Below are 288,358 nucleotides of genomic sequence, written 5' to 3'. Positions count from 1 at the left end.
AGAAACATGGCATTTTTTCATCAACAAAGACATCTGTTGATTTTTTAAAACTACCCAACAAAATAAAATCATTAACTTAAGAGAATTAACCCATTACATACAGGCCAAACTTTCCCAAATTTATGCACCAGTTCCTTAGCTGGAAAAAAATTAGGGTGACTATCTTGACTTACTCTAGCTAAAAAACTGGGTCCCGTTTTTTACAAAGTTAAATAATAAGGACCCATTCAGTTACTCTAGTGTATACCTGGAGCTTTTATGACAGTCAGCAACAGAGCCACAGTGCAGGCCCAGAGAAGCAATCTGGTGACGTTTTGTGAAGTAATTACTACAATTCCTGGTGTTTTTTTGTTTTGTTTTGTTTTGTTTTTCTTCCAGGGGCCGAATAATGACATAATATTTCTTGAACTTGACTTATTAGAGACCACATGCCACATTCTCAGTCCTACGCCTCTTGCAAACTGCACAGTAAGGAGCTTCACAGAACATGTGAGTATCTAAAGCACTACTAGCTCAGTCCAAAGGTGCATGTTCAATATGTTGATGCTAGAGGCCAGGCTATCATCAGTTAGATTTCTAAGGAAATGTTACAACACTGTAACAGTCTATAACCACCCAATCACTTGTAACCTCCTTGCTGATTTTGTTGCCTTCGTGTCGTGAAGGATTTCACTCCTGGATTTCTTTCATGTCCTGTTATGTGAAGAACGCAGGTCACTGTCAGCATATCAGCCCACATACAGTTTACGAATGCCATGAGACCTTGCTTAGGGGCTCCAGATTCAGCCCTCTATGGTCAATCCAGATGTCACTGCCTTGTTGCAAGCTGTAGACAGGGCAGGTTGTGAACCTGTGCAAACAAAACCTTCACTGGGCTACATGTGGGGTGATACCTAGTGAAATTCTGTCAAGTCTAGCCACCTAGTCCTAGTCAAGACTGCAGAAGAGCTATTCCCTTCAGACAGGACTCGGCCTTCAAAGTAATGCTTAGCTGGAATTTACTGGCCTCAAATATTTTGTTCTTATGCAAGTGTGATCCAACAGTGAAAAGCTTTCCCTAACCAAAGCAGTGGAAGCATTGTCTGAGTACAGGCAGCTCTGGTTTCTAAGCAGAAAGCAGAACAAGCAATTGACAATTTAAGCCTGCTGTTTCTAGAATGGGGCCCAATTCACAGAGCTCATGACTAAATTTGAATCATGATCCACCCCTGTATTCATCAGGGCTCAGATCCCATTTTCCATCTTGGGGGAGGTAACTCTAACTGTTCCCTCTTCCCAGTGGCTCCAGCTTTGCCTTTGACATCTCCTCCCCTGCTGGATCATGTTGCATGTGAGCGGCTCACACAAGGCAGCACTCTGCTGTTACCATGGCCACTGACCAGCTGAGATTAGTGAGAATATTATCAAACAGCTCTGCAGAAGGTCTTAATTCATAAGTATTCATATTCTTTGCTCTTTATGAGAGAGGAACCTGAACCAAATGTCCATAACCTGACTACTCTGGCACTTCTGATACTTTTGAGATCCAGATTTGGATCTAAACTTTGCAGCCCTAGTCTTCCTTTTACAAAATCACAGACACCAGGACATGCCTAGCAGCGCCTTTGCAATCAGACTGATTTTGCCAGGAACACTCAGCCAGGATCTGTTCTGTTGAGTTTAGAAATAGTTGCCCTTTTCAGAAATTCCTCTTTATCTGAACGATGTAACCCTTTTATTTTTGTCTCTCTCTAGGCAGTCGAGGGTGACTGTGATGTCAAGATGCAGAGGTTGGATGGAAAGTTATCTGTACTTGCTAGTAAATGCCACTCACATGCAGGTAAAGACTGTTCTTTAGGTTTGAACCTAGAGGCTAGAGTATTACTATAGCACTGGTTACAGCTCACTAGCTTTTCTGATTCTAAAATGCTGTGTATAAAAATGTCATAAAGGATAACAGTTAATGAGTTTTCCAAACCCAGATGTTTTGAAAGTGACTTTTTCCCCTTTTCTCATTTCATTCACTTACAAACCCAGCCCTGTCTCTTTGCTTCTCTTCATTATGACAATTAAGATACTCTATCTGGGGAGCAAGTTCCAGATTTGACCTAGAGATTGCTGGTACCAAGGCTTTTCACTCAGGAGTTTAGTCGCAAGAATCTGATTCCTTATTGGTCTGAATTTACTAGAGCTTGTTGATCTTCAGAACCCATTTGCCAGATGCACCTTGTTTACTAAACCCAGCATTTTCAATATTGCCATGGGAAAGCAGAATCTGTATTCTGCATACTCTGTACAAGATCTCTTTGCTCTGTACGAGATGTCTTCAGTACTACTTTCAAAACTGGTGAGTGAATGAAACAACACACGCAAACACAATTTCAGTAAATTAAAATGTCTTAATTTTTCCACCATTCCTTGAGTGAGCTGAGACATCTTTTCATTGGTGTCATGTATAGTTTGCCAGAAAGAGAATTGATTAAAACCTGAGTAAGGACATTCAAAATATGCTACTGAAGTCCACAGCACTTTTGCTTGCAGAAAGACTTGACTGGCAAAAGTCGTGTGAAATACTGCCATCTGTAGTCTGTACTGCAAAAATTCCTACCACTATAATTTGGGACAGACCATGAAACAGTGGTTGAACAGGTCTATAATGCCGTTCAAAAGAACCTACAATCTGGTTGAAACATAATCTGTTTGGTTCCTCCTGCAGACTCAAGTGAAGATGTTCTCCAAGTCTGCCCTGACTGTCCACTTCTGGAAAGGTTGAATAACACTGAGGTATTAGCAACTGTTACAGCTGCACTCAATGACCACAACAGCAAAACTGCTGATGCTTACCTCAGACTCCTTGAGATTGGAAGAGCCAGAATACAGGTAATTGCTAGAACAATGTCTAGTTTTCCATGTAAACAGAATATTTCTTCTGTGGTAATTGTGCAGTGCTAGCTAGTTTTGTTTGCAAACAGATTTAGCTTGCTCAAATTTGCCCTACTGAATTGCTCTTGATTTCCCAAGCATTTTGTGTCATTTTAGCCATAGGATTCCCTTTCACTTCAGTTGGAGATGCAGAGCTAGAAGCCACGACATTTGCCTTTTATCTGTATTCAGCAGCTCTGCAGTTTCACAGTGCAAAGTCAGTTAAATAATTTTCCTGTTTTATCAGTATCACCCAGTGCACGTTGTTTCTGTTGAGTTTGCTGTGGCTGCCACAAACTGCTCAGCAAAAGAAGCTAAAGATAATGTGGAGGCTTGTCAACTGCTGCCTGACGATCAGTCGGTAAGTATGCCAGCACATCAGTCCTGATCTCGACAGCACAGAGGTAGAAATCCAGCATGCTGTGATGTGCTCACACTTGTGCAGGAATAGACCTTTGTGAGGATGAAAGTGCAAAAGATGTATACCATCATGATATGATTTTCAATATATAATTCCTAAAGCTCTATCACACCTTTCTCTTCCCTCTGAGGTATCTGGACTGAATCCTGATATATTTGAATATACTTCAAAAAGCCTCGAGGACCAAAGTGTCCGTTACACAAAATATTTTTAATCAACAGAATATATATTATTATTTACTCTTCTTAGCTTGAGCACCTGAGAAAATCAGGCTCTTTGTACTGGACAGTACACAAACACATAACAAAAGGGCAGACTGTTTTACCTTCCTACAATTTAAGTGCTGTCAGTGTGTTTTGTTCTGATATATAGGCTCTTGAGAATTATACTGTACGCTTTATCATGCTAAAATTCTTCATCTGTTTCTGATGAAATGGAGTCCTAGGCAGTTTTAGTGGGTGTGAACCTTTTACCTAGTTTCCTATATATCCTCTTTCTCCCTCATATCCAGACATACAAAGCATCTCACTCTAGAAGAATACAGGAGTTTCACTTATTTGATGGTTATGCATTTAAACAGCTTGGCTTTTGAGTCCAACAGACTAAAAAGCAAGCGCTTTACTGCTCAGATAAAACATGAGAAGATGTAGTTATTTCTAAATGCACTGAAATTAACTTTTTTCTCTTGATTATGTTCTGCTTTGCCAGAATTTTGGTTTCTGCACAGCAACAATGGTAACACGCCCCTCACAGGACCTCAGAGTGGACTGCCAGCTCTATGGACATCAGGTACCAACTCCAGATATTCCTTTCCTTCCCAGAGTATTCTAGCCTACTAGCACTGTTAGAAGCAATCACCTTTAGTTTACCTCTTTCATTGTAGACTGCATTAGCTATCTGTGATAACTTAAGTTTAACTCCGCATCCTAAAAGCCAAGGTAAGGTAGCTCCTGATTATCCTATGGATTTCTGTGCCAGGAACTGTGTCACCTCTGTCATCTATGCTTGACACAGTTTGTCCTCGTAACTATCTGGGAGCTTCACATGTCTGGTAGGGCAAAGGGAACCCACTCTGCTTAGCTAGGGGGATGAGGCAAGTAGATGTAAAACATAACTGAGTCATTGTGGCAGATGCAATCAGCTGGGGCTTGCTGCTAGTAGTCCTTCGACATGACTAAATTCAGGGAGCCTGACCTGCACTGCTATAGCAAGCGAAGGAAAATATACGTGCACTGGTCCTGAATGCTCTCCAGGTATTCTAGCCTCCATTTGGTCTGAGAAGGGCTAGGTGGTGGCTGAATGCTTCCTGTAGACCAGAGCTCTTGGTAACACAATAGTAATTAGCTGTTTAGGAGGTATATGAAAGAAAGAATAAGATGGCTGGTCTTGAATGTTTTGCCAGCTGCAGTGGGGGGCCTGAATGTTCACATAGAATTTGGTGCTAATGATCCACTGGATATTAAAAATGTGTTCCTGCACTCACTCCTCTGTATGCATTCAAATGCAAATTAAACTTTTGTGATGGTCAGGAACATTTTGTACCTGGGTTGGAGGCCTATATCTAGTTAGGAGCAGGGTACCTAGTAAGATACCAATATCCTGTATATTGTAAGCCCCAAGTCACTGAACAAAAACACAAACTGTTTTTCTTTTCCAGCCTGGAGTTACCTACTCTCAACCAGGTCAAGATACATCAGCAGGACTGGTGCCCAGTGTTGTACAAGGCTTCACAAACCATAATCTCAGGCTTTCTCACAATAACCCTGTTGCATCTGAATCCAGCTCTTCAGAATTTCCTACTTCCGTGCTCTCAGCAAAATCTGTAGCAAAGAGAGCAGTTGCAGAGGTTGCTCAGCATGACAAAGTAGCTCGCCCAGTTGGCTTTGTGCCTCCTCCTCCTCCATGCCCTGGGAAGATTCGTCATTTCAAGATATAGGCTGTGTTACTGACATGGCAATACAGTGAACTAAAGGATTAGTGTGTAGCAGCAGAATCAACATACAGAACACAAGATCAAGTGAAAATAGGTGAGAACACTTGACTGTGAGCCCAAATGAGTTTTACCATCCAGAGAGCAGAGCTGTGACCAGGATCTTGCAAAGGCCTGCTTCAAAATATAGGTGATTACAACACAGAGCAGTTGTTTTCTCTACATACAGGGATGCTCTGGTTAAAATACAGAAAATATTGTTTCAATGAAACTGTTGTAAGACCTATACAACAGTTGTAGCTTTGTGATAGAAACACCACCAGAAAGGTTACTTCACAATAAAATGTTCAACAGAAATGCTTTGGTACCTTCTATCTGTATATATTTTCACTTAGTTGTCAAGTATCTCCTTCACAGCATTATGAGTCATATTCTGGGCTTGACTTCAAAAACAGTAAGCTCCTGCACTTCTCATCAGCTTCACTGGGATGTGTGGGTGCTGAGCACTGCGGAAAATCAGGTCCGTCCTTTCTTTTGATCACACACCAATAACATTGAAGAAGTGGCAGGAAAAAAAGTCTTTTTCCCTTCCACCTGTAGTGTTTCCTAGCATGTACCTACTTTTAATATCCACCAGAAGTACCTCAATACTTTTGGACATAGCATAAGAGCATGCATGTCTATGAAAAGAACAAAGAATCAGGACACATTCATTGCTGTGCAGTGTCAATTCTTCCAGCCAAACACATGTCTATTCGCTGTCTTCCAGCAGATACACAGGTGCAGTATGATCACAGAGTACTGTATGGCCTGTGTGCATATGAGGGAATACCAATTCAAGGGAATAAAAATATACTACAGACATGTGTCTCCTATAATAGGACCCAGACAGTGATGGCAATTTACCATTGTCCTAGCAGTCAAATCTTCCCTGAATTTCTGACACATGTTAGAGGCAAAATCTATTCTAGGTAGAGAAGTAATAAGGGACAGGGGCCAGAAGGATCTTTACTGCCAGCCAGACTGGAATTCTGCAGTCCCGGGGGAGCAGTCTAAAAGACAGTTATGAATCTTTAACCAGGAACAGCACTTGCTACAAGATAATTATCATGCAGGCAGAAAAAGCTGCAGAACACATGTCATTTCTGAACTGTTTCAAATAACCTACCCTGTTCTCCTGGTTACAACCTTCCAGTATTCAGTAAGCAACACAACTAACATTTGTTCTTGGTGACAGTGCAACAGGTTGCTGTACAGAAAGGTTCTGCTCTGCTGTGTCAATGGGGAAAGGAAAAGACAGAGGCACTTGCTTCAACTGGATGTGTGGAAGGGAAAGAAAAAGGGAAATCAGCCCAAACTCTATAAGCCATAGTGCAATGTGATGGCAACACACTGCTGACATGCTCTTTCCCTGAAGGCAACAGCTCTCATGTTTCAAAAATATGCTGAGTTCTTGCAGGAAGTGTGTTGCAGGCAATTGCACAAGCTACTACCAGTCAATTGCTGGTGACTTTTTCCTTCTCTGTAAAGCAGTGACTCCAGTATGTTCTGTGTGCAGCCATTCATTCAAAAAGCACTAGCACTAAGCTGTAGAAATTTCTTGAAGTGGCAAGGCAGGTGGTCCTCCCATCCTGCTGCACGAGATGCAGTACAGGATTTAATGAAATGGCTACTATTATGATCTGTATTTCTATAACAACGGATATATGAGACTGAATTTTTACCTTGCCTGGACCCATTAGTTTTCCTAGCTTCTTCTATTTTTAAAATTAGGAATTGCCTTAACTAAACCATACAAATTGTCTTTTATACAATGAAGTGGGTGCTAAATTATAGAAGAGATGGTGTTTTCCAGGTTTAGAAAATTCTCTATCTGATGGAAGAAACAAGTATGTTTGTAGAAGGGATCCCTGCCCATGGGGATCTCTGAACTCCAGAAATTATGCATTTTCTTGTTGCCTTTTCCAACCACAGAAAGCAAGGATATGTAGCAGAACATCTGCAGCCTCCACACTTCATAGATGTTCTCCTACACATGGTGTAATTAACCCACTGTTTCCTAAAACAGGGAGGGGGAAAAAAAACCAAACAAACAAACAACAAAACACACAGACAAAAAAAAAGGAAGAATTGTTCTGTGCATTCCAGCTAGCAGCTGCACCTCATCTTCTTTCTCCTTAACACTTTCCCTCTTAAGGACACATTTTGCTGTCTTAAAGATACATTTTCCATGACTGCTTTGAAGCAGTCACTTTGTCTCCCCTAGTATGGCCCTGTATTCACACACCTGGACCTTAGTAACAGATTCAGTATTTAGTAATAGATTCTCTGGGCAATGAGTGCCACAAAATGGCAGTACATAAAATACAAATACCTCCTTCCCTGAAATGCAGCATGAATAGTTTTGCCAGGTCTGCATCACTGGCTGACAATGTTTTTCATTTTTTTCAAACCCTGTTTTGCTAAAGCATATGTACTTCATGTGCTGCTTTGGCTGGACATGCTCAGACTTCCCAGCTGTGTCCATGTTTTGAGGTCAGCTACTTCAACTGAGAAATTTTTTCCTCTCCAGTGGAAGGATGAGTACAAAGAACAGAGTCAGGGATATAACAATTCCCCATTATAAGAGGCACTGACACAGCCAGTACTAACTGGCACCCATCTCCATAGAAATGCCATGTACTGTAAGGATAAAGAAAATGAGTTATTATCCTTTAGCCACAGGGGAAGCATCCCCAGGCACAAGGAACAATGTTAGCCAGTCTGCATTGCTGCTTTTGCTGTTCCTGTACTATGGCTACAGCAGCATTTCTCAACATTCATCCCTTGTACCCCTTCCCTCCAGGATACAGTCCGTACATTACCCCTCACCCCGAGTTTGCAAAGTGACTGGCAATACACAAAGTGGCTCAGTCTAGCTGCCATGTGCCCCTTCTGTCCTGCTATCTGAGTTTTCCACCTCGGCCACCAACCAAAGTCTTATTAGAAGAGTTTCAGTCCCAGTGCTGTTGCAGGACTTCCTGGCTGTATGTATAATTCCACCCAGCTTTCTGTGGATATTCCCTGGGACGGGTTCTCCTGTCTCCCAGAGGAACATGCTTTGAGCAGTGCTGGGCTAAAGAGCTGAGATCCTTTATACCATCAGTAAAAAAATGTGACAATACATAAAATTTTAAAAACCCCAACCTTTACAGTAGTATTAAATAGAGTTTTCCCCACTTGCCCTTTGCTTTCCTCACTCAATACAGGGGAAACCCTCAAACCTAAAGGTACTCGGTGTCATCCAGCAGGTAGCAGTGATCACAGAGAATCCCATGACAGAAAATGAGGGCCAGGGAAACGGTTACCCAGCTTCTGGTATCCTTCAAGGTGAAATACTGCAGAATTGCCCCTTGGTAGAAAACCAGTTACTTCCACTCGGATCCTCCCCAAGTAATGGTGGTTGTCACTTCTCTGGATTTTCAAGATGACAGTTATTTGTGCAGCAATTCCACCCTGTCTCCAGCATGGAGTTCCTGACAGGTTAGACACAAGGCACACAGCTGTCATTTCAAACTAAAGTTTCTCCAGTCAGAATTTCCCACGACTCTCTTTTATGTGTACTCAGCAAATCACTCAAGAATCAGTAGTGACCACAGTGCAGTCTCTTAGCTGGCCAATCAACCTCCACATTCAGCAGTGAGGGGATCAAAGGTACAAATAAACCTGCTCATCTTAGTGTGTGCTCTGTGATACTATGGGGGGAGCAGCTGAGTCAGTGAGCGGCTCCCCCCCGAGTCACCATCTCCATCATCTCTAGTCACATCAGGATTGTATTATATTCAGAGACAATAATGTTGCTGAAAAGGAATGAAAGCAGAGCAATGAGTAGTGCTAAAATAATTAAAACAGTGACATTGTTGAACCAATTTTCTTTGTTCCTCAAGCCTATAGCCACAAGTTTATGATTCTCCTGGGGCCTCTTACAATCTAGACTGGGTTAGGCTGTGGCAGTGGTTAAAGCAGCCAAGGAGCTAAAGATTAAGCAGGTGGGACTCTTTTCCTTGAGCCAATTCTGACCATATAATATAAGGGAGACAATAACACTGAACAAGATAGAAAACTAATGTCCTAAATCATCTGGCCAAGAGACAATTACGGGATAAGTAGCTGCAGTTCACAGAGAAGTCTGGACTAAATCAGGAGAACTATGCAAGGTGATGTGAACTGGCAAAGAAACAATTGGATGTACATTTTCCTTGATTCGAAGTACAAAAAGAATAATCTATGGGCAAAAAAAAAAAAGAGCAAGAAGTGACACAAGGAGGAAGGCACTGGCTACAAGAAATCAAATGAATGCAGTTCACCCTCCAGTTTATGTTACATGCTCTCCTTTCTTTAAAAAGCTCTTCTTGCTAGATTCTCCACTTCAAACCTTTGGCACTGAGACGAGTGTAATCAGCCCCAGGTCTGTAACTTTCTTACAGGCCACCTTCCTCTCCCTTCCCTTCTCAGCATGTAATTTCAGATGGTTCATATTTCATCACTAGGTTTGGTTCTCAGGCAATAAAAACGCAGCAGCATGTTACAATTAGAAGTAGAGTCCATATGCAACTGTACCTGCCTCTAAACCCACAGGAATATATAGCTAGGCATTGCCAGGCAGGGGTTGAAACCAGGTGCAGACAAAATGTTAAGATGGGAGGAGACAAAAGGAAACAAGACTTGCTCTTTGGCATCAGAAGCAACGTGTAACGATGGCAAGTTCACAGAGTACTTTGCACAATGTGGCAGTGAGAACTAAGTCAGAAGTTGACTTAGGAAATGTTCAGGGCTCAATGAAATCAGAGTGGGGGATCAAATACCTGGTAGGTGTAAATAAATTGAGAGTTTTAGGCAACAAAAGATGAGTGGGCTGAAGTCAAGGCATTGAGATGGAACAAATCCTGAAATGAAGCCTTCAGTAGTCTAAGACCATTCTGATAGCCCTGGTTCACTTATTGTATATTTCCCCCAATTTCTTACAGCAGTTTATTTTGCACCATCCCACCAACAGAAGTGAAATCTTCAGAGTGAGAACAAAATTTATCACATCTATGCCACCATATTCAATTACAGTGAATGTTAAGTCCCAAATAAACACAACAGAAATTTCTGCTTAAAAGGCGACACCACGATGAAACTGTTAATTCTTTACATTGCCTTATTCTCATGCTATCTAAGAGTACTTAATGGCTTCAGGAGGCCATTTATCCACAGACTTCTTGTCCGGACATGGACTGCATTTTGTTGGCTTGGCTTGGGCTAAGGGTTAACATTCATCTGTAGGTATCCAGCTGAATCAAAATGCTCAAAGAATGAATCCAAACTGAGCATTCCGTCCCAAGCAAACTGACTGCATATAACAGAGAGTCAGTATATTTGCTTACAGTTAGCATTTAAGAAATGCAAAGTATAAAATCAGCCAACCGTGGGGCCCTTATCCAGTTCCCATTCAAATTACTGAGACCTTTGTCACTGTCTTATTTGGGAGAAGAACTGGATCACTGACAGAAGAGAGCTGGAGCCAGACCTGTCCTGCTTTATTATTTAATAATTTCTTTATTAAATAAACTTATTTGGATTTTTTTAAGCAATTCTGGTTTCTTAAGAAAGCAGCTTTGCGTGTATATTCTTGTCCTTTGCAATGAGGTCAAAGTTATATGATCTGCCCAATGAAGTCTGAATTGGAGATGTAAAGCCAGAAGGAGAAATTGCTCTCTGGTCTCAGAGGGAGTGACAACACTTTTGTAAAACCTTGTAATCATTGACTTAGTGTTTGCTGTTGCAGCTGTAGATTTAAAGGCGATGGTCAGTATGCAATAAAAAGGGGACACAGGCTTAAAAAGAGACACAGCTCCATTACATTACAATAGCTCCATTACCTGCTATTTCACACAGGTCAGCCCTTCCTTACTGACCTTCCATTCTGATCTGCTGCCCTGGTTTTCTAAGCAGAATGGTTTTACTTGTTTCAGTGCTCTTTGGCATACAGGCGCTTTGCTCCTGGGCTGCCTCTCCTCCTGCCAGAGAAGCACTGACTGCATTGCTTTCTCTACCTGTGATGACACTGCAGTAGAAGAGGCTGCAGATATGGCTCTTCACCAGATCAATGCTGGCCGAAGAGGGCTACATACTCAGTCTCTACCAAATTTTCAGTGTCCGAGAACATCCTCAGGTAAGTTACCTGCTTTTTCTGTATCTGTTTCTCCCATGAAGAGCCTTGTGCCTGTCACTGTTCCTTAGCAATATCTATTTGACCTAAGAAATATTTCAAAAGGCAAATGTAAAGTCACATTCACAGGACTCCAGAGGCCACCATCAACTTTACACACAGATGACTAGAAAAAGTTTCATCACCACTGTGGGCAATTAGAGAGCAAATCTCAGTCACGTTTCTCTGCTCCATGCCCCTGGAATAGCTCCAGGCATCGGTTCAAATTTGGTATGAAACACCACTGCTCTGATTTAATTTCGTTTTACACCTTCCTCTCACTGCCTTGAGCAGTTGGAGTGCAAAGGCTATTAAGTCATTGTGCATTTTGCACAAAAGATGTAAGCACTAACAGGTGTAAACACATCCAGCTTGGGACCAGGGAATTCCTTCACAGACCTCTAAATGATGACTCATTCTCCAGAAGAAATCTGAAACCAGTTCAAGTGCAAAAATTACACTGGAAATACCTATGGAATATAACTCTCATATCCTCAAGTATCTTATTTCTATGTGTGTGCTTAATTTTTTACTATTTTGTGTTACAATAGCTGAATCTTCTGACACTAGACAGGGACAACCTGAAATGAGTGCACAAGGCCCAAAACACATAGAGTACAGTGAAAGCATGCTACTAACATTCCCTGCCATGCTTGCTCACTTCCCATAATTTTACCTGAAAGGCTGGCTCTGAACTCTTAAGGAAAATCAAGCTTATTGCCAGATGTTTAAAGAGCTGTACTGGCAAAGATGTGACACCACTTTCTGCTGCTCTCACAAGGACATAGTTTCTGCAGACATGCTGTGGTCTCCAGCAATCACATCTCATGATTAAAGATGCACACCGTGTTGCACTTTGCATATATTCTCTATATTGCTTTGCTCAGGTGACAGAATGTGCCCACTAAGCAACTGGATCAGGTTGCTTGAGATTTTTTCCACATGGGATACCTCTGAGCTGGCCCAGAACCCACATCACCATTCATGGAGTCAGGTGCTTAGCCCCCTACCCTGGGGTTATTTCCTACTGACAATAATTAGAGCACCCCTGTGACCACACTAGAGCGCAGCACGGTGGGTGCAGGCATGCTGAAAACCACTTAATTCATCTCCCTGCTTTCCCCTTCAGCTGTGCCAAGTATATCTCAGCACAGGAGAATTTTGGACCTTGTTTGTGATTTGATCTGACACTTAATTCCCTAGAAACTTAATTTATTGCCGTAGGGCATACTTAGGTCTTTGTCATTTGGGGGCTTAATTTACTTTTATTCCTATTTTTTTACATCTAATGTGCTTATCCTGTAAATAAGGTGTTTCAAGGCACTGCAATAACAAACTAGACAATCTAAGCCCTTCGTCACATTTTTGCTGCTGCTGGGACTGAGTACATAAGAAGCAGTCAGCTATGTCAGGGATGTTCATGGACAGTAACAACCTTATGCAACCTTCTATTCACCTGAAAAAAAAATTTGTTCATTTATTTCTTTTTTAATCAGTCAGTGGTCTTTCCTCCCATTTTTTTTTAACAATTACTCAGGATAAAAACATTTTCAAAGTTACTTCAAATTCAAACCTGCCCTTAAGCAACCTGTGGTTCAGTTTTGCTCTAATTGAAACTAATGAGCCATCTGCTATTAACTTATCTGCAAGTAGGACAGAGCCTTTCTTTCATACAAGATGCTCATGATTAACTTAACCGACAGACACTTAACTGGAATTACAAAACATGCCAAAATATTTCATTTCTTTCCTTTGCACCAGGTCACCCTGCCACAAAGGTGATGCTGCGTTGCTGCAGCACCTCTTCTGGCTCCCAGGCTCCCCAGCACGCATCGCAGCGGCAATCCTAACATCGGCAGAGCTGAGAAAGGGATCTTCTTGGCAATGCAGAAAAGATAGAAGTTTTTATTCAATACTAAGCAGATATCAAAAGGCCTTTGCATAACGGTCTTTTAATGAAAATTAAAATAAGGATGATGAAACCTTCAGAGATCTGCTGAGCTCTGAATAAAACCCCAAATTATCCTTTCCCCAGCGGAGGATGATACATACAGAAGCAGGTAGACAAAAAGATGTGTAGATTTTATAATAACCTCATCTGCGTAGTAGGGCTGGTATTATACAAGAAAGCTACAGGCAACTGGAAATACAGTTTGGTCCACCCTGGTTGCATTTAGTATTTCCACAATCACCAAGATTTACAATCAGTCTTCTTCAGCTAAGTAAATCCATCTAACATCAAACACATTTGACTATAAGAACATTTGTTTAATGAGATATATATGTGTGCTTTTGTCTCCAGAACACCCAAACAACCAATCTGAAAGCTCAAGTCACCAGTTCCAACTTTGGAACTCCTTAAAGTTACGTTTTTCTTGGCTATTACTTCTTCATGCAGGATAGTGTAAGTGATGCTTTTTCTCATAGAGGAAATATCTGAAGTTACAAACTTATACCAAATGCTGCACTACTCAAAAAATACATTTTCAGCAAATGGCAATGACACTTTGACAAGTATTACCTTCTGTTTACCGATTTAACCTATATCAGCTATCATATTAAGGAGGCGTATCATCATGATATTTAGGTACCTTGTATGTAAACAGAAAATTACAGTTAGTTCCTTCCACTGAAGGATCTGTGCAGCCAGGTATGGAGATACCACCATGCTGCTGTATACAGTGTTGCTGCATCTCAGCTTTACTCCTTGTCAAAACAGCTTCTGATCTTTTCACAGCCTTAAAAACGACACATAATTAAACCTCAGGATTAGTGTAGGCAAACATTGAGAGATGAGTGCAAGGCATTCCCAGATTACTTCTCTGAATACTTAGGGAAAAAAGAGGATATGAAAAGATTTAAAAATGGTATAAACTATGATAAGTTGCATATGTAAGAATATAAATTAGAGACAAAGCTAACAAAACAATTTACTCATTCTTTATATGTATTTTCTATTTATTCTGCTCTTTTATACTTAAAGGGTGTAGTATTGCATTTACAAGCATATATGGTAGAACTCACATAAAATCACCATCCCAGTCTCTTTCCAGGGATCTCTATACTGTATAACCAGAGTAGTTTGTATCACTCAGTCCCCTCAAAACTCCCGAAAATACACTTCTTAGTGTTTTTCCAAGCAGTATAAAAACAAAAAAGCCAGCAGTACTCCAGCCTTTAGATGCCCTGTTGACTGGTCTTTAGTTGTTGTCAAACAGAAATCAAAACTGAAGCCAAAATTGTACAGATACTGGTCCCAGACTTCTACAAGACTCTTGCCTCATAAAGCATTTTCTCCATAAACCAGTGAAATCAAGTAGCTTTGGTTTTATTCCCTCTTCAGCAAAGACATAATCTCAGTCTGAACATGCAGCTAACACCCACATCTAAGTTCTTTAGGATGTACAAATGACAGCTGCTCTTTCTTCCACTACAGAAAATAAAATATGATCCTATTAAGCTGTTTCATTGATAAATATCCTAGGAAGGTGTTTCTATATCTACAGTGGAAGAAGAACCAGGAGCTGCACCATGCAGCAGCTCATCTCTCTGTACTACGCGATGTAATCACCAGATACATGGAACTGCACTTTCAGTCTTTCCCTGTCCCTCTAGCATGGAAGCATGTTTGCCCAAAAGTTGAGCCCTAACTGCTTTGTGCTCCTGTGCTGCAGTGAACTGAGTAAAGGTTTCTGGACTTAAGCACAGGCTCAGAACTCAAGTACTGGACTGAAGCTTTGAGTCAGAAACATCCATGTAGATATGTAAGGTCTCTCATAGCATTCTCTGATATCTGAGAGAATATTTAAGTTGTCTGCATCAACGCAGTCATTGCCTGTTTATGGCAAGTGCAAAGCATCCATACTTGAAGAAGACACTACTCTAAGAAATAAGATATTTCTGCTTCTAATGCCTACTGGGAACATTCCATGTTAGCAGTTTTTTATTATTTGTGCTATTTATTGTCTTATTCCTCCTGAAGGCAAAATAACCCACCTTTCAAATCTAATCATAAAATGCAGCTGACAATGAAAACATCACCATGTTTAGTCCTTATTGTTGGTCCTGGTTCACTCCAGTATCAGAAGGATAAAGCTGACTCTAAAAGGCTGCTCTTTAAGTAAGGCTCGCTAGATGCATGACCAAGCCTGTTCTAACAAGGCTTGAATCTCACCTGATTTGCCACTGTTGAGAATTTGTTCCACAGAATGTTCCGTTTTCAGGATATCTCTCTGTCCCAGCTGTGTGTTTTGTGTTTCTCCATCTCTCTATGTGTCCCTACTTTGTTCTGTACAAAACTGGGATATCACCCTTTCTTTTTTTGTTGTTTTCAGGAGATCACTGGTTCTATCTTCTATCTCATCTTGAAGGTAGTAGATACCAAATGCCACGTACTCAGCAAGAAGTTGGGAAAGAACTGTACATCCAGATCTGCTCATACAACTGCAAGAATTTTATTTTCTTATTTAATCTCATATATGATGAGTTGCTCAGGTACTACTGATTACAGCAAAATCCCTACACATGCAGCTTTAGTAGGTAGCAGAGCTTAGAAGAAATCAAAAGCCATTTTTTAAGGCCCACAGTTTTTCTCTGTATTTCCTAATCAGTTTATAGACTGGTAAGATTTATTTTTAAAAATTAAAATTAAAATAAAGTTTTTGACCAGAGCTAATAAGCAGACATAACTAGATAGCCATGCTAGGACACTAGCATGTTTAAAGACAGTCCTTCAAGAAGGGAATAAAAGAAACTCACTTTTATATAACATGCAATTTTTGGTTTAGTTTAATTCCACTTTTATTCTGACAACTTTGCAAAAATTGTACTGAAAGAGAAGAAAAAAGAAAGCTCAGCAAGATAAGCTGCAAAGACAGAAAGTGATCCAAGACTGTTGCTACAGGTGACCAAACCAATTCTGAACAAGTGAAAAAAACCCCCATATAAAATGAAGAATGATGAGAAAGACACTTCACATAAAAAAAAAAGAAGTTACGATTAAAGTATCCTGGGCTGCTTCTTAGGTCAATCAGTTTTCATTTTTAAATTAAAAACTGGAAAAAAAAAAAAATTCTGCTCACTTCTGGTTACAGCGATTTCAGCAGGAAAAGAGTGCAAAGAATATATGGTCAATATGGCTTCTGCGAAGAAAAGAAATGTATGTGCTGAAGGCCTTGATCATTCAGGTGGCAATATTTAAGAAGCACTCAGAGAATGTAAACACTGAACTTTTAAGCATAAAGTCACAATGGATATCAATAGGCCAGTATTTTTTTCTGCCACGAAGACAGTTTCTTTGTGTGCAAGGGTGATCTTACTGTGCCATAAAACTGATTTGGGGTCTTTCCTACCACTCTCCTTCCTTACTATGGGCATAGGGAGAAGGAGTAAAGTGGAAGACGGGTGACTGGATCCAGACACTCTGAGCTGATCTCCAGATCTACAGGTTTAAGCTCCCTGGGTTCTAGTGCGAGGGCCTGGCCAGGAAAGCACTCTGTGCCACTTGGGCATTTCTTGGCTGCCAGAGGGGTGGCCTCGTGTAGGCCATCCTGCAGAGAAACACTGCACCTGTACAGCGCAGAATTACACTAGGGAAGATCTGGCCTTTTATTTCTAAAGGGGATATTTAGAAATGTGCTTCATTGTCATTTCAGTATTAACACAACTTTTTTCCTGAAAATAATATCATGCCTGCAAGGAGAAAATGAACCACTCACTGTCTAGGTACTAGATGATCAGTGCAAAGGGTGCAATATTAATCGTTTCTGAATGTTTATATTGTTTTAGGTTTACAGTCAATGCAAAGCAATTATCTACATTAATCAGGCAAGAACTATTGCTCATCTGAATACTTACGAGTGCATTTTACAACCAGGTATGCCTTTATTTAACACACTTACTTTAAATGAGGACTGGAAAAACGCTCTTTGCCATATAGCATTACTTTAAATTTTAATTGCAATTATGGCACCATAGCGTCTCCGTTAGCTTTCAGCTGCCTTAATTTTCTCAAGTCAGTGATCATAAGGCCAGTGTGGTGCTGCAGCTCAAAGCAGTGCAGTAATAACTGTTTTCAACTCTGGGAAACCCAGCAGAGCCTCTATATGGGCTTTTACCCTCTGGTCCAAAAATCATTTTTATGGGTTTGTGAAAGGCGAGTAAAAACAGCAAGGCCACTGTCAGTAGGCTGAACTTCTTTCTGCAGTGTCTTTGCCTCCACTAAAACATTTTTATCAGCCCGCAAATTCATAAAGATTCAAAATCATTGAGTGAATCAAACCACATACTGTTACTCCAGGGGACTGGAGGACAAGTGGGTAGAGTTGGGGGCATAGATGTATTTTCAGAGACCTACACTATCAACATGCTCTTATGATGATGGCTTTTCTAATGACATCGTTTTGTTTGAACAAAAAGTTCCACCCAGATATATTTGGACTGCCCAGCTGATGACTGTCCAACTGAGCCCAAATATTTGGAGGCTGCTGTTCAAAGCCTTGCCAAGTTCAATGAAGAGAGTGAACAAACTCATTATTTCTCTGTTCTCAATGTCACAAGAGCTTCAATGCAGGTAAGCCAAGGCTCATCTGACTCATTTCAGCCCTCAAGAAGTATAGATTCACCTGTTTCACTTTATATGATTTGTTATGTCTTACAGATTGTTTATAATTTGTATGTGTATAGTACAGGGAATATTTCTATGCAGAATTCTCCTGGGAAATGAAGATCTGCATTGATCCAAGACTTTGACTCCATTTATTGCAAAAAGAAGGGCTTTATGCAACACTCAAGACACAGATTTGCATTCCAAAGTTTAGGAAAGCTTCACTGTGAGCTCTTTTTTCTGCTACCACCATGAATTAGTGACTCCCTAGTAGAAAATATTTAATAAAGCACATTCATCCCTTCCAACACATACCTATAATTCACTGAATTTGTTTAAAAATGGTTTGAAACTAATTTTAGGCTAACAGAGAGTTAATGATCTCCTGGCTAAATCCTGTTTGTTTAACACAGTAATATCCAGTCTATCTCAAATTCATTATGTATAGATAACAAGGTGGTTTTCACTCTTTGTCTCAAACTGTTAGAAAATACTACAATACAGTATTTAATGACTCTCATTTTCCAACGCTAAGGTACTTGCATTTCAGGGATAGAAAAAGTGATCCTGTTCATTAAAGCAGACAGAAATTATCAACAAAGCGCTGAAGAGGTCTTTGGATATGTAGTTCTATGTGGATGCTAACTTATTACAAAACCCAAACTCATTTCAACTACAGCTAATCCATGAGTTACTAAGACTGTGCATATATAAGAAGTAAAAAATAACCAGGCAATAAGGCAGCACTGGCAAAAAATAATTTTCCTGTAATACAACTAACAGTAATGCCCCAAGTATAACCTGCTCCTTCCACACTTAGCAGAAGTTTTACATCTATCTCAAGGTCTGTAGGATTCTCCTTTCTTCCTGACACATGTGGAAGGTCTAACTGTCACTGGTCTCTCATTAACAGTGGGTCATTGGTCCTGCATATTTTGTAGAGTTTTTAATCCAGGAGACATTCTGCTCCAAAAATGACACAATTGCTGACATCTCCAAGTGCAAGTTACTTCCATTAGAACTAGCTGTAAGTACTTTTCCTTGTATGAACACCTATTTCTCAGATATTATGATTCCTCAATGAATACTTAGCCTATCCCTTGGTTCTTAACAGGCAAGAATCAAAGCCCACAGGTGTCTTTTTACAGGTTGTAGCTCTACACCGTCTTGTAACTGTACAAACTGCTTTAGAACAGAGAATACATTTCAGTAAAAGTTCTGAATTCTTGCCTAGAAGTCCACGAACAAAGAAAACAGAAAAAAATACCATCCAGAGAAAGGTGGGGTAGCCTTCATCTTACAAAACTGAATTATTCTTAAGGATTTCTTCCAAGTAAACAGACATAGACAATAAAGCACAAACCATGCATAAGGACTATATTCATACGACAATCAGGTCAGCTAAGGAAAACATTTAGGAACTAAGGAAAAAGTTATAAGGTAATTTGAAAGACTAAATGGGCATGCTGCCAAGAGATAACATTTCAAGCCTCATCTTAACTGAGATCCAAGCCATGTTACCTACAGCCCAATAAAAACTCAACTATCAGAAACAACATTTTTTCATGGCTTCTTTCACTAGTATGGTATGAAATTGGTTTTGCCTGAAAATTTAAATTATGTTCTATTACACAACTTGCCTGCATGGGAAATTTCTGCTGCAGCAGAACTTCAGTGTGCTGTTGTAGTTGGGCCTTAAGTGGCCTACTTATTTTTACTATCATGTTACCCAACCCTCTTTTGCAGACATAAAGCCTTTTTCAAAATGCTGCCTGCGTTTGTAAGCTTGCCAATCCCCAAATAAAAGTTTATCCAAGCTGCTTATCCCTACAAATACATGTAGAAGCTATAACTATTCAGCCTCTCATAATCACTCATTTTACAAGATAGGAGCTAAGTAGCAGTGCTACAATGTGGAAAAAAAATGCTTGCATTTTCTTCTTCCAGCAAATAGGTTTCTGCAAGGGCTCTGTAGTAAACAGTCAATTGGAACATAAACGGCTTGTCACAATATCCTGTGAAATCTACAGTCTGCAGGTATTTGTTAATCTAATCTTAATATTGCAAGAGTAGTAGTCCTTTACAAAACAAGAAGTGAACTCTTGAAAGCCCAGCCATTTTTAAGTTTTCTTATTCACAAAGATATGAGCTTCAAGAAAGCAATGAGGCCAAATCAGGAAGAAATCTCTCTTGTGATAAAACAGAGTGTTGCTAGGTGGATAAAAAGGCAACAGAGTAAGTACAGAGTCAATCATCCAGAATATGCTCAGAATGCCCTACAAAGAAATTGTAAATAACACAGGCAACGCAAAGAGCAATAGCTGTGTAGTTACTCAAGTTTCATGCACCCACCTCCACTAGCATAAGAAGTAGTTCCATCTGTCTATACTTTGAGCTTCTGTTCTGCAGCCGGTCTTTGCAGACTGGAATTGCAGGAGAGCCTTAGTGCAAAAGGAGACCTTCTTTATATCTGAAAGAATTTGGAATAGCTTCAATATAGGTAATGCTTATTGCCTGTTATTTAGGATCCTGCCACTGAAGAGGGGAAACATCAAGCTAATCAGACACCTGGAAAATCCAGCCAGAATCATCAACAAGCTTTACCTTCAGAAACCAATCCTTTCTCCCCATACCTAGAAAAAACAGTGGACTTGGTTAAAATTATACCCCCTTTAACTGAGGACATCTCTTTCCAAAACCTATCGGAAGGTCAAAATGAACACAAAGATGGAAAGCCAGTTCCACCTGAGGCTGTAGGATCTATGCCCAGTCTTGATGGTGTAAAGACTCAGGTTGACAAAGCAGACTTGATCAAACCAGTCACCAGACCAATTACTCTCCCTTTTCCTGAAGAACTTTCTCTATCAGACTCATGCCCAAGAGAAGCAAAGGTGATAAATTCCATCCTCCAGACTTTGTTGCCAAAGAGTAGCCAGCGTCCAATCATCTCAACTACCTGCAACAAAATAACCGCCACAATGGCAACCTGGTCTTTCAATTTGTGTAACATCTTTAAATAAGTAAATTGGTTATTACAATCATCATCTTTGGAGTTCTCAGTTTTAAGAAAGCACAGGAATAGATTAGAAGAAGAAATTTAACTGGGGCATTTTCCGGCAAAAGAATTTGGCTTTTAATTCTCAAATTCCTGCAATTAGTAAAAGCATAAAGGAAAGGTAACTGTGGGGGGTAAAAGAATTTGCAGGGCCCAGACAGCCCAAAGGCATCAGAAAAACCATCCTCAGTAGGAATTGTCTTTCAGGGCACAGTGTGGGATGGCTGCTCCCCAACGTATGGTGAGATGGAGCTGAGCATGATAAGCAGGCTGGCAGGGCAGGGGCCTGTCCCATGGTACCTGAGCGGGGCGAGCCGAGCAGACCCGGGGATTACAGTCAGGTTACAGGGAGACGCCAGATCACCACGTTAGTTCATGGGCGATGAGGCAGGCCTGAGGTCAAGCCAGGAACGGGAGCTAGCGAGTCAAGGTCAGGATCTGGTCTGGCTGTGGTAACCAGAGTCACACACAGCCCAGCGGTCTCCAAACAAGTCCACGGTGGCAAGGCAGGTCTGAGGTCAGGCCAGGAAGAAAGGCTGCAGGTCTGAATCTGGGTCTGGATCAACAGGGTCCATGGCCAGGCATGGGCACAGCTGCGATGCAGCAGGAGCCGACGCTCAGGCTGGGGCCAGAGTGCTACAGCCTCAGCCCAAAGCAGCTCCTGTGGGAAGTGGGGTTGGGTCGGCCCTGGCCGTGGCCTCCCCGCGGCCCCGCCTGGGAGCCTGTCCCCAAGGCCACCGAGGGGAAGGGGAACAGCCCCAGCTGTGCCGGCGCTGAGGTGGCCCCGAGCCCCGGCAGCCGGGCCTCCGGGCGCGGGGATGCTCTCAGAGCCCTCACAGAGTCACACCCGGCATAACGGTGTATGAACAGGGGAGAGGACTTCAACACTGGTTAGCATTAAAAACTAGTGGGTTATTATTTTATGGGTGAACTTCTTAATTATAATGTGATGAGCTTAGCCTATTTTTTAATTTCCCCTGGAAGATCTCAAGAAAGATTAATTTTTTCCTAATGTTTTATGCCCTCACTTAAAGAAAGTGGAAAAGGCTACCCATGTATGAAACCTCTGCACATAATTCTGGCTGGTAGTGAATCAAGCCCATGCTATTCAGATTCTTATGTTTTACTGACCCTGCTGTGCAGGAAAAATGATCATTTACAAAATCAGCCTAATTCTTTCTTGAGATAGGTCATATTAACTGCCTTATAATGAAAACCACAGGGACACTCTATAGCCTGTAGCTAGGAAAAATCAATTTCACTAAAGCCAGACATAGCAACTGTACTGACAATAACAAATATAAATAAATGAGAAGAGAAGAAAAAGAAAAAGAGTGAACACAGGAAAGAAATGTCATTGTGGCCAGGAGTACACTGATATTTGCAGTAATTATGGGGTCCGTTGCTACCAGATCTGTAAAATCATTTGTTCAAAACAAAATCAATAAAATATTATTGTTTCTGAAGCTTCTATGGTGCTGAATCATCCCTAGAGATGCTGGATAATTTCTCCATTCAAAGAGCCTTTCAACAAAAAATTACAGTTTTTATTAAAGTATTCTGGCATTATGCAATTTGATTAAAATGTATTCTTTTATAGTATTATAAATAAAATATAAATAAAAGTATTATTTTTTTTTGAGTGGAGACAAAATAACATTGAAATACTTTATGGACTTATGTTCACAACAAATATGTTTAGTTTTTCAGTTTGCAAAACTCTTAAAAACATAATTTTTTTATAAAGGAGTCATTTAATTGCTTCGAAGATTAAAATAAGCCAAAAAGTGATGTGTGAAACACATCAACTGAGCCAAAAATAATTCCATTTCAATTCCACATCATGAGAAATTTCAACATATTTTGGTTTCATTCATATCAGAGTAGAAAACAATTCAAAATCAGGTAGTTTGCCAAAAATTGTAAAATTCAAATTCTATCCAATTCTTTTTGCAGTATGAGCTCCAGACTGTGTCAGCATTCTCCTTTTTTATCAAGTCATCAAATTCCAGCATCTTGTTTTTCCCTCAGGAAGTTTCACCTTTGCCAGCTCAGGTTTCCCTAACATGACCAGTGTGTTCTACCTCCCTGCACAGGAACTGCTGATTTGCCACGTGCCGAAATTGGGACACGAGGCGTCACCCCATGCCCACACGGAGGGCACTGTTGGTTTTAGTGAGCCAGAGGACAAGAGCATTGGGGCAACAGCCTGTCACACTTCAGTGATTTTCAAAATGCTTTTTTCACCCCTCTTTTCAGTTAATTCCCATTCTTCTCACGTCTGCTATTTTATAATGCAGTCTATTTTACTGTTTGCATGTTGATTCTAATTTCACTGTAGCTCCATCAGTTTAATGATACTATTGAGATTTATATCAATATATGTAACCAGATTCTTCCCTGAAAGGAGTACTGGTGAAGAAATCATCTTTGTTAACCGCTGGCCACAGCCAAGAATACCCTGTTTCCCCTAGTTCTCTTTCTTGACTACAGCTGCTTATAACAGTAAATTCAACAAGAACAGCAGCAAGTGAACATAAATGGAGTGGAGTTGGTGCGAACACAAACAGGGGGAGTTAAAGAGAACATCTGAAAGTCTGGAGCCACAGTTTTGAGCATTCAATTTGGATATTGTTTAGCCTGATCCGCAAACAACGTTCAGAAATGACATTTGAATCAATACTTTCTCTAGCTTCGATCTGAGATTTGGGTTCAAAGACTTCTGTGTTTTAAAAATAAATACCAGAAGAGGTGTTTATCTAAGCAGCAACTGTACCTACAGCGCAGATCAGCAAGCAGTGGTCAGTGCAGATTCATGGACATTTCTTTTATTTGCTGTGGCCGCTCCAGCAGAGTAATTCCTGTACCCAGCTTTCAGTGTCACCTAGGCCACCACTAATGTTTACCATAATTGAGGCCTGGTACTAATGTCCAAGACTAATCTCTTGAACTACAAGTAGGAGACTGAAGATACATAGTTTCTGTGTTTCCTTTCTCCTCAGGATGTACCTGGATACTGCCACACTCCCAGATGGCATTGATATGATTAACAGCTAATAACATCTAGTCATCACTACTTCAAACCCTGCTGCTGATTCAGCAGATTTATGCCAATCTGTGAGTGGGCCAGCACTGTGGCTTTCTCCCTCCAACATGCTCACGTGGACAGGTAAGGGCACTGGATGCAATGCATCTGATGTCCACACGTGTACTCTATGTGACAGCATGATCAGACAGGACTGCAGCAAATCCTCTAAAGTACATGTCCAAATACTGGCCTGGTCTCTCACCTTCTAGCCAAACTGAGCAAAACAGCTGGCAGTAACACACCCTATGTACCTTCAGTCGCACCCCAAATGCTCTCTTCTCCTCCAAGCACTGTGAACTGTTAAGCACGGCTTCTCCTTGTCCAGTGGAGAACAGGCCAGTTACACACAGAAGCCTTCCATCCAGCTACTGGAGATGAGAAGTGGGTGGATTTTGACAGACAATTCCCAATTCACTTTTCAATTTCATTTCACTTTTTTAACACTTATTGATCTTATGATATCATATCATCCATTATTAACTTCTATCTGGGCAATGTCCAGCTAAAATCTGGTCTGATGTTTATCTAAACAAACATTCCAGTTTCACATGGACAATCTTTTTTATTCAGGCACAAATAACTAATGGTCAGTGACCTCCAGGACAGTTGACCTTTTTACCACATATTATCAAGCCTTTATCTCTGAATATCATGAATGCAAAAAAAAAAAAAAAAAAAAAAAAAAAAAGACACAATAACATTCAAAGGGTACAGAATAAAATATGCTGTCTTATTTATGCATACACCAGCTATGCATTTGTTTATTCGCCATCCTACACTCGTCTTTGGCCAATCAAAAAGATTTTAAAAAGCAAGGCCCAGACATCAAAGTTCTTGAGATAGGTTTAGAAATAAAAGTTTTTATAAAGTGAGTTAATTATGAATGCTATTTGTCTGGCTTCAGAACCTGCCCATTGTATACACTTCATGGTTAAACATTTTCTTCTCTGAGATTATACATGTTAAGCAGCTGTATTCAGAATATACATACATTATTTTGAATTCAAAGGTAGATTTTAAAGACCTCCCACTAGATATAATCATAAATACTATACAATCACAACAGTTGTCAGTACTTCCCTGATGTTAACCTACAACTTATAAGCATGAGTTAAACCCTAAAGAACAGTATAATGCCACAAGCCATGAAAAAGTCAAAACCCTTGGAACATCCTCTGACTGCATTAACATCAAATTCTTAACCCCACCTTTTCCCCAGCCTCTCAAGCCCCTCAGCAAACAGGTCAGTCTTGCAACATATCCTTAAGGTCATCAGCTTACAATTAGGATGGTTTGTTCTAGAAAGCAATTTGAAGCCAAAGACACTGAGGACAAGACAAGGAATACTGACGTCCTTTTTATTCCTTGTATTAGTTCTTGAGGTCTCCTAAGCAACGAGACTTCCGTAACTACATTGTCAACCTGCTCACCTGACAGTTGGTCTCCTCCAAATAGCTTTCGAACTTAAGATCTATTTGAATTAAGTTTGATAGACAAGGTGATGAAGTTTCGAAAAGTTTGATAAAAAACTCAAGACTGGTAAAGAAAAATAAGCTGCAGGCAGGCAGGGGAAGCTACAGCTGCAGCTGCTGCTTTGAAGACCATAACTGAAATAAATTTGTATAATACAGTATTTGCATCAGAGGGCACCCTGTTTACATTCAGCAGATAAAAATGAGACACAAATGAAGACATGACGCATTTACGTATTTTTCCATCATACCTGGGGGCACTTCTGTTAAGTGCAGAGCAATCCCAAAAACTACGAAACTTTTTTTTTTGTTTGCATCAAGGTGTAAAATCAGGTCACCCTTGTCTGAAGCTATGAGTCATCACAGCCTAAAAAAGTAAAGAGAAGCTAGCCAAGAATTCACCTATAAGCAACTGGAGTCACATATGTCTTTGTTAGCTGTACTCTTGCTTAGGAGCACAAACAACAGCAGCTGCAGAGCAGCACAGGCTACAAACCAGATAAGGTCTTGCTACCTGCATAATTGATTGAGCTGTGAGTGAAGTACTGCTGCAGAAGGTAGAGCACAGTCAGATAACGTAGCAGTTGTCCTCCCAAGAAATCAGAGATACCTGATTAATAGTTATAGCTACACTTTAGGAATGGAGTAATTGGTTATTGCATATTATCTCCTTTATTTGTCAGCTCTCTTTTTCTTTTTCCCCTAGAATAAAGTTGTATTTATTAGGCATTTGATAACCTCTTTTTCAAGTGGGGAAGATAAGCCTCTTTTTGGTGTGTCCTCCCAGATTTCTGGAGAGAGGTTTAGGATGGATGTTTATTACCAACTCCTTGAAGTTTGAATGTGGATCACCTCTTACTGTTGCAAGTCAAGCCTTGGTAAAAGTCATAAACAAGCTTTCGATAAGCTAGTCATGAGAAATATCATGTTTATATAAATATTTCTACTTCTGCCAGCAATCTGTTTATAGAAGTAGCTTCACTAAAACAAGGCACAGAACTTACAAGCAATAAATACAAAATAAGTATTAAAAAATATATCAAATTGGATAAGAAATTATAAAAATACACTATACTGATTCAAGTACAACCAATATTTAATTAACTGCTCTGACTGTGCCTGGAGTGCTTGTCCATGCTGTACTTTAATAATAGATTCCAATCTTTCTTTACCAAAGAAATCAAGGACAAAACTCTGTACAGTGGGAACAGAATCTTACTTTTACTTCTGCAGTCAATTTTGCAGGAACTGTACATTTTCTGCTGTTTATTCATAGTGTTTCTATTTCATATATAAAAAATACATAAGCCACTGTCAAGAAAATGATCGGTGTCACAATGAACAGCACAGAACAAAAGGAGAAAAAATCCCCAATCTGCAAACAATAGACAACTAAGGGAATTATGTTATAAATTACCTAATCTGATGCCTTTCTTCAATATGACTGCCCATTTGATAAATTAAACAATATTGTAAGTAATGAATGGGGGTGCAATTTGGAATACAGCAATGATGTGAATATTATTTTTAACTGATGAGATGTATTTCAAAATGCCTTTGATTATTTACACAACATTTATTTCACTGCTTTTTTCAATCTTCCAGAAGAAACTCTGAAATATTATAATGAAACATTATGAAAACATAAACAAAAGAAATGCCCTACTGCATCAGAACAGTGGTTCATCCAGCCCAGTGTTCATCTCTAACAATAGCAAAATACAGTTGTGATTAGGAGAAACATATGACCCACTCCCTCTCTGCAAAACATTCCCCTCGTATTTTTCCAGTACCCAGAATCACGGTACTAGGAATTTTGAAGAGCACTTATCCGCTTAGTCCTTCTAGTATCCACTTAAGGACCTGCTGACCATGAACTTTTCTAAGCAATTTCTGACCCTGCTGATAGTCTGTCTCCACATCTTTCTGCAGCAACAAGTTCCAGAAGTTCACTACTCATTGTGCAGGGACTATTTTTATCCATTTTAAACTGATTCACACTAGTTTTGTGTGCTCCCAGTTCGAATATTGTGAGATTCTCCATTTAGCTTATCTACTACCAGAGAACCGCTAAGTATGTCCTGAACTAACTAGAAAGGAAAGCCACTGCTTCAGCTCTATGAATTTTAAAGTACAATTTCTTAGACACCATACATGCTAGAAGGTGGATTTTTTTTTTTTTTTAATATGGATTAATGAAGTGAGATAAGGGTAAAGGATTGATTATTCATTATATTTCCCAATGTTTCTGACACAGATAAGTCAGAGAAAAACTTCAGTCAAACATGCAAACCCAAGTCATTTATATAGCTAGCACCTTTTTCTATGAGAAGCTGATTCAATCCTTCACGCCAACTAGGTTTTGGAAAATTTCTCACCTGAATCTGACCTTGTCATTTTGGACTCACATTGAATTTTTGTATTTTCTTATTCAGAGTTTGAATTTTGTATTCAAACTTCAGCCACCCCCTGACAAGTGATTACTGCCTTTTTAAGAATGCCTTAAACTATCCTGAATAAAATATTCTGAATATAATGAGACAACATCTCCTTTCTGCTTAGCAGAGGAAATCAGCCTATCCTGTGAAAGGTATGAATCTTAGTATGTTATGAATTATTTTAATACAAAAAATTACCAGCAATTCTCTAAAGAAGTCTCTGAAGGCTACTACACCCACGGAGCACACAAAACTGCTCAGAATGAGAATGCAAAGGCAGCTTTACATCACTTCATGTCATGCCTAGACTACACTGATATTAAGCCAGTCAGTTCCATTCTGTGTACCAGGCCTGAAATGATGTAAAGCTGATAGAAGTCTGCGCTAAATTTTATTGAGCTGGACAAGTAGCAGCGGCTCATAGAAGACACAGACCTCCAGTTTGCAGGTGCACCTTGAGCTACATCCCTTTTCCAAATCTGAGTGACCTCCTTGTTTCCCTTTCACTAGTTCTCTGCTAGGTAAAGATCTGTAAAGACAGTGATATGGATATAGCCTTCATCTAACCACAAATATTTTAGCATATTTTCAGCTCAACTGTTTTTACAGTAATCAGCAAACCAAAATTGCATAATACCTACATACAAAAACTGGACCTTCTTAATGCCAGGCTTAGCAGCACACTGTTAGAAGCTAAGTGTTTTTCATAGTAAAACACTATGCCTGCTTAAAGACTCACGAATACAGCCCCTGTGATGGGTAGTCCAGAGAGTACTATAAGGCCTACTTCCCTCAAAATCTGCTCAATCACTATATAATCATTTACTTGCTGTTTGCAAATGTTAATCCAGGGTCAAGGTAATGGTGCTCTGACACAACACTTAAATTTATATAAAACCATGCCCTTCTAGCATTCATCTATAAATTCAGAGGACTACTCTGATTTAAAAGTAGACTACTGGCTTTATCAGAGCATGGGCAGAAGTGACCTAACACTGCAAACAAAATGCTGCTTCTATCTTCATTTTCTTTTCTAACACTACTACAGTGTTCTAACGCCCAAGACAAAATAAACATTACACCTGCAGACTGTAATACTGTTGAAGCAGATGCAGGAGTGGCCCTTGATTTGGTCAACAGACATCGCAGAGATGGCTATGTTTCTGGTTTATTCCGTGTTGCTGATGCACATGAACTACATATAGTAAGTATCAATTTAAAGGCTGATTTACACAAGACTGTGATTTAAAAATAATTAGCCAGATCATTAAAAGCTTCTGTTTATTGCTTTTAACATAGCAATGTTGATGCAATTCAATGAGTCAGCTCTGATTTACACTATCTCACTATTCATTTGTGCATGATTTATTGTACGTAAGCTTCGTTTCGAATGATGCTGAATGCCTTCTATTCTCTTGGCCAACAGGATGTTGGCGTACGAGATGCTCTGAACAGCTTTATACAACATCGGAAATTAATCTGTCCTGTCTGTTGTCAGGTCTCAGATGTTATGTTCAAAATTTATGTTCAGAGGGTTTCTTTAATCTGCGAATGCCTAACATTAATTAGATCCACATATCCTGCCAGATTGGTATTTTGTTATTAACTTAATTTTGGAGATAGCCAGATAACTCGGTGGAAGGAAAAAAGGCAGAAGAAGCCAAAGGAGATAAAAAATGCCACTCTGCAAAACAGGGGAAGGGCTGTATAGAGAATCCATATCAGTCATTTCCTATTTCCTTCCTAATTTTATTTTTCTTTCCTAAAGAAGATACATAAGCCTTTCTCAATGACTGCCTAAACACCAAAGCAAATCAACTGCAGAAAATGCAATATAATACAATTTTTTTAAAAACTAGTAAATAAAAGAGACCAAGGACATGCAGATTTACTAATGCATCTGGCTACATTTTATCTGCTTGGCTATGAAACTATAATCCAGGCACACGCACTGTTTATGAAGTATATTACACATCTCACTATGGAGCTAGTTTTTGACGGAGCTGCTTGAGACTGCCTGTTAGGACAGGAAAAAGCTCAGAAAGTGACCCAAAGCCCAGATTCCTACACATCTTTAGGTATGTTTTCAAAAAATCTGATGGACTATTTTGCTTCTTGAAGACAAGGATGTGGCAAGTGATATTACCAAGTTTTACACAATGGACAGGTAGTTAAGAACCTCACCTAGGAAGCAATCAGTCTTCTTCAGCACTAAGAGATTTAAACACTCAAGTCTCCCGTCCTTGAATAGTGCTTCTGCCATGCAGCTACATGTGTCCCACCCCCGTGAAGTGGAGCCACTGGGCAGTAAGACATGCAAAATTCATTGGAGGAATGAGAAAAAACATAGCTGTTTATAAAAAGAAAAATCTCAGTGTTTTGACATTTTAACAAATTATTGACTATATAAACTATAGAATCATAACTTGAAATAGGGACCAGAGCTGAGGATTCACACTTCCAGATGAATACTATAAACACTAGACCACCTGTCCTGGCTTTGGCTGGGATGGACTTGATTTTTCTCCTTAGTAGCTAGAATAGTGCTGTGTTTTGGATTCAGTATGGGATATGGTATGAGAAGAATGCTGATAATACGCTGTTTTCCATCACTGCTAATTGATCAAGGACTTTCCAACTCCCATGTCCTGCCTGTGCACAGGTGTATGAGAAGTGGGGAGGGAGCACAGCCAGAGCACTGGACCAATATTAGCCAATGAAATAATCCATATCATGCAACATCATGCTCAGTATATAAAGGAGGGTTGGCCAGGAAGGGGGGAGGGCACTCTCTTGCTTCTGGAAATGCGGTTTTGGGATCTTGGTTCTTCAGGATAGCTAGCCAGGAAAGGGCTGCATATTAGTTGGTGGGTAGTGAGCAGTCATTGTGCATTACCCATTGGTACCATCTATTATTGTTACTGGTTTATTTTACTCCAATTATGAAACTGTTTTTACCTCAACCTACCAGTCTCCCTTACCCCTTCAACTCCCTCCCCCTTGGTGTTTGGCTGCCAGCCAGGTCTAAACCACAACACTACCATGCTTATGTTTTGCTTTGTACCCTTAATGAATTTTGCTGTCTTCGCACTCCAGGGCCGCAACTTCAGCTGTCACACACTCTACAAGAAGAGAAAATACCCTTATATCTATTTCACTGCTAAAGAGTTCTCCCTGTAGGGTCTCTGTACCTTTTCAGAACCAAAGCCACCAGGTGTGGTCTCCTGCATATTGATCACGTACACTATTGTGCAAGAAGTTACATTGGCTCCAGTGCCGAGATGACATTAAAAAAAGAATATATAAAAAAAGAGCAGAACATCATTTGTATTAGCTCGATGCAATCGTGTGCATCGTCTAACACATCCGCCCCCTTAGAAACTGAACCTGAGCAATTCCTAGCAGCCAGATCTCTATTGGGTTCACATGGGACTTCTAGAAGCGTAAGATAGTCAAGTATTCACACTAGAGCAGTTCTGGGCTTGTGCGGTGCAGAACTCTGGTGCCCAAGATGCTTTTAAAACAACCAAGAAGGCCCCATATAAGAGAATTACTGTTTTTCCAAGAGCTATCCAGCAGATGAACAGAGAAATTCTCTACTGCATATTTGGATGTAGACACTTAATTTCACCCAAGCTCTGCTCTAGACTTTATTGAATCCAAATGCATCCTGCTGGACAAAAATATTTGCCTGGGATGAATTGGCTTCTTTAGAATTTCACAAGTTTGGATGACAAAGTGAATGTATTTAGTTACTTCAATTTTAGAGGGCTCCTAGTGAATAGCCCATTTTTCAAAAGACTATCTTACTTTTCCATTCAGTGCAATTCCACAAATACAAATCAGAAAAAAATAGTCTTTCTCATTGTCTGTGTTCTCTTCTCTGTCTGCATTTTACTAATATGTTGACTAGCAGCTTGAAATTATTGGGATTTATAAAATAAAATAGAAATACTAACTACACCTAAGCAGAGAATAATCAATCACGTGGCTAGTGGGCAGGATGGGTGTCCAGGACAACTATATTCTTTTCCTGCTTCTGCCATTGAATAACACGTGTCTTTGTGCAAATCACCTAGCCCCTATTTTAAAAATAGAGACAATGCTAAGACATACACATACTGCAAAACTAGTGTTTAACATGCCACTGGTGGACTCTCACTAGTAAAAATATTACACTGGACTGCAGTTATATTTTCTCAAGGTCTCATCTATACAGAAACACTCTGAAAAAGGAATCTGAATGGATGAAATTTTATAAAACCCGAAGAGACTTATTCACAGTGAAGGGCTTTGCACCACTTTATCTAAATGACAAAATAAAATATGTCTCTGTTCATTCTGAATGTCCATACAAGAGTTGCATGAAGTTGAAATAATCCATTCCAAATGTGAATTGAGATTAATTTTCCTGCAGAAAAATACAAAACTGTTTCTGTGGGCCACAGATAAATCTTAACACCACATCCCATTACACTGGCAGCCAAATTTGAATTCTGATTGTCCATGCTATTTGCTCAGGAAACAGAATATACCAGAACAATTTCAGAGCTAAGGCTCCTGAGTTTGTCGGGATTGTTCCAGTTTTGTGGCATCACTGCCTGAATAAACTTATCAGGAAGCAAAGTTCTGAAAGTGTATCGGGCCACTAAGGTAATTTGAAATAGATATAGCTATATACTTGGCTGCCTAGACAACTGACTTCCTAATAAACCAATATGTTCTATGTGAAAATCAGAAAGAGGGAATGGCAACCTTTAAATTCTGGCATTTTCCCTACGTGATGGATGCCAGGTTAACAATGGACTCTTCTCACAAGTTTTCAACAAAGGATAAGAGTCAACAGTTGTTAAGTTGCAGGAAGGGAAATTCTGACTAGATGTAAGGACAAAATAAAAATCATGGAGAAAGTGATTAAGTACTGGAACAGCCTGGAGAGGTTGTGGAACACCTGTCTTGGTGATATACAGAACTCTGCTGAATCTAACTTTGAAGTTAGCTTTGCCTTGAGCAAGTGGCTGGACAAGATGACCTCCGAAGGTCCCTTGCAGCCTAAACCCTTTCTATTCTTGTCAGTTCAGAAAAACCGTAATAGGGAACTGGGTAAGCTACATGAAAGATTAAACATATCTACTTCAAAAAAAGTTGATTTCAGACCAAACTTTTCGTATACAAACTCTTTTTTTACCTGCATGTCTCTTCCAGGGAAATTCATCAGTCCTCCACTTAACTTTGGATGTGCTGGAAACTGAATGCTCTGTATTATCCAGAAGACACTGGGAGTCTTGTGAATACAGTGACAGCTATGCCATGGCAAGTAGTGGCATCCACACAGAGTCATACTTCAATAATGCATTAACTTGATCTTCACCTGAACTGCCCAGAATTTTCTATCACAAAATCTCCAAACGAAGACTAGGTTTTAATATGGCCCACTATAAAATAAACTGTATTATGTTAAACTTAAGCTAAAGGTTTGGAAAAGAGTTGACTCCTCAAATAAGTGCAGCTTTATTTAAATAGTTGTCTTGAAGGAGCTACACTCTGCATTCCACTGCTGGTAGCAATACTGATGTTTTAAGAATAATTTGCTGGCAACTAAAGGGGACTAGAAATTATTTTGTGGCAATACTTGTCCTTTATTGTTGCAGTCCAGTGATGCAGTCTGGGATGAGGCCTACCAGTCCAAAACTTTATTTAAATAGAAGACTAGTGATACTACCACACAGGACAAAGCAGGAGGATCCAGGAGGAGAGAAGGCATTTACTCTTTTTATTAAGATGGGAAAAAGCAATAGAAGAAAAGGTCCATCCACTTTTTGATAAAGATTTATGTAATCTTGAGTATCTCTGGCATCCTAACTACCCCTGATACCTAGTACTATCTTACTGTAAATAAGTATTAGAAAGACTGAGAAGGCTGGTTTAGTTTTCTATTGTCTACTCAGTTGTGCAAACTGAGAATTAAAAAGGCTCTTGTAGAGGGAGATCCCATTTTAACTGTACACAAATTTTGAGTGGTACCAGATCAAACATACCATTAATGACCACATCTGTTATTCTTAGAAATACTGTACATTAAAAGGAGGCAAAATTTCTATGATCACCTACCTCCAATTAAATCCAGTGAAAATAACATAATCACATATTCTTTTTTCCTCTCAGGACTTTGGGCAATATAAGATTATCACATATACAAGCCAGATGCTGAAGAAACCTCAACTATATGGATTTAATTGTACATTAAGTCCAGGTAAAATAACCACTGTTGTAAGCCAATGCATACCTCAAACCATCCCTAGTACTAAATTACAAGTCTGTGCACTACTAGTGCATGGTAACCATAACAGATTCATTCATCTGCTTGCAATTCATATTTTAGATAATTCAAATGGAATGTTAAGAATGAGTAATAGAATTAAGGTTACTCTACTCTCCTAAAGCAGACTTTATTAATGTCAGATGATATCACCATTCCAGTCCACCAAAATATGATAATGAATATCAGAAAAAAAGTAAACTTGGAAAGAATGCCTGCTTGGGGTAGTAAGATTCTAGGGTGGAGCTAAAAGATTTATAAGAATATTCATTTTCACAGGGTTAGGGTTTTTTCACATTACAGGACAAACCCATATTTGTGGAGCAAGGGATAGGTATTTCGCTTCCAAGGAGATACTTACATTTCAGTTTCTTATTATGAGTTAAAATTAAAGGCACATGCACATTACCAAGAGTATTAATATCCATTGCAATATTATTAAACTATCTGTTTTCACAGTTCCTCCTGATTTATTAGAGTGCAAAGATTGCCCTGTGAAAGTTGAAGTCTTAGAAGTCACTAAGCAACATAAAACTATTGCTGCAAATGCCCTGAAGAAAGTCAACAGTGAGGGTAATTACACAAACTACTTCAATGTGGAAAAAGTTGAAAAGATTTTAAAGATGATAAGTGGCATTTTGTCCTAGAATTACTTATAAACAACAAAATTTTTGAGCAGCTCCAAAACCATGGGACCAAAACTCAAACCCTTCTAGGATCAGAACTATTGCTTGTCATCTCTCAGTGTAAATCATCTGGTTAAAATTGAAGTTCCTACTTCTGCAAAGACTTTTTATCAACTTTAACTTAGGCATGTGAAAGAAAAAAGGATTTCTCATCTGCTAAAACCTATGGCAGTGTGATGCCATGCAAAATGTCAGAGCCTTCTTTCTGTGCATATTTCTTTTTTGAATGCCTATTTATCTATCATATCATAATATACAAGAGTTTATTTACTACTGACCAGAGTTCTTCAGGATGTACAGTCATGTGTATTATCACAGCATACATTCTGCCAATTGAAGTCAGATAATTTTTCACTCTTAGAATATTTAGCATATGGGTATAACACAAAGCGGAACACGCTCAGCATCATTTTCACTTTCTGCTGCAGAGCAAAGGAGCACTCAGAGAGCTCTGAAAGACAGGAGGTAAATTCGTGTCTCTGCTATACCTCTTAAAGCACTACTGACTTTGGTAAATAACTTCTCCATCCTTGAATGATGTTGACATGAAGACTTATCCTTTGGGTGATTTGAAACATAACTCTCACATCACCACAATTTCTTGTTAGTAGATACTGGAGACCTTCACTTAAACAGCACAGGATCATTCTGCTAACACGTATCAGTTCAGGACACCTCTGTAATGAGGTCCCATGGCCCCTACTATAATAGATGTTGATCTTGTAAACTGTCTAAATTATAGCATGACAACCCCTCTTCCCTGCAGTTTTTAATATTGCTCAGAAACTTGACAGCATTCTACACTCTAGTCCTATGCAGGATGTATTCCTAGTCCCATTTAACAAGTGGCTGTTTTCAGATTGCCTGGATTCACAGATTTTTCTCTAAATACTTTGCCTTCACACTTCACCATCTTTTGCTACAGTGACGATTTAGATTGTACCGCTGGATTTCAACAGACTGCATAACACTTTAGAAACCATGAATTACGATAAAAAATGTATCATAAAGTATGTGAATCCACTTTTAACCAACTTAGTTAAACCAGTGAAACTTGTGTGCATGCACATGCTATGGACACCTTCAACATAGACTTGAAGTAAACAACTACTACAATTGGAAATTAAAATGAAACACCTCTCTACGGATTTTCATAGGATCACAAAGGCCTTCTCCCATGTTCTTATGGAGTAACACCTCCTCTACGAATAATGTCGCTGACAACAGAGAAAGCCACAATTTCACAGTAACTGGAAGAATTTCGTATCAAATTAACATCAGCACTTTAGTACTATGCAGTCCCATCATTGGAAAGAGGCGGTTGACATCCAGTAGATTTCTGTATTTTCACAGGAGCAGCAGTTCAATTTAGGGAGAAGACTCTAAGGATGCTAATTCCTGAAAACACAGGCTGTAAAAGTAACAGGTTTTATAACATACACATATTAGACAAAGAAATAAAGCAACCATTCCTGGAGCTCATAAAGGTGTGAAGTAAGATATAAATTATCTAATCTATTTTCCTTACTGAATACACATAAATGTATGAACATTTGAACAGCACAGGCAATGAAAGCATGAGGTAAACAGGATTTTGACAACAATATGAAATATAGTTGCTTTTGAAATTACAGGACTTTAAATACACCTATTTACCACTTCTTCTTTGACCTCTTGGTTTCAGACTGCCTCTCGTGAAGGTCACATTTTAGGATTCTCTATAAAAGAGACCGACTGTTCCAAATCTGCACAAGAAGATCAGGCATTGGAATGTGATTTTCTGGATGACTGGCATGCTGTAAGTCTTAGAATGAGAATACAATAGGTGGCACCAGGAAGATCTTCCCACAATATTTCCAAGTGTTTCTTATAAGCATGCACCCAAACGCAAAATTTAAAAATCCATCATGATCAAGTCCAGATCCTAATTTTAGAGCTGCTCTTTTTTATTCTAGGAGGAGGCAGTCTGAACTCTCAAATCTAAATGTAACTGGAGTCTGGCATATTACAGACCTAGAGCTGAGCTTTTCAGTTTGGATCTGGCTTTCACATCCAAATTGTGGCCATTCCCTAGTAAATCACTCATGCTATTTTCACAAATATGTTTAAACTAATGTAAGTCATAGATCTTTAAAAAAATACATGTAAATTTCCCTCTGCTGCAGGGCAATGGAGAGTGGAATAATTCAGGCCTGTCTGAAGATTACTATCAAAGCACTCTCCTCACCCCACCTCCCCATTACAATGACAGTTTACACCAAAGAAACAATTAGTCAAGATCGTAATTTCAGAATAAATTATTCCCCAGAAATGAAACTGAAGGAATGAAATAAAAATATGGAAAAAAATAGAACATGTAGAACTTTTGTTTTACCTACAACCATTTTCTTCTCTGGCTTCTTATACTCCAGAAGACTGGAAAAGATTGTGAATGAACCTGTAGGGGAGCCAAAAGTTCACTAGAATGAGGCATGAGCCAGATAGCTACAGGTTTTGAATTCTGTTCTTAATGCTGCCATCACTGGTGTGTGTGTGTGTGAAATGCTATTAACATTTGTAATCACTGATTGTAATAGGCTACTAATGGCCCAAACATATATCAAGATAAAGCAGTCACTACAGACAGCATATACAGAATCTCTTACCCAAGTTCTGTGCTCTTCCTGAGCAATTCCACACACAATAACTGGACAGCAGGTGAAAGTCACAGCAAACAGGATGGCAAGGGAAGTAATGCTAAAAGATTACAACAAACTACTTTTCAAAAAAATGAATATGGAAAAAAACTCTATCTTGAGCTTTTTCTGAAACAGCATAGCTATACAGTGTCTATTTTTGAGGACTTTGAGCAAAATTTTAAAATAGCCAAATTTGAACAGATGTTTGACAAGCAAACACAGAAAAAAAAGGAATAAAAATCAGTCACCCACAGGGTACTCATTTTGGAGATATCAGTAGTTGACCAATTTCTTAAAGACATCAAAAGAGAAGTAAGATGGAGAGTTGTAGCCCTCTAGATGGACCTGGCAAAGTGGCCTCCACAGTCAAGAACACACAGTCAAGAACACTCAAAAATGGCATATATGTTCATCACTATTAATCATTGGCAAGTATCACTGGTCAGAAAGCTCAAGATCTACCTAAATTATGTAAACATACTTAGGTATTAAAGGAACTAGCCTAACTTTTAAAGCGTTGAACTTTCAGTAGCTTCTATTAACCACATCACAAGAACCCAGATATACATTGGTTTGGGTTTTTTTCCTTTTCTTTTGCTTAGCACGTGGGATTCTGCAAGGCAAGAATTATCAGTGATCCAGATGAACTAGATGGAACAGATATAAGCTGTGAAATCTACCATCGCTGGGTATGTGCTCACTTCCCAAAATGTCTCTGGCTTTCTCCTTCTAGAGGCTACAGCAACCTCACTTAGTCCAGACTGACAGATTGCAATATTTGTTTAAGTCGCTTTGTTATTGCCTGGGTGTGATGCAGTATGTTGAGACAGACTGGCTTTTGACTGCTAAGTCAATCAGAGGATGAATTAGAATTGAGCTGTCTCTACTACTCCCTCCAAGGGTGTCTTCTCTCAGTCCAATCATACTTTGAAAAAGTTCAAAGGAATTTTAGAAAGCAGGAAGAGGGGAGATAATCTTTATCATATTTGGTATTCCAGTTTATATTACAGCAGCTATTCCAGTGCAGGTTTCGTTTTGATCCATCACAAATTTTGCTCAGATGGTTACACCATTTAATTTAGTTATGGTGTAGTATTTCCAGATGATTTTCAGTAATTTGGCATTTTATCATCCATTCCTTCTTGTCTATCTTGAAAAAAACACACGTTTTTTCCTTACAGATCACTGGAACTGTAAATGCAAACCTAACAACTCCCACCTCTCTCTCTTTCTCACCACTTTCTTCTGTCCTATTAACATCTCACTTAATACTTCCTCCTCTGGTGTTTTTATAAACAGCAGCATGACTATGGGCAAAGATGCAGATATTCAACCCTGGGACAGCCACAGAGACATTCTCATCATCATTTTGGTCACAGACATCCTCACAGACACCATCACAGGCATGGATGTCCACCCTCTTCTCAATCCAGACCTGAAGACCCTGAGCATAACCACAGTTTCAACCAAGAACCGTCCCCTCCACCCCCCCACAGTGGACCACATCACCACCTTCACCCTCCACACCGCTGTCCTCCACCTCCTCCCCATGGTGGACCACATCACCACCCTCCTCCTCCCTATGATGCACCATATCCTCCTCCCCAAGACGAATCACAACATTCTCCTTCAGCTCCTCCTCCCCATGATGAACCACATCATCCTCCTCCTTCCCAAGAGGAATTACATCATCTCCTTTCTCCTCCTCCCCATGATGAACCACATCATCCTACTTTTGGTCCCCATCATGGAACACACTGTCCTCTCCCTCCTCATGGACCACATCACCACCATCCTACTCCCCATCACAGACCACACTGGCCTCCTCACCCTCCTCATGGACCACATCACCACCATCATCCTCCCCATTGTGGACCACATCACCCTCCTCTTCCAGGACACCCTCCTCATCTCTGTCATCACTATTATAGACACCACTGCAACAAGACAGGAATATCGGGAAAGTACTTTCCATTCCAAACAACAGGAACTATCACATTCCAGTTCTAAATCAGCAGGATTCTCTCACGCCTCCCATTGCAAACTTTCCAGAGTTATTCCAAAACAACCCTCACTCCTCCTGCACTGGTGAAGGTATTCCCTTCACCGGCTCAAGTCTAAAGGAGATGCCAGAAGATCTGAGATTTCCAGATCACCCTACAGAATCAAACTCATGCCCAGGAAACCCCAAACTTGTTCTTCCAAAAATTTTGCCCTTATTTCCACATAGATCCATGCAGATAAATTCCCCTACACGACCTCAGAGAAAAATGTTCCTGGCTTGAGAGTTGCAGGGCCAATGACAGTTGTTTAATGAATGAAAACAGCATGTGGAGAAGGGGAAAAAGCATACAATTTCTAGGGAGGAGGAGAACTGAAAATAATGATTAAGACAAGTATTCCAACCTGCCTCTTGACCCCAGCTATCTCAGACTCCATTGTAACTGAAAGGCTCAAAATTCTGAGTCCCTCAGATACCATGAATGGGTACAAATCTCCCCAACAAACAATGCTCCTTTAGTTCTAACAAAAAAGGAAAATTCCCTAATAGTGAAAACTACCACCTAAAATCTTTCATTTTCTCATCATTCATAATTATAATGTACTTCTCTGAAGAAATTCTGACCTAGAGGAAGTTTGACCACCTTTCATAAAAAATGATCCATGCCACTACATTTATGTTTTACAAAGGTTCAAAGAAAATAAAAATATGTAAGCTTTTTTTTTCTTGACACTGTTGTCAAAGTTTAGTCTTTTTTGTTACTGTGGATGTTTATCTACACGGTAAACACCCAGGAGGCATACTCTAGCATAAACTGACTAACAGTGGTTGGGTTACCACCATTACCCAGAAAAGGTCTGAGAATAATTAATAACTTGTAGTGTAACACTGCAGGGTGGCCTGAACAGGTACTTCCATGCTACAGTTGCTGGTGGTGACATACCAGAAATACTGCATTCAAGGACAGCCCTTTCCAAATAGGTCGCAACTGCTCTCAGGGAGGAAGAAAAGCAGATGCATGTAATAACTCTTTCATGTAAATGTTCTTTATCCCTGAACCATCTTTACTGTGTTGTAAAAGTATAAAAGAGCAAAAATTTAGCAAAATACAAAAACCACTGTTTCTCATACTATCTGCACCTCAGAATCTAAGTTTTGTTTTGTAACCAGGATCACTATTGCTATAAACAAATTTATGGTTGCTTAGTTCTAGGATAGAACTATTGTATTGCCAAGGTTTATGACCAGCAGAATGGTGATCTGAAACCATGCTGTAGAAAGTACCTATTTTTGTGTCCTAGGTGAACTTAGCTCATTATAAAAAACACATCTCTATATCTTAAGTTACTCACTTCTTTATGAAGCCCCTCACCCTTTGAGCATGTGTACATTAATAGGTAGATACTGTGACTTTAAATGAAAGCAAGGAATAAAACTAGCCAATAGATGATGTTGTGATAAAATACTAACCAACAGTTAAGTATAGAGGCACGTGCTTGTGTGTTCAGAATCAAATAATTATGGTGTGTGTTTGTAACTCAGTGTGCTGGCCACTTTGGACAGCTAGCACCCTTTTCTGCTCAGAACTGTAATAAATACAAATATCTTGACTCTGTGCATTATTTGGCTCTTTGCACACCGGGTGAAGTAACCTGGTTTTGGGACAACATCTGGAAACTGAGTTGGGAGGAGCAGGAAGAAAGAATACTGGTGTCTCTATATTCTAGCCCCCATCAAGGTAAAGTCCATTCAGACAGACCTGGGACCCCAAGGAGTTAGTTCAGAACAGTTACCTCATAAGCAAGAACATGGGATTAGTCTCAAAAAGTCACTAATTTGGTCCTCAAAGTAGCTTTTTAATGGCATAAAGTAAAATACACTGTGAGGGCTACGCTGACAGAAAAAGAGACAAAATGGGGGCAGGATTTTGCATAACTATGTGAAGGTTGACTAATTTTTAAAAGTGCATTATCACATACGAAGAACCTGATTTCTGGTATAGTTTGTCTATAAAGTCCATTTTCTTCAACCAATACTTGTAGCAAATGTGGCAGCTTGACCCTGGCTGGATGCCAGCCGCCCACCAAAGCTGCTCTATCAATCCCCCTCCTCAGCTGGACGGGGAAGAGAAAATATAACGAAAGGCTCGTGGGTTGAGATAAGGACATGGAGAAATCACTCACCAATTATCATCACAGGCAAAACAGGCTCAATCTGGGGAAATTATTTTAATTTATTACCAAACAAACCAGAGTAGGACAATGAGAAATAAAACCAAATCTTAAAAACACCTTCCTGCCACCCCTCCCTTCTTCCCAGGCTTAACTCTACTGCCAATTTTCTCTTACCTCCTCCCTGCCAGCAGCGCAAGAGGACAGGGACTGGGGGTTATGGTCAGTTCATCGCATGTTGTTTCTGCCACTCCTTCCTCCTCAGAGGGAGGACTACTGGACTACTCACACTCTTCCCCTGCTCTAGCTTGGGGACCCTCCCACAGAAGAGAGTCCCCCATGAACTGCTCCAGCCTGGGTCCCTTCCACGGGGTGCAGTCCTTCAGGACCTGTCTGCTGCAGCGTGGGTCCCCCATGGGCTGGCACTGGCTGTATCAAACACGGGGGCAGCTTCTAGCTGCTTCCCACAGAAGCCACCCCTGTAGCCCCCCTGCTACCAAAACCTTGCCATGCAAACCCAGTACAGCAAGACACAACTGGAATGCTGGAGCTGAGGCAATCCCATGGTGCTCCCAGATTCAAAGCAAAGCTATTTGGTGCTCAACACTGGAGATAAGCGCCAGGTGTTCCCAGCCAGCTCTAATTCCAGCTCTGCCAGACACAGGCAACATTACTTAATCAATTGTTCTTGGGTGTCACTTTCCCTATCTGTAATGGTAATAAAACATTATGAAGACTGAATAATCCATGGTCCAAAGGCAGTCTCCACATGGCAGGAAAGATGGACACTTCCAATAGTAGCATGGAGGACAAGATTTATCAAGTGTTACTGAAGAGTTATGTGACATTCAGTGATACACATCTGTCCAAAGACTTTTTACCAAACATGTTCTGACTTTGCAGAACTACTGCAGTCTGAACACTAAACAGATCTATAAAATTTACAGAGTTGTTTTCCAGAACTAGAGCTTCACTGCCACTGTGACCTTCTTTGGTGTTTTATTTAAGCCTTCTAAAATTCATTCTCAGTAGCAGTTTAGACGTTAAGAAGTCAGAAAACTACAAACATTCTGCTTTCTCTTTTGCTTCGGGGCCATCCTGCTTAGTCTAAACCTGTCCCCAGCTGCAGCCCTTTAGCCTGTTATCTTGATGGCAGGTGGATAACCTTAGTGTCATTCTAGTGACCACACAAAGTTTATTTAGATAAACTGAGAAGTTTATTTGCAGTATAAACAGGGTATGACGAGAATCAACCAACCCCAGCAACCCACTCATTCTGTTTACTTAGCTATTGCTCCTGAAAAACAGAAGAGGTGACTAAAACCCTGTCAGGCATTCCTTTTCCATTTGGTTTTTAAAGATCCTTCTAACTCAGGGGGCCTTTCTTGTCCAATTATGAAACCTTACATTCTATTAGCACTCTGCTGCAGTTTTTTCTCTAGCAAAGCCACCCCTCTTCCATTTGAGTTTTCAGACTGTGATGACCCTGATGTCTTTAAAGCTGTCGACACAGCACTGAAGAAATACAATGGAGACAAAGCAACTGGTAATCAATTTGCCCTATACATGGTGATGGAAGCCAAGAGAACTGTAAGTAGACTTCCCAAAAAAACAAATATGTTGGAATTGTTTATGTACTCTGAATCTGATTACCTCCATCGTGTTCATGAGAGAGCAAACATGACAGCAAAGTGTCTTCCAAAAACGTTTTAAAAAAATCAGAGAAATTACTTGCACAGTAAGATTCTTGTTACCATGACAAGCAAGGATATATATTACGTTCTTATCAACAGAACTATGTGTGCTGGTGAATTGCTTATTAATGCAAGGACTAAAGAATAGCAAATTTCTATCACTAATACAATTTGTCTTACTAGTTCACTCTGTTTTCTCCTTTCTGTGTTGGGAATTCTACCCCTTTCCATCATCAGTCAGGTTTTCAGATGAATAGCAAACTACGCTTACTGAAAAGCATGAATGTTATCTTGACTTGTGAAGAGCTGGTATCACGCATAAAAAAGAATGACCTGATAAAATTTGGTAATACTCTGAATAAATTGTTTGTGAATATTATTTGATTGACACTAGTCCTGAGTCACAGATCTATCTAAAAGCACTAGATGGTATTTCAGTCAAATAGGGTAACTGCTAAAATTACAGAAAAAAAAAAAAAAAAAAAGAATGAATCATGGTCCTTTGCCTGGAGTCCTTCTGTATAGTGTTAATCTAACAAAAGAGTATTTACTTCTGAGAGGCGTACAAAGATGACATTACCATAATAATGATAAGCCTTACTCTGCCTGAAAACAACATTAGCATTTTTTAATACTGGACTGGATTTTCAGATGTAAAACACAAGAAACCCAGTGTCAGAGAGAATGTTTTGCACTCCAAAATCACAAGACACTTACCCAGATAGAAAGGGGCCATGAATTGCTAAATGCTTGCAGTAAACTACCCACATTTTCTGGCACCTACCCTCTGGCTTTCCTGTTTTCAAACTGTGGAGATTTTAGCATGTCGTGACAAAGACTAAAATCTGTCAAACCCTTTATACAATTAATATTAAAAAAAGAATAGTCCCACTGTCTTCACTGAACTACACACACCTTTAACAATAGCCAAATGCAAACATTTTTATATCAGAGCTGTAACACCACCTTCCTTTTGCTGATGTTCCCAAAGGACAGATAATAGTTTCAGTATTTTATCTTAAACAATGTTTTATTTTTAAGAATACATATTTATTGCAATTATTATTCATCTTTCCTTCTCAAGATACCCATCTTTCCTTTTCTTAAAAGATCTGAGGTGAAAATCAATTATCACTTTGAGTCATTGATCTGACCATGATGTTAAATAAAACACAGAGAAAAGGAATCTACAATAGAGACTTCGATATTATTTTTCCAAAAAGGGTATAGATTTTACTCATTGCTAGTCTCACAATGTTGAATGCATTAATTAAATAGCTGGTTATTACATATTCATGTACATTCATTATTGATCAGGTAATAAAACATAAAAGCTGACTGGTGAAAGCCTGAACCTGACCCAGTTAAAGCATAGCTGTTCATAATAATAATGAAATAAACCAACAACAAATAGCATACAGAAACAGTGTCTTTTTTCAGGTATTTTGTTTACTCACTGAGCTGATTTATTGCAGATTTAGAACACTGTTAACAGAGGAGAACAGAATTTGGCTCTTTTTAAATCCGTGTCCCAGACAGTATAACCTGATGCAGCTCCATAAATGTCAGTTTACACCTGCTGAGGATTAAGTCCATTATATTTTTAGAGACCCTTTCAACGTGTTTTACAACTTATAACCATTATATCAGGTACCTCTACGCCTCTTTGAAGTTGTAGCAAAACACAACAGGAATTGAGAGAACACAGAATATAATTCTGTGTCTACATCAGCATAAATCCAGTATATTCCACTGGCGTCAGCTCACTTGCACTTTCTTGGTATCACTGAGGCAAGAATTATCATTTCATTCTCCCAGCAGTATCATTTGAGGATAACCAGTGTTAAAGTACAGCAACTGCCTGTGTTTGTATTTGAAAAGCCACACTGGCAGAGCATATTTAGTGGCTGTAAAAGATTAGTAACTTCTGGCTTTATATCTCCTCTAAAGGATGAACCACAGACCTTGCAGTGTGTTAATGTTACCTGTAGGCACAGGCTCACTATTCAGTTTATAGCAAGGAGAAAATGCCCCCTACCGATTTATCAACATCAGAAACACTTCCACTGGCCAGGCCAAACTTTGCTTAATACTTTGTATTTCATTTTTCGGGATTTCTGAGGCTACCCTTGTGAGCAGCTCAGCCTTTAATACCTACAGGAAAACTGCAGGCACTGCCAAAGGCTGTCTCCAGAGCATATGCACTCCTCGCCCCTTTCCCCTGAGTAGGCAGGGCAGTGTAAGTACTCTGTTACCGCAGAGTAAAGGCAGTTTGGGCACTGCCAGGCTGCCTGAGGGTTGCTGGCTGCTGTTTCTAGGCTGCCTGTAGAGTTGTACAGAAGGAAAGTAGACAGATCTGGGAGGAGGCCAAGAGTGAGAGTGAGGGAGTCAGACAGGAGCACAGTCCAAGCTGGTAATTATGCTAACTATCCAAGCAGCAACCCAAATTTGCTTATTTGGAGTGCATTTGAATATGAGTATAAAACCTAACCACTTCTTCCTGGTTTTAAAACCCTTGGTATAACAAGTTAAAATCAAGGCTGTTGAGCACACTGTATCCTTTGTATCAACATACTGTAATTGTAGGTAAGGGCTCAGTAATATAATTGGATGAGTTAATTATTGAACTACCAAGATTTGGGAGACCTTGCATGGAGACCAGCAGCTAATCTGAAACCATACTATAAAGTACAAGGTAAACAATGGATTTTATTTACCTTTTGAAGCTCTTATCTCTTCACTTGATTTATTACTATGCAAATGATGACATGCATATTGTTTTTATCCAGGCAGGTCCTGACACACAATTCTATGTGAAATATCGAATACAAGAAACCACTTGTACCACTGAGGAAAACAAACTCTGGCAAGACTGTGATTACAAAGTACATGCAGAGGCTGTAAGTATCCATCCTCATCCTCGTTAAAAGTTCCCCACACAGCAACATCAACATAAGGACTGCAGGGAAAAATACAGTAGAGAACTAAACTTTTTTAGCTGTGTTGATTTTGAGAGCTTATAGGACTAAAGTACAATATAGAAATGTTTACAGCTCTAAAGTTAACCCTTATAATCATGAGTTTACCATTATAACCCTGACTGTGCGGAAGGGAACATTTCATCCCTTCACTATGAAGGTTCACAATAAATTCAACAGAAGATACATGCACTGTGAGAGTGTGAGGGCTGTAAAACTTTCCATTATACTTAATTAATAGAAACTTGCATAACCAAATTTACTTCAGATCTACACCAACAAAAATACTGACATGGGAGCCACTATGGCAGAAAAATTACCAGAGGGCTTTTAGCAGTTCAAAGTATGTCTGGCTCATGCTACCAGAGAGCACCTAGAGGAGGTACGATTGGGGCGCACGTAGCGTTCAGGAACACTGTGCATTTCCAGTGGAAGTCACTGTTATTTCACACACTACACAACGCAAAGAAGGGGATGATGGTGATACTATCATTTGAATCAATGTGAAATGCCATGGCCATTGCTGTATATCTTGTACTAACAGAGAGGAATTTAGGTAAATACACAATCTATACAGACTTTATTTATGAGGATGTGTTCATTTCCATTATTCTGACTGTCAATTCTTCAGTTAGTTAATACACATCAATCATGATACAAAGCGATCTTTCAAATTATCTGCTCAGTTCATGCCCTGCTCTCCTCACAATTAACAAAACCATTCCTTTTCCAGTAACAAAACAGCAAATTGGACATTACTACAAATGGACATATGAACTTGTTCCCCAAACTCAATTTGCAACTGTCAACTTTGTTCAATATCTAGAGAAATAAAGAGCACTGTATTTTTCTTCAGCAAGTTTAAGACAAATGTTGTCATACGTTTTTGCAGAAAAGAGGAGAATGCACAGCTCGTGTTCACATGAATAATGCTGGAAAAACGAGTAATGTCTCACAAGATTGCAAAATTTTTCCAGGTATGTAACTGTTTGGGGCAGCATTCAACAAGTACATTGACAAATAAGAATGGGAAAAATTTAATACTGACTTTCAGGTAACTTTAAAGGTAGGAGCTCCTTATCATTCTATTCAGACATTTATAAATAATCTTCCATAAGCAACTAGATGTTAAAGATAAAATTTCACTTTGCTATTATACATATATATGCTAAGTCAGTGAAGCACTGGCAGTTTCTACCTAGGGTAATGAAAACTGGCACATGCATGTATAGTAAGTTTCTCCAAACACTGGAATTATACCAAGTTAAAATGAATTTGCTTGAGACCAAAAGCACATCAGTAACTTAGAGACTAGATACAACTTGTCACACTTTAATTTTCCATCCTCACTCATACAAGTATAAAATTGTGCCAGAAATCATTAGGAAAAAAACTTATATGACAAAATTGTACTTTAATTTTCTCCAAACTAAAAATTACTAAATTATTTATGTTAAAGTTTATGAAAACAAGTATTTACCCCCAACCAAAAAAAAAGAACAAAACAAGATTTTATTTACAAAATAAAAATCTAGCACTGGTATAATTATGTACGAGAGACTGTGATATCTTTTAGACCTTACCAATAAGCAGTACTTTATTTCTTGCCTAGAAGACATTCATATATGACTACTACGTTCACATAGTAATTTCCTTTATTAGAAAGAAATCACATTGTTTTAAAGCTTTGTAACTGAGATCTCTATGTGTCTATGCCTAGCGTTCATGTACGACATATCCGAGCTAGTTTTAAAATATCTATGCAACTGGTACCAGGAAGCTAAATGCATATTAACTACAGAAATATTTACCATGATTTTGGAGATGTTTGGCAGCTTATCTTTGTTATTTGTTCCTAGTTATCTTGTTTAAAGCTTAAATGGCTATACCTACAGCCGGTGTCCTCCTAGGAACTGCAGTACACGCAAACTCCATGTTCTGATACTGAATAAATGAAGCTTGGTTTAGACACATTTGTAGGGCAATGGTGACATCTAGTTGCCAGTAGAAGGTGTGTGAATCCCACAGAGAATGCATGGGAAATCTGCATTTGAATATTTTCTTAGAAGCTAAAGAAATATACATAAATTAAATGAATAATGTATTCAGACCTAAGCAGCTCATCTCTTCTTACCAAGTTACAGCAACTCTGAAAAAAGAACACACATGTGTTCAGCACTTATGAAAATGCTGAGACCACAGTCAGTTTAGAAATGGTTGTACTGTTGTTTTATTATCTCCTTTGTGATTATTCCCTGAAAACATGGTCACATTTTTCTGTAACGTATATATTTGTCATTACTGAGTCAAAATAAGTGATGCTAGAAATACAAAGATCCAGCCTTTGTTCAAGTACCCCTTGGAGAGTTAAGACTAAATACTATTACTTACACTGAGAAGTTCCAAATGTACCAGAGGATCCAAATTAAATCCAAAGGATTCAAACAGAAAGAGTGAAACAACAGACCCGAACTGGTGAGGGATTGTCACAACATGTTAGGTACCATCCTGCTCAGCCTTCTTGGTGGAACAGTTTGATCATACTGACCCTGGACTGGTTTCCTGGCTGGTGCAAGCTGGCATAACTCCATTAAAGTCAGTTTATGCCAGCTGAGGATCAGGCACACAAATTTTACTTCAATTCCACAGAGACCACATATTGTCCCACTTTCATTCTCAAGCTCACTGAATCATGAAATTAATTTATGTACTGAACTATAAAATTAATTTATGAAAATCCAATCCATGATTACTAGAAAGGGAGTTAATAGGATTAGTAGTAGGAAACAGAAGTTTGAGCATCCCCGTCAAGCTTGTCCATCCACAGCCAATCCAGTTGGTTAAGCCTGAAGGTAACACTGAGCAGTGACTGGCAGCCACAGTGACAAGCAGGGGGAGTTCAAACAACACAGCAGTAGAACAGTTCAACTACAGTCCCTAAGGAGCTCAGTGTCAGAGCAGTTCACAGGGGTGAGCCAAAACATCCTGCCAAAGTCCCAGTCCTGAAACATGGTGAGGACAGTAAGCAGCTGTGCACAGTGGGTGAGCTTTGAAGAATCTGAAGAACATCTCCTTAGTTGTAACTGGTTCTTCCCTCACTGAATGAGGGATGACCCTTCCTTAATGGTGTCAAAACTACACGCAAGGTTTTTCAGAGATTCAATGACTCCTGAACTCACTCTGAATGAAGTTTGCTGCTGAAACCTGGATCCTAATGTCACATGGATGGCCCCTACCACCACAAACCAAAGCATGTTTCTAAATACAGTTAATGTCCTCGCAGGCTCTGAAACTGAAATGTGGGGTTTGCTGATCGCTCCAATTAAAAGCAGGAATGGTTCTTGCTCATTGAACTTTTTCTCTCATTCCCAGATGGGAAAAATGAAAACTTGAGGCTATTTTACATGAAGCCTTATATTTTTTGTTTGTTTTTTTTTTTTCCAGCTGCGCCAAAGATAACACTTACTGAGGCTACATGTCTTGGATGCTTTCATCCTATATCAAGTGACAGTTCAGAAGTGTCAGAAATTCTGAAACAAGCCATTCAAAAGTTTAACAAGCACAGTGCTGAATCCGCCCTTTTTAAGCTTGTGGAAATAAAAGAAGCTAAAAGACAGGTTTGTGTACGATTTTTCTCTAAATTTAACAACAACAACAACAAAAAGGTACCTTGGTTGTTTTATATACACATTTTTGATTTTAAGGTGGCTTATATTTCATAATAAAAGCATACAAGATGCATCTAGAGTGTAGACCCTGTAAATAATTCTCTTCATTTATAAGGAATCATAAATTGTTACCCACTGGATTTTCAGAGCTGTCAACCTTACAAACTGATAGTAAACATTTTTTCTTTATCTGCAGTTGCATCTAACCAGCGTTCAGCACCAGTTTACTTGCATTCAGTGCTGACACATGCATCTTGTGTTATCTCAGATGCACTCGGGTATTCCACTTGGCCTCTCCCTGAAGCTCCAGCAGGAGCAGATCTCTCCTAGGTTCTGTGCCAAAACTACCAGCCTGCACAGATGTCTCATATATACACTACAGCCTCTCAAACAGCAGTGGGCATCTATGTTTTTGCCATGCAATAGGACACATATGTCAGCAGCTGCTACATGCTATAGGACGGGTAAGCCCCAAATAGGAAAAATGGGTAAGAAAAACAAAAAGCCAGCATGCCACTTGCTGAAAGATTTCTATACACAGCAATACCTGCTTTGCAAGAAACAACTGCTCAGGTCACAGAAATTCCATGTCATCTGGTATTCCATGCAATAATTATTTCTCTGTGAAGGGCTCTCCTATGAATTGCTGTGACGTTGCTAGTAAGTAAAGATTCTTATTTAGTTTTTCATTATTATATAACCCGACACCAAATACGGGCCCTTTTCTTTGAATGTATATGTATTTACTTAGCCAAAAAGTATCCTCTGGTCTCATGTCAATTTGACCCATGATTTAATTCAGACTGTCCTCTTTCTACTTACTGATGGCAACAATCCTCTTAGCTGAAAGACAAGCTTACACAACATTTAAGCCACGTGACAAAATGTCACAGACAGACTGCAATCCAGCAGCTGCAAAGAGAACCATCACATCACTTCTGGCCAACAGAGACTAGTCAGAGCCCTCCACTTTAATTGATCTGGGATGGAAAGTTCCTACATTCGATTCTTATTTTCTCTTTTTAATCCAATGCTACCTGACCCAACACGGTGGCATGGAGAGATTTACTGGGTGGGAAGCAGTAGCCACAGTGAGGAAAACTGAACTGCTTCCTGGAGAGAAAATGAAAAAAAGGGTCACAAATCTGGACAAAACAGCAGGCGGGGGAAGGTAAAGCCCAAGACAGACACAGTTATAGGTAGATGATAAATGCAGGGCACTCAGTAACAAATGATGCCAGCAGTATAATGTTACATTACTCAGATGCTGTTTTACTATGTCCCACACTCAGGAACATAGGACGTGCCAAGCTGTATTAGTGTAGTCATCTATTTAGACCAGCTTTCCGTCACTGGGAGTAATAAGTAACAGATACTTTGGTGAAAAGCACAAGAAACCAAGGCTGCAGGCTTGCCAGAAGTAGAATCCAAATACAAAGTGCACTTCTAATATATGCATGACTTAGTTTACTTTTTGTATCACAAGAACAAGATATATTTTTGCTGTCCATGGCTCAATGACTGCAAAGTGATTTGATGGATGGAAGGCACTAGAAGAGTGGTTTTGCTTTCTTTGCTAATCACATTTAATAGTTTAACTTCCAACTTAGTATTGGTTTACATATCTCCTAAACATCTGTTCCAGGTGGTAGCTGGATGGAATTACATAATTAAATATGAAATCAAGGAGACTAATTGCTCCAAGGACCAATTTCAAGATTTAACTCCAGAGTGCAAAACCACTTCTAGAGGTGTAAGTAATCTTAAAAATCTGTTTACCGAGAAAATATCATATTAACAAATACTCACTGACATCTGACTCAAGAAAATATTTATAGTCTCGCTTCACTTTGTGAAGGAAGTTTAAATCCAGGCTTATAGATAACTGTCTATTTATGCAATTAGAACATCCATGTCTTCTGAATTGGTGACTAAGACAACCACTGAAATGTTTACAGATCACTTTATAGAATCTAAACACTCTCAGACAAATAATAAATCCCTTGAGAAGTTCCTTCTAGATATTCAAGGAGTTACTTAGGTACAACCCAAAAATCAATAATTAAAATTAGCACCGTTTTTCCAGCTTAAGATGTATTTTCTAAGAAAAGTAGGTAGTTGAACTATTACTTAACCTCTATCACAGTCCAAAAAAGAGATCTTCAGAAGAAATTTATTAACAAACATACATGCTCTAGCTAAACAGTGATGCAAAACCAGGTACTTCCTCAGCTTCTCTGAACTGGAACAGGATTAACTGTACCAAAAATAGAAGGTCTGTGGCCATCTGCTCCCCTCCACCCCTTTCTTCTTAAAGCAATAGCCACCAGTGGTGGTCGTGATGGCTGCATATGTTTTAAGTTGGACTCTAGGGAGACAGATAACAACACAATAGATAAGGGCCATAAATCTCACCCAGCAGCTGAGGGCTAGTTGAGCATGTGCCACCCAAAATATGGTTGATATGCAAATATGATAATAAGTCAGTCATCTTACTCCATAAATAGTGGACACAGGGCCTGTTGAGCTCTCCTGCGTGGCAGCAGGCTGCACACCAGGATCTCCCCTTGACAGGGATACCTCTCAAGGTTACTCCTTGAGGTTGAGAGAATCCTTATCACACCAGATACTAGATAAGTGAATGGGAATAAGCACGCTGAAACTTTGAAATCTTAGCTAAGTGATATAAAGGATCGAGTGCACACATATAATCCTTTAGACATAAACCACTGACCAAGTCTGGGACTAGGATTGGATCCAGCTGCACCTAGAGTCCTCTCTGAGGAGGAGTTTAGAAAGCAAGGGGGTCCATTCTGAACCTCATGACTCAATGAGAGGGTCTCCCTGAAAGTTTTGTCTGACCCTGTCTTCTATGCAGTAAAAATCAAGCATACTTTGCCAGATAATCTTGTTAAATCACTGTCACATTTACTATCAAACTTTGTTAAATCACTGGTTTATGTCAATAAACATATTGCTGCTCCTCTCTTACCAGTGAAGTGCATCATTCCAACTGCAACAGGGTTACTCTCTCAACCAACCTCCCTGAACCAGCTTGTGAGGGGATCAGGCAAATGCTTCTGCAAATACAAGGCGGAGGGCAGGAACACTGAGTCATCACGAACAGTGGTGGTAAACGGGAGGGAAGGAAGCACAGGAGTCCTGACTCGCATCTGTTTCAGTTGTTGTGGAAGTGCACTGTTGAGTGTGACATTCAAGAGCCTCTCCCGTTTGAAAATTACTTCTTAGATGTCTCAAGAATGTTTCAGAAGCATTGATCAAAAAATGAAAGAATGACAACACTGTGGTAAATAATAAGAGAGTGAGAATCAGACTAGCTGAAGCAAATCTCTCCATTACCCACGCTTGCCCTTAGACATTAAGGTCATTCACATACCGCTTTGATCACATAGGGTTTGTGGGATTGGGTCTTTATCACTTACACTCTGAACTGTTAAGCAGCCTTGCTAATAGATCATTGAAAGATATTATTAGAATATGATATTCCAAGAATATTGCATACCTTGGAATGACCAGATTCCATGGAAATTGTTTCATACCTTTATTCAGCTCTGTACTGTTAATTTTGAAATGGGAAGACTGGAATTGCACCCTGTGTTCAACATGCATGTGAATCACAGAGCTACAGTCGGGCATAACATCACTCTCCCTAACCTGGATAATAGGTCTTGACATTATTTTTGAATTATTTTTTCTAAACAACTACTAAGCAGATTTTTTTACGGATGACATTTTCAAGTATCTGTCATAGCCCTAGGATCTTGATCTTGAATTGTAACAGTCTCCCTTCTTATTCTACAGTTGATTAGTTTCCTTTAGAATCTTTGATAAGGGACTTCATTGAAACTTTTTTTGAGAATCTACAGGTCTCTTTACCCACTTTTGTTGATGCTTTGAAGAACTTTGACATTTCTGCAGAATATGACTCTGTTTACAACAAAACTCCGGTCTCTCCTTGATGTATTCATGCCCCCTAGTTCTTTCCTTGTTACCATTTCTAATCACTTGAATGGTACAGACACCAGTTTTATGGGTCTACAGCCTTTTCAAAACAGAACAGGATCAATATCTGCTTTCTTCCAGTCCTAAGATATCAAGGCAATTTTAACACCTGAGTAAATACAAGAAACTCAATAATGTTTGATTTGTTAATTGCGTAATCTTATTTTTGGTCTTTACAGTTAGAGACAGAAATTCTAGTGAGTTCTCCATAAAATAGGATTCTGGCTTGTAAACCTCCCCATTTCCTTCTGTAATAAACACATACAAATACTTCATTTAGCTTCTCTTTTATGGTTTTCTTTTCTCTGAGTGGTCCTTTTGAACCCTGATCATTTACTGGCACTGCGGACTGTCTGTCAGGCTTCTTGCACCCAGTATATTGAAGGAAGGAGGGGAGGAAGGAAGGAATTAGTAGTATGCTTGACTTATTCTGTTAGCAGGAAGGTATTAGGATGTGTGCTTGTTCATTATTTCTAAATAATAAGAAGCTGTTTTGTTTTTTTTTTTTTTTTTTTTACTCCAGCGTGTAGCTAAATGTGATGCTAAAGCATATGAAAATCTTCATGCCCAGATCATAGATATTGCAAGCCAATGCAAGCTGCCAGGTATGTCACAGGCACTATAAATTTTAAATGTTCTGAAATTTTCAATCTTTTTTTACAATTGTAAAAAAAAACAAAAAACAAAAAAACCCCACACAAAATAAAAATATGAAGGATGAAAACAGATAATAACAAGAGAAAGTAATTGTTCTGGGACCAAAAAACACACAGCCTCTTAATGAAATATTACCACAGACTTTTTTTACTTCCTACAAGTATTTCATATGCAGCTGAAAGGTACATTTTATCATTTGTGTACTGGCCTATTTCTAGGACATGAAGCTGGTTGCTGACTCTCATTTGGAGAGTAACAGATACAAACTCCAAGACTATAATGGTCCTACAAAAATTAATTCCTTTTCCACCACAATGACAAGCAAATTAATATCACATTGTTTAAATAAGTAACTACTTTTAACTTTCTAAAGGGGTTCAGTGTATTCTTTTGGAAGGCAAAGGAACTGAGGACTTTAAGATTTTGTCCAAAATTGGTAATTCACCTACTGATACTATCATTGTTTATTTCATACTGTATGGGTTTACTTACATATGATATGTTAGACTACTTTTTTTCCCCTCAGTAAACAAATTACTTGGAATTTCTAAGTTCATTACAGTCCAACTCCCAAATTGTTTACTTATTGTTACTTTTCCTCCAGCCATCTATTTGGACACAGATTATCATAGCTCCAGAGCTTTAGAACAAGGAGTACAGTACTTCTCCATGTAGTAAGTGCTGCATTCAGACTTGTTTTTCTTCAAGAAATTATAATGATACTCTTCAACACACTCATTCATTGCCAGTAACATGCACTTCTTGTTTCACCTGATCCAGGTCCTTCCACACATGTAGATGTTCCCTCTCTTTATTTGCTAGCTACCACAACTGCTACAAACAATTCTTGTCTCTGCAAGAAAACTGTTAAGTATCCAGTGCAACACTAGGTGCTGATGCAGCGCTTTTTTAAATAACCAGATAATGCTGTTCATATAAACCTCAAAGATATTTTGGTTTCATTTGATAGACCCAAATATGAAGCACTCTAGAAGGCGGGAGTTTATAACTAACTGTTTTTCCTAGCCCTTATCTATGTTGAATCTTTGTTCCTTTGATCTGAAATATGTTGGTTTCTTTCAGTTGAAGAAACAGTAATTCCTGTCACTTCCAGTGGTTGTCCAAAGACTATCCCAAAAGACAGTCCAGAACTGAAGGAACTACTGAAGGTTTCTATGGAGAAGTATAATTTGGAGAGCAATGATGATTTCTACTATAAAAGTGGAGCAATAGAAGCAGCGACAGTTCAGGTTGGGACACACCACAGAAACGAGGAACAGACATGGCAGCATTATTGATCTGAACTGAATGTTAGCTAAAGTTTGTATTTGATTTGAAATAATGTTTTTCTCTAAGAGTTGATAGATGTGGTAACTGAAATACCCATGCAATTTTTCTTGCAATATTTTATTTTAAAATCTCTCATCTCTTGATTATTTTTTTAAATATTTTTTCTTAAAACAACATGATTTTAAAAGCATGGGGAAAAGATTGACTTAGGATATTGTATTTCTGTATATCTACCCCACATTTTACCAGTCTTAGTAACATACCTTAGACTTTTAAAGTAGAAAAGTAGAACCTACCTATTTGATCCACCACACCAATATTCTGTATGTTATTTTATGTACTGTCCACCCTACAGTAGCTGTAAGCTCCAAGAAATGGGGCTTCCTAGTTTCCCTTAGATATGTTAACTTGTATACTGATTGTGCTCCTAATACTCCAGTTAGATTCACAAGAGAACATCTACGCATAACTTAAGATATACAGATAAATACAACTGAATAAAGAAGAACAAGGAATCAAGAGGATAATATTGGTCAGCATCTGTCTTGTTTAGAGTCCCATCATATCAAAACAGAGGCTTGGGACAGAATTGAAAATAAGACAGTGAAGTAGTTCGGAAAATATTTTGTCAACAACAACTCCTGAGCGTGAGGGGAACCACTGGAGAAGGCACTAAAAGCACATCAAAGTTTTTCTGAATAGTTCACATTATCTAACTAATAATATCTGTGCTTTTTCTTCTTTTAAACCTTTTTTCTTCTTTCAAACTTCTTTCTCACTTTTCATGTCATGATTGATATTAGCATGCACACATTTTTAAAATAGACATAAAAGAGACAGAATTTCATGTTTTGCCTGCTGTCTCTGAAGTAAGATATATTATCTTGGGCTCTATAAATGCTAAGAGAACTTGTACCAGGCACATTCTTGAACGCATGCAGTTTCTCTCCTTAATGCATTTGTCAAATATGTTCATTTTCAACTGAACCTGTTCATCACACACTTCATTTTACTCACATTCCACTTTTCTAACATCATATTTGGCTCTCTACAGTGGTGTCTCTAATGATTTCATTTGTTATTAATGAAATTACTGCAGGCATCCAATAAAACAAAGCCAAAACTGTGGGCCTGATATTATTTTGACCTTTCTGTTTCCTTCAATTTCAATGCTGGAAGTTTTGAGAATGGGAACTGGAGTAAATAAGTAAGTTGACTAGAAGCAGATAGGTTTGCTGCCAAATATTTTAATATTGTTCTTAACATATGTTGTCCCAGTGGTCAGGATTTGTAGAATAAAGTAGTTTAAGTTTGTAGAAAAACATCTTTCCTGTGAACCCTTTTCAATCCAATGCCTTTACCACAGAAAGCCTTCTTGCTAATTTTTCAGGTGGTTGCAGGACAAAAATACCATTTAATATTTTCAGTCCAGAAGACAAACTGCTCAAAAAAAGAGTTTGAAAAACTTCCTGAAGACTGTGAAGCCACAACAGGCAGTGTAAGTAATGATGATGTTGCCAACTGTAATGTTCCTAATGGACAAATTCATTTGCACCAGAAATTGTAGACTCTTAAGTGAAATCACATCCTGAGTTCTGTTACCTCTTTCAGAAATTTTTTGTTTCAACAAGGACGCCTTTCACTGTTTGTAACCCAAGCCAGTGACAATGGCAGTAAAACATGAAGGCTAAAGTGAGTCACTCCAACTGCAGGATCAGTGCTTACTGCAAAGTGAAAGGAACTCTCTTCTGATAATAATGAATCAAAGTAAGGAGAGGAGGCTGCTGTGAAATTAAATAGCTGCAATACTCCTTACTCTGTGGATGTGCAGCTAAGGAAAACATGAGGTTGGAGTGTTACTGGTATGCAAAGGAGTGATGTTTCTAAAGTGCATGCTGCTGATACCAGGAAAATGTGTTCCAGCTACTGGAAAGTAATGCTGATAGGGCCAGAAACCACTGGCAAGGGAGTTGGTTGGGAAAGAGAGGCTTTATTTCCCTTCTCTTTTCACACCACATGAACAGTGCTTACCTGTGAGATTTTAAAAGCAGCAGCCACTAGATATTAAAAAAAAATGCCTTTCTCTCTATCTCAATTGCCCAATTTTTAATAGGAGAAATACCATCAATAAACAATATTTTGCAGGAATATCATGAAGATTAAACAGTTAGTGCTCCAAAAGTGCAGGCGATGAAAAATCCCATTTTTCAAGATCCAATCTCCAGTTCAAATTTAAAGTGTTCACATAGGCATACTATAACCTCAAAAAGTTAGGCAGTGATGTGTCCCAATACAGAAGTCTTCATCACTAAGATGGATTTCATAGATATTTGGGTAGAGTTCCAAGTACATTTGTATTTAAAAGCATTATTAAAGAATCATAACTTTTTTTTTCATGCACAATTCTCTTCCTTTGTATCTGATGTTTTGTTGCCTTAATATGGTGATTTTTGTTTTCTCAACAGGTACCATTGCCATGTGAAGCACAAATTCACGTGATCCCAGGGGAGGATAAAATCCTTCCCCAGATTCAGTGCTCTGTAGAACGGTCAATGGTATGATTCCTCTTCGTTATCCATCATCATAAGTAAAGAACAAAGGCAGTCATAAAATTTTTTATGATTTCCAAATTATAGGATATTTTGTACCAAAAAGAAAGGGACTCCTAGTGCTTTTAACAACCTCAGTAATGCCACACTCCTCCCTTTCACCCTCTAACTTCAGCAACTTGTTACCTCTAAGTCATTTTTACTGGGAGGTGAGGCAGTGGGCAACCCAGGGGTGACAAACGCGAGGGTGACAGGACAGAGAGAATGTTCTGCCTGTTGACTACTCTTTTACATTAGCAGTTCAATTCTGAAGTATCAAGCCCCATCAGCTCCTTTGAATTACTATTCATACTAGGTTTAAAAATTGAGACAAAAATGTATTTGGTGATACAATAATTATACCCCACAGATTTCAAAAGCATCTGCAGATCTTTTCATATTAGTAGAGTAGCAGATCTCCTGCCATGAGTTGTCAATCTCTGGAAGATCTTTGTTTCCTTCCTGCCTAGCCCTGAACATGGGTCAGTTTGAAAATTTCAGAATGGAATATAAATCTTTTTTATTATCAGAACTTTTTTAGTTCTGATGACCGTAGGTGTTTTCATAAATGCAGGGACTCCCATGCTCCCCAATGAAGAGAAGATACACTGAATAAAGTGAGATTGATTAACTTGCATTCAGAATCAATAACTTCCCTGTGCACAGCACCTTCATAACTACCTATTCATTCATTATGTATCAACTAATAAAAGTCTCTCCTCTTTGTTTTCACCACAATATTGTATCCACATCAACTTTCAAATTTAGTTCCATCCCAAACAACTCTATTTTGCAGCTAGATAATGATCAGACACTTTAGTGGACAGAAATGAAACCCATGTTGGATAGTCACTGTACACCATGCATTCAGTCTTTGTCTTCCAGCTGAACAGTGATGGGGAAATGGAGATTATTCAATAACAACTGAATGCTTCATACTATTAGCTTTAACGAGATGTGGTATTTCTAAGCAGTCTTATTAAATGCATATTTCAAATCTAGAAACAAAAAATTGAATAGTTATATTTCGTATAACAAAATGACCCAGATCTTTTGTATATTCTAGTATTGAGACTACTCAGAGATGTGTTAGCCTTTAGCATAAATTGGTTTTACACACTGGAGTGTTATACTCTAACAAGCGCAGGGCCATCTAGTCCTAGAAATCAACTGTGTTGTTCATAAATTAAAACCAGTACACATGTTTTCCTCTCTATAGTATCATGTTAAACTGGCAGAATTTCTGAGATATATAAATTGTTATTTTAATGTATAACTGCTAAAATACTCTGGAGTTACTTGGAAGGATGTTTATGTTTCCATGCTTATCACAGATAGAAAAGATAACTATTCTGTTTACTTTAAAAATCTGATAACATAATTTTGCTAAATGACTCATGTACTGCAATAAGCCAACTTCTGAATTTCCCAAAGCTGAAGCTATTGTTCTTGTTCATGTAACAAATATGGCTATTATTGCAATGTTTTTTAGCCTGTACTTCTAAGAAGGCCTCCTGGATTCACACCTTTCCGAAGCTTTGCTACGCTAGACCAACCAAATGAAATTTTATGCTCTGATAAAAAAGAAGAAGAAAGGCAGAGTCCTGGCAAAGAAACAAGAAAAGATGGTGGACAGGAACCAGAAGGTGAAGGTGAACATGAGCATAAACACAGGCATAAACATGGGCATAAACACAGGCATGGATATAAAAAGGATCATGAGTCTGACAAAAGGCATAGGCATGAAATTGGTTGTGGGCACAGAACTAGCCATGGGTGTGGGCATAAAAAACATAGTAAACATAAACATCCAAACCCCAGATCTTCTGAGGAGTCCAACAAAAGGGCTTTTAATCAAAACAAAACCCTCCCATCATCCAGCACTGAAACAGCATCAGAGCTAGTTAATTTAGGGGTTGCTAGAAAGGAAATGTTTACACCTGCAGAATCACTAATTCTCCCTGATACTTCTTTATTTAATGGGTTGCCAGATCGCCCAGAATCTCCTCTCCCCAGATGTCCTGGAAAACCATGGAAACGAATTATGGACCTTCCAGCTCTTTCTGGCTTTACCAGAGAATTCATAAATGAGGATCTCTTGCCTGTCACAGCAGAAAACATCAATTCAGCAACAGAAAATCCAACACCTCCCCAAAGCAAAGACCTTGCTCTCTCGGATGCTTTACTCTAATTCAAACATTGTAGGATCCTTTTCAGAAATTATACACAGAAAAATAAGAAAAATACTGCCTTTTTGGATGTATAAAATGTGAAGAGTCACAAGCTCCTATTCTAAGATACTTAAGTAGGTCACCAGCACTTCTGGGGACCTAAGACCATATGGCAATACTGTGTATTTGCATATATTTGCAAAGATGTAAATCAGGCAATGGCACCAATGATTCAGAACCAGTCTAGTAAAGGGACCAGGCAAGTCAATAGCCTTCTGCTGCAGAAGTTAAAATTGTATCTTATTTGCCTCAAGTTGCTATAAGCACAAAGTGAATCACTGCATCAAATCTCACTGAATATGTTTAAAACAATGGCACAAAGAATGTCACAGATTGTATGAAGAATCTCATCCAAATATGGGTAAGACATAAGCAAGCCAATATAGAGCAAGGATGCCTTTCTTAGATACCTGAAATAATATTCCTCTAATCTACTGGAGTGAATCTTTTAAAGAACAAAATAAAATAAATGAACATGTTTTACCTGTCGATTTCTATAAACAAATTAATATTATCACCAGTCTATCACTAGCAGGTTGTTCTGCTGCATGAGATAACAGGGACAGCTAAGACAACCTTACATAAAGCAGCTTTATTATTCCCTATGCATATTATGTTAACTGCACAGTAGAGGCACTATGATTGACAGATTTTCATGTGGCAGAGGTGCACAAATATTACAGATCAGATGACAAAATTGCAAACACCTGAGTTACCTAAAATTTGTCTGCCTTATTCCATTATTAGGTTGTGCAAACTTTAGAAACTGAACTGAATTTTCTATTCTATATCATATCACCCAAATGTTGAGTTTTTGGTGGGCTACATTAGCTAAAAAGCACCAAATATTTCTGGCAAATTAAAATATGTTTTCCCTCTGGCTGGATTCAATAACTTATTCAGCTGAAAAAACACCCAGCAATAAATAAATACTTTAATGTTAGATCAATTCACCAGTATGACTACTCAGTCCTGTAAAAGGTTATTGGAAGGGTAAGGTGCTACAAATCTCAACACTTTGATTTCACTGAAAAAGACCACACTGCCTGAAACCACAGTATAAGTATCCTCCAACATAGCTGCAGAGATAGAAAGGATATTCTCTGGAATTGTTTATCCCAGCTGCTGGGACTTCTGTGGCATTAGGACTATATACTCAACAGCGGGGAATGCATCCTTCTTTTGTGTGCTATGCTTCTATTGCCCTCACCTCACTGGTGAGGAAGAACTAGATAGATGAAGACTACTTAGAGGATGCAAAACAGATGGATTAACAGGATCAGGGGGTCTTGGCACAAAAGGTCCAGGAAGATCTTGAAAGACAAGACAGTTATAAGGAAAGGTCAGAAAACACAGAAGTGGAAAGGACAGAGGCATGGTGGAACAATATGGAACAACATGGACAGGGTGAAAAGAACAAAAGAAACCAGCTACTTAGTGTCAAAAATGGAAACAGAGTGAATGGGGTGGAGAGGTGGGTGAAAGCAGCATGGGGAAGGAACAAAAAGGGACAGGAACTGGAGAGGGGAGGTAAGAGCAAAACTGAAAAGCAAAAGACCTGTGCAGGAGGGTCTCTCCAATTATGACAAGACAGTCCCCTACAAATCACAGAACTGAACTCATAGTTCCTGAATCTAAACATCCCCTGGCAGCATACATACTTCCCCTCTCCAGTGCCTGGTTCCTACAGAGGTAAACAAACTTCTGCATTCAGTTACCTCCCCAGCTCACGTGGTAGATAACTACACTGTGAGAAAAAGAACTCAGCCCTTCTGATAATCCATGTTGAGTGAGAATCATTATGATTTTGGACATGCAATTTCTTTTTCTTCATTTTCCTAATAGCAATAAAAGCCACATTAAAATGATATTTTAAAAGTCATGAAGTCCAAAATTAGAAACTGTCCCTGTGAATATAAATTTAGTCTAGTTCTGTGTATCTAAACATTTTTTTTAACACAGTGTAATTGGCTGCCATATAGGCATATATTAGATAGATAATTATCTGCCATGACTGGTGACATATAATCAGAATCACTCTACCTCTTAAAGATTGGTAGATTTGTTTTCAGAAAGAAAAGTTGTTATACAACTTAGCTGAAGTCCCATTTTAAGGAAAGATATAAAAATAATAACTCCTGGATCTATCACTAATCAAATCCTGCGATTTTTTTTTCTTTCATTCCTTTCCTTGCAGGATAAAATGCAAAGTCTCTTTTCTTTTTAGTACATGACAAGTACTAAACCTACAAACCTAGGAAAAGGCACTTTGTTTCTTTTTTTTCTGAACATTTACTGGTATGGTTTTGGCTACAACTGGGAACTCTCCATGTATGCTGTATTATGAAAAGGAGTATAAGCTCAAAACAGTTTTTCTTTAAATTACTGTAGCAATTTAAGTAATTAATGCAAAATTACAATAAAAGAAATAAAGAGGCATAGATGAGAAAACCAAAGTTTTCTTCCTATGTCCGATCTCCCTCATGTGAATGGAAAGATAGTCACATTCTTGACATATGTGCATGACCATAAGTAATGAGACATAGACTGAGTGGACAGAGCAGGGTAATAAAGCCAAGACTCCTAGATTCTCAACTGCACTGAAGTTACCACATGCTATAGTGATAATGGAAGGCTTCATTAATGTCTAATATAAAGTTGACAACCAACTTCAATTTTGGCCTCTTGTTTTTATAATTTGCAAAATAATTACTAAAAAAAAAAAAAAATTATTCTGGAATACAAATCAAAGTGTTTCCGTCTAAAAATTTTGAAACAATGTTCTGATATTTTTAGAACGGAACATTTCAATTTCTCATTGACATGTTCCCATAGAGTTTTAATTATAACAAAACAGCACTTTCTGATGGGAAAATATGCTGCCAGAAAACTACTGACCAGGCCTGCTTCAGATCTGCTGTTGACCGGTTCTGCAAAACTACCATTTTCTCCTATTGCTGTAATCAGGCTGGAGTGCTCTATCCAGTGCACCGCAGCGCTTAACAAGTACTTTTCTTCTTGGTCAGCAGGTGGCAGATTTTTTGCCGCAGGCTTTTATTGTCTCCAAATTAGAGGTTTGTGATTGCCGGGAAAGGTTTAGTAGGCTTAACATTCAGCGTTTCTTCTGGGTTAGTAACACTGTAGATAAAAACACTACATTTGTGCAATCCATTTTAAATATTAAGCTCTATCAATAAAACATAAAAAAGATTGCCAATTATTTATTATGAGCAAGGTGTATAAATAATGCTCTAAGTGTAATTTCATTAACATAAAAAAATAATAGCTAGTCTTGCACCAGAGAAATTGCATTCTTACAGATAAAAAAAAATCAGAACTAGGAGTCTGGGGTACGAAAATATGTCTGAATTAAACCTCTGTTCATTATACTGCTGAGATCCAGAGCCACCTGATGGCCATTCTGCAGATGTCTGGATTTAATATGCTCTCTCTTGTTCTTTCTGTCTGTGTCAATGAGATAAAATATATATTTTAACTGACATATGAAAAACTCCCCGGCATTACTATGGATGGCCTACCATATTTTTGCTATGATTCAGACAAGACCTTTTTAATCACACTCAGCAATTCCAATTATCTTCTAATGCGAAGTTCATATAGTGTAACTAGCCATGAGAGAGAGATGTGCAGGCACCTGACAACAGAAAATGGGGAGAATTAACAATGAACACTGGTATTTGATAAGACATAAGAACCCATTTCTTTCCCTGTTTTCTCAGGTCTCTCAGCCAGCAAGATAACTGCTCCCAATTTAGGAATATCAACTCTGAGGATAAAATGAGTCTAAGTGGATACAGAATTAGAAATTACAGTGCTGCATGGCCATTGTCATATAGAGAGAGCTGTATGAAATCCAATGTACAAATTCCTCAAATATTCTTAAAAAAGCAATGGGGATAGATATTTTCAATTCTGTGACCAGCTATTCACACACAACTCCTAATTCTGCTGTGTTTACAACACTACATTAGTATAATTCAGCTTCCAGTTTTAATTCAGCTTTGAGTGAAGTTAATTTGGTAAAATGTAATTACTAACACAATGTTTCTACTGCGTTCTAAAATAAGAGGAAGGCTGCTTTAAGGAGGAAAGAGTGAAGGTTTTCCTAATTGGGTAAGGTATCTTGCTACAATGAATAGTAATATTACTGCTCTTCTTAAACTGGTTTCAATTTGCGGCTCAGTGAAAACCCAAACAGAAGCTTCAAAGGCATAATTTCTATCAGTATGGAGTAACAGGGATTATAAACCTGTTAGTGATTCTCTTCTTTTCTGTCATGAATACTGATAGTGATGATCTGTGAGTTGAAGATCAAGCATTAAATTACTGGCTTCACACAGCAAACTTACCTTGCTGATTCAGTTCAAAGTGAGTCACAGAGAACCAGAACTCCCCATAGCATAGAATTCCCCATAGTCATGCCAAAGAACTACATTTGTTTTAAAACTGAAGAGCCTGAACCCAAAATATCTTGTATAAGTCACTGTATGAATCCAGTGGATGACCCTCCATTTTCCACTGGATGTACTTATTACAGGAGCCCTGACAGACCTCTTGCCTTGAAACAAAAAAAAAATAATTGTATGATCAAAAAACAAGGGAGTGAACAAACAAAACTGATTAAGGCAGAGAATGAATGAGGATGCACCTTTTATCCAGGGATGACATATTTCTAACTGAAACTTAGATTACTACAAAAAACTCAAAACAGTTGGGTTAGATAAGATGGCAGATTATTGATTTCAAGGGGGGAACATAATGCTCATCAACAGAACGGGGGAATTATAGTATGTTTAAAGAAAGACTTTGACCTACATGCCTGAAACACTATAGTTCGGTACCTTGAAAAATCCACCAGACACATGTAAAGAAATTTAGACAATAAAGGAACATTGTTTTATTTCTTATTCTAACCATTGAGCATGTCAGCAGAAGTTAATTCCTTGCCATTCAATCCAATAAAAAAAATATAATGCCATAAAGCATCACAGAGAAGAAAAGAAATTATAACTGAATTATCTTCATTCATATGTGCCAGCTATTCTACTAGATGTATATTGACTAAAAGAGTAGTAATGCTCACAAAATTAATAAAATCAAGAGAGATAACGAGACATACCTCAACTTCTCAAGAACCAATCAAGTACTAGCAATATGCTTTGTAAAAATAATACCAAAAAAAAAAAAAAAACCAAACCAAAAGCAAACAAAAAAGTTCCAGAAGGTATCTAGAATTCAGACTGATCACTTAAGCAGTCTTGTGACTGCTAAACTAAAATCTCTTGTTTGAACACAGAGGCTAGATTTTAAATCGTGCTGAGAAGCCTGTGCTCCCATGAACTTTAAATAGCATTGCGGGTACTCAGCATTTCTAAAAATCAGGCCTTAGAGCACTCAGCCAAAGCCTATGGTGTGGAAAATTGATACTACTTGGAAGAGGCCGAGATGGACACTGAGCAGTGCAACACCTTCTTGCAAGCAGAAAAAGGTAATTACGGGCAGCATTAACCCACAAAATAGCTCTTATGTTTTGGGAGTTGGTGCAGCTCCTGGCATTAACCACAGCAGCACTAGTGGCTTAATAGTCCTGGCCCAAATACAGAGATTAGAGTGTTCTGGACAATGTTTTGCCATACATACTTCTTTATTTTCTTCACTCCCACAATACAAACCAGCTGGAATAAACAGGAAAAACATGCATGAACTACGGGATTGCCTCTTTAGAAGTCCATACAAACATATGGAAAAGTTAGTAGATTTACAAACTCCTTGGCTTCGTTTAGCTTCAGATTAAGTTACTTTTCTATCATAAAATAACCAAGATGCCTCTGAAGCTTTCACTAAAGTTGATAGATATGTTGGTTGTAGCTAATAGTCTAGCATAGGAATAGCTTTGATCTGAAGGTTATAATGCATCTGCACTCCACTTGACATGTTGGACACAGTTAATCAGCCAAGACATTCCTGTATGAGCACTACTGCACCTCTTCTCTTTTTCACTGTACATATTATCCACCATCAATTGGAACCAATTAATATACACACTATTTGCAAATTTGTAAGAACAACCTGTCAATTAGCAACATCGTGATTTTGCAGTTTGGTCAATGAAGAACTACATTAAATTAATCTAAGACTGCAACACTAACCTTCCACTAAATATTTATCTAAGGCAACAAAATTTTAGCCTGCATAGGGACCATCCATTCCTTCTTGAACAGTTACTCTACACAGAGGTGTTTATTATACAGAATCATACTTGTTTGAATAATCACCTCAGATCTCTGAAGAACCCAAACTGGTTTGATCCATAAATTGAGTGAACTCTTCTGAAATGCAGTGCCTAATGCTCTGTGGAACTCAGTCCTAACACAATTATTCACTCCAACAAGGTATTAACAATCATTCAGAGCAGAAGATGACTAAACCCCTTGCTGACATCAAACTAAATTGCCAGAGGTTGCCTCAATCATGGATTAAGACTTGATCCTCATATGAGCTGGCTCAAGGGACCCATGCAAATCTTAACAGGATGCCATCAACCACTGACTGCAGTGAGGACTACAGTAAATAAAAAGAATGCTTCTGAAGACTGCAGAAAAACTGTCTGCAGCTAATGAGTCTGACAAAATTAGTCTGAATCACAAAATTAGTCTGACTAGTAAAAATAAAATTACACATCTAACTCCTCTTGACATACCTTTGAAACAGCAACTGATGTATTCATGATCAATATACTTCACCCAGTGCCATTCATGACTGGGAAATGGTATGTATGACCTAAGTGCTATAATCACAAAGCATAACAATTTCACAGCAAGAGACTGTAATGCTAAAAAAATTCTGAATCCCTAATATACTTTTATTTATTTACAGCCTGAATTGCTGATTCTCAATCAAGCTAATAGGCTGCTATTGGAGAAATTCACTTTGACCCAATCTTCAGACTGACTCCAGGAGAAATTGTCAAACACCATTTGATAAATGGTGATAAAGTGCAAAACAACAAATTGTGAGGAAGGGCTGTTCCATCCATGTACAATCAGTAATGCAGCAGTCGGATGGTTAAGCCATAGCAACATACTATTATCAACATAGCTAAGACAGCGTTATCACTGCCCCTAAAGGTTGTTTCATTCTCTTCAAGGCCTCACTATGCAAACATGCCAGCTGTGCTGGGTTTGCTGTGCAGGGCACGTGGGTTCAGTCATCTCAAAGAGGTAAAATACTGTGAACAGGAGCAGGTGAAGGATAGTATAAAGCTGCAATATGTAACATACTAGACAGATGTAGAACCAGCAGCAGCAGCTTTTGGATGACTGTTTTGCAGATAATTCTGCAATAATCATGAAGCGTCATAGTCTACAAAGCTCACTTCATTAAAGATATTCCACAGAAAGCATGTCTGATGTCAGTTCTGTAGTCAGTATTCTTGAGTATCTAATATTTACTTTTCAGTTATTTATTACACATTTTCACTCAAAAGATATCTACTTAGATAAAAGAAGATAAAAGATCATTGTAAAATGGCTGATAACAGATCCATTTATCATAACAATCTTACCACAAAAACATAATTTCACTTGCATTTTGAAAGGTATCACAGCACTGCACAGTAACAACTGACACATTTTAATACATACAGACAGAATTCATCACCTCAAGATTATGCTGGATTTTTTTACCATCACTTTTTCTTCTTGCTTATCTACCTACTGAGTTTTTTCACAGCTGTCTTTACCCAGGAGAACAATATTAATGCCAAACTAGTACCAAAAAGAAGCTATCCTGAAGCACAGTGAGTATTTTCTAAACGATAGTCACTCTTCTCCTCCCTCCTTTCTTTGCAGTATATCCTCCTGAAAGCATGGGAGTGCGCTTGCTTGCTCATCACTCTTGCTACCCTAAACAACTGAGATAGCTTTGTTCTTCTGCACCAGCAGTTCTGCTCATGAACAGTGAAACTGAATTTCCTTTTTTAGACAGCAAGGACGCAGACTTTCTTCCTCTTCTCCCTCCCTCTGCTTCCCCTCCCCCTCCTACAGTCTTTGCTGTGCCCTCATCTTACCTTCAACAGCAGAAGAAATCCATGCTGCAGTTTTTTCCCTCGTTAGCAGCTCTATGGCAACAGCAGTTCTGAGGCAGCAGTCCTTTACGGTTCTCACTTTTCTATTTCCTTCTGCATAAAGATACACAGTTTGTTTGCCCAGTAAATTAGCAAGGACAATTCTGATGTGATGTAAATTAACAAATATGATTCCAATGTGATTTCTGAAAAAAAAAGTGTGCTCCCAGGGCTACAAAGTTGTATTCCCAGAAGACCTGAATGTTAGCAATGCAAATGAACAATAGTAAAGGAATCCAGAGGACTCCTTTCGGGTAATAAACTGTAAAATTATGTTTGCGGTAACTCAGCTTTCTTTTTCAGATACACAAGATATCACATCCAGATGAAGTCCTGAAACTCTAAGTGTCTTGTCATTGTTTGGCTGAGTCTTTAGTTGTTATTAACACATAAATTAAATCAGTGGTTTATTTGTTAAATTCCTGCTGAAATCAAAGGAAGAATGTCATATAAGATCTTGCAGTCTCATGACCCATGGAAAAGTGTATATCAAATTATATTTAGAAATGGTAACACAAGCTACACAGGACAAAAAAGCAAGCAAAAAAAAAATACCAGTAACTGGGTGGTTATCAAGTACTGTAGTATCTGCCTGCTTAGAAATCAGGGTTTTCCTGATGTTACTTTTAAACTGATCAGAAGAATGAGCTGCATATAAGTGTTGACTATGATAGCAAATAAACAACTCCTTAAGACTCAGAAACAATTACCAGGAGCTCTTAAAGTGCCTGTCAAAAGATAAAACTACTTTGAATAGAGGCACATACATTTTCTTTATATATTTATTGCAAAAAATTTCCAGTAAATTATGATCTAATCACTTTCAATACATGCATGAAATAAATGAATCAATATACTTCTGTAATCCAATGTGAACTCTCATTTCTGCCTCCTTCTGCGTAAAGAACAAAGGTTCCTGGCCACTGTCAATTGCTGTGATGTGACATGATGTGTTGAAGTGCATGCCCTGGATTAGCACAAGCAATTCCACAGTTACTCCTGGCTAAAATAATGTGATCACCTGCATCCCATCCATCCTTGCTTGGGTCAGTGGGCCCCAGGAAAACATGGAAACATGGGCAGTTGTTCCTTGGTGCAACCTCAGAGGAGAACAATGCATTTCCTACTATCCCTCACCATGTATGTTCATCTTTGTCTCCTCTGGCAGTATTCAATTAGCATACAAAATAATATATAATAGTATTCTGGAACAGGTTAAAGCACAAACAATTGGGACTAAGGACTGGCCTACAGAGGCTTCATAACACTAAAAAGAATCCCCAAACAACAGAGCAGAACAGTCACAAGACAGCTTCTTAGCAGCCCACTTAACAGCTTCATGGGCACACATTTCACATCCAATAATGACAACAGCATGCATCTGTAACACTGTTAAAAAGAAAAGCCTTGTAAAATTTATATTTTTCATCCAAAAAAAATCTCAGAAGAATGAAAAAAACAAACAAACAAAATGATTAAACAAGTTGTAATGTTTATCTTGATTAACTTTTTAAACTTTTACCCACATAGAACCTCAGCTCCCTACCCAGAACTGACTGCTTTGTAGGCTGAAGCCTAACACATAAACCCATCAGCCCCAGCCTTAAACAGTTTACAATTTCAGAGATCCTTCAAAGACAGGAGATTTTAATTTCCATTTTACAGGCAGGTGAAACAAGGGCACAAAGCTGAAACTACTCATCTGTAATTTCATATTAAACCAGTATCAGTGACAGAAACAAAACTAAGGGAATCTGAACTATGGTTACCTGCAGAAATGAATAGTCTTGATTTTCCTACAAAAAGTGAAGCTCAGTAGAAAACTTTCAGTTTGTAGAAATTAAGATTCACCTTGAGGCAATACTTCTGATTATACAAGTCATTTTAGTAATGACAAAGTGTTTATCTTTATTGTTAGCATTTACATGTTGTAACAAGCTCTATAAACTGCAAAATACTGGTTTGGAGGTTAAAACACTCTGCTAGAGAAGAAGGAAGAGACTTCAGTTAACACAGAAGGCTGAATATGGACAAAAAGAGCTTCTATTAAAGAACAATTAAGAAATTTCTATGATATTTTACTCTTGCTGTTTAGGGACATACACATTTTAAATACTTGGACAATAAAGTCCTGTAAGATGCTCATACCAAAGCTTTCTGTGCAGTGCTGTATCAGTTGATAAAACCCAGGCATTCTTTTGTCACTAACCTGAGATGGGGCCTCATAAGCCATAGCACTGTACATAACCTCTGATAATCACAGTGGATTTGGTCTGATGTCTAAAAGTGCAATCTGGATGGGGAAGGACAGAGTTGTATGACTTGGTTGCATCAGTCAGGACATACAGCATTTATCATTATTATAAGCATATCTACAACCTACATTAGAGATTATTATTTTTTTACCACAAGCTCTGATCCTGTGAATATACTGCTGTAAAATCAAAGAACTGCTAGGCCTTTTTGCTCTTTTCATCCTGGGCTTGGTTCGCTTGCACTAGTTCCTCCTATTAAGTACATAACACTCAACTTTTTTATCAATAAGGAAGGGTACTCAAAATTAAATGCAGCATATAGGTCTGCCTGTAGTGGCTGTTCCAAAAATTAAACAACTGAAATCAGCTCAGCAGTTAAAAAGCATCGTCAGTGGATTCAAAATTAAATAATCATGAGAATAAACAACTTACAAAGATGGTTAACCAATATCAGAAGGAAAAATGTTTTCTTCAAAAGAATGCATAGGCTCATATTTACCTTTTAGAATTGGAAAAGATGTTCTTTGCAGACTGTCTCACAGAAATATATGGCATGCACCATTTCATAGTAGTGCAGAAGTCTTGAATTGACTTAAAAAATAAATGTAACCACGGTACTCTGTCAGGATATTATCAGCAGCTGCCACCTGCTTAATCTCCCTAGCTTTCTTTACTTTTGTAATAGAAAGAACAAACTCTACCTTGAAAGTACACATGTAACTTCTATCAAATATTTCTAAGCCTCCTACCATTACTGATCTCCACAATCTTCAAGCATTTGCCAACACATAACCTCGGGAACAAATACTATCACCCCCATTCTACAGAGGAGAAAACTGAAGTGCAGAAAGAGCTCTCATTCCAATAAAAGTCAACTGCAAGTCTCTAATAAATATAATCTGTTCAATTTTAGTGCTAAAACTACATGGCAGTGGTCACACTGGGAATCTTTAACACAACAGAGAACAGAGCTAAGCTGACTCCATGTCCTGGGCCTGACTACAAGCTTTAAAAACTGCAAGAAAGTATCTCATTGCTCAGTCAAGGAGACCATTTGAGACCTAGAACTATGACTACTGAGTTTTATAGCATAGACAGGACTGAATCACTAAGAAAATCATATAAAGAAAAGTATATTTCTGTTTCAAGTATTTGGGTTGGGATTTTATTGTGCCAAGATTCTTCTTATTACCAGAATAGTTACTAAAATCACAAGACCACCATAAGTGATCCCATATGATAGCTTTCTTACTTTATACTCATTTAAAGAATTAACAGTAATTTACATACTTCTTCTAAAAATACTCATTTTCTAAAATTAACACTAACTTTTTATTAGAAGCCCAACCTCATGCTAACTGAATTGGAAATTTTTCACAAGTTCAAAGGCCAGTGGATGAAACTATGTATCTATTATAAAAATAGCAAGTATTTACCTTATGTTACTTTAAATTTTGCACGCCCTGAGACAGGGCTGAGAATTCCAGGTTCCTCTGGGGCCCCAGACAATTTCTGCCACTTCCTTTCAGCAGCAGGTTACAAGAACTTTCCCACTGTATAAAAGAGAAACCATCTTTCTTAAAAATTCAGATAGCTTCATTATTCCAGAGTAAGAAATATGTAACAGATAACTTCAGACCTCTCAAGACACTAAGTTCACTACAAGTCTGAATTTAAGCTCCAAACTGTAAGAGGCAATTAATTAATGGATGAATAACCTGAAATAAGGAATTCACACAACTTTGTTGATTATTTAAAAAACAACAATCAAAATAGTCTTAACAGTTTAACAAATGAATATCATCAATAAAACAAACAAACAAACAGAAAATACTTACTGGGAATGAGATAATTTAGGCTAAGAAACAAAACTATGCAAAACTGAAGCAGGAACACTCCTTGGAGACTTGTGCTCGAAGCAGTTAGGGAGCACAAGCCACAAACCACCATGCATACATTTCAGACACGAGTCAGCTGGTCAGCTAAATGTCCTATCCATCCTATATCCTCTGCACAAATCTGAATACTTGAATAGACTAAGAATGTGGGAAGATTAAATTAAATTAAGGAGCTTAAATCCCACTGGCTTTCTATAGTGCTTGGCTCCTAAATCATTTAAGCATTTTTTAAAATGTTCCTTATTGGCCTAGTACACAACTATTCAGTGACAAAACTTGGACTGGGAAAGAAAACTCTGTGTCTTGATGTACTTTCAGTTCACTCAATGAGGACATCACTGAGATTTCACAACACAAGTTTGATTAGTTACAAAGAGCAAAAATATCTGCCAAAGCATAACAAAGTTGTAAAATAACTTTAAAGAAGGATGACAAAGCAAGCCTAGCAATCTAATGTACTAAAGCCATCATAATGTGGATTTCAGTTTACACTGAGACACTAAAGAATACAAAGCAAGCTTTCTCAGTGCATTAAAAACACTGCATCTTATAAATCCTTATTATTTACTTTGTTTAGATTTCAATTTCAGTGGAATGACAAAAAAGCGTAAGTTAGCATTAATGAAACCCTGTGACTCTATAACAAACACGGGACTCCTGGGATTTGGACTTTCTCTCTCCCCTGGAGATTTTCCAGAATCTTTCCTATCTACTCCTACATCTGAGGAAGTATGCTTTTGTTTAGGCAGGATCCTTTGGGAATGATGAATTGAAAAACATTGCTTCTTGCTAACAACACCCTAACAAATCATCTTGATCCTTAACGTGACCTACTGTGAATAAACTCTGCTTACAATTACTTTCTTTGCCTTGCTAGTTGTGACAATCAAATAATATATCATACCTACTCTAGCATCAGACCTGCAAATGCAGGAGAGGAACTCAGGATTGCAGGTTTCCCATGAAGTACATGACAGTTTCATGGTGAATTCAAATCATGGTATGAGATTTCTAAAAGGAGATTTTTGAAATTTCCTAATGCAAACTGTGACATTGCCTTTGCCAGAATATCGATGAGCAGGCATTGCTCAACTAGAGCTCAGTTTCAGAAGGTGTCAGCTCCTACTGCTTTCTTTAGATACATCATTCTTTACTTCAATCTGCATGAATAATGACTGAAAACCCAGCTGCTAAACCAGCTAGTCCATCTGTTACCCCCTGTTAAAAAATGTATAATTATGTTCACTCTCACTAAAGAGCTCATGATTCACTAGGATTGTCTGTTGGGGAGACATCTACTGAAGTATATTATGTGCACATATAAATCTGGCCGTGGATCCTATCTTTAGTAGCACAGACATATTCTTTAGTATCTTTTGGGTATCTCTTCTGCCTGATGATAACATGAACCTGGTCCTTGAGGAGAAAGTTTTCAGTTGAAACTGCTCTAGAAAGTTTAGTAAGATTTAAAATCAGGGGGCCATAACACATCCCAGTGTTGATCCAAGATTTTTGTCAGTGACAAAATCTGACCTTTCGATACCTCTCACTATGATGCTCAGAACACAAATAATCCCAGTCAGAACATGGCTACCACCAGTTAAAAATACACAAATTAGATAGGAGAGCTCAAATGAAATGGCTGTTTGCCCTGCTATAAGCAAAGAGATATTTCTCAAACACTGTATTCAGCTACATAGGTTTTAAAGAGTACAAAATGTCAAAAGTTTTTCCTCTAGTACACTTAGGGTCATTGTTAGCAAAACAATCCTGGATTTCTGCTATCTTGTTTTGTAAGAAGAGAGGACTGATTCATTGTTTCCAACCCTTTGCTTATCCAAAGTTAATGAAACAAAATTTCTTTCCCCGTTTCATTTGGTGAAATGAGTCAATGATTTTCACTGGAGGAAACACTGGATTCCTTTTTTCATATGCCTTGATGCGGAACATCCATATGAATCTCTTTAACATGGGAACTGATGATTTGTTTCTAAAAACGTAATTTCATAGTTCCAATCATACAACACTTAAGACAAACAGAGCATATCTGACGAGAGGTCATCTGACCAGGGACTATCTGACTCTATAGCAGTGGATTAAAATAACGATGAAGCAGAGCAAATAACACTGCCAACTAATCAGATTTGTCAAACTCTGCCAAACTCTGCCACTACCACGTGACAGGAGATACCAATATGCTCACAGACTTTTCTTTATATTCAAATATCTGGTAAATCACAGATGAAAAAAATCCTCAGAGACACAGCTCCTCTATAACAGCCAGTGATCAGAAGCTCGGGGGGCAGGTAGCACTGTTTGGATCCATAGTTGTCTAACGTCTGCATAAAGAAATCCTGGCATCTGATCAAGAGACTCCCAGATGCTGCCATTGCAGACAGTAAATAACAAAATCAGTTTTTAAAATTGTCCCTTGATTAAAGGCAATAGTCAAAAAACATTTTCTGAATTTTGGGGTTTTTTTTTGAACAGGATGAAGTTTGGTCAAGTGTAATAAAACAAGACTTGCAGCAAGCTAGAACAACGGGAACAGTTTCTCCTATAACTATTCTTAAAGAAAGCTAGGAAAGCCTTGCTAGTTAAAAACTACTTTTGTCAAAACTGAACTTTCCAAGTGTTTTGAATACACAGGTAACCTGAAGCAACACTAATTTCTTTAAAGGAAAAGATAAACTAGATACTTGTTTCTGAGATGACAAATGTTTTTTAAAAAGACATTTAAAGACTGTGGAAAATGATGGCTTACCTTCCTGAAATGCCCACATGCCAAGAAATCTTTTCCACTCTGGTTTGCAAATATACCAAGGCCTAATTGCAATACTTAAAAAGTATATACATTCTACAGCTTTCTTAATGTTTCTGACCCTTAATAAAACAAATATTCAGTAGTATAATTTCTTTCATTGAGAACCAAAGCCATTTTTAGTGGGAAATCTAACTGTGCCAGCCCAAACCTGTGTTTATGTTCTTTCTTCAGTCCATCCAGTTTCTTTTACAACCACATAAACAGCTATCATTCGTTCAAAAAGGCCTCCGGTTATTATTGTGGCGCTGTCAAAATTGCAAATACAAGAAGCATCCTCAATATTTTCTACTTGGAATTGGTGGACAAAACTTCAGAGCATTAGGCTGGGTTGACAGAGAAGCTGCATTTACATAATTTAGCTGGGATAATTACAAGTGTTGTATTATTTCTACAGATAATATTGCCCCAGCAGATACTACCTTAGGAAGAGCTGATGTACATTTAGTCTTTCAGATAATCCCTTTAAGGATGTTCTAGACGGTTCTTGACAATTTACAATATTCTAGGCAAGGGTCGCATTTTTCAAGTGCTGTCTCCATTTGTTCATATATAATCACCATGGAAACAAGTTTGAAAAGGGATACACATAAACCCATTAAAGTTGGCACAAAATATTGCTTACAATTTATATTGTCTACATAAGAAATATTGATGAACAGATTACTGTAAAACCTGAGATCATTAAAATGATCGATATTTTTTTTTTCTACAACGGTGTGAAAGCAAGGGGCAGGATCACAGATCATTTCATTGCATCGGTTTGCACAGTAACGTTTTCCTTACTGCTTTATTTTGGACTGCACTAACCTTTAAATCAGTCTTGACAGATTCGTTTGCGGACATCGCTGTACTACGGACTGCAGCATACCACAGCAGCGCGTTTCCAGCAGTGCCCTGCGGGCCACCCTGCTCATCTCCTACAAATACTCCGCAAATACGCCTTCATCCCCTTCAGACACCATCCACCTTTAACGCCCCGTGACAAATTTGCAGGATTCAGCGAGCTGCTGCCTCAAACCCGGGTGGACGGAGCACGGCCGGCCTGCTCACCGCCGGGAGGGGTTTCCACACAAACCCACCCGCGCTGTGCGGGCCGGGGCTGGGGAGCCCTCAGGCGCCATCGCCTTCCCCCCTCACTCAGCCCCTTCCTGCCCCTCTCCAGGTGAGGAGGGAGAATTCAGGGTGTGTTTTGCCTAGCAGGGAGAAGGAACAAGCGATTTCCGTGTGTGGGACGAATGGGGCGAGCGCCGCGGCCCAGAGGAGTCTCTCTCCTGCCTGAGGAAGCCGCCCTTCTGCCCCCCCACCCCCTGACTCCAGGCACAGGGGCTTTAAAAATAACCGACATGGCGGGGGAGCCGCAGCCATGACAGGGGGCCGCTCTGCCGGCTCAGCCGGTGCCGCACAGCCTTCTCGCTGCCCGTCTCAGCCCGGCTGCCCCCCCCCCGCGCCCCGCCGAGCCGGGTTAGGCCTGAGCTGCCTGTCCCCCTCCCCGCCGACCCCCACGCACAGCCGCCATCCTGACCCCCCCCCCCCCCTTCCTCCGCGCTGCAGCAGGGGCTGGAGCGGGAAACCCCGTGCGCAACCGAGCGGGGGGGGCAGAGCTGGAGGAAGGAGCACTGTGCTGTCACCCCGCCAATGGTGCAATATCCTTCCGCACCCCGAGCAAAAAAAAAAAGTAGTTCCACGTTCCCCTAACCTCGTGGCCCCGAGTGTCTCAGCAGCCCCCTGCAGAGGGTCTCAGAGAGTGCGATGAGGGGAATCTCTTGGGAAGGGGGCTGAATCGGGGGGGATTCGTGCCTTTTTCGTTGGGGCGTGAGGTGTATATCCATGCGCTGAGCAGAACGAAACGAGTCCGGCAGCGGGGCGGCTATATAAACCGGGCGCCGCGGAGGCTTTGCCTTTTCAGTTGAGGACAGAGCTGGTGATCGGAACATGTCAGGCGGCTCCGCGGATTATAGCAGGTATGGCGCGGCGTGCCGAGGCCCCGGGCCCTTTCCGCGTAGGGAGGCTCGGTGGGCTGGGCGGAGGCGGCCAGGGAGAGGGAAAGAAGCGAGGTGGTGTGTGTGTGGGGGGGGGGGCAGTGTGCCTGTGCGGTGAAGACAACGCTCTGAGGGCGGCTGGGCGCTGCGGTCAGACTGTCCCGCCCCGGCCCCTCCCGGTTCTAGACGTTTCGGTCCCGTCTGTCCCTTTACTTAACGCTCAGCGGGGGTTTAGTCACATTCCTCTGGCTTCGCTTTCTCCTTGTTGATTCTTTTAGCAACCCCCATCCTTGCAAAAAGGACTATATTGTATCTAATGAGGAGAGTTGTAATAAAAACGCTTCGGCGCCTTGTTTAGTTTTTTTTTTTTCTTAAAATCATGTTCCCCCTCCCCACTCGCGTTCCCCCGTCACTTCCCCCCTTGGCTCTCCCCGGGTTCCCGTGCTCGGCGGAGGGCGAGACTTCTTTTTCGGGGAGGGGCGCCGCCCCTTCCCCCCCCCCTCCCGCCCCCCCCCCGGCGATCGCCCGGCGCTTCCCTCCGCCTGCGCGCAGTGCTGGCTTTGCGCAATCCCAGGGGTGGAGCTCTCGCGAGAGTTGGCCGGCGCTGAGGCGGGGCCGGGGGGGGGGGGGGGGGGAGGATGAACCGCAGCGGAGCCGGGCGGCCGCCGCCCCCCCGCTTCCCGCCAGCACTGCAGCGCAGCAGCCTCCAGTGCGCAGGAGCAGCCACTGCCCTGCTCCCTCCCCACAGCGGCGGGGCCCCGCGTGCCGAGCCCCGCCTTAAGCAGATGCCTTCCGTGAGGGGGGGCGCTGTGCGCTGGGACATGCGGTCGTTGTCTTGCCAGTAAGGTGGTTTTGCCCCCCCCTTTTTTTTTTTTTTTTTTTTTTAATATAGGCAAAGCTGTTTACCCGCGGCTGAGCCATATTTTTTCTGGTGGGTTTTTCTTCACTGTGGCTTGAAGGCTTGGATGTTCGGACACATTGGGTTAGTGGCCCCCAAGCTGGTGGCGGGGGGGGGAAGAGGATAGGAGTTTCTCAATTGGCAAAATACCAAAGCACCTGCTGGAATGATCTGTCATGGGTTCCACACACGGCTTTTGGCAGCCACGGTGTCAACTTGCTTCTGCATGTTAGTTGCTACTGTTAACAGCTTGTTCTGTTTGGTGACAGAGACCATGGCGGCCCAGAGGGAATGGACCCCGATGGTGTCATCGAGGTGAGCACATCTGAACTGACTAGAGAACTTAATTACTGGTGCACATAAGTGTTGGATTTAATATTTTATATCTTTTTCTTTATTACAGAGCAATTGGAATGAGATTGTTGACAATTTTGATGATATGAATTTAAAAGAATCCCTTCTAAGGGGCATTTATGCTTATGGTTTTGAGAAGCCTTCAGCTATTCAGCAGAGAGCTATTATTCCATGCATCAAAGGTATGCAGGTGATTCATTTGTTGATACCGGCATCAGATAATTAGGAAGGTGTTATAAAATGCATACACTGTTTTATTAGTGTGTGATGATACATATTTTTAATGCTAAACAAGTGATATGATGGTACACCATCTTTCGGGACTGACCTGAAATGGAGAGATCTTCTTAATACTGATCACTTATTTCAAAGGGAATAAAATAAAACTTGAAAACATGAATGACCTGTGTGGGAGCAGTAAATGTGTATCCTACTTTTTTTAGGGTATGATGTGATTGCTCAAGCTCAGTCAGGTACTGGCAAGACAGCCACATTTGCTATTTCCATCCTGCAGCAGTTGGAGATTGATCTCAAGGAGACCCAAGCACTAGTATTGGCCCCTACCAGAGAACTGGCTCAACAGGTATTGATAGTGTAGTTAAAAAAAAAAAAAAGCTGCTTGTGTGTTGCATAGGTTTCAGGTTTCACAACTGTGAGACAATCAACAGATGTCTTAAGGGGCTGTAACTAATATCCATTCAGAACCCATTTTGTGTTGAGTAATGGGGGATATAAACTGGCTTTTGTCCAACAAGTTCTCTGCTCCTTGAAAAGTTGAGTTGATGCACATAGAGTGTATGTGGGGCAGGGATGCAGGAGCCAGCTGCTATGCTGTGTATAGTTCTGAGGGAGCATCTTCAGCAGAAAAACCAAATACAAGATAACGTTACTAAAGCAGTGTTCTGAGTGGAAACAAAACATACTTTTTGGAAGCTATTTGAACCTGCGTGCAGTTGTGCAACATGAAAACTGCAGTGCGCATGTGATCGCTTCATTGTTTTTGTATTTTTGTGATGTTTTCTTGACAGTGTTGTTGCTGCATGCCTACTTCATCTTAAGAGCTTGATACTCTGTTTTACTAAGTTGGAGTGTTTTAACAAAACTTACAGGATACTTGGTTTTTAGGATGAATGTGTATCAGTAATGTAAGGTCTGAAAATGGAATGTTGAACAGAACTCAAAACGGTAGAAGATAGATTATAGGCAGCTTCCTGTCTTTTCAATGAGAATACATGGAGATGCCAGTGCTATAGTGAAGATTCTTCTTGAAGGTAAAGCTAAACATGTTAAACCAGACAGGAAAGAAATCTTAAAGGTGGATCAGTGGAACAAAAAAAAAAATCTGATTAGCCTGTGTTCTACTCTGAAGGTATTGGTTAGGAGAGACTTGTTTCAAAGCCTGGCATAAATAGTAGTGCACTTGTACAGTCTAGTGTGAACTATCTGCAAGTGCTTAACATACAGGCCTCAGCAGTTGAAAACTTGAGTTCATTTCTGGAGGCCCTTGCTCTTAACTGAATAGCAAATGCATGCTAGTCATTTGTTTAGCTAGTTCAACTAGAAAGGGCAAAAATGTAACTGAAGTGCCCCTCTGACATGAGCTTTCTAGTAAATCACTTGAATAACAAGCAGTTGGGCAGAATCATTAGTAACCATCTTTTCTAACCATAAGAGTGCATAGTCCTTGTTCGCTCTCTTAGCTTCCAAAGTCCATAAACACCAAGGATAACTGGTCTTAAGCTTTGATGTGCCAGGAATTGTTACTAATTGAAGGGTTTTATTCTAGATTCAAAAGGTAATTCTGGCCCTTGGAGACTACATGGGAGCAACATGCCATGCTTGCATTGGTGGTACAAATGTTCGCAATGAAATGCAGAAACTTCAGGCTGAGGCTCCGCACATTGTGGTTGGAACTCCAGGGCGTGTGTTTGATATGTTAAACAGACGCTACCTTTGTAAGTATCAATTCAATTTTGCTCTTGAGGGTACGTTTCCAATATAAATTTCACACCTAGTAAGGGCTGAAGTAATGCATTTGCTGTCATTGTGGAGGATTGTAGAGAAAGGCTTAGTCCTAAAGGAGAGCGATGTTGATAAAAGTATTCGGTGCATTTCTGAAATTTCATAAGATATTTCTTCTTTTTTTTTTAATAGCACCTAAATGGATCAAAATGTTTGTTCTGGATGAAGCTGATGAAATGTTGAGCCGTGGATTTAAGGATCAAATTTATGAGATCTTTCAAAAATTAAGCACAAACATCCAGGTAAAAAAAAAAAACCAAACCAAAACTTTTACATGGTTAAATTCATGGGTGGGGATTTGGTTACAGTGTAGCTGAGAGCTGCTGAATTGTTTAAATCCAACGTGGTGCCCATTGCGCATGCTAAACCTGAGTAATGCATTCCAGGTTGTGCTGCTGTCAGCTACAATGCCGATGGATGTGTTGGAAGTGACCAAAAAGTTCATGAGAGATCCCATACGTATTTTGGTGAAAAAGGAAGAACTGACTCTGGAGGGTATCAAGCAGTTCTACATTAATGTTGAGAGAGAGGTTTGTATCAGTTGTAGTTGCTCTGGCTGGAAGAGTTAAGTTCCTCTTACCTTCTTGTTAAAGCACTGTGCTAAAATTACAGAAACCAAGGCTGAGCTTTGATTTCTGTAGTAATGCTAGTAGAGTACACGCAAGAAGAAGAAAAACGATGCACTGGATCAAACATGACTAGGGTGGACCTCTTTCTTAATGTCCAGTGTCCTGTGTCTTAAGATTTGGTGCAACAGTTGATGCAGAAACTTGCTTAGTGTCTTGTTCCAACTTTTCAGACCATGTTGAATATAATTGTGCACAAGAACGTGCCTAGTTGGTTGTTGCTTTTGAGTTTTATTCCTAATTGGAGATAGTTACGGATTGAACTGTCAGTGGTGTGATGCATTTCCTGATCTTCTTTGTTCAGGAGTGGAAGCTGGATACTCTCTGCGATCTGTATGAGACACTGACCATTACACAGGCTGTTATTTTCCTGAATACAAGGAGAAAAGTAGACTGGCTTACAGAGAAAATGCATGCCAGAGACTTCACAGTCTCAGCTCTGGTAAGAATTGATACTTCCATGTAACTTTTGAAGTGGCACGTACATACTGAAAAAGAAACCATTGTGAGTTATGTTTGAAAAGCAGGAAAGTTATAATATGGCTGTGCAGTGCTGTATTATCGTTCCCCCTGCTTAAAGAAAATGCTTCCTTCTATCCCTACCTGCTTTGTTCCCACAGCAGGTAGGGACGCTGGGTTTCATACATCGCTCTTTTTTTAAAGGATATTTCAGTTGGGGGTATTGGAACTACAGTAATTGCAACTTCTTAATCTCTACAGCATGGTGACATGGACCAGAAGGAACGGGATGTTATCATGAGAGAGTTTAGATCAGGATCAAGCCGTGTCCTGATCACCACTGACTTGCTGGTGAGTATTACCTTAACGCTGAACACGCTTCTGTTGAAATCTGGTGCCAAAAGCTTCATAATCCAGTGAAGGTTCTTGTAGCCTGAACTGCTTGGAGCTTCTTGGAAGAGTAAAGACTACGCTCCACTATGGACTACACAGTTGTAGTTCATTACTAACCATGTGGTCAACAAAAGCACAGGGTGAGTAACTTAACCTCAGGTGTGTGACTTGTATTGAAGACTCTGTGTTGCTTTTCAGGCTCGTGGCATTGATGTGCAGCAAGTGTCTCTGGTTATAAATTATGACTTGCCAACCAATCGTGAGAACTACATTCACAGGTTAGTTGGTTCTCTCCTCTGGTGGGTGTGCTACACGGAGTGTCACGTCCTCTACAGAAACCTGCACAGAACCTCACCTGTTTTTCCCGTTAGTCCTTACCAGTAATGGGAGGTACTATGCATCCATTCATACACTAACTGCTAAAAAATTAGCAGGAAATAAAATGAGTTGTGTGTTTTGCTTAAAAAAAGCCCTGACCAGCACAGCTGTGACTGTTAAATGAGGGAGGAGCAGAACTTCTGGACAATAGAAGCAGTGGGAAAACTTAGATGTGTGAGTTCAGTGAAGGCTGGTCATTCTCTGCTGAGATTTGGGGAACTTGGCAGGTACTGAACTAATCTTGCGTAGGCTGTGGAGTGCGATCCCAAAAGCCATGGCTGGCGTTACCGTCTTGACAGCAGCGTTGGCTTGGTCTGTGGGGCCTGGCTAATCTCCCATTGCTGCTGCTCAGTGACTGGACCTTAATAGTCTTAGCAAATGAGTTGTGTAGGGTTGCCTTCGCTTCTGGAGGTCCATCTGTGCTCTCTGTGCCTTGTTTGCTCTTGGTGGCCTCTCCTACAGTGGGATCCTTTCCTCTGTAGTGTGTGTCTTTTGGTAGCAATTTGAGTTTTCTTTCCCTAGGTTTAGTTGACTGCTTCTAGTGACTGTCCCTAAATTAAGTAAACTGTGCTTTGTTACTTGATGTAAAAAAATACAGGAGTCGATAGCAGCAGTTGATGACACACGATGGTGCTCAGAAACGGCGTTGACGTAATTTAGGACGTGGATTCATAAGCGGCACAGTTTGAATAAAGAGCGAGTCGGTATTTATATATTTCTTTTGTCATGATTATTCACTAAGTTTTGTGAGCCATTTTTGTGTATTAGCTCTTGCTGACTAGGTGGTTTATTGTGCAGTCTGCAGGAAGGTAAAACTGATGGTGGGTGAAACAACCACTGTGATGTGTTTGACTTGGGCTTACACAAAAACACTGAGCTTGATTTTCTTTTAAAAAAAATAAACCTAAGTTTTCCCACTGGAAACAGTTACATTGAATTAAAATTCTCAAGTTGAGCGTGCTGTTCCATGTTACTGGATATAATTGGATTAACTTGGGAACAGTCTGATTTTTTGAACAACCACTTAACCTTCTGTATGCCAGGTGTTTGGGATTGGATGCATGTGGTGTGGTTAGGGGTGTGTGAGCTGAACAGAGGGGAGAGGGACTGAGCTGGGTCTTCATACCCCAGTACCAACCATTAAATACAGATCTTATTTTGCAGCCCAGAGCATAACCTTTTCTGCTCTGCTACTCTCCCTAGGATGGACATTTCTTCTGTACTATTGGTGCTAACTGCTAGTTTTTCCTGACCAGAGATGACTTTGGTAGCAGCTAGTCCTGTAAATACAGCATAAACTGGCCAGTGGCAGATAGAAGAGCAGCAGTTAATGAATGGATCTTGCAAACGTTTAAAGTGGAGTAGCGTAGTTAACTTGGGTGTAAATGTGTTTTCTTTTTGTGCAGAATTGGCCGGGGTGGTCGCTTTGGCAGAAAAGGTGTGGCTATAAATTTTGTCACTGAAGAGGACAAGAGGATCCTGCGAGACATTGAGACTTTCTACAATACTACAGTGGAGGAGATGCCGATGAATGTGGCTGATCTCATTTAATCCCTGGGATGAGGTGGTTTTGAATGCAGTGCTCGCTGTTGCTGAATAGGCGATTCACAACGTGCATTGTGCTTCTTTCTTTGGGGATATATTGAATCTTGTCTCAATGCTCATAACGGATCAGAAATACAGATTTTTGATAAGCGAAGCGACTTTTTGTCGTGAGCTCTTGTGGGGAAAGCCATTGGCTTTATCCACTTTAGGGTTAGACTGTTGGGGTTGGGTGGAAAGTCATGGGGTCTGTAAATTTTTTCTTTATTAGAAATTTATTTCCTAGTTCCATAGAAGTGGTTGTATTAGATGTTCTTTATCATTTAATAATTTACTTATGGACTAAAAGATATAAGTGCTGTATAAAGTCAGCCAATTATGTTAAACTAGCCTACCTTCCTTTATTGTATGTACTTAACACTTCAGATTGAATTGGAAAGGCCTTTCAAAATCTCTAAACTTTTATAAGAGCATTAAAATGCATTTTTGTTTCATATGTATTTATTCAATAAAGTATTTAATTAGTGGTAAGTGTGATCTGGACCCTGTTGCTAAGCCCCAGCAAGCAAGCAATCATACTATTGTCTTAGTTAGGGTTAAACCCAGTAAAATTTGCCATATTGCACATGTCTTAATGAAGTTTGAATGTTCAATAAAATACTTCTATATTCACTTAAATGGTAAATAATTGCTTCTTGGTTGGGGGGCGGTCCTGCTTAAAGGGGGACAGCAGCTGGGTCTGACTTGGCCTGAGGTGCCAGGTCAGCTGCTGTGTGAGGGTTTGGGAGCTGTTTGTGCTCTGGGTCTCCTGCATGGCTTACTGGGGCTCTGCAGTACTGCCTTGAGGTAAAGGGTGAGTTTAAATTGTCAGAGGCTGGCATAGCTCAGGGGTGATGGATGTGTGTCCCTGACACTGAAGTACCCTTTCATCAGCATAGGAATGTGCTGGCTTGCTTAATAATCATGACTGACTTGATCAGAAAGCTCCCTGCCTGCAGTGTTTGTGCTTCCTACTAGCCCAGGGCCTTCTGCTGCCTGTGGGAAGGTGGGGCAGCCCAGGGAACCCACCAGCGTCTCTGAGAGGAGCAGACCCAGGGCTCCAAGGCTACCCCAGAGAGGCTCCACCACCCCCCATAGCTGTTTAACAACTGGCTTTGTGAGCAAGAATGGAAGGAGATAGTCAACATTAGCCTGAACCCCCCCTATTTTTTCTTCCTGATGTAGCTTACGTGTTGCAATACACAGAGTAGAATGTTTGGTGCAGCACTCGAGGGTAAAGGGCCAGGCAAGGGGAGATGCCCCCTCAGGAGCTGGCTTTAGCCTAAGGCCTTATGTGCCATGTCCATACTTTTAAAACCAAGCAACAGCAGCTGGAAGGAACAACTTCCTTTCTCTGCTTCCAGCTGGTAAGCATAGTACATACGCACTAATTTTTGATATTTTTACCTTTCCATGTATCAGTCTACAACCAGGAAGTGTAAAGCAGGAACATTATTGGCCCCTGAGCAGCCAGATCTCTCTTTAACCTCACGTGAAAAAATAACAATATTCCAGCAGGAGCTTTTCTTACTGCTGAGCAGTCCTTTTATTGCAAAAAACAGTACAAAAGTCCACAGGTTCCTGCTCTCGGAACCTCAGCCAAACAAAAAGCTGTGCTACTCAGCTGCCAGCCACTGCTGGAGGAGTCAAGTGTTGCGGGTGAGCTGCTGCATCACCAGGGCACAGAGACTCACCAACTGCAAGTATTCATCAGCACCATCTGCCAAGCATTTGTCTACTTCCTGCAAACAAGAGAAGGTTAAACCCTCTTAAAATGGTGGTGCTCGAGGCAGCCATCTCTTAGGCTACAGTGGAGAACACCAAGATCAAGTTTGCCAACTGTTTACTTAATTGGCAACAACTTGCCCAGCCATCACACATCACATACCCTCACACCAAAGTGGGAGAAAGTACCTCTCCAGCCTCCATCTTCTTGAGGATGCCAAGACACAACCATTTATACATGAGAAGGGATGCACCATTTGCTCCACAGCAAACTGCTAGGAGCTTCACTCTGCAGGTCCTCAACACTACCTGCCTGTCTTCAGTGAGTTTAACAAAGCTTCCATCACAGCTGTCTTTTCTTTTTGGCCAAAATTTAGCAAATTAATTAACACTCCTTTTTTTTTTTTTTTTTTTTTTGAAAAGGCATTATTTTACACACCAGAAAAAACCCTTGCATTTTGCAGCTAATTTTTAATTACTGACTTAATATTTTCTTAATGTTCCCTCCCACCTTATATTCAAAAAAACAAACACAAATAACCCCACACACAGAAACCTCTTGCTCAAGTCCCATTAGAACAACATAATATGGCTAATAAGTCACTTAACTGGATTTCAATTCCTTCTCATTAAATTTCTCAGGACAAAAATTTCGGTTCTGCCAAGAAACATTCAGAACCAAAAATCAAAATAAATCATTACATATGCTTATTGGGAGAGAGAGTACATAAACAAAAATTAATCAGTGGAGATGAATGTTTTGGGTTCCTCAAGCTACAGGCTTACCGCAAGTTTCTCGACTATGACAGATTTCTGCTTGTCACTGTAATCTTCGCTCTCAACAATCGTATCATGCAGCTGGTTTACAAGCTGAGCAACAGCATACCCTTCATTTATGAGATTCTGTGTCAGGGGAAGAGGAAAATGGAAATATTTCAGCAGCAGAAACACCACAAACTGGAAAACCAATCTGAAAAATTCTGTCTGAAGTGAAAGACTGTACTGAAATTTATTACAGGACTTTTAAACTTCAGAGGACAAGTCAGTAGCTTGTACACAGTCCGGCACCCTGTCCGACAGTGAGCCAAGGTGAGCTCCTAGGGAAGACTGCAAGGCCATGGCAGGCATTATGCAATAATTTTGCCCAAATATTCTTCCAGCTTCTGACAATTTACATCTCAGGGATTTTGTGAGCTAGAGACACTTTAAACATTTAACAACCTCCATCGAACCTGTGCAATCTTATTCTAAAATTAGGAAAGCTTAGCATCCACAGCATCATGTGGCAGTTTCACAGCCTTCATATTTTAAAGTGCCACCTACTTTATTTTCTTCATCTGCTAGTTGCTAGCCTGAGGCATACAGAGATCTGTATGGCCAAAACTATTTAAATAAAATAAAAATCATGGCAACTAAAGATAGCTTTTTAAATTTTTTTAAAATCAGTAATGCTGAGTTACAAAACCTGTAATCTTGCGAACAGTAGCCCATGAAGCCATTGAGGCAAAGAGAAGTTTATGAAAATAGAAAAAAAGTTGGTGCAGCCTTATTCTTCTGTACAGCAAAATATCCACCCATGCTTTACAGAAATATGTGTTCAAATTGTGCCAATTGCATACTGAGCACTAATATTTGCAACAAAACCCCACCATGAAGTACCTACTCTAGAAACTGGAGGCCAGTTTCAAACTCTACTACGTTAGATTAGATCGTGGTTTGATGAAAGACTGTATCAGCTCCAATGAATTAGAAAATACATATCGTCACCTCTTAAGAGCAACACGTTTTCAGACATCATGGTAAGTAAATGCGAAAGTGTACAGCAGTGACATCTGCACAAATCCTTGCACAACAATTCTGAGATCTGCAAGTTTACAGGAGAATAAATCCAGACTCAAAACCAGAAGTCCTGCCGAAACTATTTGATGAGACTCAGCCAAGTAAAAAGCACGAGACTGACCAATACTGGCTTTTTTCATACAGGCATGGAACATTCCACTGGAAGGGAGAATGGTACTACGGCATGGTCCCCTCTGTCAGAGAGAACTTGATTTAAAAACCCAGTTCAAGCCTCCTTTAAACCCATGAGATTAGGAATATCCCATTTTTCAAAGGGATTAATAACCTTCTCTATATTAAAGAAAATAAACCCACCTCTATAAACCTGTAGCTTGTGCCTTCTCCAGCAAGATCTATTTTAAGACAAACTTAGTGACTAGTGTACTGTAAGATTAACATGAAATATTTTAAAACTGAAGACTATTACAGTTTTATTCAGATACTTCTCATCTAACACAGCTTCCATGTAATGAAGAAGGTGGCTAGTCCAGAGACTAGTCCAGTCCACTGAAGACACCATTCTAAAGGCCTGAGCTAAGTGTCTTGCTAGGAATTCCTAGTCTGCCTAATTCAGTCTAACAGCTCCACATGTCAGCAGCTTAACTCAGGAGAAAGCCAGAGTCACATTGGTAGGGAATCTTATTTGCAGCTTTGACAGCTCTTCCTCAGAAAGCAAAGACCAGAGTATGAATAGGTAAAAGACATGCTTCCTGAGATGTGCATCCTAACTGTCCTGAGGCCAAATGTTCTTCAGCTGCAGCCCAGCAACAAAGGATTCACCGGGCAGTGACCTAGAAAAATAGCCAGGCTAGAGCACTAAGGGGACTCTACCTTTGCCAGCGTTTCCAGTTTCTCAAATGAACCACTCTGGCAGACAGATAGCAGTTCATCAATTGCTTCTTTAGGGATGACCTGTAACAAGAAGTTACATTTCTTAATTTCAACTTTGTAAACTTAAAATTGAAGTTGATGCTTACAGTAACAGATACAAATTGTTGATGAAGGAGGCCATTTTAGCATTTCATTCCTCCACACACCCAACCACTTTCAAGTAAGTATATAAAACAGATTAGCTAAATTTTAAAAGTGAGAGCTAAGCTGTAATACTTGTCCTATATCGATGACATTAAAATAAAAACTAAATGACAGTGAATAGTCAAAGTCACCTTCATAAATCTAACACACAATCGCTTATTTGGGACACTAAGTGGAGGACCTACTTCAATAATTAGATCAGCCAATGTTTTCTGTACCATTCTACGCCTAAGCAAAACAGCAAATCAGTTGTCTCACCAGTGACATCAGGGACATACAAAAAAGCACCTAATGCAACAAGATAAGACAAAAATCAGAATAAAAAAAGTTGACAGATGCCATTTTTTAGCTTTGAGCAGGGAAGCATTGCCCACATTCTCCCCTCTACTCATTGTCATTCCTGACAGTTGAGTGTCTGGACAGTTCAGTTTCAAAGCTTCTTGATTAATCTTTCGTACTACAGTCACTTCAGGGTCACAAAAGTTACATACAACCAAAAACTTGAAGTCTTTTACAAAGAAGCAAGGTTGGGTTCCTTTGGTTTAAACAAGCATTATTAAATAATGGAGTTTCATGCTTCTCTTTCCTACCATCGCAGTCAACTTCCGCCAGGTTTCTTAGGAACTGTGATTTACAGATACATGTAAGTGAAATCCAGCTCTTTTGTACAGCTAGGTACACAGAACTGAACAAGTAATTCACTGAGAAAACTGCTTAAAACTGCTCTGTAAATCATGCATGGTAACAATTACCTCTGATTCCAAGAGTGAAAACCTCACAACCCTTATGATAAGCTGTGATGGTAGCACCTTCAAGGGAAGTGTGTCCATCATTAAAGAGTATTTATTTTTCAGGTCCACAACTCCTAATCTTACATTTCTTGCTTTAGGGGATAAGTGTTTTGTTGCTATAGGGACACCTTCACTCAAGTTTTACTAAATGCATTGCCTCTCAGGTTTCGCTGGTCCCTGTCAATATTACCTATGTCATTCTAGAAGAAATCACTGCTGTTTTGTTAAAAAGCAAAAATCAGCACAGATCCTTAAAGTGACACTGTTACTGTGAACACGAAGTTGAAAACGAGCTGCTACTGAAAGTCATTTCTCTGCGGTGTTTCCAAACCATATTTTGTAATGATGTATACTTACATACACACACACACACATATAAAGGCACCAAAAAGATGTTCTAGTATACTGTGCCACAAAAGGCAACACATTATCCATTCATGGGCAGAATATTTCAGCCTCAGTTTGAATTATAAGACTATTTTACAGTTTTTCTTAACTTACAGAATAAGTTGCTAGAAACTTGCTCTGTAATACATGTACAGAATCAGGCAGTCTTTAAAATTCTGGTGGGTAGTGTATTGGTACCATACTGCAATACTAATGGGTATAATCCAATTTTTAAATCAAACTTTGAGCAAAAGGTAAGACTTACTACACAAATACTTTTCAGACTAATTACAGGAGAAACTGTAAAGCATAGCTTACCCCAGCGATTTCAGTGACTATCTTCTCTGTGATTTCTTTCCCACCCATTAGGCGAGTGGCACTTTGAAGAAAAGTAATTGCTTTTCTTAAGTCCCCTTCTGACACTTTAACAAGGTACAATATCGCCTGAAAAATAACGTCAGAAAATGCCAAGCTATATGTTCACTCTTAATTAAAATCCAGTACATTCTCAGCACATTGATTTTAAAACATCAATTAGTACCTAAAGCTGATTGTCACAGACAGGAACAATACACAACTTACAAAGCAACCTCTATATTAATATAAATTCATACGAGCAATTTCAGAATGAAGCATGGATTAATGCAAGTATACTCAGCACAGAACAAAAAGCACTACAGTTTTGATTCAGTTTTCTCTGGTGGACATTTCTCTGGTTTTAGGAAGACTCTTAAAATTCATCCCATCTATGGAAGCAGAATAATATCTAAATGAGTTTATATATCATATGTAATACAATTAAGCAGTCTGGAAAAGTATGCTGACTTAGCTCCTTTCACTGCACTGTAATTATACACTGGATTAAGCAATAAAATTACATGGCAACCATGAAGTTACCTCACTACTGATTTTCACATGTTCCTTCTCAGAAACGTCCAGTAGCCTCTGCTGTTGGATTTTATCTGACAGAGGCTTGAAGCGGAATTTGGAGCATCGAGATGTTAAAGGTTCAATTATTCTGAAAGAAAGGAAGGTCAGTGCTTGGTAAATGAAGGCTGGGTCAAGTTCATACAGACAAAGCTATCAAGGCAGAAAAGGGCAACATAACCTTAAAACTGCAACATTGTAAAAAATAAAAGTTGAAATGTAAACATTGTTTTCAGTCTTGTATTCACATAGCTACATCTCTATTAACTGAAAACTAGGAAAATTAGTATCAACCTCTCAGCTGTGGAGGTAAAAAAGACACTACAGAACAGGATGGGCAACAAACCCAAATAAGCAACAAATTCCACGCATACCTGCTGATGTAGTTACAAATAAGGCAGAAACGTGTTGTTTTAGATTCTTTTTCCATTGTGCGTCTCAAGGCTGCCTGGGCTGCTGAAGTCATTGAGTCTGCTTCATCCAGGATTACAATTTTAAAAGGAGGACAAATTTTACCACTGAAAAATAAGAAATCTGTTATCCAGGAAACATGCAAAGTACAGACCAAGGTTAGAAAACAAACAAACAAAAAAAATCACTGCAAATAGTAAGTTATATTTTACTTAAGTATTTATACCTGATACATAGAACCTATTCAGAGGTTCAATCTTCTTTTATTATTTTTAGAACAAAGACTCATATTTGTAATAAAATGAGGGACTGAGTTCCCACAGAAAGACCAACACTTGAATATTGCAACAGCCCTCTAAAATGCATACTCTTGCTTTAAGTTTCTACTTTTAACAACTAATGCAGTTCTTTTTACAGGCTTCCTGATTCCCTGAACTTTAAAGATCACTACAGACTAATTTCAGTACACAAGACCGTTTCTTGCCAAATAGTCCTGGCATGTACTTTCTTCCTGCTTCTTTCCACAATGTTTTTTCCACACATACAGCTTCACCTGCCCAAGGCCTCTCACCATCTAACACCAGAATCTTGTTAGCATCTTATAAACTAGCACCCATCTTGTATGAGATGCTGCAGGTTAGAGGTACTAGAGAAGTAACTTCCACTACGATTTACCCAAAGAAGTTTTCCTGTGGTAGCTAGGCATTCGCTAAGGCAACAACATATCACCAAATCCAGAAGGTTTGATCTTTTGGGGTTTTCCCTGTCTGCCTTTCTCCAACTCTAACAGCATTTAGTAACCAGGTACTTAAAATCTCAACATGAAATTACATGAAGTCAAAGCTTAGCCAAAGCACCATGTGTGTTGCAAACTTCTGGGCAGTGCTGACCCATCATTTATATTAGAATTATAAAGTTAACAAAAACAACCACATGCTTTGTCCTAAGCAAGAGGAGCTTGACTCGGCACTTACTCTGAACGGCTTCCAGATGCAGTTAGCTGAGCAAAAGCCTTCACTTTTTCCCGAATCACTTGTATTCCACGTTCATCAGAAGCATTTAACTCAAGGACTCTTTGCCGGAATAATTCAGGCCTGCAAAATTTTTATTACAACATGTTAGCTGCTAAATCTTGTAATGATACATTATAAAGTACATCAACAACCACCCTGGCCTTTTGAATGGCAGGTATTTTTTTTGCCAGCATTACTAAATAACATACTTTGTTAACAGACAGTTAAGTTGAGGTCATTAAATGTTAGGTATGAATTTCCATTAGCTATTTTTCCAATTGCCTCCCAGACTGCAGAAAACAACAAAGTGTAAAATTACATCAGTTATCCAGGAAAAAAAAGTAGGAAGTTGGCTTAATAAATTCAGAGCAGTATATAACATGCCCTTCTACTTATATGTGGCAAGCAGTGTGAAAGAACAAGTAAATTGCTCAGATACAGTCACTGGCAGTGCTCTGCCATTGCAATACTACCAGAAAGAAATATTTAGAGAGTGTAATACAGGCAGTATTTAGCAACAGTCCTATGCAACAGCACCTACGATAAAATCCACTGTACTATTTTTTTTTCTTTAAGTTTTGAGAATTCAAATGGACACACAATATGGAGTTGTCTTCCTACCATTAAACTAGAAGTGGTTCCCTCTAAAAAGCTACATGAGCCAAAAATTAAAGATGATGGGGAACAGGTGGGAGGTACTAAAGTCAACATTAGATTTCATCATAACATCAAACTACTTTCTCATCCATTTTTTTCTGACGGGTCACTGAATTCACTACTCCAAAACTTCCAAGTGTTACAAGTGAGTTGATGAATGTACACAAGCTGAATTTTAGTATGACTACAAAAATCACTTCCAGACACATTTCAGTGGTGCATAACAGAAAGATTACATTTCAGACATTTTATGAAGTACTTTGAGATCTATGTGTAGCTAACAACTTACTGAATAAACCATTAAAATTGGAATTCCTTTACAAAGTTCAGTAAAGCATATCCAAGACATTTCTCTTCATACTCTTTGCTATAGAGTTACATAGCTGCTAGTCTCAAATGTTGTAAGTCTATATTGGTAACAGAAATCAATGACTTGTGACAGGACAAATGAAAAAGAGATCTCACATTAGAGATGAATTAGAATGTGAAGATATTCCTGAAAAATACCTAGATGCTACATAAGAACAGGCAATGACCAGAGGCACTCAGTCACAAGACATGTGACAAACAATTACACCAAAGCAACTTGATTTCAGCTTACCCATAGAGTTCTCTAGCAGCTGCTAAAATAGTGGAAGTCTTTCCAGTTCCAGGTGGGCCATAGAACAACAGATTGGGAAGCTGAAACAGCAAGGCACCATTTTTATGAAAAGCAAATAAACAACACAAACAGGATAACCTACCGAAAATCTGAGCACCTAATAGAACAGAAACTAATACCAAGTCTTTTCCTTCTAGGTCATTGCACATGGAGTTCTAAAGGAGGACAAACAGTTGTTGTTTGCAACACACCATGAACAAGCTGTTATTTTGTGGCACCATCACACATTCTATCAAAAATTTATACTTCAATTTATATTTTATTTTTATATATTCCCTCCAGGTCATGTCAGAGATCACTAAAGCCTACAAACTTACTGTTAGGACTGCAGTGACATGTAAATTTATCCAAGGATGCCCTTCAAACGGTCTGGATAACACTAGCAGTGCAGCTGTGACAAAAAAAAAAATCTGTCACAGGTTAACTATCCCTTACTTTTGCAGCTCCCCAGACTGCCTTGTCAAGCCATGCTGAGAATTCTGTGCTGCCATTAACTCCACTGCAATAAGGACAAAGTAGCTTGTGAATGCCTGCACTATGTTGCAGTGAGTGCAATGCAGGCATCACCTAACACCAATCACAGAGATGTTTGCAACGCCTGACCGGAAGGCAAAATGCTGGCAAATTTCTACATCCAACCAAGGGTTTTTCAAAGGAGAAGACCAGTGGCATTTCTTAAAGAAAATAGGTTAACTGATCTTTAAAATAATTTAATAATTAACCTCAGCATGACAAATAGGAAGGTGTTAAAGAAATACGCTGACACAGGAAGATCAAAGCAGCACAGCAAAGACTGCAGTAATAATTATAGGATGACATTTAGCAGCGCGAAGCATAAAATCTTACAATTTGAGAATATAACTAAATATCTGCCAGATGTCTGGAATTCATCAGCTGGAATAAAATAAAAGCTGACCTTTTTTTTGTCTGTCGGTCAGAGGTACAGTATAAGCCTGCATAACATGGTGGTCCTAGGATATGCACTTTCAATACAGATGGAAAAGTATTAATACTAATAGGGAGCTAATAAGACTTCATCTGGAAAGCTACATACAGTTCAGGTGATCCTTAGTGAAGGATGATGAACCCAAACTGAGAAAGGAAAAGGCTATCTTATGAGAAGTGACTTTCTAAAAAGAATTTGATTTAGTTAGCTCAGCAAAACAAAAGCTGAGAGGGAATATGACTGATGTCCATAAATATTTCAGTGCAACACAGGGACAAAGAACAAAATTGGCATGAACCAAATTCATATAAGTTAGCCATGACTAAATTTTGGCTGAAATCAAGAAGCTTTCTGATTAGCATAAGAGCAATAGCTTTCTATACTACTGTTTCAAGTAATCCCTCTTACAAATTATCAGGCTGCACTTTAAAATTGCTGCCTTTGATAGTAGGGGATGTTCCAGTTCTAATCTTAAAACAATAATCCAAGAGTCTCCTACCATCAATAGTAAAAAGACAAACATCTCAGTCTGATTTGATTTCCAGCCCTTAATAAATGTTCTATTTTTAAAGAGAGCCAACTAAAATTAGATTAGAGAATTTTATGCTGAATATAGCAAGCAATGCAGACAGAATAGGAACAGCAAACCAAAGATACCCAAAGAGCAGAGAAAAATGCAGGAGTACACACACAGTCCATAATCAGAAAATGAAATAGAGCCAGACCAGTTTGGTAACAAGCATCTCATTTTAACAACTAAGACAAGACACAGAGATCAGATTCAGCTGTGTATGCACTGTAAAAGTCCAGATAGAAGAATTTCAATCTTCAATCAATTTATAGCAAATAAATCCATTTCAAGTTTTGCCTGCTCTTTTTGCCAATCATTCATTGCTTGCTTCCCTAGTTACTAAAAAGTAAACAGCATCCAGTACTAACAAATGTTTTTTCAAGCTTAATTAGATACCACAATATTATTGTCTCCCTATATCTTTTAGGAAAGCTCCAGGGAGAGGAAATGTTTACTGAATGACAGCTGAAAATTCACCAACCACCACGTTAGGTTAGCACACTGCAAGCGTAGACATTTTTGTGGATATTCACAATTTCATGCCTGTGTTAATTCACACTCTACTAGTTCTCAAAAGAAGCATTAGCAGGTAAGAAGTTTTAATAAGAACCTGTGTCCTAATTCCATTAAACCCATACTCTACTACTGTTTCTGTTTGAACCTCATTTATGCTTGTTTCCCACTGAAGTTATCACCAGCATTTATGCTACCTTTTTTACCAAGCACAGCCTAATCCTTTATGTAACTGTGGCAGTATTTTTAAACAGACTGCAACCTGATCTGGTTATCCATTTTTCCATGCTTGCCAGGGGTAAGCAGGATACCTGCAGGCATCACCCTGCTTACAGGAAAGTTACTGCATATAGTGCAAATCCCAGCTCCTTTTCTAGAAGTTTCAGTACAAGTGAAGATGCAAATTGCCATGATATTGCTACAAAAATAAAGAATACTGTGACACTTGTCAGTTTCTTTGCAAAAATCAACCACAAATCAACAGCCCTGGCAGACAGAAATCAACTTCTCCAGTTCAAAACCACTTGGACTCTGTTCTCCCCAGTTTATAGCAAGACAGATGCTTGCTATTACAGATGGAGCTATATCAGGACTTAAAAGTCCTGCTCTATTTAGCAGCTCCCAAACCAAGACCCACAAATACAGGCCAATCAACAAAGGACTGGCTCTCCATTTTCAAAACTAAGGTTTAAATAAAGCACATTACACAAACCTACAGCATTGTCACAGCTGTTTCTTTGATCTCACCAAAACTCCAAATTCAATATGAACTTCTGAAATAAGTACCAGCCACCTCAGAGTTTAAATTACAACTATGCCTTTTAGACAGAACTAGTCCCTTCAAGGACTAATGAAAATGTCCAAATTTCAAAAGCGTCAAATATTTTGAAGTACTTGCATAATTTTGTTCTCGGATGCCTTAGTGATTTTGCGTAGCTGTGGCAAAATACAAAGTCTGTAACCATAAGTAGTCATAATTTGTCTTTTCAACTCAGGAAGTAAAAAGTCAACACAAGTGTACTAGCTCATAATCCAAGAAACATTGCTGATCCAGAAGCTGTAAGGTTTTAAATAGCTGTTGCTCAAAATAGAACTTCACAACCCATCACCTAAGAGATGTTACATGACTGATATGTCCAGACAGAAGAGGTGGCAGTACCTCATTTCTCCTTAACTTCTAATAGTTCCTTATCAATTACCTCAACTGTACAAATACTACAATATAGCAGCATTGCTGTCAAAACCCAGATTTCTACAGGTACAACATTACCCGACAAGGTCACATTACAACAGCATTCTCAAAGTAAACTGAATCTGCAGACACGAACTAAAGAAAGAAATTATGCAAGTCTTTCCCAGTTCTGTCATGCCAGCTTCATTTTAGCTCCCCGCACTCAAACAAATAAGGTACATCTACTTTTGCAAGTTCTGATTAAATCAATATTTTCAGATAGAAATAGATTCATGTCAGTCAAAACCAAAACTGCTGAGAAAATTGTCTTAAGATAAAATTTTCAAACACCAAAGATGACCTGTGCATACTGTGCAGCAGAGCACACTACGGGCAAAAGGCTTCTTGCATAAAACTGAAAGGTCCAAATTGTTTCTTTTAGCTCTTGGTGAGCAGACAGCATTATCACAAATGTAATCTTCAGAACATCCTTACTAACCACTTCAGCTAGCATTAGCAGTCCATGAAAACAGAAACAGCTTTTGGAGCACAAGAATGACCCTTCTAGGTGAAGCATGGAAGAAAAAAAAAAAAAGTCTCAGCATGTACAAAGGAAGGAATTGTCCAAACTTGCAAAAAACCACCGCCATCTCTTGGCTACCCACTTTATTTCTCCCTGCAGTCCCTCCACCTCCCCATCACCTGGTTTGGAGGAAATAACCATCATTCATACTGAATATTTACTAAATTTATATCCAAAAACAAAGGCAACTGCAAATGCTCTGCTCATCTTCTTTGTATTCTTAGGTCACAGACGTCAACACTGCAGTGAAGTTAGTGCAACTGTCATACCTAGCTTCTTAAAGCCAAAGAGATTTACTTGGAAACTTTAACCCAAAAAGTTTGGGGATCACTATCTAAACAGTAGACCTGGCACTTATAACTTAAACTTCCCTCATTAGCAAACAGTATATTTATTTTAATGTTTAGCAGTTTCATTGTTTAGGAACAACTGGCAATGCAGACTTTTCCATGAAAGATTTCCCCTCTCAGACATGAATGTCAAAAGTACTAGCTGAATAGTAGTGTACAGAAAACAAATGCCTTTCTAGATTTGAAACTACTAATAAGAAGTTTACCAATCGAGCTTTTCCAGAAAAATTCCAAACTGCACCAAAGAGCTGACAATTTTACAATGTTTAGAGATCTGGAAATATCACAGATTTTACATATATACCACATCATACTATGAGGAAGCCACTTAGCTTGTTCATAAAGTACCACAGTAAAAATGATTATTGCTGAGTTAGAAAAGAGAAGTTTTCATTACCACTGGGTAATGTTTCTGCCTAAACATACTGATTGGGTAGGTGTTATAATTACACTCACATCAGCACCTTCCAAGGACTTTTTCAGCACAGCAACAACTTCATCCTGGAAGGCAACTTCATCCACGTTTTTTGGGCGACTAAATAAAAAGACAATAAACACAATTTATTAGCTAACAGGTTTTCAGAAGAAAATTGAAATTGATAAAAACAACTTTTCCCTTTCTGATTACATCAGGTACTGAACAATTACAGCAAATTTGCAGTTGAGGTCAAAATTGTAACAGGAAATTTGTCTAATGCCTACAGTCTGTATTACTGAAGTGATCTAATTTCCCAGGAAGCTGTTTGTCTATCTCTACTGTAAACACCTGCCTGAGCTGTTTTCAGAAGCAGAACTGCATTGCAGACTACAGTATTTCACCACTTTGTGAGCAGATAAAGGCTTCTCAAAGCCAATGCACTCAATACACTTCTGCTCCAAGCCACGGCAATGAAACCTGCACCACTCGACACGGGCAGTGGAGGCATTTTCTAATCAACAACACCAACAAAGTGGTTTTACAGTAGTTCACAGGGTTGGTTTTCCCTCATAACAGAAACAGTTAGAGCTGCTTTCCCGGGTGGAGGCAGCTACAGCTGCAACCCCCTTCGCCACGCACCCACTGCCCCTTCCACACACACCCCCGCCACAACCAGCCACTGCCACCCGGGCCAGCGACTCCACCGCCCCACAAAAGCCCTTACTATTTCTCTACCCAGGGAATGGGTTTGAGTCTCTTGCCCTCCCCGCTGCTCCCTGCCGCGCCCCTCTCCTTGGCAGCGAGGGGCTTGGTGCTGATGGAAGACGGGCCTTTCAGGAAGGCCTGCATGGCTCCGGCTGGGCTGGGCTGGGCTGGGCTGGGCTGACCCGGACCGGACCGGACCGGACCCGGCTCAGCCGCCACGTCCCCCTCACAGCCGCGCCACCTCAGCCCCGCCGTTAGGCCGAGCACAGCCCACGCACGACCGCGGCACGATAGACCCCGCCAGCCCTTCCCGCCAACCCGCCGGCGGCCTGGGGCGGGGCCGCTTCCGCCCGCCGAGAGCCAATCAGAGAGCCCGACACCGCCGTGGAGGCGGGCACTGGCGGAGCGCCGCGGCGCCCCCCCCCTCCCGGCAGCTCTGCGCATGCTCCGGCTCCTGAGGCGGGAGGGGCGGTGGGGTTCCCTCAGGGCGCTATGGTCGCGCCTCCCCTCAGGGCGGCCTCGGCGGGGAGTCCTGCCCCTCCTCGCCGCCCCGCCCAAACGCCCTTTCCCCAACCAGCGGGAAAGCAAAACAAAACAGAGCGAAAAAACCGCGCTGTACAAAAGCAGCACGGAAAGCGAGCGGAGGAGGGACCTCTGGTGTCAGGAGGTGGGAGCCGCTGCAGCCTTAGGGCGGGGGCTGCTGCTCCCCGTCAGGGAGTTGAGGTGCGTCCTGGGGGTCTCTGGAAGTCTCCGTGAAGGCCAGTCTGTCCCAGGCCTGTCCTGTTTCAGCTGCCTCTGGCTATTTGTGATTGCATGGTCGCTGCTCAACCCATCTTCCGCCCTTGCTGTTGCCATGCGAGCAGCTCCCCCAGGTGTACAGGCGCGGGGATTATTTTTACAAAAGCTACTAGTGAAGCAAAAGTGAATCCTTTTTGTTTTCTCATTACTTCTAATAATCTTCATTACAGTAAAGGCAGGACAAAAATGAGGGGTGTGATTGACGTGACAGTTCCCTTTAAATGACAAGAAACCATCGGAGTAGATTTGGCAGTCATGATACGCACCCACGTTTTCATGCACTGGGTAGCTATAGCTTATCTTCCCAATTATGTACCAGCTCTGTGGATAAAAACCAAAAGCAATTCTGCTACTAGTGATTGTAGATCGTGTGGTTGCAGATGCTCAGCTTTACTATTTCCCCCTCGGCTACTGCTGGGTGCAAGGCACAGCCAGCGTGGCCTGGGCAGCCGCGGTAACGATCACCCAGAATAGAACCTGTGCAAGGGAAAAGAGGGAACTGGAAATGGTCTCTATGGCAACAGATGAACAGTCTTTGGAAAAGGAGATGCAGGAAAGAATTTAGGCTTAAAATACATCATTCTATCAATGAGACAAACCAGAAATTCTTGCCTGGGCAATTTTAAATAAGCTGTTTCCTCTCATCTGGCATTCTGCTATTGAAGCATGAAATCCAGATCGTAGCCTTAGCAGCAAGAAATGCCCACACATATAATTACTGACGTCTTGTTCTAGATGAAAATGCAATGCTATTTTTTTTTCCCATTGTGATTATATTTGGTACTTCCAAGTCATGAACACTTGGAAATGGTAAGGATGTATAAGCAGCTAGAACTCACTGGCTTTCTGAAACTGTACAAAGCTTTGTTGTATTTTTACAGCTTCATTCTATTTGGTGGTCTCTATTTGATCCACTCTCCTTAATGGGGCCACTTCAATTATTATATAAACTTTGAGCATTCTATCAACTATGTATGAGCCTCAGGTTCAGTTCAGCAATGGAATTTCCTGTCTGCTACATTAATTTATTTTCATAATACAACTTTTTGTTTCATTACTTTAACAAAACTTAAAAATTCCAGAAAGGAATAATGAAATGCAAGCTATTCTCTCTTGCTCCCTGTTTTTCTCTCCCTCCCACTCAGATATACAAGGACTAAAAACTGTGCTTGCTCTATTCTATTGAACTGCACTTATCATCTTAAGGTCCAACAGATCAAACTCAGACAGTTACGATGTCCTCTTGTTTGCTTGACTCCAGCATTTCCCAAGGCAGAGGCTGTTTTTCACTAGCCTCATCAGTGCTCCTCAAATGTGACCCATAGAAACTGCTAGTCTAATGCATAGAAAGGCCAGTTTAGCTTGAAAATGCTAATCATTTGGTGTGTGCTGGATTTCTTAAATAAGACTATTTAAGACTATTTATTTTCATTTATAAAGCTATACAACCCATGATGTGTTGGTATTAAAAAATCGCAGTACCCCAGTGGCAGATGCCTTATTACTGATACTGATTGAAGGCAACCTTCTTCATTCTCATCGTAGCCAGGTCCTCCAGCCACATTTGAACCCTAGGATCTTCCAAGTGCCTCAGGTCTAGTTTCACTAGTGCAAATGGATCCTGCAGCTCAGTGAGATGATCCCATACATTGCACTACTACTACAGCAGACAGGAGGTAGAAGTGGGAGTGTGTGGTGGGATGGGTAGGGAGGTGAAGACTGCATCTTTTGGTGGCAGGGCACTTTTTTGCATCTTAAACTGAACTAAATGGGAAGCCTGCTCCCCTTCCTTCCCAGTCTTCTTATGCCAGTGTTTGCAGGTGTACAATCACAGAATGAGGGTTCAAGATCTCATCTGGTGGAAAAACAACATCAGCGGTTAGGAGCAGTAGCAGGGCAGAAGAATTGATTAGGGGGAGGACGACTGTCTTTATAAGTTACTCTGCCTGCTGCCCTGGAGACCTGCCCATGCCTCCATCAATCAACCAGTTGACATTAATGCTTCCTGAGAGATGAGCTCAGGTTTTTCTATGACACTGAAAGCGGATAAGTAGCTTCCTTTAAAAAAACTACATATAGCTTAGGAAGTGAGCTGACCCTAAAAATTACAGGTTCACTGTCCAACAGCTTTGTCCAAAATTCAGGCTTTGTTTTAAAAGAGGAAAGATGGTAGAAAGTGCTAAAATTATATATATATATATATATGGATTTTTTCACAAATGTAACATTTATCTAATATCTTTCAGCATGAGAAGACTTCTGTCAGAATTATGTAAGCAACACAGAGCAGACCTAAACTGGCAGTTTTCTCTGTCCAAGCTGTGTGAACAAGAGAAGGTTCAAAGCAAGATGACAAGAATGTTGAAAGGTATGAACCGGCTTTTTTTTAGGAAGAGATAGTAACTAGGACAGTATTCAGCTCAGCTCAAGAAAGAGTGACTGAGGGATATGATCACTGTATGGAAATTCATGGCTAAGATGGATACTGCAAATAGGGAATTATTAATTTCTTCTGAAGATGCAGGAACCAGAGACCTGAAATTGAACTATCAGGCTTCAGATTTAAGACCAAAAGAAGTATTTTTTTTCACACAATGCATATTTAAATTGCAAATCTGGTTGCAACCAAACTTTATGGCTGTCAAAATTATAAATATATTCAAAAAATAACAAGACAGATTAATGAAGAAATGAAGTATTAAATATGATCAGGCAAACACAAACTTAAGCTCAGAAAGGCAATGAACTACAGATCTCTGCAATCTGAAAGGGGATTACTGGAGAGGAAGTCTCTCTTTAAGCAACTATTTAATTCATTCTTTCTTAAGGGTATATTAATGGTCCTACTCACAGATGAGCTACTGCCCCGGAATGTGTCAGGACAGCTGTTCTGGAGCACAGGCAGTGAAAAACTGATGTAAGTGATGGTTACAAAAAGGTTTATGATGGGGAAGGAAGAAAGGGAAGAACAACAGAAAGCTTTGCTAAAAGTAGTGCCTTCAGTGGACTCTTTTCCTTCAGAATGGATGTTAGAAACAGCTGTGCTCCTTTTTGAGTAAAGTAGCTGAAACAGCATCTGAAGCAAAGCAGGTCAGGCTTTGCAAAGCTCAGGCAAGAGGCTAAGTGTGAAGGTAGAGACCTAGGCATTGCCAAGGGAGCTGTGTGTGGGAGAAAAAGTATACATGCAAGTTTTGGCAGAGAAGCCCAGATTTGTTGCAGGAGCTGACTGAGAGGATGATGTAAAGCCAAGAACAGCCAGAGAAGCACTAGCACTGTGACCCTCTTAAAAGCTGAGTAAGAGCACTCTTGACTGAAGTGTTCCAAAAAGAACAAAAGTAAGAAAACTTGAAATATTGAGTGGTATTTTCCTTTACTATGTGATGTTACAGAAAGGAAACAGCACTTTGTGTGCCTTTGTAGGCGTCCATCAAAGTAGTATCTGACTCATTTACCAGTTTCTTCTACAAATGGAAATGTGCTGTAGCTCTGAAGTACTGCCATAACCAGATAGAAATGGTGACAGTGTAGTTACCTTTCCTGACTGTGCCAACGGTGTTACAGTTCTTCCCAGTGAGTAATAGAGCCCCACCCTTTGATATGGGGATCAGAGAGTCTATAGAAAAAAGTTAAGGGAGGAAGAGGTATGATACCAAAGTAGCTTGTCTGCAAAAGAAGAAAATTGTCAAAGGGATTCTAAACTTTTATGTTATTCCATCAGCCTGCCTTTTTTCTGGTATGAAAGTGTCTTCAGATGCACTTGGTACACTAGAAAGTTGTGATCTTGTTCTGGAAGGAGATTTTCCTGAAACACTGAGATGCATGAGCCTATAAAGGTTATATAGGACTGAGAAAATTGAGATAATCAATACAGTGAAGAAGATAGGCTCAATTCATGGATGGATCTCATTTTGATCTTTAACAGCCCTTCAATCTCAGTTGGATGGTTTTTAGTGACACAAGAAAGAGATACACTGCTACATAAAATGAAAAAAAAAAAAAAAAAAGGGAATATTAGATATATTAGATTAATCTATATAATTTTTGCTGTGAGAGTTTTCCCTTCCATCTGGCCAGGCCATAGGATCTTGTAAACCTTTTTGTTTGCTGTGTGCAATTTACTGTTTATTAAAATTGCTTACCATGGTTTCACCTCAGCTGTTTGATTCAGGATCTAATAAATGGCTGGTGATTTGTCAGGCTGTCACTCTATGGAGAAATCAAATTCTTTTGCCTTTTGGCCATTGTTTTAATAGTAGAATCATGGTGTTCATACAGCCCCTGGCCTTGCTTTCTGGTGAGATCTCGACTCATGCCTGAAATGTAAATCATCATCCTCTGTACCTCTAACACATGTATATCAGCAAGGGCTTTTATCTTTCAGAGGGGAAGTCTGTATTTGCAGTAAAAGCGCTGGCTCCATTTCACAAATATTCACAGCACTGAGAATTGTTACTATCACAGTGATGCACTAAGTTGCTTCAGCATCTTTGAACCATTCCTCGAGTGGCAGCACAGGGCTTTAATTTCTCTCTGTCTCCAAGAGATCCCTATAGTCCAAGTTCCTCTTTTTTTCCCCTCTCATTTTGGGTCTTGAACTGTGGATCACCAGTGATTTTTCAGTATTTCTGACTTGGTTGAGTCCCTGTAGTTCTTCCTTTTAGGAATTTGTAATGGCAATACACACTGTGAACAGCAGCCTTTTTTAATGGAGGCACCACTGAATCTTGGTGTGTAAAGAAACCATCCCATGACTGTTAAAACTAGTGGAGTTTGCTGTCCCATGGCTGTGTCTTGCAGCCCAGACCTTCCCTCCAAAATAACCCCAATTTCCCCCCCTTTTGTTCATTAGAACTCATATCTTAGGACAGCACCCTCAACTCTGAATGAATCCTATGTAACTCACCTCACAGTATAAGATGGGCAAGGAACAGCCACAAAACATAATTATTCAGTCCCTATTGCATCCTCTCCCTCCCCTTTCAGGCTTTGTACACCTTGCTACTTTCAGTGAACCTGTAAGAACTAATTTCTGTCTCCTGAATTTGATTACAATTGACCAATAGGCTCAAAAGCTATTGAGGGTATAGAGGAAAACTGGAAAGCAGACTAACACAGCAATAACAAATACTAAGAAAAAAGGAATCTTTAAATAGCAAATGTACATGTCTCTGCAGTTACTGGTGCTGAATAACAATGTTGGTGTAGGAACATATGGTCTTAAAATAATTGAGAATGAATTTAGCTAGAAATAAGACAAAGGCTCTTAGCTATCTTTGATGTTCTTGAACAGACTTGCTGTAGGAGTAATGAGAGCAAACTATCTACACCACTTTTCAGTGGAGTTTATTTCATTTATGAATGGGATTATACAGTGTCTCTGCTTGCAGAAAAAAAAAAGAAAAAAAGAAAAAATCTGTTAAGTGTCTGGAAACACAATGACTTTTCTAGTTCCATGTTCCTACCTGCAATCTGTGACCCTCTAAGAGCAAAATAAAGCATCCCAGATTTTTCAGACCTCTCCAAAGATTATGTCTGGGTGTCAGTCTGCTTCTCATATGCTTTTTTTTCCTGATAATGGCATCTCTTCCCTGGTTGAAGGACTTCTTTAACATTGTTCAAGGTCCTTACAGTTTGAACTTTACTGCCCATCTGGGCAGTAAAAAGAGGATCTCAGAGAAAAATGGCTTTTGCTTTAATCCCAAAATGTTGGCAGGTGGCTCTAAAGTCATCTTCCTCACTTGTTTTCAGGCAGACTTGCTGTTAAACTAACTCAACAGAAGTGTGCAAGAAACCTCTCAGCACAGTTGGTCAATCATCCAAAAATGAGGACAACAGCACAGATACTCAGACTGGCTTGTAAGTCAGCCAGCTGATTATAGGATTTTCCTATCACAGAGGTAGATAAAACCTTTTGCAACACCAGGATTGATGCACTAATTGTGCTATAAGATCCAGTGAGTCCACAGGGGTATTTTACAGCTTCAGCTTTGTGTATATGTGTTGTCACCATTCTCTGGTGTGTCTGGAAAGATGGACCCAAGCAAAATCCTATGGATGGGTAGAGAAATCTGGAATTAGAGCTGAATCCATTCTGTGGGGGTAGAGCAGATATTGCAGGCAGCTGCACCCTTTTCTATTTTATTTCTTCATTTTTATATGTGTAATAAATTTTCCCTGTTTCCAGAAGTATCTTGCATGAAGCTTCAGGTAGACTTCCAAGGAGGAGGTGCAAAGAGGAAATGGAGACATGCAAGTTTCTGGCATGTCCTGCCCTTTCTCACTTTCATGCCTGCCTCACTTTTCCTCTATTCAGATCCCAGCTGGGGTCTGCAGCCAGGAGGCTTGATGAAGCTTTGTCCTATGGCAGCCATGCAGCCATGCAAGGCTCAGCTGTGTCTCTGGCACCCAGGGGCAGCTGCTTCCTGCAAACCTGCTCTGGCCCACTGATGTCCACCAGTGCCTGCCCGCCCACAGGTACAGCTGAGCTCTGTCACCATGATTACAGGCAAGTCTCGCCTAGCAGCCAGGGCTAGTTAATTCACTCTTCTTAAACATGTGCAGCTGGGGAGGGTCCTGTGGGCTCAGTCACACCAGGATCCTAGTGATCCTGTCCATGCAGGAGGGCAACAAACTTCTGGCTACATCATCTCTAAAAAGCCCACTGACCCCTTCCATGTATGTGGCAGCCCCATTTGTCAGGCAAGGGCTTTCGGAAGGGGTGGGAGGAGGGTCTCTGGGGACATTACAGGGTTCCGCCTGGGGACAGCTGCAAGGCATCTGGGCCCAGGGGCCAAAGGGGAGCACGGGAGGCTGCGGGCAGGTTGTTCTTGGCTCCCAGGCACGCTTGTGAAGAGAGTGTTGTAGAGCAGCTGCTGCTGTTACAGCACTCCTGCCAGCTCCACTCCTCCCGATGCCATTCCTACCTCCAGGATTTTTCCCTGACTCACAGCATCACCATCCAAAAGTCTCCCTGGAGGAAGGTATCTGCCTGCTGGTTTGTCTCTTTATCCTTTGCCTCATCCGCGGGAGAAGGGAGAAAAAAAGCCATAAGCAATCAACTCTCCTGCTTCTTTTTCCTTTTTTATTTCTCCCCTCCTGCTCCCTTCCTATTGTCAAGGCGGGTAAAATCCTCTTTTGGAAGGAGGTTTTCTAAGTCCATGCATGGACAGCAGCAAATTGGAAGAGGTGAGCAGCCGGCAGAAGATGTGAGAGCTGGAAGGGCCGTGCCGTGGGAGTGGTCCTCGCTTTGTGTGGAAGCGAGGCAGTGAGTGTGCAGCCTCCCACTCTGGGTGCATCTTTTTTTGGATGCTGTGCAGTTCCCTGTGTGAAATGCTTTTGTGGTTAAAAGAAGAAGAGATGTCACATCAGGAGCTCACCCAGCGACTAACTACGGTTATCACCCATGTGGGTAAGACACCTTTAATTTTCTTCTCTGCTACCTTTGTGTAGATTTGGGGGCCCTGTTCTCCCCGGAGGTGCTGATGCTCTGCACAGGCAGGAAGCCTTTGTGTGACAGTATCACACCTGCATGTGAAATAAGAGCCATCAGCAGGTTGCAAACCCATGGCTTTGGGCAATTAGACAGCCTTTAATTGATGGTTTCATTTGTTTTTCAAGCATGCAGTTCTTTGAAAAGCAAAAACAATAAGAGCAGAGAGCGTCCCACCTGTGAAGTGATCTGTGTAAAATACCCAAGACCAGTCCTTCCTGCGGGGAGGTGGTATAGAAAAGGGGATGGTGGAAGGATGCTAGAGCAACAGCAGTGCTAATGTGCTTTTCATTTGCTTGTCATACGGGAATAGCAGCCCCTTCTCAGAGGGTCTTTTTTATTGCCATTGCTGTTTCAAGGATTCTGGAAGGTGCTAGGACAGTATCCCAAAAGCTCTTCTCCACGTCAGGCTTGATTTTACTGTTTGCTAACCTTCAAATGCTAGTGAATACAGGGAAGGCCTATACTATGCACTGGCATCCTTATAAGTCTAGCTGGCTACCCACTCACTGGCATTGGTGGCCAAACTAAAAGGAACCAAATAACCTGAAACTAGCAAGACAGTAGGAGATGCTGGTGATTAAAATATCATCTGAGAAAAGCTTTTGGGACCTTTTTTGGTTACATTTGAGTTAAAGCAGACTGTGGCTTTGTTGCATCATGTAAAGAGATTTTTAGTTGAATTGCATGGGAGCAAATTTTATAGCTGTCAGTGTTTGTAAGAGATTGTGTGTTGTGAATGCCAAATATGTTGTACAGGTTCCTGAAATACCTTTGCCATTTACTTTGCTCAATCTGTATATGAAATAGAGTATGATCAAAATGTGGCTTTTGGAGACTATACAAATAAGATTTTAGACCAAAATTATTCTTGGGTTTGATATTAGCTGTAGCAGCTTAACTAAGTTTAGGAAAGCAAATGCAATCGATGTCTTGTCTAAAGAAATGGCATGAAAGCAGATGTAAACTGAATAAAATACTTAAGATCAGGTCTCATCTCTCTAAGCTTTTCTCCAGGGGTCAGTCTTGGTGCTCCTGGTAACCTCAGCAGGGGCTTGGTATGGGAGAGAGAGTACAATTGCCAGGAGAGCTTGCAGCATCACCCTCTTTGGCCCAGTGATACCAACACAAGTTGCTTTGCAATTGTACAAATTCAAATCAACACAAAGTCACATGAATTCACATTTTTATTATGAAGATTTGTGATTCAATTTAAGACACATTTAATTTTTTTTTTTAGGAAGAGTATTTCTTTGGAGCCAAAGAGATATGTGCATCTCCTGGTTTTCCTGCTAGTCTCAATATAGGTCTCTATCATCCATATTGAGGACCCTCCTTAATGTCAGGAGGGATTTGTTAGAGGTAACGTAGCAGTATGTTAGCATTTAGCAATGTAGGAAATAATTCTGGACACTATAAATATGTTAATGAACCTTTCCCCTGTTCTCTGACAATAAAGAGGTCCCTGAGTCGTGAGGCTGAGGCTAGAGCATGTCATTTGTTTTCTGGAGGTCAGCCAGCAGGTCCGTCCTAGGAAGAGGAATGAAGCTTACCGATCTTGTTTTTTTTTTTTTTTTTCCATTTCGCACTGAGGCCAGAGCCTAGTTCACCACCTTCCAACAGGGAAGGATAATCCCACCATTTTCCCAGCCATTCAGGACCTACTTGCAGAGTCTGCCTTTTTGTAGACAATGCTCATTTTTTATCAAATCGTGTAACTAGGAAAAGCAGCTGTACAAAAATGGAAGCAAGTAATGTTAAAAAAATTTGTTACTGGCCACAGGAAGAACATTTCTTCTAAACTCACTCATGATGCACCATGTTTATGAATCACACCTTGTAACATCAGTTGTGCTAGCTGAATCAGCAGTAGCTTGTTGAAAAGGAATTACTGGGCAGCTGTAGGGGTCTCTTGAAAGTTCAGTGAGACTCTTAACAGCTCAAACAAGTGAAAGGGCTCTCATCCTTAGTAAACTGAGGGGATCCCTCACCATGAGCATACTTTACAGTGTTTACTATATATACCACATCTGTCACGCCCATATTACCACTTGGATTGATGGCATTCAGCCTGTCTAGAATGTAGACAACTCTTGGTTGGGAGCACAGCTCTCAGCTCACCCAATAGCAGGAGGGAAGAAACTTACTCACAAAATTTGCAAAAAGCCAAACTATGGGAGCATTAAAAAGAAAGACCTTTATATTTGCAATAAAAACTTTATGGGATCATTTTGGTCTGTGTGAAGTAGATGACAGTTTATTTTTAATGTGTCAGTAAGAGTGTCAGAAACATAGTTAATTGCCTGGAGCTCAATTTATCTGTCCTGGCCAGAGCCTTTGATCCCTCATTGGCTGACTCGTGCTGTGTTAGACAGTTCATGTGCTTGTAAAAAAAGCCTCTTATCCTACTGCAGACTTCATACATATAGCTAGCTACCTGCTTCACTCAGGTTAAAATCAAAGCACTGAAGCCAGTCACCTACTCCACAGTACATATCTTAACTTGGTACTTTTCTAGTACCCTGCATCCTGCCCTGTAGCACATCTTTACACAGTGTTAAACAATAAAGAACCGAACTAGAACTCTTAAATAGCCCTGTGCTCCCTCAGCCTCTCAGGGATAATTCCTGATTGCCCTGGTGTGGGTGAGGTAATGGGGCCACCGCAGGTGTCTAGGACAGGAGTAGTTTGTGAATCCTATCAGGCTTTCTGCTTGCTATCCAAGATTTAGCACAAAATGTTACCCAATCTTGTTACCAAAACTGCATCAAGGTTCTTTTTTTTTTTTTTTTTTTTTTTTAATTTAACCTACTTTCATTAGACTTGATTGTTGGGAGGTGTTGGGGAAACACTCATATCTTCTGAAAAAAGCATGTCATTTGGGTAGGTGGGCAAGTGGCAACTCTTCTGTGATGGGGGGGGAAGAAGCTTTGCTGGGTGGCATGCCTGGTGCTGACAGCAGGATTGTTTGCCTGTGGGAACGGTACAGCTCTTCCAGCTTGTGAAGCCCACCAGAATATGCTTTTGTGCACTCACTACCCACACTTGGCAGTTGGTTCCCAGAAGTCTGATGCCAGCTTTGATATATGTGGGCAATGTTCTGGGCACAGTTATGCACACAAGCACCTCCACCCAGTGCCCCATTTTCCACAGATTTTTATTCTTAAAATTATTTTATAATAAGATGGAGCTGCCAAAACCAGCGTCAGCTGTCTCAAAAGGAAACAGCAGAGCTTGGATTCTCTCCATTACCAGTAAAGAATTCCACAGCACATTAGAGGTAGGATTCTCTTAGAGGCTCCCCTTAACTTCCAATTAAGTTGTAAGAGCTCCTCACATCTTCAGATGACAACTGGATCCAGATGAGCTGCCTGTCAGCATCCCTGGTAGGGAAGGCACTGAGGTGAAATTTCAGAAAGCAGTACATTGCACAAATGAGCTATACAAGAAAAAACCCCACCATACGTTCATGTCAGCTTTCATCTGGTTTTACACTGTCAATCTCCCATTTTATGAATAGAAAAAAGAACTTATGCAACTTGGTGGAGATCAAAAGGAAAGTCAGTGGCAGAACTTGGTTTAGGGTGGACATCTCTTGATGTTACATATCTTGACTTACACATCACTTGAAATTCCTATTTGTTAACCATGGTGGGTCAATTCCTACCACTCTTGGCTTAACCACGAGCTCTGAGCAGCAGTGTAAAATATCTACATGTGTGAAGAGAAGCTATGCTACAATTTGGGACAGGAAATGAAGGATGATACTGCACCCACTTGACTGTTTGAGAAGAATTTAGGTCAGCAGAATGAAATAACCCAAGCTGGCTTTTGTCTGAGGCCAATGGTTTAGCATCACAAGTCAGAATCTGTTGTATGCTGCAAAGCCACAAATAATCTAATATGTTACAGCTGGATGGATGACTGCAGTGTTTCTGACCTGTGTCTGTGTACAGCAGGGACACTCAAAATAGATTTTTTTTTTTTAAGAAATTAGCTTTCAAGGTACTGTATCAAATAGGCCTTTTGCTACTTCTATGCAAACACTTAAATCAAGGCAATGGAAATCCCCCTGCCTTGAAAATTCTTCCTTTTGTCTTAGAGCATTCATGCATTTCAGGAGCTCTTTTTGAACAACTGATCCTACAGCTCTGTCCTACTTTCAGTTTTCTGGTGAGCAGCTAGGGGCAGCTGGTCTTTTCCACCAGCAACAGCACACCAGGTTTCCTTACCCAAAAATAAGATACAGACATGGGATGTGCATCTGTCACTGCATTCCCAATGAAACAGAACAATAAAAACCTGCAGAAATGTGTTTGATAAATTTGCTTGGGATCTTGTGCTAACGAGAAATGGCAGTTTGGATTTCCATTCCCCATCAACCTACTTCTATTTAAAAATTGACCTTCTCTGATCATGTTATCTGCGTCTTTCTCTCTGTACCCCAATAAAGCTTTTGAATCGTTGGCCAATTTTTACCAAACTTAGTGAAGTGACAAAGGTCTAAAATACTAAGTTCATGCAAAATATGAAAATAGTGACTAAAGAGAAGAGAAAGATGCAATTAGTGAAGGAAAGGCTAATAAGATCATTCTGTTAGACTTCAGAGAATCCACATGGGAAAGTGGAACAGGGGAAAGGAGAGGTAATAACAATTTATCTTTTTTAGTTTCACAGCTTAAAAAAAGCTACTTGTTTACATTTTTGTTCCTAGATTGTGGTTATTAATTTTACCCCATTCTATATGGCTTATTCTGTGCAGCTGTTTCATTGGGAACTGTTTAATGAAGAACTATTTACTAGTGTTTTGCTAATGCTGTAAATTTTGTGTCTATAAAAAGTGGAAATCAAGCTTTCACAGAAATCCATGAAAAATGTGCAGATGTGCCTAGTGAACTCTCCAAAATGTAGAATATTACAAGTATCAAGCTCACATTCTAACTATTTGTTGAGGCATGATCAGAAATAAAGACCATAAGAAATTGTTATGAGTTGGGGATCTGGAACACTAGTTTGTCTTTGTCTCAAGGTAAAGTATTTATGTGATAGTTTGGCCTCATGTTTAGGGAGACAGGGGTGACAAAAGCGCATCCTACAACCAGTAGAAACAATAGTCTGCACTAAGGCTGCTTCTGTTTCAGGAAAGAAGAGCTCGGAGGTCTTTTTCTCCATTCTGTCTTTTATTTTAGCTAAATACTTTTTCATATGGAATGTGACTCTGACTCTACCACCCTTAGCAGAATTCAAGAGAAAGTTAGAAAAATCCCACATACCCAGGTATGTTACTGTTAATCATTTCTCTTACAGCATCATGCAGTAAGCAGAGCAATGCAGAGTTCCACAGGACTGAAAGGCTGCTTACAGCCCTAGCTGTTTTCTCATTTATTGATATCCTTCCCATAATGGGCTGTTAAACCCTGAGCTTTCATTCTCAAGCCTGTAAGGGGCCAGGATGTTGGGGCATAGGGAATAGGAGTAGCTACCATCCACCATCTGCTTGTTGAAGGGTTTTCACACTTTCTACTTAAACATTTTGTGATGGCAACTGTTGGAGAGCGGGTACGAGGCTGGATGGGACTGAGGTGTGATCCAATCTGTCAATCTGTAGGTCACTGTCTTTCAAAAGCCTCCACATTGCTGCTGTTAAATCTACTGCTACAGCAGTTTCCCTCTTCCTTTATTTTATCGCCTACCTCAGTAATGGCTTGTAGGTGTTTGTTTCTTGGAGTGAATGCATGGAGGAGCATTTAACATGCGAGGAAATTATTAAAGGAGTCAGGTAGCAGGATCCAAGTTTTGCTGTTAGTACTGGTGGTGCCCATGGTCTCTTCCACAGCTACGCATGTGGGCACTGAGTCCTGTGCATCCTTACAAAGCTCTACTGGGCTCCATAGTTTCTTGGTGCCTGGAGAGTAGTTGCGACTCAGATGAATTGTTCTAAGTTACATGTTTTGGTTGCAAGCAAGTCTATGCTGTTTGGGTCAGCTCTTCTCATGGCTTTCCTGAACACACTGCTGTTTTAGGACTGTATTTCAGACAGTGTTAGCCCTCAATGACAATTAAAATACATAAAATACATATAATAAGTTGAGTTTTGTTTGTGGGCTGGCTATGGCTTTTTTTTGGGGGGAGGGGGTGGGGAGGAGGAGCAAGAAGGAGGTTGGTTATTAAATAATAATTAAACAAAGAATGGGGTGTATTAGGTCACAAGCAGGGGAAAAATTATTTCTTGCAGCATCATTCAAGGAACTACTCGGATTGTGGCACTTCCCCCTCTCAACTTAAACACTCCAGAACAAGCCCAGGCCTACCTGGATGGAGGATGTGGGGGGACTCTCCAGGGAAAGCAAGGATAGGAGGTTTCCTCCTGTGTGAGGTCTCTGGGTTGGGCACAATGAGAGCTGCTGGTGCTGACAGAAGTCATTGCTTGCTAACAGGGTAGGCAGTTGTGACCACTCCACACTAAATCCTGAGATTAAAAATCAAATAGGGTCAAAAGGAAGCAGAGAGGAGCCCCTGTCTGTTCTTGTCCCTGTGGCAGAGGGAAGCTCAGATGGCCTTGCTGAAAATTAAACTGAGCTGACATCTATCACAATTCTTGGCAGCTTGATAAATACAAGGGCCTTTTTCCACCTCTTGCCTCATCTTTTATTTAATTTATTTTCTCGCCTTCCATATGGTGCCTGAATCCAAGAGATCCCCTGAGAGGCCATCTCCCTGGGGGAAACAGGTTCAGCACTTGGGAAGGTACCTGCAGCACCAGACTGTCTCAAAAAGTGGAGAACAAGCTAAGTAACTTCATCACTGTTGCTCATTTCTCCATTCTGCACCATGTTTGAGGCCTCTCTTAGCCCCGAAGGAATGACTCGGCATTCATTCTAGGATGAACCTTTCTGGATGAGGCTTGAATGACTGCTAAAATAATTCTGACAGCACAGTGTCTGGTATATGGTACCAGCCCTGTTTGTATATTTTCTCTTGTTTTTCAGTGATGTGCTTGTGTTCAGGCATTTGGGAGAAGATAAACAATAAATGTTTTGAATTAGTGCTGATGTGTTGTAGCTCACTTTCTGAGCCTCTTGTACCTCACTTTAGAGTTTCCTATAGTAACATCTGGATTTCCCCAGGTGGTCAGTAGCTGGGAGAAATCTGAGTTCTCTACAAAGTTGCCTGCCCCTGCTCACATGAGAAAACATTGGAGAATGATGTGAAAGGGTAACATGGCACATGGATCATTATTAGTCAGTCAGCTTTGGTGATTCACACTAACCAGTGTAGGAGACATGACCAGAATTGAAACTCAGAAACAGGAGGGAGACAGAGGGAAGAAACAGGCAACTCTTACATGCATAGATGGAAAAAAAAATCACTTGTAAATACCTTAAGTGATCTGTAAATTATGGCACGGAGGGAGGTAGTGCTCTGAGAGGAGAAACACTGTAAAGAAAAGCTAGTGAGTTTAGTGAAGGACAGGACAGCAGGCTTCACTTTGACATAGGGACAGATGTGTAGGAGACAATTGGGTTGAGATTACAGTATCTTCAAGCTCCATTGTCATGTAAGCACAACACAGATAACATTTGTGAGTCTGAAGACATAACTGCCTCTGAGGAATGATTGAGCTCATGTACTGGAAGAGAGCCATATCCAGCATGTGAACTCAGGCTGGTATAAGTCTGAAGCAACAGCATTTATTCAAGGGTAAAATACATTACATTTGTATGTACCCACTTCTTGTTGTTTGCAGTGCGGCATTAACAGAAGGCTGATGCCTTTCCAGCAGAGGCCTGCAAATAATTCAGCATTAATGAATAGTCCTTCATCCTGTTTTCTATTAGAATATTCCTTGCAGTGTAGTAGGGAATGAAACACTGAACTGAGGCAGTCAATCCAAAATTGCAGTGGATCCTAGGATTTAGTTTACAAAGCTGCTGTGTTCTGTCTCCATCTTTTCCAGCCATTGGAGGGACCTGACTGTACAGAACAAGATCCCAGACAATATGGCCAAAGGAAAGACACACTACCAGGACCAAAAATCCATGCTGTCATGAAATGATTGCCTATTTTGTTTACCAGAACAACACACACACTATAGCTCAAACACAGCTTTGCACCTGCTGTGCGTTGTATTTGGAGAGTTCTTGAAAATACATTGTTCCAAAATCACTGCTGTCATGAAATTTGAGTCCTGAACCCTTTAGGCAGTCAAGAGCTAAACGAGCACAGGCAAAGCACTGATTATCCATGCCTTCATAGAGATACACTGCTACTCATTATCATTACCCTGCCTGCCTCAAAGATGGATTGTGCCCATGGTTTGGCTCTGTTATAAGATACTACCATCTAGTGCCCTCCTAATTTGAGGACACAGAGGCTTGTTCGGCATCTCAAGGCAGCCAGCCCAGCCCTCCCTCACACCAGCATTGCTTCCCTGATTCCGGAGCTACATGAATGCAACAGAGATGAAGTTCTCTGAGGACTCCATTGAAGTAAGTGCAGGACTACTACAGTGAATGCACATCTGACTCTCTAGAAGCTTAAACAGGGATACAAAGGTCCTTTTAGAGATGTCAGTCCAGCTTTGGATTTTAAGAGTCATTGATTCCTGATCTAGATTACTCAAGCATGGGAGTAAAGGTTAAATTGCTGCAGAAGCCAAAATTCTTTGAAGCGTTGCAAAGAAGTGATGGCAAATGATTTCTCATCAATATTACCACGGAGTGGCTCTGATCCAGAGAGGTGCAAAGAATTCTTTACTTCTATGTGAATAAATGGGGAGCTGCTGGTATTCAGCACTCTGCAGGACCAGATATTTTTGTCTGAGTGTACTCAGCAGTAGCTGACCCAGCTGTAGCCCCTGCTGCAAATAGGTTTAAGAGGCAGCACAGGGCAGGCACTGCTTTGGGACCTGAGATTTATGATCTACCGTGAGAATTGCCCTGAGTTCAACTGGGGATCTTGGGTCAGTTCCTGTAAGAGCTCAAGGAAAGCCAAACTGAGAGGATCTTCTGTCAGATGCCCCACATCCGTGAATGCAGGCTCTAATCTCTGTGCTTCCAGTTACTGCCATCTGTGTCTCAAAGAGCTTGGATGGAAACCAGCAGCTCTTGTCTTGAGACTGTTTTATGCACCCACTCGTATCACCTAATATGTGAGCACCCCAATGGTACTATAGTAGGGCTTTCATAGTATCAATCCATATATTAACACCATATGTTACAGACTTCATATGAGAAAGGCTGGAGCTGCCACTTCCACAGTGCAGGCTGTTGCCTAGGGCAACGAGATATGAAGGGCTGCAAACCATTGAGCTATTGCTTTCTCTGCGTGACTGTGAGCTGTATGATTTCCAGTTTCCCTTGGGCAATGAATTCTCTACAGCTGGCCCTGGATACAGGAGCTGTTATCTGCAGTTCCAAGACATAAATACAAGCCAAACAATGCTAATGTACAGCATTTTGGTCTGCCTGGCAACAGCTGCTGACAGGATCTGACTCTCCTCATTCAATACATGCCCTGAGCTCCAGAGATTTTATAGGAGTTACTCCCAGTTACCACTGCAGAACCAGTTCAAGAGACTGGAATGTGAAGAGGTGAAGAAAATCTAAAACCAGAGACGGTATCTTTCAGTATTTCAGGAGAGTGATTGTTGCCTTTAAATTCCAAGACCTTTAAGGTAGCAGCCATATTTTAATTGTGCAGAGGTAGAGGATTAGCCCACAGTTACCAGCATTATTATTATTGCAATATCTATGGTTTAGTTAGGACTTTCTGAGGATGTGCAAGTGCTGACAGATAGGTACTAGGGAAGAGAACTGCAGCAAACACATGCTGCTCTAGTAACAATGGTAAGTAGAAATTAGATTATTCGGATGTGAGAAGTTGGGATAGATTGTCTATTAATTATATATATTATAACCTTAACATTTCAAATGTATTTTGTTCTGGTATGGAGTTCATATTCTAATAGAATTGCTGTGGCTGGAATTACTATCAGGAAAGTTTGCCTCTTGTTATCAATCAACAATCCTTCAAATAACAAAGGATGACTATAAATATTTACCCCTTTTGAGTCTGATGTTCACTGTTACCCATTACACTTGGGTTCAAAGGTCTCTGAAGCCAAGGCTTAATTTCTGAAGTGATCAATATTAGTGTTTGCAGCATAAAAGCCAATGCTGATGACATACATAGGAGCCATACTATTGATCTTGCAATATTCAGAGAAAAGGTTATTTCAAACATAAATAGCTATGGCCTTAGTGTGACCCTGAGCTGTAATCACATGCATTAGTAATCAGAAAGCTCCCAGCAATTACACGCCAGTAGTTGGTGCAAGAAGGTTGCTGAGAAAATCTGGTTAATCCTTGTTCTGGTGATCAGCTTATTTTGTGAAAACAAAATTCCTATTTTTTTAAAAAAGAGACATTCAAAGCTACTGTCACAGGTATTTGCACTCTCATCAATGTCTAGTATCTTCTTCCCTCCTACACTGGGGAAGCCATTACAGGCTTCACAATGGAATTTGAAGTCATAGTTCAGTTTGAGGTAAACTTTTTGCTCATTTTCTTTTTGTAGGTTATAAAAATCCTACTTTCTGGCTTTGTTTTCAGCTAGGGGAGAATGCTGTTTCAGCAATGTGCAGTTGTCATTTTGGATCATGTTGAATTACACTCTGTCTATACAGCGGAGCCTCATGCATAGTTGTATCTTGCATGAGAAAAGAAAGCTAGCAGCCGAGGAGCAGTGTTGTTTGGACAAAAGCAAAGAGGAGTTTGTCAGTGATATTCTGCACCCATTCTACCCCAGTACCTGCGACAGCAGCTCTGTGGAGGCCACACTCTGCCTCTCCCACTCTCCCCTTCCGAGCTGGAGTACTACTACCACACAAGCTTTCCCCAGTCCACCCATGGGGAAGAGGAGAGATGAAACACAAGCAGCCATCCCCTGCACCCTCCTCTGCCCAGCAGGATGCCAGAGCAGGGCTACTGCCTGAGGAAGGGGTTGTGTGTGTCTGCTGGGCTGGGGCAGCCTTGTCCACTGCAGGGGAGAGGGAAACTGAGGGCACGTCAGTGCCATTTTGTGCTGAAATTTCTACTGTCAAAGCCCCTTAAGGGTAGGGTCAAACCCTTTTATCTTCCTTTCTCAGATCAGCTGGAAGACAGAGTGTTACAGAGTTGGGCAGAGGAACCTCAGTCCCTCAGGATCCTTCTCCAAGAGATTTTATGGTGCTGCAGGGTTTGGTACCAAGGAGTTATTTCTGTTGATACAAAGCCCAGCCTGGTGGGACATGGCTGGTCCTCACCGCTGCTGCCTCTGCTGAGGAGCTGCCCAAGGGTGCTGCAGCCACTTCTCAGTTCCCTGGAGGCTCAAGGTCACTTCCCTGTTCACACTACAATCACAAAGAGCAAAATACCCAAAACAGCACGAATTTGAAGAAACGCCTGGTGTCCAGAGATAAATAGCCCATGAGATGGGTGGTCAACCTTTGAAAATTGGCGTACACAAATTCTCTATATAAGCTTTTTATCCAAACTGAGATACACTATAGAAGGAGATCACTGGACTACCTGTGTAATTCTTGATCTCTTTAGGAACCATAGTGTAAGCTTTACATAAAAGTAATTTTCCTATTTAGGAGTAAGCACATCCTTTCACTTTAATCTCTAGAAAATATAAGAAAGAACCTAATCTTATGACAGCTTCTCTTTCAGCAAATGTGAGAATCTGTTATGATTTTAATAACTTAATTGAACACTAAAGAAATTAATAAAAATCTTAAACATCTGCTAGGAAATACAAAGACTAAGAATATACCTTACAGGAAAATAAGGCTAGCATTAATACGATCATCCTTACCCTCCAGAGACCAGTCCCACAATACCTGATTAGAGGTGGTGACAGGTTCAAGTGACATATTTGGTCTAAATTAATCTGGCAAGTCTAAACTGCAGGTCAGTAACAATAGAGAAAGGAGATGAAGGCAGTATTACTCCTAGCATAAGGAAGAGAGGGACAGGGGGCTCTCTTAAATGGAGTAGCTGGTGCAATGGGTGGAAGGTGTGTTGGTGGGAGCCTCAGGTGAGAATGCTGTGGCAGTTAAGGCTGATTAATGCACTCAGGACTCCTACATGCTGCTGCCAAATGCAAAATATTTTCTTAGTACAGCCAACATGCCCTAAAACACTTGCCACGTCCACTACCAGTGCTGGTATTTGGGATCAGTCATTGAGCCTCATTTTAAAACTCCTTGGTAGTGTTTTGGTTTTTATTTCAATCAATTAGCTCGTTTTTAGCAGTTTCAGTTCATCAACCTTCACTATCAGACCTGTTGCCTCTGAAAGTGAATGTAGTAGTAATTAGCCTGACACAAACAACACTGCAAAAGCTTAATGAGCAAGACACTATTTTAAATGAAGTGTTGAAAAGATGGGGATATCTCAAATAATATAAGATAAAGTTGAGAAACACTCTGTGTGTTGTGTTCAAGGCTGCAACCAAGAAAGGGCTATTTCTTGATATGTCTCCATTTATCTTCCAACTTTACTGCAGTAACTGCAATTGATCTTAGATAAACAGTATTAATATCTTGGGAATCAGTTCCCAGATGAAGGGTTTTTTTCCTTACGCTTTATTATTTGTATTGAGATTTTAAAGTTCATTAGTGAGTTCTTATAATGCTTCTGACACAATTAAAAATTTCACTATTTTTTGCACAGTTGATTCCTATTCTTGAAGCAAATATATTTAAAGCAAGAGACAGACAGGAAAGTATTGTGTAGAATAATGTGAATTTCTGCTACAAAGGAGCAACAAGGAAAGGGTTAAAGAGGGGGTGAAGCTAATATTTCCTCACCTGAAAAGCAGGTAGCAATTAGGAGCAGGTGTTATCACTAAAAGTGGCATGGAGAAGGGCTACAGGGCCTCTTCTAAAGGAGCTGTGAAAGAAAGGCTGGTTGAAAGAAAGCAAACAAGAAGGTAGATTTTTAGGTGTAGAAGGAAATGCAAAAGAGAGGCTGGAGGGCTGTATGGTGCATGGGAGGTGAGACTGGGAAGCTGCACAGGTAATCCAGAGGCTGTGTGGAAGGCTGATCTGAGGATTGGTGCTTGTGTGCTGTGTGGGAAGCTGCAAGCGTGTGTGGGAGGGCTGACGGCTGTTGGGAAGCTGGAAGGGTGAGTGGGATGCTGGAAGGCTACATGGGAGACCTGGAAGCCAGGTGGGTGGCCAGGCCAGAAGCCTGATCTGAGTCCAATGTTATCAGCTCATATGGCTCAAACACTTAAGAAAGAAAAAAATATAAATACTTGTTAGAGCTCCTCTGGATATTCCAGAGCCCAGGGAGGCAAGCAACAATTATGGTTTCATTACCAGCACATTAAACAACTAGATCCTCTATTCAGTCAGGATGACAGTAGATAGTAATTTTGTGCAGTCAGTTGTTAACCTAGAGCTCTTGGAACAGCATCTTAAGAGGAAGCAGCATTTGAGAAGGAAGAGAAGCATCTGTTTAAATGTCTTCGTATCACTTAAGAATTAATTTGAGTGATAAACTGGATGGAGGCTGGCTCTAATATGTTCTCCTGGGTGCCACAGCTGGCTTTCAGTACTATCTAGAAGCACCAGCCAGGTCACCAGGGTGGTGCTTGAGGTCTGCTTGGGAACGCTTTCTGCCAGGGTGTGGGGTCAGATGGCACAAAAGTCCTCACAGTAAGAGTGATCTTTGCCAACTGTCTGCACTGGTGCAGCAGCAGATGTACTGGGAGCCGGAATCCCTCTTAAATCAATGTAGAGTCCAGCAGATGCATTACCTACACAGATCCACTTTTAGTGGTGCATATGTACTGATAATGCATGGTTCAGCCTTCTTTGCTGCCCGTATGCAGCATGCCTCTGTCGGCATCTTTGGAGCCATGCTCTATGTACAGCTGCCTGAAAAGAGTGCTCTGCTACTGAGATGGTTCTGGCAAATATTTCTAGTTTGCAAGTCCAGGAGAGATTATGCTGATCTACATCAGTGTTGCTATAGGTCTTTGAAACGAGGACTGAACACCTCTAACTCCAGGTGGTACTAATGCAAGCATGGGTCTTTGGATCCCAGAGGATCAAATGTCCAATGTAGATTGACACACATTTGGGAGCAATTAGGATGACATGCCACTTGATCCATATCCCTCTGCCCATTCTGAGGTCACGTCAACAGTCTCTTATGTTAAGTCTGACATGGTTTCATTCTTGGCAACAGTCCTGATTGTGAATCTACTGCTTTTGGCTGCTTTCAAACTATTTTGCTATTGCTTCTTTATACAGAACATCTTTGCATTTAAAGATTTCCCCCCAGTATAAACCAATGCAAAGGGCTCTTGAGCCAGTGGGAGATGTATGGATATCTGCTTGTAGCACATTCGTCCCCAAATGTTGGCTTTTGTGGGGTGAAATTATTCCTGCTCCAACCCCCAGCTTTCTTCAAATGGTTCTCAGATGCATACTCAAATAAAAAAAAAAAAAAAAAAAAGAAAAATATTACTCTTAAACTGTATCCTTTTACTGGCAATTAAATGGTAAATTGTCTATTTCATGGGAATGACAATCTCTCTGTGGTGCCAAAGTGCTCAGCTAAGAATCACTGGAGAAGTACAAAGCATTATTTAATGCTATATTCCGTGAAGTGGATTTATGCCTATTGGGACTAAGGTCCATAAGTGGATGTGGGATTTAGATACATTTTATTGAGTTAATCTGCACTGGTCAGCAGAAAGCATTTGTAGTGGGGTTTCCTGGCAGACTAAAGAACAATTTCTTATCTCATCAGAACACTGCACCACTCAGCTTTAGGCAATTGAAGTCCACGGCACTGTTGAAGTCAAAGCACTGCTCTTATTTTAAGTTGGCTGAAGGTCAAGCCTTCTGCAGACAGTGTTTAGCACATCCCAACATGTGAATGCTGCATGTCCTGATAGCGGGACACTTGAGTTGAGAGGGAAGGTCTTTGTGCATTAGTGTAATGTCATAGAGAAACCCTTGTGCTGACTCTTATAGTGTAAGTTATCTCAGATGCAGCTCTATACTGTTTCTGCACCTGAAGCTGACTTGCAAACATCTTTTTTACTGTGTGGACCTACTTGCCTGTTATTAGTATATATGGTCCCTGAATAATTTTAGGCTTGGTACAAAAGGAAACGAGGCTTTTATGCTCATGCTTTGTCTTTCTATCCCAGCTGGCTCTTTTCCATATAATTTTAGCAGCTCTTGCCTGGTTTTGACAAAGGATTAAAACTCTTGGTTTCCTGTAAAGCTTGTGAAAATAGGTTGTGAGGGAGCCAATCATTAATTTAGCATGCTATTAGTCATTACAGAATCAAGACAGAGCAGGGTGATGAAAAGTAGTAATTGTTCTGGTTGGGGAGGAGAGGAAAAGGGCGGGAAGCGTGGCTGTGTGTGGTGAGGCAATGTCTTGGCCTTCCTGTGTGCTGCAGTGCTCTGGGTGGGGAGGGGGAAATGAAGTGTACATATGATGTACACTGATGAGCATGCTAGCAGGTTATCCATCCCTTTATTTTTCTGCTACACACCACACTTCGGTATAACTTGGGAAATCACCCTGTAGATAGTGTCTTTCCAGATCTGTAAATCCATTACAGCTGATGGCTTAGAGGCAAAATCGGGGAGGATAAACTGGGAAGAGCTCAGGGTCTCAGGCTGTGGGTGGATGTGAGGAAGGAACAGCTCTGCAGCATGAGGCATTGAGCAGGACAAATTCCTACTGTCTGGGTGTGTAGGTGTGTGCAAGTGTCCAGCTGCCCTGTGCGGTTGCACTTGTGGGCGCACGCAGAGGAGGGTGCTGCAGCCTCTCATTTGCAGGTCCTAGCACTGAGAAACTACTGTGTGGGCAGGCCCTTCAGGACAGACCTCTGGTTTCTGACAGCAGCCCTGTCCTAGGAAAAAATAAAAATGTGTATTTCACAGTTGCCAGATCAGAGGGAGTAACTCCTCTTTGACTGATTTTATCCTCAGTTCCCTAGAAGAAGTCAAGACTTGCCCTAGGGGATGTGAAAGAAGTGTGTTTGATGTGTATCTGCCAGCTGAGAGGGCCCAATCAGTCAATGCCTTGGTGTTTAGGAAAGTCTAGACAGGAGCATCTCTTTCCTTGTGGACTGTTCACAGTAACTGAGTGAACCTCAGTGCTGACATGCAAACAGGAAAAAATCAATAGTCCCTAAAGCCCAGTAACCCACCCTACGTAGTAACCGATGTTGAGTGTTTGAGAGATGGCAATAAAACATTGGAAATGCCTTTACTGTACTTTGTAATGTGAGAAGCTGTTTCTTCCCGTTCAGCTAGCATTTGGCATGTGTCCAAAAGCCTTGAGTATCAACAGTCCTTGTGATTCTTACAGATCCTATTTTTATCCCTGTGTCTTTCTGGTCCTCCTTTATCTGCTTTAGGTTATGAATTGCAACAACATTAAAACATTCCATCAGGGAACATGCACAGCTGCTCCTCAGGGAAAGAAGCTGTCCTGGTGGTCTTGGCTGCATGGATCCAGCAGCTGTTCTGCACTGCAAGTGCTCCAGTGGTTGATTGCAGGGAGAAAAAGGTGAGGGGTGAGAGGAAGGAACAGTACAGTGCTTTGGATGCTAGCAAGAATCAGGGTTACCTGGAGGTGACTCCATGTGCCAGTGGCAGAGTACAAAGAGGAGAAAAACATGTTCCCTTCTTAATGTCCAGAGACATTCTTTTCCAGCACTTATGCTGCTGCTGGAGGGCAACGGCACAAAGACCCTGCCTGTGCAGCCACCTCTCACCACGCATGCTGCATTGGTGGCAAGGTGATCACGGTGTTTAGGAGTGTGGGAGAATGGTGGCCTGACATACCCAGTTTTATGGTTCACAATCTTCTCTGAGTTACCCAGTATCTCTCTCATCTGTTTCTTTTGCATTTCATAGAATCATAGAATGGTTTGTGTTTGAAGGGACCTTAAATAAAGACCATCTAGTTCCAACCCCCTGCCGTGGGCAGAGGCACCTTCCACCAGCCCAGGTTGCTCACAGCGCCGTCCAATCTGGCCTTGAACCCTTCCAGGGAGGGGGCAGCCACAGCTGCTCTGGGCAACCTGTGCCAGTGTTTCACCACCCTCACAGTCAAAGAATTCCTTCCTTATATTTAATCTAAATCTAAGCTCTCAGTTTAAAACCATTACCTCTCATACTACCCCTACAACCCCTGATAAAGACTCCCTCCCCAGCTTTCCTGTGGTACCCCTTTAGGTACTGGAAGGCCTTGTACTTAAGTACTGGAAGTACTTTTCTTTTTTATTCCCTCACTCTTTAAGCCAAGAGCTATGTTTTGGGTATGTACCACACAGAAAGGTTCTTAGTCTCACTTAAGTCCTTAGGCATTTTCATGATCAAGACTGGAATAACTTCGCATCCAAGCCTAAACCCTGGATCTAGCTGCTCTTTACCCCTGTGCCAGTAACTTTGATACTTTGGGTAACTTTGGGAATGTTTGTTTATCTTTTCAAGCAGATGCCTAGCGGAAAAAAAATGCAGATGTTTCTGTTCTTGCAGACGTGCGCTCAGTTGCAGAGGTCAAGAGAGCTAGATAAAATAAACCCTGCAGGTACAGCAGCAAGTCCTGCCCACTGCTTGGCCTATGAAGATTCCACTCATCTGATCTCCTGGGCAGCTTCTTTAATCCAGCAGCAACGGCACTGGCTTTTATTTATTTATTTGTTTGTTTTTCAATAATGATGGTAACGGTCCTTGATTACCCCTGGATGTCTACACAGCTTTGAGATGACAACAGAAGTTCTTTGGCTAGGTTGTCTTCTGATCTTTGCTATACTCACTCCTGCTTTTGGCAGCTCACGTGGGAGTAAATGTGCACCAACAGTGGCAGAGTTTTTGTTTCCCAGTGCTGAAGGTGACCAAAGATGTTTTGCTTGTCAGTTAGGAAATCACTTTAAGCAGATCAGTGTAATGAGATTCTGAAGCCATATGGCACTGGACTTAGGGCCTTCTAGTGCAGCAACTGCATGCTCTAAGTACAACAATGCTGTACACTATAAGTAATTTCAAGAGCAGAGAATTTTTTTCCTCTGCTAATTCCTTTAATTCCTTGGGGCTTAAAAAAATGTCTGGGATGTAGCCCTTTATTAAAAAAGGAGGAGGAGGGAATCCTGGTCTGCTTTTTATTAGTTGGAAGAAGATAAATGGATGTTAATAGAAAAACCAGTTTCAGTTTCCTAGCTGAACTGTGGAATAGATGTTACCTTCAACAGTGCTAAGTGTGCTCTTAAAGAAAACCTCCACGTCAAGCTGCTGAAATGCCTTGTGGCTTATCAGATTCATGGTCTGGATGGTGGGGAAGGCAGAAAGAAGGTCATGGAGGCATATGCAAAAAGAATGGTGTGTTTCAGCAAAGCTGTCAAAGAACAGTTCAAACTTCAGATAAAACATAATGTAAAAATATAGGAAAATGCAAAGCTGGGGTTTCAGGAATGAAAAGTGGAATTTTTTTTCCTTAGCTTCTATGTATATCAACCTTATAGCAGCATTGGATTTAGGTTACTTATTTCTCAGCCCCGTAGAATACTATATACAGGTGACGGGAGCTGCTGGCTTTCATGAATAAATAAGGTATCTCTTGCTGATCTCACTGTTAGTTTCTTTTGTTGTTTGTTTGGTTGTTTTTTTTAAATCATTGGTGGATAGGAGAGGCAATTTTTGAGTCTCATCTACTAAACTTTCTTGATGGTTCTTACAAGGCTCTGTTGGAAAATGGATGTCTGTTTCCCCTAACTTATTTTAATGACTGTGTTTGAGAAGTTGCAAACAGGGAGTGTTTTAACAGTAATTTTTAGCTGCCTCATTTATACCTGCAGCAGAAGCAGACTCCTCTCCCTCCTTTCTCTGGCACATAAATTCTGTTCCCAAACTCAGTTCCTGACTCTTCACAAGAAATTATGTCCGCTGTGCACAGCACCTTTGAAATTCAATGTGTTTGTTGCATGTTTCATACTTAACAGTGATACTGACCATTGGAGCACTGCTTTTTTTGGGGGCAGAAGCATATTATTTCACAAGAGATATGGGGCTTAAACTGATTTAAATGAGTTGACTTTAAATTTGTGTCAATCCTCTGGCCATGCAGAAATGACAGCAAGCACCTTCCAGCAAGCTCCAATTCCAAGGTGAACTGACATTTCTAATGAAACTAGAAACTAATGCAGTTCATTGGGATGTTTTAGTTAATGGCATCTGAGGATATCTGGGTGGTGGTTGTTTTTTTTTTTTGTTTTGTTTTGTTGTGGTTTTTTTTTTTTTTTTTTTTTTTTTTTAATTTCTGATGACACTTTTTTACATTTATTTACTTACTTATTCATTGACAGACCAACAAAGATGATGTTGCTAGATAATGCTGGCAATTAAGAAGCAGAAAATGTCCTCTTCCTTTTCCAAACATTCTGCTTCGGCTGTCTGGAGCAGCAGTGAAGTAACTCCCTTATATTCTGTGTTATCTATGGAGAAGACCCAAGGAAGCACACTTGCCATTTTCTGTACCTGCTCCTTCCACTACACTCTTCTGCATGCAAAGAACAGTAACTTGCTTTCAGTCAGCCTGATAGCTTTTAGATAATGGAGGAAAATTGTGAAAAAGCAATTATCCTTGCTGAGTGCATGTTTGGTAACGTTACATAAAAGGATTCATGCAAACCAGCCCTTGCAGCAGCTCCTGTGCAGATACATCCAGTGCAGTCCAGAAGAGGTTATTTGTGTGGTAGGAAACAGTGCGGGTCTCTTAGTGCTCCCAGGTCAGAGGTTTCTGAGACATCAGGAGAAGCTAGCCCAGCTGCTTGTGAAATGTGAATGAAATGAAACTTATAGGAGAATAAAGATATCCATCCATCCTAGTCCATGCAGGACAGCACTCAGACCCTGAGATAAACCTTATGTACCCTCTTGCTAAATGTGTAGCAACTGCAGTTAGCTTATTTTTTGTGTGGAGCTGGGTGATGGCCCTGGTACACCAGGCATCAGAGTCATGTTTTTTGCTTTGTAATGGATCAGTGTTTCCTAGGGAAAGGCTGACACTTTGATGATTTTAGGTAGTTTTCCTGGTGTGTGCTGTGGCTACCCGTGCTTCAGAAGCTCACACCTAGGGCAGATTTTTTCTTGCATCCCACTTCCAGCATACAGTCTCCCCCCAGAACAGAGTGTCTCACAGATCCTCCTGTTGCTAAGCCACATGGATACTGGCGTGAACAGCAAATGCAAGGGAGGATGGCAGACAGAAGTGTATTGTCACAAATGCTCAATTCTCCCCCATTGTATATCTATATATGTGCAAGATTGAAGTGCAATTATTCCGTGTAGATCAGACATACACATGAACATATTGTCAAAAAAGCTTATTCTCCAAGGTACATTATGTTTTCCTGTGTATGGAAGGACACCTTGAGCCCTTGTAATGAAAGAAAAGAGGATGGAAGAAAGGCTTTAAGATAAAACTGCTGGGTTATATTTCTAGTTTTCTTATCTCATGATGACAGTTTTCTACAAATTAATTCTGCCTTCTGTGTCACTGCTCTCCTTATCTGCAAAATATTACAGTCCCCTGGGGATTTCTCTATGGAAGCTCTAATAAATATTTTACAAATGCTAATGAATCAGGTCACCCAACAGCTCAGTACATCATTGTCCTCACTTTGCAGGCAGGGTTTTGGCAAAGGCAAAGAGCAGGAAGGTGACCAGCTTCATGCCACACACCAAATCTGGAGGGGAAGGGAGCACAAATCTTTTACTTTAAGAGTGGAGATCCCCTTTATATCTTCCTTTCATCAGTAGGGTCACTACTTCCCAGCTCTGGTAGCCATTTTACAGCATGGTCAGTTTGTGTGTGCTAGGTTAGGAAGCTCAAACAGCTCACTGTGGTTGGGGAGCAGTGGATCTGGCAAGGGAGAAGCTGCAGAAGTTTGTGAAATGGGGAAGAAGTAGGGCTGAATGGACTTCTGTATGCTTCAGTCTACAGGCATTCATGACTGTCCATCTAGTTAATCACCATCTTAGTAATGGCATCACGTGAGGGTTTTTTTTCTCCTGGGCATCTTTGTCTCCTCTAGTTCATTCTCTGATTTGTATTAATTAGGCTTCTTATTTCCACCCCATGGCTAGCGATTAGCTGTGATCTGAGTGGGCCGTGAGCTGAACAACCCTGGGTGCAACTATGTAAAATGCCAACAGGCAGTAGTGCTTGAGGTGGAGGCAGGCAAAGGCTCTCCTGGCCTCTGTATAAGATCCTTGGAGAAAGCTTGTTCTGTGCTCAGGTCCCTGCAGTTGATCTCTGGGTTGCAGCTCAGCCCTGATTCATTAGGTTCTCACTGTATTCTTTGCACTGTCACCGGTGCTGGCCTTGTGCCTGTTCACGCATCTCCTGTGCAGTTCCCCCCCTCCTGCCCCCCCTGACCAAGGAAGCGTCCAAGGAAGGTTCCTTTCTCTTTCAGTGCATCAGGATTCAGTGCTCTCTGCACTCAGTTCCCCAAGTACTAGTTTCTTCACAAGGCTCTCAGATGAGTGATTTGTGCAACAGTAGTTGTTAAAAGGGGAAAAAAGTCAACTTAATTATCCAGCATGTTCAAAGAGAGATTCCTAAATGTATGTTTCAGATCTCTCATTTTGGTGTCAGACTGATGAATCCAATTTATTTTTTAAAAAAATTTGGGTCAGGGGTTGCACAGCTAGCAGAGCATGTCTGCCAGCAATATTTCCCTTTTGTCCTCCATTTGCTACTCTGTTCATTTAGATTATCAGATCTTATGAGCAGGGACCGTGCACAGCAGCAGAGGGCTTTTCTGTACAGTTGCAGCCTCCCAGTACCACTGCCAGAAATATGAGTAATTGGTTGAGCAGCTCTGCAGAGCAGTCTCCTTGCACCGTCCAAGCTGAAATGCCGAAGTAAAAAAATCCATTCTCAATGATGAAGAATCATAAAATCATAAGCCTGAAAGGGACCAAAATCATGAAGAAAAACCTTTTCTTAAAGAAAAATTCTTTGTGAACATATCTGGCATGCTCTTTAGGAGACATTCTGTGATCTTGCAACGTGCTTCTGGGATCTTCTCTCTTCATTGTTGCTTATAAGATAGCTTTAAATTAATGATAAGGAAGCCATTCAGGGCATGGGCTGTGCTGAGGTTCACAGCTTTCATTTTCAATGAGAGAATAAAGTAAACTGATATTGAAAGCGAGGAGGGAGAAACAAACACAGTCAGTAAGCCTATAAAAGTCTTAGCCAATTGCAATGGTGAACATCCTGCTGGCAAGGGTGACCTTGAATGAACTAAGTGGGATAAAGTCACCAGCCTGGACTGACGGCTGAAGAATCAGGCTGGATTCCAGCAAACTGAGAGAGCAGATTCCTGACAAGAGTCTCCTGAGCTGTGGCAATGGCTTCTCGTTGTCAGAAATGTGGACAACAGGTGCCCAGGAATCCACCTTTCACTGCTGTCCGGATAACAGAAGGAGAAATGAAATCTTATCATGATTTTATAGGAGGATGCATTAGACTGGAGTGCATGGCAAAGAAAGGTATGTGCAGCATCTTTAAAAGAAATATCATCTTCTCTTAGTGGTAGCTGCATTGCATTCCTAGGAGACTTGCAAAAAGAGATTGTTTTTCTAATCCTTTCTCTGGGGATTCAGTAGTAAATAAAGACAACTGTCTGGATTTGACTGTTAACTCAGGTACGAGTGCATCATTTGACTTGGCTGTATATTTCTGGGATATCTGCAGTGATTTGACCTAGATGAGGTTAATACGAATGCCAGACTCATTCTGAATAAATGTTTATTTCACTCGGGTGTTAGGCACTGAGGTTTCTGTATATGTCTGGAGCAGGTATTTGCTGCACATGTAAAATACCTTTTTGAAATTAATGTAAGGAGATGGGGCAGGTGGGTATCGCAACCCAGTTGACCCTGTCACCCTGTGCTCCTAAATTACTATGTAGAAGGTCAATATCTTTCTCTTGTAAAGATTCTGGTTTCACTGTACTCAGAAACTTGGGCTATGGAGCTTTCTGTGCTCAGTGTGAGTCAACCTGGCTACAGGGCAATATTCCACTCTGAGTGGGCTGCTAGTATAAGATGCTGGTGTCCTGGCAATTTCTGCTAATTGCACATTAACTCTGGAGTGATGGTGGTTGAAATCTAGACTGTTGACTGTTTAGTCACATATCAAGATTGCTGAATCATAGAACACTTTTTCTCTATGTGTCATTTGAGAGAAAGATTAATCAAGGAGCGCTTTGGCTTCATTTGCTCTGTTAACTTGAATAAATACTTAGCAAACCTCAAATCCAGAAATACATAACATGCTCACTGATACGTGAAAAAAAGATCCCCAAAACCGTGCTATATGATTGTACTTTCAAGTTGAATTGTTTATTATGATTTAATTATCTCTTCAGCAAAGAGAGTTGCATTCAACCTGGTAAATCAAGAATATTCTGCAGGAAAAAAAGGTGGACCAGAAGCAGATCATCTGATGGCAGCTACTGCTTACAAACTGGGGTTTGCAGATGCTTTCTTTAATAGGGCTCTAATGCACAATGCCAGGGTTTGAAAACTGCAAAGTCAGTCCATTGTACCTCTGCTTCTGTTGGCCATCTATCTGTGCTGATTTTTGGGCTCAGTGCCTACCTATGCATTGTTGTATTTGGCTGACCTTTCGGTAACACTGATGTTTCCAGTTGTACTCTTTGTAATGAGGCATTCTGAGTTCAGCGTAGCATGGCAGAAATGTCTGGTATCTCAGTAAAAGACAGAACAGAATTAATTGAAGTTCCTTCCTGAATCTTTGATCAGGTGCTTCCAGGTTGCTTATGGCTTTGGGGGCCTGTGGGCCTGCTGGAGGCAGAGCTAGGGCATCTGCTGTTCTTTTTCCTTCCTGTAGGTAGAGAGGGGAAGACACTGGTAAGAGCTTTGCCATGGTTACTGTTCCCAGGGAAACACCTTCCCTGCCTCTCATGTTGAGAGATGACCTGGCATAGTATTATGGGCAGAAATTGCTTGGAAAATAATTTTCTGCTAGAGAACGGGTAGTGTCTCAACTAGTCTGAGCCTGTTGCCATTTTGTGAGGCAGAAAACATCTTTGCTGCTTTTGTTTTAAATTTGACCAACGAGGCCACAGGAGAAGCAGAAGTTAGGTTACTGCTGGGGACAAGGTACCTTCAGGTGCATGCATTAGAGCTGTGCGAGCTGTGAGAATAGACCAGTGACAACTCTGCATGAGGTGACCGTGTTAGAACGGGGCTAAGAAGCTGGCAAGGTGGAACAGGAATTCGTAACAGCACTTCTTGGATTCTTTTCTCCTGCTCTGAACCGACTCTGAACCTGTACTCATTTCTTGTCTTCTTTTGATCTTAGTTTTCTTATCTGTAAAGTAGAAGCAGTGAGAATTACCTGCCTTCATAAATAGTGGATCCTGATGATGTGTAGCTATGATCATCCTTTGAATATCAGACCAGTTTTCCTTTGCAGTAAGTGCTGCATAAACACAGGAGAAGAAAGATGATCTGTCCCAGAGAACTTGGGCTCTGCCTGCCCTGTCTTACTAGTCCTTTGCTACTAGCAAAGACTCGTTGACAAACTCTAGAGGTGGATGTGTGCCTTTTTCTCAGTCTGGCTCTGTCTGAACATAGTGCCAATGAAGGATCATAGATCTCTGTGGCATGTTCTGACTTGACTCTCACTTAGGGTTACCCTTCTGCAATGTAAAAATCCAGCTGGAGTGTTGTTGAGGACTAATTGGCTAGTGCTTACTCAGTACTTCAGGCACTCCAGAGCATGAAGCATTTTTCACATATAGACCACATCTGTGGAGCCCTGTGAATATTCTGTGGCAATTTTCTCTCTTGTACTAAAGATCAAAATGAGAAGAGATGGAAGGCACGCAGGTAAACTACAGGAGAAACAGAAGCCACAATGTTGCAGTCAGGCCTGCAGTGGCCTGCAGGTAACCTGTCTTGGCTCTGCAGTACCCCATAGCAAGCAGCCCTGTGCCAACCTAATCCAGTTCCTGGATCATGCAAGTTCAAGCCTTCCTTGGAATCAATGTGATTTGTTTTGATGAGTGGTTAAAAGCCTGCTTGTAGAGTCCTGTCCATGTAAAGAGATGGAAATAGTGAATGCTTACAAAAAGAAAGTGCCATTGTTTAATATAGTTGAAGGGCAGTTTCCCTGTGGCCACATGATGACTGATCAGAGCTCCACAGCCCTGGCTCCCTGCAACAGGCAGAGGAAGGACCTTGCTGTAGGAGCTGGCGTGTGGGACCTGAAGTCCTCTCTGGGGTCTGAATGTACAAATCATGCTATTTTGAGTACCAGTATGTGACCTCGAGACTCTGGGAGCTGCAGCTTCACGGTGCTATAAATGACAACACAGGGGAAGGAGTCCACAGAAAGCCAGGCAAGAAATGTGGCAGAGACTCCAGTCCAGAGGTGATCTTCCTTGTAGTGCTCTCAGTTCCTCAGAGAAGAGATACTGAAGCTGAAAGCAAAGAACAGCCACTTGTCATGAAATAGTCATTCTTGGACAGTGGCTTATGTGCCTTTTCAGCACTGCCATGACTATTCATGTCACCCAGCTACTGGTTAACACCTCTTATGCTTGAGGACACCTTCTGCCAAAATGGCCCCCTCTGTCCCCAGATTCTCTTAATCAGCCTGCCTTGTGATGCTCTAGTCCTCCAGTGGGACCATACGTCTACTGGGGCTTAAGATGGATGGATGAGCATTGGCTGGTTAGCCTATGTTTCTGCATGCTGTGGAGCTTGAGGCTGCATGCAGACTGTATATATTTTAAGTGCATAAATGTGTGTTTTTCATCTGTGCTCAAGGCTGGTGGCTGCATAAAACAGGGTAATGAATCTGCAGACACTAATGAGTATGCAGTTCATTATTGAAGCTATTCAGGATTTTGCTGTTGCTGCAAAACTAGGAAGATCCTCCTTGCCCCTAGGACAGGGAGCTGTCTCTTGTGCTAACACAGTATTTCTGATTTTGTCCTTCTGTAGGACAGAGGAATGCCGCAGTTCTATCTGCCCAGCACTTATAGGCACTTGGTTTTGGTCCTACTGCTGCATCTCTCTTAGTGCTGGAAATGAAAAGGGACTGAAGTATTGGAAATGGTTTTAGAGCAGTTAAGGATTTAAAAGTAGAAAACTGCTTTTGTGGTGCTATCTCCAGAAGGAAATCCCATCAGAATGAGTTTGGGCTGAAATTTCTTGGACTTTTTGGAGCTTCTCCACCTTTAATAGTGATATAAATGAGAAATGCTTTCCTTTCCCACATGGCTGACCTTTCCACAAAGGTGCTGGTTGCCACGGAAAGTGACTGTTTCGTGTGAAGACTGAAATATTCAGTGTAAGTGGGAAGTATTTCTAAACCTCTTGAGACTCAGTCACGGTGCCTCCTTGTGCATTGCTCAGAATTTTTCTTGTTTTATTTGCATTCAGTATCTATTCTCCTCTTTAATGTAAAATGCTACTTAGGGAACCTGGGATAATTTTGTCAGCTGGTTCTCACTGCACAGAAAATAGCTAAAGTAAAATATTCTGTTTTCCATAGAGGTTTTTCTAATAAAAGATCCTTATCTTAGATGTTTGTGTCTCTCTTCACCTGTTCCTATTGATATGCAGCCTGCTCTGCTGCTATTGAGCAATACTGAACCCTGTTTACCTAATCAGAAAAGTCCAGAGAATGGTGATGAAAATAAGGAAGGCATAGCTTGATTTCCATTTAAAAAGAGGTTTGAGAGATAAGTAGTGCTGAGAAGACCAAGAGAACAAATTCTCAGAGGGCAAGTTATAGCAGAGGCCTTCTGGGTATTTATGTTTTTCTCTTTCTCCCACGATACCAGAACAAGAAACAACTCAGTGAAACGGAAAAGCACCAAACACGGATAGGCAGATTACTGTAATTGGTAACATTTTGTTAACTTGTGGGACTTATTACCACAAGATAATAGCTCAGTTTGCTTTTTTTGGATTGCCTAAGTTGTACTGTAAACTGTCTGGGGAGAAGATTTCAGGGGAAAATAGTGCTGAATGTACTGGGAGGTGGAGAGCATCTGTGTAGAGCTCTCACCCTGGTTATCCTCACAGAGCTTATTCTCCAATATCATCCAGTTCTGCTGCTTCAAGCCCCACTTAAAGACCCAATTCTACTCTGCTGTTATGTTGATCTTGTGTACAGATTGTGCTGCTTCTTTATTATCTGAATCTTGCTGTGGATTAGATTGCCCAGTGAGGTTTCTAAGTCATGGATTCTCCTCTTTCACCACCTGGGTGTTATCTAGTAGAATTACTGGTGCTCAAGTATAAAAGAATGATAAATAAAGCTTGGTTGTAGCAGTCCAGCTTCATATATATGAACACACTGGGACTATGCACACATTTCCAATCCTGTTAGTTCATTCTATTTCTCAAGGGGAAAAAAAAAAATCCTCCATATTTTTGCAACAGACAAGAATTATTGACCAAACATTTATTTTTTTTCACCTTCTTGTAAGCCAGAATGTCTCAGCAACTTTGTTCTGCACAGAGACAGCACTTTGTTCATATTCAGAACCCATTCCTGTGAGTCATTAAATTGGAGATTGCTGAGTTCAGGCTATTTGTCTAAACTCTTGAGTCACCACCTTGATACAGTGTGCTGCAGTGGGGGCCTCTAAGGAGCAAGGGTCTACATGACTAAAGATCTGATTATGAAATTGTGATACTGTTAATTAGTAAGGTCATCCTCTGATAGCATTGGGAAAAACTGGGGTGAGATGGGAAAAGATTAAGTAATGTTCCATTTTCCCTTGACTTTACAACTAGACTCAGGAAGAGACATCTGCCAGAAAAAGGATGAAATTGGGGAAACTATACAATTTTTAAGTCAAAACCACAATAAGAATCAGCTGGGTGGAAATTAGAGCTTTGAAACACAAGCCAATTTCTTTGTGTTAGGCCAGCTCTAGGGGAAGCAGTGGATTTGCAGTTGCCTAGAGTCTTTAAAATAAGATTAAAGAGCTTTCTAAAATGCTGGTTTAATCCAATTTCTGTGAACTTCTTGTGTGTTCAACAAGTCAAACACAATGAACCTAGTGGTCTTGCCTGGTCCTGCAGTGAAAGAATCTGGGAAGATGATCTCTGAGTTAGAGGCACTCAGGTGTGAGCCATTGCTTGTCATGTTTTTGGAGACCCATACCCACAGGTGTGAACACATGAACATGGGGGATCAGATGCTCAGATGTTACAAGTTACTTTGATGAAACTGGGCTGTATTATGGCAACTGAGGATCAGGTCCTTGAATTATTATTTTTTTTAATGCAAACTTCCATAGGTACTGTAGATGCTTACCGGTAACAAAAACTGAAACATTCATATTACTGTATTCCATATGCTGTACACTGGTGGGACAATATTTAGATAGTACAAAATACTGTTCTACTGAGAGAGGCACAATTAAGTCTTTTGATCTTGGCAAAGATATTTTACAGATACACACAGAAATTACCTTTACTAATTGTCATGTCATATCATAGAATGGTTTGGATTGGAAGGGTCCTTAAAGACCATTTACTTCTAACCCCCCACCATGGGCAGGGACACCTTCTACTAGTCCAGGTTGCTCAGACACCCGTCCAACCTGGCCTTGAACCCTTCCAGGGAGGGGGCAGCCACAGCTTCTCTGGGCAACCTGTGCCAGTGTTTCACCACCCTCACAGTCAAAGAATTTCTTCCTTATACCTAATCTAAATCTTCCCTCTTTCATCTTAAAACAGTTATCCTTCAGCCTATCCCTTCACCCCCTGATAAAGAGTCCCTCCCCACCTTTCCTGTAGCCCCCTTTAAGTACTGGGAGGCTGCTCTAAGGTCTTCCCTGGAGCCTTCTCTTCTCCAGGCTGAACACCCCAACTCTCTCAGCCTGGCCTCACGGGGAGGTGCTCCAGCCCCTCAAGAATCTTCGTGGCCTCCTCTGGATCCACTCGAGCAGGTCCATTCCCTCCTTATATTGGGGGGCCCAGAGCTGGACACAGCACTGGGGGGGGTTGGGGGGGTTGTCTCATGAAAGTGGCATAGAGGGGGAGAATCTCCTCCCTTGACCTGCTGGTCATGCTTCTCTTGATGCAGCCCAGGGTACAGTTATGCAAATGAAAGAATGTCTGACACTTACAAATCTAGTTTATGAAACTGAAAGTGCTGCCTGATGAGGTTTCCTTTGAGCATACTGTGGACTGAGAGGAATTTCTTGGTGCATCTTTTATGGTGAGTTCATTCCTTATCTCAGGAATCCAGCAGAAGGATAGTCATTTACGTTCACTTGCAGAGTAGCATTTAGTCTTCTAACTCCACAGCTGGATCTGCCACTTCTACAGCATGTCTACATACAGGGTCAAGGTGATTTTTAGAGTGTAACCATCTGGCACATTTATCGGCCACTTACACCGATGTGGCGCTTGTCTGTAACTCTTCGGGAGCTTCTCCCACCTCTGCTCCTAGAGAGGACGAGTCTCTGAAGGAGGTTTACTAATGCTGCCCGGGAGAGGGCAGTGCACTACACCAGACCTTGCCTGGGGAGCTCTGCTGTGCACTGACTTCTGCCTCTTGTGGGGCTCCCACGGGAGATGAGCTGGGTCTGGGTGCGTAACTGGGCTGTTGTCTGTTCACTGTGCACAAGCAGAACTGGAGCTGAATCTCCCACCCACAGCCTCCCCTCCTGAGAGAAAAACGTGCCTGGAGTGGGAGACAAATTTTGATTGTAAATTGATTACTTGTGGACATTTATATCAGGGTAGGCAGCACACTCACTACAGCTGGTAAATTCATTTATTTAGCATGCAGTTTAGGAGAGACTGGGGAAAGAAAGTGTGATGTAAAAACATACTATGCATCTTGCCACTCTCCTAGTCCTTTATCCACCTAGTAGAGTCTGTCTGTAACACTACAGGTGTCTTAAGCTCTTGTACGTATCTCGTACCTAGCATGGTGATGCTCTACTTTGATTTGGCATTTATCTGTAACTACATATAAAATCCTGTTTATTTTCTCATGCTATACTATAAACATTGTGATAATTTGCATTGATTGGCTGATGGGGAAAGGATGGAAACACTGGGTGTGTTATCTTTAAGACAAATCCACTCCAGTAGCCTGTCTGTATAGACAACTTTGGTCTGATCCTCATTTTACAGACGGGGGAAGAGGTTTGCTTGTGATCTGGATTTCTCTCCACATGCCTCAATTTTCCTGTCTATAAAATGAATGACACTTGTCTTTTCTAAGCCTGACTGGTGGCAGGACATGCAGAAAAAACAAGATGTTACTACGACATCGTGAATCCTAGAGAACACCTGCTCTGCTGTACCCTAGCTAAAGATTGACTTGTATCTAAAGTTACTGAGCTGCTGGGGTTTGTGGTAGTAAAGGGACAATTTTATCAGTAAACCTAATGCTAAAGTGATGACCCAGTATTACTGCTTCAGACAGCTGTAAATGCCATGTCACCATTGACACATCAATGTGAAGGCATGTGCACTCTCTTCGTGCACCGTGCAAACTTGTGTCCTGAAGTGTTTATTGCTCTAGATATGCAGAACTGATTACTCCCCTGTTCAAGAACTGTCATCATGTTTCCAACTGAATTCATAGGTCTTGTGCAGTCTTCTCCTTTGTCTTTAAATAACAGTACTGAGCTTTGGTGTGTGGGTGTGCCTTTGGGATAGTACTCCAAGACAGCTATTCACAGCAGTGCTGTTGGTTTCCCTTGGCCCTGAATACTCTACTATTTAAAGTTATTTTAACGAGAGCCCTTTCCATGCCTTAGTCTGATCAAGTGAATCTGTTTTGTCTCTTGTTGGGATGTACCTTTTTTTGGTTTGTGCTAAGCCATGAATGCCTCCAAAGTGTCTAAGGGTCTGAGTGGAGAACTGCCCGGGAGAGAAGCAGCCAGCTGTACCTTGGGGAGGGTTAAAGCCTGGGTGTGGTGTGTGTCAGAGGTCTCTGCTGTGGTTTGCATTGAAGCAGTTTCTAAGCAATTTGTGCAGTCTCCTCCAGGAGAGCGTCAGCTCTTTGGTGCACCGCTGGTTAGATCCAGGACTGCTTCCACAGAAGGCTGCCTCTCCATCCCTCCCCTCTGCCTCGCGTGAATTCATTACCACAGCGGGACTGCAGAGAAGCCAGGCTGCAACACAAGGGAGAGCACATGCTTGTGAGTGGGTGGGGGTCTAAAGCAGAGGCATTGCTCTTTGCAGAGTGTTTCTGTTGCTTTTTCTAATGGGCATCTGAACTGAGATAGTGGTGACAGCTTGGAGAAGGCTGCTGGAGGAGGGGCTGGGTCTCCTTGGGCAGAGAGGTCGACTGGGAGCAGCATTTGTCCTGTTACTGAGATATATATCAGAGTGCTGCTGGCAGCAGTGATGGCTGCTGTGGCTCATGGTTTGTCATCAATGGTAGTAACCAGGGAAATATTTTGAGCTAAGTGGTCTCTGTTCAGGAGTGAGCAAGAAAACAGTTATTCAGCTCCTGAGCTTGAGTGGTCCCTCAAAAAATTACGTGAATAGGCTCTGGAATTGTTTTGTGGGATGCAACAGTTCAGAGCAGAGCCTGTGGCTGGAATTTTTCAAAAATACTGTTTCAGATGTGAAACTGTCTGCTGGCAAGCTCTGGGAAGGAAGGAATGAAGTCTGCCATGCAGTCTGCTGTATCTCTTGATTAGCTTAGTGTCCAGGTGTTGTAATGAATGCATTTTAGCTTTGCAGTTTGCCACATGCAGTTTTTGTTTTTCATGATGGATTTTAACATGACAGTGGAAATATGAAACCTTTTGTTGCATTCTGTTCTTTGAGCAGGAATTTGTGTTCTAGCAATTGTTGTGAGGCATAGGTTTTAGGAAGAAGATGAATTAACTTTTCTTTGGCAAAAATTAGAAACAATAAAGAAGTTTTTACTACTGAGGGACTAGGCAAGGGGCTGTGCCATGCTGCTGTATACCTGGATTAATTTCTTGGAGCTGATGCTGAGATTAGACTTTGGCCTTTAATGTATTTTATTAGGGGAGCTTCTGTTTTGTGGACAGCAGGATGTAACATCCCCCCTATAATATTCCAGTGTGTGCTCTGTGAAATCAAGTAATGTCTCTCTCAAAAAAAAAAAAATATTTTGCTGAGCAAATGATGTGAAATGGTGTGTTTCATTAGCTCTTTAATGATTATGGAGAGTTCATAATGTATACTGAAGATTTGTTAATCATTCCTTATCAATCTTACGATTTTGCAGAAATACTGTGTCTTCATAACAGGATGGGATATGAAGTCACCTAAACTGAACAGTGAGAGTATATGCTATAATAATTTTACATTAGTTTGTACAATTTTGCTTTTATGGTGATTATTAATCAATGATTCTTAGATGTGTGCATAAATGTACGGTGCATTCTGACAATAAGTAGTTGGTGAAATCCTTGAAGTGTGACTATAGTTATAAATTTGTACACACCAATGTATTTTTGTAAAATGTACCAACAGTAAATCAAAATACTGGCTTATTTTCACTTTCTTTCCAGTTTACTTATATAGGAGAAACTTTTTGATTTTTTGATTTGCCAGTCAATGTTAAGACATTTTCTTTAAAAACAAACAAAAAAATCCAATCCAAACAAGGACATCAAAAGACTGCTTTTCAAGAAGTGGTTAAATGGAAAAAGTGGCAAAATCTGTTTTTTTACCCAAGAAAGTCTATACCAAAATCTTTTGAAGTTGGCTTAGAAACCCACATGCACATTAGCAGTAGCATCACTGCATGTAATAGTAGCAGAATCCTATCCTGCCTGGACTGGTAACAGCCTGCTCACCAATTTGACACAGAAGTGAATAATTGTTTTTTAAACTATAGATGGGTCTGATGGAGAACTATCAACTTCACTACTTCTGAAACTTGGGGTTCCCTGGGCTCAGATTTTAATTCTGTATCTGAACTTCCTGGCCATCAGCTATCATTTTAGATTAATACATATTTAAATGTTTAACAAAGCAGGACTCCGAGCATACATACACTTCCTCTAGTTTTAGTGCAGCTGCATGTGGATTTAACTTTGCCTTATGCACATGCCTGGGGGTCTGCTGAATTAGCAAATGACTGAAAGCCTGAATCTAAAGCCTGGGGGGAAGTTCAGGTTTGGATCTAAAATAACTGTGGTTCACAGAATCATAGAATACCAGATTGGAAGGGACCTCAAGGATCATCTGGTCCAACCTTTCTTGGTAAAAGCATCGTCTAGACAAGATGGCCCAGCACCCTGTCCAGCTGAATCTTAAAAGTGTCCAATGTTGGGGAATCCAGCACTTCCCTGGGGAGATTATTGCAGTGGCTCATTATTCTCATTGTGAAAAATTTTTTCCTCTTGTGTCCAGTCAGATTCTCCCCAGGAGTAACTGGTACCCATTACCCCTTATCTTTTTTATGTGACCCCTTGTAAAAAGGGAGTCTCCATCTTCTTTGTTGCCACCCTTTAAATACTGGAACATGGTGATAAGGTCTCCCCCAAGTCTTTTTTTCTCAAGGCTGGACAAACCCAATTTTCTCAGCCTTTCCTCATAGGGCATATGGTTCATTTGCATTTCCAATGTAAAGAAGGAGCGTGCTAGACTCTGTGACTTGAAAGTCACTGCAAGCAAGTCCTTGAAAAGTCCTTGCAGTTTGCTAATGGCAGGTGTGGTCTTGAGGGCAAGCTAGAAATTTCCCTTTTATGTAGTGGCAACGTTGACCTGCAAATAACTGGAAATTATAATTATCCCCGGTGTCCCTGCTGCCTTGATGGCTGCCTGTCCTTGCCTTCTCACTTGGACAACATTCAAATGTCTCCTTTGGAGGTTGCCACTAATGACTGCTTTGAGCCTCTCTTGAATCTTTCATTCAGTAAACTTTAAGCACAGGTGTATCTTAATGGGTTTTCATCTTCAGGGTGATAAGATTTTCCAGTTACTGCAGTGGCCCAACATACCTACTCAAGAAACTGGGATTTCCAGTTGGGAGGATATGATTTCAGTTCTTTGTTATAAACAGCTGTCCTTTCACCTGCTTCCAAGTCAACCACAGTACACTCCTAATGTGTACTATGCCTTCCTGTAAAAACAACTTGTTTAACTAAGTCTGTATCCATGCCTGGAGCATGGGAAAACACAACCACTAAACGGGTCTTTTCAATCTGTGACCTCTCTGCTCCTGTAATTTTATGTTGAAAGTGAACATCAAATTTAGTCAATGGGATGAACTGAAAAATGCAGTGATCCAACGTAATTTGAGCAGTCTTTGCTGAAAGACTTAAAATCAGAAGAAACGTTTAATGTACCTGCATAGCAAAGCTCAGGTAAAGCTGTACATCCTTCATTAGGCTGTGCAGAATGCTTTGGAAATACTAATTGCAACTTAGCATAATGAAAAGAGAAAACTTCAGAGCAGATCTGATGTGTAATAGAAGATCACATCAGGCACCAGTTCAAATTCTGCCCAGGCAGACACTGGGGGTCACAGGTTTTTGAGCTCTTCAGAGAAAGGTGTGTATTTCTAACCTTTCCCTCTTTCATGGACATTGTTTGGGAAATCTTGCAAGGCAACTCCATCCGCACCATGACCTAGGTCTGTCCCCTTCTCCAGGGATCAGAGCATATGGGCGGTGCATCCCTTAAGGCAGGCAAAGTCTTGCTCCTAACTGTGTTTGTCCAGCTTTCTACTATGTTAAGGTACACAAAGTTGGGTTTGCTGATACAGTTAAAAAAAAAAAAAAAAAAAAAACAAAAAAAACCCAAACCAAAATAAAATTTCAAGGGATACTTCCAAACGTGAACCAGAATTACTTCAATATTTTAGAAGACTCTTCTGTCTTCGGAAGTTAATTAGCAAACTTTGCTATGAAACTTGGTTTTAAAGAGAATAGAAATTTCATTTAAACAAATACACTGGCCAGTTTTACGCTTGTGCTTGGTTAGCAAATGATCTGAGAGAAAACATGACACCAGTCAGCTACATATTCTGCATTTTGGCTTTTGCTCTAAGCTGATCTAAGTGTGATTCTCTGCTGGAATAGGTAGTCCTGGCCTTGCCATTTCCCACCCCATGCCTTACTAGGACTTGCACCCTTCAAGCTCCTTTGCAGAGAGCTAACGCAGATAAGAAGCAATCCACTAAGAAAAAGATTGCTTCACTTTATTTACAATACATTTTTTTCTGTCTTAGTTTTCAGTTGACTCAATGTGGGTTAGAAAAAAAAGAAAAGAGGTGGTGGGAATGTGCAAAAAGAATAAAAGAAAGGATGGATTTCCTTTCTGTTTATAGCTGGATTTTTAGTTCCTCTTTAAAGTAAACAATCTGTAGAACAGCAAGCTTGTATCAGTAACTGATCTTGCTGTTTCTCTGTCTGGGCTAAAAGAATAAACCTTTTCAAAAAGAAAATAAAGGGTACAAATAGCGAGAAAGATCAATAAATACAATTTAAAAAAAGAAACCCAAACCAAGAGCTTCTTTCTCTGATGTAGTAACTTTGAACTTCTTTTTGGCCTTCAGGAAGGGAAGTATTATGCTTAAGGGTTTGCATTGGGAGTTCTGATGGGATACGATACTTTCAAATCCTTTAGCTTACTTAAACCTTATCAGTGAAGACATGCAAATTTGTCTCCTTAGTGTGTTTAATTCTTGAAATCTAACTTAGCTCTGCTAGACTCTTAGCTAACTTGTTGTTCATGGGAAGCAGACACAGAATGTGAGAGAATGTTTGAACTGTAGGTACTTTGCAACTTTCAAACTCTGGATTTGTGTGGTGCCTTTGTGGTACTTTTTAAGAAGAGTGGGAACACATAATATTAGGTGTCCATTCATGCTCCTAGAATGAAATCTCTGGCCTTATGCTTAACCCTATCTGACTCTTTTCTACCACATCAGCAATTTGGTTTTCCCCCAAATCTGCAATTTTGATTTGAATGCCGTAAGGGTCATTTTTGACTGAGTCTGCATAGAGTAGAAGTAGGCCAATGTACTCTACAATTTTAGCAAAGATTTTATTTCACTTCCCTCTGTCTTCCTTCCCTGTGAGTTACATATTAGGCTGTCATTTAAGAAGAGATGAATTTTGCTCTGGAAATTTGTAACCCATTATTCCAAGATTTAGTGACCTCAGATGAGGAATTGAAGCAACCCCTTACTCTAGTCAGCAGAAGGACAGGCAGTTATAGCATTCAGTCACTAAAAAAAAAAGAAACCTCAGTGTCCTGTCATGGCTGTTTGCCTTTGGTTGTCTTTCATGGCGCAACAGGCACTGCTGTGTCAATCTGCTTGGTGCAGTCCAATCTTTCACTCCAGTGGGTCATCTTTCCAACACTGTTGGAAACCATTAGTTGCCATTAGCATGTAAACTAGTTTCTCTCTGCTCAGAGAAGAGAGAAAGAAACAAGATTATATTCATTGTTGCTTTTAATCATCTGTTGCTGGCATAGCTCTGAAGGCGGCAGTCTGTGGGCTGTGCTCTAGACCTGCTGCAGGAGTACATACAGCTGTGGTGAAAAATAAAATAGGCAAGTATGTGTGTGGGGAAGCCCAAGCATATTTCATTTTTGAGTGAGGAATTATGAAGCGTAACTGAGTGGCTTTCTCCTTAAAGACTAGGTAGCACAGTTGCAGCTAGCCTCCCTAGAGATCTGGGAGGGAGGAGACGCTGTGTCAGACAGATGGCCATAGTAATTGCTCTTCTTTTCCTGCCCCTTGGTAGAAAACCTTGGGAAGCAAAACTGTAAGGCTTAATTCTTCTGCAATGAAACTGGTCTCTGCTAGGAATTGAATTTATAGCAGCTTAAGGGGAGAACCAAGAGTAGATGTACTGACTTGTTTAATGTTTTTCCGCTAGTATTATATCCTTATTCACATTTTAATTGTCCTGGCAAATTCAATTAGCTCAAATAATGAAGAACTGCATGGTATGTGTAAAGATTCAATTTTGGTAACCTATGTAGGGGATTGGCATTGTTTCACATCGTACTGCTTGATCAGTTAAGCTTTTTTCTTTTTTGAATTTGGGAAGCTATGTGTAACTGCCTCTTCAATTAAAAAAAAGACCACAAGAATAATCACACAAAAGCTAGGAAATGCCTGAGTCAAGATGGCCAAGATAACCACATTCCAGCCACTTGGCTGGTGTATGTTTTGATACGATCTTTAGTTGCATATAGGCTATATAGACTTTTGATCAAAGGACATAAACTGCTCTGAAGTGATATGGGGTTGTCCAGACTCCTCTGCAGATATTGACAAGGTGCAATGAAGCAAGACAGTTGTTGTCAAGCTCCTGTGACTTGTCAACTTCCTAAAACCTTCCCACTGATTTTTGGGCTCCTATGTAGTAAATTAAAATGTGCCTGTCATCAGTAAGTTTTTCAGAAGTACTCTATCAACCTGCAGCTGTTAGCTCAGCATCAGCTCATGTCAGCCTAAAGCAGTGTTTTCTCAGCTGTATCTGACCCACAGGAAAATGGTATGTTGCTTCTGCCCAGGAGGCTGAACACCCCTTCCTGCAGGCTTGTGGCTACAGTACACAGACCAGGAAGGCTACAAAACCTCCTAGGTTGAAGTTAGTGGAAGATATGGATGGATTAATGCTCACTAATTCTAGGTAAAATGTCATGGCTTTAAAACAAACCCAGACTTGTGTCTTTCGGTTTGTTTTTAAAATTTTTTTCAAGCTTTTTTTTCGGTCAAAGATTCAGAACTTCCTTTGGCAGCTCCAGGTAATCATATGTTTCCAAGGACTGGGACTTCTATAGTAAGCTCTGTGGTGTGATGGTGTTACAAATTCATCAATATTGGAGAGTAACCACCTTTAAGTATTGTCCTAGAGGAAGATGCGAGAGGGCAAATGTGACTGTGTGCTGTTGGCTACAGCTACTGACATTTGTAGCCACATGATCTTATTTGCCATTTGAGTTCCTGAGGCACCTTCTCTTGTTCCCTTGTATTTTCTCAGTCTCCTAGTTTCTTCTCCTCCAGTTTCTTACAGTTCTGATGCCTTGGGGAGGGGAGAAGATATGTGGTGGTTTTCCTACAAAGCCTATATCTACCTTCTGATGTATTGTGATCTCCACTGCATATTCAGGTTTTGACTGAGAGAAAACCCTACAAATCTAAGTTGTCCCACTATGCTTTTTGAAACAAACTCTTATCTTCCCTACCCGCAGCCCCCACCAGTTCAGGGGTTCTTGAGTCTCACTGGTGTCTTACATATACGTGCTGTACTTGACATGGTCAGAGTCAGATCTTGGACAGCTCTTGGGCCCCATTCAGGTGATGAGAAAGGTAGTGTGAAATACATTTGGTGACTAGCAACCACACACTGACATGCAGGGCACTTGGACTATAACTACATGGCTCAGTCCTCTGCAGCCAACCAGCTTGGTTACTCGGAGCAGCGCATCTCTGGTCAGAATGAAAATAAACTAGTCTGCATCCAAAGCTAAGCCTTAGTTCTAACTCTGAGCAACAGTGTAAATACATGACCATAGCAGTAGATTGAAATTACAGTGAGTTCTGTGAACATCACTGAAACCAAGCTTTTTAGCTGTGATTCATTAATCTGCTCTTCTGGTTGCTCTTAGCCACTTGCAACGTCAAGAATCAGAGAAGCTTATAGTGGGCTGCATAAACAGATGGAAATGAAGGTCCCACATCAAAAACATCACTCATTCTAGTTTGACATTTCTGCTTTTTAGTTCAAAGGGAGGATTTGCAGAATCAGTGCCCTTGAGATATTTTTCAATCACTTGGATTTATTGTCATGTTTTGTGTATCAGCCAAAATCTATGCAACTTCTTCCCATGTCCCACCATCTGTCTAGGAGACGGCAATGACAAGCTCTTTGGTTACTTTGTCTCAAGGCATTAATGAAGTGTTTGAAAATGAACAAAAAAGTTTCCAAATGACATTGTGTCATTTAAAACCTAGAATCCCAAGTTTTGGAAAGGATCAGAGCAGATGTCTGAAAGCAAGACAGAGATGGTATTTTCAGCAGCAGATTAGAACGCAGGAGAAAGAAGCCAATTTCTAACCTTTCCGACCTCCCTCTCTATTTCTGGACAGTTTGTTTAAAACGAGGTGCCTGCATTGTATTGACATCAGTGAAGATCTTTATGCTTAAATAGGGCAACTACCTGCCTTTACTCTGCTCTGTGGTCTATCTGAACCCAGCTTCCCTCCTCCCAGCCGTTGTCTGGGCGGTGAGAGGTGTGAGCTGTACAAAGCCAGGGCTGCTGGTTGTCTGTAGCTGTACAGTGGCTAAAGGCCTCATTACAGTAGGTGCTATTGTAACATAAACCTTGATCCTGCCAGTGAGGTGGCAGATATTCCCCAGTAAATGTGGCTGGTCTAGACTGGGGTGAAGAGTGGGGAGAACAATTGGGTGCACCTGTTACTGAAAGAGATCAAATTAGCTCAGTGGGAGATTACAGTTGCTGGTCACTGAATTGTGTGTGTCATCACACACAAAAATTGTGAGTTTTCCCCAGCTGCTTGCCAAGTTATTTTTTAACTTTTCAGTGTTTACTTCAAAAGAACAGTCTTTGTTTTCATGAGAAGAAAGCCTCACAGCCACTTATTTCCTCCTTTTACTATGTATTTGCTTGTAGCGGAAAAAGCAACAGCAAAGGAAACTGTTCTGGATTGGTTTGTTACTCAAAATTCTCAGGCAGAGACCAAGCAGTTCAGAGTGGAACATGGCACTGTATCTGAAATAGACTTTACTGTTTCAAAGACTGAAAAGCTGCCTTATGTGGGAGGCCAAATGCAGTGGCTTAATATGGAACATGAAGTAGTAAGGAGAGGGCTGTCAGCTTGAGCAAACCTGTGACAAGCTCTGGCAAATCTACTGGAGGTTGTTTGTGAAAAGCTCACTCTGTAATCCCAAGGCATAGATAAAGTAAGTAGGCTGAAAATGAGACTCTGTAAGTATCATAAACTTCTTCGTGACTGATAGTCATATAACATCTGAGCCAATAGTCAAGCAAGGCTCTTTTCCTTTGAGTGTCATCATTGTTTTGCTGGGTTCTTAAAGGATGGGAAAATTGTCATTAAGGTTTTATTAACTCATTGAAGCTTTCTGTTTTCACTTGCACAGATGAAATCATGCAGCAGGAAATACGGCCGCTGGTTGCAGTGGATATAATAGAGCAGCTCCACAGACAATTTGCTATCTTGTCAGGTAAGAAGTTTTTGGTAATCACAGTCTGGGATTCTCTTGAGATGTATTGGAATCTGTCATACTGACTGTCACCCTTCAGCTCTGTACAGGAGTTGCAACAGTATTTTTTGATGAAATAATGAAAAGTGCTGTTACAATCACACATTCACAGTGTATGGAGCTGATAAATGCCAACCTGCTGTACTTGTTTTTCTTAAGGCAAGTTCATTTTCTATGCTCTACACAATGGGGTGGGAGGAACAGATTTAGATGGTAAGAAAGTAAACAAATCTTTCTGTACATACCTTTGCACATTGTCCAAGCATCTTGTTTGTGGGAAAAGATTTTCGTCTATCTGGGAGCTATTCATGACCTTCCCCCTCTTCCTCATTTGCCTTTGTTTTAGAAATGATTAATTTATAAAGTGTAAGGTTCTAATCTTTTAAAGATTTGATTATTACATATTCCTTTGTTTGCCTGAAGTTTGCAGTCACAAAAAGTCACGTAGTTCCTGCCCCAAATAAATAGCTGATACTGAAATATTTGCCAAATTATTTAATACACTTATTTCAGATACTGTAGAAGAGAAATCTTTATCTGGGTCCTAAAATGGCCTCTGCTATTGACTGTATGTTCACTGGCAACTCCTTTTGTCTATTTCTGCCTGTTCTGCAAATAAGAGAATTTCTTTGCTTTCCTTTTTTCCCACAGACACATAGTGAAGTATCACAAATTTGCACAAAATACTGAGATGGCCATAATAAGGTAATCTTAGACAACCTGTCCCTCTCTGCTTGGTGGAGAGGAACACTGGGTACACAGTGCAGAGAGTACACTGACCCAGCTCTGTGAATGATCAACTCAGCAAGTGCAATCCTTGCCGCATCTTCAGATTTTTAGGTACACTCCAAGCTGTCAAATGAAATCCAAATCTTAAGTTACTCAGAATTCTTTATGGGGCCCTGAGTATTAAAACTTGATCTTGGAGGCTTCTAGGTAGCATCTTGTGGCAGTTTCATAAGCTCAATGACTATCTGTTTTGCATTGGGTAGAGGTTATCAACTGAGCAGAGGTGGAACCAGCTGCCTTCTCATCTGCAGTAAAGCATCTCAGGGTCACATCTTCCTAGAATTCCTAATAAACACAAACCTTCATGCACAGCAGTGTCAGCAACTGTGTAAAATTGCTCAAACCTTTTGCATCCCACTGTTGTGCTCAGTGCAGGGTAACTAGGAAATGCTAGTGCAGCATCTGAAGACAATTTTTGTGGGGTAATGTTGCAGTATTCTCCTTTGGCTGTCCAGGCATTTGCCTGCATACCATGTTCTTACTTATAACTCTGCCATGCAAAACTGGAGAGGGCATGAAGTGAGTTGGTATTATTATTAAGTGCTCTACACATGATTGCCAGAGATTTCAATGCACAGATGCCACAACAAGGTCTTGGAAGCATTAGGTGGTCAGGGAAAGCTGGGCAACCCTTTCCCTTTAGGTGCTAGCTGCCTAACAGGAAAAAATAATGACCAGTGGGTGGGAGTTGACAGATTCTTAATCTGGGGGCTGTTGTCAAGTTTGAAACCAATCCTCACTTAAAGAACTGCTTCAGGAATGCTACTCAGATCCCTTTCATTAGTGTTACACTGACTTTAAAATATTTTAAATACAAGGAAGGGAACAGGGAGTCTAATCGCTGTTCAACTCCTTTTAGGTCTTGATGTTAACTTCAGTTAGATTACAACTGGGATGCTTGTTTGCTTTTTGTAAACAAGAAAACACTTATCAGCTGGTTGCTCTAGAATGCTCTGCTTGCTTTCTCGGCTCACCAGGCATACAGAGCTGTTGAAGCCAATATTGTTTTCAAGGCCTTTGATTTAACTGATACATGAATGTCTGAAAACTCTTCTATCAGTGTAAAGAACATCATGCATGTTGAGAATTCAGTGCCTCATGCGCAATGCCTATCCAGTAAAATGTGGACCACTGCTTTTCTTAAACCCCATTACCTTGCAACATTTGAGAACATTAATAAGAGCATGTAATGAGTGACTTGTGGAAAGTGGTTTACTAAACAGGAAGAAATACCCATTCCCAGTTCCAGCTAGAATATTAAACATGGCACAGAAATGTCAAGGGTAAGTTTAAAAAAGTATTTTCATGTTTCTTTATGGACTTATCATTTCAGCAATGCCTGTATTCTCACCTGTTATTTTAGAAAACTCAACTCTTCACATTTGATTTAATTCTTTTATTCTTGGAAGCAATGAGAAAGATATTTAAATAAGACTATTTAAACCTCAGGTGCCTAAAGACTTTGGAAATAGCTCTTCATAGAAGGCAGGGCTGAGGGCCTTGTTTGTTAGGGATCAGCAAATAACTGGTTCATCAGCATATAAGTACTAATAACAAATACCAAAACTGAGTGAAAAGGTGTCTTTCATGCCCCCATCTACATAAATAACAAATCCCATTTGAAGAATTTTCAGGCTTGTTTAAAATCTCCTCAGAACAGTCCAGAAATAATATCCTAATAAAAAACAGGTCAGTACAGTTCATAGTTTCTATGTTGATTTCAGTCTGAAGTTTACAGCTAAATTTGGAAACCTGGGTGCCTTCACCCCAAAATCCCCATGACCGTCTGTGAAGAAGATCATGAACATAAAATCATCTACTCAGAGGTCTCTCTTGCCCAGTTTTCTTATTCTGTTGGTGACCACTGTGGGTCATAGGTAAAATATAACAACAGGAATCTTCCTTACTCTCCCTTTTTTGCCTCCTGCAAACTGAGGTTTAGGTAGAAGCCAGAAATGACTATACTTTTCAAAAATGCATTTCTCTAAATCAGTGCAACTTTCTTTTTCCTCAAGCTAGAGATTGTTTGGTTTTGTTTTTTATTTTTTTTTTTTGGTTGTTTTTTTGTTTTTTTTTTTTTTTTTTTATCCAATGAAAACAGATCTGGGCACTCTCCTGCTTCATTTTACTTATTAAGGTAATTCACACATAAATGACCTAATTTGATTTTGATTTTTTTTTTTTTTTTCCTTAGTGGCTCTGCAGCTTTTCCTTAAAGCATGCTGCTTTTCATTAGGCACAAGCAACCACAAATATTTTGGTGCTTCAATACTTGCCTACATGGAGATTAAAAATCTCCTGATACTCAGCCTATTTTCTGGTTTTCCATGCTGATACATTCCAGCTCAGTAGTCACTGTCTGAAAAAAAACCTCTCTGGTCTTTGGCCCCATCACCATAGGCAGTAAAAGACACTCCCAATTTACTTGTAGTGTGTTTTGGGCATATAATATGTTTTTCTGAACAACTTAATTAAAATGATACATGTTGATTTATGCTAGTTGGGGTTATTTATTTCACTTTGTAGGCTGCAGGCTCCAGAGGACAGCTAGCCACCTCTTCCACTCATGTACATGCAGAACTCAGAGGATGTTAGCAGTGTGGTTTGTGCTACTCCACAGCCTCTAGCTTTGTCGAGCTCTCCTGTTCAGTCCTGTGGACCCCAAATCCATTTTTCCAGCGATAATAAAAGTAACAGGTTGACTGTTGCAGAGTTTGTTATAAATGAGTATTTATTTGGTTAATATCAGCTTTTTATTAACAGCTGGTAACTGAAGCAGATGTAGTGAAACAGTGATATTCTCTTGCAGTAAAGCAAAAAAGAAAGAGTAGAGTGACTGAAGTCAAAGGCTCTTTGTTTTCCCTGGACTTGACTCATTAGAAACATTTTCCTTTGCTATCGCTGTGTACAAACTTCTTAGAAGAGGATCTGACTGTTTTGCAGTCTCCGAGAAGATGGTAGGAATTATGTAACAAGCCTAATGAGTTTGGTGTTTGACTGTGTAGAGTCTAGTTATAATGAATGCATTAGATACTAACAGCCTCCTATTCCTCCTATTTGTCCTGGCTCTCTGTCTACCAGACTGACCAAGACTGTACTGTCCGTGCCAAGAACAGGGAAACTCTCCAATGCCTTCCCTGGACCGCTGTGGTCATGGAAAAGGCTGTGATGTAATGTGACAATGTCCTTAATCACATAGTTCTGTTTTGGTCATCTCTTTTTCCGTGAGCTGATCTGGCCCTGTTTAGCTTGTGAGATTTGGTGGGAGTACTGGTTCTTGTGGTTAAATTCTAGTTTTGAAACCGCTACTGCCTGAAGTTTTCCCTGAAAACTGAACTCCCGGTTTTGGGACTACAGCTGTGACAACATAGGAGTGCATGGCAATGTTTGCGTGTTTCCTGTAGCTGTTAAGGGAACTAGATCACAAAGTCGGGTAGTACTGAAAATGTGGCTATTCTAACACACAACAGTTTTTACTGAAGAATGGAGAACCACTGGTAAAATACTGTTCCTGTCCTGCTGACAGACTAATAACCCGCTGTACTAATCTGCTCTTGGAAATACTACTACCCCCTCCCTTTTTATCTGCAGCTTCACAACCTGTTCTTACCTGTAATTACTCTGTCAAAGAGCCCAGTCTGCCATTTGCATCAATAATAGACCCTGTTACTAAATCACGAATTTATCAGACAGGGTCACAAAGTATATTAGCAGAGATTCATTTTCTTTGTGTTCTGCTTCTGTTAAATCTGGACTTCAGTGGATGGGAGACTGTCTGAAAATGGTGACTGACACTGAAGCCAGTTTATTTAATTTCCAAAGCCTGGAGGGTATTTGGCCATCTGCTTCCTGTTTAAACTGAGCCTTTTGGAAAACCTGGCCCGACCTTGCCAAAAGGACAGTTTGGAGCTTGTGTAAAAATCTAGACCCAGAAAGCATGATTTAACTTCAATGAGAAATTCAGCATTCACAACCCTTAATCAACATGGTAAACCAAAACAACAGGGCATGGAAAAAGCAAAACCTGTCCAAAGCAGTGAAACAGCAGCCAAGATATCACGGAACTCTTCAGCTGTCTGACCCAGCAGATGAATTGTGCTCAGGTCTGCTATGACTAAGGGAGCTCTCTGCATGTGGGCAGACCCAAGCAGTTACCCTCCATGTGTCAGCAAAATTTGAAAGAAAACTTTCCAGTACTAACTGATGAGTTGGTGTCTGTGGTGGGCTGGCGAGGTGCACACTGTAAACTTGCAGACAAACTTTTGGAACTTCTCCTGCCTATAACATGTTTGTGGGGATTTTTTTGTTTGGGTGTTTTGGTTTTTGTTTTTTGCTTTCTTGTTTGTTTGGGGTTTTTTTTGTTTGTTGTTTGTTTTAGTTTTTTCTTCCCAAGGGATTCAGCATATTTGCTAAACTCTAGTTAGATGTTACTTTATGAATCCTGCTATTGGTGTTACAAGAAGAGCTGCTGGCTATGAAATAGGACTTCAGTGTACCCCCTGATTATCTAAACCACAGGTATCTTTTATCCCTGGACAGGAGCTATCAGGGGGCTAGAACTGGGGAGTGGGACATTTCCTAGGATCCCCATTGTGTCCAGGAACTTGGCCTGCATTTGTGATTACTTGTTACTTTTATATCAGTCATACCAACATGCAGCTTTAGCTGTGAGAGCTCTCAGAATTCAACACTCACACCTCATTTGTCAGTCACACCCTTTACACTGCAAAGCAAAATTAAATTTTCTCTGCTGCCATATCCCGTTCTCCCCCATGCATATTCCTCCCCCAAATACTTCAGCTGTTTTGAGTTCTGGCCCCATCTTCACTGCAACAGCTAGCCAGGCTGCATTGGCAGCTGGAAAGTCTATCTAATAGGAGCAAATATGAATGCTGCTTTGTGTCCTGGGACTTTGGGAATTAGCACACATAAGAGTGAATGACGGTCCCATTACCGTGCCTTGTACTACCCTGATGCAGCTTGTGCGCCATCTCTCTTACTTTTCTTTCCCTTCCACATTCACTCTGTACTTCTGTCCTGTCACCCAGGTTCCTCCTATTCCTTTGCCTTTGGGCCACAAGAGAAGAGGAAAAGTTGAGCAAGAACCTGGAGTGGAAAATAAGGAAAGTGCCCAGGAAGAGGAGGAGAGGAATGGTGTTATTCTGAGTGGCAGACCAGGCAGAAGGTCAAGCTGTTTGTAATCTTTTCCTCTTAAGTCTTGCCTTTTTCCAGGCAGTCCAGCCTTCTGCTCCTCCAACTCCTGATGTTGCTTGCCTCATTTGTGCTCCAGGTTGTTGAGTATGATGCACCTCTGTTGTGATCCTGAACGCAAATTACTTAACTGCTTGCTGATAATTTACACTGATTATAGATCTTGATCATACATCAAGATCTTTAATCAGAATGCCCTTCCCCAAGCAGCACTGGGTCCATGCCTTTGACAAAACGAGTTTGGGTTGGATGTAAGGCAGGTTGCTATCTGCAGAGAGCAGAAAGAAGATGGACCTCTTGAAGGAAACTCATGGAGATGAATCAGAGTGGCAGCATGTGTTGCATTTGTGGGTGTTATCTGGGAGGAGAGATAGGTCAGTATCAGGAGATTGTAAACAAAATCTGGTTGAGTTTCTTTGGCAGACAAAAGTCTGGGGCCGGTTGTGACAGAGCAGCCTGGAGTCTGACTGAGGAGCAGTGACCCACAGGAGACTGCCAGTGGGATGGCCTGGCTCCTCTAAGGCAGGGTCAGGAGTGAGCCTCATGTTAGTTCAGCCAGAGGATAGCCCTGCACCTCCCCTCCTGCCAGCTGAACCTCTAACTCTTGTGGCTGCTGCTTGCAGTGGCCACTGCCACCAGCTGCTGACACCAGCATTTGGAGCTGCCAGAAGTGGCTGGGTTGCTTGAAGAGTGCTGCAGAGTGGCATCTAATGGCACCTGGAGGAGCTGCAAGTCAGCGAGGCAGGTCTGTGCATTTCATGAAGACAGCTGCCAGGCATGGCCATGATCCTGAATATCTATTTATCTGTTTTTTTCAGTACATCTTTGTTTCTCCTTCTGACTGCACTAAACTCAAGTTATTGCTCACTTCTCCCGTGGGGCTCTTTAGCTCAGCTCATGCCTCATGTTTCTCTGGCTTTGCATCAAGCTCCTTTGCTCCTGGCAGTCCTTGGGCCCCCTTTCCTTGCTGCACAGACACTGCTGAACAGAACAGGCATGCCTCAGGTAGCCATAATGGCTTTTGTGTTCTTGGCTTTGTGCTGTGTTCATGTGGCTGACCACTTATTTTTTGTCTTCCTCCTCCTGCCCTGACTTTCTACTTAAAACGTTTGGGAGTTTTGTGGTTTGGTTGTTTGTTTTTTGTTTTGGGTGTTGTTTTTTTTTTTTTTGTGTGTGTGTTTTTTTGTTTGTTTGTTTGTTTGTTTTGTTTTGTGGATTTTTTTTTTTCATTATTATTTTTTGCTTGCTTGTTTTTCTTTTTTTCTTGAGGACTGTTTTTTATTTTGGGGCTTCCATGGAGCTGCTGGAGCTTGTTCTGTCCTTGTCTGCTTTACTTATGATGGATTGTAAAACTTTCTGTTCAGCAATTAGACTATTTTCACAAGCAATGCCCAGGAGCGTGTGGGTTGTGCACAGTCCCAGCAAAGATCATATGCAGAGAGTCCTTGGGGACAAATTCTATGGACTTAGTCCTTAAGGCTGTGGAACTGACTGAAGAGTGTCCCTGTTGGTTTTCAGTTTGTGCTCGCTGCCCTTCCAAGACATTGAGTAGCCAGTTAAAGTATTTAAATGACTGGAAGAAATCTAGTGACAACTCCCTAGAAAGCAAGGTTGATGGCCCAGGAAAAAAAGGCTGCAGCTTGTCAGTTCACATTCTACAGAAATTTGCATACTGCAGCAAATCTTGATTTAGTGATAGGAAAAAAAAAAGATGGTATTAACATTTAGATGTGTGGACCTGCTTTCTCATCCAGAGGAGAGAGTTTTCCAGACACCCTTGGTATATTAGGAGCTTCTCTTTTCTACCTTAACATCTGCTCTTGTTACCTTGCTAAATATATGGATAAATGGATATGGATCGTTTTTCCTTGTAACTCAACCACTGTTCAAGTTTCAGATATGGGCAGGGACAACCCATTCCTAACATATTTGTGTTATTATATGTCACCCAACACTTCAGCCATTCATGCTCTCTCCTTGTCATAGTACTTAACAATTTCGGATCACAAAACTCCCTCAAACTTCACCCTAATTTTATGGTATGGCAGGAACTGAGGGTTATCTTGTTTATTTCCTTGTCTGAAATACAGCTGTATTCAAAAATCTTCTAAGCATTCTTCTGTTTTGGTTGCAGCATGAGGTGTTACCTTCACCTTGGAGAAAGCTGTTAAGGGTGTGTGGCTTACTCAGAGGCGATGAGCTCCTGGCTCTTAGTTGAATGCTTCGTCTGAGGCTGCTCCTACATGTCCTTCTACATCTGTTGCCAGTGGTGAAGGGAAGAAATCAGTGTTCAGTCTGCTTACACTCATTCCCTGGATGGCTTTTTATAGGAGAAGATCCTGTGACAAAAGTACACACCCACATACATACAGTGCATCATCAACCTGCCTCATCTAGCTCATGGAAAAGAGGCCAGAGGAAGAAGAGCACATGTATGAATGTGGATGCAAGAGAAGATAAAAGGGTCACTAAGAGACCCCGGTCAGCAGGAGCTTTAGAAAAGCCATATGAAATTTGTAGTTTGAACAAATCTTGAGTATAACTGTAGGTAAATTATCAGGTGTCGGAGGGGGCCATTCAAGGGAATCTTTATCTTATCCTCTAGGGGAAAATACTGCTGTTTCACACCAAAATATTCCAGGTTATAACATCTCCCCATTTAGAGATCTATGAAATGCCTGGGCATGCATTGAACTCTGCAAGCAGAGACAGAGCAGACAAGTTTGATTTAATTTTCCTGGCCATTACTGTTTGTGTCCAGAAGATGTCACTAAGAATCTGTAACAAAGCATCCTAACTGGGTACCTGCTGGTTGGGGTTCCTGGTCTCTAGAGTGCAGCAAACAGTCTGGGGATAGTCTGACTAAATTGGTATGATAACACATTCTGTGTCACTGCAGACTGCAGATGGTGCAGCGAGAGTGCCCTGAGATCAAGCTGCCATGCATCAGCATTTGGCCTTATCCCAAGGCCAATGTGGAGGCCATGGCTCTGCTCCACATCTGAAATCCAATTCAGTGCAGAGTGAATGACAGTATTCCTTCTTTACATTTTGGCCAAAAGCCTTCTGAATCTCTGTAGGCCTTTTTTCTCCCCAGCAGGGTGAGTTTAGTGGATGATCTAACACAACTGACTCATATTCAGATGTAGTTAAAGCAATAATCTACTGTCAGAAAGGAAAGCTAGTGTCCTTACAAATCCACCATGTTACCAGATGTCAAGAAGGAAAAGGGTTTCCCTGTTCAAAATTGCTATTTGCTAGAGCTCTAACTTCTACCTTATGCAAACATTGTGTTCTTCGTTCTTCGTTGTCTGGGAGGTTTGGGCAGAGGCAGGATCAGGGCTAGCAACGGACTGACCACTTTACACAGAAGCAGCTAGGAATTACTGGAGCACCTCTTTGCAATGACCACCCAAATAAGAGGAGGAGCAACTGATTTGTGACATCAGCTGTGGTTATGAGCAGAGAAAGTCAACCCTTTATGGGAGCAGCCTGGAAACAGGGTTTATTTATGGGGATTTAGAGGGTACTTTTGAGGAATGAGAATTCTTTGTTTGTTTGTTTTTTCTTCCCCTGAGTCTCTGTTTCCTCCCATGCTCCTAATGGGATAATTTATTGGATATTTTCCTTGCGGAGGGTGACTTTCTGTCTGCCTCTCACAGTTTGTCCTTCACTAAGGGGAAACCCAGAGCATGGCTATTCTTCGGACAAGAATCTTCTGCAGGTGATAAATGTCTAGGAAAACTGTGCGTTGCAGGACTAGGTTCAGTACTGGGTTGGTAGAGAATTCCTCAGCCTGGTGCAAAAAATAGGCTTACACAGAGATTGCAGAGGAAGGAGAAAGGACAGTAAGGACATGCTTTCCCCTGAGTCTAAGCAGTACTAAGCAATAAGTATCTGTAACAAAAGCTTTGTCTCAGCGTATTCCTTTATTTGCTACTGCCTCATTAGTCTGCTCTTGGCTCTGAGTCCCAGGTTGGTGAGAAAACTCCTGTTCACTTTTGTGTGGTTTGAATGATGCCCAGATTTATTAGCAGAACCAAGCTAGGATTGGTCCTGCAAGTAAACGTGGTTTGTGCTGTGTACTACATCTCCTGGATCTGAGTGTTGTGTCAGGAGAACTGTAAAGGCTGTTCAGTTATAAAGGACTTAACTCCATGCTTCCTGTAGCTCTACCAAAGTTTGAATACTACTGTTTAGACCAGGGAGTCCCTCAGATAGGGGCTCTTCTTGATCTTGCTGCTTATGATCTTCCTATCCTAGTTAATGGAAGTTTAATGCAAATAAACAAGACGAGCAAAACTGATTAAATACTCCATGCACTTTGAGTGTTTTTTGTTAAGGAAGACCTGAGACTGGAATGCTCTTAGGCCTGTGTCATGGGTTATATGTGTGTATTCAAAGCTTGTATGCTCTATTACTTCATTTCCCTTAATGTCAAAAAGGAATCAGAGTGTGCTGTACCTATACATAGGGAAATATTGTAATATTATCACAAGAAATTGCTTGGAAATGGGAAACAAAGAACCCAAAAAAGCACTTAATCAAAATGTTGCACCAGGTTCATGGAAAAAGCTGAGAATAAACAACAGAGGCTAGAATCTCAGCTGGAGTAAATGGAAGTAATGACACTACAGTGGGTTATAATATCAAATGGGAAGCTAATCACATGTGTACCAGATCTGGGTGCTTTTCAATAATGGGTATGCCAGTGTTTCCCATTTGAGTACTGATCAGTCTGTCCACAGGCATAAAATCACCCTCTAATCTTTACAACCTCTCTTTTGCAGGAGGAAGAGGGAAGGATGGGGCACCCATTATAACCTTTCCAGAATTTGCAGGATTCAGTGACATACCTGATGAAGATTTTCTGAATGTGGTCACGTATCTAACCAGCATTCCCAGGTGAGGCTAAGAACAAATGTCTGTTGATTTCATAGAGAGCTTTGCTTCCTCGATTGGCTCACTGCTTTTAGTGGTTCTACTAGGATGTACCACTGATTCTGCATCCATCCACTCAGTATGAAACCTTCCTATGTATAGGAGGCCTTAGGAACCAGTTACATAATTGAATGTGAAAGAAAGCTTCCCACAGGACAAATTTTCTGTTAAGGGCTTGAATGGGCGGGAGGGGGTATAGCTCTGAAGAGCAGAAGTAAAGATAGCAGATCAAAAAGGAGCTAGGAGGGACCATTTGTGAAAACTCTCAGCGCTACTGAGTCTAACAAGGGAAGGGTTGCATCTGGAAGGAAACAGGCTTACATAGGTCCTCTTGCTGCTTATTCTTTGTGTGCCTCTTTCTGTGCAAGCTTCTCTTTTCTGAGAAAGCAAGCTAGGTGCTTTGTTGACAGAATTCTGGCCAGCACCATGTACTTCCTGATGCTTCATTTATTGGGAGACTGCTCCACAGCTAGGATGTTTTCTTTGCTATTTGCTTGCAGCTGTGCAAGGATAGTGAAACAAATTCACTTCCACTGCTCTGAGCAAATGTGCTATGGCATGGCTGCTGAATTACTTTTTGTTTATGCAAAAAGAGCTTCATATTTTTTCAGTTCCCTGATCCTGTCTCTGGACCATGGCTGTTTGTGCTAGTTAGCAGCACAGCAGGGATTTATTATTTCCTGTGGTCTTGTGTATAAAGGTGCTTAGAGGACGATGAAGGGAAAACGTGCCTCCTTCAAGTTCGAGTAAGAAGTTTTCCAGCTCCACCTACATGTATTCCCCATACTGAGTTGCCAAAGCAAGCTGAGCGAAACCACACACTGTGAACTTAACAGCTTCATTGTTTCACTCTACTCTGTAGGGTTTTTATTCTGCCAGAAACTCTGTCTTACGTATTTCTTCATTAGCTTCAGGACTGGGAGGATGATCAGCTTCAGTGTTAATAAAATAACAATAGTAGCTGAGAAAAACACAAAACTGGTTTTCCAGTTCTTTGTATTTGGTATGCTGGTGGGTAATTCCCAGTAATGTCGTCACATGTTGAGGAACTAGCATGTTACATTGTCAACACAATAGACAGAAGTGCTTTATGCTTCTTCAGTCTGTGTGAAAGCCAAAAGTACAGGTGGGTTCAAAAGAAATTAGCCAAACTAATGAAGGATAACTCCATCAATGGCAGCTGAACACAATGGCTCAGATGCAAACTCTGGCTGAAGAAACCCATATATTCCTTAATGCTGGGACTTGGGAGAATATACCAAGAGAAAGATTGCCCTTCTCACTTCTGCATTTGCCTCAGTACTCATTACCTACCAACACTGGAGACAGGGAATTGGGCTACATAGATCTTTGCTTTGATTAGGTTTATTGGTTTTGTGTTTTCTGTTTCCCCAAGGAATCCCAGAGCAATGTGCAAAGAATGATGAATTAAGTTTCAAAACTTTCTAAGTCAGGAGAGCTGCAATATTCATATTTTACAGATGATGACGTATGTGTAAGTAATATTTTGCACTACAGACAGGCTCACCAAAACTTGTGTTGAGTAAATGATTCTTCAGTTTAATTTAAATGACCTGTTCAAGGTCAGTGGCAGGCTGGGGTTTGAACCTAAATTTTCTGCATACCAGCACATTGGTTTGACTCTTAGCTTCAATCATAGATCATACTGTAGGGATGTGAGTTTTCCAGGGAGTTTGCGTCTTTGCTGTAGTGCTTTTAGAAAGATTGGCCACATTTCTTGAGTCACTATTTGAAACTTGCTACCCTTTAGGTAGATGGCAAGGGACAAAGATATTAATTTAGAAGAGGAAGAACCTGAGCAGCAAGCTTTGGTTGTGTGATTTATGACATAATTATATGAAGTGGAGCCTTAATGTGGCATAAGTAGAGGACCTGTTTGGGTGCAGCAGAGCGTTAATCTGCAGTTGGCTGGTCCATGCACAGAGGGTGTCTCTGTCATACATCTCAGCAGGCAGTAAAGGGACCGCATTTGTTACTTCTGTCAGCACTACTGTATTACATACTACTGTGTGTATTACAACAGTGTTCATGTATGTGTTGTTTCACATCTAGTAGTTCACCTTTTATTTTATTCTCAAGGAAGATGTTCAGGTATTAAAGTGACTAAGAGAAGAGAATAGTCTCTAACTCTTGTGGAGTTACAAAGAGTACAGCCATCAATCAGGTAAGATGAAGTATAGTTTGAAAAGCAGTTCACTCTGTTTATCATAAAAAATACTTCTTCATAGCTCATTGAACCAGAGAAATCAGCATTGTTTTTCAGGCAAATGTAGAGAGAATATCTGTCTTTTGTAGTGTCTGTTCCTGCGTATCCTGTAGAATAAGGTTCATGCTATTTCTGGAGATAAAATCTGTGATTGCAGATGACATCATTCAGTGAGTTAGTAGCTTTCTAGGTCCCTCTGGAATGATTAACATTATATGTCTATAGGACAAAACATTGAAAAGATAAACAGCAAATGTTGTCATTCAGATGCACAGGCATGCATTTGTCTTTTGATGTTGCTGAGCAAATTTGCTTTACCAGCTGTGGCATACCACAGTATTTTGGGGTGGGCTGTAAGTAAACCTTGCACTTCTGGGCTTTAAAGCATTAACTACTCTCCAGGATGGAAGATTGGCCCAGTGAGACTTTTGTAATCTGATTAATTTTCCCTCTGGTTCGACATCTGCTCATCAGAGTGCTCCACCAATGGTTTCTACATACATACACATCCACAAACATTGAGTAACACGGTGTTATGCACATACATACCTCTATGCATGTGCACTTAAAATAGATAGCTCCAGAAAGCCCTTTTTTACTTGCTTTATTACATGGCCAGGATTCTTTTCTCTTCCAATTTACATGGATCTACTATTTTGATAAGCAGGTGCCCTTCTCTCCTTCCAAAGGAGGTCAGGAAATTCGGCATCTCCTGGCCTCCTCAAATCGGTGTTCAAGGGATAACCTGAATTCAGAGCTGAGGATGGAACAGCTCTGCTGATTGCACACATTTAATTCAGGGAAAGGGAATCTCTCTGCCAGCCATCTAATAGATCTAGGCAAATAAAAAGAGAACTAGAGAAACCCCAGTGCATTTCCATAATGAGGGTAGAGATATTGCAGTACTGGTACTGAGAAAACATTGATTGTGTGTTTGTGTGTGTGTGTGTTTTTAAATAAACTCCCTCTGGATACATGAGTGGGGTTTCTCAGCTGTACATCCACTTGCACTGATGCTGCCATCTTGGCTAGGCTTCTTCCCATGGCTCTTTGCCTGCATGCATCCCTTAGTGCCAAATGACATTCAGACCTTGGTATGGCCTCTCCTTTCAGCATGCTGACTGAAATAGGATCACTTGCTGACACTCTCTCTGTTTCCTTGGATAAATTTAGGTCTTAAATCAGACCTATTTAGTAAAAAAAAAACCCATCAAACAACAAAGAAACAAACCTACAAATACCATTGGCTTATCTCTGTGAAGACAATTGATACCATCCTGAACATCAAAGTGAAAAGCAGGGAATAACATTGGAGAAGGCTGAGGTCTAGCTTTGTATCAAGGTTACAAGCCCATTTTGAATTTTCTGTTGTCCAGAGGTAACTCTCTTGTCTAGACCCTTGTCGTGTTGCATCTGTTAGCCTTGGGCAGCCAAGGGTTACAGAGCTCTATCTCTGTATGGTTTCTTTGCTGCTTGCCTTTGCGTAGTCTGCCAGATTTTGAGTGATGTAGGCAGTGTCCTACATTTTCTTCTGCGCTCTGCTCAACTCCTTTGCTTTTTAGCATCATGTTGTTTTCTCATCTTCTTTCCCCACTCTTTTCCTCCTTCTTAAAATTATGTAATTTTAAAGTCTATTCTCCATTTTTTAACCCATTTCTTCTCAGACAATATAAGAAGTTAAATGTTGTAAATTATATATACTGCAATATGTACCTGAATTGTTTGCTTAATGGCCCGATTCTCATTTTACCCTGACAAATCTCTCTCAGATCTCATGCCTTGGCTTGTTTTTCATACTCTTTCGCAGCTAGGATTGTACCTGCACTCTGTCTAATAAAGTGTTCTGGTCTGTGCCTTCCCCTGCAGTTCCATATGCCAGGCACAGCTGGTTGGCAGGTTTTGTCTATGCCAGCCAGCTGAAATTGCTACACTTGGTCTTGGAGGAAGAGAGCTGTGAGTAGAGCCCCACCATAGCTAGACTGCACACTCTGTGGTATTTTGCTTTCCTTTTAAATCCAAGTCATTATATAAGTATCTATTTAATTTTTCATTTCCTCAGTCTGTCTCTTTAAGTGACCTGCAACACTGTGATATTCAGTGGCAACAGATGAACAGTGTTCCTGTTCCTATATATTTGCTCTTCCCAACTCTCCCCACTCCATGACCACTCTTGCCAAGCCTAATTTCATGAGAAAATTCCTTTTCTGCTTCTCTCTTGTGTTTTCTTGTCTCTATCTGTATTTCATAAGCTCTTGTTCCTATTATCTATGAATTTAATTTTTCTTGTTGCATGTGATGCCTGGATGCTTTTGTGTTGGTACAAATCCCAATGCAGAAGAACATCTGCAAAAATGGACTGCTTGATCATGGATATGGACTTGAAAAAAAACAGCAAAGGTCCCTTTTAAAGTGACTGCTGATCTACATGTTTGAGGGATTTTTAAAATGGGATTTAAGAGTTAGTTCCAAGGCACAGAAGCAAGCTTTACTTGGCACAAATACTTTTGTATTTGTTTAAATCACAGTTGTACTTGTTGCTTTTGGCAAATGCTGTGCTGTCAGTTACTTCCATTGCAGTTTGCTCACCAAGGTGTGATTATAAGGGTCTGATTCTGAATTCTTTTAGGCCTCCAATTCTCCATGTACACTCATATTAGAAAGCCTTTAGTCAGTCTCTCAAACCAGGTAAATGGGCAAAACAAGGCAACGTCTGTGTGCAGTCAGCTTGTATGTATATGATGCTTATAGTTACTCGTGGTTTAGCTACCTCATAAATTTTGCAAAGAATGGATTTTTCTCATGTTTATTAACTTGATATTAGTTGAATGATACAGTTCTTTAGACCAACATCATCATTTTGTTAACTTCAGCTAACACACCTACTTTGTTGGTCATTTTGTTATAAATCACTGATTTCAGTGGAACTGCATCAGATTTGAACCTGATTCTTTGTGTCCAGTTATTGTCTGAGAGATATCCAGCAGCTACAAACTGGTTGTGTGAGTCTGAGCTGAAAACAGTTAGATGCTGATTCCAATATATAGCCTCTCTTTCTTTGGAGAGGAGGCCATATTTTGGTGATCAGTTTGATTCAAACGATGCCCCTTTATATTCCCTTTTTCCTGCTGCTTTAAACACGGTTCTCAAAAATTAACATGGCTGTCAAAAATATAGAAAGCATATTAGAGACAGCCTTTCCAATGTCATCTAAACATGTAACTGTTGAAAGGAAAATTGCATTGATTTACTTCATCCTTCATATCTCACTATTTTACTAATAACTTTGTTCTAAACAATAGACTAGTTTCAGTAATACACTGTAAGCAACAAGGATGTCGAATTGTAACATTGTTCTCTTGGAATACTTAGTCACAACAAGCATTTTCTGTATTTGTTCTGGTTAACCAGATATTTGGATCAAATCCTGTTCCCTGCAAGAGCAAAGAAACCTAAGTGGGACATGCATCTTGTGATTGCTCATTTCTCTGGTCATTTGAAGAACTGTGAATAGAAGAGCTAACCTCCTGATGGGGCCAGAGCATGCTTGAGTGTGTGCAAGAGGCCAGAGAGGGTGCTAGGATTGTTTTTGGGAGCACTGGATTGTGACAACTGTTAGTATTATCAGTGTCAAATGTTTAAAAACATTCATCTGAACTGGGGGATAGTATGTAGGAGAGTTTTCAAGTATTTGTTAATGAGTATGATCCTGTCTTTAACAAGTCCATTTTCTGTGGACTTGATGGTCAGACAGCAGTCAGTGTTGACTGGATGGCGTCCTGTTTCATAGTACAACCCACATCAGTCTGGTTTTTAGAGTGTATTTCTGTTTGAAAGCTTCTCAATGGTTATTTTTTGCTTTTTGGAGTGGTGGTTGTACTAGCTGGAGGATTGGAGGCTTGTAGCTTCCAGGTTCATCTGCAGTAAATGGAGTAACTGGGGCTGTTGTTGGCACAGGGATTAGCAGACCAATGTGCCCAGGGTGGATGCAGCTCTCATGCTGTGGAGTAGGGGGCTCACACCACCCTAGCCTTTTGCCTGGAGTGAGATGCTGTGCCAGGGATATTAAATGGAAACAGAGAAGCAAAAAAACACTCTTCCTTTCCTTTCCCTTGTGACTCCTAAATGCATTTGCACCCTACGGTTTCTAGCAGTTGTTTTCTTTCTGTAGTGACCTAAATGTTTTTTGGCAAATTACTAAACAAAAAATATTTTTTTGGACATGTATCACACAAGCAAAGGAGGAAAATGACACATGGCTTTGTGGTCATTTTGATTTCCCGAACTATCAGCAAGTTTATCCCAACTTTCTCTGTTTGAGTTGTAATGAGAATTCCTGGCATCCCACCTATAATGCAGCAACACCAGTTGTCAAGGCAGACAGAAAAAGCCTGACCTCATCCTATGTGTCTCCATTAGCGAGGACAGCCATCCTGTCCACAGAGATGCTGCCTGGTTGTCTGGAGGCTGAGGCTGATTTGCCCAGGCCTTTCATGCCTACCAGTCTACCAGAGCTATTTTTGGCCCCAATCAGCAGAAGCAGTTTGATGAAACCAATGCAGATTTTTGGCTGGAAGACCCCAGGTTGAGATTTTTGTATTTAGTTTCTCACAGCCTTTCTGTAACAAACTGCAATACACAGAATTTCTTTGTTGCCTTCTTTTGAACCTCTTTTTCCTAACATCTAGAGCAAACATACATAGGTACCACACTGGTCTTTTGTTTCCTTGAAATATTTGTTGGACTATTGAAGGATAAGCATATATCAGTATATATATAAAAGGAACAACTGATGAATTCTTTTCCCTCTGCTTGAGAGCCACTGCTACAAACACATTTTCTGCCCTCTGCATAAAGAATGCATGTTGCACTACTTAAGCGAAAAGGTCATCTATTGTCGTTGAATTTTGTAATTCTCAGATGAATGCTGTAAAAAATATTGAAGTGGGAAATTCAGCAGATTTTCCTATTACCAGTATGAACTATTAGGAACACTTTCATGGCATCCCAGATTTGCACAACACTTTGGCTTTCTTCAGGTTGATGTTCTTGATCCTGCAGAGCTGCAGCAGAAGCTCAGAGTTGCCAACGTTGGTGCTCTTCGGTGGATTATTGACACAAGTTTGCACAAAATGACCCATGAAAGTGGTGTTCCTGGGTTGCTTCTTGTATGGACAGTGGAAAAGGGATCAAGGAAATGTTTTATACAATTTCTTTTGATCTTAATCTGTGATTAGATGTTTGATTGCACTATGTCCTTTGATTATGATAGTTATACTCTTTCTGCCTGCCTCGGGTTTGTTCAGAGGGGACTGAGACATCTTGCTATAATGAAGTTTCTGGGGATCTTTCGCAGTGTGTATTATTAGCTTCTGAGGACTTCTCTGCAACTCTGAGCACTCTTGAAAGGGAGAGAGTAGAACATTCTCACAGAAGCCCTTCACACCAAAGCGTGCATAGGTGGGATGGAACATCAAATTAATGCCTCATAGATCCTCCTTGAAAAGTACTGAGAAGTAACTGTAATTCTAGCCAATATGTTAAAAGGATACTTTTGAACGACTTCCAACCGTAGAACCAGTTTGTGTTGGCAAGATATAACTCTTCAATTCCTGCTTTCCCTACCAGAATTCCTGGGGCATTGTGTACACAGGCAATGTGGTGACAGTAGGAGGATACTGACTCCCTGGCGCTAAGTGCCCCTATCAGATGTTGGCGTACTTGAAGAAGGAAGACTGAAGTGAGGTGTCTAATAACTTGAATTATTTTGCAGAGGAAACAAGATATGCTGGTTTTGTCTTCAATACAACACAGTGTAATCCGTGATCCTGAACTATTCATATCACCTAGATTTGGCAGCAGAGTAGCATAGCAGCTGAGAGATTTAGCAGATAAAATATTAATGTTTTGTGTAAGCTGCTAGCCTTACACTAGAAAGAGAAAATTTGCCAGCTTTCATTTTCATGTGAATTTCTGACAAATCTTCGTTCTTTCCACTGTACATTGTATTTTCATAATGGGCTTAGAAGGGTGATCTGACGGAGGCTATGTTTTGCTGCAGTACACTTTCTTGGAATGGGAGTATCTTCATGTAACCAGCATACCTGTTTCCTCTGTTTTGCAGTCTGGAGGCTGCCAGCATCGGATTTATCATCATCATAGACAGACGACGGGACAAATGGAGTGCAGTCAAGGCATCCCTCACACGGATAGCAGTAAGTACTTGCTTTTGTTATTTATCTTCTAGAAATTAGAATTATCTGTTGAACCTTCAGCACAGGATACAGTCTTGTGTGCTCATTTTTTGGCTGTGGATGCAGATTCTCCCCTGCCCTGAAGCTCGTGAGTGTTAAATAAGAGAGGGAGGAAGCTGCAGTGACAAATTACACAGCCTTGTTTACTGCTGAATTAGGACAGATTCCTTATTTTCTGGGTTGACTGCAATATAAAGTCTAGTAATTTGAAGTTGGTTCCTATAAGAGTATAACAGAGGTCCCCTTCGTGCACTGAGGAGTGATGGTGTGGCCTGCTTATGAAAGAAACAGATGCCAACGGACTTATGTTTGTCTGGTAGTAAGTGGCCTCTGTCAGAAACTCTTAATAGCTTATTATATCTCATTTGCAAAAGTCAGAGCTAAGCACTGATTTTCAGTGCTAATAAAAGCAGCTGGTTTTATACATCTATTACCAAGATTGAAAGCTTATACACAGAGGTTTAGGATGGAGGGATGACCAAGGCGACTTGAAGTTCTTTCAAGGAATTTAGACAAAAGTGGTTTTCATTCTCAGTTTGGTTTAGCTTCTCTCTTCTATAAATTGTTCTTTTTTTATGCTTGATGAGCTCAGAGGAGTGCGTGAGAGATGTAGGCTGGGTGTTGCAGACAGGACTATGTCTGATGAATGTGTTGAGTGCCTGTGTGTGGGGAAAAATATGTGAGGTTAAAAAGATTAAAAACCCTTTCCAGAGTGAGACGGTAGGTCAGCCTGAGCAATTTATCTGTGCCACCAGCTTCTTTCACCAAGTCCAACGTGCGGAGCCAGCTTTGCCCTCTAGTGGCTGCAGCCTAGAAAAATGGGAAAACCCGTGGTGTGGTAAAGGGGGCTTGGTGTGGTTCAGGTCTCGGGGAGGAAGGCACTAGTGCAGAAACTTTAGAGCTCTGTGCTAAATCCATATCAGAAAACAATGTATGGTTGGGCAGTAAATCCATGGGCCAGTCTTTCTATTGGCTTTGGCCACTGTGACAATGAGCATGTCCTGAAGGGACCAGCTGATATTATCAGCAGCTGGACTGAGCAAGGTTCAGTAAGTCCTACCTTCTTTGTCCTGTTTAGGAAACACTTGGCTGAAAATTCCCTTTGCCTTCCTGTAAGGCAGAGTTGTGCTTTCTAATAGTTCTATATTTCTTGCAGGGAGCATTTCCAGGAAACCTGCAGCTGGTGTTTGTGCTGCGACCCTCACGCTTTATCCAAAGGACAATCGCTGACATTGGCATTAAACTCTATCGAGATGACTTTAAAATGAAGGTACCGGTAAGCATGCATTTTTTTTGTCCATGTGTTTTCTTTATCTTCATGTCTGCAGTTCGTAGGTGTCAGCAATTTCTCATAACCTAGTAACTGAAATTTGATTGCACGTGCCAACTGGGGACTTCCATCTGGATCTGTATGGCGTATCTAACAGTAATGCCAAAGAGTTAATTACCCGTGGATGCTTCACAGTATTTAATGAACATGTTCCCATGTGGAAGGTCGGTCTAGTTATAAAATATTACTTGATTTTTAAATATTGACATCTTAACTCAGTGGAGCCATTCCCCTCATGTAGGCAGAGGTAGATCTCCTTACTCCAGTGACAAACTATTTAGGACTACAGAGCAATGAAAGATTAGGGCTGAATTCTGCACTATTTATGTATTATCCATGGGACTGCTGACAGTGCCCTGGTTCAGTGCTTGCATAGCATTGCCTATTCTTAATGCTTTTTATGATCCCCATGCCCTCAAGATTTGAAGTTTTTTGCATCTTTTATATGCACTTGGTGTATGCTATGGGTTGATGAGGATGTGATTTGAAGCAGGTTATCAATCCTGAAAGAGTTTAAGTTTTAGATTATTCTATGAGAACTCTTTTGGGAGTTGTTCCTAGCTGCATGTTTGCATGTAGTTTCAAAGTGTTTTGTAGGTAAACTTGAATTATGATTATTGATGGTATTTCATCCTGAACCAGACTCATACTGTGTTCCACAATGGCATTACTGGAGTGATTTCATATGACTGTTTTGGATTTTGCTTGTGGTTTTGTACTGTTTTGCAAAAGACCCATGGCTCTCTTTCAGTGAATTCTAGCTCTGTCAATACCTAAGTTTGAAGTTCAGGTGTTTAAGATACTTTATGCTTCTTCTGAAGTAAGAGACAGCAGCCCATTTATTACAATGCATACAGAAAAGTAACCATGAATATTCATTTGGTTATTGTGGATTAAATTGTAATGTTGACTGTAGTTTGGCAAGAGTGGCTTTTTGGTAATTAAAATGCAAAATTGATGTAAAAATGTATGTTTGATTACAAACCAAAATCTTTTCATTTTATAACATCTTAAAAAATGGATGTTCCTATATGTAGTGTCACAACCTGTTACCATAGCAACTGTTGTACCAGCAACTGCAGCCTGGAAAGGGATCACTTCATCAAGTACTAGCATTTTCTAACAGTTCAGCATCTTCTATACTTCTAGCAATTTATCTGATGACAGTTGCATCTCAAATCCAACTTGAAACTATCAAAGTTGTAAGGTAGGTTAATTCTAGGCAGGTGTCAAACACTGCATTAAGTAGTAACTTACCTTTCTTACAGGCAGGAAAATCAAGATATGGGTTTAGTTTGGGGTCGTCTTGGGCATTCAGATTTTGAGCCATCTTGGGTATGTCCACAGAGTTCTTAGAGAGCAGTCCTACAAAATCGAAGAGCGTGATATGCTTGCTGCTAGATCTGCCTGCATCCCGCCCAGATACCTGTAAACAGCCTATCAAATTTATATACAGGCTGTCCACATATGCCTGATGCTATTACAAGTTGCTTAGGGTTGTGCTAAAGTCATCCTACGTTCCTGGGGTCTGCCATGGTCTCTGGAGGGACTCTTCACCTGTGTTTACAGCCCATCCCAAAAAGACCATCCAGGCATGCCCCTGTGTACCCCAGTTTCAGAACCGGTAAATTACTGAGAGCGACATCTGTTTGTTCCCCTTGAAAACAGGATCCTACATGTGAAGCAGGAGAACAGGGCCAGAGAGTTCTTGTCCCATGGGATTAGGTATCAGTACCTATCTTTAATACCATCATCATCTTTTAAATTGTTTGCAGGTTGCTTGTTCATGTTGTGTGTTTGGTACTCTGACAACATTAATGTCATAACTGGGCATGGATGGGTTGCATTTCCTGTCACAACTATAAATGAGTCAGGGCCAGGACATGAGCATTCAAAAGGGGCTTCGAGAATATGGTATGCATTTGTTAAGGAAACATTTGTTAAAGAGTTTATCTGAGCTATCAGACTTCGCATGTGTTCAATAAAATAGATTTGCTGGGTTAAATCAACACTAGACTGAGTAGAAGCCAGAAGATCAAGCAGGAGCAGGAAATAAAGGCTAAAATAATAAACCAGACACAATAAGGAAATGCAGGATTTATATGACTTGTTGACATAGAAATGTGGTTAATAAAACTTCCTGAGATAAATCTCTATTGGGATAGTGATTTGATTAGATATCATTACCCATGAACAACATACAGAAATATAGGAGATATACTAGGGTTCATTTGAGAGAAAATCTGGGAATTCAAAAGGAATGCCCAGAGATTTACCTAAGGAAGCTCCTGTCATGGGAAGTGAATTAAAGCATCTGCATAGCATACGCAACAGGCTGAATAATCTGTCCACAGCAGGCACTTCTTTGACGTTTGTAGGCTGTGACTTCTTTCAGATGGCCTAACCCATCATGAAGCAACCCCAGGACAACTCTGTGCTGACCTGCTTATGCAGACGCTCCTATTCTAAACTGCTACTCTCTTGTATTCTCCAGTTTACTGAATGTGGCTGTCTTCAGTCTGACAATAAGTGTGGGAGATGCTAGTGCTCTGTAAGATCGGTTTCTTAGATGGATGTTGGATTGCTTCTAGGCTTTCTCCTGCAGATATGCCTGCAGGTTGAAGACTTGTGCTCTGTTGAGTAGTACCATAGCTGGCTTTGTGTCTCATGCTGATCACACCAGATTAAAGCAAACATCTTGCTAAAAGGCAAGTGCATGACTGTGTTCCTCTGTAGTTTCAGTGAAGTTTGGAGTATGAATAGATTTCGAACTTGTCAGCAACATCTCTGATGGGGAAGAGTTACAAAGCAGTTAAGACTTACTTTCTCAAAGGTGATTTGCAGTTCAGAAGTAGTGCATAGACTTCATGTGCCAGTCTGTGACTACTCCAAAATGATATAGTTTTTTGAGTTTTCTAGCTTTGATCATAACAAAACAGCATTTGGTAACACATCCAAGGATTAGGTTTCCCTTTAGCTTTGGCTGAAGTACTGTGCTTTCTTTGCCTCAATTTCTTCACCAAGAAGGTCTCGTGGCCTCTGTGTTTAGGAGCAGGGTTCAAGGGGAAGATGAACTGCTGGAAGTGAAAAAGAATTCAGTCAGTGAGAATATTCAACCCGTACAGGTCCGTGGGACCAGATGTTCCTCCCACACTATTCTTGTATCCAAGTTAGGATGTTAAAGTCTGGATGGGTGGGCAACTAGATGAATTTTAAAATTAGTTGCATGATTGGACTCAGAGGGTAATGATTAATGGGTCATACTCTACCTGGAGGTGGGCAACAAGTGGAGTGGTGTAGTGACATCTGCTGGGACCTGCCCTGTTTAACATCTTTAACATCAATGATCTGGAAGAGTCAACAGGGTGGGTGCACTGTCATCAAGTTCGCAGATGACACTAAACTGGGAGGAGCAGTTGGTACACTCAAAGACAGGGCTCAAGGAGTAACTCCAAAAGTGACAAATGCAAAGACCTGCAGCTGGGGAGGACTTCCTTCCTCAAGAAGGAAGAACCCATGTTCTTCCCTCCCAACAACACAACAGTGTTGTATAGAGGCTGTAGCCTGACTGTCTGGGGAGCAACTCTGCTGAAAAGGACCTGGGAACTTGGCAGACAGCAAGCTGTACATGAACCAGCAGTGTGCACTGGCAGCAAAGGAAACTATCAGCATCCTGCATTAGCAGCAAAGGTATTTACAGGAGCACAGCCAGCAGATTGAGACAAGGGATTATCACCCTTTACTTGGCACTCATTATATCACATTGAGAATACCCTGTCCAGTTTTGGTTTCCCCAGTAAAAGAAAAATATTAATCTGGAGTTGGATCAACAGAGAGCCATCAAGAAGGTCAGGGCTTGGAGCATGTGCTCTATAAGTAGATGCTGAGGGAACTGGATTTGTCTAGCCTGGAGAAGGGAAGTCTTGGGAGAGTTAATATGACATAACAGCAGGTTTCCAGTCCTTCCAAGCAGGTTACTGAGAGCACGCAGTCAGATTGTGCATGACAATAGCACAAGAGATAACTGACATAAAATGAAACAAGGGAAGTTCTGACTTGATATAACAAAAAACTTGTTCACCACAAAGATAATCAGGCAGTGGACCAGACTGCCCGAAAGGGTTGTAGAGTCTCAGTCCTTGGAGGTTTTTAAGACCCAGGTGGATAAAGCCCTGAGCAACCTGGTTTGATCTCATAGCTGATCCAGCTTTGAGAAGGAAGTTGGACTAGAGACTTGAGGTTCCTGCCGACCTGAATTATTCTAGAATGATTCTGTAACAAAGATCAGCTAAAAACCTGTTCAGATTTGTTCTCAAGGCTCTTCTAAGAGCACTGTTGGCCTAGAAGATACATCCTCTTGCCTCCGTACATCTCTGCTCATCTCATTGTCCACAGTGATTGCAAGTGTACTTACCATGCTCCCTTGAAGCCTGCTAACGGCACAACCAGTTATCCTTTCTTTAAACAGCAGAGTAAAATAATACATTTGACATATATTAAAGTTGAAGGATTAAAATTTGTAGTCATTTGTGATCAACATCTTGGTTTTCTGTTGCTGAAATCATGTTGTATTTTCTAGCTGTTAGAACAAGGCATGATTAAATACACGTATGTTATTTGTGTAAGAACTTGTGTTGCTGGATATACAGTGGTCACCGAAAGGTAATACTGCTTACCTGAAGCTGAGTGCAAATCTGCTTTTTCTTTCATTAAGCAGATCTAGTGGTAATGAGACCCTTTAAAGTAAGAAAATGGTTTTAAGTTTGTCTCTCCTTTCTCTTTCATTATGGTTTAAAATGGAATAATGCCAGTGAAATCAGTGGACATAGTGCCATAAAAATGATACAACTGAAAAGAAATCTTATTCTCAGTGATTTCATTTCAGCACTTCCCTGGATCAAGTGGTTGGTGTTGAGGAAGCTGCTTAACCTGCCTATTCCTCCATTTCTCTGTAAATGACAATTATGTAGAAAATCTAGAAACTATTTGATGGAGGTTTGTGTGAACGTTATAAATACCATACTTTTGCTTTTGATGCACATGCAAAATGACTGCATCCTCAGCCTAGCAAGAAGAAAGATGATGTCAAATTATGGTACGTGTTGAGAAGGCAAAATCTATTGGAAATAAACTGTGGCCGTTGCATGAACAAATACATAATGGAAACTTACTGCCTATGGTGGAACTACAGTTTGGTCATATGTGTTTAAGGCAAACCCAGATCCTAGGAACGATGATTGAAATGGCTTGTTATTTCTCTCAGTCTGTTATGTTTGAATTTGTTTCAGATCATCATGTTAAATTCTGTCTCTGATCTGCATGGCTATATTGACAAAAGTCAGCTGACTCGGGAGCTGGGAGGAACCCTGGAATATGGCCACAGTCAGTGGATACATCACCGAACTGTGAGTATTGGCATTGTCCTTCTACACGTCTACACCCAGAATTATCCAGATGATGTATACAGAGCAACCATTATGTAGTAACTCTTCGTCTGCATTTCAGCCTATTGATTCTGCTAGGGACTCATGGAAAAAGGAAATCCGTGACTTGAGTAGAGAAAGGTAAATTCCCCAAAAGTCTGTAGTAGAAGTAGTAAACCCTATCTCACTGTTGACCTGGACTGGAGCCTAACAGTGTCATAGTATTCTTACTCAGTAAGGCCCTTTAACACATTCTTAGCTTTTGAATAACTGATGAGATTCATAGACCTTCAGCTCATGGTTGGAGTTGAACATATGCTTTAGCACTTTACTGAATCAAAGGAAGAAGGCTATGAAGTCTATTGGCATTGCCTCATCTGGGACATGTTTCAGATCACATATGTGGAGTGTAATTTCTCTCTGCACCTTTTGAATGATGATTTACCTCCAGTTTGTTTTTCACTGAGCACACAGCATAATTTTAACTGTTATGGTTGCAAATGAGGAATTCCCATCATTGTTGGAGAAGGGATTGCAACTTGCAGCAACTATGTGGTATCTGACCGGGTGTAAGAGCATCCCTAGTGCTGTTGACTGACTCAAACTGTTGGGTGCGTTAGATCAAAAAGTGTAAAAAATAGAGCGCTATACAGGACAACAGAGCCTTGAAAGAAATTGGGGCATAATCATGAAAAAACATTCCATGCAGTTACTTGCTACTAGATATGAAGGTTTTAATCACATCTCACAAGCCTGAACAATATATTCTACTCTGAAAAGATAGCATTGTTTTTAAGCCTGCCTCACTTCCTCTTTCTTCAGCAAAACCACAGATTTCTGACAAGTTTTGTGTTGGTGCACCCAAGTGATAAAGAAACAGCAATGCTGCAATTAATTTATGAATTTTAACTGTATTTGCAGTAAGTTGTCCCTGTATTTGTGTACTGTTATGAACAGATGGGAGGGAGTGACTGGAATGCATCCAGTACAGATACGTGGGATGGAGATGCACATTTTCAGAAGTCAGGGGGAAGACAGATCGCTGCTGAGTGAACAATGGCTGTATAGGCATAAGTGTAAAAGGCTTTGCAGAGTCTCCTCAACTTAAATAAAACCTTAATTAAAATTTTAAATACAGCATAATTTTCCAGCAAGCATGGGCAGAAGATCTGAAGTTCTAGTCCTGGCTTTGAAGCTGATGTCCTCTGTGGTTTCATTATGTCTGTTAAACTCTGGGATTTCCCCAGCTGGTTCATGGAGACAACAATACTTGTAGGCCTGTGAAAAGATCATTTGTGACAGAGAATTTAATTTGTAACTTTGAGCACATCCACCCAAAAAAAGAGCAACATGGCCAGCTTTACAGGCATGTAATACTTGCAGCACAGTGTGCCTGAAGGACTAAACATTGTTAAAGGGCTAAGGGTAAATAACCAGTCTATGACTTTGGCTTTTCCAGGCTATTGAAAACTTTGCAATGACAGTAAAAACAACAGCACAGATGCTACAGACCTTTGGAACAGACCTAGCAGAGACTGAACTTCCCAACGACGTGCAGTGCACAGAGGAGCTCCTCTCCGCACACACTGACCACCATAGCAAGCTGAAGGTGAGTGTTGTCTCATGACAGTGCCATCAACATAATATATGATTTTTGATTTAACAGAACTTTCTGCCATCATTTGGGGGTTAGTTTTCTGGAAACTGCTGAAGAGGAGAGCATGTCACAATGTTGTTTAAGGAAATTCCATTAAGTGCAACGTCTCAGTACAGTCAGCTCACTGAATGATCCGTGGCACACATTCAATTTGCGGTAGAATAATTTATTCTGCAAGTTGCCTGGTCAGAAATGGAATCTGCTCAGAAATTATATCTTTTCTTGGAAAGATAGCTACTATTCAAAGTGAATAGATTTAGTCTCTGCATTTCTAGATAAACGTATCATCTTTGGTAAGCATTTATATTTTGTTACAACTATTTAATAACTATGAAAGAATCCTCCTTTAGCATTACTATGTTAATAGAATCATAGAATTGGTTCGGTTGGGAGGGACCTTAAAGATGATCTAGTTCCAACCCCCTGCCATGGGCAGGGACACCTTCCACTATATCAGGTTGCTCAAAGCCCCATCCAACCTGGCCTTGAACCCTTCCAGGGAGGTGGCAGCCACAACTTCTCTGGGCAACCTGCTCCAGTGTTTCACCATCCTCTCAGTGAAGAATTTCTTCCTTACATCTAATATAAATCTTCCGTCTTTCAGTTTAAAACTGTTACCGCCTCATCCTATCTCTATGCTCTGTTCCTAGCTTTCCTGTCGGACCTCTTTAAGTACTGGAAGGCCACTATAAGGTTTCCTGAGTCTTCTCTTCTCCAGGCTGAACAACCCCAACTGTCTCAGCCTGTCCTTATGAAGGAGGTGCTCCAGCCTCCTGATCATCTTCATGGCCTCCTCTGGACCTACTTGAGCAGGGCCACGTCCTTCTTATGTTGGGCAGGGGGGGTCGCACGAGAGTGGAGCAGAGGGGAAGAATCCCCTCCCTCGACCTGCTGGCCACGCTTCTCTTGATGCAGCCCAGGACACGGTTGGCTTTCTGGGCTGTGAGTGCACATTGCTGGGTCAGAGTCAGTTTTCCAACCACTAGTACCCCAAGATCCTTCTCCGCAGGGCTGCTCTCAATCCACTCCTTGCCCAGCCTGGATTTGTACTTGGGATTGCTCCGACCCATGGGTAGGACCTTGCACTTGGCCTTGTACTTCATGAGATTTGCACAGGCCCACCTCTCCAGCCTGTCCAGGTCCCACTGGATGGCATCCCTTCCCTCCAGCGTGTCACTGCACCACACAGCTTGGCGTCATCAGTGAACTTGCTGAGGGTGCACTCGATCCCACTGTCCATGTCACCAACAAAGATGTTAAACAGTGCTGGCCCCAACACCAACACCAGAGGAATGCCACTCGTCACTGCTCTCCACATCAAGCTGTTGACCACAACACTTAGAGTGTGACCATTGAGCCAATTCCTTATCCACCAAGTGGTCCATCCGTCAAATCCCTATGTCTCTAATTCAGAGACAAGGATGTTGTGTGGGACATATCAGAAGCTTTGCACAAGTCAAAGTAGATGACATCAGTTGCTCTTCCCTTGTCCACCAGCACTGTAACCCTGTCATAGAAGGCCACCAAATTCATCAGGCACAATTTGCCCTTAGTGAAGCCATGTTGGCTGTCACCAATCACCTCATTTTTCATATGCCCTAGCATATTTGCCAGGAGAATCCACTCCATGATCTTGCCAGGCACAGAGGTGAGACTAACTGGCCTGTAGTTTCCTGGTTCTACTTTATTTCCTCTTTTAAAAATGGGGGTTATGTTAGCCCTTTTCCAGTCAGCGGAAACTTTTCTAGTCTGTCACTACTACTCAAATATGATGGATAGTGGCTTAGCCACTTCATCCACCAGTTCCCTCAGGACCCTTGGATGCATCTCATCAGGTCCCATGGACTTGTGCACCTTCATGTTCCTTAGATGGTCTCGAACCTGATCTTCTCCTACAGTGAGTGGTTCTTCATTCTCCTAGTCTCTGCCTTTACCTTCTGCATCTTGGATGGTGTGACTGGAGCTCTTGTTGGTGAAGACTGAGGCAAAAATGTCATTGAGTACCTCAGCCTTTTCCATATCCCAGGTGACCAAGTCTCCCTTTTCCTTCCAGAGAGGGGCCACATTTTCCCTAGTCTTCCTTTTATCACTGACGTACCTGTAAAAGCTTTTTTTTGTTGTTGTTGCCCTGATGTCTCTGGCCAGATTTAATTCTATCAGATTTAATTTTATCAATTCTACCTATTGTTATCCACCTAAGAGATGCGAGTGTTGTTATAATAAGTACATACCATTTGTTTGGCTTGTTTTTTTCCCCTCAGGATGAGCTGAAACTAGCTGTGAAGCAGGGGGCCACCCTGTTGACATGCATTAGGGAGCCAGTCACCCGAAGTGCAAACAGCAAACTCAGTCCAGATGAACTGGAAAATGTGGCAACGGTAGAAAGGTCAGTGAAGCTAGATTACCTTGTGCAAGTTGCTAATTTATTTTTAAAAAATGCAAGTGTAATTTAAATGATTTAAATATGCAGGTTATAAATTCCCACAGGTTCAGCTATTCAGGATTTATTGGTCGGGTAACTCAGAGAAGGGAATATATTTGAAGAAGGTACTTGATTAAACTATCAAGACAAGTTCAAACAAGTCCTGAATTTCTTGGTAATTTTTGGTTGAACCACTAACTACCTGGCTGAAGATTTAATGTGGGACTTAATTTCCCCATAACGTATGTGTCCTCTAAACTATTATGCCTTGTTAGAAAGTGACATCTGAATCCGTGTGAGATGAGACGGTATGTGCTTGTGCATGTCTCTGGAAACACTGGGGGAGGAACAGATGAAGGTGACACTCTGAAACATACCCCTTCGCAGCTGCAGAGAGAGAGAGAGAAATCCCTATTCCTTCCTACAATGATAGTTATTATTATAAAGCTTTTAGTCACTGTGTAGAAGTTTCTGCTGTGCCATGTGATGCAGTGGAAACAGAAATGCCATGCTAGTGTTTCAGTGTGTCTGCATTCACGGGGAACAAAGCTGCCAAAAGTAGAGCTGAGCTGATATTTTTCACTGAATACTTTAAAATCCTTTAAACAGTCATCCCAAAAGAATTTGCGAATTCATCTTGAATTCAACAACTAGCTTTGATTAAAAACAGGTTTTTCAGGGATAGATTGAAAACAGAACTTTTTTTTTGAAAGGAATAGGAGGGAGCTATTGGTGTTTGCCCCAAGAACATGATGATTCCAGCATTCACCGGGCTTGTAGGAGACCAGGCCTGGTCCCCTGCTTGCCCTAAGAGTGCCCATCTATTGAAACACAGGATATTCAGACATGACCTTTTTTTTTTTTTTTTTTTTTTTTCTTTTTTTTTTTTCTCCTGTTTAAACTGTTCTCCTTTTTTAATATAATTAATAGATCATTGAGAAACCATGAGGATGACTCACTAGTCTGTTGTCAGACATTTTACTCAAGATGCGTGACACCTTGATACTAATTTCTTTGCAAATAAATGTTTAATTATTTACACAAAGTGAAACAATGTGCATGGCAGGCATTACAAGCTTATAACCTATTGTTTTTAATGAATTGAGAAAAATTATTCAGTCCTCGCCCATTTCCGATGGGTGAAGAAAATTAACAAGTTGTGCAGTTCTGCTTTAAACATTCCTTAAAATAATAATTGCATCATATTCAATCTGCATTGGCCTAGGTTGAACTATCTTTGAAGAACTGGATGGAAGCTAGGGAGGGACAGCTGCCTTTGGCTGCCAGTGCATGGAACAGCTCTGTGTTCCTGCTGCAGGTCAGGAGGCAGGACAGCAGCTGCCACAGTGGATCCATGTAGTTGTCACTCATCAGTCAGTCAGTCTGACTGACAATCAGTCAGGCAATGCTGCCTGTCCTCCTGCAAATTTCATTCTCTTTTGCTTAAGGGAAAGTTGACACAGAGCCTTCTAACATAGGTGTAAGTTCCCACGATGTCACTACTCTGCTTTCTGCCATCAGTTAGTGTCACTTCAAGTAAATTAACTAAAGGTAACATGTAAGTTCTTTTCATTCTAATTTCTTAACAGGTTGTTGGCTCAGTTGGATGAAACAGAAAAGGCTTTTGATCAATTTTGGACCAAGCATCATCTAAAACTAGAACAATGCCTTCAGCTTCGACACTTTGAACATGATTTTAGAGAGGTATTTAATTTGTTCATTCTCTCTAGCCTTCTCTGGTAAATAAGGTCAAATTTTACCCATACTTAGAGTATACTGGCAATCTAAAAAGAAGGTTGGGAGAGAAGCCCTTCCTTATGAAATAGGAAATGGATATCCAAAAATTAAATTATTGACAGCTATCGGATATCTTACAACATTTGAATAAGGCACAGTGAAGAAAGTGCCATCCTGTTAGGCCAAAATGCAAACCACCAACTTCTTGATAAATCATTTTGCATTTCTGTGTGATGTTATCAGATATCACTTCTGTGATTGTAAATTGTCAATCCCACCAGAGTCAACAGGATACAGTTCAGAAAGCCCAACTGTCAGCTCAGAGGCTGGAGTAATACAGATTCTGGACTAACATAGACTCTGGAGTTACAGGTCTTCATAACTGTGCGGGCCTAAATAGTGAGAAGGAGAGCAACTCTTTGAAGAATAGTTGATTGTTGCTTTATTCCTTGGCTTTTCCATTTTGGAATGCGCTGAAAGACCAAACTTGAGATGCAGACTCTTCTAAAAGATGTTGGAGAATGTTTAGGGGCCATAATTTGTTATCATTTTATGAGAATCTTGTGATGGAGTTTTGGGTGGGGTTTTTTTGTTGTTTTTCCTTTTTCTTGTTGTTTTATGTTTGTTGGTTTTAGGTAAAACTGGCATTGGATAATCTCATGGAAGCACAAGCAGGTTTTGCTGACATTGGAGAGAGTGTGACTCGAGTGGAGCACCTCCTAAGGGAACAGAAACAACTAGAAGAGAAAGGACAGGTTTGCACTCAATATAGTATTCTAGCTGCTTATAGACATGATCTTCTAGACACTTCCCTGTCACTGTCCTTATACCACACTTACTCTTTTCTCATGAGTCATTATTTTAAATTCCAAAACTCACATCCTCATTTCCAGAAGCCAGGGCTGTTGAGACTCAGTAGTTCCAGTTTGTTACTTGGAAAGCTAGAATTCAGTTCAAAAATCGGTATTTCAAACCAGGAAAGGTTAAGTCCATCTTTGGAATCTGAAAAGTTCAGAATACTGAACAGGTTACCTTGGCCAGATAACTTTTAAAATCATTCTGTTCAACTCATAGCAGTTTGAGGCACACCCATGCCTTACACTCTTTTCCAGACTTTGTATTTCCATTAGCTGGTCAGCTGTGAGATACATCACATTTAGTAGTATTAGAAAGCATTGAACAAATGAGTAAGTCGAATCAGAGGAGGATGCACATGAACAAATGTAAAAGCTGATGATCATCTTTTTTAAGAATAGGATTAAGATTTAGAAATATTGTGATCTTCACACAGGTCTTCTGCAGAAGCCTAAAGCAATAGAAGTTATAGTAGCATGCATTTTCCTTCCATTGTCCACATCACACATAAGGTAGTGATGTGTGCTCCATTTCTGTTAGCCACCTTTAATTTCATCCCATTGTGACTAAGCTTATGAACTGCACTCAGTCAGCAGGATCTGAAGAGTTTTCCAAACTCTTGGAATGAAAATAAATCTTGGAATCAAAAATAAACTAAAGCATTATAAACCTGGCAATTAGTGAGTGAAAAAAATACATGTTTTGATTATTGGGAACTTTGAAGGGAAAAAAATTTGTAAAATGAGTGTCCCCAGTATGTGAGAAAGAAAGTGATGTACACTCACAGAATCACACTTATCACAGAATGATTAAGGATGGAAAAGACCTCTGGAGGTCATGTTGTTCAATGCCCCTGCTCAAGCAGGGCCGCCTAGAGCAGGTTGCCCAGGAGGGCAGTTTGTCCAGATGGCTTTTTAATATCTTCAAGGAGGGAGACTCCACAACCTCTCTGTGCAACCTGTTCCAGTGCTTGGTGATTCTCATAGTAAAAAATTGTTTCCTAATGTTCAGATGGAACCTCTTGGGTTTCAATATACTCACTGACAACAAAGTTGATCTTCATTAGAATCCCAAACCTTTACCTCCAGGCTACAGCAGGGATTACAGAGATGGATTGTCTTTATTATGCATGTCATTTTAAGATCTAACTTGGGATTTTTTCTCATCAATTTTACAGGAACCTTTAGAGAAGGCCCAGTCTCTAGCTCTCCATGGAGAACAGCTCATCCAAAACAACCATTACGCAGTTGACTCCATTAGACCAAAGTGTGTTGAACTCAGGCGTATTTGTGATGACTTTACCAATGAGACCAAGAAAAAGTATGATATTTTGGGAAAGTCTCTTGAGCTGCATAAGCAATTAGATAAGGTTAGTGAACCTTCTCAGATAACAGCCCTGGTAAGCTTCTACTGAAAATGAAAGTTTTTATAAGCTCAAGTAATTTGGATGAAGAGAAGTATTTATTCTTTTTTTTTTTTTTTTTTCCCTCCATTCAGAAACTGTTACTATAAAAATTGGAGAAGTAGCTTCCCATAATTATGGTCTTAAAATGATGAAAAGTAGGAAATAAAGCTAAGAAAAAAAATGAGCTAGGTCTACATTTTAAATTAAAACCAAATGTATTCCAGTGCTTAAAAATTAACAGTTTACTGCTTGTTCAGTTGTTTTCACTTCCTCTGATCTAGATAGAATAGCAAGCAAATTGCTTTGAGAATGTCTGCATGCTATTCCAGCCTCATCTGAAACAGGAATTACCAAAATTTTACAGTAAAAACCTGCTTTGGAGTATTTTTAACTGAGTTTTATAGGCCTAAGAAGTTTTGGGGAGTTTTGATGTGGTTCAAATATTCATTTTGTTTTTTGGATAATTGTGTGATTGAACACCGAAATGAGGTAGTACTGCTGGCATTTGATTTGCAGAAATCACAGTAACACTTGTCCTCTTTGCTTGAAATATTATTATTTTACATGTTACTGGATCATCTAGCCCATGAGAGCTGAATTGAACTTGCTATTGTTCTACATATCTAGGTAGGGAGATGTGAGGCCAGGAGCTGTTGAGTGCTACGAAGTAACGGTCATTCCCTTTAGTGATGTGTTAGGGCAAAGCGGTATTTCATGGAGTAAAAGCAAAACTTCACAACATGGGCTGTCAGTGATGTGGAGTCCTCCTTGCCCCATTTTTCTTTACAGGCAAGCCAATGGTGTGAAGCTGGAATTTACCTCTTAGCTTCCCAAGCTGTGGACAAGTGCCAGTCACAAGAGGGAGCTGAAACTGCACTCGTTGAAATTGAGAAGTTCCTGGTAACAGCTAAGGAACACCAGCTCTCTAACCCGAAGGAGTTCTACAATCAATTTGACATGATCCTTACCCCCGAAATAAAGGTAAAACCCCTCAAATGTGCATGCACTCACTTAGAATTTAAAAATTACAAATTGCCTTGTATGTGAGAGTGTACTGGTCTATATATTTAAGTCTGCTCAAATATGCCTCTTTGCCTACACCAAATGAGCAGAAAGGTAGGTAGTGGGGACAATAAGTTTTACTTAAGTGAGTAGTGATAGAACACATATGTGATTTTCTTCAGAGTAGTGCTAGAAAGACTGCATGAGTCACCGTGTTCTACTTGGTGAGTGCATGGGCTGGGTTGCATTAAAGTGCAGCACAGTATCTTCAGCTCTAGTCTGATTTTGGGTAACAGAAGTCCTTTTTTAACTTGCTCAGTCCAGCACTGACAACCATCTGTTGTTTGCCTTTTCTTTGCTTAGGCCAATGCCCAAAGAATTCTACAAAAACTAGAAGATGTACAAGAAATGTTTGACAAGAGGCAAGTAAGTCTGAAGAAGCTGGCAGCCAAACAGACCCGGCCAGTACAACCTGTTGCCCCACATCCTGAATCTTCCCCAAAGCGAGCATCACCAAAGATTACCAGACCAGCAGGAGTAGGTAGGCCATGAACAGCTGCTTTCAGATACACACCAATGTTTTGTCCACACGGTCATGTTTAATTTTTGTTATCAGAATGAAGACTTGCATTGTTCAGTGTCAGCCTTGTAGGCCCAGCTGTTAAAAATGAATGTGAAATATCTGTCACTGCAAATGTACAAACAAGGGTGATGAAAAAAATTCAGGCTTCCCTTCCTAGGTCTAATCTACAGAATACATTTCTATACTGTTTCTCAGTATGTCTTATATTGCTAATTCTTGAACACCCAAACCAGGCTAGTCACTGCAAGTATGCAAAGTAAGCATGAGAACCTCTTTTACATTGTATATACTGTAATATGAACAATTGGCTTTAAAGGGTCACAGTCCCTCAAGTTTCAGTCAGATACTTGCAAAGGCTAAAAAGGGTTCACTAGAGACACTGACTCATTTGTGCAATTTTGTTTATTTTTTTCCCTCTACATAACTGTTTGTTCACTTCCTAGTGTTATCCTCTACTAACTATAAAAGATGAACATTGCTTCTGTTTGGAATTTACTGAAAATCCTGATTTGAGGTTAGCATGTACCTTTAACCAAGATAGCTGGTTTCTGCAAAAAGAACATGGATGAAGCTAATTTGAAACAGCGCATCTTGGAGCCCAGCTACCCCATACGTGGTGGCAGGAAGTCATAGTCTCTTTTCAGCAGAGATACTTATGAGAAATTTAAAAATGGAACCTTAAGGCTTTTTAAAAGAGGAACCTTTAGCAAAAAGCCTTGATAAAAACTAATCTGCATGAAGAGCATGAAGTAAACTTTGCTTTCTCAACAGGAAGATTAGGATGGCCAGTAGCCTGATCATTTTGCTTTCTAGGCTTACTATCACAATGTCACACAAATGTCCCTATTGTTCTTCTCTTCTCCCCAACACTCATCCCTTCTTACTAAGGAAGATCATCTTCTTTCAATTACCATGCCAGTTTGACAACTGTACTTTTTTTCCCCCAAACCATCCTATCTGTGTTCTTAACATACAGTTGCTACCTCAAGTTTCAGCTTCACTATTGGCTTAAAGTAAGCTGAGACTACAATGACTTTGAAGAGGTCCTGCTCTGTTCTGCTACCCACGTATCCCACAGCAATGAATTTCCCTCTTGCGCTGTTGTTGGCAGTCAATTAGCTGTATGAGTTGTGATTTACCTTGACAACTCAATGAACTGACTGCAAAAATGTAATAGTTTTCCATTGCATGAGTTACAAAAATGCAGAGAGCTCTGGAGAGCACACAGCCCAATCACCTGCTCAAAGCAGCACTAACTTCAAAGTTGATCATATTATTCACTGGGTGGCCACTAGTGCTGAAGCAAAGGAAATTGCAGAAAAATTGAGTTATGGGGTCAGTAGGTCAGAGCTAGTTAGTCCCTGTTAGTGGCAGTACAGTTTTAGAATGGCTTTCATCTTCTGTAAAATTGCATCTTCAGGGTAAAAGCTAGTCTTGCATTTCTGTTTAAGCATGCAGTCTGTGTTTCTTGAACTTCTTTCTTGTAATTTTAGAGCACTTGCAGATTTTTTTTTAGTTACACTTATGGTATAGATAGAACCTTAAAGAATAATCACTAGTATATAAATGACAATGTTCATACAGCCAATGCAATACTATCAGCACTTTCACAGAAAATCATGAGATGCTCCCTTGCTCTGACCCTTGCATTGCAGTTCAGTGTTACACAATGCAATACAGGGTAACTGTGTCATAAGGATTAGCCTCTGATGTCCTGTTGCAAATTAATAGGTAGATGAAATTTATTTTAAGACGTTACTCCAATTGTTCTCTGAGGAGATGCAAAGTGCAACCCAGTCCTGTTCAGACATTGATAAGTAGACTGTAGTGTCATTCAGATTCTTTGTGCCTGAAGATGATTGACCTAGAGTACCTCTGTACAAAAAAACGGAAGTCCCTGACTATCTACAGCTTATCCTGGGGCTCAAAACCAGTTGCTTTAACTGCCATGAACAGTACATGTATATTTACATATACTGTGTAATGGCATCCCTCTTGTCCACTACAAAGAGTTATATTTTTAATTTCCTGAGTGCCCTTTCCCTCAGAATGCCAAAGCACTTGGCAAGTACTGTTAGGTATTTTAACCTCTTTTTTTTTCAGAAAGAAAACTGAAGTACAGGTAAACTGAGTGATTCACCAATGGGTTTCGCGGTCTGAGTCTGAAATGTGGCTGAGACTAGAAAGAGGAATACTAAATCCTATTCCAAGCCTTGAAAATGAGGCTATGAAATACTGCTCATCTTGAAGCTACCTTCTTTTGGACTTTCCTCTGTTCCCTTTCTTTTTATTCACAGGATCAATGCAGTATCAGCATTTATCTTTGGAGAGAATGTATTGAGCACCATCTTGGAAAAATGAGAGAGGCTAAGAGCACCTTCTTGAAACAGATATTTTAACTCACTGTTATTTGTTACCCAGGACATACCTGAATATTTCTAAAAGCTTGCAAAATAGAATATGGCAATAGGGAAATACCATGTTCCTAAGCTGTGTAAATACAAAGGCAAGCAAAGGCAATAAAATGTGGTAAACATAAATAGAAGACCAGAAAGAAAAGCTTTTGTTCCCAGGCAGCAGATGTAACAATACCATGGCAGCATTGCAATGGTTGTCTGTGAAAAGAAAAAAAGTTACGTTCGTTCCAGAATAGATTTTGTTCTTACTTGCTGACTATCCATTTCCCTAACAAGGAGTGGTAGGGAAAATTCAATCCAATTCAGGGTGCTGATGGAAAAATCTTAACTGGTGTGATAGCTCAAGCATGAAGTAGTCCATTGTTATACCTGTTGGACTCTTCATTTTATGTGGACATATATACATAGGTGCATACAGGCAGAGAGCTGATACCATGTATGAGAGAAAGGGCAGATTTCTATCAGGTCAACAGCTGTGACAGCTTCTTATGTCTGTGTCCTTATGGTCTCTGGTGACTCTTGGCAAAGTCTTAGCTTAGTGAAGATTCAGAAAAGCAGCTCAGAGTGCACTGTAAACTTTCCCTCTCCCAGTGCTTTTCTGTGGGACTGGAAATTCTGAAGCAAAATTTTAAATTCATCCTATTTTTGCTTGAAGCCTTTGATTTCACAAATGAACTTGTAAATTTTGCAGGGACATGCCTGTTCAGCATTGAAATACCACTACTGGAATTATCATGATGCTCAAAAGTCTATGTCAGCTGGACTTGGTGCACATTTTAGCTGTTGAAATCTGCTTAAATATTATTCACAGATCAATCCAGAAAAAGCAGAAAACCCTCTGCTGACTCTTTTATAATAAATGCCTTGAAAATATTTTAGTAATATATATGACACCTTATTTCAAGGAGAACTCTATTTACTCCCAATGGCAGCTGCTTGAATACTGCTAATGGCTAAGCTTGTTCCTGTATGTGTTGGGAGGAAAGAAGTGGCACTTCGTGGGGAAATTCCTTTGCTCTAGTTCACTTCTCAGCACGTAATTTTTGATTATTTGACTGCATACTTGTGGTCTCCATTTCTGTACAGAAGTTCTTAGCTGGAGTGAATTGGGATAGGTCCACAAAGTCAAACCATGCAGGCTAGTATTGCCCATAGGCTGTCAGGCACACTGGGAGAAGCCACAGAACTGTAAAGGATAATATAAAGTATTAGGGATGACTGTAGTTAGCATTTCTCTATTTTAATTTACTTGTAATTCTCCCAGACTCTGACTCTTTGAAATGAAACTTTCCCAAAGGCTATCTTCTTCAGCCTGACACTTTCCTTGAAAACTTCAGTAAAAAATGATTTGGCCATCTCGGTGAACAAGGCTAGGAAAATTGTCTTGCTTTAGTTACCTTTGTGGTGAGAGCTGGAACATGGTGGTACTTCCTAAAGTGTCCAGATTCGGCAGAATTATAAGCACTTGGTAAAAAAAAAAAGTCTCAGTTCATACATGTTCATTATGTATGAACTTCCTACAGTTTGGCTCCGCTAGTCTCATTTCCTTTGTTGTCAGCAAAAATCTTTGGAACTCAGAGACAAAATATGTTTCTTATCCCCTGCACTGCTTGTTTCCTTACGGTATGATCTTGCAGCAGCTTAAGCCCTTCTTAATGCAGGGCTGTCACAGTCTCCCTTTCTCCTCTCTTTGCCCTGCACAGCAGTGTGTTTGTGACTCTGCTTTCCCTCAATACTTATGGTCACATAACTAGTGGGAACAAAGGAGGGAACTGAAAACTCAATGTGGGGGGTGGTTTGTTTTGTTTAGTCTAGTTCAGCTCCTCATCATCCAGTTCCATGAACAGCAGTGCTGACAAAAAAGGAGACAGAAGTGTGTGGCCAGAGATTGGGAGGAAAGGGAGAACTGTACCAGACCCAATTCGGTTGGGTTTCAGCTGTTCTTGAGTAACCCCTGAAACTGTGACTACTTACTGCTGCTTTTACTCCTGCTGACATGGGAGAGAGAAGCTGGTGCTGTAGGTGTAAACGTTTCAACCTTGTTAAAAACCCACATGGGTGTTAATGTCATTCGACTTAGTGCAGATTTGGGGGTTTTGTTTTTAATAACTTGTGCAACTAGATGAAGAAATCTACACTGAAAGAGCAGTGAAAGACTGAAACCAGAAATACTGGGCAGGGCATGTGCTCTTGAACATATGAAGTGGCATATAATACTCACTAACCTGAAAATTCAGTTCTAAAAATGTCAAGTTGGTCTCCCAAAGTACTGTATTCTCTTTCGACCTTTATCGATGGAACTCAGAGATCTTAGTGTTGTTGATAACAGCCTGTCACCTCTGAGAAGTGTTGTGAAAACAGCTCAGTAAATATTGATGAAGTACTTGAATTGTAAAAATGACTATTAGAAAGAAGACAATTATTTTCAGAGCAAGGATTGAAATAGCATATGGATAGTAAGGCTCTAGGCCCCCACTGAGAAATACAGATAAATCAAAATAGTGAAGAGCTGCTTATGAATTAAGTGGTTTTGATTCCACGCACTGAATGAGGCAAGAATTCTTAGAGGGGGGTGGACCAAGATGTCTTAGCAGCAAAGGGGCATATTAGGGTTCCATGTGTAGCTTTGCTTCTGGCATCTCCTGTTTTCTAAATGCTAGAAAATACTCACCTAGGGATTTCTTTGTGTGCAACATAAATGTGGAATACAGGAGCAGAGATACCAACATTTCTGTGAGCTCGTTAAGTAAATAACATGTTTAACAGCACATTGCACATATAAAATCCATGACACCCTACAAACATCTTAGAAGGCCAACTTGGAACATGAAATTTGTATGGGGAAGCACAGCTGGAGCCTTTGTGGTTATTTAAATAATAAAATTTAAACTGGTTCCATCTCAGTTAAATGTGTATGACTGCTCATTGGATCCATTCCAGCATCCCTCACAGTCACTAATGTGTAACACTCACTAATAACATCTGGATAGAGGATAAAAGAAGAATGTCTGGGGATGTGTGCAGGAGAAGTGAGGCTGCAGAGAGATTAACTGACTCAGAAAAGATGGTGCATGTGATTTTCATTAATGGTTTTGGGAAACCACCAGTTTCTATAGTTCAAGATATTTCTATAAACAAAGTAGAGAAAAGGAAAAGATGCTTTCAATTTTGTGGCCGTAGGGCTGCTATCACACTTGGGCAAGTCTGAGGAAACCAAGAGGTGTGTCTGTAGAATAATATTCCATGTACAAGGGCCTTGCTCTATGCATCTTACATGGGCAGATTTTCAGGGGGCTTGACAGCAGTTTTGCTAGAGCAAAGAAGTATAGATTATATTGCCTAAGAATGGAAAAGACTTTCTGTATTAAGCCATTAAATGATAAACCTTAGATGCTTAGCTGCTTCTTTAGCTGCCTAAGCATGTTGTTTTGTCATCACCAGCATTCAAAACAACTATTAAGTCATCAGTTATCTTCAAACTCATGTTCCTGGGGGACAGCATGAGCTGCAAGCCCCGATAAACAGTTTAACATACTAGTTGTTTCCATGCCTATTCTTGCCAAAGGACTGATTCTGCTGTAGGTGATTACTGAGAACACACAAACTCTTCCACAGAAAACAAATGGGGAAGGATGTGATTGGGAAATTCACACAAGACCTGAACGTAAAGCATGGTAGTTATCTGAGGGGGACTTTGAATGTCTTACAAGTACTGGGTGTGTGTCATAACCCTTGATTACAGAGTCTCTGTCTCTTGCTAGCTAATGAGTTACATCTGCTCTAGCAGGAGCAAACTTGAGGCCAGTTTCCCAGATGGACTAATTGAGCTGTCTCTGAGCACCGGGGAGCTGCACACAATTCTGGTTGTGCCTCAGTGTGTGATGTAGCCTTCCCCGTGAGAGATGAATGACTGGGAGATGGAGCCTGTACCCTGCCTCACAGGAGCGGGGTGCGGAAATGGGTGAAACCACAGCCTTTCCTCACAAGCAGCACAAAAAGTTGTCCTCACTGAATTTATTTCAGTCCTGGAGTGGTGGAGAGGCTGAAAAGCAACATTAAGTGCATGACCCTGTGTCCTTTCCTAGTAGCTTTAGGGACGGGACAGGACAGCCCACATTATCATTTGCTGTAGGCTAGGTAATAAAGCAGTAATTCCATATTTCTCATGTAACTTGTTCATAAAAAACTAGTAAAGAGTACTAAAGCCCCATAGGAAAAGCACAGTGGTGCTCCAGGTGAATGCAAGTGATAGACCCAAACCCTGCTCTACTGTAAATATCCTTGCAATAAAATGTTTACCTCTGCATACAGTGCTCTAACAATATTTGCTTTAAAAGCAGCATCAAGTAATTTAAAATAGAGTTTGAAATGAAATCTTCATTACTCATTATCCAGGGTAGAACTGTGAAACAATAGGTTGAAAACAACCTTGAAACCATGCAGATCTTAGACTGTTTATGTATAGTTAGTTTTCCTTTGTTCTTGTGCCTTTGTTCTTTCAGTAGGCAGCTGAACACTGTAACTTTCAGCTTCCTCGGCAGTACGGTACAGTAATGACCTTGAAACAGCCAACCATACTGAATTTTGTAAGGGAGTTTCCCTTATAAAATATTTCTAGTTCCACAGTAATAAGTAGAATAATAATTGGCAGGTATTTGGGCTGTTTCTTTCTAAATTGCTCCAGAAACTACTTAAATGTAGTGAAATGCAGCAGTCTCTGAAGATGGGCCAGTCATTAACTCAAAAATACTCTGGAGCATAACCGAAAACAGATTGCTTCCTGTTTTCAATTCATTTTTGGGTCAGATTGGAAGGGGAAAGTTTGCTGTGTCAATCTGAAACAAATTCACCCCTAAAAAATAAGTAGTTGGATTTCACTCTTTCTTATATCTACTTCTTTCCGAGATACGTCATACTGATGAAGCCAAGACTAAAGTAGTAAACTGACCCAAGTAATTTGCTGCTGGATCAAGGAGCATCTGCGATTGAGCTTTTTGTGAATGTGTCACCTTTCACTTAAACTGTCCAGTGCTCTCTTTCCTGGATCACCTGGAGCTCTCTGAGTTTGTAAGCTGTGATCCAGACATCAAAGTCATAACTGATTGCCACATTTTCTGCTGACTTCTTTTAGCCAGGATTTTCATACCAGTATCAACCATACCTTCAAGCTAGAAAGCTTTCTGATTAATGAATAGGTTGAACAACTTGGTATTGCTAACTATGCTGTTCTAAGCAAAAGCTCTCACGTTTCCTAAAGTTACTTCCTTTGCTTCCATTCCTTTTAATAACACATCCAGTAGATATAAAATTTGGGAATTAGCTTTTTAGAGCAATCCAGTGGACAGAACTCAAATTTAGATAGGGTAACTGGATGCTGGCAGCATATCTAGGGTACTCAGGAGGGCCTGGTAAGTGTGTGGGGAAGACTATGAAACGATGTCTTGTTTTCCTTTAGTTCAATGAGGATTTCCGCAATCAAGTCTTACAATTTTTTTATTTTTTTTTTTTTTTAATGTTGATTTTTCAAGGTATAAATAGTATATAGTTGGGAGAAGTTCCAGGAGAGAATATTACTCAGTGTGATAGATACGATCACAGCTTGTGTTGAGATGGTAGTAGATGAGAATTTAAGGCTAAATAGAATTTTCAGGATGCATTAGTATGGAAAAGAATGAATTTGCCGATGCTTGTAATCACTTTACTCAGGGATTCACGGGGAAAAACATAAAAGAGCCTGTTTGAAAATTTATCAAATAGTTGATGAAGGTTGGTATTCTGGTTTTGTCAATGGTACAAATTATCTGCTGCATCTTGCCTTTTTTTCTTTCCCCCCTTGGTTTTAAAATGTCAGTACACCACTTTTTGGGTGAAATAACAATACCACTGAGAGAACAATTACTACTTCATGGAAAGCTTTCTTGGGGATGGGAAAAAGGCATCTGTTGAAAGTAGTGTTCAAAACCAAAACAAATCCCCTGCTGTATATTCTGAAAGAGAGTGATGGAAGAACCAAATAGAGTCGACATTTGCATTTCAGCTCAATCCTGGGAACCACGAGAACCTTCTACCCATTGATTATAGCTGCTGGTGGCAGCCAGACTTTGCTGTTCTGTTGAAGAAACTTTCTAATATGGAGTCATTGTGAGGAAGTAATAGGCATGAAATGGACATTGCCAAGTCCTCATGTCATTCAGCATGGGATAAAACCAGAAAGATTTAGGAAAGAGTTGGAGAAAAGCTGCTTTAATTAATTCTCTTCCCAGCTGCATGATAAGGCAGATGAAAAGACACAGGGTAGAAGAAATGTCAGCTTGTTATTATTGTCTATGAAACTGATACATTGTCTATTTAACTGCATATAATCTGGGATGTTTCTATGCCTTTTTTTTTTTTTTTAACTACATTAAAATAATTTAATGACAAGGACATTGGGAAATCTGTTAATGTCCTCCCCATTCAAAGATGTTTGCATCCTTTTTATTATATCCCTCAGCTTCTCCCACAGAAGAAGAAAATGTAATTACTGACAACCAAGAGTCACAACACCTCAAAACATTAAACTTGGTGAAACCATTTTGAACTGAACATTTAAAATTTGAAAACAGCAGCTTTTATTTTTTGAAAAGTTCTTGTTCAATTAGAAAGTTTGCCCAGAATAAAACTGAAAAGGACCTAATCTCAGATTATAACAGTTTTGTTCTTTGTTGCCTGACCCAGATTCTTTCATCGTTTTATCTGGTATTCATATTTGTTTCTACCATGGCATGCATGGTTGCCTGTACCAATTCAGCAACTAAGAAAAGGAGAGCACTATTTGCCTTGTACTTATATAACACACACTGTGAACTCATTATCAATTTAAAACAAAGATCCAATCTAAAACAGAGGTGATTTTATACCCAAGCCAAATGTAGGACTCCCCTTCTCATAGTTCATTCTAAACCTTTTCTTTGTACAACAGTCTCAGAATAAGTGGTTAAGTTGCTAAGGATGATTTTCTAGTAGCATCGTACAGCTCACAGTCAACTGTGGTTTATAGAGCCTGCAAGGCCCAACAAAGTTGACACGACAGAGCGTATCCTGAAATAATTTCCTCAGATTCACTGTCATTACATACATGGTGACAGTGACTTGCAGAACACCTGTATGACTACTCTTGAGACTTGTTCATGTGATGAAACCTTACAGGGAACAGTCTTTTATAACCTGACATTAACCGTTACCAGAATGAACATTTCCATTCTTTGGGAACTCACACCAGTAACGCCACCTAAGCTGAAAATCTATGCACATGAAAATTACCTAATTGTTGATACAGCTGACTAACATTTACCTGTGCTACCCTAAAGATGTTTGCCAGAGAGGAAGCCAAACCAAATTCCTCATTACAGCATAGAGCCATAAGCGTCAATTCAAGACACGGTGGAGCAATGAACAACATGGCCCATCCCCTGTGCCAGCTTGTCCTTCACCACTCCAGCCACAATTCAGTTCTCTAAACCATGTCTCAGTTACCACTGATGTGACAGGAATTTCACACATTACTGTTATTAGGAAGTAGGATTTCAACTTTTAGCATGCATTTGCTAATGTTACTTTCTTTTTGACTCCTTCAGCTACCAACAGGAGGTCCACAGAAATTTCTTGTCCTCCCAAGTCCATTTCTGAAGTAGAGTTATCAAAAAAGAAAAACATTAAGAAGACTAAAGGTGGAATTAAGGTAGGAGTATCTGTGTTTTGGGGACGTCCCATATTGTGAGAGAACAAATGTTCGATTTTTTAATTCCAAGTTAACTCTCTGCTAATCCTTTTTTTTTCCACTTCATGTCACATTGTGGAAGTTATTCAGATGACAGTGTTAAAAAGGTTTTATGCTCATATGCATGGAAAACCAAGTTATACTAAAGTAGAAATCACTTTCAGAGGATGACAGGGGAAATGTGGAAGGAATGTCCAACAATAATACATTAAAGTGCCTGTCCTTCCTTATAGCATATGGACTGATTCCTTTCTAAAACTGGAATCTTATTCCAGCTCCTCTGAAAGATGTGTTATGTTTGGTGTTATACAAAGTTATGTATTTTTCTTCATTTAAATATTTTCTAAGAGTAGTTTCTACGCAAAAGGGGAAAGACTAGACATTTAATACCTAAAAATAAACCAACCAAGAAAAATTCCAGTTACTTCTTGCTGCATGGGCAAGTAAGATTAGGGGAAATGTATTTTGCTTTTGTGTCTCTATGATGAGATTTATTGCATTAGTGTTTCTGCAGCTAGATTCTGTTTAGGACTCTTTGGACATCCTTATCCTTTCTTCCCTATTCCCAAGCCTGAAAGCATTTAAGAGCCCTGCCCGTACAGCAGCGTCTTTTGTTTGAGATGTAGAGACTGACTGTGGGATAACAAGCTCACAAGACAGCCATTTGGCCCTCCTTCAGTATTTTAAGACTTGAAACAGAAAGATCCAGAAACTTAATTCATCTGCAGTTCCGGTAACTAGGATGAAGTGCAACTATATCCCGAAACTTTTAATTTGTCCAAGCTAGCTGAAATAGCCACTTCCAGAGACCAGACTTCTTTTTTTTCCTGTCAAATTTAAGTAATGCCTCATTTGTCTTATTTAAAATGTTTGGGTTTAGACAATGTAAATATCCCTGTGAAAGACACAGAAGCACCACCACTGAAGTTGTATTCTGAATGGCCTGTTCACAAATGTTTTGTAAATTTGCCTGTACCCCCTTTAGTTACAAGTTTAACAGAAATAAGACAAAAATCAAAACACATAGACTTATATTTGCTCACAACCTTTTAAATAACAACATCCCTTTGCCATAATTTTCTTACATCTTCCCTGCATTAAGATTCATATTATTAGCTATTTAGGACAGCATATCATTAGAATGGTAAAAAATCCCCATAATTTAAGTCATGTTTTGAGAAAGAAAAAAAAAAAAATGAGAGCCCTGACTGTCTTGAGGGAAATAATACAACTAATATTCAGAAAAGAATAGCAGAAGTCAGGTAGTGTGAGACAGGGGTTTTATCTTGAATTGGCTGCCTCATAAAAGCATGAGGAAAATGACAAGTAGCCTATTTCACACTGTTCAGCAGTTTGAGGGCAGAAGAGGAAGGGAATAAGCTGTCAGTGTAACTCCAGGGGTAAGAAATAGCCCCAACCTAAAATAGGTTATATACCAAGAAAAGGAGATGGCACACTTGCCTCTGCAGTTGCAGTTAACTTTTTCATAGTTCATTAGTTATTTTAAAGGTGATATTTAAAGGTGAGCTCTATATGATAACACAGCCAATACCAGAGATCACATTTTATGATGAAAGTTTTCTGGGTCTTTTCCAGGTTAGTCCACTATTATTGAAGGTATTCTTAAAAGAAGCATTATGGACTTTCTGATTTTTTAATGAGTAATTCACAGAACTAAACTCTTCCATTAGCACTTTTTACACTAGTAACAACCACACATGGATGTGCTACTTTGGCCTAAATCCTGCTTTATCCTGTTAGTGCAGGAATTCCACAATCAGAACTAGTTGTTTTGGGGTTTTGTTTGTTTTGTGTTTGTTTTTTTTTTTTTTCTAGGGGGATGGAAATAGTTAGGAGGGAGAATGGGAGAAACAGTGTTACCCTAAGGCACAAAAAACTAAAAATGTATCAAGTGTCTACCTGGCATAATTCTATTATTTAATTTTAGCTTTTCATATGAAGCTACTTCAACCCAACTCTTCTGCTGTGCCTGGCCCTGACTTGCTCATACATTTGACCTTTATTTCCCTGAAGCTGAAAAGCAAAAATTAAATTCGGTCCATTTTCTGAAATGGCTGAAACAGCCTTTAACTTTGGAAATAAGCACACAATAAAATCTAGTTATTGGCAAGAACATACAGCTGGTCTCACCTTTGTCTAAACTCACAGAAAGTGACTTTGGAATTAGTCTTATTCTCCTCAGTAATGCAGGTAATCAGTTGTATTCCTCCCACAGTTGGGTATATGCAACAACATGGTACAGGCTTTATAAGACCATCTGTCCATTCATTCATTTTTAAATCTACTTTCCAAGACTACAGTGCAAATATCCCCCCTTTCCTTCCCTCCCATTGTTGCTATAAAATTTATTTGTATTTTGTTTTCATAATAGTTCAAGTGAGGATAGTTTATTAATGGATTCCACCATCATCACCAATCAGCTAAATAATTTAGCTATATAGAATATAAGACAGGCCACTGCTTTTTTTTTTCCCCAGAATCAGCCTTTAAAAATTAAAGTGCTCAGGAACTGAAAGACTCTACTGGAGTTTAGATTGACTTGGATTAACAGCAAACACAGCAGCAGAGCTGTTCTGCTGAATTTGAAGGTAGCATTTGAGTAAGCCCAAGTAGTGCTTGCTGCTTTTAAGGCTGCAAGCAAAAAGGAGTAAAAGCCTGCTTAAAACTTGCCTGGAACTCACCTGAAACCATCCAACTCTGCAAGACTGGACAAGGAAGTAGGTTAATGTTTATCAAAATATTATAAAAAGCCCCAGTTCATTTCAACCCGGGGACAGCCATTGCACATGTATACTGTGCTCAGTATTTGAGGGTATGTGCTATCTTACATGATACTGCTACCAGTACAAAGATGCTTCTCAGAGGCACAAGATGGATTCTCTAGACTTCTCCGTATGGCACTGTACAAAGAACTCTGAAAATGTGAAGTCTCTGAGTTGGCTTCAGGCAGGAAACAACAACCAAAAAAAGTATTTCAGAGTCTAAGGAACGGACTGTTATGCCTGTAATTATCTACATAAGGAGATAATTCATCTTCTATGGTAAAAGATCAAGACGACTTTGCCTGGAGTCAAGAATGCCTCCCATGCCAATACTGAGCAAGGAAGTGGGCAAATAGAGGGAGGAGGTATTCTTGATTTACAGCCTGTACATCTAGAATTCAATTATTTTAACTTGCCCAGTGACTTACTAGACTAGGTAGAATCTGGTTTTTATTATTTTAAAGAGTTAAAGTTCTCTCAGCAAAAGCATCGCAATTCAGCATTTTAACTTTGAACATGTCCTTTTTATTCAGATTGAAGTGATGCATGAAGCTAGTCAAGGAGGATCTAGTAGAGTCCTGGTGATGAGTGAAAGTGATGAGAACTTGTCAACAAGGAGGAGGTAAGCCTGCACACGTGAGCCAGTATAATTTTTGAGAATGCAAATAACTGCATTTACAGTACATTCTCTACAACTTCTTTGAAGTTCACTAAGATTAATAAATAGATATAATCAAGTCACTGAAATGCTCATAGCCATGCATTTACAAACAGTCTATCTGATGGAAAAGCAAGCAAGATTTATCTTGTGTTTTGGGTTAGGGGGTTTGCAGGGTAGGATTTTTTTCTCCTTAGAAGCACTGATTACAGGACATAAGAAAGTCGTTAGACTAGGCCTTGCATGTATTTACAAAAAAAGCAGTATTAAAGATCATCTCATTGTGCTCAGGATATTCATATCTGACTACTATATGTCCCTGAGAAGTTTCTAGTTTTTTAAAATGCAAGCACTAATCTTTTCTCCCTTTCTGTAATGTCTTGAGAAAGAGATTATTAATGAGTTACTCTAAACCAGCAAATACTTAAGTCATTTAGTTTAACAAAAAGTACCAGGCAAACCCAGCTTAATTTAGTTGAACTGCACTGTATCTAGACCAGAGGGAGCAATTAAAAACAAACAAACAAACAAACCAACCCACAAAACCCACCCTGTAACAAGCCAAACCCCACAATCTTCGCTGACTTTATTTCCTTTTTTATCTTCTTCAGTATGATTTAAAGGTATAACATAAGTATAAATTATCTCTCTCACACAGGTAGACATTGAGTGTTACTAGAGGCAAAAGAGTACATTTCTGAAAACACCAGCTTGATTCATTATGCTAGACAAATTGGAGACACATACAAAAATGCAATTTTTAACTATCTGAATTTAATTATACCCTATGAAAATACTATGACTGTTCTCCAAACCATCAGCTAGCTTTCAAAAGTTGCAAAGTGTGATCTGAAATAGAACTTTAGAGATACACACCTCTGAGGAATGATTGCCTAGAAGAGAACATAGAGATTTGGAGTTAATATTAACAAGAGGTTAAGCTTCTAATATTTGGCAGTTTTATACAACTTTACACCTAAAAGCTTGGCAAAAAAATATTTTGAGCTGTCTCCTTTCTTGGGAACACCAATTTTGTCTTCTGTTCCACAAAAGGTTTGGTTCAGGGTAAAACAGAAGGGATGAGAGTGGGAAACAGTTTGAAGTCCCTCTCAAGAGGAAACTCAGAATAGCATTTAAAAGCATCAGTGCTGAGCCTGTCAGTTACAAAGAAAGCAACACAAGATATTTACCTTTGTTGTGTTTTGTGTTTTTTTGGGTTTGTTGTTTTTTTTTTTTTTTTTTTAAAGAAATAAGTCTGTTTATTCAAAACAAATTTTACAAAACAATTGTCTTTTTGTGGTACAGAGCAAAGTTTAAGAATAAATATTGAATACTTTGTATAAAAATTAGTAATATCAAAGGGAAATTGATGCAAACCAAACAAACAGGTAAAAACAATTTTAGCATTAAATATGCTGTGCAACAATGTCAAACTCTTAATGAGGAGTGACCATTCAGGCTGATAACAGTTTTATTTGTAGAAGTAAAACCTGACAGCCCTGCATTGGAGCACCAAGTCTATTGTTAAAAAAGGTTCCAGATAACGGTGTACAAATCTTAAGTCAGTGTTTAGAACAAGAAAATAAGTTTTCTAGCATCTCCACTTTTTGACAGGAGTGCCTTCATGCTTTCCTTTTTATTCAACAAGCAACTTCTTTTCACTGCAGCAAAAGAAAATGCATACTACAAACATCAAGACCCTTTTAAGATTAAGAAACAATCCAAACAAAACTCAAACCAGCTGTAAAACAAAGTATTTCAGTGGTCAAAAGTGACTTTCAGATAATGGCAAACTATATTTAAGCAGTGTTTTAGATGTTAGCTAAGTCATTACCCTATAGAAGTTTAAGTTACTTAAAAACTTACTTTACTTTGGCTTGTATGAGTGAAAACAATAAATCCTGACATGCTTATGCTGGTAAAAACTGTAGGCAGAGTACTACATTTTGGTTGCATATTGCATATGAAGACCCTCTTTCCCTATAGTACACACAGTGGCTTTTTCTAGTAGTTTTCTAGTAGTGCAGTTTTGCTGTGCAGCTTGTTGATTTAAATGGCTCACAACAGGTCAGAGATCTGATAAAGCAGCTTTCCTTCAGTACAGAATACTACTTTTTCTATATGTGCATTTATTTCTCTGTAAGCTAACAAATTATACAGATCTAAGGTTGTCTTGCATATTTTTTTTTTTTTAAAAAGACACATCCTCAGTACTGTAATCAATCTGTTTAGGCAATAACAGGAACTGGATTTGTTCTTTGTGAAGAATGTAACAACTGTACTTTAATCATTTTGACATTGATAAATTATTTGTTTCTGGGCTCTTTATATATTCAACATTTAGGTCCAGGTTGGATTCCTATTAATTTCCTTCTGGAAAACCAATTATAGAAAGTTATGTATTTCACTTAATTCCAGTAGCTACCTACCATTTATCTGAAATGGCAGCTCAGAGAAGAGTCAGAAAGCTCACTCCTGGATTCTGTCTATGCTAGCATATACCATTAGTCATTGAAACAATTAAAACCTGCAGCACAGCTCCAAGAGCAGTAGCTATTATTTAAACAAAGTTTATTACTTGCAGCTTAAAACTGCCAAGTCCTGTATAGCTGTTCTACAGTAAAGTCAGAAGATGCAGAGCAGGTACCTCACTGCTCCACACAGTGAGAAACCATGCAGAAAAAAAGGCTAATCTGAGACAGAAAGCAAGTAGTGTTGCTCCTGTAATTAGCACATTTCCAACAGATGCTTGATAATTTGTGAGCATTTGCATTGTTATTGCTTTGCTGATAAACTTGACTCATTCAAGCTTTCAGAAGTAGTTTTCTGGCACTATCCACAGTAGAACTTGTTCCAGCATCACACCAGTTCACAAGCTGTATCTGACCATACCTTGTGTGGGCTGTGTCCACTCCAGGAAGAGCTACCACAGGTTTGGCAATTAGCAACTAAAATATCTGTCCTGAGAGTCTGTAAAAACACCGTTAGTGAGGTATACAAGAAAAGACTGCAGACATCCTAGAACTCTGGTTCTCTATGATATTTATATGGCACCACAGTACAACTCATAATGGCTGGAGTCTGAATATCACTTTTATCCTGATTTACAATGCATGGGTGTTTTGTTCATCCTGCAGGTGATATTAACATTGAAATATATTAAAGATACAGGATTTTGTGGACACAAACTGCCTTGAAATTGTAAAGACAATCTTGTGCTTAAGACTTCAGGAGAAATATTTTAGTGGTATTGATTTATATACTGAGTTTCTGTGGATCAACATCTCCCTCTCCCTTCACTGTGAAGTCAAACTGTGCAGAAAATACCCTCCCTCTGTTAGTAGAAGCATGTAATTTGGCTTTTTAAAGTCTTTAACTTCTTCAAATTAGTTATAAGTAACTTTCTCAGGGACTTTTGCTTGCTTTTTGCCTTTAGAACCATGAATATTAGAAAGCAGAAGCATTGTTAAAAGAAAACTCATTCAGCTTATTTTCTTATTAAAGATTGGACTTGTTAAATATACTGCTTCAGTTTTCAGAAGGCAGAGAAAGATTAGCAAAACCACTTACGAGTAATATTTGATTTTTATCCTTTCAAGTTCAGTCCTGATCTAAACAGACCTCCTTTGTTACTTAATCAAGTTAGAAGGCACTCAACCACTGTTTCCCTATTTTAAAGATTTCGGGAGCTTTGAAAAAAGATTGTAGCAGGTCTTCACTTCTAGCACTCACTGTTTGTCAATTGTACAGGTCCAGACTTACTTTCAGTGAAGCACTGAGGAACGGTGAATACTTGTAACCAATTTACATTGCCTTAAACTACTGCAGTAGTCTCATTCATGAAGTCAGAAGTTCTATTTTCCTTGTGCTTTGAAAGGTCTACTCCATTTTGAGATAGCAGATTCTTTTTTTTTTTTTTTTAATCATGTGCCTTAGTTCACTTGGCTTTTAAAAAAAAAAAAAAAACAAACAAACTTAAAACTTACTGACAGGTTCAAAATAACAGACATTTTCACCAAGCATTTCAAAGTCTAGAAGTCGAAGTCCACTATAGTTTGTTTAATCCAGACTTGTATCCCTTGAAGAGTGTAAAAAAACCAGGCTACAATGTAAAGTTGCAGTACAATAGGAGAGCTATTCCAATAAGTTTATGAACAGAATTTGGGACCATTTTCCCATGACCCAACCCCCCTCCCACCCAACTATTCACATTTAAGTTTTACCTCTTTCCATGTTTACATATATTTTGAATAAACAGCTAAAAAGGTGTTGCTCTGTTTTGGCTCAGTGGATCTTCAACACAGATATTCAAGTATTAAGAAAATGCAGCTGAACAAGGATATGTGTCCTCATAATATAGTTTACAGAGAAGCACAATATTGACTAGTCTGCAGTATATTCTACCCCAAATCCCTGAAGAAAGCTTTTTAACTTTGGGATCTGTAGCCTGCTTCCAGAGCTGGTGAAGATCATCTACGTGTCCATGAGATGTCATCATTTTGTTATAAATGCATGGATGATACGGAGCCTTTCCTTCCCCAGAAAAGAATACATGATATTGTGGTACAATTCCCATTTTATTGGCACAGAGACCCATGAAAACATCATCTATATAAAGACTTGTATTGAGAGTCAATGAAGCCTCATATACTTTAGCTGCTACATCATTTGATATTACATATGCAGCTCCTGCTGTGTAGTCAGGGTAAGAGGGCCACTGGTACATTTCATATGGAACATAGTATTTGCTACTCTTGTCTCTTATGGGAGGGGATCCACGATGGACACGACCAATCCAGAGATCTTGAATGCCCATTTGTGCTAGACTTTGCAGATAAGCAACAAGATTTGGCATATGGATAAATATGTCATCATCTGCAGACATAATGAACCTGGCATGAGGACAGTAGGCATTGACCCAGCTAAACTGCAAAAGCAATTTAAGAGTAAGATTGTGAAAAGTATCCAAGAAGTCTTGCTGAATCAAATCACTGTGTTTCTGGTCTTCCACCTGAAGTTCTCTTTGCAGCTGTGTTTGCTGCAGATGATCTGTTGGTCGTCCTAAAGCAAAGAGAGTTTTAATGTTGGCATTAAGTTGAGAACGAACGTACTTCTCATTACCCCAAGTTTGTCTAATTGCATCCCTCCGATGACGGTTTTCAGGAGAAGTCTTCACAAACAACAGGAGAAGGACATCCTGCTGCTGACATTTCTCTCTGTGGTTGATCAAGTACTGGTAGCTTGATACTCTGTCCAAGTTATCCCTGTTGATAGACAGGCTGTCATTCACAAAATGGTAGCTATTTATGAGGTATCTGTATGAATAGGACTTCATATGGCTCACAATGTGATTATCAAATGGTCCCCAAAAAATCATGAGACACAGTATGAAGCAAGTAGCAAATATCTGCAAAAAATGGCATTTTCTGACTCTTCTGGGACTAACAAACATTCTGATACAGTTTCTATAATCCTTATTCTTGCTCAGGATCAGTGTTTTTACAGTGCCTGTGTTTTAGTTTAAGAGCACAGCATCACCCCTTCAAGACAAGTGTCCATTGTAAGGCATGTTGTCTTTCATTCAGCTTTGTTCACAGATTTCACAAGTCATCTTTCTCAAAAAATGTTTTTCTTTGATTGAAAGAATGCAGACAGTTTTGAAAGATGAGACTTGCAGATGAGTATTTTCCTTCTGGGACATCTTGAAGTGAACACTACAGTTCTAAATCATCTGGTCTCACGCGTCTCTCTTGTTCATTAAGGTGAATACCTACAAATTGTAAGGGGGGAGAGGAGAAAAGTTTTAGTGAGCTGTTACTAATGCATATGGTTTTAACTTATGTCATGGAAATTAATTGATTACTCAGACACTCCCCATGGCCACCTACGTACACCACCACCACCCCCCCCACACCACCAAAAAAAAGAAATAAAACCGGCAGCAAGTTAGAGGTTGTTGGCAGCCCTGAGCAAGCCTGAGAGGGGCAAGCGAAGGGGCAGGGGAACCAGACTCAGAGGCTTCCATTCTGACACAAATTCTTACAGGAAAACCCAGTGCCATTAACCAATGGATGACAACATTTTGTTTAAATTCTTTAAGATAGGAGGGGAGCCACACCCTACAAATGACCAAGTTTACAAGTTGTCTTTGGGCAGCCTAAAGAGCAAAACCCACGCAGAGGATGTGGGAGCACCAGGCCACCACAACGGCCAGAGCCCCCTTCATGGCAGGCCTCACCTCCCTCACAGCCACAGCAGGTCCCCTGTGCTGCCCACCTTCCCTCGACCAGGCTCTCTGCCAGAAGTGCCTGGAGCCCACCAAGGCAGCCCCTGCTCCAGCCTGGCTGAGGGCCACAGGGGTACAGACGACGCAGGGAACCTCTGCCTCCACCCTGAGGGAAGTTGCCACCTCCATGTCATCCCCTGGCCCAGCCCTGGTAGGCCTGCAATGGCTTCATCATCCAGCACCTTCCCCGCCCCGGGCCACAGAGTCCCAGGTCAGCACTGCTCTCCTGCACCGACCCCCCTGGCAGGTAATATTGAAGGGAAGCAGCCATTTGACTTCCACAGGCAGCCTGAGGTTGGCTGAAAAGTGCCACTGGTAGAACCGTGCTCCAGTGGCACCCATTACCAAATATTCCATGTATCAGCTGAGGACCTCTGCTTTTTAGATGATGGTGCAGATAGAGCGTTTGAAACCTGAGCTACAGCTAAGAGGCAGGTTATGCAGCAAGCTACACCAGACAGGACCACAGACTCTTCTGTGAAGCACCCCTCTCACAGATACACCTATTAAGACCAGACAGCTACCACTGCAGGGCTACCATTTCTGCTACCAATTAGGGTTTTAGAGAAAAAAAATCCAAAGCACAAAACGCCACCCAAGTCCAGCCTTCTCACCCTGCAGTTTGTAAAATTCAGTTCTTGTAGCCAGAGTTGTCTCTCCTATAATAAACATGAACAGCCTGAAGTAGCAGCTACTTGTTCATCCCATAAAAACCTGAGACTAGAGTGAGCTCTCTGTCAAGCAAGAAATATAGGACTGGCACTTTAGGGAATGGCACTCCACAAGCTAAACACTTCTCACAGAAACACAACCCCTGAAGAAAGAGAACACAAGCTATCATTATTACATCAGAAGTTACGTGCAACACAAATGTTTTAAGATTTTTTTTTTTTACCCTTTTGTTGTCCTGCAACTAGACAGCATGATGAGAACTCAACAGACTATACAGAGATAAGAAAACTTGGAGCTATTTTGTGGTGTAGTTATCTACCACAGGAAGGGGACTGGCAGCTCAAACTGGAAACTGTGCATTGGTGCAGTTGAGGCTTGCATATTGTAGTACATAACAGAAAAGCTGTATGGGCAGTTTGGTGAATAAAAGTCAGTCAGCACTTTTTATAGTATCAGTTTAAAGCCTTTTTATTTTGGAAACATGAAGTTAAACAATGCACCTCAGAGTTATAAACTCAGCAACTTTACAACAGAACACTATTGCAAAGCTTACTCTTGTTTCAGATGAAGCACAGAGATGCAGACAAGCTGGAGTGTTACAGAAATTCAGACATTTGATAGCTCCTTTTGGAGGAGCGGGTCTGAAGATACCAGAGAATGAAGATAGGTTCTAATTTTCCCCTCTGGCCTAGATACTTATTTGCACTTTTCTCCAAAATATCTGTACTTTGCATGAAGTTGCATTAGCTGGTCAAATGCTGCAGCAGCACCTCCCCCAGTTAAGTTTAAAAAGTCAGAAGAAAAAAAAAAAAAGCAGGTGGGTGGTGGTGGTGGTGGGGTGAATGTGGAGGTCAGCCCAGGTGGTCTGCTTGCCCACTGCCATCTTGATAGCTTAAAAGCAGCTGAATGACTTTTCTGAAAGTAAAGGGAGCACAAGGCAATCTATTTAACTAGTTGAAGCAAAGTTTACCTTGGTAAACACAGGAATCCTAGTCATTACACTTGGATAACATGTTTTGGCAACAGTCTGCAACTGCCCATGTCATCTGATAAAAGGAGACAACAGTCAGCACCACAAATACTGAAGACTAGCAGTGAAACTAACCTACATGACAATTCCTGCTACCAGGAAGGAACAAAAACCCCCAGGAAAAAAAAAAAAAACAACCACCCAAACCCACCAGAACTCACAGAAGTCAACATTGGAATCAGCTTTAATTATGGAGCAGATGAAGGGGACAAGATGCACATAGACTAAATCTTCTGCTCCCTAACACTTACCTTCTGGGAGTCTGGGATGCTAGAAAGAAAACTTAAGCTTTTCCTTGAAGAAAAAACAAGCCATAGTTTCAACTGACTAAAGGCTGGAACATGCTGGTCTCTCATTTTCTTGATCTAGTTCAGGGGAATAGAAGGTGTTGAGAATCCTCCTCATAAACATACCTCTCAAGTAAAACTTTAAAATATGATTATAGATGAGCAGTACTGATGAAATTTAAGGAGGTGTATACCTACACACCACCTTCCCCCCATCTACCTACAGAAAAGCCTGGAGATTCACATTGAAGGTGTCAATGCAAAAGTAGAGTCTCTGCCACAGTCAGAACTTTTTATAGTCCATTTGCAACACCCATCCTTTGGGCTTAATCATACTCCCCTTAACAGGAGAACAGGTTGAGTCACCACAGAAGCTATTCACTGCCAACTGATTCTCATAATTCTGTGAAAAGAAAAAAACAACACACCAATATGTTCTCCCTAGCAAGAGGAAACATTGTGGAACAGAGATAAAACCATGCTTAACAGTAATTTTTGACCATAATTAAGGTATTTTGCCTCTTGGTGTGCATTTTCTTACTTGTGGCTTGGAAGCTTTTAGATCCACTCAGACTGGAGAGACTGGGAGAGAACCAAGCACCCATACACCGTTCCAGTAGCTGCCTTCCTTTCCGGTAGATTTAAGATTCACAACTGCATGTGGTCTTCCCCCTGTTGCAAGTACTGTGAGCTTTGTTCACCCTACAGCAATCCTACCTTTCCTAACGGGATTTGTTATTTAACTTTTCAGTATTACAACAAGTATGGCTCATTTGAATGTAGCAACTGTTTACAATTCTGTATTTTGCATTCAGTATACATTCTGGGATGAAAGTGGAACTAGCATAGTTTGTTATGCAAACTTGATAGTCTGTAGTGACCACTATGAAAAAGCAGATCCTTAGGGAGCTACTTTAAATGTCCACAGAAGTCAATATTTTAAAAAAGTCAGTATAAAGTTAATTTCAGGCTAGAACAGTTTTGGAAATTCTGCTGATGAGAAACAGACAAGAGTTGTCTAAAGAAACACATAGACACCTCTGACATGAAACACCAGAGACAGACCCTCACAGGAAGAGCCACAAAGAGACAACATTCACACAAAAGACATTCCAACGCAGATTTTTTTTTCTAACTACCACTACCCTGATAAAAACCTAAGCCCAAGAGAGACCAACTAAGACTGCCCAGAGAGAACACCAACTCCCAGCTATAAATTTTGTCATGTGATACAACACACAGTCTTGGCTATCTGTAATAGATTCTATATACCACATCCCTGCATAACATGTATTTTAGGAAAAAGACAAAAATAATAACATAGTTATTTTTTGCCCCTTCTGCCTAGGACAGAAGATAAGTTTAGATCACAAGTAGCTTTCCCAGATAATGCAGGATTTTCCAGGAACTGCTATTTTAAATAGAACCATTTTTTACTATCAGCACGTAGCAACTGTCCCTTTGATATCAAAAACTCTTGGATAAAGAACGTTCAGAAGATCTAGAAGAAAGAACACCTCAAACACTACCTAGTTTCAAACAGAAGTCATCTGAAGAGCTGCTGATCTCTGTGCCCATGTCTCGTCCTTGGCTGTGGCAGAAAGCCACTTAATTTAAGGGTGCAGTTGCATGTGATGGTTGAGCTCAGGCAAAAGCTTACAGCTGCCAGCTGGGGACACCCTTACACTCACTCTTCCCCCAGTCCTGCCCTCTTATCCTCACTAGACAGGCCTTTGACAGTGCAACAGCTCTGGAGCTAATCTAATTGACTCAACAAGCACAATTCAGCTCCTCCTAACCTCTTACCCTCAAAAAGCGATCTGCTGAAACCCTGAAGGAGGTATCAGAAAGTGGTTTATTCAGGTCAAGCTGTATCTAGAGCCTAGCCTAACTTCACAATAGGACTCAGTGGTTGCTTTTGTAGAACTAGATGTAACACACATTGTTTCTAAAGCTTTCAGACTTTTCAATTCTAAGGCTACTACCAGGTTCTGTTACTACAGAAAACTTGAAGCCCTAGGACAAGGCTTTTGGTCTAAAATCAGGATAGTCCTGTCACATAAGCTAGTCCAGATCAGTTTGTTTGATGGTGGAGTGAGATGCCCTGGTTAGAAAGCATACTGCAGAGATGCCCCATCCTCCTGGAAGACTTCATATGCCACACAGACCTAAACTGCAACACCACTTCTGAAGCACTAAAGGAATGTGCCCAACCACAGAGGTGACAGAAGCAGACAAGCTACAGTTAAAGATACAGGGACTAAGATTCAGACAAATTTGTCAAGCCTAGTGTAACAGTGAGACAATCCTGAAAAGAGTGGGTTGGATTTTCTTGAAGCTTTCAAAAAATCTATTTAGAAAGCAGCTACAGTGTTCAAAGAACACATGTTTTGGCATGTTTGAGACTTTTAAGTAGAATTTAAAACTTTTTTTCAAGTTTTGGTTCCTAAGCAATTTAAACAGTTCAATTCCTATGAAACTGAACTCTTACATCTCTAGCAGTACTGATTTATGTACGGCTTACACCAAAAGACCAAAGAAAATATAGTCAAGTTTGCACATCAAATAAGCCATCAAAACACAAAATCACATGTTTATCAACATTTTAATTTCTGATTGACTAATTAAAGGGTAAGAAAGTATGTGCCTAACTTAATGGGAGCAAAGCCTGAATGGACACTGCTGCTTACAGCTTTAGCTGCAAGATATGTAACCCCAGGTTCCTCCTACCATTTTTCTGTTGCTGACTTATCTTCATAAATCAGGCCAGGGTAGATATGACAGATAAGCATATGTCCTCCTCCTTCACTCCCCAATATTTGAAGAACTTTTTATACATTAAGAAGTTGCTTCGAAACTAATCTAAGTTCCTCTTATATATGAGCTCTGTCACAAAAGAAAACTGAACAAAAACACTGAGCAAGTTACTACCACAGTGTCAGGTAATTTTAAGGAAAAAAGATACAGTAAGGTATTTTGCTAAGCCCTCCTCCCTACATAGTTCATGAGCACTGAGATGGAAAGCACATGCACACATTCTGCAAAGAAAATAATTTCAAGTAAAGTGAAAGCTTTCACTGTTATACCTTGTTCTATACAAAGTTGGTGAGAAATGGAAGTTGATTTAGACATGTATCCTGTAGGGAAAATATAGTCACAACGACAATGGGATTAACAAAAAGAAACAGTCTAGTGCTATAAAGTTCTATGAAAAGTTTAGTCAGGTCATGGATGTTGCATTAATGCAGGGGTGACTAACAGCAGTGTTGAAAATTGTGTTTAGAGAACATTTAACCCATCTTCTGCAATCTCATATGCAGGCTTTCCCTGCAACTTGCAGTCAGGGTACAATTTCCTGGAACGGTAGGATCTGCATTCTTAGATGCTTTTTGTGCATGTGTTGAGGACCTCTCAGATTTAACAGACACCTGATTTTCAGAAGGTGAACATCCAACACTTCCAAAGCATGAATTCCTGAAATGATTCTGAAGTTGTTCAGTCAAGAGCAATCCCTTTTATTAAAAAAAAAAAAAAAACGGGCATTGAAATACAGCACTGCCTCCAGGGGAGCTTTGTATCAGAAATATCTACAGCAGCCTACAGAAGAAGTGATAGCTTGAAAGCTGTGACCACTTGCTGCTTCTCACTGACGTGTAACACTTGTAAGTGCTGGGACAGTCGCTGAAGTGTTCGTTGGCAGAGAAAGTCACAGGATGGCAAAGCATTAAATAGCAATTGAGTAAAGCATTTTAATTCCTTCAAGGCTAGAAGCAGAAACGGGTTGTAAATGCTTAACACTGCCAGGAAACAGCTAACTACCAGTAGAGATTTAGATTCTGCAGAAGTTTTGCACTTGCTGTAACTGTTCAGCAGAAAGGAAAAGAGTGATTTCTTCAGTTTCCCCTAAAATAAGCAGCAAGCTTCCCAGCTGCTACAAGCAAACCTAAATGGAGTCATCTGCCAGAATGGACAGACTTGCCTTCTGAAGTTGCTTTCATCAGAATCAGTTCCCTGAAACTGATGCTGTGTAGATACCGGGAGAGGAGCACGACCAATTCTTTCAAGCATCGGTCTACATTCAGATTACAAATTTCAGTTGCGTTAACCTGCTATATCTGCTGCAGACTCTTCCCCATACAAGCTAAAGGCAGAACTGTGTTTTCCAGAATGAAAGCCTCCAAAATAGGAGTCATTTAGCTCAAGGAATTTTGCACAAAACGCACAATCACCAACCAGAAATTCTTTGCTTTGTGTACAGCAGATTGGGTGAAAAGAGCCAGTTCTTTGTGCTGACAGTAAGGATAATATTCTGAAGTTTCCGTCTGGCAGTGACATGACTGAGGCCACATGCCCTCATTTTTTGAGAAGAGTGACTAAGTACTTAACTTCCACACAGGCAACTCGGAGCTTTAAGACACAACTACAAAGGCTGTAACGGTACCTGTTGTACAACCCACCTCATCTGTTTTGGCAGATGACAGTGATGAGCTCTAATGCTATACCAAACAGCAGTCTGCATTTATGAATGTTCATTTTTACAGTGATGGCATTTAAAGACATTTCTATTCGTATTTGGAACCTTCTTTACGAGTGGTATAAAGACTTTTCTGGTGACTATGTATCACTTAATCTCAGAATATTATAAATACACCTTGACTGCAAAAGTGGTTGAAGACCACAAAAAGCATTACGAAAGGACTTAGCTTGCCACTGCTTTCTATCCCACATTTGTATATTCACCTCTTTACAAAAGTGTGTGTCAGACACCCTTGCAAGAAGGACATCCCATTACACATGGCAAGCTTTGAGCTGGAGAAAGCAATTGTGAAATATCAAACAGTGAAGGATCCAGTCCAAAGCTCAGCACTGGAAAACAAGAGAATGCAGATTCTCTGCTTACACTTTAATGATGAATCCGTGTTTCAGAGCATGTTAAAATTGAAGAGCTACAACATCACACCCTCACCTAATCATTATTTCTTTCTGCTGCCTGTTTTAAGTAAGCTGATTCAAATATTTATTTGCAGCTGGATCTAGAGATGTTATTTCCTGCCTATTTCACCCACGAACCTAAGGCAATTTCTGTTTCAGTCTACAGGCCATACCTTAAGATCAAGCTGTACAACCATACAAAGGAGACTTTTTCCATGGTAGCTGCCACACTAAGAGGAAGTCCAATTTAAGACTGACTCAACTAATTGCAAGAAGACTAGTTTAAGATGCCTTTCCATGGGGCCTCACTTTGAATCTTATATTGCCTAGTAAGAATACTTTCAAAAAAGCACACAGTTAGAAAGCATATGAAGGACTCATTTAAACTGAAGGCTAAGACTGTTGTAGTATGGCCATTTCTAAACCATGCTAGACTTCAGTATCCCAGTTCCATATGTTAAGGTCTTCATTCCAGAGTAAATATTTTCTCATCTGCTCTCCAGTCTATCCCTCTTCCTCAGACAACCCTCTAGCCTATGATCCCAATTCTGCAAACTCCAGATGGGTCTCCCATATTGCAGGAGGAGTTTACAGTCAAAATTTGGATGTGATTTGGATGTGACGTGTCACTAGCACACGGGCCCCCAAGGCAAGAAGACAGACAAATGAGAAGTTCAATTTATAGATTAGAATGGAGGAGGTTTTTGTGCCAAAGCATTGTGTTTTTTTTTTTCTTTCAGGTAGACAAATGATGATAAAATGTTGAAATTTAAAACAATCAAGTTAAATACTGGTTAACTTACAGGGTACAGGAACTGGTAGGGTTTTTTAGCATTCTATCAGACTAGTTCTCTCCTTTCCAGATTTAAGATAGCACAGATCAGAGATACGTGAACTTGTGAGTCCACACAGAGTATCATCCCATCTAGACTTCCCAAATCAGCTCAGCTGCAAAAACTTGTGTCTCAAGGATGGCTCATTAACCTTTGCCAAGCATCATGCTGACTTACTACCCAGACACCATTTATAATCTATGCACAACTGAGCATGACAGAAGTCCTCGATCATTCCCTTCTGCATCAAGTATTTTCCTCCAGTAGTTCATGTTCCCAAACCTACAAGTAGAGCCCTGGGAGACAAGTCTGCAGGTTTGTCTACCTATAAGCCACATACACGAGTACAGGGAAGCTAGGCTGCAGAACACTAGAGCTGGTTCCCATCCTAACAGCACCCAATCAGGAAGAAGAAGCATCACTTTTGTTAAAAACTCTTCCACTTACATGATCCAACTCACGTAGTTAGGAACATTGTCTTGTTTTCAGTTCTCTATACACATTGTAGAAATTAAGGAGGAAATCAGGTCCCAATCCTATGTAAAGGGATACTAGACAGTACAGACTAATTTTCTCTGTTGCTGGGGAAGTATCCAGGCCTTCACTTTCAAGGCCATGCTTTCCCCACCACATACACATACCCAGCAAGCACCGGGTCTAACACTAGACTGAATCCACCATGCAGAGAGATGTACCTCAGGTCGAGCACATACCTACACATAGAAGTCTCCTAGTAATTTAGAACAGTCCTCAAAGCAACTGTAGGATCAGCCTACAAAAGAAGCAACTCTATGGAGAAAAACAATACTTCTATCAATATTTAAGAAAACATCTGCATATATAATTATATTTAAAAGATGGAACTTCTGATAAGCGAAAAATCATGAGGAAGAGAACCTCTTTAAGATGACCTCCAGTGGCTCATCAGTCCCACAAATGTAGCAGAGCTGCCATTGCCACAACACTTCAAAGCCCTCCTCTTGAGATCACAAAGAGCAAATATTGCTTAAACCACTTTATCTTTCCTAACACTCACAGATCTACAAGCACTTAAGAACAGATAGTAGTTGCACACTGTTCCCTTGGCCCTTAACAGAATCACTCCTTGTTCATTCTCACCCTCTCCTATTCACTGCTGTGCATAGCTGCCAGGAACTCTTAAGAAGAGAGATGTTGTATTCTACTCAAGGCTGAGGGAAGAGAGTTATGAATAACCCTGTCTGCTTCTTGAATAATCTCATGTAGTGGGTTGTCTTCTTTTATTAATAGGAAATTAATCTATTTGAATCAAGCAAGCAGCCTATCTGACCACATATTCGCTTTTTGTTCAGCATTCATACTTCAGTTATTTTCTTAAGAGATTAATTCCCATTTGAGGTAGTTCAGCACTAATTTGCTAAAACTGTTTCAACACATGCAAATGCAGTGTAAAAGTGAAGTCCATATATATACTACATATATACATTTTCTATAGAAGCATAAAGTACTAGTCATTCAAGATACACCAACAGAAGTTAAAGAACTTGCATTGTGAATTAATTTAGAATTAAAGTTACATAAACAGCACCTTGAATTCAATTGAAGAGTCACCCTAACTTTAGGCAAATCGTTATCTAGAAGTGGCAAATGCATCAGACTGTCTATTTCTCCTAAATCCTACCTTCCAGATTGCACATCTGAAAGCATTCACACAGTCGTCACTGGCATAAGAAAGCCCCAAATAGTTTTAAAAATGAGTAAACATGCTATAAATCTATCTTAAGAGGTACAGGCAGTTTGAGTAAAGTTAAACTCTTGTCAAATAAACAGGTACCATCCAAACCTGTTTGGTTCTTTCTCTCCAATCTCTATCTATCTATATCAAAAGATACCCCTTCTTGGGGGAGTGATTCTTAGTTTGGGGAGAGGGTTAAAGGAAACAGCAGAGAAAGTTTTGCTAAAGCTAAGTGTACTGGCAGAGCTGGCCACCAAAAAAGACTAGAGGAGAATGTTGTCTGCATTTGCAACAGCTGCTGACAGAAGTTACCACTGTTTTAGCACTTCCACAAGATTTGGCTTCATGTGGCTAGCTAACCTCTGTTTAGTTCAGTAGTGAAATGTTAAGCAAAGGTTTATTTCACTTATTTTATATAAGTTTCAGTGTAGTTTTCACATTTTAAATGGTTTTCATCAGTCACATTTCACATTGAAAGTTGTTGGTTCATTGTAAATTTGAAAACAGATTCAATACAGAAGGCTCCTACATACATGTCAGGGTCTCCATGTTTGTTTCAAGCAAACCAGAAAGACACAAACATCTCAGATTTTATCCTAAAGCGGATCAAGAACCACCTCAACATACACAAAAGAGTTGCAGATTGGCTAGAATAATAGCGTTGCGAGGCTTTGTTTAAGCCTATCTGCAAACTGGGTGGGATGAATGCCATTAATCCTCTCCTACTTCTGTGGGAACCAAGGAGAAATTTGGCCTTTTATACAGCCTTTTCTGCAACGCAAGAAGGCCAGGGATTGAACAGGAGACACTCATCTGCTTTTTGTTGTTATGAAATACAGGGAGCGGGAACAGCACAAGCTCATGGCAGAAAAGCAAACAAAACCAACACCCCCCCGTGTGCACTTGTAAGAAACCTGACAATACGTTAAGCTGTAGCAATTTAAGCACAGCATCCTGCAGTTTCTAGCGTACTACAGTTGAAGTACTCTCACTGAGAGCTGCTAACAAGTCACTGGCCATCAGAAGCCACAGAACAGAGGACTAAAAGAATTACTTAGGCTTAGCTTCAACATTCGACTCGGATAAGAAAAGTCAAAGAGAGGAACTGCATAACACTCCCAACATGTTTAATAAGCAGTGAGATTTCTCTAAGACTACAGTGTTTGTAAATTAAATGAAGTAATTTGGGCATTCACGTTTAACCAGAAGTACTTTTCTCTGCTTAAGAGAAATGGATAGTAGGTCACACAATTTAACATCATCGAAATCCAGTAAAAATAGTATTTTGATAGATATAAAAACACGTGTCTGTTGTATATATGTGTATATATACACATACACATCTATGCAAGACCCATAGAAGACCAAGAACATAACTACATACAGCACTAGCATACACACAGCACCAGATTAAGAACTGCTACAGAGTTCAGTAGAAACTACAAATGGAATTAACTGGGAAACATACCACAAAACACCAGTCTGTGGACTCTAGAAGGAAGCTGCAAAGATGGGAGCAGAAACTTACAGGACAGGGATGATTTAAGGCAGAAGAAAAAAACAAAGACATCCATTAAAGAAGCCTGATCATTCTAGAAAGTTGAGCTTTGCGAACAATGCAATAGAAAGTCAGTATTTGTAATTACCACAGGACTTTACTCAGGTCTTGCAGACAAAGCAGCCAAAAACCTGAGAATAGTGTCATAAATATGGTATGTTTGCCACCCCTATTAGCCACTATAATTGTTTCCTACTAAAAATGTAGCGAATATATATATTTTATTGGAAAGTTACAAGGAAGAATTGCAAAAACACTTTGTCTAGTCTTAACAATAAAACACACAGATTACACACCCCTGTAAACAGTCCTAAGTGAAAGAGTAATCTTCCTTTAGTTAACTGAGTCAAGCAGAAGAAAATCCATCCATCCTGTTTCATATTCCATGGCAAAACACAACTAGTAGAGGGAGAGGGGGTAGTGGTAATGTATGATGAGTAGCGGTTGAAACAAGAAAAGCTGTAAGTTTCCTGCCATAAGATAAAAGGCCAGTTTAATTCAATCACCACAAGCTTCTTCAGGTCTTAGCAGGAGTGAAACTGTCAGAAACAAAAGTTGCAGGATGCAGGGGCAGAAAAAAACGCAAGTAGAAAGTGACTTCCTGGGCCAACAGTAAGTTCAATTTGAAGCAAGTTGCCTCAGCTCTAAATGCAGACGACTGGATAAAATCCCTTCCTTTGCCATTATGTCCCGAAGCACCTCCAACAATCTGACCTGTGTTGACAGGAGTTCTTTATTTCAAAAGTTGCTGCACCTCAGTTGGTGAGGTCAAGTTGCTGCACCTGAAAGGTGACAGTGTACCTTCAGAGCACAGCAGCATTCCTGGGAGTTTTGAGTGACCAAGCACTTTTTATTCAAGCTTAAGACTACATCCAGCAATGTGGAGATGGTACCAGAGAGTCAAGCTCGACTTCATAAAACTGGTTTGCAGCAAGCAAACTTGCTCTGTGCTACAAGGCTGGAACACCTACAGTCTGTGATATTAGCAATATGTAGACACATGTCCCTCTTCAACAGTTCTTCAAACTAAGTTGCTTTTGATTACAACAACATTCACTTCTTCTGAGGTTATCTGTCCACAGGTTAAGTACTCTTGGGACCTGTTAGATTTTCTGAGTTATTTGGGCATGCAGCAGCAGCATCTCCAAGCCACAATTCCATCTAAGCTAAAATCAGACTATGCAGCCACCCAAGCAACAGGTAAACTTCAGGACTGGTATGGGTTCATTCTAAAAAGTTGCAATTCCAAAATGAAGAGGGTTGTTCCGTCAGCCTGTTTCCATACATTGGGGTGTTACCCCCACTGACCACAGAATTTACATCAAGGGTCATCTTTCAAAGATCCTTCCGTATCATTCCCCACTTTGCTGCCAAGGGCAAATGTCCTATTCGCAAAACTTATAAAAGCGGGGATACGACGTCTCTAGTGTCCATAATTATTTCAGTCTTCGAAGACTCAGGAACACACAGAACTCAGTCTGGGATCTGGACCACAAGTTCCCAAATGTTGCAAAGATTCCAAATACGCAATGTCTCTGGTATCAGTGGAAAATCCTGCGGTCACTCCTGGCCAACCCGACAGAGGTGGATCGTATGCTGCTTTTCACTGGAATGTAAAGATTACTTATTACTGAGGTCTAAAGATTACTATTACCGAGGACTATCTACAGATAGCCTCACTTGAGATGCGCATAGCCTCACCCGAGGAGCTGAGGAACATACTTCACTAAATTTTGCAAGCCATATGGAAGGAAGAGCTAGCAGTGCAATGCTAACCCATCACTTTCTGGTTTCCTCCACCACTTTCTACCAGTTCCGAGGCCCAGCAGACCTGCTGCTGTAACAGCAAAACCACAGTCAGTTTTCCCAACAACAAAAACACCCTCAACACTTCTGTACTTTTAGTAAGCAACATGTTAAAATTCAAAGATTACCTAGACCATTCTTCAGGCAATGGACTGATAACCATGGGAGATGGATGAGGCAATGCTTAGTACATCCTAGATGCCATAACACTGTAGGTGCAGAGTAACACCAAACATATAAACCACTGGCATTTCAAATGATAAGTGATGACTTGCAGGGTTTTCCACATGCTTCTCCCTAATCTCTAGGTGAATTACCATTCCTAGCTTCAGTACTCACTACTCCAGTTTGGCCAGATGTCAGAGAGACTGTCCTAACTACTGCTTTGGGCAGCACAAGCAACCAGTTTGCTTCTCAATAATTTAGGATCTTAAGAGAAAGCAGAAGTAATACCGTTTTGATTCACTCAAGGGAAGAGAACTAGTAAGCAAATACTATTACATTTCTAAGTGAAACACAAACACACATCCCCCCGCCTCAAAGCCCTACCTGTGAAAAAGCCTGTGTTTTTACTGAGTTAACTGCATTTCTGTATATAACAGATGGTGGGCTGCTATGGAACTAGTTCTGTGCAGAACAGTAACTCCCGTAACACCAGAGCAACACCCTGCTCTATGTGATGGGGTCCAGCCTTCTGCAACACTGCTAGAATATTCTGTGGCTGTTGTTATCAACAGTGAAATAATGTCTCCTGCCCTGCTCAACAAGGAAAATAATAATAAAAAAGGGCATTTATCCTCTCTTAGATTACAACTAGTTTCTCTTAAAAATAATCTATCCCTTTTTGCTAAACGCATCCTTTCCCCTTTCCAACTGCTAGGAGAAACGAAACAGCTGGGGAGAACTGAGATCAGGAGAGACTCATACAAAACAGATTTCAACAGTTGCACTAGCAGTTTCAACACTACTGCCGAGAGATCCTCAGGCATAAGCCCTGGCAGTCACTGGAGCGGGATGCTGCAGCACAAGAAAGCAGCACCTACTCAGTTCTCCACTGCTTTGCGTAGCCAGAATAGAACTACAGGCTTTTTAAAATCATTGCCTTGCACTTAATTTAGTTGCATACAGTGGAGTAAAGCCAGCCTCTCAATTCTGGATGCTCCAAGATCTCGCCCAAAAGCGGTTTAAAGCTGCTTCTCCCAAGCAGCTCAGGTGCTTCCCGTGCTCCCTCCAGCGAGGGGGAGCCAGCGCCACCCGCCCCTTTCCTCGGGCCCCGCCGCAGCTCCGGGGCAGCCGCCCCCGGCGCTTCCCAAAACTTTTGAAACGCAGGAGGCTCGAAAATTCTCGGAAGCTCGCAGCGGTGCGGGCCGGGGATCCCCCCCGCCGCCTCCGCGGTGTTTCCGCCGATTGTTGTTGCCGCCGCACCTCACCCAGCGGCTGCGAAGCGGCCTCCCGGCACCCCCCCCCCCCCCCCCCCAATCCCGAAATTAGCGCAAATCCATCGTTAGCTTTCCCAGCACCCCGCCTCCCCCCCATCCCCGTCCCCCGGGAGCAGCCCACGAGGGGGGAGGCGAGCGGCGCTCAGCCATGCGGCTGCGGGCGCCCCTTCGGGGGAACAAAGGAGGGAGCCGGGCCGACCCTTCCCCTCGCACACCTCCCGCCGGGCACGCCCGGCCGACGCCTCCTGCCTGCACAGTTTGTAGGAGACAAAAAAAAAAAAATAAATAAAAAAAAAAAACAAAAACAAAAACAAAAACAAAACCCCGCCACAATATATAAAAAGAAAAAAACTTATTTTCTTTAATCTTTGCTTAAGGCAGACGCGCTGTTTGAAACCGTTCAGCATCTCCCCCTCTTCTCCTTTCGCCCAATGAGGTTTTTTTCAAGCTGATTTCTCCTACGGATTCCCCCCAAAGTTGGGGAGAGGGCTGCGCCCGCCGCTGGGGGGGCCCGAGGAGGGAGCGCGGCCCCGGCGCCTGCGGGGGCGCGTCCCCGTGTTGCAACCCAGGGCTGAGCGGAGAAACTCCGAGCCGGATTTGCGAGTTTCTTGGGTGGGAACAGTTGAGGAAGGGAAAAAAAAAAAAAAAAAAACACCAACCAAAAAACAAATCCAAAAACCAAAAAGCAACAACCACCACACTTTTCCTGTAGCCAAAAAAAAAAAAAAAAATTTAAAAAAATGGAGAAATAGGAACCCGGGAGGGGCTGCCGGAACAAGGGGCGGGAGGAAGCAGCACTGCTTTGAATGGGTTATTTCATCGCAATGCTCGAGTGGCTGCGAGCTTTCCCTCCACAGCTCAGGGGATGAGAAAGAACCTGAAAGGGCCACAAAAAGTTTCGGAGGTTTTTCTGCTTTATAATCGACTGCCTGACAAACGCTCAGAGATTCGGGGGGAATCTGCTAGGCGGCTACACAAAACATACATTACAACAGCACTGAAGTTTGGGTCTTGTTTATCACAGAAGTTTGAAATCCCAAACCCCGACAAAACCCTTAAGACGGGAGCAAGGCGCTCGCGTACGGAGCGAATGGATACGGTCTGTAGAAACCTTTTAAACAAAGCAGTTGGAAAACTTGTTTGTCCAAAGCATGGAACCGCAATTCCAGAAACGCGGATAAGTGAGACACCCTCCTCCCCTGTATAGGTCAGCTCTTATAATCCCTGAAACCAGACAGATAAGAAAAAAAGCATCTAGGAAAACAGAATATTTTCGCCAATTTTAATAACCCAGCTACTCACTTTACACATGATGAGGAACGAACACCCCGGCTGCTCTCTGCCGGCGAACAAACTTAGAAAGCGGGGAGAACGGGACGACACCCAGCACAGATTCACGTATCTCACCGACACCCGTGGACAGCGAGCTGCTCCCTCCGCCGCTGGCTCCCGTGGGGACGCGAACCCGCCGCGCCGCGGCCGCCCTCCCGCCCCGCCCCGCCCCGCCCCGCCCCGCCCGCACCCGGGGCCGCCCCATTCCCTCGCAGCATATGGGATCCGCCGGCCCCGGGAGCCAATGGGCGGCTCTTCCTCCTCCTCCTCCTCCTCCTCCTCCTCCTCCTCCTCCTCCTCCTCCTCCTCCTCCTCCTCCTCCGCTCTCTTCCCCCGCCGCCGAACGCGGCAGGCTCGCCGGGCTCGGCCCTGGGTTCCCGGTGCTCTGCTCAGATGTCCCACTGTTTATAAACACCCTGCCCGCCGGCAGCACCGTGTGCCTTTGGGATTACCCGTACTCCCGCTGTGCCAGACGGATGCGATTTTTTTCTTTTTTTTTTTTTTTTTTTTTCCTCTTTCTCTCTCTTCCTCTTCCTCTCCCGAGGAGGTGGTGAGGGCGAGACTTCAGTGTGGGGAAACAGTGTCTTGCAACGACACTCGAAGTGCTAAAAGTAATGTTTCTTAGAAGTTCAAAGTTACTTATATCTTTAAGATCTCTTCGGGGACACGATACAAGTTTAGCTAGTTGCTGCTCTAAGTCTCCGAGGTGCTAAATAACATCCTCTTGTTGGGTGGTTAGTTTGTAGGTCACAGTGAAATTTGTTTATTTCACTTTCTTGTTGGAAATCTTCAGAGGAGGAAGGAAGAGTGAGGTTTTGGGTATTTTTCTCTTCCACTCTCCCTGCAAACCTTGGTGACTTCCTTGCATCACCTTGAGGGGAATACCTGATTCATTGAAGTACATCAATAAGTCAGTCTCCATGGTCAATAGACTGAGATGGAAGTATTTAAAAAACAGACCAAGGTAAGCACTATAAACATGCCTTCTTTAAATACGCTTTTGCAAAACCTTTGTAAAGAGAAAAGTGAGGTTAAAAAAAGAGCTCATTCAAATTAAGTTGAAAAGCCACTATAAAGCTGTGCCTTGTATGGTTTATTGGAAATCTGAGATTACTCACTGAACATAAATATCAAACACAAGCCCATTGTGTATCTTCCATTCTTTCACATGACTGTGATTGATCTGAATCATTCCTGACCTCATCATTGACTTCGTAGAAATTTAACTATCGCGTGTCATGACCATTAGTGTCTGTTTGTCACTTTATAACCATAAATCTGACAAGATCTTTGTGAGGTGAGGAGTTGTTTTCTTTTTACACGCAAGAGAGAAAATCGGAGCTAGGAATGCAATTGTCGAGGGCACGAAGCAAGAGTAGAGCAAGGGTAAAACCTGAGCAGTTAACAATCCCACGGAAGGATGTGTTGCTTTGTAATACAGGGTTTGTTTGGGGAAACTTCAAGGCCTAAGGAGTTTTTCACTTGATCTTTCCTTTCTCCTGTTGTATGTCTTAATATGACTAAACACTTTATAACTGCCTTCCGAGATTTCTTTGGCTGTTTGATTCTTTGGTAAGACAAAATATAATTCTTTACAACTGGCAGTTCACCCTAGCAGGAAAAGTTTGTAGATTGTTTTGTAAATTTGGCACATTATCTAAGCAGTGTTTAAATAACAGTAGAAATAGCCTTACAAGCAAAGCATCATTCATTTTTCTTACCAAAATGTTAATTTATGATTCCTTCCCCAGTTCACAAATCTGGGGTTTTTTTTCATAAGTTTATTCTTCATTTTTTCTTGTAGATGTCATCCCATTCGAGCATTTTATCAGTGATAAAACAGGCCCTTTCAGAATGAGAAATTCTCCACGATAGATATTTTAAAAACTCTAGAGCACCAATTTCTTGGCGGGTGATACTGGTTTTTCCTGTTTTCATTTTCAGTTGAAATTGGTAAACCAAGGAGAAAAAAAATAGCATCTGGATTCTTCCTTCCACAACTAACTGTAAAAAAAACCCAAAACAAACCATGATTCATTTATGCTTCAACCAAATATGACTGTAAGCATGCAATTTTAACTTAATATTTTTAATGTGCAGGAGGCCAGCTTGCCAAACACAAGCAGGAAAAAGTCTCAACTTGGAGCCTTCCAAAGCCAGATGTTCCAAAGACATTTAAAAAGTAAACCCAAACTATTTCTGTGTTATCTGTGTCTTGATAACACAGTTTCCAGAAAATACAGCTTCAAGGAGTCACGTTTCGAAATCAGGAGATACCTTTAAAATTTAAGGGGTATATATTGGGAAACATGATTCAAACATAATTACATAAGATTCTAACAACTAGCTCCGTAGAAAGTAAAGTCAGAGGTATTTAAATTATTGAACAAAATCATCACTACAAATAGACTTAGTTTGGTGTGATTGAGTTTGTCTTACAGTTGTGTCCACTTTTATCCTGCAAATTGACATCTCCTCAAAGGATGAAAAACTTTTCATTTGTGCTCACTAATTTCCCGTCTTGGTTGATCTAAATTTTCCCCAATTTAAAAGAGGCATCTCTGTCAGTGAAGTAAGAAGACTTTCATCCTGACCTGAAATTACAGTGGGAGACTTTCTATCTGTATCACTTCAGGGATTTTATTTGCAGTAAAAAAAAAAAAAAAAAAAGGACTTGCTGTCTTTTCTCTCTCTCTCTCTTTTTTTTTTTTTATTAACCCAAAATCCTGTTAGGGTCATATCCTCTGTCGAGGTAAAAACTTGTTTAGAAATAAAGCTCCACCTCCTCTCTTTCCCCAGCAGTGTTGTTAGGGAGGGTTTTCTTAGAACATCACCCTTATTTGTTTATAAGTTATATCTTTAACACCTCATCTCAGCCATATCTTGTTCACTTTGGTCTCAGCCCTGACAGAGATGCATAGGAGGTTGCATATCTGAACCAACAAAAAAGGCAACAGCACTATCAAGCATGCTATTCTAAAAATCACTTCCCATGTGTTCTTCTCCAGGAAACACCCTGTGTGTTAATCACACTCTGTCGTGCACTACTACAGCGCACACGGGCTCAGGTCTTCAGAGGTGTTTAGAGAGTAAAGTAATTTATTGGTATAAGGGCTGATACTTGAGAACTGATGCAGGAGAGTACAGTCACATGCTTGCAGGAATGGGATTTTAGACAGACTGGTTCCTTGTATGCATACAGCCATCTGGCAAAGTTGGCCTCACCTCTGGCTGGAGACTTCAGGCCCTACTTCAGCATAAATAATGAGTTGGTAAGATTCAACAGAACAGGGAGAAATACCTAGATGTTACAGTTTTGTAGAGCAAATTGCAATTCCTGCAGATTTATGTCAAGCTGCTCTGCTGTTGTTGTTTCCTACTCTGGGTATGAGCAATGTCCTTTTAGCTATTTTTGCCCAGTGGGAGAAAAAGGTAGGAGGGAATTTCCCTGAAGTCATTTGTTTCTAGAAAAGAAAAAGTAATACAGAAGCCTGCTTACCAATGAAGTATTTTTACAAGGAATTTGGGTAACTCGGTCATTTAATGGTTCTGAGCCTTTGAGTCTACATGGAGCCCTGACAAAGTCGCACAGTGCTCTGCGAGGGGTTGTGGTAGGTGCCTCTGGCCCAACTGCTGCCTTCTTCATCATGTAGCTCCAATCCACCAGAGTGGACATGCATGATCAAACAGCATTTGTGTGTCTGAACTGTTGCATTGTCCAGTGCAACCCAGTATACAGAGTCTGGGCCTAAGATTCATGAGAGGAGGTATTTGATATAAAGAGGATTTTTAAATTCAGAAGCGCAGTTCTGTTTGATAAACCAAACCAGCACCCTCCATTCCAAAATCATAATTTTGGACTCTTATTGCCTTTGCTATCAGGTGGAATTTGTAACTCTCTTGTTACATCATCTTCTAACTGAGAGCTTTTTGGCTTGCATTTTCAAATCTTTCTGTGTATCCATGAGATGTTTCTTGTATGAGAAATCTGATGGTCTTCCATAATCACATGATTCTGAGCTTAGACTGTAAGTATTAAATAGTTGGGCATTTTTGATAAAATCACAAGGAGGGCAGCACTTTCTGGTTCATTTACACAAGAGGCTGTAGGCAGCCCGTAGAGATGTTATTGCAGCAAACTGGCCAAAGTTCATGGGGTCCTTACTACTACAGTCCTTAGTGTTTTATATGTATTAACTACATTACTGTGATATTTTGCAATTTAGCTTCAAATGTTATTGTGGGGAGCTGATTTGGTCAGATGTTCTGTGGTATCATTTTATGAGAGGAAATCTGATTCATAGGTCTCTTCTGATGACAGTTTCATAATCAGTCTAAGCTCATTTAGGGCTGCTGCTGCTGTCCTTTCTTCCTCTTTCCACATGCCCACTTCACGTAGTCCATTTGCATCCCTTGAACAGCTGCAACAGTGCAGCTAGTATGGCTTTTTTTCTTGTTGTGAGGTTAATTTTGATTTGGGTCATCTCTTCTTGCTTACTGATTTATCTGAGTGTCCATGCTGGTGTACAATCACTGTCGAATGCAAGGGAGGGAGCCGGATGGAGTGGCTGGGAGTATGCAAAGGTGCATATTTATTCCTTCACGCTTATGGAGCAGATAAACCAATCAAGAAACTGCATCCAAAAAGTTGATATTGATCCCTATCAGATATGAAACTGAATTTCCTATAAATTTGGAATATTTTCTGGTTGATTTGCTTTAGATCAGATTCACCCATCCTTTTTCTAGTCTGTCTTGCAGCAGGGGCTGGGAGACCTTGTTAGGCAATCTTAGTGCTTCCCATTGAAAACACAAAATTATGACATCTGTTCCTGGACTTTCTGACCACAGCTTAACTCTTTTCATGAGATGACCCCCAGATCTTGCACATGATGTTGGCGGTATCAACAGGTCATCAAGGTGACCTTGACAGTGATCATCTGTGATAAGCACAGCAACATGTATATTGAAGTGATAAGTGTGCAGTGGCAGTGACAGGAGTTACAGTAGTGTTACTTGTGTCTGATTTTCATTCATATTACTGCTGAATAATAAGCTGGAAAATTGCAAGATATTGGTGATTTTGTGCTTAGATGTGGCATGTCACGTAAGCAGCATAATCTCTGCTTTCTGAATTAAATGTTCATGAGACTGTAAGCTCTCGTAGAGTTTATATTCAGATAGAACTAACCTCATGAATGACCAGCTCAAGGGTTTGGAGTCTGAGGTATCATTTATGTGATTGAAATGAAAGAGAGTCAAGTTTAAGAATATGGGATGGCCCTAGCTATCACATGCGCATGGGGCACTTCTGTATACATGCAAAATAGTCTCCAAGAATGTACACAGTCCAGACTAATTGTTTGTCCTCTGAACATGAACATTAAGTTTGCTTTACATGCTGAGGACATCTGTGGAGCATCTGACGTCACTTCTGCATACCAGCAGCCAGCTTTCACTTTGCAAACTCACATCCTGGAGTGTGCAACTTGCAGGTCTATGCCTGAAGGTGTTTGTACGCTCAAATGACAGGTCCCAGCTGAAGATTTGGATATGATTTAAATTTAAGAGTCCTTTAAATTCAGTGTATCTTAATATCTGGGTGTTACCCTCAGTGTTATTGATCTAACAAGGACTGGGAAGCTTCATGAATCAGTCTGTGCATTGGTCTGAACATGAGAATAACTAAGTATATCACTGAATCACCAGGTTGTGTGGGTAGAACAGGATAGCGCTTCTGCCCTGGGTGAAGAATTAGAAGCTATTTTCAGAATAAGAATATTGTGCCAGAGCCCTTTTCTAACTCAGCAATAGCAAAGTTGTACTGACAGTAGGTCTGGGAATTGCTAAATTTAGGTGTGGACTGCTGTCAAAAATACTAGTAGCTCAGGGAGTGCTGCTAAAAGCTTTGGTGCCCAAGTGCTTGTTGTAATCATCAGAGCTGCATACGGCAGGAGAGAGGAACTAAGATCCTTGATTTTATTAGCTATTGGTCAAAGATGCAGAGCCCCTACAGGAAGCAGAGATAAATCATAGAATCATAGAATGGTTTGGGTTGGAATGGACCCAAAGATCATCTATGATGGTCAGGGTCATCTTTCAGTAGATCAGGTTGCTGAAAGCCCTGTCCAACCAGACTTTGAACACTTCCAATGATGGGGCATCCACAACTTATCTGAGCAACCTGTTCCAGTGTCTTACAACCCTCTCCATAAAAATTTTCTTCCTTATGTCCAATCTGTTTCTACCTCCTTTCAGTTTAAAACTATTGCCCCTTGTCCTGTCACTACAGGCCTTGGTAAATGTCTCTTTCTTATAAACCACCTTTATATTTTGAAAGGCCGTAATAAGGTCTCCCCAGACCCTTCTCTTTTCAAGACTGAACAACCCCAAAAACGGGCATAAGTTTCCCCTTTTATATACATAAGATCTGTTGCAAAGGTTTCCCTACAGTGTGTAAATGCAAGATGTAACAAATGTCACACTAATAACATAACATAACATAACATAACATAACATAACATAACATAACATAACATAACATAACATAACATAACATAACATAACATAACATAACAAACATAACATAGCATAGCATAGCATAGCATAACATAACATAACAGTAGACTTCTCTTACAATTGAGATAAGGTGATTTTGGTGAGTGATTGAGGCATGTGTTGCAGTAGAACACCAGCAGCATGTCTTTCCAGTCTAATTTCCAGACTCATGAAAACTTTCAGCTGGAGCCTGCATTTTAAGAGAGAAACAGTGTTCTTGAGTTTATTGTTAGGCACAGAGAACTGTTTTCTTTCACCAGACTTAATGAAAGAGCAGTCAGCAGGAGAAATTTCAAGAAGCCACTAGCCATTTCATGTTTGTCATCATCTGTTTCAACCTTTACAAAATCTTTGTTTTCAGAGAAGTTTCCCTGTTGGGCAGATTGGCTCCAGCACTTACAACTCTAATTACAGCCTAAAGGGTTGGGAAGATCTTTGAAGTGAAGTGAAATGTATGCTGCCATGTAGGGAGATCTTGCTGCTGATAGACGTGTGTAGAATAGCAAGAGGAGACATATTCCCACTATAGATCCAAATAGTTCTGGGAACTGGGAAAATTATTATGAACAGGAGAGAAAAAAAATCTTATTGTTACAATCCAGTGGTTTATTGAGTGTTCTGGAGGCTTCCTGAAGTCCTTGTGGTCCTTGCTCCCAAAGAATCTGGGAGTTAGAGAAAAGCTGAAATAAACACTCTCAACATTCACATGCTTTCTTACAAAATTTGCACTTCATCAGATATCGAAGAGGGATAAGCAGCCACTTCTGCTATTATCTCTCATACCTGCTTGTTATTGGATACTAAGATTATTTTAACACTCTTCAGAAATTCCAGGAATTTCTCAACTTGTTTTCTGTGCAGCTGTTCTGCTGCCTGCTGGCTCTGGGCAGGCTCCTGGAATGCAGCTGGCCACATGCACATACTGGATGGTTGGTTTGGTTTAGGCACACGGGGACGTTAGGATCAGAGGTATCTTCTGTCATGCCCCGTGTCACAGGAATGTGTGTGCTCCACTTGAAAAGCATTGGGAACTTAAGCAAGCACATAGTCAATGGGGGACAATCAGCATCACCTGTCAGATGGCTACTTGCTGTGTCTATCCAGGACTTTGGTAAAGTTCCGTTCTCTCCCACCCCCTGATCCATCTCAGGGTTTATAGAGCATATGCAAATAAAGGCTGCTTTGTGTTGGCCTTGAACTGGATGCATCTTGTCTGAAGAAACACACGTGGGCCCTGACAGCTTCTATGTTTGTTTCTCCCCTAACTGTAGCTGTATCACCTCTTCATAAAAACTTTGCTTTGCTTTGACATAGCAGGTTGGCAGTCCCTGGCCTTTCTGTATTTGTGTGAAAGACACCTAGAAATCCCAGGTAACTTAGGCACAAGCCAAGGAGCAGAGGATGTTACTCAATCCTGTTATCACTGCCAAGCTAATGGATGGGGAAAGAGAAGGAGGGGCACTGGTATGATTTTATATCACCTCAGTTCAGATAGCGCTGCTTTCTCTTTAAAGGGCAGCACAGTGACAGTCTCCAGGCTAGAAAACCACTGAAACAAACTAGGAGCAACCATGCCTCTCAGGGTGTAGAATACTCCAGACATAGCTGCCAAAGCATACCTGTCTTCACCATACACGTTCACACCAGGTCCGATGAAATCTGTTTTTAAACTGATCTGAAATTTAAAACGCACAGCTCCTGGATGTCAGCTCACGAAGGAGTGCTGAGCACTTCACACTGTCATTTACAAAAGCACAAAGAGCAAGTCATGTTGCCTAATCAGGATGTCAATGACTTGCACCCACGCTGGGATAATCTAAATAATTGTATGGTTTGCAGGACAGTAGCTGACAGGACGTAGCAGATGGGAGATCACTCAGTCCTGTGTAGCTAGTGATGCAATGGAGTGGTGATTTATCAATTGCACTGTTCAGTAAATCACCACTGACTTTATTTCCTGCATTTAACAAGCTGCTTATTAACTGGGAATATAATAACCAGGTTTGGAAGATTTGTGACACACTCATGTTTAGAACGCTGTATTTACTTCTGAAAATTCACTTTTTTTTTTTTTTTTTTTTCACTCAGCAGAAACATTCTTTCCTCATATGGGTCTAAACAGGAATTCTGTTCTACATAGTATCACTTGTCTGTCAAGCAGATCCTCTGCAGTCTCTGCTGAATTCCTGTGTATATCCAGATTATCCAACGCACTGTTGTCTTTTTCTGTAGACTGTAGTTTGAAGGCACTGATGCTTTATTTGCATTTCTAATTATTTCAAACCTGTCGTCAAATTCTGTTCCCTGGATAATAGCCGTGTTGGGCAAGCCAGTATGGACAATATTGCCTTTATGGCATCTGACCTGGATTAGAGTTAAATAATGTGGCAGTGAGTGTGCTGTTCTTGATAAAAATGCATAGGTTCTGTTTGTCCGTGCTGGCTCTCCCCTAGTACTCTCAGGCCAGACTTACTGTGTGGATAGAGAACACCAAGAGCTCTAACCTTTGTAACAGCTTCACCTGGCGTGGTGTGCTCTTACCTCCTCCAGTCACCATTGCAACTGCACCCAGCCCCAATTCTAACTACAAACACTGAAGTGGCAAACTAGACCCTTCCCATGTAGGCAAGGCTTATGTAAGACCTGTAACAGCCACTGGGACTGATAAACCAAGCTTCCTATTCTTCCAGGGAAAAAAGCAGAGGAATAGCAATCCTGGGTGAGCCCAGAAATTTATCTGTAACCACTGTATTGTCCTGGACATTTGCCATTAGAAGCTGCTTAGAGAAAAAAACAAGAAATGGGGGTAATACTGTTACCTAAATACTGGGTAATATCCTCCTAGTTTCTTGCAATTTGCAGTTGTGAGTTTGCTGTAAAGTTGCTCTTTGAACACATTCGCCAGATGGAATCTATCCCACAGTTCTCTAAAGCTGCTTTCTAAGTTTGGAATATCTTCCAACAGACAGAATATCTTCCCACTTTCTCCAAGTTTATCATTAAATTCCGCAAGCTGCGTTCCAGAGGTGCAATAGAGAGGGTTGTCCAAAGTATAGCTTAGTAAATGGATATGGATGTTGCTGAGAGCTGTGATTCCCAGTCACTGCTGGGTGGAGTGTGGTAGCTGCAGACGGTATGATCCTTGCCTGCCCCTCTGCTCCAGCTTAACACTGTGGAGAAAGCATGACACACAAAAAAAGGATGTGTTTGCTTCTCAGACATGGCAGTTCACAATTTACTGATGTGAACGTGCCAAGAAGAGATTAACTAAAGCAGAATATGTGTTCTAGCTTTTTCTGTAAACTCCATTTTAACTTGTCAGGATTTTCTTTCCCTGTTCCATTCCCATTGTCATGTAACTAATACCTGGTTTATTTCTCCCAAGCCCCACAGAATCCTGAGTCTTGAGGACATTTAAAAGCACAGCATATCCAAAAGATCTAACAAAGCTCGGGTAGGACGACCATAGATTTTAAGTCTGGCACAATGCTGTGTTCTATTACAGGGAGAAGCAGATTTTGCAGGATGGATTTTCCTTAAGGTCGTATCTCAGGCTGAAATCATAGAATCATAGAATCATTTAGGTTAGAAAGGACCTTTAAGATCATCGAGTCCAACTGTTAACCTAGCACTGCCAAGTCCACCACTAAACCATATCCTAGAACTGCATCTACACATCTTTTAAATACCTCCAGGGGTGGTGACTCCACCACTTCCCTGGGCAGCCTGTTCCGGTGCTTGAAATAAAAACCCACATAGGAACTAGGCATCTTCATCAAATCCATCGCTTCCCTTCCAAGAGCAACATGCGCTTCTCTGGTCTGCCCTCTCCAACATAAACTCAGGGCTGTCTGTAAAATCAATTCCTACTACTTTTAATAATAAAACTAATTCCTCATTCTACCCAAATGGCCTTCCAAAATCTTGCAAAACAAAGCTATCAAAGGCAGATCTGCTATGAGAACCAAAACCGCTGTACCTCTTCTCTACCTCCAGCATTGGGCCCTTTAGGATAGTATTTTTGTTGTGTTTCCATCTGCATGAAGTGAAAAATAATTTTGTGTTCAGCTTCTCTATCCCAATCCAAAATACCTCTGCATGTCACAAAAGGTCCTTACAGGGACAGGATGAGGATGAGCAAGTACCACAGGTGTGAGAGATGTTAGTTGTACCACAAAATGGAGGTGGTCTGGAGTAAAATATTAGGGTGATGTAGGAATCTGTATGGAGCAGAGTCACATGTGCTTAAATCCTTCTCTGTTTTACCAGCTCGGCAAAGATACCCACTTGAGATTACACAGAATTTTAGAGAGGCTGTGGCCATGTTTTAGGTTTACTTGGGGCCTGAGCTCTAGTAGTCAACATGAATTTTCAATATAAGTAGTTCCCATTAAGCTTACTTTAACCTACTTTTTGGTTTTATTTTTTTGGTCTTGTCTGTTGAAAGTTTTGGTCTTTTACCACTGTAACTTTTGATTTTATTAAAAAAGCCCTTTCTGAAATACCATGCTTTGCTACTCTGTGTGGGAAAATCCACAGCACTGTCAGCCTTTATCAGATTTCTTGCTCAATGAGGTCAACTGCTATTTGGATATTATTGTATCATGTCTACAAGTGAATGGAAAAAGTATACTGTATGTAAACTGAAAGTAGTTTCTGTCTTAAAAGTCAAGTTGATCATAGAAAAAAGCTGTAAAATAGTTTTTGCAAAAGTCAGAAACAATTACATGTCCAGAGTTCTTTTACCTGCTCTATTTCCAGCTTTTAAGTAAAAAGTGTCCAGGAAGGAAATGGCTTGCAGGACATGGGAACCCTGTGAATTTCCTACAACGATAGGACATGCAAAATTTAGAGTGCTTTATTTTAGAGGTCTTATCTTTTGAATATAATCTGTGACTGTATGTTCTAGTCCTTACTGGCTAGAAACAAGTAAGAGGGTAAATCTCAATGTGAGTATATTAATAACCTTTATTTATTTTTTACACATATATGTATATTTTTATATTTTTATATTTTAAAAAGCATTGATCTTCCTTTGTTGGCTGGTAAACTTGAGTGCCCATAATGACTTTAGTTTAGCAGATCAAATACATTCTTAGGGAAGCGTAACAAAGAATTATTTCTTTCTCCCATGTTTTCACTTTAAGTCCTTTATGCAATATACTTTGCTGTACTAAATGAAGGATCCAGCTGTACTAGATCTGCCTGGCCCTAAGAAATCAGAAGGTTTGCTTTTGATTGGATAATATTTCTAAGGAAGAATACTGAAATGTAAGTCATTAAGTTAATTCTGTGACCTATATGTAAATACGCATAACCTCAAGCAAGCAAACAATGCTAAGAAATTACATGGAAGTCCCCACAGTATGGGAGCAGCCGGTTAACCTGCGATGTCTCTGTTACATGCAGGTATTTTACAAGAATCTTGGACAGATAAAAATCTACTAGCAACCTACTACATTATACTAAAACATGGCCTAATACTAATAGCATTTAGCAGTTATATTAGTAGCAAATTTGATCTATAAATTATTTACCTGCTTTTAGCTAATTGATTACTCAATATTGAGATATCAGAGCTAAATATATCTTTATCATAACATAGAAATGTTGCAGCTGCAAGGTTAAAAGACCAAAATCACAAAGTGGGCTTGATGGGTAGTTCACAAATATGAATAGTTGGCAAATATTTACCCAGCTATTGGCATGTTATTTTGGCCTACATTAAGGGCCAGTCTGCAGCATCCTCATTGTCTAAAGCTAGCTCAGGTTTGTGTACAGAGCTGAATCATTTCAGTGTAGGTGCACAGCTGAGATGAGAAACAACTTGTTTGACTTTTAGTCCTCTATTCATATTATTCCTTTCTGTAGGTGATTTAATTAATTTTCCTCTCCATTAACAACTATGTTCTGGTTCCTATAATATAGGTCAACTAATTAAGATATATAAAAATATTTCCCCAAGGTAATTTGTTTTGGGAGCAATGAATGTGGGACGATTCCTTATATGTGAAGAGATCAGATCATTTCAGAAGCAGCAAAATATTATAAATGGTGACTTCAGTGGTGAAATATATTTCTAACAAAGATACAGTCCTTCTCCTCAGAAGAACTTCCATAATAACTTGAGCAAATCCATTTGGCATTGCAACAGAATAGGATCACCTAGGCAGGCAATTACAATATCTTCACTAAGGGGCACTAATTTTCAGAGGAGATGGAGTGTACTACCTAAATCCCTTATACTTCTCAAAGTTAATTAGTTGCAGTTCATTTGCAGCCACGAAATGTGCTTTAAGAACAATCATCGTTCTTTCAAGGCATTGCTCTCTTTCATTTGAAAAAAAGAAAAAGAAAGAAATGTGTGTTAGAGAAATCAGAAACGTTTTCTGTATCAACTAACAAATATAAAGTTCCATTCAAACAAATGTTCTTACGTCCAGAATGATCTTTTATTCCACTTTAGGAGGTAAAGTACAGCTACTGACTCATTACTTAAATTTCACTTGAACTGTTGCACAATTATTTCAGCTGAAAATACTTTTCAACTGGAAAAGGCACTTTTAGCACTGTGAGAAATGAAAAAAAATTCCTCTTAAAAGCAATTATGTAAGTGGAATGGAAGTTTCCTCTACGCAGCAGGTGACATGCTGTCATTTCTTTTGATTCCATAGCACATAGATAATTTTGAGATTTTAAGACCAGGCTTAGAATTTTTTATAGCAATGTCTAATTCAAAACTGGATGTGCTACTTATTGCTGATTCTATTTCCACTGAGACAGTGAGATTTTCACTATTTTCTACCTACGAAGGAGATACCATTGCAAAAAATGTAATTTCATTATATTTTGTTTATATTCAGAAATAGAAATTTGACAACACTTAAGTCTAATCAGGGTGCTGGGCCAAGAAGGTCTTTACCACTGTGCTCAATTTTGCAAACCAGTAAATTTTTCAGTCTCACTTCTCTTATGTCCAACTCTGTCCAATGTTGATGTTTATTCTAAGTATATGTATCTTTTGCACTGCACACAGTTCCGTTCAGTCCTTTCTCTTGTTTTTGAAGACTCAGGCATTAAAAGACCCAGTATTTTCAATTTAAGCATGTCTCTATCTAAATTATATATATTTATAAGTGATGTTTACTTTATTTTTGATAATTTAATAAATTCTACTGAGTATTTTGCTCTTGCACTCTGGTATTCTACTGTTTCAGCTGTTGAGAATATTAACTTTTCATTTTACAGGCACTGTGTTTTTGCAAGACAGATACGGAATACCCATGCACAAATGCCACTTTTGCTGGCTCCACATCAGTCATGCAGACAGGAGGTCTGCAGCATAATAATTTTGGAGCACCAGTTATGATTTAAGGGTGGTGGTTTTTTTTTTTTGGGTTGTTTTTTTTTTTTTTTTCAGAGAAGCTCACTGGTTTATTCTATCTGATGGCTCCAATTCCTTTTTGGGGAAAAGACTCCTCATCAGGACAGGCACCTGTGGTAGCAAATCCTGGCATACAAACAAGATCTGTGAATGGAAGTGAGCCAGTGAGCTTGTTAGAAAAGAAGCACAGGTATGGAAACAAAAATCCTGAATTAGTTTTATGCTGCCATCTGAGCAGGATGCACAAATAGTAGCTATGAGCAAAAAGCGACTGAGATTTAGCCAGAGGAGGTATTAATAGCTTGTGGTAGTCTCTAGATATTTTTTATGATTAGTGTTTCATTATATTTGATACGGTTTTTTAAGGTAGCACATATCACAGCAGAGAAACCATCTGACACTGCTCCTGCCAGAATTATTGTGATATGGACCTGCATAGTGACCTGACACACCTGAGGAGCTTGGCCAGCCATTCAATTATGTTTCCTTTTTCTTCTGTTATTAAGGAAGAAAAAAGGAGGAAGAGTTATTAATATGTAATGGACTGGTACATGCCTTGTTTATGGTCACTGTGGTGAGGACGTTCCTAGTAGTGTGTTCTCAGTTACCAGAAGAAGCCAGCTCCTATAAATACCTATTGACAAAGTTTTGTTGCAACAAGGTAATGCAGCACAGTATTAGTGTGTACTTGGTTAACAACATTGCTAGTTGCTATTTGCACAGTCCAAAGCAATATAAATAGCTACATTTGGTTTAAATGTCAGCACAGGCGGTGACAGAGAAATGCACCACTACAAGTGCTAATTAATACCAGCATTTACCTCAGTTTCAGAGTTTCACTTACAGCCTTGGCTAAAAACAAATCTCTTCCAGATGCTTTGCTGTCCTTTGGAGCTCCTATGTTCTCACCCCTGTTGGAGAGAATCTTTCATGCATTCATTTTTTCTCTTCACTTCAGCATGGCATGACTAACTTGACAGACATCAGAGAAAGCACTAATGACAAAGTAGAAACAGTTTTCCTATTACTTTCTCCTTTCTTATCATCCTTATTGTGCTGGCACTGCAGTGCCTCTCAAAGCTAGGAGTCATTTCAGGTGGAAACTGGCTCGAAATGTGAGATCTTAGTAGGGCCACAGGATGCCATGGTTGCCAAAGCAAGAATAATCTGCTCAAAGGAAACTGATGTGAAATCACACCTGTGGGAAATGTGGTCTTAGCATAACCAAGGCCATGATGTTTCATTAGAAACCCAGACCAATAATTCAAAGGAATGTGGGCTAATTCATGCATTTTAACTGTTTCCGTAACAACAAGTTTCCTTTCCTGAAGGAACACCTGACAACATCACATCACTGGGCTTGTGTGTGATCTCTCCCTGCCACAGCCACATCCTATTTCTGCCAACTTATGGTAGCCCCAAAGGCCCTGCCATTCAGAGTGCTTTGCCAGGTTAATGGTGGCTGAGCCCTCTCTGCTAGGACAGAATAAACTCCCTCCAAAGACAGAAAGTTGGCCTTGCTCTCCTGAGCAGTGTTTCATGGCATTATTTCCACACCAGGAAAGCTAGTGGTTCAGGTATTATTGGGACCAGAATATTCCACCTTTGGAGCTCTTAAAATGTGGTGAGGCTCTTTGTTTCTTTGCAGAAGGATTAAGTATGCTCCAGTGGAATGAAGGTTTACTAGTAACAAGGATGCCTATAGCTAGGATCTTGGGGATTTCTCAGATTCCATGGAAAGCCTAGACCTTCAGGTCAGATGCCTGATCCTTCACCATTTGTGCTGAGATGGCCTGCTTGCTTGGGAATGATCCTCGCGAGGAACTATCCTGTGAGAGCTGCCCATAAACTTCAGCCAGCTCAGAATTTTGTTGTCTTTGGATTCCTGCCATCCAAACCTCACATTCTTGTAAAATATCTCTGAAGTGAAGGAACAATTGCATGTGGAAGATTTCCCTCCCTTTACCTCACAGATCCCAGTTGTACCTTTTTTTTTCCTCCACTTTCCAGTCACCAAAGGGAGTGTTTGGGTCTTTCCTGTAATCACAATGCGGAGTCCAAAGTCGAGGCTGCAAGCTGCTTCTATTCTGAAATTACCTCTGAATCCTTTCAGACACAGCCAACTGCAACAAGCCTGTTTGTAGGATGCAAGTTCTCATATTTACTGGCCAAACCATGAGCAGTCCCTTAGTACCAAGGGCAAGATTTCAAGTGGCCCTTCCTGGCTCCATCTCCTGCTTTTGTGTTTCTCTGTGAAGGGGAAAGCAAATACAAAAGCAGGTGGGATGGCAGATACATCAGTGCTGCGTCTGCTGCTACCTCCAAGGGAGCAGTCTGATGATTTAGGCTAGTGAGCAGTGTGTGTGGCAGCACTGGAGGCTGGAGAAAAGCCCTTGGAAGCTGGTAGAAATCTGCATGAAACTTTGCTGTGTAGTTTGGACATGGACACAGAAAAAAAAGAGAGACTGAATGAACTGTGAGCTAAGTTTAAAATTCTAAATACGGTAAGGGCCCATATCTCTGGTCTGCCATTGATTAGCTTATATTCTTAATTTTTCTGATACGCTTTTTCATTCCTTCACTGTTTCACCTTTTGTTTAGTTTCTGATATTATTGACAGAAACATTAAGGTGAAACCTGGTGCCTGTACTTTCTTCTTAGCACTTAGGAAGACAATGGATTAGCTGATTTGTCTTAATTTCTTATCTACAGTCCAATGTCCTTTCTCTTTAGAAACAATATATGTTTTCATTTGCTGTGTTAGCTTTGTTCAAATGTTGGACAAAGTAAAGAGGACTTAAGATGTAGCTGGTCACCAGAAGTGACTTCTAACCTAGTCATGCTTGTTGAGACCTTACAAGGGAAAGAGGGAGTTGGAAGAACTGCCCGTGACAATAGTACTGTCAATTGCTGCATCATATTTTCCTTAAACATGATACTCACAGCAGGTGCATGTTAAGTTACCCTTGCTGCCCCATGACATCCTGAAAGAGATGAACATTTCACCCCTCGTGGCTTGATGTAAAGCAGATGATGTCACTACCAGTTTTCTAGGCCATTAGACTATCTCAAATGCCATCAAATCCCTTGTGCCATATAGTGAGCTCTCTACATTTACAAAACTAGCATGCTCACACAGTGAGTGTAAAAGTATCTCCTTTATACTCTCTCAATGCAGCAAGACACACTTATGTAGCTCTTTAATTTACTGTTCTTAAATTGCATTTTTGTCAGGGCAGTTCTAAGGTCTGTGGAAGGCCCTTGACCAAGTGCACAGCTTTCTATTGTTAACAGTTTGACAAGAGAGTTATTCATGTGCAACAACCTTTAATGTTTGGGATTTTGCTGCTGTGGTTATTATTTGGAGAGCAATTCAGATAAGTTACTCTGGGAGCACTTTTCTGATGGGTTTGTGCTGAGTGTTCCTGGTGGCTGCTTTCAGAAGAATAGTCTTGTTATTGTGTAAAATAACATCTGGAGGCTGTGGGATGGGCACAGATAAATAGATAGATGGATGGATTCTATCATGCAACGCTTTCAACCAGTGACAGCCTTGGCAATAGAATTTGCACCTATCAGCTCTTTGCAGAAGCATGAGAGGTATTCTGCTTCAGGGACAATGGGAGGATGAAGCATACAGCTCCTTCATTCCAAGTAGGAAATCTCAGAGATGTACTTGGCCATGGGTACTAAGATGCTAGTGGAAAAACGGCTGGAGAGCATGTGTGCTGAGTTTGACATAATGCTGGATGTTTGGTCAAATTCCTCTTTTTTCCTGTAGACACAATTTGTGGCTGGAGAAAGACTACAGTTAAAAACAAAACCCAGCAACAACAAAAAAGCCACCAAAAAACCTGAGCTGTGAAAGCCTTATTTAGGCAGCAAATCCTGCTATCTCACTGTGGAGAAGTATTGGAAAATTATTACCCTTTATGTATAGACTTGTTGTTTAGACAGGTGAAGCTCTTGAACTCTAACCAGGAGTTGAAGGAATACCATCATGATTTTGTCTCTGTTTCATTGTCATTGAAACCGAGATGATAAAATGGCTAACACCACCTTTACAAAGAGTGAAAGGGTTAGTTAGACAAATTTTTCATAACACTTAAAAAGCTAAAACATTTACTCTTAGTATAAATCTACATACAGAATTAAGTTTAATAAAACCAAATCTTCTTAAAGAATTTTGTTTGATTTTATGAGAACTCTGTAACTATAATGGCAGTATCTTAGGTGTCCCACAGAACTTCCTCACGTGATTTTTTTTTTTAATGCCCTGAATGAACAAATGTTTACAAACAAATTTATGAATAGTATATTAATTAAAACCCCCCAGATTTCTTATAATGGGAATTCAAGAGCTGATACTTTATGTTAAATTAGGATTCAGAAAAGATGAAAATAATTCATTTACGCTTCATCTTTCATAGAAAGCTGGATAGTAAAATATCCTGAAGACCTCTGTTCTACTTACTGTATTACTTTGAGTTGTGCTTTTGACAGGCACCACACTGTTGCTTGTTTGTGACAGTTACTAGGAAACCTACGGACTAATAATTTGCTTTTCAGGTATAACTGTCAGCTAAGTGTTGGGTTTTGCTTCAGAGTCAGTCCTGATGTAATCCATTAGGTAACAGACTAAATAACATCTGGAAGATCTATGTCTTGTATGCAGGTAAATAAGCATATTTCAACAGTAAGATGAACTTGAATTCAAAGATTAATTTAAAACTTTAAAACATAAGTTTCTCTGATGACTTTGTCACACCTGCTCTGATATGTTTTTTGAAACGATGCAGCAGGTCTTTGGAAATGTGAATTGTGAGTACTAAATAAACCTCATGAAATTTCAGTTGCTGCAACATGAAATTTTAGATCTTCTGGATCTGGAGAACAGAAATAATAAACAGAATTTGAGGCTTCCTTAAAATAAATTTAGGTTAAAGCTGAAGTTAAAGATGATATTTCAAAACTTATAACCAATGGAACAACCTTTTCAAACATTGACAAACCTGTTCTCTGATTCATGAAATAAGTGCGGAGCAGTAGTTCTTAGGTCTACCAAGGGAACCAATAATATAACCATCCTTTGGCTCTGAAGAGTGCTAAAATTTAAAATATTTCTGTGTATCATTACAAAGACCATATCTGTGTTTACAGATAGGATATATACACAGTTTCTATTGCCACACTGTTGTGCCAATGCAAATATGAAGTTTGCATAGGAAATTATACTTGCATGTGTCTGGTTTATTGTATCTACCATTAGCTGCCTACCTGGACAACTGAATCTCCAATTTTCTCTGCTGAAGCTGATACCCAGAGTGACAAACGTAATTTGAACTACTTAATTTGAAGTAGATAGTAACAACCAAACATCTTGATTCAACAAGTTTATGCCTCTAGTTTGTGTTGTAGCTTGATAACCATTAGTGGCTTGAACTTGATGAGGTCTGTTAGTTCATTTTGATAGCCGACCTAAGTTTTTGACCCCAGAAACAAGTTGTGCAATGTACTCATTATTTATTTTCAGTGCTGCAAGTGGTCGTGATGCTAGTGCAGCAACAATCTGTTCGTATCTCTTTGCATCTAGTCTGTGCAGTAATTTCAATAGATGTTAAAAGGAAAGACATATGTAACCATAAAAGTTTTATTTGTTTCATTCAGCTCTAAAAGCAAGTGCTAATGTTTGTAAAATATTTTTTTTTTTGACAAATGGCCCCTTAGAACATTGACTGTGCAATTTTCATGAAGGTGTATTAAAGTGACATATATCTCTCATGAAGAATAATCTAGTACTCTGAGCATACCACAAATATTTTCTAGCTCAAAGGTGTGCATTCAGGGAAACATGGACAGAGCTCTTACGTGGGTTTGAGTCCAATATATCTTGGCTTTATGAGATCATGCATAGTATTGCAGAATCCCTTTGCACCCATGTTTGTTCAATAGTATTGCTTAGTCATGAAGGGTGATATAATTTTTTCCCTATTTCCAGATGCAGATTTCATGTGTATAAATATCTCAATTTGAGATCAATGTGGAGGTTAATTAACTGGAGTCAGTACTCCTAGAGTGTGCAGACAGCCCTGACCCATTTCCCTATCTTGTGGTAGACACTCTGCAATTTCGTCTTTACTTAAGGGATTAAGGCAAGATACCTATGAAATCCTAGTTATTTTATAACAAAATTTGAAACATTATGGGTCAGATGAAGGTAAGGTCTAGGTTTCTTGTATTTATATTTCTCAAGTGGTGGCCCATAAAGCAGTAATAGCCTATGAGACCCGAGTAAGTGATCCCCACATAGCCTACAAAACCTATTGCCTTGAAAAAGACTGAAGCAAATCAATGAATCTTAGTAACCTAGTAGGGTTTCAGTCAGTGCTTTTGCATTTCAGGCTGCCTGAAATGTGAATATTTTAATTCCAAATGCCTGACCAGACTATTTAAAGGAGACTGTCAGAAGTGGGTTTGATTTATTAATCTCAAAAAGGACATCCTAAAAAATGCAGAAGATGACAAAATCCCTTTACAGTGGATGCAACAGTGTAAATGTGGTTCATGATATAAAGGGCTAATGTGGTCTGGCTGGTTACATGATTGTTGTGTGATATATAAAAACCAGGGAACCAGACATAATCAGAGAAAGCTTCCCAACAGGGGTGATAGAAGTCACTTTGCTGTCTTTATATTTTCCTTTAGAAAGTGTCCTTGAGATGCTTCAAGCTTCTGGCACTAGACAGCAGAGGAGCAAATTTCTATCTCCTCCAGTCTCTTGGAGAGCTTTTTACCAAAATACTAGAAATCTGTATTTTTGCCAAAAACTACAGTTCCCGTAGCATTTACTCTGGAGGTTGCCCTCTGGATACACCATGATGTCTTTGGCTGGCTAGTGGCATGTTGAGCACATTTCCAAGAGAAAACCTGGGATTAACAGTACTGATTTTATGTGTAAAGTGGCAGGTAGCTCCTGAGGTGGAGGGCTCTCCAAGAATAAGATATTTTTCTTCTTTCTAGCCATCACTGATTTCATCCTTACCCTAATGTAGGTACAGGGAGATATTGGACAAATGTACGTTCTGGTATTGATGCCAGTAGTTGCCTACACTTTACTAACCTCAGGTTGAGTGCTACTTACAACTGGCCATATTCCAGTTCCTCTAGACATTACTCCCTAGTGTCCTTCTGCTGATGTGTTTTTATTTGATGTAGCTGTGTGGTTACAGAATCTTGTGAAGCATGGACCAGGAAAGGAATACTAGGCATTAGCCCTCTTCTACTTGGATAAACTGCTCAAACCTGTGGAAAAGCTATCCTGAAAATTTTGTTCATAAGAATATTAAAGAGAACATTTTCTTGAGATATGGGACAACTGATGCATAAAAAATTTGAGGGATTTAATGCAATTTTATTTTAAAATCTAATTAGTTATTTGTCCAAAAGTGAATTGATTGTATTCATGTTGCCATGAAATAAATCAGGCATCTTCAAGATATATGTCTCCAAGTTACCTAGAAGCACTGAACTAATACTAGAAATGAAAAGTTCAAAATACAGTATAAATATTTTACTCTAATTTAATTTCACGTTTTCAGACTTCTGACATCATCTTCATGCCTGTTTTCACAATGCATTAAAGAAAGGAAGCCTAATCACCAATTTTGTTTTTTTTTTTTTTCAATAAAAGTAAGCGAAACAGAAATGTAACAAAGCCCTGGGAAATATAATCCTCTTTACTGAGTATTGTTAGTTATTATTAGAAGAAGAAACCTTTTTTGTTTGTCTTCTGGGGCATTTTTAATCTTTTTCTTCAGATTTGTAGGTATAAAAATAACAAAAGCAACCAACATGAAGTTTAAAATGAGCTGAAAAAACAGTCCAAGGGATGTTTAGGACTTTTAAGCTTATCAACAAGACACAATATTGAAGTATGGAGAAATGTCCTTCAGAGATGTCACAGGAGGGATTTTTGTGTAGTCAGAGGCATAAATAGGAATATATAAGGAAAACCATTTTTTCTTTCATGTGTGCTTTGTTGAACTGTTGGTAAACACTGGAACTTTCCACCTTTCTTCTTTTTTAGCCACATAATTAATGAGCTGATAGAAACAGAACGGGTTTATGTAGAAGAACTTCAAAGTATAATAGAGGTAAGAAATTTTTCTGTAATGACTTCTGGTGCTTAACCTCTAAGTCATCACTGCGGGTGCACATCCTTCATGGGTTGAACACTCTCACCTCCCACCTTGTGTTTAGAGTACACAGGCTCTGTTAGCAAGATAGCTTAGCCTTGGAGATGGCAAATGAGAAGCATGTTTTGAACATCTTTCCTCAGGGCTTAAAGGAAGAGGCACCTTTTCTGACCTCAGCCCACAGAATGATAAAAGTTGCATGGTTCTCAAAGTTATGGACAGAGGAATAGTTAATAATGTGCCTTTTCAAAATATCATCAATAGGCTTCAGAAACAGCACCCTTGATTCCATGGGACCAGACGCTAAATTTCAGTGAATGTAAGTTTGGAAAATGATAGAGAAAAAAGAAGGCCCTCTTCCCCTTCTTGTTTATTGTTCCATGTAGTGTCTAAACACAGAAAAGAGCAGCTTACAGGGCAAATATAACTCTTGAGCTTTTGCAACTCATAGGATACCAGCATATTCTGTGTGTGTGGAGTCTGAGGTCTCTAGTGTGTGGGAGGATGGAGGCTGGGTAGGTCTTGGTCATGCTTTTATTTGGATGGAACTTGAAAGACTGGGTAGTTTCTTTTTACAACCACGTTTGCTTCTTTATTGAATTTGATCTGTGGGAGCTGACAGCTCTGATAATTGATATATTACTCTTGAGTTCAAAATCTGCACTCAGAATGTTCTTCTCTCAAAGTTTTTATTGAAGAAACACAATCCAGTTTCTACAAGAAACAGTCAAACAATCAAGCCAAATACCAAAGTTCAACAAATAAAGCCAAACTAACCCTTTGGCAGTGAAGCGGTGTAGCAGAAAGATATGTGTCTATCAAACTTAACAGTTTCCATCCCTGCATGACCAAAATGGCTTTGGAATCCTATGGACATCATTTCATCTTTTTTGTTAAATGAGTAATATGTCCATTTGTGGTTAAAAATGTGTTTTCACAACTATCAGGGGTAAAGGCTCTGGGGAAAATCAGAAGCATGAGAAATTCATGGGAGCAGCAAAGAAGCGGGCATAGGAGAAGCCTTTGTATGCTCTGTTGAGAACAAAAAGCACATAGACTTTGGGGCTTTTTAGTGTCTCAGGCACAGTACTTCTTCCCTGGTGAAAACAGGCTGGTTTTATTTTCCACTCTTCTCTGCAGGGGTATGCTTCAGAAATGGACAATCCCAATTTAGTGCATCTGATTCCATCTGCACTCCAGAACAAGAAGGAAATTCTTTTTGGGAACCTCCCAGAAATCTACGAATTCCACAACAGGCACGTGGGAACTGGTGGTTGTCCTGCGCCCTCGGGTGCTGCTATAATTTCTACTCCATTTATGTGGGGTCCTTTGTCATACACATATGCAGGCAGGAAAACTCATCCTCTCTTTGCCTCTGTGTGTGTCCTATAAAACCCATGTGTGGAGAACACATCTGAGATCATCTATTTTATCTCTTTTTTTTTTTTTTTTTTTTTTTTTTGTGTGTGTGTGAAAGATTGTACTCTTTTGTGCATTTACTAGTGATTTCCCCTGTCATTATCCATTTTTAATGTCCCTTGTGGCAACTATTTTACCACCTCTTTTGGTACACTGGTAGATGTCACAGTACTAAATACTGATGTTCCTTCTCTGGCAAAACTCCTCTGTGAGGAAGATTTCTTAGTGTTCAGTTTATTTATCCTATATTTCTGTTATCTCATCAGAAGACATGATATATTTGATAGCACTTTTCTTAAGGAATTTTATCCTTCACATGATCATAAACCTTTCCAGAAGCTTTGTCCACACTGTGGATAAGGTGATCTAGTGCCCATAACTGCAGAATACCAATTATGAACAAGATTAATCTCTTTTTGATCCTCTTTCAAAACACAAAGCTTAGGGCTACATCTGTAAATGTCCTGCTTTTCCTAGTCTTGATTAAGTAAAACTGGATGTAGCCAAAGTGAGAATTTAGGAATTCTTTTGGATAATAATTGCCTGTAAGTTATAACAAACATTTGAACAAAATAAATTTTAAAATCCCTCTTTTGCAAGTATAATATTATGCCAGAGTAGATGATAGATAGTAGAAAAGGTCTTTTCTAATTTACATATTCTTTTGAAAGAATGTGTCTTCCATTTGGAGAATTTCATTCCCCTCCCTTTTCAAGCCTGGTCTTTCTTTCCCTAAAGGCTTAGTGCATTGACTGCCACTGCAGAAGCCTTTGGACTACGTCCCATATTTTCACTGCTTGCTGATTAAGCAACTGCATCTGACAGAGATTTTCTGTCTTTTCTAGCTGTTCTGAAAAATCCTCATGACCAAATGGGAAGCAGGTGTTTAGGCTACATATTGGAAACAAATCTTAACAGCCAGGGGAATGTATAGGATACTTGTGAGCAGATGAAAACATGATAAAATTGGTGATTCAGGCAATCAGCTGTGAACCACATCCCAGTTTTCTAAAATATATGTATTTCTCTGTGTGTCAGAATTGTTACCTTCCCCACTGAATCCTCATACTATAAAAATGCAGGCTTTAAGCTGGATTTACACAGAAGCTAGCACATGGTGTGAGTGGGATGTTACATTACTGTTTGCTTTCTTTTCTCTGTCTCAGGATTTTCCTTAAGGAGATAGAAAATTGCATTGAAAACCCTGACCTTCTTGCCCGATGCTTTTTGAAAAGAGTAAGTAAATCCTTTTGCAGGTTTGTATGAATATCTGTGGTCTTATTCTACAGTACTTACAGATTTACTCCTATCCTTTCATTCTGATTGCTTTTGTGACTGAGGGAAACTCACATAACAGATATTCCCAAGTTAAGCCACAGTTAACAAGTGTGTATTCTGAAATCTGCACCTTTACCTGGTTTACTGACAGGAAGAGATCTGTTACCAGTGTTTTACCAATGTGTTTTAAGACTTGGTTAAAAAAATAAATAAATCAGTGATTCAAATGTCTAACATGCTTTTCATATCAGACAAATCTATACCAGCAGTCTGATGTATCCCAGACAACACCCTACTGTAAATAAGCAGAGAACGGTATCACAGCAGATTGCTCTGAGTGCAGACAGTACATCCTGTTCCTGCCTTATCTTATCTCTCTTTTCCCTGCACCATTCAGAAGACTTACTCCCCTAGAACTGGTCCAGCAGAGTCTACCACCTTCCATGTGTGGTCAAACCCCACCAGCTCCATAAGACTCTGTGAGTTCGATTCCTTTGCTTGTTCACATAATTCAACAACCCAACGGGATTCTCCCCACTTGTATGAAGTGATGAGGGTTAGCTGTTTGTTTAAAAGTAGAGTGAGCTTAGTTTATGAGAAAGCCCAAAGCCAAGAAAGTAGTAGTGGCTTTGGTCAGATGAATGTGTCTTCTCTTCCTGTGACTTTCAGTGCCTAAGTTCTGCAGCTCTCCGAGATCTCCCAGTCATGTCCCTCCCCGCCATCCCCTCCAGTTAGCACGACTGTTAGCTCTGTTTCCTGTAACATAACAAAAGGTGCTTGTTTGTATAGCACTCATTCAGAGGCCCTACTAATAAGAAAAAACCTGTTTTGGTGGGTTGCTACGATTTTAATAGCCTACAAAAACTGCTCAAATAAGACCTGTATTTTGCATGGGAAATGGAAGAGGCATGAGGGATGGGAAAATCTGTCCTCTTCGCTGTAGTCAAAGGTACCTCTCACTTCTTCTGTATTCAACATCTAGCGGTTTTCTGCTTTTCCAGTGTATGTGTTAAATCTTTTTTTAACAAAGTGCTGTATGAAATACAGACAGATTTGGAAGAAACATACATACCCCAGTTGTCAGAGGTGTTGAGCCGTGCCACATCTCTAAGGTTTCAATGGGAATTATGAACCTGTGATACTACCAAAGGGTATGACCCCAGTTTACAAACAGATCAGGCTGAAGAGCATCATACGGGTGTAAATGTGATTATAAGTCCACTGAATTATTTTCTGTTTAACAGTGAAGCATTTAAAGCTTGAGTAAATTACACTACTAAGGAATACGTTGTTACCCCAAGATTCAGATCCTGAGCAGGAAAATATTGTGGTGAAATCATTATGAAAAATAGGATAAACAATCTTTGAAGAATGCAGATCCTTGAAATCCAAGAAGCAAAAAAAAGTCTAATTGTTGCAAATATCCATGGATTTAGAGCTAAAGAGAAATTCTTGATACAGAATTGGTCCTGTAATTCTGCAGAAAGTCCAGATTACATGTTTAAATATTGTAGCTTATGTTTCTCTCTGTGAAAATGGTTGTTGAGCCAAATTCTCACTTTTCTACCAATATGAAATCAGCAGCACTAAAGCTATGGTTCAGGTGTGAAGTGAAAGAAAATCAGTCCCTCTGTTACTCTTGCTTATCAGTTTCTATAGTCTGGTCAAACAACACTAAATGTATTGAATTAGAGGTTAAATCATACATTTGCTTTCTCTATTTCAAATTTCGCGCTAAGAAAGCAAAAGCCTCTCTCTTGAGATGTCTCTGCTCACACAGTAGCATCATTGATTCGAGAACTTGCCCTTATGTTCTGTTTTTAGAAGAAGCCACGTAAAGTCCAGAAATTTGTTGTTTCTGTTGGACTGCCTTTAGGAGGCACAAATAAAAGCCTGGTTGTGTGTTTGTGTTCCCCATGATTTGGCAGCTTTTTGAGTCTTCCTGCTGAATAGAGGCTTCTGGCTTGCCCTGTGACTTATGACCGTGCTTGCTTTGGCATGAGGGAAACTGAAACGGCTGCTGTTCAAGGTGATGCCGAGTTCTGGGAGAAAACTCGCACAGTTGCAGATACACTTTTCCATTTCTTCTTCTTTGGATGGGTGTAACCATCCTGCCACAACATCGTGGTGGGCCTGTGATTAGAAACAGACTGATTTTTGGATTCATACTAGGAGAATATTACCTTGTCTGATCACACAGGGACTTCTCAGCTCTGATTCCAGAGCTGCTTGAAAGCATCCTGAGAGCTACGGTGGGATATGCTGGTGCCTGAGTCCCTCCATTTCCTGCCAGTCATTCCCCTGCCATGTCCCCACACCATCTCCCACCTCCACCAGTGCCACCTGCATATAAACCCTTCTCAGGTGATGGCAGAAACAATCTGTGGCGTTCCAGCCTATTTCTCTGGCTTTTCTCCTGGGACACAGTAGCAGAATCAGGTGGAAGATGAGACAGAAATGCCCCTCTTGTCCTCCCTCCCACTTTGCCTGACCTTGTTAGGGCATGATCTTCATATGAACTAAATTACAAGTAAGCCAGCTCAACCTCGCCCACATGGCAGCTATTATACCAGCACTAAGATGCTTGACCTTGCTTAAAGCTCTCTGTGGCAGAGACTGCACAGATGCTCAAGGAGGGGCTGTGTGCTGAATGCTTTGCTTCTAGTGCTTTATCAGCAACAAGCAGGACACTGGCCTGATCTGCTAAACATGTGGCTGGGAAGAAGTGAAGCTTACTAAACCAAGGCAAGAATGCCCAGGAAGAAATGAAGGGTGTGTCAGATTGCTTACCAACATGTGCCAGGTGAGGTGCCTGGCAGGAGTGACTCACTGTGGATTACTAGTGTTTACTTATTCATATTTCTAACCCTGGAAAATTAAATTAATTTAATAGGAGCCAGCAGTTGAGGCATTTGGTCATTCAGGGAGAAAGAAGCATTTATAAAAGGAAGCTATCTGTGAAAGGACTGTAGCAGCTGACCAGAAACTTGTGAGTTGGTTTCAAAGGGATAAATTCTAATCTGAAGCAAAATTTATTCATAAATCAGGAGACAACAAAGATAGTTGGAACTGTGCATGTATGCCTGTGGTGGGTTGACCCTGGTTGGATGCCAGGTGCCCACCAAAGCTACTCTATCACTCCCCTTCTCAACTGGACAGGGGAGAGAAAATATAATGAAAGGCTTGTGGGTTGAGATAAAGACAGGGAGAGATCACCCACCAATTACCATCACGGGTAAAACAGGCTCAACTTGGGGAAATTAGCTTAATTTATTACCAAACAAATCAGAGTAGGATAATGAGAAATAAAAACTAAATCTTAAAACACCTTTCTGCCACCCCTCCCTTCTCCCTGGGATTAACTTTACTCCTGATTTTCTCTACCTCTTCTCCCATAGCAGACCAGGGGAAAGGGAAATGGGGATTGTGGTCAGTTCATCACATGTCTCTGCTGCTCCTTCTTCCTCAGAGGGAGGACTCATCACTCTTCCCCTGCTCCAGTGTGGGCTCCCTGTGGGGTCACAAGTCCTGCCAGCAAACCTGCTCCAGGATGGGCCTCTCTCTCCACGGGGCCACAGGTCCTGCCAGGAGCCTGCTGCAGCGTGGGCTCCCCGTGGGGTCACAGCCTCCTTTGGGCATGACCTGCTCCGGCGTGGGGTCCCCCACGGGCTGCAGGTGGAGATCTGCTCACCGTGGGCCTCCGTGGGCTGCAGGGCACAGCCTGCCTCACCATGGTCTTCACCACGGGCTGCAGGGGGATCTGCTCCGGTGCCTGGAGCTCCTCCTCCCCCTCCTTCACTGACCTTGGTGTCTGCAGAGTTGTTTTTCTTACATATTTTCACTCCTCTCTCCAGCTGCAATTTCCCTTGCACAGTTTTTTGACCCCTTCTTAGATATGTTATCACAGAGGCGCTACCACTGTCGCTGATGGGCTCGGCCTTGGCCAGTCTTGGAGCTGTCTGGCATTGGCTCTGTCAGACACAGGGGAAGCTTCTAGCTCCTTCTCACAGAAGCCACCCCTGTAGCCCCCCCCCCACTACCAAAACCTTGCCATGCAAACCCAATATAGCCACGTGCATGGAAGCTTACAAAGATATCAGGATGCAAATTACTGTGGAAAGAAAAGTCACTACAGGAGAGAAGAGCATGGTGTAAAAGTTCCAGGAAGAAGTTAGAACCTCTGGATATGAAAGTAGAGATGTGTGGAACATTTAAGACTTGGACTTGAGTAATTAAGTAATTAATTCTTTCTTGGTATTTTAGAGTCTGATCCTAGTAATTTCACCAGGAATTTCCTATTCCTTACACTATTAAAAAACTTAAAGCTGGATTTAAAGATGTATCTGCCTGAGCAGGTGTCACTGATTTAGGCAGCAGTAAATTGCATTGGCATAAGATGCTTCCACTATGACAAATTACTGGTAAATTGTTGATTATTGTACCTTTTCTTTCATTTTAAATTGGTACTTTTCTCTTACCTTTAATAATGATCTTGACTGTCGCTGTTCTTCTTGCACAGTCCGAATAGGTTTCTGTGTACCAGAAACAAATTGTAATGCTTGATTACACTTTATTATTACTTCTAGCTTTGTGGGTTTTACCCCCTGCTGATTTCCCTCCAAGGCAACACGTACAAACAATTCTATTTGTGTGAAGAAAACACTGCGCTTATTTTGATACAGCACCATTAATACTCTATTGAGTTGCAACGGAGCTTTTTGTATTGCATAATCCTTAATGCAGTAAGGTGTTACGTGCCATAGCTCTGCTTTCACATCTGATTCATCAGGGTGACACCAGTATAGGTCTATAGAGGAAGATAGCAGCAATACTCTTTCCTTCTAGTAATGCTATACAAAAGAAAATGCTTTCCCCACACTAGGAGTACATAGGCGCTGTCTAGTGGGCTGAAAGCACAGAGGCAAGAGCCAGGAATTCCTGAAATTTATTTTTGATGCTGTCTTCAATTCACCGAGGTCACATCCACCAAGACAGGTGCAGGCAAAGATGGGAAGCTCCCAGCCAGCCCTGCTCGGGAGCCTGTATGGCACAACTCCACAGTCGCATGGCTGCAGGGCTTCTGTGCTGACCTGGTGCACAGATAGTGAGTTGAGAACCTGGCAGAGGGACATCTGTCCATCTGTACCCTCCCATAAAGCCTAGGGAGCTTGAAATAGACCTCTCTGGGCTTTATTACAGATGTTGCCTTTCTTGTCAGTGAGATTTTTGCTAGGGACTTCAGTGAGAGCACCTGGAGTGTAGTTAAAGGTAAATAGAGGTCAAGTGAATCCACCCACTTCTAATTTAGATAAACCAGAGTTTAAATACTTCCCCCTGACAGGCCTGGGACATCAACAAGACAAAGTTACTACTTTTAAAATCATCCGTATAGTAGTCAGCACCAACACCATTTTCAAAGTGTTTTGAACAATTAAACCTTGTTTAAGTGGTGAGTATTGTTAGCAATTACCAGTCTTTGCCAACATTGCTAACAAAGTTCAGGTTTCTAGTGTTTTCTTTGTTTTCAAACCATCTATTCCCCTCCCTGGAAGATAATAGTTTTGTAATTAGATTGTTTGTTTTCCAGTCTGCAGCCTCCTTGCTTTGTACAAAAAGTGAAGAAATAAAATAATTTCACGTTCAGGTGCATTTAACTTCACAGGAGTAAAAAGCAAATTTGGTAAATTTGGTAGCTTCAGGGTTTTTTATATATAGAATTATCACCATCTATTAATTACTTCATGTGTTAGGATGGAAGGTAAGAAAAAGTGTGACTCAAGGCAGATGTTCTGTGAATTCTTTTTTTTTTTTTTTTACTCTAAATTCTCCTTTTCTTGCAGAAAGAGGACCTCCAAATATATGAAAAGTACTGCCAGAACAAGCCAAGGTCTGAAGCTCTCTGGAGACAGTGTGGCGACAGCATTTTTTTTCAGGTGGAATTTCATTGCAGACTAGCAGTGCATAGACCATCAAAGCTTGTTTTCCTTCTGTATCTCTTCTTTCTTTAGAAAACTCAGAGCAATATACAGGCTTTTCTGCATGCTTCTTATACTGATGACAGGTGCTCTTACTAGATATTACCTACTACTCCTAGGCAGAGTAGTAGGAAGATTTCCTGGACAGGAGCCTAACTCCTGTTTGGCTACAGCTAAACCAAAGAAGTGCTGGCTTCTTTGCAAACCCCAGATGATTGCAATCTCATAAGCAGAGCATGCCAGAATTTGACACTAAATTGAACCTACACATTAGCTCTTGTTTAGATATATTTTCACTATGGCATAAGTAACCTGGAAACTCCTGTGCAGATGGAACAAATTTCACTCTCAATTAATTCACAGATATATAATCTTCAGATTTCCAAATAATAATGATCTTGGTGTCTATCCTGTGTTTCAAGAAACGATTGTATTTTTCTTCCCTGTTGTCTCTTACAGGAATGTCAGCGTAAATTGGATCATAAACTCTCACTAGATGCTTATCTCTTAAAGCCAGTCCAGAGAATCACCAAGTACCAGCTGCTGTTAAAGGTGAGTTCTCCACGACTGTGCACAGAATTCCAGTGCATATCTTGTTTTACTTAGAGTTGCATATAAGGATTATTTCTTGAAGGACTACCTGGAAATAAATCTTCTCTCACTTCTTCAGCAAGTACTTTCTAATGCTAAGTTGTAAAATGGTAACAGTCAAAGGAAGGACTTCTATTTCAGAATATATACTTGCATACTAAGCAGCAGCAGTATATTATTACATACATATACAGCTATATATATAAAGTAAGGTATTTTATATAGTATTTTATTGTCTTATTTATTGTTTTATTTATCTTTAAACAGAAATTGAATTTGGCTTTATTTGATCAGTATGTGGTCTTACAGTTTGAAAACAGGAACTGATGCTTTAAATCCCGTCTCTGACATCTGTCCCTGTTTAACAAAACTCTTTCAGCTCTCTGAAGCTGATATTTTCCCATGGTTGTGACTCAAACCTTTCAGAAGGAGCCACTCCCTTTTGGTGCTTCCATTTTAAAGACCCAGATAGCAGCAAATTGTAACTTTTTCAAGGGATGAACATGTGAACTTCCCTCTTGATTTGGTTGGAACTGTGAGTGGTCCGTTCTTGAAATTCTATTCTGAACTGCACAACAGGAAATATATTTTTAGAAGATGGTAGTTTTATTTTCTGTCTTTATCTCTTCAGTTCTTAATACTTAATGACCTTCCTTATGGGAAGGTCATGAAGGTGAATTACATGCTATTCTCAAGTCTCTGGACTTAAATGTAGTGTTGTGTACTGTCATGAAATTTAGCATGAAATTTGCAATTAAGATTTTAGGCTTCAGTTTTATTTGCTAATAGTTACCATGGCACTGGTGAAATTGTGCCAGTTTAAGCCATGTGAGGATCTGACTGTCCATTGACTTGTGCAGTATTTCTGTGACCTGTTTATTGGCTTTACACAAAACTGTAGAATCCAAACATTGAAGGGGGATATTAACAAGGACACAACTTTACTATTCCGGTAGATTTACATCAACGTAATCCAGAAGTAAATTTGGCTCTATTTCTGTAAACTATTCTGTGACAAAGGAGAAAAAGTCAAGGTCTTCAGAAGAGCAAGAGTAAACCGATTCTACTTTTAATTTGAAATATGACTGTAAATAAAACCAAGATTAGATCAAGGAGTAAAATTCTCAGGTAAAACAGGTTGCAGCCATTGGGGTTGAAGCTGGTCAGACCAGTTTTGTACTTAGCAACAACACATTGGCACGGACATTTAATTTGTCAGGGATTATGAGATCTGTGAAGATGGTGCACTCTCGCTGGCAGCAGTAGCATTTAAAAGTGTAGGAAAATGAGAGTCAGTGAAAAGTTGGTAACAAACAAGTGCCTAAGAAGCTATATGCCTTGAGTGATGGGCAGACTGTTTTTAAATTCTGCATTACAATTATTGCAAACCTCTGGTTTTAATCAGTTTAGCTAATATTATAAAGCAGCATGCCTGCTATACAGAGAGCAAGGATCTATCCTCATACTAGAAATTGTGCAACAGGTACTATAGGAATGCATCCTGCTTTTATCTTCTAAGACCTCCAACCTCATGAGGAGAGGCTCTTGCTGTTTGGGGTTTGCAAGAACTACTTTTTTGCAGTCCTGTTTTACAGGAACACAAGTACCTCAGTTTTTGGATTAAATAATTTCCAAACTCAAAATGTGGCTCAAAATTACATGCCTGAATAAAAGCCATGTCAATGGTCACCCCTGCTGAAGAGGTCCAATTCTTACTATAATAATGAATACTAAAGTTAATAGAGTCTTGATTCATTCCTAGGTGTATTTCTGGAGCATACTTTCTGTTGACAATATAGTCAGCATAAGGAAGCAAAATTAAATTCACTTACTGTACAGTTCTTAGTGAAGTGCTATTATTATAAGAAGTTATTTCTTAGTTTCTTCAGAGTTTGCATTTCTGAAGTGAAAATTGCATCCAGCCAAATGCTTCTTTCATTCCCCTGGTAGGGGAAGGGCAGGGACAAGTCAATAATGGTGAATAAAATGGTTATTTGATTATGAATTCTGTCACTGGAACTACTGTCTCATTAAAAACCAATACACTTACTCTTTCAGCTGATTAATGGATGCAGATTCCAAGCATGAAAATAACAGGTCACTGTATGTGGTCAGTTATCTTACTGCTTTTAGCTGAAAACATTTTACTTTTTCTGTTTAATGGTAGGAATACTGATTGGCTTTGGTTTCAAATTCTATAGTGCAGCCTTTGGATCTTCCAGATGCTTTTAGATTCATGTCTTCTCAAGACTGTACCAACCATATCTAGGTTTGTATCTGTTAACCTTTTCTTCCCTAGATGCTTTTAGCAAAGATATAGAGTCTGATTCTGATCTCAGGTGGGGTACTCATTGGCAGTAACATCTTTATATAAAATACGGTGGCAAAAAAAAAAACAATCTGTGCATCTGAATCAGGTTCAGGGCTCTTCTGTAGGCAGAAGAGCAAGAGGCAAGGCAGTTAATTTAAAATGAACATTTTAGTCTTTCAGGATTTGCATACGTTATAATCATTGATTACAAGAAGAGAATGAAGTCCTGAGCTATGACTGCAAATGATTGCAAGGAGAAATGGTGAATTCTTTAACACCTGAAATAATTGTATTAAGATTGAGTTTCTTTTCTAGAAGATGTGCAGTAAAAAAACCCTGAGTGTAATTCTGTGACATGCAAGAAGTTAATTTTAAATATGTCAGCATGGTCCCATCTCATCTTAAATGAACTCTTAAAACTTAACAATGTCCAAAAGGTCAAATGTATGTCCTCAGTGACAATCCTGGTGAATGTCCTCTTTGTTGCTTTTGGTTTCCCACCGCCCCCCCCCCTTTTTTTTTTTTTTTTTTTTTTTTTTTCCTGATAGTTCTGTTACTTTGTCTATGCTGTGTAGATTTCAGGGAGGATTGTGTTATGGTGGCTTCTGGTATAAGAAGTTTTCAAGTAATTTTTGTATCTTTTTTTTTAATCAGGAAATGCTGAAGTGCAGCAAGAATTCAGAGGGTACTGCTGAATTGGAAGAAGCCCTGGCCACAATGCTTGATATCATCAAATCAGTAAATGACTCCATGCACCAGATAGCGATCACAGGATATGAGGTATTATTTGCTGTTGCTCTTTGGTCTTGACCCATCCAATGTTCCTCTCATCTTTGATCATGCTGTGCCCGTGGCTGCTACACTTTGCAGGAGCCTGTGCCACTCAGTGTCATGTTGTGGTGAACAAAAATACATGTCAACATACCTGTCATGTGGAGGTGGTGCTGTGAATGTGGGGAGGAAGTGGGACAAATTCAGTCCTTCTGAGTAATCACACCCAAAACTCATTTGCAGATGAGAGTAGCAAGTGTGACAACTTAAAAAATTTGCTAAAACTTTGTGACTGCTATGTAACTCAAGTGTTTCCAAATCTTTTGTATTTAGCGAAGAAAATTTGACTTTCATTTAAAGTGGAATCCATCCCAGTGACTGGAAAACTCATTATCTGAAATGTGAAATAACAACCACAGTACAAATCAAAGGCCACAGATGTATGCATCTATCTCTCTGCTGAAGCTCCATAGAAGTCATATGACTTTCAAGAAATAGTGTTGCCTACATAAAAAGAGCCCTTAAGTGAGAAGTGGAAGTAGTTGACTCATAAAGGGGAAACAGAACTGGCAAAATGAGGCCTGAGGATGATGTGATTGTCCTTTTTGAAATAGCTGCAGGGTGAAAGTGTCAAGAAAAACAATGTAATGAGAATCTGCGTTCAAAGAATTACTAGATTAAGAGTAACAAGGTTTAGTCTGGATGCAAGAAAAACAGTATTTTGTGTAGAATGTGAGTTCCTGAGAAAGTCCTGGGGTCTATACTGACTGTTTCCGGGTGGGAAGAGATATTCTGTGTTTTGCAGGATGGAGTGGCTTCAGTTTTAATTTCTATAGTTCATGCCTTTGTGCAAATGCATCTACATCTGGTAGCTAAGGAAACCATGCCCTCTGTCAGCATTATTTTATAAATTAATTTAACTGCTTGCTTGGCTCTATGTCATAGATCCACTGCTGTACACAGTTGGAGATGCTTCTGTGGACTGTACATTACATTCAAAATGACAACATGAATTCTTATCCTGCAGTAGCTGTACTGGGTTGAATGTGAAGCAGTGGCCACCTTGTTGTATCAGTAAACACATAGATTAGCTGTAGTGCCTGTGAATCAGAGAAACACCACAGGTCCTAAGCATACCTTTGGTCTCCCAAACCTGACAAGATTAAGTAAAGCATATGCTTTACCCCAGCCGTCTGCACAGCCATGAGCTAAACCCATTATGAATGGATCAGTGGGGTCTTGTGCTGTATGTCTGCATTAAGAGCTCGGTTCAGACTAAGAATCTAGCATGAAGTTTTCCTGCTTACTTTAGATTAGCAGTATGTTTTTTATATGATTTCTATGTAATGTTCAGTTTTTCCAAGTTTACTCAAGGTAGGAGAAGACTACTATATTCAGATTTGTTGAACAGGAGTAGTTCATTAGCTTTTAGTTTCTCAAACATACAGTGTCAAATCCAGCATATGACTGTTTAAACCATTAAAAGTTCCTGAAGAATTCTTCAGTAATATTTCTCCTGATGGAGCAGAAATGCTATATATTTTTGAATCTTCACTGAACAAATATTAATTTCAGTACCATAAAAGAAAACACTGGTCTTAAAATGAAGTATTTCATACTGGTGTAATTGGATGTTAAAAAGTATTGTCAGCTATACATTTTATTTAAATATAGAGAGACAAGCCAACAGCTTAAAGTGACTCACTACAGATGAGGATTTGTCCAAATATATTTAAACTGCTACTGATAAAACCCTTGAGACCTCTAAAGCTGAAGGGTAAAATAATTTTAATTTTGTATGATTTATTCCTATTTGTATTTCCTGAGAATGAAAACAAATCTGGTTCACTTTAGTAGTCAGTTTTCTTTTTAGTTTTCCTTCTCTCAGAAAGCTGTTTTGGTTTATTTAAAGCCAGTGGCAAAGCTTGTGTTCACTTCTCCGTCATAGTAGACCAACTTTCCCTTCTAGCACTTTGTTTGTGAAAACTTTTTCCTGGAGCAACATAAATGAACATCAAGACACGTCTCTGCTGCCTTCAGGTTTCTCCAGACTTTTTTACAGACTTTCTAGGGACAGGTGTCTTTGTCCTGGTGCCACTGTTCTCAGCACTCAGTGTGGTTTTACTTGTTGTGACTTTTTGAATCACAGGTTGCAGTGACAGCCGGCTGTCTCCTCCTGGGGTTTTCAGCAACTGCCGCACAAACTGGTGGTAAATTGCACATCGCTGAACGTGTTACCGTGTTCAACAGTTTCTCTTTTGAAACAATCAAGTCTTCAGTTGTATTTGCAGGAAATATAGGACTTTTCCTGTGTGTTTTTTTGGTTTTTTTTTTGTTTTGTTTTTTTTTTGTTTGTTTGTTTGTTTGTTTGTTTGTTTGTTTTTTCGGTTTGAGCCCATTTGGTTTCTGTAGTGAGTCTTTAAGAGCCTTCTACTTATCAAGAGAAATAGCTTGTGAAAGCTTCTCTAAACTGTTATGGTTAATTCTGAGTGTCTCAGATTAATTTTAGAAAGACTCTTTAAAGCCTGGATATTATTATTGCAGACTTGGACCAGTCAACATGGGCATGGGAAGCTCATGGATACAGCATGTCTCTTACTTCCCCAGTTTCCACTGTTTCTGATTCATCCCCAGTAGCTTTTCTCCTGTGTTTCCCAGCTTAAATGTATGTTGTTACAGCAATTTTATAAAAATTTATTTTTAAACAGTTCTGTAAGGGATGAACAGAAGAGCTTCTCCAAGAAAGGTAACACATTATACTGAGCGGAGGGGATATATCCAGATTCCTACCCATATAAATGTTGAGGTCATCCTTTTGCCTATTGCTTACTTTCAAATCTCAGAGTAGGAGTAGTTTTGTACTCAGGAATTCAACAGAGCATTCTTGTTCCTTTTCAGCTTCTACTTTTACATTTTCTAGCCTTACATGAAATGCCAGATAGTAGCTCCAAGGACTGGATTTTTGCCTCTGCTTTTTAGCTGAACTGAAAGACATGACAAAGTGGAACATGGCTGATGTGTAGCCCAATGCTGGCAGCATTCCTGAGATGGTTTGTTACATGATTATTAAATGGGGTGAAAGCGTGGAAGAGGATGAACCCAATAATTTTTTCCCTGTTCCACCTGTCCTAGGTGCTCGGCTGAACCCAATAATTTTTTCCCTGTTCCACCTGTCCTAGGTGCTTGGCTGTGATGCCAAATAAACACCTCCCATAGCTCATGAAACCACACCCCATCTTGTGGAGGCTTTCCCACACAGGCACCATAGAAATACTTGCCTAGAACACCTTTCAGAGGGAGGGTATTATGCCAGCAGGAAAGCAGGTTTTGTGGCAGCTGATGAATGCTCATAGTTGTATTGGATGTTCTGCTTCTTGGACCTGTGCACATGCAGACTTGATCTGAACTCTTGTGTAAGAAATCACTGACATGCAAGTTTGGGATTTTTTTTTTTTTTTTCACAGGCAAAGCCACAAAAAAAGTAGAGTAAAGCTTGGAGAGCAGAAGTTTTAGAAATGTTTCCTACTATCATCCTAACGTTTGTATACAGTCTGTCCTGGATAGTTTGTCCATGAGTTATGCAGCACTTAATCCATTCATATGTATCTCTTCCATAAACGTGAGATACAGTGTATTGTTCTAACAAGGAATAATTACATGAGATAGTGATCAAATCATACATTTTAAATAAGCTTCCTGTAGGACAAAATATTGCTGTCCACCAGCACAAGGACTAGAAACAGTATCCTTCTCTCTATTTGCTGCCCACACTAAAAAGAGGGTCCAGGGTTTGCGGGCTAATATTCAAAGTCTTTTGTGAGATTGCTGCAGACTGCCATCCCTGTCCATCCTCCTTCTCTCTGCAGTGGTAGCCTCCCACTTCACTTGCTATAAATCCAACCCTAGATCCAAGATTGAAGAGGGAGACCAAGAGTTGACAATCTTGGTCTGGATCCCAGTGCCTGGAGTGACAGGAGCCTTTCAGTATTGCCAGAACTATGTAGAAAATAAGTTTGGGGTTTTTTTTATGTAGCTTTACATCTCATCAATATGGTTTTCATAGGCTTGGGAGTTTATAGCTGCATACACATATAAATACAAACACACAGAGTTCTGTATGCACAAATAAAAACTCCAACTCTATATATAAAAGATGAGAGACTGTTATAGAAATTACTGAGTTTTTTGAATGCTTTGGAGAGTCTAATAATACCCTGATATAGAGTGAAAAGGTACCTAATCAAACCCTGGTTTTGTAGTTGGATCTAGGTTAGAGGATGAGTGAGAGGGAGAACAGGTTGCAATCTGTAGTTTAACAAATCAGACATTCCCACTTGGAGCCAACAGCTTCACCTTATAATCAACAGAACTACAAATGTTGGAAATAAGTACTTGTACTTATGTATGGATCTTACTGCCTTGATTATACAAAGCACTCCAGAAAAACTTGCTACTAGGATAAGTATGTTTGGCATTAGTTGTGGAAGCCCATTACCATATAGATGTTGCCATGTCTTCTATCTAAAGATTGCTGCACTCTTTAGTACTGAACTGTGCTATAAACATTTGTGCCGGTAGCAGTTGAGACAAATACTTATATTGGTTGAAGTATTTACCTTTCAGTGGTCTTCAGACAAGGGATTTAATCTAGAAAAGTATGGTTACTGCTTAGTTTCATTCTCCCTCAGGTACCTTTATGGCTCCTTGGTGCATTTGCTCCCTCTCTGCCCAAGGCTGTAAAGCACTGCATAGTTTTCGGATGGTGAGCCGAGAAACTACTGACAAAGCTTTTAAGGACTATTTTGCAATGGGGGGGGGGGGGAGAATCACACACCTACATACCTCTAGGCACCAATCTGCATCTTCAGATACCTAAGAGTCTTTCAAGGTTTTGTCCAGGGATAGAAGAAGCTGGTAGCAGAGCAGAAACTGAACCTAGATCTTTCAGAGCCAAGGCCTTTGCTTGGATATCTGGACTGCCCTGGGCCTTCATACTGTCTTGGAGTCAGGAGTCTTAAATTTGTTCTTGTCAGACGATGCTTCCTCTGAGGTCATCAAAGGGCAGAGCCTGTGTGTCAGATCCAAAGAGGTCCTGCAACATACCTTACACACTAACTATGAATGGAGAGACAAAGTGGGAATTATGGGCATTGAAAACAATGGGTTAATGGTTATATGAAGAAACCATACAGGTTTAGCAAGAAGACGTGCAGATGGGATTCCAGCTGTAAGATGTCCACTCTCCAACACAAGAGATACCGAGGCACGTGCCTCTGCCCTGGAAGCTTAAACACCACAAGGGAAAAGAAGGGTGCCTGGGATTACTCTAGTTTGAGGATGATATAGGATCTCTCTTTTCTTTGCTTACTAGGGGGATGTCAGTGAGCTTGGCAAGCTGTTGATGCAAGGTTCCTTCAATGTGTGGACTGACCACAAGAAGGGGCACAACAAGGTGAAGGACTTGGCTAGATTCAAACCAATGCAGAGACACCTTTTTCTCTATACAAAGATGCTACTTTTCTGCAAGAAACGGGAGGAGAACACAGATGGCCATGAGAAGACAGCTTCATACAGCTTTAAAAATTCATTAAAGGTAATAAATGTGGTAATGCTGGGGGAGAGAAATAAACCTGGTGTTCTCACGACACGGGGATGTTTGCACATAGAGATTTGAAGAAGGCACACATATCTGGAGCTATTTAGTTTTGATCTGGAAACAGACCCAGCCACGTGTCCTGCAACTCCAGATACGAACCTTGGTTTTGCAACTCGATACAAATGGGCACAATCTGTGTTCTTGCCCAGTGTCCCATAAAGAGAAGCAAGACTGAATGGACTTGCATCTCTCATTGTTCTGCCTGTAAGCATCCTCCAAGTTCAGTTCTATTGCAAATTTTACTACTGACATCAGTTGAGCAGATATACACTGTGACAATAACAGCTACAGTGCAGTAGAAGTGCCCTTGTATTTGCAAGAGTGACATTTCCAGATATGAGTCAGGACATTTTCTGTTAAGATGAGATTCATAAGTAGGCCAAATTTTCCACTGAAGCACATTGGTGTGACACTTGTGATTTCAGACAACTAACACGGGTCATCATGCTGCAAACTTACTACAAGGTAACCAGACAAGAACTGTAATAGAAACTGCTTCAAGGAGCAAACCAATTCATATACATCTTTTAAGTTTCTTTCTGTGGAGATAGCAGGAATGATGACATAATCAAAGCTATTTAAATCTTCAAATCTAATGCTGAGGCAAATCAGAACAAGGGGGATGAACAAATACAGGAAGAAGATGGGAAGCTGGTTAAGTATAGCAGCAGCTGGACTTCAAAATTGTGGTTAAGAATCAATCATTTAAGAAATCTAGAATTATTTTCTTCAGTTCCTTGTTCATCTTGACTAGTTAGGCACTTAGTTTCTTGCTCACCCTTTTTAAAATTTTCCTGAAACTATATAAAATATTTTGTGTTGTCTGGATTTGCAGATGAGTCATTAAATGTCAAAAAGCCTTGTTCCATCCCTCTTCCTCTCTGACCTCAACAGGTCAGTGATGGCAAGTTGAAAATACCGTCTTCCTCAAACTGGAAGTTCGTATAGGTGGACAAGAGCCAGGATAGGGTTGAAAACTGACTCACAGTTCAGGCAAAAAAAGCAAAGAGGATAAGCTCATGATCAGCTTGTGTTACTTCTGAACACTTTTTTTTAAAATTTATTTTTTCCTATGACGGTCAGAAAGATGAATAATAAATTAGATGTTGAGAAATAACATGTTATGAGTTTTATTTTTAATGACTCCCTAAGGTGCAAAAGTGAATGCAGCCTTTTAAAAATGCTTCTCAGAAGATAAAGAGTTTAAAGACTATTGACATTTTCCAGATTCTAGCTGCTTCTTTTCTATTTTGAAACAGATGAGCACTGTGGGCATTACAGAAAATGTAAAAGGGGATAACAAGAAGTTTGAGATCTGGTATAATGGCAGAGAAGAGGTCTACATCATTCAGGTAACAACAATCCTTTTTTTTTTTTCCAAGGACTACATTTCCTTTCAATTAACTTGTTTTTAAGAAAGTTTTCAGTTCCATGACTTTCACTGACCTGTACACTCAAGAAACAATAGCCATTGGAAGCTTTGTTGTTGTGTTGACACTGAAATTACCAATGTATCGTTGTGAAAATGGTCATGATTTTGAGTAAGAGAGGAAACAAAGTAGTGGAAAATTACTTGGAACGTGGGACAGAAAAGCAAGGACAGGACCTTAGATTCATAGTAACTTTTCCATCCTGAAGAGCATCCTCTTCTTTGAGCAAAACTGACCAGTGTTCCATTCCTTGGGAAAATTAAGAGCAAATGTAGGTCAGGGCAGCCAAGTGATGGGCAGCATACTTTAACTAGATCTGCTTTGCTTTTTCCTCTTGTGTTCTCAGGCATCTTCTGTTGAACTGAAAAACACCTGGATTTCAGAGATTCGCAAGGTGCTGACGGGACAACTGGAAGCCTGTAGAGGTAGGACACACAGAGCAAGATCTGGTAATGTTGCCTTCCTTCTGTAGCTGTGTGAGACACTGTAGGGCTGGGATGAGTCACAGTGCTGACCAGTACCACCAGTGAAATCAGCAAGAAGAGATCTATGTGAGGGTCAGTTGGGTGGTTGCAGCATTGCTGTGATTTAAACCCTTGTCCTGATCAAAGAAAATTTCTTAGAACTTTTGAAATGGCATGAATAATTATTCTGTTCACAGTTAGTCCAGGGAACATGATTTTCCTCTGTTCTGCCTCTTAAGCCACAACCCTGGAAACATCCATTTACATCAGCATGTGAGGAGATGGGGTCCAGTGTTCACTCCATGCCTTCACATAAGACCTGACACAAAAGATCTCCATTCACATGTGTGACTGGACACAGCATCTGTTCCTCTCCATCCTATTGTTTTGTTTTGCTTTGTTGTGTTTTTGTGGGTTTTTGTTTTAAATGTCAGTCAGTTATCCTATTTGTTTATCTTAGTGACCTAAAACATAATTAATGACATTTCTCTCTCTCACAGAGATGTCACTGTGAAGGTGATTTGTGACATGTTCAACACAGGAATGATTGAAGCTTCACAAGTACCTAACAAAATGACGCCCTTTTTTATGTAAAATATTGAAAGCAAACTTTCAAAAAATTGACTCTCTCAAAGCAGAGTCAGTTACTGGTCAAACTCAAGACTTTATCCAGTCTGGTCTTGAGAACATCAAGGATGACTTTCATCCTACTCTATGAGCAAAGTCAAGCTTTCCTTCATTGTGAATCCAACAGAACAGCAGTCAGAGGGCAGAAATCATTATCTTATATGCTATTGCAACTCTTCCCATTGCCTTTTCCCAAATGATCACATGAATCAAAATCCTTATTACCATACTGATAGCAGGAAGAAAATGCTTTGTCCTGTAGTTTTAAACAGTTGTTTCTATTTCCAATGACTAATGAAAGAAGAGGCCTTAATTCATGCTTAATCCAAGACCGGATATTTTTCCAACTGTGCATTGTAATGAGAGAAGGAAGAGGGATACATTTGTTTGTCTGGGCTGTTTCTAATGACTGTTGTTAGGAGTTGCACAAGGGGTTGGAATGTTGGAAGGAACCAGCTGAGATGAGTGAGTGAGTGAGTAAAGGGCAAAGGAGGTAGCCAAAGGTATGTGATGAACAGTTTAACATATAGGTCATTAGCATCCAAACACTTAGTGTATATACACCCCCTATCATATACTGTAGTGATCACAGAATACTAACAAGGCTTTGGGTAACACCTTGATCCATTGATCCCAAGGAGCACAATCGTTTCTTGCAGGCAAAGGAATTACAGATGCAGTTTAAGGGATTTGTGCAAGGCTGTGCATCAGTTGTCAAAACCAGGAACAGAGTTACTTCTGACTCCCTATCCAGAGTACTCCTTTCTCCCAGCATTCTCACCCACAAAAGACTTTAAGTTTAGTCTTTCACTGCTGCCCCTGTCCCTTTGTCTGTTCTCCTTTCATTAGCAGGAACTTCATCTCTTTCCAGAGTGAAACAGCCCTAGAATCTCAGCAATCTGAGTTTGCAAGCAGCTCCTTCCATTGCTCCCTCACTTCTCTGTGTCTGACTCTCCTGGCCCTGAAAACCAGGTTGTCAGCATCTTTTTTATCATCTTTGTCCGCTCAGCAGTTACTGGACATAGGTACAAATGAATCTGTTGCTACCTTGCAGCTATGCAAAAAGAGTGAACAAATAGCATCTGAATAGCATTTTATTATTGCTGTTTGTCCAGGATGCCGAGCAAAAGCATTCTTCAGAAGGATGGAAATATATTCTACTAGATGGCTGCATGTGCAAAAGGGACCAATGTACATTTGTTCCTAAATACAGAAAAAAGCTGTGAGCCACAAAATTTACATTCTGGGAAAAATGTCGTGTCCATTCTCTAGATCCATATTGTGCAGTGAGCTCAGAAGAGGTACAGAGGAAAGAGAAGGTGGTAGGGGAAGAAATTTCTACTGCACTGAAAAAATATGGGTAGAAGAGCTGTTTGGGTGAGCTAAGTTTTCAGCCTTAAGATCACCATGTGCCTTTCCCTTCTTGTAGCAGCAGTCAAAAATCTCTCCTCTCCTCTCCTACTTCTCTCTCTCTCTCACACTTTCTGCATAAACAAGGAAGCAACTTACACAATTTGGAGCATTTTCTCTTTACTTCTTCTTTAACAGAAGCAAGTCAACTGCACCAAAGAATCACTGAGAGTGTATACCATGCACCAATGGATTCCTCCAATGCGAGCAGGTAACCACAGCTATCAAAGCATATCAGGGCCGTGTTTTGTCTTGCCTTTGTGCTTTTGAAGTACATAAATTATTGGTTTTTGTGTTTATCTTCCTGGGTATGAACTTACTTGATTGTCTTCAAATTCTTTAAAGACATTTAGGTAAAGGTTTTGCTCATGGGGAAACTAAAATCACAATGCAGAATTCGTTTCAAACATGATCATTTAGTTTTGCAAAAGAACTGTATGCTCCAGATTAACTCAAGTTTAGACAAAATGTATTGGAACATTTCCAGGATGTTAAATGAAGCTGTCATCAAATTTTTGTAATGACCTAATTGCTGGGCAAGTTTAATGTAAGTTGGCATGGGATATCACTGTAAAATTTTAGCAGGATCAACCAAACCAAGAGATCCCAGGTGACACAGCCAGCCTTTGGGACTTGTATAACTTGATGCAAGAAATTTTAAACAGATGCAGTGCTGTTAATCATGCACCTTATTTTCTCTAGGCTTGGTTATATTTGTTTTGTTTAAGGTTTAAGCTGAAAAGGTTTAAGGGTGAAAATCTTTCAGCAAAACTTCAGATAAGAGAAAATTATTCCAGTAGTATATGAAATGCAATCACAAAAATGTTTCAAATCAATACAGATGTATGTTCCTCTTATAAGGCTCTTAAAGTGAGAATTTTCAGAGCAAAAATTATAGACAAAATATGTCAACAGAAAATTAATTAGCTGCAGGAAGAAAGGCCATGTAATTAGCAATTTTTCCTAGAGTGGATTAAACCAAAGGAAAAATTAAGTGCTTGTTGTCCTTAGTCTGCCAACTATGCCAGAGATGGAGAGGTTAGATGCTTCTGCTCCAAATGCTGGGTTATGATAGGTACGGGAAGACTATGGTAAGTCTTCATAAAAGAACAACACTCTGGGCTTTCATAAATGGAACAAAGTTCAGAGTGTCCTGTTGGATACTGTAAGCAGAGGCCACCTTGATCCTCTGTAATATCTGTCTTGGAGAGAAGCAGTGACGGGAGAATTGCAGCACAAGGTGGCTTTGCACTAGCTGATGCGAACTAGTGGATCCAGAATTCTTCTGACTGTGGAGCCCCTTCTGCCTTTGAGATGCTGGGTGGAGGCAAGGAAGGGAAGGAAGCAGCTAGACTTAGTGATAGTCACCCACACGGGCACAGTCTGTGTTTGTAACTGACATGACTAAGCAGCCCTAGCTGTGAAAGGCACTGTAAGTAAGCCAGTGGCAGACAGTATCAGCTAAAGAGCAATCAGCATCATCAGCGCTCTGCCAGTGGTTGGAGGGTAATTAATTATTGAGATTTTATCTAGCCAATAGACACCCTCTCCTGAGAGAGTTACACCCTTGCCCATGTGTAACAGTGACTACTGTTTATTGGGAATTGTCAGGCCTGTAGTGTGACATTGGGGAAATTTCTTTGCAGGACTCTCTCCTCTCCTGGAGCCCTGTCTGTTCAGTGACAAAGACCACCCCCTTTACTCATTTATATGCCACTGCAGCACTCAGGGCTGCAATTCCATGAGATAAGGCAGGGCTGGGCTGACTCAGGATTGGAACTGAAGTATTGGCAAAAGGGACACTTAGAGCCAGTGCCCTTAATACAAGCAGTTTTTGAAGGTCCCTAAATCCCTTTCAAGCTATGTAAATTCTTCCCCAAAGTTTCACTGTTTAATCCTAAAATGAGATGTCCTGTGGTATCTATTGCTGCTATATCTCTCTCAAGGGATGGCTGTTGCATTTCAGTGATAATGAAATAATCCCTTTCTATTGTTTTCTAATCTATTTAAACATTTGAAACTTAAATAGGCTATTGTTCTAACTGCTTAACTATCTGCTTTATTGGAAATGACTGATTCAGTCATACATCCATGTAAAAATATCCTGTGCACATAGATATACACAAACACTTGGAGTTTGACTGCAGATGCTGTTTCAGAGAAGATTGGGTATTTTCTTGGTGTCTTTCTCACAGCTGTAAATCTTTAATTCTGCTAGCTGCATGTTTCACAGTTATCTCAGCCTAGCTGGGAAGGAACAGAGAAAAAAAGACTAAGGAAATGTGAGTGTACTTTGGATTTGTTCCCATATTTATTTTGAACCCCATTTTGTACCTGACATCAGGCTGCAAAATCATTTTGATTTAGTGCAGGAGGTAACAGAGACTTTTGTTAAGGTTCCATCAGAAACAGGTTAGAGGTTCAAATACAAGCAATGAGTCCCAGGCTACCTTGTAGTTATAAAAAGTATTCACAGATCTCTAGTATTCCAAATGCTTTTAAGTTTTTAATGATATCTTGGACCTTCCCTTACAGCAAGACAAACCTTGTGAAAATTGAGTATGACAGTTCATATGTTCATTGTAAACAGCAATGTAATTGCTGATATATGTTAAACATTTTGGGAAAGAGTATTTCAAGTGTGTAGATAAAATTAAATGTGTGGAGTAGTCTGCCAAAGGTAACAGTTAAACACCCAAAATAACCCACCAGACATTTGCAAAACAATTAGTGTAAGAACCATGAGAAAAACCTTGCAGCTTGAGTGCCCTACAAAACCTGGGGCAGGGCGTCGTTCCCATTACAGACGACAAGGCTGGTACCTGTCCAACTCTGGCAAAATGGATCCCCTTGTTTGTGGTTCAGCTGTAGACAGGGATATCCCGCTTGGATCTGAATTTTCAAAGAGCAGAAGAAACAGAAGTTGGGGGATCCTGGAGCCAGCGGAATCCATATGTTCCTCTATGCATGTTATGATTTCTATGTGACCCTCCAGTACCCATTTCTCTCCTGGAGTCAAATATACTTATGCTGCAAAGGTTGGAAAACTGGGACCCTCTTTTTTAACCTGGTTTCCCATTCCTTTGTTCCAAATCTGTTCGACTGGCAAAAAGAGCCTGTGCAGACAAACAGCTTGTTCTTCCTTTTTTTCCCCTCCCGTCTCTCGCTAAGCACATCCCTTGCTGTGTGGTGTGGAAAGGAGGCAGGGGCTAGGATGGCTTTTCCCACCATACATGCCTGCACAGATGCAGACTTTTATAGCACACAGAATTTTAAAACGTGCCCCTTACTCCTGAGGGTTCCGTATCTGAGGATAAAAAAAGAATGGTTAGTGCTCAGTGCTTCGTTAGTTATTAAGCAGGAATGTAACTGGTTTTGTATTTCTTTTGTCCAAAGGTACAGCAGGAAGTCATCGAGTATATATGAAAACAAATCTGAGACCTCAAACGTGGAAGCATCTAACAATAAAAACAGGAATTCCAGTCCCAGTGCCAGACAAAAGAGAGGTAGGAGTTCTGAGACACAGCTTTTTGCTTCCAAAGGGTAATATTTTTATTTTTGCACACTCATTTCTGGAGTTTGTTGAGGATATTTTAAATGTACATTGTTTAAACCCAACATCAAAAAAAGCAATGCTACAAAGTTGACTGACTGTACCGTGAAACTTCCTGAACACCAAAAAGCATTACCAGTTCAGGTTTTTTAAAGTCTGAGTTTTGATGCATTACAGTGCTCTTTATACAATTCGTGTTTTTTGAAAAATAGAGTTGGGAGGGGCAATAGTATGTGTATTTTAATCATCTATATTCTGGATAAGTTGGTTTCTAGTCATATTTAATTTTGTCTGTGGACTTTGCTAACTAATTTCCTTGCTTTATATCAGAGATTTTTTTGCCTCCTCTGTGTATAGGTCCCCCTCTAGTGTACAGTAAATAAATGCACATGCGGTCACAGAGAGTTCCTCCATTATTTGAGGGCATAAGTACAATAGATATATTCTATACAGTGTAGGTTAAAATGAACGCTAAAAAGAAATTGGATCTCATCTGTCAGTAGCAGGGACAGAAAATCTTTCAACAGGAGTTTCTCTTTTTAGGTAGTATTTTGAAATGTTAGAGCAAAGACCTTTCTAATAATATAAAAAAGAAAATTGTAAGGTCTTAGAAGATTAATGTCCAAATCAGGCTTAAGGTAGCAGCAGGACCCTTTATAAATAGAGATGGTAACAAAAAAAAAAAAACCCAAAAAAAAACAAAAAACAAAAACGTGGAATGTTTTTTTATTTTTTAAAATATGCTATTCACCAAAAGATTTTTTCACTGCAATAAGCTTTCATTCTGGGGAGAAAGTTACGGTTTCCCCATTTAAAAATCCAATGTTAAAAACCCGCTTCAGTAAAAATTTATTTTTAAAAAATACGAACTTTTTTTTTTTTTTATATTAAAAAAAGTTGAAAAGCAGTCTTTATTTTGAAATCCATACACCTCCTTTTTTAAAAATGCCTAGGAACATTACCGCTGGTTTTTAACGGGCCCAGCTTCCACCCGAGTGCGGGGACTGGGCTGTCCCTGGATGCGGGGGTTCCCCCCCCCCCCGGCTCTCGCTGCCGGGGCCGCTCCCGGGCGCTGAGCAGGGCGGGGGCCGCCCCGGCCCCCCCGGGCTGCCCAACCCGCCGCGCCGGGCGCCAGGGCAGAGCTGCCCGGCTCCGGGGGTCCCGCCGCGACCTCGGGCCCCGGCGGCAGCTCCGGCGGGGCCGGCCCCGCCTGAAACCCGGGCGGCCAGGGCCGGGGGCTGGGGCCCGGCCCGGCGGCCGTGCGCGGCCAAACCCGCCTCCTTTGTGCCACCGACTGACCGTAACGCTCCCAGTATCTATGTAGTTAACGTGAACGCAGAGTATTTTAAAACACTGCTTTCTTCCTGTGGTACAGAGGGGGAGAGCGCTAGTGGCAAGCTATTTCAGTTTCCTTATTATGGACAAGTGCCTGCGATTGAGTTATCTACACAGAAACCGGTGTGTTGTGTGGACCCGATTGGTAGATTCACCAACTTGAAGCTATATGGGAGCCAAGTCCTGCAGGAACCTCTGGAGACCACTGGTCTGACTGTCCTGCTCCGAGCAGGGTCAGCTGGAGCAGGTTGCTCAGGGCCTTGTCCAGCTGGGTTCTGAATAGCTCCAAGGATGACAACTCCTCAACCGCCTTGGGATGCCGTCCCACACTTTAACTGCCTTCACAGTAAAAAAGATTTTTCATATTTTAAAATGGAATTTCCTGTATTTCAATTTGTGCCTATTGCCTCTCTCATCCTGTCACTGGGCTCCATCTTCTTTACTTGATAAGATGCCCTTGAGGTTTTTCTTCTCCAGGCTGAACAATCCCAGCTCTCTCAGCCTCTCCTCATGTCAGCTACTGCAATCTCGTAATCATCTTCATGGCCTTTCCATGGATCCACTCGAGCATGTCCATGTTTCTCTGGTACTGGGCAGCCCAGGACAGGACCCAGCACTCCAGGTGTGTCTCACTTGTGCTGAGCAGAGGGGAAGCATCACCTCCCTGGACCTGCTGGCAAGGCTCTGCCTCATGGAGCCCAGGATGCTGTTGGCCGCCTTTGCCACAAGTACACATTGCAGGCTTATGCTGCCCATCAGGACCTCATCCTTATTATGTTTGGAAATGGTTTCCAGGGTTATTTGGTATACCTACAGAATGAAGGAAAAGGTTTGAAATAACTCAGGTGGAGACAACATGTCTTTAGAGACCAGTGTCTAATGATTGGCTTGTGCTGAGAAGCTGTGAGGATTTGTGAAATCCTAAGGGGTCCCTTCAGTCGCATAGCTGAAGAACTAACATATAAACCCACCCTCTACACACATGCACTGTTGTACTTGCCACATGACTCTGTGGTAATGAAATACTATGCATTTTCTTGCTCTATGCAAACAAAAAGTAAATATATTTTATATACCAGTTTCTGAATTCTTTATAAGCGACAGTATCTTTCCAACGATTGCCTTGCAGTGGGAGCAGCCATGACAGGGAATGGCTCTTAGGCCAGCACAGGCAGACTGAAAGCCAAATGCTTCCCAGTGCAACTGTGGGCAGCCCCACAGCTGAAACTGCCACGCGGTAGCTGTTCCTCATCCGAGGCACCTGCCTGGCCCAGAGCCAGCATCGGGCCACTGGGTAGAAGGAGCTGGACCACACTGACATAATACTTCTGTATTGTTAAAACGTGTTCATCTCGCACCCACCTATGCATGCAGGCACCGCGGATCCTGGGTTCTCTTGGCTGCAAATCAGGAAGTGATGGGATGCGCTTTCCTTTGGAAGCACAGTTTGTCTGTTTGTTGCTTGTCTGTCAGTGTGGATTCACTGTCTCTTCATGTTCCCTTTGTACTTCTGGTCTTTGTTTGTTCCTCTAATGATTTTCACTTGGCAGTGTATGAAATAAAGAGGAGGAAGAAGTTATTTGTTAAATCCTAAGTCATGGAACCAGGCAGCCAACACATGGCTTTTCTCCTGCTCCTTTGCCATAAACTTGTGTGTTACCTGCCCACACAAAGAAAGGGGCAGATGCAGAATTTGGCAGGAATGCATGGATCTGGGGGTTTGATCTAGGGCCACCTGTTTCCTGCAATGTGAGTAACTGAGTATCTTTCAAACCCAGAGTCTCAGGACCTAGATCCATCTGTGACTTATCTCTATAAAGGCTGCTGTCAGGCAGCATGGCTGGCTTATTCATGTAGGAGCTTGGCACGTAAGCTTTGCTGGCATGGCACTCCTTACATCCCAGCAAGCCATGAGATCAAATGCATGACTATATGCCAGCTTCAGAGGCTGTTAGAAAGTCTTCATCAGGTAAGGCTGAGAGCATATCAGCCACAGGGCTGATGATGGCAGTCTCTTCAGTGCTATTGCTGGATAGCAGGAGCGGGACTGCTTGCAACACTTGCTGTCTGTACCTGTCCCACACTGCAAAGCTGCTTCTCCTATTTTTCTCTACGACCTCGCTGTTCCAACCACAATGGTGTGGTTTCATAGTAAAAGGCAATAGATCCTTTTTGATGAGCTTGCTGCTAAACTGTATTTTCCTTTGATGAGAGCTACATCTCTTCACCCGTTTTTCTTTGGTTTTGTTCTGTTTTTGTTGTTCTCCATTAAAACTCAGTGAGCCAAACTCAACCCAGGGGTTCTGTTTGGCTCATCTGATTTAACCAGCTTGACCTCATGTCACCTTTCTAATTGATTAGCTCTTGCTCAAGCTTGAACCAAATCAAAATTTATTTATTTATTTATTTTCAGTTGTCATCCAGTGCTAACCTTTCCTTTCCCATAAGCCGAACAGCTGACCCTTCCTTCCTTATTTCTCTTCCCTCTCCCTCTCTCTCCTAGTTGATGCTTCCACAAGCCTTAACCTTGAGCGCACAGCGCTTGCTAGAAAGCGATTCACATTGCAAGGTCTTTCCAACCGCAGAGCTCCACCCAAAGGTAAAATCACCCCATGCAGCATTTGGTCTCTGGCCATCTGTCTCCTGCACTCCCACAATGGTTCTCTCCATCCCATAGTGCCATCCATCACTATCTCCTCCAATGCTGCCGCATCTCACCAAAATGCTCCAGTCTGATGCACACATTTGGCTCCTCTTCTCAAAGAAGCTGTTACCAAAAATTGCTCCCATGGCTGTGTTGGCAAGGCAACGTTTGAGTTGACTGGTTGGGTCTTTTACTCGTGCACAGTGCAAATAGTTATTTCCAGTTTCTCTCCCGGGCTAAAGTGTGAACTTGTTTTAAACCACTTCTTTCAGAAATTTACTGGCCTGAAGGGAAGAGTATCATCTCTGTATTGTGCTACGTGAGGTTTTCACGTGTTAAACTGTTCATTGATTGGACCTCTTTGTTTTTTCAAATGTTGCTCAGCCATGGCCTAGTGGTTACACTGGGGAACTAGAATTCAGCAGATCTGGGGTTTATTGCCATTTCTATTTAATTATGTTATATGACACTTTAAAATGGTGTGTTCTGAGTCTTTCTACATAGATGTTTAGAAGAAAATATCCATGAGTAGAGAGCATTGCATGTGATGGCTGTCCAAGGAAGAGACTTTAGTGGAAATAAATAAATGTGAATAGAAATTAAATTGAATAACTATTTACAATCACTTTCTGAAAAGAAAATGTAATTACTGTTTTTATTGGTATTATCTGGCTTTTCTCCTGTTCTGATAAATGATATTTCTTCTGTGAGACAAAGGGTTAGTGTGCAGTGATGGAAAAGGGTGGGCATCAAAGGAGGAAGAAGCAAGATGAAAGAATAAAAAGAGAATTACAGAAGCATTAGATTAGAATGTTACAAAGTAGGTGAGAATACATGAAGAGACAGTACAGCCATAAGATTCTGGCTGTAAGGTTAAGGCTGCACTTGGTAGTAAGATCCATGATGGACAAATCAGTTCAATGTTGTGAGTACAAAAAAGGGAGTGGTTTTCAGATCCTGTGACTTAGGGAAATCAATTACAAAATACTGATTTCGGAAATGCAGGATAATGCTGTAATTCGGTCGAGTTTGGATCTGCAATTTTGGCTTGGGCCTCTCTTGCTCTTTTATCTGAATTTTTCTTGTCATGTGAAATGTCTTGCATTGTATTCAGTCTTCCAGGCAGCAAAGCGCAATTCAGAAGAGTTCATACTCCCTAAAGTGTAGGTACTCTCAGCTCAAAGACTTGCTGGGTCTGGTTACTTGAGATTCCTGTGAAACACCTCCATTACACAATGTCCCATTTCACTTTGTTGTGCTGTTCTGTTGCTAATCTGGTCCTGGCCTAGAGGAAATCCGCTGGCAAATGGGCTGGATGATCTTCAGAGAGTGGTCATTTCTGCAGGCAGTGGCAAAGCAAAGCTGTGTTAGTGCTGTACAGGCTGGCTGTTAAGGCAGATTGGAAGCTGTGAGAAGGTAACAGGGAAGTTACTGCAGTAAGCTTGTCCTGCCCTTGACCCCTTTGTCTAAGGATTCATCACCGGCTGTAGCAGGAGATGGCATTCTGAGCTGAGCACACTTTGGTTCAGACCCACTGTGCCTGTTCACAACCATAAAAGGGAAGGTTTAAACAAGAAAATAACAAGACTAACTAGAAGGAAAACAAGATTGCTTGATGGATATCAACTGGCAGTGGAGCATGGATGCTCAAAGCACTGCTGAACTGTCTGCCCAGGCTGGATATGAGGGGATAAAAAACATTGTATATAGTGTTTTGGCCAAAGAAATGCTGATGTCTGGAGGAGAAACTTTACCATCCTGCACTCCATCAGTGAGAGACCCCCAAGGCAAGAACAGGCACAAGGTGTATGAATGCCCACACTCTGTAGTAGCACTCTGTGTCTTCCCCACCCTTGGGTGACCATTAGCTGTCCTGGTTGGCAGAGCCAAGGTCATATTCCTTGGGGTTGGCACAGGGTCTCCAAGAGCCGCATGATATGGTATAAATGTAGCTCAACACCATAATTATAAAGTGAAATTTTCTTTGTATTTTAACTAAGGGCAGTTACAGCAGCCTAAATGTGGAGTCGTTCCATTGTAATTACCACTGAGAGCAGAGTTTAACCTCTCCTTTTTCTTCAGCCTTTTTAGGGGATGTGAATAAGGATTTATTTGAATATATGTGCTTTTATAAATAAATTTATAATGATAAGGAAGTGCACTGGCAGATACAAAATTTACAGTCTTTTTACAGTAGCCAATGTACAGTTAAAATTGCACTGAGATTTTAAGGAGCTAATATGGTTTCTTGATGTTTTAGCACAATAAAACATTATAGGAATTGCAGTTCAACCAGTCACCCTAATTTCTGCTCCACTGGAAACATACAGTGAATGTGATATTTACTAGGCAGAAATATGGAAAAAACAAAGTAAAGAGGAATGTTGTGTGACTGAACATTAAAATAAGGAAATGTGAAGAAGATGAGGAACGGGAAAGAGGATTTTAAGATCCCTGGAAAGGAAATCTTCACAGTAGTATAGTTCTGTAGTTCTGCACAGGATATTTAAGCCTGAAATAGAAAATCACATGAAACTTATTTTACTCCAGTGCTGTATGTCAGTTAGCCATGGGGGGGTGGGGGGCGGGGAAGAGGGAGAGACAAGAAGATAAATATGATAAGAGAAAGGAGACAATTGGAGTAGAAAAGTCCCTCTGAATCACAGGTACCATCTAGGAACATCTGGGCTAAGATTCAGCAAAGCATATAAGCATGTGCTACAGAAAGTTTTATATGAAATAACTCTTCACCTATCCCAGAAAATTTTTCAGTGAAAATGGAAACAGCTATTTAATTTTTACCTAAATATTTCTTTGATATTTTTAAAAATCAAAACATGAAAATCACAAATAGTTTTTGACAAATCTGAAAACCTTCAAAAGAATATTTAAAGTCATTTCTAATAACATTTTCAACTGAGGCTGTGTCCTGGTAGAGTTAAGTGTTCAAGTATCTTACTGAAACTGAGATATAAAGCATATGAATAGCTTTATTTATGCCTCAATGGAAATACTCACTTGAGTAATGCAGCACACGTGCGTAGACTGTTTTCATCAGAAGAGATTAAAAAGTTAATCCTGAAATATTTGTAAGCAAGGAACTTTTTCTCACAAGTGGTGCTGCTGTAGTTAGTAGGTGCAAGAAGTGTACTAATGTGCCCATAGATGTGTAGACAAAATCTCTTAAGAGCTGTGTAATGACCTCAACATGATCTGAAACATCCTGTGCTCTCTGAAGCTAGCTGACAGTCCATTTATACCTCTGATCTGTTTATGAAATATTTTGAGTAAAAAATGATGCTCACATCTCATAGTGAAATCTGGGAAATTTATATCTTTATTCCTGAGCAGACTTTGAGAAAAGGCAGGATCCTAATTGGAGTAAACAAAAAACCCCTCTATTGCCTTCACTTTCTCCAAGCTGATTTGCACTGGTAAGGATGGAGGCTCAGAGAATGTTTTCAGGCATTTCACATTGTTAACTTCTAGAAATGACAAATGTGAACTTCAAACCATTCATGTTTGTTTTTCAGTGTATTTCAGGTCAGTCATCACAGAACAAGCAGTTCAGTGTCTAAAATAATCCAAACCTCATCTGTAGACCACCCCCCCTTTTCTAACCATCCTGCTCATCTCTGTGTTTTGTAGCTGTACTTAGACACTAGTTGGTTGTTAAAATACTAATTGGCATAAATCTCCTGTCTGAAGTATTAAAATTGGTGCAAATAGAATTGCTTTGAATATATGTTAATATAAACTCTTTTCTGCGCTTTTCAGTTTGTTGAGGGTATTTTTCCTGGCTGCTTTAGAGGAGCAACCTACCTTTCATTTAGCCTTTTCCAGCTGCTGCTTTGCTTTGGACATCGTTTACCCTCAGTGCTTATTAACCTCTAATCCTGTCCTGCATTGCATCTGTCTGTTCTCCCAGATCCAGAACCTAAGGAAAGAGAAGTTACCCGTCGCTTTTCCTTAGCCTCCTCCATCAGCACCACAGTTAATGCTTCTGCTATGACCAAAGGTACCGTCATGCTGCTTGCTTAGCTACCCTTCTCCCTTCTTGCTGACTGATAAATTTGCTGCCAAATACTGTTCACAGATTGAGTAAATCAGCCTCAATGTTTATAAATGCACGGTGTTCCAGTAGCAGAAGAGTCAGGACCAGTATGACACCGGGAGGGAGGCAGGCTGAGACACTCTGTATATCAAAATGTGCTGTCAGCATATACAGTGACTCTTCTCAGTTTCTCCATAATAGGCTTCAAAGAACGGTGCTGGTTTCCATGGAAACTGCATTAATTTTGGCTGATGTGGGGTTAGGTTTCCAACTTCTCCCTGGTTTCAATTAACCGAAATTCAATAGAAATTATTTCTCCGTTTCCTTAAAGCTGTGTAGGATTTTTGCTTTCAAGGAGAGAATCTCCTTATTGCGTTGCAGGCATCAGCTGGTAAGAAAGCCTGAAATCAAGCCAAAAATGGAGTAGCAATAGATGCCAGTTTTAAGCATACTTAGCATAATCAGAGTTATGATTAGAAATTATGTTTGCAAGAAAATTTTCAGACATGTGTAAGGGTGCTAGGTGCCCAGAATGCACTGAACTCTATGCAGTTTGTGTGGGAACTGATCAAAGTTCTATTTCTGAGCTGTAATTATTTTGAGCAAAAGCACTTTTACAAAATTTACTAGAAGTTACTGCACTAGTGCCTACATTTAAACTCAGAAGCAACCCATGCATTTGGACAAGCTGGTTGTGCTGAAAATTAGTAGGATTGTAGGCACCTATGCCTACATGTCAGAGTCACCTTTGAGAACAGAACATAGTCTCACATTGAATTCTGTATATACGGTCTTTCAGCAATTCCTGGAATGAAGTGGAGGAACTGATTTGCAAGTTTAAGGTTTTCAGAGCAATTCATAAACCAAAATAGAAAGAAAAATGTCTGAATTTGATTGTATAAAAATCTTTGCTATATATTTGTCAGGAAGAAGGTTGCACAGTAATTAATGTGTTCTAAATAGTTGTGAAGGCTATGAACCGTACCCTTGACTATGCCATGAGCTGTCGGGAAGTGAAAGCATGGCGGGGTTTATTGGCAGAGGAAGGGTGTGGCATTATCACTACCTACAAATGTTTCTTTGCCAGCCTCTTTAGACCATAACACTAAAACATCACCACATGAAAATGATGGGCATAGCACAGAAGAAGAGGTTCTTATATCTTTCTGACCTTGGCAACAGCTACAGAAACACATGATCAGTTACTGAGTTGTGGGAAGACTGAATTATTTCCTAATATTTATTTCTGAAGCTGGAGAACAGAAAGAAACACATGTGTACAAAGAGAATGGGCAACCAAGGGTTGTTCTTTAGTGTGGTTTAGCAAAGAGAGCATGTGTGAATTGCAGTGAAATTCAAACTTTTCTACAGTTTCACATAAAAAAATCCTATCCTAGGATCGTATCCACCACAAGACTGCTGGCAGTTTCTTGGAATACTGAAAAAAATATTTTTGTAATGATTTTAAAAGTTAGAAAACAAAATCAGTGCCTTTCAATTCCATGTTTTATTTACAGCATCTGCTTAAGAAAATATTTCAGATGATAAAAGAACTGAAGCCTGAGTCTTGTCTCGGCATCAGCCAAATGCAGGTCTAGCCAGGGTGTTTGGACCATCTCGTTCAAGGCTGCCGCGTGCTGCTGTGAGCCAATCCTCAGTGCCAACAGTTCAGCTCCATCACATCACCAGCCCTCCCCATGTGGAGTCAGGACACAGAAGCACTGTACGTGGACCTGTGATGGATGGCCTCCACTTCTATGGGGCATAACTGGTGGCTTTTGCGGGGTCTTCCCTGCCAGCCTCATGGATAGGAAGTGGAGACTGTGAGTCCGCCTGCGTCAGTGCCATCTCCTGGACAAGAGTAAGAGAAAACATCTGTGAAACCTGACTGGAAGCAGATGCATTTACTATGTCTTAGTGTCTTTTGCAAGAAGGGGTCTGTTTCCTATCCACATCAGAGAAGTGTTTATCTTCACCACCTGGAATTTAGGGGTTGGTCATTTTTCTGGATTAAATAGAAAGTATTAGGCAGGTAGTGTTTCCAGGTAATGGGAAAGCAAGTTTCTCCTTTAACAATGTTTACAGCCTTGTGACTCTGCAAACTTCACACAGGTCCCCTTGTTCCTGCAGTTAAAGTCAAGAGACATGAAATAAAGAGTGACCCAACTCCCCTGGGGTTTGAAGGTATGACTATTTCCATCCTGCATGAAAACCTGTTCAACAATCTTTTGATATTATTTACTGAATTCACATCCCATCACTGCTGGCAGACAACACTGGAGTCCAGGAAGGGTTTGGTGTCACTTTATCTGTTTGACTGTGATAATCACAGCTTGTCGCCCCCTTGCCTGTCCCCTGCACTCATGTTATATTTACCAACTTTCACCAAGGGATGGGCCTAAATTAAAACCCCAGTTTTCTGCCTGTTTTGTGAAGTAATGTTCTGGACTGTCATCTGGATCTGGATTTTCTGCCTGGCTTCCACCTCACTCCGCAGAGTGCAGCAGCAGGGAGCCAAGGGGCTACTTTCCACCTTCACCTGCAGTCTGGCCGCTTGCATCCCTCTTCCCTTGTTAGTGTCTATACCTAATAAGAGGAGCAGGAGCCATGTGCATGATGACTACAGATGAGGGTAGACTGTGCTTTAATATCCATTTAAGGTGCAGTGTTTCATTTCAGCCAAGCAGAATTTCCACCTATTTATTGCAGCATATTCATCAATTACTGTTAATAAACAGTACCAAAGAGTTAAACTGGGAAGTTATTCCTCAGCCACTGGAAGATCACCAGCTTCCATTGTCAGCCTTCTCCTTTACACGAGCATTTACCAGAGCGTGTTGTCTTGTGGGGCACAAGCAATCGGGTACCTCTGCTGCAGTACAGGGAGGAAAGAGATGTAGGCTGAGGAATCCTTTCTTAGGATTGTGTTGCTTTGCACAAAACCTTGGTAGAAAGGACAGGAGGCCAAGTCAGTGATGGAATCAGTGACATATCAGAGCTATCTCCTATGTTACTCACAGCAAAAGATGAGACTGGAACAGGCAGGTTGGACGAAACAATTCGAAGACAGCAGAGCAAATGGTAGTTTTGATGTTTGCAGGATATTTCCTCTTGCCAGTGACCCCTGGCACTATGTTTGGATTCATTCTGGCACCCAACACCAGAGTTTCCCAAACTGGTGTTAATAACTCACTTTCCTCACTGACATATACTTCTGATCTCAGCATACCATGTGGCTGCAGAGGTAAGGGATATTTTGAGGTGCAAGTACTACATGTAGGATAGAGCTGAGTTGATCCTCACTGGTTAAAAACATGGTCCTACTGCACAATGTCCCCACCACACTGAGTTTCTTTAAGTAGGAAAAAATGAACATTTTCATCCTTTTACCAGAAGATATTGCTGCTATTGCCAGGGCTTTCACAGAGTTAATAATGCAAAGGATTTGATGTACTTAGATAAAAAGTTCCCCCACAAAATTGCATGGCATTCATCAAGAGTTAAATAATTAATTTGTGGCTGGGAAGAAGAGCCTCTCTGGTTGCTTTTCACTGCTGTATGGATGGGCATTAAAACCATATACCATCACCTACAGAATGATTTGAAATGCTACAATGAAAATACATTAAAAATGTGTAAGGAAGCTGTGGTGAAATAGAACACTGCACTGCTCACCCATCAATCATTTTCCTTAATTGACATCAACATTTCTGTTTGATTCATTTGGCTGTTCTCTGTCCTCCTCAGACTTACAGTTTTTCTGTGGAATGCTGCTGTCTTTTCAGTCATTTGTTCTGGTCATGTGTCTCCTCTTTTATAACTGTTAGACCCCAGTTCACCTGTTTGTTAAAGAGACTACCAGTTGCAGAAGTGATAGAGGAATTCACTTTGTACTGGTTGTCTGGTCACTATTTCACCCTGAAGACACAAATTGTACTTCTCGTCACAGATGCTTTTGAGAACACCATATTGGCCCAGACTAAATGTAATACCGGTTCCACCACGAGACCTGTACCTAGATCTGCTTCACAGACAGGTAAACAAAATTAAAACATTTCTCATCTCAATTTGAGAGTGTAATATAAATTTATGATAATATTTACTCTCTTCTGCTTAGAGATTTGTTTCTTTTAATGAACACTATTTCCCATGAAAGCAATGAAAGAACAAGACTGGATCAGTAGCAGGTATAGAAACACTGTCCTAAATTCTGGGGTTTTTATCAGCACAGCTGAAAAGAATTCTTTTAAAGGATGTCAGAGAGCTCAGAATTTGATCTGTGTTATTTTATAGCTTGAATTAGGTATGTAAAACTTAGGCTATTTCTTGATCTCTGAAATTAGAATAGCAAATTGTCCAGAAGAGGAAGGCTGATGCATGTATTTGTAAAGAATTGTTGCTGTTTAGGTTTCTGCCTTGGATGCTTTCTACAAATGACAGTTCCAAAAGATTACAGAAACTTTGTCTAAGGGGGAAGGGTAATAGCTTTTTCTTTTGATGTTTGTAGCCCAACCTGTGAATTTGAGCTAAAATTGCTGTAGCAGTTTGCAGCTAATTAGCATCAATATATTCTTGTACATTTAGACAGTTGCTTGTATTTTGCTGGTGTGATTCAACTGATACAGAATATAGGGTCCAGTTCTATATGCTGCATGGTCTGTAACTGAGGTTGTCTCTCCTGTCTCAGAACTCTGTTGGTACAGACTTTGGCAGGGAACTCACAACCCAGCACATGAATGCTGCTTCAGAGACTGGTTTAGACCTTGAAAAGTACAGATGAGCTAACCAAACCTGGAGGGTTATAACTGGGGATGCTTCTCTGGTGGCAGAAGGTCACTGTCTCTCTTGTAGCTGAATTGCAGCGGTCAGGGCAGACACAGGGGCTGTGTAACAGGAGGGAGGGGGGGCTGCAGAGCTGCATGACCACATGTTGCACCAACCAGTGCCTGTAGCAGGGAGGATGTGCATGGGGAGGGATTAATTAAATCGATTAATAAACCTGTTTCTCCCGGATCAGATTGCTTTTCTGTTTACTGCCTGAACTGCCTGGCTTGGGTTTTGTATTGTCTCAGGCCAGGTTTTGCTGTGGGTTGCGAGTGCTGTGTTATGCATAATCCCACTGTGTGAGCATCTGTTTCCATGCCTTGTTGTCAGTGCACTGCTTTGCCTTGTTGAGGGCAATAGCCCACAGGCTGTAAAGAACTTGATTCAGCATCTGCTCAGCCCAAGTCCCTGTGAATCAGCTAATGCACAGCAGGCACACTAAGTAGGAAGGCACATGGTGATTTGACTGACTCCATTCAGCTTGTATCTATCAGGGCTGCAGAATCCCTTGGCAGACGTAAGGTCCATTTCCTCCTAGCTGGGCTGTAGTCATCCCCGTCAGAAAAGGGACAGGCATCAGGTGTGAAGAAAAGTGTAGATCATAATTGCCATCTGTAACAGAAGAGGCTGAGTTACTGTTCCATCATGGGAGCCTCAGGCAGGCAGGTCTTATAAGGCTCAGCCTGAATTTCCCTCAGGATACATCTTCTGGGCATGCCTTTGTAGGTAAAGAGACTGGCTGTTGTGCTTGGGCTGGAAATCTCTCATTAAGTCCCTTCTGCTGGGCTGGGGTGTTTTTGGGTGCAAATCATGTACTAAGACTGCTAACAGCAGGACTGTTACTGAGATATCTACCTACCACCAAGGTCTGGTTGTCTTTGTGCCTTGTTGTTTACTCTGTCCCTTTCCTGCACTTCCAGCCTGCTCCAGGGTATAGTTTTGTAAGTTGCTCAGGTGGTAATATCACCTTGGGGTGAGATGGAGGTAAGAAGTCAGCCAAAATTCAATGGCTTCGGACTTCAATTTATAGATAAAAATGTGGAGGTAGCTGTAAACTGAATGAGCATGGTCTTCTGAAAATCACGTCAGCAAAAGTTATCATTTGCTACAGTCCTCACCCCGCAGAAATATTCCTGGTCCTTGCTTTTCGTACCTCCTGAACTGAAGAGATTTAGCAATGCTAAACACTCAAGGCATTGATGGGCACGGCCACTGTGGCCACACGGTCTGTCCTCCCACAAATAACAGCAAGTGGTACAGAATTTTAGGGACAGAATAATGGCTGCAACATAGTTTTTATGGCAAAATCAGGGAACAAGTGGTAAAAAGGTACAAGCAATTCAGTAAATGGAGTAGTGGGAAGTGAACCTGTGACATTTATTTTTAAAAGACTCAATCTGAAAGAGGCTAATGACTGAGAGCTAACTGGTTTTGGTTCATCTCCTTTGAAAAGGTTGGCCCAGCAGGCAAATGCCATCTCTAGACACATTTGAAGATTTTGAAGCCATCCCCTCCAGCACAGATGAACTCTCCAACTCTTCTGACTTGGAGGAAGAGACCAACCCTAACAATGTAATTCCTTTTTCAAATTATGCTGCCCTTTCCCAGTGGAACCTCCTCTTCTCTAAAGATCATGATTTAACCTGCAAATTTTGGGTTCATACCAGCCTTAAATTCATGGATGTGTGAGTACAGAAGATGGGAATTTGATCTGGGATATTGGGAGATTATTCCAAGACTGTTTTGTTTATCGGGATCAGGACCATAAAAAGTCATCCTTACTTGTAAACTGTTGCTTTACCTGTTACAAAAGTGAGGGAACGCTCTAAGCCTTTAAAAAAGTAATTTCAGACTTTTCCAGATCACTTAATCGGGTGTCAGAAACCCAATTTCTATATCAGAATAATGTTTGGCTGGTTAGTACTAAAGCCTGAATTCACAGCACAGTTCTGTCCTAAGTTGAAATAATATTTAACCTGGGCATGATAAAAGGAATGAAAAGTGACACAATTCCCTACAGAAGAAATCTCTACCAGCTTGAAATGCCTAATTCAGTATTTAACTAAATTCTCTCTCTCTTGCACAGTGTTCTTTCATCCATAGTGATTGTATTTCTGAAGCACTGTTTCATTCATTCTAGGGGAACAATCTTTTTCGGGTAGAAGGCAGTTTTGACAGCTGTTTCTCAGATTCTCTTACACTCGAGGATGGAGATTTAGTGCGGTTTGTGCAGGAAGGAGAGAACGGTCAATGGTAAGTACAGCAGACGGACAGAGTTTGACAGGTAGAACAGCTATCATCTCCCAGAAAAGATGGAAAACATTCAGAAGAATGTCAAAGCCTCTTCAAAATCAATCCAAATCCACTCACCCCATTGGCCACAATGTGAAAGAGAACTGAACATACAAGCAGCTTTGGTTAATTCCGCCTGGTTGGCTTTCATCCCAAATGCTTGTGACATGAGGCTTAAGAGGGCAGAAGTTTGCATAAAGGAAACGGAGGGGAATATTTGGACTTTTGACACCTTCTAGCCAGCAGGACAACTGTCCAAGGCAGCACTCTCCCATAGGATACATCAGTAAAATCTCCATGCCTTCCACCGAGCTGCATCAGTGAACCAGAGAGCATTTTTATACCCAAAGGCTTAGATATAAGACATGATTAACAAAGTGGAATGAATCTGACCCCCTTGATCTCACATACGTTTTGGTGTATTTATTCTCTCTTGCTGACAAGTAAGTGTAAGGAATAGACTTGTCTGGACATCTGAATTCTCCTTCTGTGGGTAATTTGGAGGAAAAAGATCTCACCTCCTTGAAGTGCCCCTGCAGTCAGACCCTTTACTCAGAACTGACATGCAGCTGAGATGGGAGCAAGTCTCATAGGGGAATGTAGGAAGTGAACTAAACCCATCCACCCCTGATGCTATTTACAGCAGGGGGGGCTGGACAATATGAAAGATTCATTTTCTTCAGCTCTGAATTTGGCCTAGGGTCTCAAACACAGGCCAAGGCCGCTGCTTCTGCGTCACACTGTCTGCTTGCAAATGAGCTCGATCTGGGATCCTGGGTCACCATCTGAGACTGCTGGAACTTAGTCACCAGCTACCTGTATGACTGCCCAGGGTCCTCTGTCTTCTTCCTTAGTTTAGGAAATAGCTGCCCAACATGCACCTCTGAGAAACAGAACCCAGGGAAAGGGAATGTAGGGAAATTCACTGACTGTTCTCTGAATTTCAGGTTAGTGAAGAAACTAGTCTCTGAGAAAAGCGACTGGGTTCCTTCCAGTATACTGCAGCCAGCAGAGGGGGACAGTAACAACATAATAAAGAATAGCAATGCAGGTAATAGAGTAAATGTGTTACTGGCATTTAATATTTTTTTTCATACTAAAAGAAGGATGTGATAAACAGTGCACTTTCTGTATTACAGTACTCGGCCTGAGTGTATGTCCGTGCTGCAGTCTCTGGTGACGCCGCTGAGCTAGCCTGAAACTTGGTGCGGTGGATGTCAGAGCTAGTAAAGCACAGCAGCTCACCTTGGCGTGGTTTAATTGTTTTGCCCTTCTTGGGCAGAACTTGAATCTCCCACCAAATGCCTGTGGCTACTAGTATCCAGGCTGGGTACTTTACAGCTAGCCCAAGTGTGTCATATGGCAGAATGTGCTGTAATTGCAGGATAGCTTTCATCCTGACACAGGTAGGGTTTGGATTCAGATCAGCGTCAGGGCTGTGGTTCTGGTCTAGGTTTGAAAACATTACAATCTCATGAACCATTACTGCTCTCATCATATTTCACTGCTGACTCCAAAGGCTGGAGAAAGGGCTGCTCCAGTGAGATTTCAGCCAAATCAGCACAAGAAGTCATCCTTTCTTCAGCTTTGGTTCTGACCTAACACCCAAACAGGTTGCACTGGAAAAGCTGAATCTCAGCAACTCTGCAGATCAAAGGTTTACAATTTTAGATTAATTTTTTCCCATCCTTAAAATGTGTCCTGCATTCCTTCAGGTAACAGAAGAAAGCAAAATCTGGCACAGCCATTCCCTGGGGACCTGCGACAGAGAGCTATCAGCATTTTACTCTGAGTTATTTGTTTCTTTTGATTTTTTTTTTTTTTTTTGGTCAGTTTGTTAGTGGAGAAAAACCTCTCTTAAAGTTAACCAAGATTCTTTGCTGTGGTTTAAAGGGAGTTTGGTAATTGCTGCTCCTTCACTTCCACAGCAGGTCAGTTCTGTCTTCACCCTCAGTGCCTGATTATGGCTCTCATTTCTTTGGCATGTCTAATGCTTCAAAAGAAAAATAAAGCCAGACACATATTACAGTTAGTTACTTGCCAAATGAGCCTCCCTTGCCTTTAGTGAAGGAATTAGGAGAACAGTAGAATTGCGATTATTTATTTTTTATTTTATTTCAGGCTTTTAACAATGAACCTCAAGATTGTAGATGGGAAATCCTTTAGACGTGTTGTAGTGACAATGCCATGTCCTCCTTTTCAGACATGTACAACGATTCCTGCAGTATGGCCTCAGTAGAGTCAGACACCAAGGAGAGTGAGGTGGCCAAAAGCTTCCCAGCAGAACAGAGGGCTGGCAGCTGAACAGCAGGACCAGTCTTCCTCAGGACCTCATCCATCTTTGCTTATTTTGGGTGGACACTGGATCAAAGTTGCCTTTCTCACAAGCTCTGAGGTTCATAATTCACTAAAACTTTCAGCACGAACAGATGAGAACTGTGCTGTCCACCTGGCAAGCTGCGAAAAACAAACTTGAAAGGAGCATTAAACATCCAGAAAGCATCAAACCCCACCTTCAGTATTAGAGGAGAAAAATGCTTCTCGCATTGATTATCAAACTGTTTCAGAAGATGTGGCCTAAATTAGGTCAACAGCAGAGCTGAAGAGTTACTATGCACGCACCTTTTGGCAACTTTGCTTGAACACCGAGTTACTGCAGAGGGACACATGCATGGTTACGAGTTCTGGCTCTACCATGGGGTCACCTGGAGGTTTTTCCATTTGCTTCCTCTGGCTGTGCCTTCCCCATCCTCCTTAATTCCAGCGGATACATCACAAATGTGCCCTTTTTGCTGATGGTCAACACTAAAAGCATCCCATTTTAGGTGGCTGTGGAAGGGAAACTTCTGACTTAGACCATCAGAGAGGCTTCGTGCAGCAATGACGTGACTGCTTTTGCAATGGCACAGTCAGCAACCTGCTGCATACAGCATTCTGTTGGAATGAGGCAGATGGCAACTCCTGGCTATGAGGTGGAGGTGCAGGGCTTAGCAGGGAAGCAAAGACACGTGACAGCTACTGTGACAAAGAACATTTTGAACTCTTTTTACAATATAAGTCATTCCTCTGCCCCCTCTGCAGTCTGTGGTTGCTGGATCACAATCCTTTACATTTGGTGCCGAGTATACAATTGAATGCCATTTAATGTCATATGTTTGAGTAGACTGCATGCTTTCTTTGTGTGCTGGGCTATGGAGTAGACACATTTCATCCCCCCTTTGAAATATACTTAACCATTGCAAATAGGCAGTGAGCATTAGATGCTCCAATGAGTGGATAAACTGTTGTTGTTAAATACTTCTTTCCAGGACATTTGATTAAAGGACTGTACCAAATCTCTGCCACATAAGGATGTAATGTATAATATAAAGTGATTACAGATGTTATTATCCCTATACAAGCCATTAGCTCATTTAGAGCAGTTGTTAAGGCATGAAGGCATTTTGATGGTAATTGGGTCCCACAAAAGCTGCTAATACTTTAGTAGATACATATTGACTAAGGGTTGCAAACAGGCAGTGATCAGCCTGGTAAAAATGGCCCTAGAAGCTCAAGGTTGAGTGACTGGCTTTCACTATTAGGGATTTTTTGTTTAACCCCAAGACTAGTGGTGCTCTATGTAAATAAGAAAGGGGACGAAAGCACTAAAAATGGAGATGAAGCAGAACCAAGCCCCACTCTTCAGTAATTGAGCCTCTGAGAAAATAGTAGGTGTCTATCATTTCTGCTATCATTTTTACAGGGACCCAAATGTTTTTCTTTGTGTCTCAGTGAAGGCTGCCATTGCAAATATCTTAGTGTGTGAGTCAGGGTAGATGTGAAGCAGGTAGACAGTCCCATTCAAGAAAAAGCCCTGAGGTAGGTGAAGGCTTATTCAGATTTTGTTTGCTTGTGAAGGCTTATTCATTATTTATGAGCTGTGCTGTGGTGGTTAATTCCCATGGTTCTTCTGACCCTCAATATCTAAGCTCTGTTATTTCTGACATTTTCTGTTCATGACTAAAGGACCTGAGAGTTCTGTACCTTTCTGGAATCTAATTTTGTCCTACGGAGATAAGAGCTTTTCTGTTTTGTGCTGATCATTTATCTTAAAAATGACACATAGGCTATCAGGAATGTGAATTCTGTTAGTCTACTGTAGTTATGAGCATCTTGAGGGAAGAATTTATTCCTTTCAGTCCCTTAAGGAAATATGCAGTGATGTTTTCCTTTAGTGCACTTATTTTATCCTCTCCCTAAAATTAATTAATTTTGGTTTCTGTATTACTTTCAGTAATTGTACAGCCTGATGACAGTGCTTCTGTCTACCCCTGCCCTAAGCATAGGAGAGGAAAGGGGTAGGGAACTTTGATTGCACATGAATAAATATAGTAAGATTTTATGTGTGTGTGTGTGTGAGAGAGAGAGAAATGTGGATGGAATATCCTGGGTATATGAAACTACCAAAACGAGGATTTGTGACGCTGTTGACAGATGGAAACATGCAAACCTGCACTTTGGAGTTTCTTTGGAGGAATCTCATTCTAACAGTGAAAGGACAGCAAGAAGCCTCTGTTTGAACTGAAGATGGAAAATCAGGTATTGTCAGTCCATTTCCTACTTCTGCTGTGTGCAGGGTGACAGTGTGCTTATCCTGTACCATTGGTGCCTCGATGTCTTCCTGTAAAACGGGAGCTATTGGATTTCCCACGTGTCAAATTCTGATGATAAATTTTAGCATGTATGCAAAAATCAGGGATCCTCCAGCAGAGAGCAAAGCATTCAACCCCCTGTGTGCGGCTATGCCCTCCCTGAGTGTCAGTGGTGATGTCCTGCGGGGCAGTCTAGAGCCGGAGCAGGGAAGAGAATTGCTGCACAGGTGTCTCCTCTCTCCCAACTCACTATCTCGTCATGACAACTACAAAGGTATGGATTGGATTGTAACAATTCTCCTCCCTACATTGCTTTTGAAAACAATTTCTTTTTTTCTTTTTTTTTTTTTTTTTTGTCCAAAATCTAATGTTTTATCCTGTTGAACCAAAATTTGAGTCACTCCTGCACCGTAAACGTCCTGAGGATGACAAGTAACTCACTGCCCTGAGGCTGTGTGCAACTGTGGCACAGCGCTCTGGTCTCAGTGGTCTTTGGGAGTGATTGTATCACAGATGCTACTGAACCTGAGCAGGGAGCCCATGGTCATTAATTGTCTCTTTGACCTTCCTGCAGTGCTGCCAAGCCAAAGGCAGTTGCCTGTTTCTGACTCCATGTTCCAACCTCAGGCCGTTCTGCAACCCCCGCAGCTGCTGCTGGGGGTAACTGGGGCCCTTTGCCTGGCTGGCGCCTGCAGCGCAAATGTCAGCGAGACAGAGCCACACGACTGCCTTTGCTTTTTTAAAGGATGAAGTTCAGTGACAGATCAAACTGCTGACAAGTCTGAGAGCAGCCAACATGAAGTAACCTTCTGGCTTTGCTGACAAGACAAACTGGGGTTTGATGAACTTTTTTTTTTTTTTTTTTTTATTAATGCTAGACAGGATAGTCTTTTAATTAGTGTATTTCTGTCAAGCAAGGTGATAATTAAGGGAATGACACTCCATGTACAGTCTAGAGTATGATTTGGCAATGTCCAGCAAGACTAATATGTACATTAAGGTATAGTTATTCTGTATGTATGTCATTGACACCATCATCTTCAGGTAGATGGACCTAAAAATCATAGTTTTCAAGTATCAATTTAATTTCAGTGTTGTCTGGAGATGATATAGTGACCAGAAAGTAATTTGAAAGTAATGGTTGCCACTAAGTTTCAGTTGTAGAAGGGACGAGGTCCAAGGTGAATCCATGCTGTAGCAGCATTCGTGGTTGAGCATTATGCCCTTGCTACTTGAGCCCCAGGTCCACGCCAGCTGCCTGGCTGCTCCCTCTGGGTCCAGACTAGTGAGACCTGCCCTCAGGCTGAGGTTTTGACTTGGATCTCCTCCCTCTGCTCTGCTGCCATCTTCTGTGAAACCTGCAGAAAC

The 288,358-nt window shown here is 40.5% G+C and overlaps 8 protein-coding genes and 3 non-coding genes across 26 annotated transcripts in view; 9 read left to right on the top strand and 2 right to left on the bottom strand.

Moving 5' to 3' along the window:
• Nucleotides 1-5,258, top strand: part of AHSG (alpha 2-HS glycoprotein) — a 6,504-nt gene extending 1,246 nt beyond the window's left edge. Inside the window, exons 2-7 of the mRNA XM_009966399.3 lie at nucleotides 379-489; nucleotides 1,735-1,819; nucleotides 2,696-2,859; nucleotides 3,149-3,262; nucleotides 4,031-4,111; nucleotides 4,980-5,258. Coding sequence (XP_009964701.2) covers nucleotides 379-489; nucleotides 1,735-1,819; nucleotides 2,696-2,859; nucleotides 3,149-3,262; nucleotides 4,031-4,111; nucleotides 4,980-5,258 — 834 coding nt within the window. The remainder of the gene's footprint in view (nucleotides 1-378; nucleotides 490-1,734; nucleotides 1,820-2,695; nucleotides 2,860-3,148; nucleotides 3,263-4,030; nucleotides 4,112-4,979) is intronic.
• Nucleotides 5,259-11,229: 5,971 nt separating this feature from the next.
• Nucleotides 11,230-21,108, top strand: FETUB (fetuin B). Its single transcript, XM_009966401.3, is given in 10 exon segments — nucleotides 11,230-11,323; nucleotides 11,326-11,386; nucleotides 11,388-11,448; nucleotides 15,819-15,929; nucleotides 17,272-17,359; nucleotides 17,902-17,916; nucleotides 17,919-18,055; nucleotides 19,002-19,115; nucleotides 20,036-20,125; nucleotides 20,614-21,108. Coding segments are annotated over 10 exon segments (1,266 nt in total).
• Nucleotides 21,109-29,147: 8,039 nt separating this feature from the next.
• HRG (histidine rich glycoprotein) lies at nucleotides 29,148-40,109 on the top strand. Its single transcript, XM_033006379.2, is given in 8 exon segments — nucleotides 29,148-29,345; nucleotides 33,347-33,454; nucleotides 34,307-34,394; nucleotides 34,920-35,083; nucleotides 36,828-36,944; nucleotides 38,427-38,513; nucleotides 39,124-39,811; nucleotides 39,814-40,109. Coding segments are annotated over 8 exon segments (1,746 nt in total).
• Nucleotides 40,110-43,392: 3,283 nt separating this feature from the next.
• On the top strand, nucleotides 43,393-61,303 carry KNG1 (kininogen 1). Its single transcript, XM_033006377.2, has 11 exons — nucleotides 43,393-43,587; nucleotides 46,481-46,591; nucleotides 47,562-47,646; nucleotides 50,114-50,286; nucleotides 51,983-52,090; nucleotides 54,884-54,965; nucleotides 56,101-56,267; nucleotides 57,698-57,805; nucleotides 58,773-58,862; nucleotides 60,388-60,547; nucleotides 60,887-61,303. Exons 1-11 carry the CDS (start codon nucleotides 43,393-43,395, stop codon nucleotides 61,084-61,086), a joined length of 1,479 nt encoding a protein of 492 aa, XP_032862268.2. The 3' UTR covers nucleotides 61,087-61,303.
• A 16,786-nt stretch (nucleotides 61,304-78,089) lies between these two features.
• On the top strand, nucleotides 78,090-85,578 carry EIF4A2 (eukaryotic translation initiation factor 4A2). Its single transcript, XM_042798689.1, has 11 exons — nucleotides 78,090-78,210; nucleotides 79,396-79,441; nucleotides 79,530-79,662; nucleotides 79,924-80,063; nucleotides 81,267-81,435; nucleotides 81,635-81,744; nucleotides 81,889-82,032; nucleotides 82,433-82,570; nucleotides 82,849-82,938; nucleotides 83,179-83,258; nucleotides 84,765-85,578. Exons 1-11 carry the CDS (start codon nucleotides 78,182-78,184, stop codon nucleotides 84,907-84,909), a joined length of 1,224 nt encoding a protein of 407 aa, XP_042654623.1. The 5' UTR covers nucleotides 78,090-78,181; the 3' UTR covers nucleotides 84,910-85,578.
• Nucleotides 79,773-79,843, top strand: LOC116964977. Its single transcript, XR_004409067.1, has one exon. It is a non-coding gene; the product is annotated as a small nucleolar RNA SNORD2 (small nucleolar RNA).
• Nucleotides 82,081-82,261, top strand: LOC116964976. Its single transcript, XR_004409066.1, has one exon. It is a non-coding gene; the product is annotated as a small nucleolar RNA SNORA81 (small nucleolar RNA).
• LOC116964975 lies at nucleotides 82,650-82,775 on the top strand. The gene has a single exon (XR_004409065.1). It is a non-coding gene; the product is annotated as a small nucleolar RNA SNORA63 (small nucleolar RNA).
• An 883-nt stretch (nucleotides 85,579-86,461) lies between the features above and the next one.
• RFC4 (replication factor C subunit 4) lies at nucleotides 86,462-99,982 on the bottom strand. Its single transcript, XM_033006458.2, has 10 exons — nucleotides 99,662-99,982; nucleotides 98,976-99,054; nucleotides 94,326-94,405; nucleotides 93,029-93,148; nucleotides 92,018-92,161; nucleotides 91,614-91,734; nucleotides 91,035-91,160; nucleotides 89,335-89,415; nucleotides 87,451-87,567; nucleotides 86,462-86,681 (listed from the first exon to the last, which is right to left on the bottom strand). The coding sequence occupies exons 1-10, from the start codon at nucleotides 99,784-99,786 to the stop codon at nucleotides 86,586-86,588; spliced, it is 1,089 nt and encodes a 362-aa protein (XP_032862349.1). The 5' UTR covers nucleotides 99,787-99,982; the 3' UTR covers nucleotides 86,462-86,585.
• A 7,492-nt stretch (nucleotides 99,983-107,474) lies between these two features.
• On the top strand, nucleotides 107,475-285,703 carry MCF2L2 (MCF.2 cell line derived transforming sequence-like 2). 9 transcript variants are annotated; one of them, XM_042799216.1, is made up of 34 exons: nucleotides 107,475-107,848; nucleotides 148,127-148,210; nucleotides 159,040-159,154; nucleotides 167,539-167,629; nucleotides 168,825-168,944; nucleotides 174,287-174,403; nucleotides 175,881-176,030; nucleotides 178,340-178,464; nucleotides 180,090-180,204; nucleotides 180,873-180,992; nucleotides 182,270-182,461; nucleotides 183,287-183,478; nucleotides 183,863-184,040; nucleotides 194,116-194,219; nucleotides 197,575-197,663; nucleotides 241,617-241,683; nucleotides 242,866-242,981; nucleotides 244,311-244,380; nucleotides 250,263-250,355; nucleotides 250,857-250,949; nucleotides 253,954-254,079; nucleotides 259,442-259,663; nucleotides 260,986-261,078; nucleotides 261,503-261,581; nucleotides 263,796-263,868; nucleotides 267,054-267,163; nucleotides 271,049-271,144; nucleotides 275,118-275,207; nucleotides 277,356-277,427; nucleotides 279,193-279,279; nucleotides 281,521-281,639; nucleotides 282,208-282,320; nucleotides 283,307-283,410; nucleotides 284,563-285,703. In XM_042799216.1, the coding sequence occupies exons 1-34, from the start codon at nucleotides 107,746-107,748 to the stop codon at nucleotides 284,661-284,663; spliced, it is 3,819 nt and encodes a 1,272-aa protein (XP_042655150.1). In that variant the 5' UTR covers nucleotides 107,475-107,745; the 3' UTR covers nucleotides 284,664-285,703. The 9 variants fall into 9 exon arrangements, with proteins under 9 accessions (XP_042655150.1, XP_042655169.1, XP_042655145.1 ...); XM_042799211.1 differs by lacking the exon at nucleotides 107,475-107,848 and adding an exon at nucleotides 129,946-130,517 and having other exon boundaries at nucleotides 168,825-168,938; XM_042799206.1 differs by lacking the exon at nucleotides 107,475-107,848 and adding an exon at nucleotides 129,946-130,517.
• On the bottom strand, nucleotides 201,667-220,009 carry B3GNT5 (UDP-GlcNAc:betaGal beta-1,3-N-acetylglucosaminyltransferase 5). Of its 8 annotated transcripts, none has more exons than XM_042799268.1 (4): nucleotides 207,504-207,799; nucleotides 205,939-206,377; nucleotides 205,628-205,703; nucleotides 201,667-203,469 (listed from the first exon to the last, which is right to left on the bottom strand). In XM_042799268.1, the coding sequence occupies exon 4, from the start codon at nucleotides 203,149-203,151 to the stop codon at nucleotides 202,015-202,017; it is 1,137 nt and encodes a 378-aa protein (XP_042655202.1). In that variant the 5' UTR covers nucleotides 203,152-203,469; nucleotides 205,628-205,703; nucleotides 205,939-206,377; nucleotides 207,504-207,799; the 3' UTR covers nucleotides 201,667-202,014. The 8 variants fall into 8 exon arrangements, with proteins under 8 accessions (XP_042655202.1, XP_042655208.1, XP_032862244.1 ...); XM_042799274.1 differs by lacking the exon at nucleotides 207,504-207,799 and adding an exon at nucleotides 206,516-207,497; XM_033006353.2 differs by lacking the exons at nucleotides 205,628-205,703; nucleotides 205,939-206,377; nucleotides 207,504-207,799 and adding exons at nucleotides 215,726-216,617; nucleotides 219,559-220,009.
• Nucleotides 285,704-288,358: the final 2,655 nt, after the last annotated feature.

The sequence above is a fragment of the Tyto alba genome, unplaced genomic scaffold (genome assembly GCF_018691265.1).
Source record: "Tyto alba isolate M040663 unplaced genomic scaffold, T.alba_DEE_v4.0 Super-Scaffold_10, whole genome shotgun sequence".
In the NCBI taxonomy this organism is placed as follows: domain Eukaryota; kingdom Metazoa; phylum Chordata; class Aves; order Strigiformes; family Tytonidae; genus Tyto; species Tyto alba.
Note: the sequence above shows the minus strand (reverse complement) of the source record. Positions and strands in the feature narration are given on the sequence as shown.

What these genes read in the sequence shown, in the direction of transcription:
- MCF2L2 (XM_042799206.1), top strand. Translation starts at nt 130,376, where the DNA reads ATGGCTTCTCGTTGTCAGAAATGTGGACAACAGGTGCCCAGGAATCCA. An exon ending in AGTGGATACATCACCGAACT is followed by an intron (nt 174,404 to 175,880) that starts GTGAGTATTGGC and finishes TGGCTTTTCCAG; the next exon opens with GCTATTGAAAACTTTGCAAT. An exon ending in AACTAGAAGAGAAAGGACAG is followed by an intron (nt 180,993 to 182,269) that starts GTTTGCACTCAA and finishes TCAATTTTACAG; the next exon opens with GAACCTTTAGAGAAGGCCCA.
- RFC4 (XM_033006458.2), bottom strand. Translation starts at nt 99,786, where the DNA reads ATGCAGGCCTTCCTGAAAGGCCCGTCTTCCATCAGCACCAAGCCCCTC. An exon ending in GCTGCTAGAGAACTCTATGG is followed by an intron (nt 93,149 to 94,325) that starts GTAAGCTGAAAT and finishes AAAATTTTGCAG; the next exon opens with GCCTGAATTATTCCGGCAAA. An exon ending in ATTTGTAACTACATCAGCAG is followed by an intron (nt 91,735 to 92,017) that starts GTATGCGTGGAA and finishes CCTTTCTTTCAG; the next exon opens with AATAATTGAACCTTTAACAT.
- B3GNT5 (XM_033006353.2), bottom strand. Translation starts at nt 203,151, where the DNA reads ATGTTTGTTAGTCCCAGAAGAGTCAGAAAATGCCATTTTTTGCAGATA.
- KNG1 (XM_033006377.2), top strand. Translation starts at nt 43,393, where the DNA reads ATGAAACCTTACATTCTATTAGCACTCTGCTGCAGTTTTTTCTCTAGC. An exon ending in ACAAAGTACATGCAGAGGCT is followed by an intron (nt 46,592 to 47,561) that starts GTAAGTATCCAT and finishes ACGTTTTTGCAG; the next exon opens with AAAAGAGGAGAATGCACAGC. An exon ending in GCAAAACCACTTCTAGAGGT is followed by an intron (nt 52,091 to 54,883) that starts GTAAGTAATCTT and finishes TTTTTACTCCAG; the next exon opens with CGTGTAGCTAAATGTGATGC.
- EIF4A2 (XM_042798689.1), top strand. Translation starts at nt 78,182, where the DNA reads ATGTCAGGCGGCTCCGCGGATTATAGCAG. An exon ending in CCAGAGAACTGGCTCAACAG is followed by an intron (nt 80,064 to 81,266) that starts GTATTGATAGTG and finishes GTTTTATTCTAG; the next exon opens with ATTCAAAAGGTAATTCTGGC. An exon ending in TGATCACCACTGACTTGCTG is followed by an intron (nt 82,939 to 83,178) that starts GTGAGTATTACC and finishes GTTGCTTTTCAG; the next exon opens with GCTCGTGGCATTGATGTGCA.